The 267,383-nt window shown below is 48.0% G+C and overlaps 3 protein-coding genes, 1 non-coding gene and 1 pseudogene across 5 annotated transcripts in view; 3 read left to right on the top strand and 2 right to left on the bottom strand.

The window, feature by feature from the left end:
- Positions 1 to 26,290: 26,290 nt before the first annotated feature.
- OSBPL10 (oxysterol binding protein like 10) lies at positions 26,291 to 203,325 on the top strand. 2 transcript variants are annotated; one of them, XM_004588256.3, is made up of 12 exons: positions 26,291 to 26,840; positions 86,119 to 86,294; positions 91,525 to 91,604; positions 127,705 to 127,896; positions 165,582 to 165,792; positions 169,221 to 169,375; positions 184,402 to 184,551; positions 191,845 to 192,331; positions 197,786 to 197,972; positions 199,443 to 199,625; positions 201,582 to 201,735; positions 203,201 to 203,325. In XM_004588256.3, the coding sequence occupies exons 1-12, from the start codon at positions 26,548 to 26,550 to the stop codon at positions 203,243 to 203,245; spliced, it is 2,313 nt and encodes a 770-aa protein (XP_004588313.2). In that variant the 5' UTR covers positions 26,291 to 26,547; the 3' UTR covers positions 203,246 to 203,325. The 2 variants fall into 2 exon arrangements, with proteins under 2 accessions (XP_004588313.2, XP_004588314.2); XM_004588257.4 differs by lacking the exon at positions 127,705 to 127,896 and having other exon boundaries at positions 26,512 to 26,840.
- LOC131478364 (small Cajal body-specific RNA 23) lies at positions 73,523 to 73,647 on the top strand. The gene has a single exon (XR_009244433.1). It is a non-coding gene; the product is annotated as a small Cajal body-specific RNA 23 (non-coding RNA).
- LOC131478357 (neugrin-like) lies at positions 109,219 to 112,232 on the top strand. Its single transcript, XM_058657241.1, has 3 exons — positions 109,219 to 109,362; positions 110,699 to 110,901; positions 111,287 to 112,232. Exons 1-3 carry the CDS (start codon positions 109,219 to 109,221, stop codon positions 111,963 to 111,965), a joined length of 1,026 nt encoding a protein of 341 aa, XP_058513224.1. The 3' UTR covers positions 111,966 to 112,232.
- Positions 203,326 to 217,978: 14,653 nt separating the features above from the next.
- The window catches only part of STT3B (STT3 oligosaccharyltransferase complex catalytic subunit B), an 83,444-nt gene continuing 34,039 nt past the window's right edge, over positions 217,979 to 267,383 (bottom strand). The window contains exons 2-16 of the mRNA XM_004588258.3: positions 265,578 to 265,686; positions 261,395 to 261,682; positions 247,989 to 248,054; positions 246,703 to 246,802; positions 240,761 to 240,859; positions 239,071 to 239,217; positions 237,923 to 237,971; positions 236,454 to 236,608; positions 231,582 to 231,793; positions 230,091 to 230,278; positions 229,397 to 229,568; positions 227,986 to 228,159; positions 225,659 to 225,772; positions 222,288 to 222,500; positions 217,979 to 218,234 (exon numbers count right to left, since the gene is read on the bottom strand). Coding sequence (XP_004588315.1) covers positions 218,154 to 218,234; positions 222,288 to 222,500; positions 225,659 to 225,772; positions 227,986 to 228,159; positions 229,397 to 229,568; positions 230,091 to 230,278; positions 231,582 to 231,793; positions 236,454 to 236,608; positions 237,923 to 237,971; positions 239,071 to 239,217; positions 240,761 to 240,859; positions 246,703 to 246,802; positions 247,989 to 248,054; positions 261,395 to 261,682; positions 265,578 to 265,686 — 2,167 coding nt within the window. The 3' untranslated portion in view covers positions 217,979 to 218,153. The remainder of the gene's footprint in view (positions 218,235 to 222,287; positions 222,501 to 225,658; positions 225,773 to 227,985; positions 228,160 to 229,396; positions 229,569 to 230,090; positions 230,279 to 231,581; positions 231,794 to 236,453; positions 236,609 to 237,922; positions 237,972 to 239,070; positions 239,218 to 240,760; positions 240,860 to 246,702; positions 246,803 to 247,988; positions 248,055 to 261,394; positions 261,683 to 265,577; positions 265,687 to 267,383) is intronic.
- Positions 226,689 to 226,786, bottom strand: LOC118760424 (U6 spliceosomal RNA; annotated as a pseudogene).

Genomic DNA, 267,383 nt, shown 5'->3' with positions numbered 1-267,383 from the left:
CCGGGAACCTGGAACCTCTTCCAGGTCTCCCACGTGGGTGCAGGGTCCCAAAGCTTTGGGCCGTCCTCGACTGCTTTCCCAGGCCACAAGCAGGGAGCTGGATGGGAAGTGGAGCTGCCGGGATTAGAACCGGCGCCCATATGGGATCCCGGGGCGTTCAAGGCGAGGACTTTAGCCGCTAGGCCACGCCGCCGAGCCCTCCATTTTGGTTTTTTTAAAACTTTTTTTTTTTTAAGATTTATTTATTTGTTATTGGAAAGGCAGATATACAGAGAAGAGGAGAGACAGAGAAGATCTTCTGTCTGATGATTCACAACCCAAGTGACTACAAAGGCTAGAGCTGAGCCAATCTGAAGCCATGAGCCAGGAGCTTCTTCTGTGTCTCCCATGCGGGTGCAGGGTCCCAGGGCTTTGGGTCATCCTTAACTGCTTTCCCAGGCCACAAACAGGGAGCTGGATTAGAACCAGCACCCATATGGGAGCCGGGTGCATTCAAGGCAAGGACCTTAACAGCTAGGCTATCATGCTGGGCCTCCGACTCCTGTTTGAACTGCAGCTTTTACTGCTGATGGGAGGCCAACTATTCGGCCAAGCACTTGGGTCCATGGCATCCATTTGGGATCCACGTTTGACTTCAACCTGTCCCAGCCTTGACTGTAGTAGGCACCATGGAAGTGAGTCAGCAGGTGGAATAAGTCTCTCCCTTCAAAATAAAAAAAAAGGTACGTAAAACATCGTGCAGTTTATAAAAATGTAGAACTCCAAGCAGCCGCAGCCTTGACCTCACTTATTAAGATCCATGTCCGCCTCAGATATAACAAAGCCACTGGCTTGCTTTCCTTCAAATGATAAAACTGTAAACTATTATACTGTACTGGTTGGTAGATGAAGTTCACTGAGGTGTGCCTCAATTATTTTTAAGTTTTCTATATCCGCTCCGAAGATATTTCATATACTCTTAGCACTCCCTGGAGAGGAAGGATTGCTGTTGGATGAACTGCCTTTTCAACCAGGGGATATTTTACATAACTTAAGGGTTTACATAACTTAAGTTTTATCACTTGCTTCCTCAGGAAGATTTAGGCCCTAGAAATGTAGCCTCTAACCTTCCTTACATGATTCCCACCCCCTTTATGACACACTCTCTCCTATTTTATGTAATGGCTTAATAGAGCTGTGTTTGAAGCTGGCTGGAAAGCAATTTCAAGAGATGGTTTACGGGCTACTTTTCATGGGCGCTGTCAGAGTGTTTATTGCTCTCAGTTCTGACATTATTATTATTACAAAAAAATTATTTGTTGATTGCCAGCGGTCGTGCCTGAAGCTACGGGAGACATAAAGTAGCCCTGATCGCTGCCCTGTGTCCCATTAGCAGCAAACAGAAAAGGCTGTGTCTTCTTGTGGTTATTCCAGCTCGGGGACCTTCCCCTGTAGGCAGTGAGTACCAATCCGAGCAGGGTGATGCTTCGCCTTATTTTTATTGGCTCTCTCCTGCTACCGCTAATGGACTCCTTGACAGTCAAGTTGAACTCCTCCAGAGGACACACTGGGCTTGTGAGTGTCTGCAGGAATCTAGCATTGCTGCGAGATCCCAACAGCCACTTTAGGTTTGCATTGCGCGTGTCTGGAAGCAGGTGCCTCCAGAAGAGAAAGGCGACGAAGGGGGCTGCTCCCTGCACTGAGGGAAGCCCACCCATGACATGCACCACCCATGTTGGGTTTGCTGAGGCCCACCACTCACTCAGCAGTCTGTAGCCCTGCTTCCTGGAAGGTTTGGTGCCCAGTTCCTGCTGAAGTCACTGTGTGAAGCACAAGTGCGCCTTGTTCTTAGGGAAAAAGGAAGGAAAGAAAGTGAGATGGAAGGAGAGAGGGAGGAAGATGGCCAGGCAGGTGACAGGTGGATTGAGGCTTTGACTTCTTTCCGAGCCAGGTGTTCAGTCCTAAATGCCACACCCTTAGCAACACAAGCTCCAGGCCACTTTCGCCTCTGATGAATAGGAGAGACCCAAGGACTTTTCTTATGTATTTATTTATTATTGCAAAGGCGGATTTGCCGAGAGAAGGTGAGAAAGATCTTCCATCTGCTAGTTCACTCCCCAAGTGACCACAATGGCTGGAACTATGCTAATCTGAAGCCAGGAGCTTCTTCAGGGTCTCCCACATGGGTGCAGGGTCGCCGGAGTCCAGCTCCAGCTGAGTTCAGAACTCGAGAAGGGTGCGTGGATGAGGCGTAGAGAAAATAGAGGGACCACTAGGATTCCATGATCAGAATGGACAATGCACAGAAGCTGTCCGCTTTATTTATACAGAAGCAGTCAAACTCTGCCTCAGACTTTTTACATCATGGTCAAGTGGGTGTTTCTAAGGATAATCACATGACATTTGTTTCACCTAAAAACTCTAGAAGTTCCTGCTACAATTCTTTTTTTTTTTTTTTTAAAGATTTACTTTATTTTTATTACAAAGTCAGATATACTGAGAGGAGGAAAGATAGAGAGGAAGTGGAACTCCCGGGATTAGAACCAGCAGCCATTTGGGATCAAGGCAAGGACCTTAGCCAGTAGGCCACGCTGCCGAGCCCTACAATTCTTATTCTACAACTCAATCTTGTATCACAAAGAAAAGGAGAACCTAAAGATTGAAGAAAGAATGAAACCCTAAATACATGTCCCTTGAATAGCATAAGGTCCATGGGGACAGCCAAGACAGTATGAATAATAGAAGGCCCTTTTGCAAGACATTATTATTATTGACATGAACCTCCAAGCTCACATTGAGTAGAACAACCAACCGCAAAGTAGCAAACAATGCCTGAATGGATTAGAATTCTTCTGCAGGGTGGTCCGGTGCCCAAGAAGCCCTTGGCCCAGCCCCATGAGGCCATTTTGAGAGTGACCCAGTCGATGGAAATTTTCTCTTTTTCTTTCCTCTCTCTGTAACTCTGTCTTTCAAATAAATAAAAAAAAATATTTTTTAGATTTATTATTATTTATTTTTTATTACAAAGTCAGATATACAGAGAGGAGGAGAGACAGAGAGGAAGATATTCCATCCAATGATTCACTCTCCAAGTGACCACAACGGCCAGTGCTGCGCCAATCTGAAGCCGGGAACCAGGAACCTCTTCCGGGTCTCCCACGCGGGTGCAGGGTCCCAAAGCATTGGGCCGTCCTCGACTGCTTTCCCAGGCCACAAGCAGGGAGCTGGATGGGAAGTGGAGCTGCCGGGATTAGAACCGGCGCCCAAATGGGATCCCGGGGCTTTCAAGGAGAGAACTTTAGCCGCTAGGCCACGCCGCCGGGCCCTCAAATAAATTTTTTAAAACCTTAGAAGCTGTCTGCTACCTGTCCAAGGCGGCTGCATATGCTCCTGATTTTGAAACCAAGTCAACGCCAGCATGGGGGATTGTTTCCCAAGAGCTCTCTGTGTTCTCCAGGATATGGGGAAACGGCCGTTGGTCTCCTGTGTCTCTCATGACCCTTATTGTGTAGGGGTGTAATCTGCACTGAAGGATCCTTCAGAACCATGTGGAATTCCCTTTAACACCACAGCAGTCCCATCCACCTGGCTTCCAAGTTGAAATGAGCAGGCCTCCAACCATCTGAAGCAGAAAAGGAATCCTTAAAGAATGTTAAGGCCGCACATGGCCAGGGCTGATCAGGAACTATGGACACGCATAGCTGTAAGGAGTTATTCCAATATCCTTCCCTGGACCTGTGGCCATTCCTTCTTCCTCACAGCTCACGCAATTCGCGCCAGTCCAGCCGTCCACCAATCAGATGTAACCTGGCATTCCACCTGAGAATCCCACCCCAATTTTCCAGCCCCCTCCCCGACTCCGCCCACTCGCCAATCATCCCTAGGCATTCACCTGCAGGCGCCAATCCCCTGGGGGCCTGGCCTCAATCCCTCCCAATCCCTGCCCCTACACCTGGCCCACAAAAAGGCCCCCCCAGGTGCGGCTCGCTCTCTTACCCCTCCCTCTCTTACCCCTCTCTTACCCTCTCTTACCCCTCTCTTATCTGGCTCTTATCCCGCTCTTATCCCACTCTTATCCTACTCCCACCCTGCTCTTATCCTACTCCTACCCCGCTCTTATCCCTCCTCTGGTCTCTGTCTCTCTGCTGTCTCTCCTCCCCCCTTTTCTCCTGATTTTCACCACCTCTACCCGTTCCTGCCCCGTTGGAATAAACCTCCTAAGATACCTCGTTGCATCTGGTGTGTTTCAGCTCACGGTAAAGAACCAGGTTGTGGGAATTAGCTGCGCGTAATAATATCGTAATAATATCATAATATAATATGCACTAGAACTCTAACATCTTTTTAAATAACTAACAATAGCAAGGACCAGAATTGCTCTACTTCCCATCCAGCTCTCTGCTTGTGGCCTGGGAAAGAAGTTCCAGGCTCCTGGCTTCAGATCAGCTCAGCTCTGGCCGTTGTGGCCATGTGGGAAGTGAACCAGCAGGCAGAAGATCTCTCTCTTCTGTCTTTCCTCTTTGCAGTTCTGCCTTTCAAGTAAATTAATTTTAAAAAAGAAGAAAAACACAAACCACAAATTATTGGCTGGAAAACCACAGAAAATTTGAATAGACCTGTAACATGTAAGGACATTCAATAGTTAAAGTTCTTCCTACCAAGAATGCCCTTGCCCGATGACGTATACTGTGCATTCTGCCACACACATGCAGAGTTGGTACTGGGAGTGGATGGTGTCATGCAGCAGGCCAAGCTCTGACTTGGGATGCTCCCGTAACAGGAGTCCTGGCTGCTCTGCCTCCGACCCAGCTCCCTGCTAATGTGCCTGGGGAGCGGCAGGGGACGGCCCGGGTGCTGGAGTCCTTGCCACTCCGACCCCGAGGAAGGGGCTTGCTCCTTGGTCTCAGCCCGGCCCGCCCTGATGGGTCCAGGCATTCTGGAGAGCCAGCCAGCTGGTGGAGGAGCTCTCCCACTTTCTCTCGTGGTGCCGTTCAAATGATTAAACAAGCCTTGCAAATAATCAATACTAGTCATTGGCAAAATATATCGGCAAACAGAGAACACTTCCCAACTCACTCCCTGTGGACAACTTTACCCTGATAAAGACATCCCTCTCTCTTTCTCTCTCTCTCTCTATATAATATATTATATATATTCCTCATGAGATGAGACACAAAAATTCTAAATATAAATTTACCAAATGAAATTCAGTAACATAAAAGGTATTAAACACCATGATAAGTGTATGCCAGGTATATCATGTATCTTAGGATGCAAAACTAACACCCCAAACACAATTGATGTGATATATTACCTTCATAGGATAAAAGTGAAAAAACTATAGGTGAAATAAAAGCCTCTGGTAACACCAATTCATGATGAAAACGCTTAACAAACTAGACAAACTGATTAAAGAAACTGCAAATAAGCTACAATTCAAATGTATATTTTGAAAAGATTAATTGGGCCCAGCGCAGTGGCCTAGCAGCTAAAGTCCTTGCCTTGAATTTACCAGGAGCCCATATGGACGTCAGTTCTAATCCTGGTAGCCCCGCTTCCCATCCAGCTCCCTGTTTGTGGCCTGGGAAAGCAGTCGAGGACGGCCCTAAGCCTTGGGACCCTGCACCTGTGTGGGAGACCTGGAGGAAGTTTCTGGCTCCTGGCTTCGGATCGGCGCAGCACCGGCCATTGCGGTCACTTGGGGAGTGAATCCTCGGACGGTGGATCTTCCTCTCTTTAAGAAAATATTTATTTATTTATTTGAAACTCAGAGAGAAAAGAAGAGACAGAAAGAGAGCAAGATTTTCACCCATTGGCTCACTCCCCAAATGTCCAAAACGATCCAGGGCTGGGCCAAGCTAAACCTAGGAGAGAGGAGCTTCTTCCGGGTCTCCCCTGTAGACATGAGTGGACCAAGGGCTTGGGTTCGGGCCATCCCCCACTGCTTTCCCAGGCACCTGAGCAGGGAGCTGAATCCGAAGTGCAGCAGCCGGGTCTTGAACTAGTACCCATGTGGGATGCCAGGGAGGCAAGTGGTTTTATCTGCCCTATCACAATGTCAACGCAACTTACTAGTACCAGCCTGAGCGCTGTCCTCCGGGGATACCTGGTGAGGCAGCCTGTTTATTCTCATCATGTTTGCTTAGCTCTGTACTGCAGGTTCTAGCCTGAGCCTTGAGGCGAAACAAACACGTAAAAAGTTATGGACTTCATATTTCAAAGGAAGAAATAGTCTGTTGGTATTCAACGGCAAACAAGGTATTTTGCAGAAAATTCTAAGGAATTCACACACACACACACACTCCAGAGTTCGAGGCCAGTCTTGGGAAACTGCAGGTTAAGTCACTGCCGTTTCGTTGCCATATCATATCAGAGTTCAGGTTAAAGTTCAGCTGTTTTGTTTCTGATGCAGCTTCCTGCCACTGCACCTTGGAAAGCAGCAGACAACGACCCCTGCACCCACATGGGGGACCCAGACAGAGCTCCTGGCTCCTGGCTTCAGCCTGCCTCAGACCTGGCTGTAATGGCCTTTTGGGGAAGGGGGGGTGAACCTGCAGATAGAAGATCTCTCCCTGTTTCTCCCCTTCTTCATTCTTTTGCCCTTTCAATGAAATTTTAAAACATTTTTTTAAAGAGATGTGTTTATTTTATTTGAAAGGCTGAGCTACAGAGAGAGAGATTTTCCATCCTTGGTTCACTGCTCCAAGTGGCCACAAAGCCAGGGCTGAGCTGACACTAGGAGCCAAGATCTTCCGGGTCTCCCACGCGCATGCAGGAACCCGAGGCTTTGGGCCATCCTCGACTGCTTTCCCAGGCCACAGCAGGGAGCTGGATGGGAAGTGGAGCAGCCAAGACTCCAAAAGATGCCCATTTGGGATCCCAGTGCTGCAGGTGGTGGCTTTATCTGCTATAGCACAACTCTGGCTCCCGAATTAGAAATTCTTTTTTTTTTTTAAAGATTTATTCATTTTATTACAGCCAGATATACACAGAGGAGAGACAGAGAGGAAGATCTTCCGTCTGATGATTCACTCCCCAAGTGAGCCGCAATGGGCCAGTGCGCACCGATCCGAAGCCGGGAGCCAGGAACCTCTTCCAGGTCTCCCACACGGGTACAGGGTCCCAAATCCTTGGGCCGTCCTCGACTGCTTTCCCAGGCCACAGCAGGGAGCTGGATGGGAAGTGGAGCTGCCGGGATTAGAACCGGCGCCCATATGGGATCCCGGGGCTTTCAAGGAGAGGACTTTAGCCGCTAGGCCACGCCGCCGGGCCCCCGAATTAGAAATTCTTTAAAAAGACTTGCTGATGGTTCTCCATTTTCCTTCAGATGCTCATCCTGAATAAGCCTCTGCTGGTTGCAATAGCCTTAAGAAAATCTCCTTCATTTTCCATCTTTTTGGTGTCTCTCCCGTAACAAAGACCTTCAGCGTTATTCCAAAAACAACCCAACCCAACTGGGCATGATTCAGTGAACTGGGGAGCCACATGTGTATCCATACAATGGCATTGCCTTCAGCCATTAAAGCACATGCACAGAATCGGTGTTTGCCACACCACAGATGAACTTTGCAAACATGCTGATGGGGAAAAAAAAAAGACATGAGAAAAGCAGCAAAGTATGATCCATTTGTGATTTCCCACTTGAGCTTGAAAACTTAGCTCAAATGCAGTGGCAAGGCTTGTCCGTTCTTGAATCATAACTGTTTGGCTGAATCCATTAGCAATGACAGTTAAGTTAGAGAAGATGGCCTGTTCTTGGGGCCCAAGGTCTTCCCCAAGTACAGGCTGCATTGGGTGGGATGTACCGCCCTCTGGTGGCTGACTAGGGAAACACAGGCGGACTTTGCTATTGGATGCCCTGTCCATCCATCCAGCTACAGCCCTGTGGCCCATGCTGGACTTGCTGAACTCAATTCCAGCAAAGTGAGCGGATGGGGTAGGGAGTGGGGTGTTGCTCTAAGATTGGAATTCTGTCTTTCTCCATTATTCTTCCTTTTTGTCTGTTGTCTCTCTTATCTATCCAATTTAAGTGTTTGAACCCTGTGAGGTGTCCTGAAGTACCATCCACTGTTCAGTTCTTTGCTTTTCTGTTTGTATTCATTTATACCCAAGGTGCTCACTCAGAAAAAAATCGCTAAACACTTGGGGGAGTTTGTTAATGAACGCAGTGTATCAGACGTCCAACTCAGCTGGTGGTATACAGCTTCCTGTTGAAAAAGATCTCTTCAGGGGCCCGGTGTGATAGCCTGGTGGCTAAAGTCCTCGTCTTGCATGCACCAGGATCCCGTATGGGTGCCAGTTCATATCCCAGCTGCTCCATTTCCTTTCTAGCTCCTTGCTTGTGGCCTGGGAGAGCATATAAGCATGCACACACGTGTGTAGGATGCAATATTTATACACCTTGCAGTATATGTGTATATGACCACGTGGGGTTGACTAAGACCTCATGAAGAGGCACACCCCGTCCCTGTTTCAGAGTGGCTCTGTGCTTGGACAGTCCCATCATGACAGCTTAGGCGCATGGTCTTACCCAATTCCAGTCTGGGAGTCGTGTCAAGCCCTAACTCTGTACAGAGCCTTATTTCTGTTCCTCCCCCAGATCTGCTTGGCTGTCTCAGCCATTTGCAAAGGTGACTCTTAAGCCATTAAGATCTCCCCTGAGGAAAGAAGGCCTGCGTGAGTGATTATGAGCCATCCTCTGAAGTTTTTTTTTTAATATATGTGTTATATATATATATTTGAATATATGCGTACATATATATGTATATATGATCACAGATATTTGAAAGACTGAACCACCGAGTTTTCCATCTAATGGTTCATTTTCACAAATAGCCTCAGTTGGGCCTGGCGCGATAGTGTAATGGTTAAGGTCCTCGCCTTGACTGCGCTGGGATCCCATATGGGCGCCGGTTCTAATCCCGACAGCCCCGCTTCCCATCCAGCTCCCTTCCTGTGACCTGGGAAAGCACTTGAACCAGTGCCCACCTGGGATGCCAGCGCCCCCACAGTGCCCACCCCTGGAATTTCTGGAGCACACATTTGGTGGCAGAGCTGCTGCAAAGTCCAGGGTCACTCTACACTTGTCCTGGCCAGATTGGACAGAGGCCTAGAGTTTTCTAGATACGACTGAGGAGCCACGTGTAAGGGGTTAATGCCTCCTGGGACTGGCTGCCATCACCGGAAGCCAGACCATGCAAAGCGTCCAGTAGAAAAACATTCCTCTTTTTAACCTGTCATACTGCTCCATGCCTGATGTTTAAATCAGCGTCTTAGCATCCATGTATTGTGTCCCCGCTCCCGCCAGGGTGATGCTGTGAGTGCAATCCGGGTATTTTCTCAGCCCACCCCTATTTCTTATTACCTCTAACCTTGACTTTGGCTTCCCTAGGATCACTTTTTTTTAGCATGCAACATTTCCTTTGGTCCTATTTGCTAGGGAAACAGACCAAAGACATCACGGAAGAAGGGAGGGCTGGAGGAGAGTGAGCAGGAATATATTATGCAAATGGAAGGTTTATAGGAGTCTCCCCGCAAGCTCAGAAAGCAAGCAGAAAGCCTGCCATCCCCCCTGCGCTCAGCACCATATTGATGGCTCTAGCCGATGCGGTAAGACAGCAGCCAGAAATGAAACATGAGAAGTTAAGAAACAGAGAGATGAAACTGCAGCTATTTGCAGATGACATACTCAACCGTGCAGGAAACCCAACGGAATCAATAAACAATTAGACTTGATAAGAATTTAACAAGGTCACTGGAAAAAAAATCATCTCATAAAACACAATAGTGTCCATTCTTCACACCAGCAATAAACAATTCTAAAATAGACTGGAAAGTGTGATATCCTTCACAAAGTGAAAAAAAGTATGAAGTATTTGGGAAGCAGTAGATCAGAGTCTCTCCAAACCTCCCCGGACAGGTGGGCGTCTGGCATGGTTGGGAGGCTGCATTTTTGGGTCCGACGCCGCGATCTAGCAGCTAAAGTCCTCGCCTTGAAAGAACCAGGATCCCATATGGGCACCAGTTCTAATCCCAGCAGCTCCACTTCCCACCCAGCTCCCTGCCTGTGGCCTGGGAATGCAGTCAAGGACAGCGCAAAGATTTGGGACCCTGCACCCGTTCCAGGCTCCGCTATGGCGCAGAACCGGCCTTTGCGCTCACTTGGGGAGTGAGTCGTCATCTTCCTCTCTGTATATCTGCCTTTGTAGTAAAATATACATAAATCTTTAAAAAAACTTATTTATTTTTATTGGAAAGTCAGATATACAGAAAGAACCCTGACTGATGGTCAAAGCTGAAGTGTATTTGTGGCATCAGACTTTATACACTGAGGCTCATATGGGATAAGGGAGGAGGTATTGAGCTTATCAACAAATTCATCAACTGTTTCTATGCTTTTGTTTGGAACTCCTTTTGTTTTGTATATTCCACCAAGTGTTGTAATACACATGCTGTCCACTCAACCTTTCTTATACAAATGATATCCAATCAGGTATGCTAAAGTAGCCATTCTGTTACTGTCATGCAAAGGATATCCAATCAGTCACACAAAAGGCACCCATTCAGTTGTTTTCATACAAATAGTATCCAATCAACTGTAATCCTGTGCTCTCTGACCTTCTAGGGTCAGAATGTCCTCCAACAGCCCTGCGCAATAGCATAGTGGTTAAAGTCCTCGCCTTGCTTGCACCGGGATCCCATATGGGCGTTGGTTCTAATCCCAGCAGCCCCACTTCCCATCTAGCTCCCTGGGGTGGCGCAGCACTGGCCGTTGCGGCTCACTTGGGGAGTGAATCATCGGACGGAAGATCTTCCTCTCTGTCTCTCCTCTCTGTATATCTGCCTTTCCAATACAAATAAATCTTCAAAAAAAAGAATTTTTTTTAAAAGATGGATGCACTTGAAAAGCAGTGTTACAAGGAGGAAGAGAGAGGTTTTCCATCCACTGATTCACTCCTCGGGTGGCTGCCATGGCCAGGTGTCAGTCATGCTAAAAGCAGGATCCAGGAGCTTCATCTAGGTGTCCCACGTGGGTGGTAGAGGCCCAAGCACCTAAGCCATCCTCTACTGCCTTCCCAGTCTACCAACAGGGTTCTGGATTGGACATGGAGCAACCGAGGCTTAAAATGGCACCCATAGGAGATACCAATGGCATGGGTGTCAGCCTTCCTGGCCAGGCTACAACATCAGCCCCTTGAAGGACTTTTTAGTGAGACTCAGAAAACACAAACCATAAGGCACAAATTAAGAGCTGATTTTAAATATGATACAATAGACCAAACTGACAACTGGCTTACAAACAGGGATTTAAAAAAAAAAAGATTATTTTTATTGGACAGGCAGATATACAGAGGAAGACAGAGAGGAAGATCTTCCATCTGATGATTCACTCCCCAAGCGGCCACAATGGCTGGAGCTGAGCCAATCCTAAACCAGGAGCCAGAAGCTTCTTCCGGGTCTCCCACACGGGTGCAGGGTCCCAAAATTTTGGGCTGTCCTTAACTGCCATCCCAGGCCACAAGCAGGGAGCTGGATGGGAAGTGGGATTAGAACCAATGCCCCCATGGGATCCTGGGGCGTGTTCAAGGCGAGGACTTTAACCTCTAGGCCAACGTGCCGGACCCAAAAATGTTTTCTTAAAGAAACAAGAAGCAATTTTAAGCAAAACAATGAAAGCTAAATAGTTTTCTTGTCCCTGCTTTGTTGAAGAGTAAGGTCCCCCGCACTAGATCTGCTGTTGTCTGCATTGTGCAAGGGAGAACTCACAATTTTTTTTCTAAATTTTATCTATTTTACTTGAAATAGTTACAGAGAGAGGAAGAGAGAGAGGTATCTTCTATGCACTGGCCACAACAGCCAAAGCTTAGCCAAGCCAAAGCCAACAGCCAGGAGCTTCTTCTGGGTCTCTCATGTGGGTGCAGCGACTCAAGGCTTTGGGCCGTCCTCCGTTGCCTTCCCAGGCCATAAGCAAAGAGCTGGGTGGGAAGTGGAGCAGCCGGAGCTTGAACTGGCACCCATATGGAATGTCAGTGCCACAGCAGATTAGCCCGCTATGCCACCCAGATGGCCCAGGACAATTCCTCTCTTATCTTACTTTCCCAAGTTCCTCTTTTGCTTTACAACCCATATCTTAGTATCCACCCCTGGACTGGAACGTTCCACTCTACCCCTGCCAACCCACAGTTCTCCCCGACTCTCCAGCTGGCTTCAAGCCCCAGAGGCTGGTATCTCAGGGCACTTCCACTCCGGCAGGGCCAGTGAGAGACCAGTGGGAGGATGCTCCGTCCTGTGCATAGCCCGTTCCATCCTAAGCCCTTGAATAGTACACCCTGATATGAGAGAACTAGGCAGGGAGTTAGGTCAGAGCAAACAGTTGTCTCCCAGTTTGTGCACAGCCCTGTGTTGTAACTCCGCCTCCTCACCTGTCAGTCAAGTAAGCCCACCTTCCCCATGATGCACCGGTGTCTCAAGTGCTATCGGGAGGGAGGAGTTGCCGCTGTGATGTCCTGGCAGTTAAACGCCACGTGGAGGCACTGGGAAACTCCCAGAAAGCTTGGCGCCTTCTAACCCATATCACACCCACGCACGAGTGCATATTCACTCTGTCTCTCTTTTGAATCAATCCTGCTTCTGCTTTGAATACTTCTCTCTGTGAGGGCAAGACCCTGGACTCAATGTGGAGATATTGTGACCCGGTTCTGCCCCTAGAGGACGCTGTGTTGTCGTGTGGCCATTTTCCCACTCAGCCCTGGTGGTGCTTCTTGCGGGATCTCAGGAACCGGAGTGGCAGTGGGGGAGGGAGAAGGTAGGAAAGCAATTACAGAGTGGCTCCACTCTCCCCCAGGGCTCAGCTCTGCAGAACAGGTGCCTGGGCAAGTGGCCAAGGTATGGTGACTCCCAAGATGATCCGTGCTTTCCGGCCTTAGCTGGTAGCAGAGTCTGACTTCACTTGTAATTAACTGTGGTCTGCAGGTCTCCCGAGCAGTCTAGACATCCTGTGCCTTTGCTTAAAGCTCTGGCTGGGCTGCCACAATCCTTCCAGAGCTCGGAGGTCCGCCTGCTGCAGCAGCCTGCCTCCACCCGGTTACATCTGAATGCAACCCTCTCGGAAGCTCCTCTCACTCTGTGCTGTACCGATCCGACTGAGATGTGGGGAAGCGAACGCTGAAGTCCGCCTGCCCTCTGGGATCCGGGCTTCAGCTTAGGTCAGCGTTCAGCATTTGCGGAATAAAGTGGCAAATGGAAGATCTCCGTCACTCTCTCTCTGCCTTGCAAATAAAACAGTAATAGGCTAATCTTCGCCTTGCAAGTGCCAGGATCCCACGTGGGTGCCGGTTTGTGTTCCAGCTGCTCCACTTCCCACCCAGCCCCTTGTCTGTGGCCTGGGAAAGCAGTGGAGGACGGCCCAAGTCCTTGGGCTCCTGCACCCATGTGAGAGACCCAGAAGAAGCTCCTGGCTCCCGGTTTTGGATTGACTAAACTCTGGCCGTTGAGGCCATTTGGAGAGTGAATCAGTGGATGGAAGATCTCTCTCGCTCTCTTTCTCTCTCTCTCTCTTTTTGTTCCTCTCCTTTTGAATAAAAACAAACAAATAGATATATTTTAAAAAGACACAACAATGGCATGAAGCATCCCAATCTCACCCAGGGGGTGAAACAGCAACCCTGACGGACGACTCCCTGGGCAGAGCTTGGCTGCTGACAGCCAGGGGCAAAACAGGATCTGTGAAATGGGTGACTGAAGGAATGAGCAAGTGGTGCTTTCCCTAAGGTAGACCGCCAGGGGCCAGGCACGGTGCCTAGGTGCCAGCAAATTTGAACTCACGTGGTTCAGCTTGAGGGCGGGCAGTCAAAGCTGTTCTGCGTCCTGATCTTCCGCTAACTAATCACATGTGACCTTCCTTGTTTTCATCTCTACAATGAAGCCAGCATTTGATGGAGCACACTTGTCTCCTTTTCAGGTGGCTGTACTTGTCAGAGAAAGGGAAAAAAATCTGTCCAAGGTTTAGAATTGATTTAAAAGGACTACTGGGAGCAAGTTAAGAAGGCCATGTTCTTGGGGCCAGTGTTGCTCCGCCCACATTCCACACTGCAGTACTGATTCAAGCCCCAGCTGCTCAACCTCTGATTTGGCTCCCTGTTAATGCAGCAGAAGATGGGCCATGGGCTTGGGCCCCTGTACCAACAAGCAACATCCAGGTGGAGTTGTTGGTTCCTGGCTTCGGCGTGGTCCAGCCCCTGCTGCTCCAATCACCTGGCGAGTGGATCAGCAGGTGGAAGATCCTTCTGTGTCTCCTTCTCTCTCAGCTCTTTTCTCAAATAAATCGACCAATCCAGGTTCCACGACTGGATGTTGGATACGTGGCTCTGCTGCCGGTTCCAGCTTCCTGCCAGTTGGAAACCCTGAGGAGGCAGGTGACAGCTCAGAGACCTGGGTTCCTGCCATTCATGTAGGAGTTCAGGACTGAGATCCTGGCTCTTGGCTCTGTGGTTACTTGGTGGAATGGACTAGCAGATAGAAAATCAATCGATCAATCTATCTAACTTTGCCTCTCAAATAAATGCTTTTAAGAACTGTGAAAGCAAATTAAGAAAAGAAACTACAGGGTTTAGTTTCAGGGGGGTGCTGGTCACTGCTTAGGGGGCTTCCAGGATCTCTGATTGCATGTGGTGGGCACATTTGGTGGGCTTGCCACTGACTAGGCTTAATTATTTATTTGAAAGACGTAGAAAGGTATATATAGTGACAGAGGGACAGAAACTAACATCTCCCGTCTTCTGATGCACGCTCTAAATGCTTGCAATAGCTCTAACCTGGCCAGGCCAAACCCAGGAAGCCAGAAGTCAACCCCAGTCTCCCACGTGGGCGGCAGAGAGCCCCCAGGTTGCCCATTAACAGGAAGCTGGAGTGAGGAGTGGAGGAAACAGGATTTGAACCCAGACACGATGACACGGGCTGTGGGATTCACAGGCAGTACTTTAACCTCTATACCAAACATCTTATTATTATTATTTTATTAGAAAGTCAGATATACAGAGAGGAGTGGAGACAGAGAGGAAGATCTTTCATCGGCTGATTCACAACCCAAGCGGCCATAAGAGCCAGAGCAGCAAAGGCCAGACTGGAGCCAATCCTAAGCCAGGAGCCCAGAGCCTCTTCTGGGTCTCCCACAGAGGTGCAGAGTCCCTAGGCTCTGGGCTGTCCTCAACTGCTTTCCCATAACACAGGATTGGAACCGGCGCCCCCTATGGGATCCTGGCGCATGCAAGATGAGGATTTTAAACGCTAGGGTACAGCACCGGGCCCCAAACATCCATTCTTAACATTTGTTAAAAATGCCGCTCTAAGAAGGGAAGCTAAGTTACAGAAAACCGACAGCATCAGTTTCCACGCATAGCAACACAAATTAATCTTGTCTGCTAGCGAGCAGAAATGCCTGTCATTCAAATTCTTATTTAAACCAGTTTTAACAGCTTACTGGTTTCTCTGTTAATTAGGGAGTAGAATAGAGAACCTTTGCCATGTATTCATTTCACGTTTGTGTGAGGGTCATGACTTTACCTCTGGAAGGTGTAATTTAGCATAATGAAGTGTGATGGCTGATGTGAAACGCTTGCTTCGCGGGAGACCCTCACGGGGAGCTATGATTACCATTTGATTGGCGGTCTGGGATTGTGGGTCAGAACGCGCCAACAAGGCAGCAAGGGGCGGAAGAGCCAAGCCAGAGGAACCCAAGGGAGGGTTGTGGAAAGGCCCCTTCTCCTGGGACGCATCCTGGCTGAAGGTGGCACTACTGGGTCCTGAACACAGAGCTCCACCTGAGGACTCCAGCGCCACCAACAGGCCCTCACGCGCCCTGCAACACTCCCCAGCCACAGGCCCCTTCCTGCACACTGGTCTCCTTCTTGTTTGCCCAGATGGGATCACAACGGTAGCTTTAGGTCGTCCCCATCTCCCAAGGTCATGGCCATGAGACAAGATCAAGGAGGACAGGATCTTTGGAATTCCATCTCCAAAACTCTCTCTAAGAACTGTTGAGAGAGCCCCAAAACTACTTGGGGAGTTGCTATGGAACTCTCACACCTGGGTCTGCTCAGCAGAAAACCAATTACTGATAATGGGGTGGTGGAAGAAAGCAGGCATCTAGGTGCAGGCCAGTGGAACACTGGATAATGTGTCTACTACGGATCAGAAGATTCTAGAAAGTAGGCATCTGTGCCATAGTGGGTAAAGCTGTCATCTGCAGCACTGGTTAAAGTCCCAGCTGTTCCACTTCTGATCCACCTCCCTGCTAATAATGCATCTATAAGAGCAGCAGAAAATGGCCAAGTGCTGCCCCCTCATGGGAAAAGCAGAAGAGGTTCCTGGCTCCAGGCTTCACCTTGGCTCAGCTCCAGCCAGTGTGGCCTTTTGGGCAGTGAACCAGCGGGTGGAAGATCTCTGTCTCTCTCTGGATATTGCTGCCTTTCAAGTAAGCAAATAAATATTTTAAAAAGATTTATTTATTTTTTATTACAAAGTCAGATATACAGAGAGGAAGATCTTCCATCCGATGATTCACTCCCCAAGTGAGCGCAACGGCCAGTGCTGCACCGATCCGAAGCCGGGAACCAGGAACTTCTTTCGGGTCTCCCACAGGGGTGCAGGGTCCGAAAGCATTGGGCCATCCTCGACTGCTTTCCCAGGCCACAAGCAGGGAGCTGGATGGGAAGTGGAGCTGCCGGGATTAGAACCGGCGCCCATATGGGATCCTGGGGTGTTCAAGGAGAGGACTTTTAGCCGCTAGGCCACGCTGCCACGCCCAATATAAACATTTTTTTAAGCAGGCAATTATTGTAAAACTCAAAGAAAAGAGCTGGGCAGTTGTTGTTTGATTCTTGGCATTCCAACAGGGGATTAAAAAAATTTTTATGACTTGAAGTTAGGTTTGAGTGATGTAGTTCAACTCCTTTCCGAGTTCATGGTTGGTCAGTGGCAAGTATGGCCGTCTTTTGATTGATCAGTGATGCCAATCAAATTATTCAGGGAATTTTTATGATGGCCAAGTGGCCTTTCCCCTGCTTGGGCTTGGAGTGCCTCTAGAACAAACTACCTCCTAAGGCCAGTGACTAGACTTGGAGGGCCGGCTGCACTGCTCCCTCCAATCGGTGAGTCAGTTTTATGTAAGAGACTGGTTTGCTATTGGGGCCGGTGCAATGGCTTAGCTGGCTAATCCTCCAGCTCTGCACTCACATGGGAGACCTGGAAGAAGCCCCTGGCTCCTGGTTTCAGATTGGCTCAGCTTTGGCCATTGTGACCATTTCGGGAGCAAACCAGTGGATGGGAGATCTTTCTGTCTCTTCTCTGTGTAAATGTGCCTTTCCAATAAAAAATAAATAATTTTTTAAAAAGATTTATTTATTTTATTACAAAGTCAGACATACAGAGAGGAGGAGAGACAGGAAGATCTTCCGTCCGATGAGTCACTCCCCAAGTGAGCCACAATGGCCGGTGCGCGCCAATCCGATGCCGGGAACCAGGAACCTCCTCCGGGTCTCCCACGCTGGTGCAGGGTCCCAAGGCTTTGGGCCGTCCTCGACTGCTTTCCTAGGCCACAAGCAGGGAGCAGGATGGAAAGTGGAGCTGCCGGGATTAGAACCGGCGCCCATATGGGATCCCGGGGCGTTCAAGGCGAGGACTTTTAGCCACTAGGCCACGCCGCCGGGCCCAAAAAATAAGTAAAATTTAAAACTTGAAACATAGTTATCTGAGTTCCTGCTATTCCTATCCAGGTCTGGAAAGATGACCACACTGAGGTACAATTTTTTTTCTCACCACCCCTGGGTTTTGCTGTGCATAGTTGATTAGGTTTATAGACTGTCACCCATGGACTTAGGCTTAGACGCCGTAATACAGCTCCCGACGATATGACACACAGACACACACAGAGAGAGAGCTCTTCCATCTGCTAGTTCACCCAAGGAGCTACAGTAACCAGGGTTGGGCCAAGGTCAAAGCCAGGGGCCAGGAGCTTTACCCAGGTCTCCCACATGGGTGCAGGACCCAAGGACTTGGACCCACTGCTTTCCCAGGCCATTAGCAGGGAGCTGCATCACAAGTGGAACAGCTGGAACATGAACTGGTGCCCATCTGGGATGCCAGCAAATCCAGTGGCTGGTGTACCACTACACTACAATGCCGGCCCCTCAATGTCTTCCCAGTGCCCAGCAGGCATGCCCCGAGAACAGAGCAGCCGATTGCCAACGCCACCAAACATCACAGGTACACAGAAGTGGCGGTGGTGGGGAAGAAAAGAGAGAAAACTCCATGTTCCCAGAAAGAAAGATATGTATGCAAAGAAACCGTTGAAATCTAGGCAAGAATTGTAACTTTCTCATTACCACAATCGGCCGGGGAGGACTATATGTTTCACAGTTCTCCCGCGGGGGAACAGCACGCTGCGATGGGGCGTTGTTTTCTTTGCGCTGTGTCCCAGTCGACCCATGCATGATCTGAGCAGTGTTGTATATATAAATATGCAAGTATGCATTTCTAAGAAGGGAGATAATCTCACTGCTTTATCCATAGATCTAAGAGTTGGCGCCCCCTAAATTTAAAAAGAGAGGTGTCTCTCACCTGGGCAGCAAGAACCCAAGGATTTGAACCGTCATCCATTGCTTTTTCTTCTTCTTCTTTTTTTTTTTTTTTAAGATTTTCGAAATTATGATTGGAAAGTCAGATATACAGAGCGGGGGATAGACAGAGAGGAAGATCTTGCATCTGATGATTCACTCCCCAAGCAGCTACCACAGCTGAAGCTGAGCCAATCCAAAGCCAGGAGCCTGGAGCCAATAGATGCAGGATCCCAACACCCTGGACCATCCCTGACTGCTTTCCCAGGCCACAAGCAGGGAGCTGGATGGGAAATGGAGCTGTCGGGATTAGAACCAGCACATTCAGGGTGAGGACTTTAGCCACTAGGCTACTGCTCCGGGCCCTATTCATTTGCTTCTTAGGCACATTGCAGGGAACTGGTTTAGAAGTGGGGCAGCTGAGACTTGAACTATTGCTCTGATATGGGATGCTGGTGTCTGAAGAGGTAGCCCACTCACAGTGCTACAACACCTATCTCTTTCTCTCTCGTAAGATTTCTTTCTTTTTATTGGAAAGGCAGTATTACAGAGAGAAGGAGAGACAAAGATCTTCTGTCTGCTGGTTTACTCCCCAAATGGCCACAGTGGCTAGAACTGAGCCCATCTGAAGCCAGAAGCCAGGAGCTTCTTCTAGGTCTTACACGTGAGTATAGGTGTCCCAAGGACTTGGGCCATCCTCTGTTGCCTTCCCAGGCCACAAGCAGGGAAGTGGAGCAGCAGGGACATGAACCAGTGCCCATAGGAAATACTGGCACTTGAAGGTGAGAATTTAGCCAATTGAACCATTGCACTGTGCCCGCTCTCTCTCTTTCTTTTAAGACTTATTTATTTGGATTTGAAAGTCAGAGTTACAGAGAAAAGAGAGAGAGAGAGAGAGAGAGAGAGAGAGAGAGAGAGAGAGAGAGACTGGTTCACTCCCCAAATGACTGCTTTGGTTGGAGCTGGGAGGGTGTGAAGCCAGGAACCTGGAACTTCTTCTGGGTCTCCCCCATGGGTGCAGGGGCCCAAGTACTTGAACCATCCCCTGCTGTTTTGCCAGATTATTCGTGGGAGGCTGGATCTGATGTGGATTGTAAACCTCATGGTTTACAATCCCAGATGACTGCCTGAGTCTGGGTCATGCTGGGAACTCCATTCAGGTCTCCGATGTGAGCAGAAGGGACTGCTTCTCCAGGCACACTAGCAGGGAGCTGGGACTAGGCCCGCATGCCCCGTCAGCGCTGTAACATAGGCCCCCTGATGCTGATTTTAGCCTCTGAGTCCCATTTCAAACTTCTGATTTGTAGAAGCATTAGATAATAAATCTGAGGTGTTTTCAGCCACTAAGTTGATGGTTCTATTTTATAGCAGCAATAAGAAACTAATTTAGGAAACTAATCAGATGTAGAAAGCTCCATTGAAATGCCTTTGCATTGTGTCAAAGATCAATTGGTTATTCTCAAGCAGAATGGTTTCTAGACTCTAATCTGTCCCATTTTTCCATATGTCAATACCATGCTGCTGCATCTTTTGTCAGTATTACACTGGCACATTTTTTTTTTACTTATCTTAAACTCTCTTATTTTTCCCTGTTTCGCATCTTCAGGATATGAAAAGCTGGTCAATAGTCATGACAAGGAATCAAACATGTAAAAATCATGAAATTTCAGCTCTCTAGTTCCGAGTTGCCAATTACCCCCACTTTACGACAGAGAGCACTGAGGATTGGGCGGGGTGGCCGAGTGCCTCTGGCTCGGAGTCTCTCACAGGATTGCAGAAAAGCTAGCAGTTAAGGGCTGCAGGTGTCTCAGGAAGCCGTGGGCCGATGGGTCCACTATCAAGGTCACTGCTGGGGCCCTGCGCTGGGCTCAGGAACTGGCTCCTGTAGGGGCTGGCACGGCTGAATGGCGCCATGTGGGATTCTCCACGGGCTGCAGAGGGGCCTTCTGGTGCAGCAGCTGGCCTCCCTGCCAGGAATGATCAGGTGCCACAGGGCGAGACAGGACAGAGAGAAGCTGCTCACCAAAGACAGCAATCTCTTTTATAACCTGACCTTGGCTGTGCCCCGTCACTTCCACCATGTTCCGTTCATGAGGGCGGGGTCACTAAGTCCCTCCCACGTTGGCTCTCCCAACTGAAGACAAGAACTGCAGACCTGTGTGTGTGAGAGGCAGCCAGCCGACGGAGGAACAGGCAAAACCAGCAGGAGGAAGCGAGTTCCTGCTCACTAATCCAACTCCCCTGATGGCCGGGGCTGGGTCACACCACAGTTGGAAAGCAGGAACCCAATCCAGGTCTCTTACGTGGGTGGCAGAGACCCAAGCAGTTGATTGAGCCATCATCTGCCATCTGCTGCCTCTCAGGGCTTCCATCAGCAGGAAACTGGCATTGGAAGTGGAGCTGGGATGTGAACACTGCCCTTTGATATGCAATGTGTGTGTCTCAACCCTTAGGCCACCCCTCTCACCCCCCAACGTATCTTTTGACATGTCAATGACCAACCTTTGACTGTGAATCATTTGCATTTTTCCTACATGCAAAACACGTCCATTCCCACTCACGAGGCACACGCCCCATTCTGCACCTGCTGAGCTGTTTTGCAGTTCACGCTCTAGCTTTTGAAGGAGGAGACTGTATAAAGTGTGAAGTGCAGGTCTATAGCCTTGGTTTTTGCGCAGAAATATTCAAGCTGTGTTTTTGGAAAGTGAGGCTAGGCCAGTTCCGTCCACGAGCCCTTGGGCTCAGCCAGGCAGAAGCCAGGAGCCAGGCCCTCCATAGAGGTCTCCCACATGCATGACACAGAACAGAGCACTTGGGCCTCCTGCTGCTGCTCTTGCAAACACATCCGTGGGAGCAGGAGCAGCATGGAGCGGCCAGTGCTCTAAGCAGAGTTCCTACGTGCTGTGCTGGATTGCTCAACAGGTCACGGTCAGGGTAGTGTTCAGGCAGCTCTTCATTCACGGGGTGACAGCCTGCTCACACTGTGGTTCTGGATGGTCCGGCGACATGTCCTCATGGACGTGACCGGGTCAAGTTCTAACAGAGTGCCTGCACAATGACGTGAGTCTTGGAGTCAGAAGACCACGCCTGCATTTTGGTTCCTCTTCTTGGAGTCTCTGTGTCTTCCTCACCCCCTGGGACTTCATTCATCAAGCCATAAACCTTTATGGAATGTGGCTGTTTGTAAGCCCTGTGCCTCGATGCGTGTGGCTCAGGCACCTGCTTGGTTCCCTTCAGATTTGTGATTGCGAGAATTAATTTCTAACCGAACAAAAATATAACAGGAAATGGAATCCCAGGCACCGAGCTTACTTCCAGTGGTCTCATTAAGTAGAGGAAATGAAACCGAATCCATTATGAGGCAAGTAGTATAAAGCAGTGGTTATGAATTGAAGGGCAGTAGCAAAAAAGATCACCTGATTTCCAACCTTGGCTCTGGCCGAGTGTGAGGCATGCTGCCAAACCTCTCCTAAATTCAGTTTCCCATCTGTAAAATGGGAATAAGAACTGTGGTGCTCAGGGCCAGCATGTGGCTTAGTGGGTGAAGATGCTGTTGCAGGGCCAGCATCCCATCCTGCTTGAGTCCTGGCTGCTCTGCTTCTGAGCCAGCTCCTAGTTAAAACATTGGCAAAGCAGTACAAGCTGGCCCATGGGCTTGGGCCCCTGCTGTCCCAGTGCCATCCTAGTGGCAGACCTGGATGAAACTCCTGTTTTTGGCCTGGCCTAGCCCCAGCTTCTGCAGTCATTTGGGGAGATAACCAGCACATGGAAGACCTCTTTTTTTTTTTTTTTAAGATTTATTTATTTTGATTACAAAGTCAGATATACACAGAGGAGGAGAGACAGAGAGGAAGATATTCCGTCCGATGATTCACTCCCCAAGTGAGCCGCAACGGGCCGGTGCGCGCCGATCTGATGCCGAGAACCTGGAACCTCTTCCGGGTCTCCCACGCGGGTGCAGTTTCCCAATGCACTGGGCCATCCTCAACTGCTTTCCCAGGCCACAAGCAGGGAGCTGGATGGGAAGTGGAGCTGCAGGGATTAGAACCGGCGCCCATATGGGATCCTGGGGCTTTCAAGGCGAGGACTTTAGCCGCTAGACCACACCGCTGGGCCCAAGACCTCTCTTTTTAACTGCTGTCTTCCTAGGTACATTACCAGGAAGCTGGATCCGACTCCGCTATGGGATGCCAGCGCCGCATGCAGTGACTTAACCTGTTGAGCCGCAATGCCATCTTCTGTATCCATGACTTTCAAAGATGTGGTGTGCTTGTCTTACCGTTCCAATTACTTGTGGCTTCCATTTTCCCAGTCTTCACGTGGCTGTCACATTTTGGTCATTCTCTCTGGATTTCTCTCTCTTTTTTTTCTCCTGAACGGTTTACGCCATCTGGATCAATTAAGGAAATAGCCTTTCTGCTAGACATGTGTATTTTGAAAATTTTTCGAAATATTTTCAATAGATGCATTTCATCTTTCTGCCAACTATTATGTATTTGTTCTCAAACTGCTTTGCTTTGTCAGTAAAAATGCCAGGCATTTTTACTTTACAGGGAGAACTCTGTAGGTACCTTTTCCCTACTAGTTAACGATCAGCATGGATCAGGGAAGGCTTTCTGGAAGCAGCAGCTTTTATTTAAAGACCCTATGGGTGGGAAGCACAAACTGGGAACACAGAGTGCGGCCAGCAGAGGGGACATTGTGGGCTACGCCTCTCTGTGTTATGGCTTGGTCTCTTGTCCCTGCCTCCAAGCATCACGCGCCTCTGGCTGTCCACTTACATCTGGGCGCACTTAAAACATTTATCTACTTGAGAAAGACACACACACCCTCCCATCTCTGATTTACGCTCGACTTGCCCTGGCAGTCGGGAAGCCAATCATGTTCCTCAGGTGGGTAGCAGGAACCCAATGGCTTGGACCATAACTGCCACTTGGGAAGGTTTGTCTTAGCAGGAATGTAGAGCCCGGAGCTGGAGCCAGCACTAGAAGCTGGGCACTTGGAGTGTCCCAATGTGCACCTCAAGTAACAGGCCAAATGCCCACACTCACAGAGGGTCTGCTCCTGGTCCACTGCGGCCTTGGTGGTTCCTCTCAGTCTGGCTGCTTTCTTCCTTTCAGTGGACTCTCAAGGTTCTCTCTTTTCAGCCCACGGTCGTCATCTGGTTTACAGGTAGGCTAGCGAGGGGCAGCAACAACTCTACAGATGAAGTAGCACAGGCCAGATGGTACAGCTTCTTCCCTTTCAGCAAGAGTTTAGGGTATGGGCTGGGGCTGTGGCACAGCAGACTATGCCTCTGTCTGTAGTGCCACCGTCCCAAATGAGCATTGATTCCTGTCCCAGCTGCTCCACTTCTGATCCAGCTCCATTGCTTATGAGCTGGGAAAGCAGTGGAGGATGGCTCGAGTCCTTGGGCCCTTGGATCCACTTGGGAGACCTAGAATTTCCCAGCCCCTGGCTTTGGACAGGCCCAGCTCAGGCCGTTGTGGCCATGTGGGTGAGTGAACCAGCAGACAGATAAAAGATCTTCCTTTTTCTGTCTCTTCTTCTCTCTGTAACTCTGTTTTTCCACTTAAAAAAAAAAAAATCTTAAAAAAAAAGTTGAGGGTAGCAATGTCCCATACCAGTGGGCTAAACTATGTCTCAGCTCAGGAGGCACTCAGTTCCTTTAGGTCAGCAAAGGCCTTGAACAAACATAATCTGTATGGAAGCCGCCAGAGGCAAAATTGTGTTCACCTGCCATAAGGTAAGGATGCTAAACGTGTCAGTGGCCCAGTAAGTCTTTTGCAGTTATATATAGCTGAGGACTCTCTTCATTCCAGGACCAAGCTGAAGGACGGAACTTTTATTTATTTATTTTAAAAGATTTATTTATTTATTTTTAAAGATTTATTCATTTTATTACAGCCAGATATACACAGAGGAGGAGAGACAGAGAGGAAGATCTTCCGTCCGATGATTCACTCCCCAAGTGAGCTGCAACGGGCTGATGCGCGCCGATCTGAAGCCGGGAACCAGGAACCTCTTCCGGGTCTCCCACGTGGGTGCAGGGTCCCAATGCATTGGGCCATCCTCGACTGCTTTCCCAGGCCACAAGCAGGGAGCTGGATAGGAAGTGGAGCTGTCGGGATTAGAACCGGCGCCCATATGGGATCCCGGGGCTTTCAAGGCGGGGACTTTAGCCGCTAGGCCACGCCGCCGGGCCCTACCCAAGGACGGAACTTTTAGCTCACCTGGCATAAGAAGACAAAGAAGATGGTGGGGCCTTGGGATGGCCCTTAGGATTTATGTTTGGAAGTGGCATGCGTTGCTTCTGCCCGCATCCCTCTGCCCAAGGCAGTCTGGTGGCCTGCTTTGTCACAAACATTATTAGTCCATTTCACAGATGAGAAAACTGAGGATGTCACCTGATCAAGCTGGGAGGTGAGAACTCAGCTCCTTCGGGCTTTCAACGTGGTCTTTGTAATCGCTGTTGTCATTTGCTCCTGCGGCTTCTTCAAGCATCCCAGAAGCTGCTCCGTGAAAACACGTAGATCTGAACTACTGCTGAAATCTTGCAAGGCTGGCCGACCAGCAAGGGGTGGGGCTTGGGGAACTGCATCCCAGGGGGCTGATGCTACTCCATCTGCCGATTTTCTTAAACGTTGCATTATTTATTTGCTTTATGGTTTTGCATTCGCCTTGGCACAGGCTCTTCTCTTTCATCACATTGGGTTTTTGGGCATGTCGCTTTAGAAACTTCCAGGTTGCACTGGAACAACAACAAAAATCGGTGGGGCCGCCTGAGTGCAACTACTTTTGTCCCAGAGCAACACTTCCAGGTTGAAAAAAAGGACTCTAGAGGGCCTAGAGGGGCACCACGTCCCAGCGCAACCAGACACTCCTTTGCTACCTTTGTAAATATTCACTCATTTGCCCTGCCTTCCTCTTGTCGGGTTCGTAGGTGCAATGGGGCTGGTCTGGACTCGCCAGGTCCCTATGGGGTAGGGGATGAGTGTGGGACCGGTGAGTGGCGTGGGACCCCGGCTAAAGAGGCACTTGCGCAGGTCCTTGAGTGTTCGCCGCTCTCCCCGCCCCGCCTCCGTCCGTGGTGCACTTATTAACTCCACCGCGAGACTACGCCAGGGCAGCTCACCTGACACGGTCAGCTGTCCCTCGCCCCGGCCCCCTGCCCCGCGGGCGGCGCCTCCGGGCTTCCTGCCGGCTCCAGGCGCTCGGCGGGGGCGGGAGCCCGAGGTGCAGGTTGTGCGTACGTGCCTAGGCCAGGCGCGCCTCTGGGTGTGCGTGTGTGTGTGTACGGGCGCGCGCGTGTGCGCGAGCGCGGAAGAAGAAGGAGGGGAGAGAGGGAGCTTGCTGGGTGCCCGGGTCAGGTCGGGCGCGTCCATATCCGGGTGGACCGTGTGGGTGGGGCTGCCCATCCCCCTCCCAGGTTCCGAGGTGGGGTGGGGGTGGGGAGTGCCGCGCCGAGATTCCCTTTCGCCCCTTCGAATCCGAGAGGGGGCGGCAGAAGGCGCACGAGGGCGACAGGGCGTAGATTCGGGGCGTGCCCACCTTGCCGATTGGCCCCCTGACCCCCCACCACCCCGCACCCCGGGGCCCGAGCTGCGGAGGGGAACGTGGAAGAAAGAGGAGGAGCACCCCGAGGGGGGCACGCCGAACCAGCCCGGGGCGCTTAACTTGCCCGGGGAAACTAGTGCGGAGGGAGGGGCCAGGCGGGCCGCGCCGGGAGGAGGGGCGGCCGCAGCTGCATCCAGCCCCGTTTGGCTTGCTTCCCAGCTCTCCTTCGCCGCCACCTCCTCCTCTTCCCCGTGTATGAGTCAGGCATTTCCCGGGGATTTGGAGCAGCCACGCGCGACCCGGGAGCCCGGAGCTGTAGCAGCAGCAGTGGCGGCAGCACCAGCAGCAGCTGCAGCCGCCGCGCCGGGGCCGCCACCCGCGTCCCCGGCGCGCTCAGACCATGGAGAAGGCGGCTCAAGGCGCAGACGGCGGCGGAGGAGGCAGCAACCACAGCAACAGCAGCAGCCGCAGCAGCAGCCGCGCCACTTCGGCCGGCTCCTCGCCCGCCTGCTCCCTCGCTGGCCGTGGGGTGGCGAGCCGGGCGGCGGTAGCGGGGCTCGGCGGCGGGGGTAGCCGCAGCAGCCCGGGCTCTGTGGCCGCTAGTCCGTCCGGAGGAGGCGGCCGCAGGCGGGAGCCGGCTCTCGAGGGCGTGCTCAGCAAATACACCAACCTCCTCCAGGGCTGGCAGAACAGGTAACGCGCCCCCCGCGCGCGCCCCTGCCCGCGCGCAGCTCGGGGGGCGGGGAGTGTGAGTGCACGCACGCGTCGGTGGCCGCCTCCGTCGGGGTGTGTGTAAAGGGGGGTCCTGCCTGCGTTCCTTGCCACCCGGCAGCTGTGCCCGGCCGGGATGGGGCGCTCCGGAGCCCCACCCCGGGGCTGCACCGCAGTGGCGGAGACGAGAGCTGTGGCTGGCGTGTGCGCCGGCACCTGCGGGGACCTGGAGTGCCCGCTAGTTGGTCCCCGTGCCTAGCGTGCCATCGGTTTCCTCCTCACCCCCTGAAGAATGGCTGGGAAAGGGAAGGCGGAGGGGGGGCGTGCTTTTGTGCCGGGCCTTGGAGGCTTTTAGCACGTTCGCTGAGATCCTCGCGGCAGCTCTTTCTCTTCATAACGTAGTTTATTGTAAACTTTGGTGTTAAAAAAAAAAAAAACCAAAACACTGACCACAGCGAAACCGGTACATGTCCTCCTGCGCGTTTGGACCGCCCCTTCTCCAGTTGGCAGCTTTGCAAGAACATCACCCTCTTTCCTATCCTAGCGGGCAGCTTGCTGTTTGAAAGGCTACTACTCTCCTCCACCTCCCAGGTGTCTTTGGAAGTTTCTGGCACACTCTCCCCTCTCTTTGGGTGTTTGTGTGTGTGTGTGTGGGAAGCCTGGGTCGGAGCACTTGGGGAAGCAGGGGTTTTAGCGGCCAGTAATGGGGGAGGACTTGCGTGGAACAGATGTGCCCCGGCGTTTACTTGATCAACGCCTTGCTTTCCCGGAACCAACCTGGGGTTCCATACAAATTACTACAGCAAGGAGGACCCAGCAGGGCTTGCTGGAGGGGTGGTGGGGGGATCGCTTGCCCTGCCTTGGATCTGTGTCGACCTTGGGGAGGCTGTGAGGTTGGAGCCACACCTTGGAGAAGTTCAGTTTTTCCCTCTGGCTCCGTGTGGACAGCCAGGCTTGGTTTTCCTTTTTTCAGAGACTGTTGGGGAAGGTGGGGATTGCTTCCAGCTCACCCCCCACCCCATGCCCTGCTTTACGCTTATGTGAAATGCCACTAGGCTTGTGGTTTGTGACTGGAGTTGTTAACATATGGCTGGGGAATTCTCCCAGCCACCTGGGTTTCCTTGGAGATCTCTTACGCTAGTGCAAGTTGCACTTCGCTTTTGAATTCTTTCAAGTCTCAAAATAGTCCCGAGTGTTGGTGTCAGCTCTCACGTCTGCAGCCCGTTCTCCTGTCCGTTCTTGTAAGCGATGAAGAACAGGTAGCGTGTGTAGGATGAGAAGCGGGCGATGCCCCAGGCTGACCTGCGTTCTTGCAACTTGTGTCTTGTTCGTGGCGGTGGTTGTGGTTGTGGGCAGTGCCAGCTTTGTGTGGCTGGGCCAGGCAGTGCCTCGCAGCGGCCTTTCTTCACAGGCCCACAGAGCTGTTCTCGGGCACAGTTTTACCTGCAGTATGTATGAAAGGATTTGTTCGTTGGAGTGGATTTGGGAGGAATTGGAGCACAGCCGTCTGCCAGTGTCTGTCCTCACCGCCTGGCAGACTGAGCGGACAGTGTCTCATGAAAATTGCCCCAGAGCGGGAGTTTCTGCTTCTCACATTGTGTTCTCGGCACGATGTGGCAACGTCCATTAGTGGGCTGGGACAGCTTGGCGATGACCCTGATGGCACAGGCCTGCCTCCTCTGGGTTGGGGAGGTGTCCTGGCATAGGGAGATCTGGATCTGCGAAAGGAGGAGAGAGGAGGGTGAAGAGGCAGCCATTTCTTCAGGGGCTGCTTTATTGAGCACGTACTTTGGGTGGTAGGCCAGGTGCTGTGCCAGGAGCTGCAGGTCCTGCCTGGAGCAGTATGTTCCCGCCACCCAGGGACACGGTGTGATTCAGGCAGGTGGACAGGGGCCCTCTACCTTCATGGCTGGCCACGGGCAGTTCTCATGTTGCCTGCCTGCATTACCAGGCCTTTGAGAAGGCAGTTTGGCCCACAATAAGACTTAGAAGATGTCAACAAAAGGAAGACCACGTGTTGGGGAAAATCGCTCAAGCCTGGCAGGGGAGGAAGTCTAGGACAGCTGAAAGAGGGTGGGATTAATCTGAGAGTGGGAAAACATGCATTTAGAGTTTTCTCCAGTGTTGTAGGGTGTTCCAGAGGCTGCTGTTGTGTTGAGTGGGTTAAGCTGCCGTGTGCAGGGCTGCCATCCCATAGGATCTGTGTCCCAGCTGCTCTATTTCTGATCCAGCCCTCTGCTAACGCACCTGGGAAGGCAGCGGATGGTGGGTGGCCCAAGTGCTTGTGTTGCTGCCTCCCATGTGAGCTATGTGATTTCTTGGCATCTGGCTTCACACTTGACTGTTAGGGGAGTGAACCAGCAGATGGAAAAATCTCTCTGTTTGCATGACATATGATGCTGATAAGCAAATGGAAGAGCTGAGAAGTTCCACAAGGTGAGAAGTGCTGTGAGGGTTAAACAAGAGGGGGGCGATAATGAAATGCTGAAAAGTATTTGTGGGAGTCACTTTAACTGAGGCTCTGTTTTTTTTTTTTTTTTTTAAAGATTTATTTTATTTTTATTACAAAGTCAGATATACTGAGAGGAGGAGAGATAGAGAGGAAGTGGAGCCGCCGGGACCAGAACCAACGGCCATATGGGATCAAGGCGAGGACCTTAGCCACCAGGCCACGCCGCCGAGCCCGAGGCTCTGTTTTGTTAGCTGTTATTCATGTTGTAATTGAGGGCACATTCTTATCACTTGTGTGTTTAGTTTTTGTAGGGAGTGAACCTGGAGGGGAGTGAACCATCTCCTGGAACATAGGGAGGCAGACTGGGGTAAGATGCCATGGCACTTTGGAGGCCAGCCGGACAATTTCAGACCCTGTTCTGCTTGCCTGGATGGATTTTGCTTTATTTTTTCAAGAGTCAGATACTGACTTTGCCTGCGGTGTGGTTGTACCACGAAGCCGGTGCCTGGATTTTTCTTCATTCAGTTTCAAATGAAATCTGTTTAATTTTTTAGTTCACAAAGGTGAGCTCTGTCTCCCCAATCTGCTGATTTCCCAAATGGTCACAGCCACTGGAGGCTGGCCAGGATAGGAGTTGAAATCCAGGAACTCAATCCATGTCTCCCACGTGGGAGTTCGAGGACTCAGTTACCTAAGCCAGCATTTGCTGCCCGCAGGATCTGAAACCAGGAGCCAGAGATGGGTCAGCCCAGGTGCCGGAATGTGGGAGGTAGGGTCTTAACACAGTGTAATTGGTGCTTAAGGAGTTCACTCTAGGGTGGGTGTTTGGCAAAGGGGTTATGGCACACTTAGGATGCCTGTATGCCATAGCAGAGTGCCCAGGTTCAAGTCCAGCTTCCTGTTAACACACACCCTGGGAGGTGGCAGGTGTGGATTCCTGCCACACAGATGGGAGATCCAGGTTGTTGTGGGTATTTGGGAAATGAACCAGCAGATGGGAGATCTCTCCTTGCCTTCCAAATAAATACATAAAAATAAAAAACACTAAAAAAGAAAAATAGAAAGTGTTCACTCTGGCTGTTGTGTGGAGGTGAGATTTTCCAGGACCACTTATGAAGCAGGGAGCCCATCACATCACAGAGGTCCAGGCACGGAGGATCATCGGGGCTTGGACCCTGGGAGTGAGGGAGGGGAAGTGGCTAGAGAATCCATCTGGCTGACAGATTGGATGTAGACGAACCTGCCCGAGGGCTCAAGGATGCAGGGGAGAGAGGCTGAGGAAGGTTGAGGTATCCCTTGTTGTAGAGAAGGATCTCGGATGGGAGTGAAGGGACTCTGTAGTGGACAGTGTGTTTGTGGTTAGGATGCGGAATAGCCATGTTACACCTGCTAAGAAGTCGACCAGTCTTGTGCTTAAACCCACTTGGATCTGCTTTGGGGTTGCTGATAACACCAAGTTATTTAAGGAAATACTTTCTCTGGAGATTGTTAGATATTGGAGGCTGTTCATTGCTATTTGTGTGTTAGCATTTGAAGAGGGAGGAAGATCCTTGCTTCCAGTTCTTTTTCTTGTGGTGGGTGATAGAACTCAGTAAAATACTGAAAGGTCAGTTTTGAACTGGGTGAGGCAGGCAGGTGTCCACCAAAGAAAATACCTGTAGGCCACGGTGCACCGTTGATTTGTGGAGGACATGGCACTTAGGTTCGAATCCTGGCTTGGGCGTGCCTGTGACCTTGGATCATTTCCTTGATTGATCTCAGTGTCCACTTTCTTTTCTGTCCCTGGGACAAACCATGTCCTTTCCCTGCCCTGCCGCCCTGCTGTCCCGCCGCCCCGCCCCTCAAGGTGAGGCTGGAGGGAAGTTGCTGATGAAGGACGCTGTGGGCTATTCTTGGACCTTCCGTTTGTCCCTTTCTTAAGTGAGCTGCTGGCTGGTCCTTGGAAATCTGAGGATTTTATTTTTGAGTCCTGTGGTTACCCTGGGACCGTATTAGCATAATTGCCACAGGGTTCTGGATTGAGAGGTGAGGGGGTTGTGTGGAACCAGTCAGGACCAGCTGCCTGCCCAACCATCTCTGCTCTCTCGGCTACCAGGCTCGATTTTCTTTGGGTTTGTCTCTGCAGTAAAATGTGAACTTGCTCAGCACAGATAGTTTTGTCAGTCTGGGTCACTAGTATGTCCCTAGTTGGCAAGAACAGGGGCTGCGTGCCATGGGGGTTCAGTACTGAACTGAGGGGGAAAGGGGCAAATGGCAGAGATCTCAGGCCAGGGCTTAGCTCTACGTTGGCCAGTGCCAGCCGTGGTTTAACCTTGTACTTTTCACTTGTGCACCTGCTGACTTCCTTGTGTGGATGTAGTATGTTTATCACTTGGTTTGTCCCCTGCAGCTTCGTCGGTCTTTGCCTTGTTGGATTGTGGAGTGTGACTTTTCTTGGGCTACATCCCACCCTCCCCTCCAGGACATAGGGCTCGCCATGGCCCTCATGCAGGCTGCTCATGATGGAGTACCCTGAGCTTGCTTTTGACTCGATTTGGGATAACACCCTGCTTTGAGGGTACAGTGTTTGAGTCTCCAGCATTTTGGGGCCACCTGTCCTATCTGCTTAAGCCACTGGAGTATATGTGTGTGTGTTTCAAACCACGCTGGATTCAAGGGAGGATATTTTGAGGTTTCAGGTAATTGCTGAAGTGTGTGGCCGAAGCAGAGCTGCCAGTCACCCTCTTGGGGCAGTCTTTGTACATTCTGCCATTCAGCCACCGAGTGTTCTGAGGCTGCACATTCCGGTCCTTCAGGGACACTGCATGGCTCCGTCGATGGTGATAAGGGATGATCATAGGGATGCCTGGGTTGCAGAACAGGGTGCGTAGGATGTGCTCACCTATGGCTTAAAATACTTAGCAGGCACCTTCTTTGTATTAACCCAGGAGCTATATAAAATAACACCTGTTTGAGAAGATTTGCGCCAAAATGGTCACTGTGCTCTCCTGGGTTGGCAAGTAGTTTTCATTGCCTCTCTCTCTCTTTGTCCTAAAGTGAACCTGTAGCCGTTTCTCACGTTGGAAAAGTTGCCAAGGGAAAGAAAAGCTGCTGTTGGCTGTTCACATAGTTTTGGGGTAACTCTTGAGTCTTGGAGGTGAATTTGAAGTCTGATATGTCCAGAAAAGCACAGGAATGTTGAGTGCTTGCATGTTGCCGGAGTTTTCAGATTGGAGCTCACCCCTACAAAGAAACAGCCCCCCCAGCCCCTACACCCCCATCCTGTAGCGGCACCTGCTTTTCCCTGCAAGGTGTTCACTCTAAACCTCAGAGTGTAGGCTGATGGCCTTCATTGTGAACTTCGCGTCCTGCAGTGTGTCAGCTTTCTGTGTGGTGTCTCTCTCTTGATGCTGTGTTTACAGGACTCCCCCATGCTTCTGTAGACAGTTACTGGCTCTTTTTTTTCTGCTTTGACATCCCCTTGGATGAGTGCATTCAAATACAGCGAAATCTCTTGCGGGCTAAACTCCGAGTTGCCCCCGCCGGTTTGGCGCTGTTGTTAACATTCTGGTACATGGGTTTTGCAGCACCAGTGGATGGAAGATCTCTCTGTGTTTTTCTCTCCGTATTTAAAATAAAATGAACACATTTAAAGAAGGCTGTTAGGAATTTGAGTGTGTCTTGGGAATGTGACTTGGTATAGGAAAATAAAGGAATCCAGGAATGGGAATCCCGTTCCTTGCTTAGGTAGCCTCTGGCAGCTGCTGGTACTCCTTGGCAGGTAACCACATCACTCTTGTCTACGTCGCTGTCCCCTTCTTTTCATGTGAGCCACATCTCTCTTCTTCCCTGGTAGAAGAACTTGTGTGGGGGCCCGGCATGGTGGCCTAGCCACTAAAGTCCTCACCTTGAATGTGCCGGGATCCCGTATGGTGCCGTTTCTAATCCTGGCAGCTCCACTTCCCATCCAACTCCCTGCTTGTGGCCTGGGAAAGCAGTTAAGGACAACCCAGAGCCTTTGGGACCCTGCACCCGTGTGGGAGACCCAGAGGAAGTTCCTGGCTTGTGGCTTTGGATCAGCACAGCACTGGCCATTGCAGTTACTTGGGGAATGAATCGTCGTATGGAAGATCTTCCTCTCTGTATATCTGACTTTGCAATAAAAAATAAATGAAACCTTTATTGAAATAATAATAAAAAAGAACAACTTGTTTGAGTGCTTTTGGAACCCACCCAAGGGTCCAGGGCGGCCTACTCAAGATCTTTTATCTGATTGCACCTGCCACTTGCCAAAGACTTGGCCAGGCGAAATAACACCGACGATGAGGAGGTGGATAGGTTGGGGCTGGGAGCCTTGCGCAGATAGGCGCAGATCCATGATTCCACACTTGTGTTTCAGCTCTGTTCCCCACCCCCCCCCCCGTTTCCCACCCGTAGTGGTTACCATGGTGACTAGCCTCTTTTGCATGGGAGGGCTCAGGTTGCTCTCATGATTGTGGGTGGGTTTGCTCATCTCTGTCTACGAGACAAATACTCGCCTCCTACCCACCTCGGGTTGGTAGAAGGTAGGCAGGTAGCATTGAGAGGACATCACTTCTGATGGTTGTGAGTAAGTCTAATCTCCTTTCTCTGGAAATTTAGAGTTTCTTCAAACGCTGCGCAGCCGTTGGTTTTGGAAGTGCGCACGTAATAATCCAAGCTTTCCCTTTTATCATCCCAGTCACTCATTGGCCTGAGGACTTAAAAACCAGCGTAATTAATAAATACATGGCCCCAGGTGTCCTGCTGGAAGGGTTCTGACAGGTGTTCCAGCGGTACAAGTTGTTAGAAAGGCCCTGAAGGATGGTCTAAGTGCTTGGGACTCTGTCCACCTGCGTGGGAGACCCGGCAGAAGCTCCTGACTCCTGGCTTCAGGTGAACCCCGCTCCAGCTGTTGTAGTCATTTGGGGGTGAACCAGCAGTTGGAAGACTGGTCTCTCCCCTTTCTCTGCACGTGGGTAGCAGGAAGCCGTCTGCTTGAGTCATTGCTTTCTGCCTCTCAGAGTAGGCCACTGCAGGAAGATGGAATTGGAAGTGGGCTGGAGCCGAGAACAGAGCCCCGGCCTTTAGGAGCCTTTACTGTTAGGCCTCTGCTTTGATTTTGCCTGGCTAAAGTCCTATGATTAGAATTGCTGGGTTCTGGGCCTGGCGTGGTAGCCTAGTGACTAAAGTCCTTGCCTAGCAAACAGCAGGATCCCATATGGGTCCCAATTCTAATCCCGGCGGCTCCACTTCCCATCTAGCTCCCTGCTTGTGGCCTGGGAAAGCAGCTGAGGAAGACCCAAGGCCTTGGGACCCTGCACCCGCGTGGGAGACCCGGAAGAGGTTCCTGGTTCCCGGCAACGGATTGGCGCGTACCGGCCCGTTGCGGCTCACTTGGGGAGTGAATCATCGGATGGAAGATCTTCCTCTCTGTCTCTCCTCCTCTCTGTATATCCGGCTTTCCAATAATAAAAAAAAAAAATCTTAAAAAAAAAAAAATCGGGCCCGGCGGCATGGCCTAGCGGCTAAAGTCCTCTCCTTGAAAGCCCCGGGATCCCATATGGGCACCGGTTCTAATCCTGGCAGCTCCACTTCCCATCCAGCTCCCTGCTTGTGGCCTGGGAAAGCAGCTGAGGACGACCCAATGCCTTGGGACCCTGCACCCGTGAGGGAGACCCAGATGAGGCTCCTGGCTTCGAATTGGCCCAGCTGTGGCTGTTGCAGCCACTTGGGGAGTGAATCAATGGACTGAAGATCTTCCTCTCTCTCTTCCTCTCTGTATATCTGATTTTCCAATAAAAATAAATAAATCTCTTTAAAAAATTGCTGGGTTCTTCTAAGGATAGCTGTGTCCTCTTTATTTTTACTTTTGTGCCAGACTCCACCGAAGTGGTTGAAGCCTGTCCTGCTCCCGCCTGGTCCTGCTCCCGCCCGTAGGGTGTCAGCCCACAGGGCTGCTCAGGGGAGCCACCTTCCTGCTTTCTGGCTGCCCTGTTGCTGCCCTGGGGTCCAGAAGGCGAGGCTCTCTCCCTGTGCTCTGCAGGATGCTTCCTGACCACTCCCACCTTACCGCCTTTTCGCCAGCTGACCTTGAGCAAGCTTTCTGAGTTCTCCAGCCTTGGTCTCCCTCTCTGTAAAGAGCTACTTGGCCACGTTGCGTCGTGAGGCTGGTCCGCGGGGCTGGGCTCTCGGTAGTCCTCAGCAGAAGTCTGTGGAATGGGATGCTGGTATTGTTATTTATTGGATTGTACGTTTGCAAAGTAGAGAGTGAGAGAATCAGAAAAGTAGAGCTGTTCCATCCACTGATTCATTCTTCAGATACCTGCGGTAGCCGGGGCTGTGCCGGGTCGAAACCAGGTGCTTGGAAATCAAGCCAGGTATCCTGTGTGGGCGCCTGGTACTTGAGCCATGGCCCACTGCCTCCCACAGCGTATCTTAGCAGGAAGCTGCAGTTGGAAGTGGAGTCTGGGAGGAGGGAGTTTTGTATGTTAGGCACTCCAGCTAGTGCAGAAAGTTCAGGGTGTGTTGGATGTATGTTGCGAATCTTTTATGCCTGGGACTTAGTGGTTCTGCAGGATCGCGTCAGCGCCTCCCCTCACTGCGTGAGAAAACCCCTTGGATTCGCACCGAGGCGGCTGTTGCTGTTGGCAGCCTGGCCTGAGGTCCCTTGGCATTTGCTGGAGCACATTTGTCTGAGGCCTCGGGGAAGAAAGACGCGATTTGGGTCTTGGTGGCTCGACAGAGTGGTGGAATGGCTGGGTTGGTACCAGGGGCGACTTGGTGCAGTGCTGTCTGGCTCTGGGCGGCGAGTGGGTGGGATTTGGGGCCGGGCCAAATCCAGAATTAGAAAGAACTCCTTGCAGAATTTGATTTTTTCGATAAGCCAGCCTGCATTGAATGTGGTCGCAGCCCAGGAGGGAGGCAGAGACTGGAGAGAACATTAAGAAACGGGAGAGGCCTTCTGCCATAGTGGATCTATTGTTTGAAGGTCAAAGGAGGCCCAGGAGCCTGGAGCCAGGAGCTGCCCCCGCCCCACTGCCCTGCTTTTGTTTTTGGCTGGCTTTTAAGAGGCTGTTTGCTTTTGTGTGGTTCGGGCGCTTTCTGTAAATGTATCCATGAGCACTTTCCATGATGAAAAGCAAACGCATTTCCGTTGTGAGCAAGTTCCAGTGCTGGATGTTTTAAGTGGCTTTCTGCGGTGCCAGTCACGGAATGTCGTGTGTTGGGGCAGGGGTTGAAAAGGGTCGGTAGGGTTCAGGTGTTGTTCTATAAGGTGAGGGAAGCTGACCTCTGACCCTGCAGTCAGGGCCATGCCCAAGCCCTGAGCGAGCTGGCAGTGTCCTCCCGCACACCTACTCTTCCTCGTGTGTCATCAGGCCTGGTGGCGTGTTTGGGCTCCAAGTACTTGTTGGACACATTTACCCAGTGTCATGTGGGATGTGACTGGGAAAGGGACATGACTGGGAGGAACTGAGGCTTGGCTGACCTGAAGGCCCCCTCCCTGGCAGGTGAGGCTGGGGACTGACACAGGTGCCTTGGGCTGCGTGGCCTCCATGGCTGCTACATAGATCCCCTGTGTACCAGCTGGTGTGTTGCTGTGGGCGGAGAGCCCCTCAGGCTGCCTTCTGACCCACACTGCCCTGGTGCCTGCAGTCCTAGGTGAGGGGAGGCCTTAGGGGTCGCCTTGGGGCGGAGATGGAGGTCTACTAGGCTGTGTGCTCGGGTCTTTAGTTCCCTGTGTGACTTCAGACCGGTGGCCCTCCGTCGTTTTTGTCTTTAAAATGGGAGTGATTCCATGTCTCCCAGAGTCGTGGGAGCTAACGGAGAAACTGTGTGTAAGAGTTAGGACAGTGGCCCACACACAGAAAGCATCAATTCATTTCATCAGAATAAGTGTCCAGTGAGCTCAGCAGGAGACTTTGGTTCTGTGAGGGTAGAAAGATAGAAGGACATGGATGTTGTGTCATTCCAGGGTCCCTTTGCCTTGTCAGTCACTGTTCTGTGTGAGGATTAAGGTGAGGGAGCCTCATTAGCATGCCAGCTCCAACTGCCTCTTGGAGGGTGGGGGGACATTTGGGTGGTCTTCCTCAAAGCCTAGCTTTTCTCAAGTTATGTGAATGCCTTTGTTTTGGCCCAGGAGGCTCCATTTTGAGTTGTAACCCGGTTTGTTGGGCTTCATACAAGGACTCAGTGCGCACAGTGGCTTCCTGTACCTTCCTGGGTGGGGGGGCAGGTGCAGGCCACTATCAGGATTCAAGGGGCTGAGCGCTCCTGTAATGGAAGTACCTGCTCTCCCGGGAGTGGAGGGAGCGTGGTGGGCGGCCCAGTCGACACTGAAATCTCAGGAAGTTTACTGTGAGGGCAGGGCTTGTGCTCGGAACTGGTTGGCAGAGGTCCTGCGAGTACAGTGGTTTGCAAGCATGAAGGGGGCGTGGTTTGGGATGTGGGAAGGCCGGAAGTACCTGAGGGTGGCTCTGGCATAAGGCATAGCCACAGGGAGAGTGCTAGCCCAACCAGTGACTCTGGACCTATATTCAATTCATTCCTTAAAAAGAGAAGAGAGGGTATCATCCATTCTCTTCTTCTCTTGTCCTGGAACCTCCACTTTTAGCTAGTCTGTAGAAGCACACTTCGGTCCCTTGCAACTTGGGATAGTCGTGAAATGGTAGCCTGCGTATAAACAAAGCTGTCACCTTCTTGGTGCCTTTTTACTTGTTATTTCTTCTTGGAATGCAGAGATGATGGTTGGAATTCTAGCAGCCATATTGACTCTTGAGGTGACCACAGCAAAGGCAGTTAAGACAGAGGAAATCGGGCTATTTATTTTTTCTTGTTTGAAAAGAGGTGTTACAGAGAGATAGGAACAGAGGCAACTCTTCCATCCATTGGCTTCACTCCTGAAATGAGCTCAGTGGTTCGGGCTTGGGCCAGGCCGAGGCCAGGAGCTGGGAACTCCATTCTGGGTCTTCCCCCACGGGTGGCAGGGCCCCAGGAACTTGGATCATCCACTGCTGCTTTTGCACATGTATTAGCAGGGAGCCGGAGTACAAGTAGAGCCGCTGGGTCTTGAACCAGTGCTCATATGGGATTCAAGCCTTGACAGGCAGTGGCTTAACCCACTCCACCATAATGCCAGCCATGTATGCCAGTCCCTGAAAATGGCTTTTGAGCACCGTGTGGATCAGAGCTGGACTGCCGCCTCTGGGAATCTTCATGGTGGCTGGTCTTGTGTAGGCTGCTGGGGTAGGGGGAGGCGCCATCCATAGGCCAGGTAACTGAGACACGGAGTTGTCGATTGCCTGGGTAATGGGTTGTGAGACCGCGATGGGTCAGACTGCACAGCCTCATTTTTCATATAGGATTGTGAGGACTTGGTCTCAGGGTGCACGCTGACCAGCTCATGGCACGGTGAGATAATACTCTCACTCGCTCTCTCTTGCTCTCTCTTGCTCTCTCTTGCTCTCTCTAGCTCTCATGATCGTGGCCTGGGGCTGAAGGGGTGTCACACATTTGCAGCCTGCATTCTGCCTCTGGGATTCTTGTGTGTCTGGGTCCCGCCCCATTACCAATGCCTTAAAGATGGGCCTGCTGTCCCGCTGGCTGGCTGACCACACGGCCCGGAGCTGCCCTGGCTGTGACCCGGGGTGACTCATGCAGGGCCTGGTCCCTGAGTGGCTGAGCGGTCAGCCCTGCCTGGGCAGCCCTGTGTGGTCTCCGTGATCCGGCATGCCCTTCCGGGGTCGCGGCTTGGTGCTAGGCAGTGACTTGCATGATTTTTCCTGGCGTGGTGGAGCCTCTCTCTGTAGGAGATGTCTGCAGCTGGGACCTTGGCTCAGAGCTGCTTCGTGGATTTGGGGCCTCCTGTGACTGAAATTCTTGTGTCCCACGTCACTTCTCAGGATTTCTCTGGAGTCCGCAGACATGCAGGAACTTGGCATTGGAAAGACCAAACGCCGTGTTTGTGATTGGTTGTGCTGAGAGGTGGGGGAGGCAGTGTTGATGGGTTAGGTGCACAGATAGGGTGAAGAAAAGCTTTGTGAAGAAGGAAGAGGATGGAGCTTAAGCGCCTAGATTAGTGTGTGTGTGTGTGTGTGTGTGTGTGTGGATGCAAAGCAAGCCCTCGTTGGATGAAGCTAACTGCGGTTGTTCACGTCCAGGAGTTGTCAGCATTTTCTGTTTCTTGAGGCATACTTTTTTTTCTGTCCCAGCACTGCAGTATTAGTGGTATTTTTAGTTTTTTTTTTTTTTTTTTAAAGATTCATCCTTCTGTTTTTATTTTAGAGGGAGAGTTATAGAGAGAGAAAAAGAGAAAGGAAGACAGAGATCTCCCATCCACTGGTTCACTCCCCAAATGACTGTAACTGCCAGAGCTGATCTGATCTGAACCCAGGAGCCAGGAGCTTCTTCCTTGCCTCTTGCCTGGATGAAGGGTCCCAGGGATTTGGACCATCCTCCACTGCTTTCTGAGGCCATAAGCAGGGAGCTGGATGGGAAGTGGAGCAGCTGGGACATGAACTAGTACCCATATGGGATGCTGGCAGCACAGTGTGAGGATTAGCCTATTAAGCCAAGGCTGTGGCCCTGCCGTTCTTGCTAGGGGTCCATCAACTGTTCTTGCTGAGTCAGTTTTTTGTTTTCTTTCTGGTCTTTATTACTATTTGTCTGTTGTCATTTTTGTTGATTTCTGCTCTGGTCTTTTTGCTTTTAGTGTTTTGTTTTAGTTTCGTAGGGTGGGTGCCTAATTTATTAAATTATTTTTTTTCCAATATAAGTGTTTAATATTATACATTTTCCTCTAGGTGCTGCTTTAGTTGCGCTCAGAAAGTTTGACATGTTATGTTTCCCCGTCAGTTCAGGTAGAAGTGTTTTCCAATTTCCCTGAGACATCCTCTTTGACCCACAAGGTAGTTGTGGTAGAAGTGTGTTGATTTACTTTCAGGTGTTTGAAGCTTTTCCTCTTTCTGTTATTCATTTATAATTTAATTCTTTTATGGCCAGAGACTGTATACTTAGCGTTATTGTAATTACTACAGTTTTGTCAAGGGTTGTTTCCTCAACTTGGATGTGTCCGTTCAGTGACTGTTCCATGTAGACTAGATTATGTATGTTTGTTCCTATGGGAATTATCTTGTAATTGGTTATTAGATCCACTTCGTTAATGAGGTTGTTGAGTTCTATAATCTTGTCTGATTTCAAAAGAGTGGGTCCTCTCCTGCATCCTCTCTGAGCCTCGGGGGCTTGCTGTGGGCAGGACCCCCAAATCCTGAGCTGCTTATCGCTCTGAGAGGCCCAAACCCGTGGGATTCCATGAGTACAGCATCCGCCCTGTCATGGAGTTCTGGGGGCAGACTTTGACCCTTGGGAGACGGTTCCTTTTATCTCGGCTGATGCACGGCTTTCCTTGTCTGCACGGAGGGAAGAAGAGTGGAGGGGTTATTGGGAGAGTGGAACACTGGGCGGGTTCAACATAGGTGACAGTGCTTAGTAGTTGGCATTGAAGGTAGAAGTGGGTGTCTTGTACCTGAGACCGTGCCCGTGGTCTGACCTCAGTAAGGTCCAGCAAGCGCTGGGCTTCTCATTCCTTTAGAATACAGAGGCTGGCAGAACCAGTTTCCGATTCCAGCCAGTGTGACCTCCAGGTCAATGACTGTACCACTTTGGGCTTCAGTGTGCTTATTTTTACCGTGGTGAGCGTGTTCACCAGCAGGGAGGTTAGTGTGGTCATATCAGCTACCACACGATCGCAGACTCACCGTCTCGCGTCCATCTGTGGGCAGTCACTCACCGTGAAGGTCAATGGCGCTGTCTGGCTTTACCTTTTCCTTGTAGGTGTTTAATTATGAGGAATTTAAAGGTATTGTTAGTGGGAAGAATTATAGAGTGAAAAAATAAGCATCGCCACCATCTAGACACTCTAACAATTTTTATTTATTTGTTTGAAAGTCAGAGAGAGAGAGAGGAGAGATTGTTTCAGCCGTTAGCTCACTCTTCAGGTGGTGGTCCCAATGGCTGAGGGTAGGCCACGCTGAAGCCAGGAGCATTAGTCTCCCATGCGGGAAGCAGGAGCCCAAGCACTTGGGACGTCTTTCCCTGCTTGTTAGGAAGGGAAGTGGAGTAGCTGGGACAAAAAATGGTGCCCATGTGGGGTGCAGGCAATGCAAGCAGTGGCCTTACCCGCTGTGCCACAATGCTGGCTCACCTTAACCCACATCTATCCATCCCTCATCACCCCAGTTTTTAAAAATACACCTTAAATGACTGATTTCAGTAACTTCCTTATGAATATGTCACATGCATATGTTTAGTCCGTCTCATGAACTGTATTATGCTTTTTTTTTTCCCCCTGTTCTGTCAAATTTCAACGTGGAGTGCACAAACCTGAAGTGTGCGGTTGGTGAGCTTAGTACTTGGGCCTCTGACCCAAACCCTTCAAGGTGTAGAACGTCACCCTCCCTCCCAGTTGCTGCTGCCCTCTGCCTCTGCCACCCCAGGCAACCACCATCCTGCTGGTTTGCCCCGGTAGGCTCAATTTGCTTGTCTAGCGTTTCAGATCAATGGAAGCCCGCAACCTGAGTTCAATATGAATCTTTGTTTTCTGTAGCCAGCGTCATGTTTTGAGTTGCATCTGAGTGGCCCCGGCTCATTGGTTACAGGTGCCTTTTTGTGGTATGGGTAGCTGGGTTGTACCGAATCATCAACCTTCTTCATAGAGTTGGGACTCTTCCTTTTTCCTTTCCAGCCTGCTTTAATGGATACACCCAGGCTCTTGGCAGGTGACTAGAGACCCGTTGATGCAGTCCCCGCTCCAGGCCTGTGACTTCTCGGTCAGTTTTAGGAAGATTGTCTTTCTGACCATGTTTTCTTCCTCGGGGTGCTGGCGTTTGTGGGAATTTGGCTGCAGGAAGAGTGAGGCAACAGATGCGTGTCAACATTGAATGGTTTCAGGGTTAGGCACAGGCTGAAAGTGGCCTTGACTTAGGGGTGTTTGTGGTTAGAGATGTTATGCTTTGCACATACTGGAAGTTACAGGGCAAGTCAGCTGCCGCAGCTGGGGCTGGGGACAGAGTCCTGCTTTGATTTTGCACGAAAGGATTAAGCAGGACACCAGAGCTGCTGGACTCGATTGGGAGAAGGACTTCCTCGTTTTCCTCCTGTCCCCAGCTCCTCCCCTGCTCTCCTCCTCCCCCTCCACTCCTCTGCCACATCCGGAGCCGTTTAGCACCCATGGTTCAGTGGCTTGTCAGAAAGTCCAGGTAGATCTTTCTGAAGATGCTTGACATGTTTGAGAGGAACAGGCAGGGAGAGGGCTGATGGAGAATGTTCACTGCCTGGAGAAGAGGAGACAGCGTGCCCTCTCCATGGGTTAGGTTGTTAAGTAATGTGTGATGTGGAACTCACATGCTGGATCTAGTGGGGTTCTCTTGGTTTATTTCCTTCCTTCTATCCCTCCTCTTCTGTGAAGGGGTTCTAGAATTTGCCTGTTTATTAGAAGTGTCTAGGAAGATTTTATAAAAGATCCCATCGTCGGACAGGCACAGTAGCCTAGTTGCTAAACTCCTTGCTTTGCACACTCCGGGATCCCATATGGGCGTCGGTTCTAATCCTGGCTGCCCTGCTTCCCATCCAGCTCTCTGCTTGTGGCCTGGGAAAGCAGTCGAGGACGGCCCAAAGCCTTGGGACCCTGGACCCGCGTGGGAGACCTGGAAGAGGTTCCTGGTTCCCGGCTTCGGATCGGTGCAGCACCGGCCGTTGCGGCTCACTTGGGGAGTGAATCATCGGACGAAAGATCTTCCTCTCTGTGTCTCCTCCTCTCTGTGTGTCTGACTTTGTAATAAAAAAAAATATTAAAATAAAAATTCCATTGTCCTATCCCACCCTGGAGTAATTGAACTGGGGTGCAAGTCTTCTTCCCCAGACGTTGTAATGTGCAGCCGCAGTTTAAAAGCGTTGATTTCATACTACGTGGTTCACTGCCAACCCTGGTAAGCACATGCCCTGGCGGAATGTGAGCGCACAGTACCACGGTGCTGCGAGGTGGGGTCAGGGTCGTGCAGTGTCCCCACCCGAGGTCCTCCTTCAAGAGTGGGTCACTGCTCATCTCAGCAGGGCCTGGACTGAGCGTGGTGCCTTGCCCTCTCTGCAATGGGAAGGCCCTGAGCGGGTGCCAGCCCTTGGCCTTGGCCGCCTCCGGAAGTGCACGTGGTGTTCTTTAGAGCAGCACTGTTCTAGACCCGGAGTGGGCAGGTTTTACTGAATACTGGAACGAAACAAAGTGACACTGGATGGAGTGCATACAGATTTAAAATTTTTCAATTTTATTTTTAATATTGTTTACGTAGTTGAGAGGGATACATGCTCATGTGGGCCTCTAGAGTGGGAAGGGTTGAGATATGGAGGAAGATAGGTGGGATAAATGGTTCAGTTCTTTTTTTTCTCTTTTTTCTTTGTTCTGTGTCCGCAGCAGTGAAAGGGCAGGGGGGCACTTCTTGCTCTCAGAAGACATCAGAACCTGGGGATGTTTGACAGTCATTTGATGAAGCCTTAGAGACCCCCACGTGGGGAAGAATGTTCCAAGGGTGTGACCTGAGTGGTTTAATAGTTCTAAGACATCATTGGCTTCATTGCATCAGGATTGAGAAAATCTTTCCAGGGTCTACTGGCTGACCAAGTCTACCTTGGTATACTCACTGACCTAGACCCTTGCTGCAAAACTTGGCCGGGAAAGTGGTCCAACATGTTCTACTTTCCATTGTCTCGCAAGGCACTCTGTGTCCTCTGCTGGCCTAGATGAACTCCTGGCGTATCCCCTGTGTGCATCTCAGTAGGCTGTCTATCACACAGGCATCGGTAACCGAGGAGGTCCGGTCCCGATATATGCACATCAAGATCAGACCACACTTATTGTGATTTTCTATGTGTCCAGAGTCTTGAGTCCAGTAATCTACATGGTTAGTCCTCTAAGAAACCTCTACTGGGGTGACCTCAGATTTTGGGTCTGCACTAGCCTGTGCAGGGTCAGGTTCAGTCTGTCACCTGCACCAGCCAATGCAGTAGCTGCCCTGGTCAGGTCTTCCTCCAGCCCCATTTGTCACACGAACTGATGGGTCCTGCAGCCTAGCCTATCCCAGGCTGTCATAGGGCTGTTCCCCATACGCATTAGCAGGTACCATGACCTAACTGGGACAACCCATCAGTAACCCTCACCAGCTCTGCCCCAGCCCTGGTTTTTTGCACGTGTCAGCATGTATTGTGGCCTAGCCTGGCCTCAACCCACATTCCATCTGGCTCTCGAGTAGACTCATAGGTGCTGCAGCTTAGCTCAGCCCACTCTGCTCCCAGGCCTGGCCTACGCATAAGCCAGCGCTTATCTAGCCTGGCCTGCCCCCAGCCTTGGCTCTTGGGCTCCCTGGTGGGAGCTGCAGCCAATCAGGGGAGTGGAACAGACACTGAAAAGAAAAAAAAAAGATTTATTTATTTTTATTTGAAAGGCAGATTGACAGAGAGGAGAGACAGAGAGAGTGATCTTCCGCCTACTGGCTAACCTCCAAATGGCTGCAACAGCTGGCGCTGAGCTGATTTGAAGCCAGGAGTTGGCAGCTTCCTCTAGGTCTCCCATGTGGATACAGGGACTCAGGACTTGGGCCGTCTGCTGCTGCTTTTTCAGACCTTAAGCAGGGAGCTGGTTTGGAAGTGAAGCAACTAGGACTAGAATATGTGCCTGTATGGGATGCTGGCACTGTGGGTGCAGGCGTGGGTGCTGAGCTATGGCGCTGGCCCCAAGTGGACATTTTAACCTAAGGCTAATCAGATTCTTTCCATGATTCTGTTTCTCTTTTGGTCCCTTTATGTGAGTAGATTTCACACGATAAGGTGGGCATCCCTTCCTTCAGCTGCTTGCCTGAGCCTGCTGAGCATCTTGCCATCCTTTGTCTGGAAGTAGAGTGGGGTGTATGTTGAGAGGGTCCGTCCCCCAGGGAGCTGCAAGCTGGGAGGAGACCCAGGGTAGGTTGTGCGGTTACAGAGGGCGCTCCCGTGGAATCTGAAGCAGGCTTCCAGACTGGACTGGGGTTGTGAACTGTCTTGAAGGGAATGCTAACTAGTGAAGACCTGGAGTTGTGGGGAAGTATGGGCTCCAGGGGAGAGCAAGGTGCTTGGAGACCGAGAGCAAGCAGGAGGAGAGCTTGGAAATGGAATATCGCTTGAATAGGTAGATGTCCTCCTGAAGACAGCTCACTCCTGTGCCCATGCAGGCGTGGTGAAACGTGGCTCTCCTCTTTGCACCAACAGCCTGCATATACGTTATTGTAAAACACAATTGTGAAGGCGCTCCCATAGATTTTCTGCTGATTTCAAGTTTCCGTGAATCTGAGTGGATTTCTTGGCTATTTTTGTTTCGTATAGCCATATGTTAAGATGTAAACCAGATTTGTGACTTGAGAGCTAAAGAAATCCTGAGGCGCAGTGTGCAGGCAGGAGGAGCTTGGGAGGAGTCGTGTCCCTGGAGGGTTCCTGCAGCGGGCACAGCGGATCTTGCCAGCAGTCATTTCCGGTTCTCCTGCGTGCACTCTCTCTCTGTTCTGGCTTCTTGCCTTGTAAAATCCTTTAGTTACTGCTGAGTTCCTGAGAAGGAAGGGAGACCGATTTCAGTTTGTGCTTTGTAGCTCCCCTTGGGGTTGAGTATCTGGTGAGGCCAGAGAAGAAGAGCACTAGGGGATGCCATGGTAGACCAGGCTGTGGAGAGACGCGAGCGAGGCTTAGCCCAGCTCGAACGCCCAACCTTCAGCACAGCTGCCTTCCCAGGGCAAGTCCCAGATGGAGAAATACCTTCTACTGGGCCCATGGCCAAGACACAAGTAGATGGAGTCTCACCCTAACCTGCTGTGGACAAAAGGCTGTGAGGATGTGAGCCTTTGGGGGAACACCCAGGTTGTCACCCAAGGCATAGCATGCTTGGGTTTTAAAGGTAATTAAAAGCCCAGGTTTGTCAGTAACTTAACTGGATGTGTAAAATTACACGGTCTTCAGTTTTTTTTTTTTTAATAAGATTTATTTTACTTTTACTTGAAAAGCAGCTGTCCACAGAGAGAAGGAGGGAGAGAGAGAGAGAGAGAGAGAGAGAGCACGCGTGAGCCAGCTTCTATCCGCTGATTCATTCCCAAATGGCCACAACGGCTGAAGATCATTAGCTTCTTCTGGGTCTCTCGTGTGGATACAGGGGCCCAAGGATGTGGACTATCCTCTGCTGCTTTTCCAGGCCATAAGCAGGGAGCTGGATCAGAAATGGAGCAATCAGGACACAAACCAGTGTTCCTCAGGAATGTCTGTGGCGTTGGCAGAGGACTAGTGTGCTATGCCACCACATCAGGTCCTAGTTTCCAATTTTATATATTGGGGAAAAAAAATATGTTGCGAAGTCTTCCAGAGCCCGTTTCCCCCCTGCCCGCCTCCCTCAGGTGGAGACCAACACTGCTTCCTGCAGCTGAGTTTCATTGTTCTGCAGTGGCTTTCAGTACTGTACGGTGGGTGTGGCTCTGCGTGCCATCTTTATCCTGCGTGTAGGCATTAGGTGCCCCACACTGCATACTCAGGGAGCCGGTGTGCTCCTGTTTGTGTCTCCCAGGGCACCCGGCCGGGGATTCCTCTGTGACGGGTGTGTGGCGGTGGCATTGTGGGGGCTCTGGGTGGTTTGGGTGCTCCATCTTGTAGGATGAGGCTGAGCCGTCTTCTCTGTTGGTTGTAGCAGGGCAGGTAACCCCCATTCCGGTTGTTCTAGATCTCTTCCGGTTCTTGGTATTCTAAGACTTGCTAATTTCTCTGAGGTAGGAAGCATAAATGATATGGATGTTTTCATGTGTGTCTTAACAGAAAGAGAGCAGGTGTAAATATGCTTGAGAGCCATTCTTTGGTGAAATTCCAGCTGGACCTTTTGCTGTGTTAGGTTATATGTCTTTTCCATGTTGTTTTACAGAAATGCTTTATATATTCAGTGCTTACTCTTTGTTAAGTGTGTGTGTGTGTGTGTGTGTGTGTGTGTGAGAACAGCACTCGCCCCGAAAGTCACAGGTGCAGAGCGCAGCACCACAGAGGCTGTTCTGGTGTGAGCATGGTGGGTCTCTTGGTTTTGGCCATCTGGTGCTGATGGAAGTTTCAGATCCTCAGAGACAAGTCGTGGATAGTAGCGGGCAGTCCAACAGCTCGTACCAGTGCCCTGGGTGCCCACACGCCTTCCTCTGGCCCCTGGGCATCATGCGCTCACACGTCAGCTTGTGTATCCTCTTCTTCCTTCTCTTCCTCTTGTGGCACACAGGTGCCTAGGAAGATGATGCTGTTTACATCTCCGTTCTGCTATTTGCTGCCCTGTTCCCTGACAGGAGTGGCCAGCCCCTTCTCGGAGCCCCAGGAAGGTAACACAGGGAAACGTGAGGAGGCTTTGGGGATCCAGAACTCCCCGTGTCAGCCACAGCAGAAGTGACAGCTCTGACTTCTCCCGGAGAACAGCTCCCAGCTGACCCGATTCCAGCCAAGGCCCTCTGCAGACAGCATCTCAGAGTTAAGGCACTGTGATTTTGATGTAATGCAATCCCTAGTTTTTTCTTATAGACAGCTGGAAGGATGTTTCCATGTCCTTGATTAAAGTCTCAGACTTGCCTTTCTCATGGAAGTCCTTCATCTGCCTGGACTTTGGCGTCTGTGGGTGTAAGGGAAGAACTGCATTGCCTCTGGTTTCCTGGGCTGTGTGTTTCCTTGAGAGTGAGCGTGGTTCTTAACGTAGTTCCTTATAGATGGAAGCTGCTTTGTCAAGTTAGCTGTGGCTGTGGTCCTTCATGAATTAATCAGGAGGAAGGTGCATTAGGAAAGACAGTTGAGGCAGAAAGCCACCTAGAACACTCTTATCTTCCCCCCAGCACCATCAGATGCTTGATGTGTGTGTCTAATCAGAGAGTAAATAATAATTAATGAGTTAATGGACTTGAATTTCCTTTTGCCCTTGGCTGGCGATGCAGGAATTCCTCTGGCTTCTTTCCAGATCACCTGCCTTTTACACCCCGAGTCATCAGACACTTTTATTGCAGGGTTGGATGTTGCCATGGGGAGTTTACATACTTAGCCCTGCATGATCGTAGATGCACTTGCAGAACTCACCAAGATGGTAGTGTGGTAGGGTGGCTTCTGCTGTGGTTCTGACGTTGTCCTCCTTCGTGCTGGTCCTTTCTGAATGTTCTGGGCAAGCTACACACAAGTGGCCTCTCGTCGGCGCTTTCGCCCGTGAGCAGAGAAATATTTCTTGGAAAATTCAGATGACTCAGCAACACTCCCGGAATGTATTCAGTACGTGCCATTGAATCAGTTGAGTGCTTGAGTGTGGTTGGGGTGTTCCATGCTGAGGCTGCAGTGAGCTTGGGCACAAGGCTGGGAGGACCGCAGGTGGCTGCCTGTGCTGGGCAGTGATCAACCCCATGCCTTGGCCGGAGGGGCAGGCTTTCCGTCTGGCTTGTAAGGTTGCATTTGCCGCTGAAGGCTTTTCCTGGGAGTGTGAAAGTGTTGAGTTTTGAACAGTTTTTGGGGAGTAGGAAAGATGGAAAGGGTCCTAACCCTTCCCTTGTTTCCTGTGTATGCGAGGGCACTGCCAAAAAGTTCATGGAAAATAGAATCAGAAACTGAGTTTATTTTGGTGGCCCAAAACGATTCAACTGCATGTCTTCTCTTTGAGTACAAGAGCTGTGTGTGGATTTCAGGGTGTCTTTGCACCTGAACGGAACCTCTCTTTTCATCTTTCTTTTCCGTAAACTGTTGATGTCTCCTTGGATGTCTCGGCCAGGTGTCACCTCTGCCTTGCCTCTGTCTCCATTCTTGGCCAGGGCACCCAGCACTTGACTCTAGTAGGAGTAGCTTTTACATTCTTCACCCTGACTCCCTCACTGGACATCTGTGAGCTGGTGTGAGCGGGCACACACCCCATCTTGTGTGGCCATACACAACAGCGTGCCCCAGTGTCCAGCACGGAGTGCGCAAGGACCCTGAGTTACTGGCACCCAAAGCAGCCCTTCCCCCAGCTGAGGTTCTTTGGAGGGCTGGTTTCGTGGGAGATCATGGCTAGATTTCCACCATACCTCCCTGCCCCATGCCTTGCTTCTAGTACCTTCTCAGATTGGATCAGAAAAATAACCGGAGCAGGCATGTGCCCCGGCAGCCACGCACAGCCCACGGCGGAGTGCTGCTTTCAGTCCTGGCTCTTCCGTCCGATCCAGCTCCCTATTAATGCATCTGAGTAGCAGTGGAGGATGGCTTCAGTGCTTGGGTCCTTGCCACCCCTGTGGGACTCCGACATGGAGTGTTGGAGCTCCTGGCTTCAGACTGGTCCAGCGCTGGCTATTGTGGGCATTTGGGGAGTGCATCAATGGATAAAAGATCTCTCTTTTTCTCTTCCTGTCGCTCTGTCTTCCCAGTAGATGCCAAGAAACAAATATTGGAAAAAGATTACGGAGTGGGAGGACACGGCTGATGCAGAGGTTGAGATGGGATGGGGGAGGCTCTGTGTAGGGGTGAGATCTGCTGGGAGGGGGTGGCTTCCTGTAGGGGTGAGGTCTGCTGTTGATACTCAGGACAGCTCCCTGCAGGCAGGCTGTGCGCCTCTGTGAGGAAGACAGCATCTGGGCCTCTCCCCCGTGGTGCTGGCATTGGAGCTGAGTGAGGTGGAGGAGTTGTGCTGTGCTCCGTGCTCCCAGGTGAAGGAGTTGGTCTTGGTCATGCCCAGATCTGAGACTTTGCTCTCTGCTGCAAGTCTGTGTTACTGCCCCATTTATGATCTGGCTCTGATTCCTGCCCTGTCCCCTCGTCTCCCCTGTCCTAACCCAGACCTGAGTCCTCACTGCCTCCAGGCTGTCTACCTGCCTGCCTGCCTCAACTGGCCTCTGGTTTGGACACTTCCAGTCATGATTGTGAAGCCCCGAGCTTGTGCACTTCTGGCTGGTCAGCTGCTTCCCCGTGGTGGTCTTAGAAAGTGTGAGCCCTCCCCACGCTCTTAGTGGGTTACCTTCATCTTCCAGACAGGTCCTAGGTCTGGGCATGTGGTCCCATCACTCAACTCTAGTGTCACTTGTGTCCTACACTGGCTTGGGCGAAGGCTGTCAAGGTCACCCAAGAAGTCTTAGGATGCCCCAGGCAAGTCGTGTCCACACTGAGCCCGTACAGCCTTCTCCTATTGCTGACTCCTCCATTGGCCTATGAGGGCGAGGATGGAGTCTGTTTCCTGTTCATCATGACATCATGACTTGGACAAAGCCAAGTCTCTTGGATGCACTGGTAGAAGTGAAAATCGAAAATAAAAGCAAACCAAAGCAAAAACACTGCAATTCTAGGGGTATGTGTTTGGAGCAGCAGGTAAGCTTCTGCTTGCAATGTTGACATCCAGTATCACAGGCTCTGGGTTCGAGTCCCAGCTCTGCTCTTTCTTCTAGCATCCTTCTAATGTGCACCTTGGGGAGCAGTACAAGAAAGTTCAAGTTTGTGAGTCTGCTGCTCACGTAGGAGACCTGAATTGAGTCCTTGGCCTCCTGCGTGACCTGACCTAGACATGGCTATTGCAAGCTTTTGGGGAGTGAATTGGCAGATGGGAAACTTTTGTTACCTGCCTTTTAGATAAGTAAAACAAATACATTTTAAATATCTTCATTAAATAGTTTCTAATTTTTTTTAAAAGCATCAGTGATGGAAAAGTCTTGTAACTTGAAGAATATTTCATAGCACTTAGTGTTTCGGGGAAAATATTCGATGTCCAAAGTTCTCTGAACTTGGCTATGCTGTTAAGCAGTTTGCATGTTAGTAGGCGCTGTGGGAAATGCAGACATTTGCCCAACGACCCTGTTTGTGTGCTAGCACATTAGCATATCAGACCAGGGATTACGACCTTGGGTGCATTATGGGGCCAAGCCTCTGTCACAGGAACAAGAGGTCAGAAAGTCGGCCATGGGCCGCTGGTCAGGGCCTACCGACCTCTTCTTAGAGCCCCATGTGCTGGGGGAATGGGGGGAGATGGGTATGGGACGCTGAATACATGCTGGGTCTTGAGGTCCTTGCATCCAGCAGAAGCTAGAGAAGTGAAATTTTTTAGGAGCTGCTGTCTTCTTTGTCAAAGCCATTGCTTAAGAGAAAAAAGCCGAAAAGCAAAAAAATATTCTATCCGACAAAACCTAGAATGCTTTTTTTGTCAAACCAAGCAATTTGGAGCCAGAAGCTAGGAGTTTCTTCCGGGTCTCCCATGTGGGTGCAGGGTCCCAAGGCTTTGGGTCGTCCTCTGCTACTTTCCCAGGCCACAAGCAGGGAGCTGGATAGGAAGTGGAGCAGCTGGGATTAGAACCGGCGCCCATATGGGATCCCGATGGATGTAAGAGGAGCATTTAGCCACTAGACTATCGCATCACGTCCATTAATAATTTTAGGGGTGTCTCAAGTGTGACAAGGCAGGCATTGTCACTGGTGGAAGTTTGAAATAAAATTGCTGAGTTTTTCTTTAAAAATTTGTATAAAGGAAACTTGCAGAGAGGATAGACTTGCCCTTTCTGCTAAAACCCACACAAACATTGGATTGTTTCTAAGAACAAATGCCCCTGGTGCTGGGGTCGCCTCCCAACCCCCAAGCCTACACAGGCCTGGCCAGGGGGGTGATGGGAAGAGGAGTGTGGCTGTACAGAAAAGTGTGACTTTCTAGAAGTCTTTGATATGTCTACGTGTGGCCGTATGGATGTTGTAGCACATTGCTTAGGTAAACTGTGGATCAATGTTTTCAAAGCTTGGTCCTTGCTAGCTGCCTCAGAGCTCAAGACCTGGCCTGGTAGAGAGGAAAATGGAGGTGAGGGGAGCGCTGTGGTGTAGCAAGTTATGCTGCTGCCTGCAACGCTGGCATCCCCTAAGAGCACCAGTCAGAGTCCTGGCTGTTCTACTGGTCCAACGGGGTGGTGGGTGGGAGGTGCAGACATTGTGTGGCTTCGTGGATAAATGTGTGACATGATGCTGGTGTTGTGGTCAGTGTGTGGCTTAGGGGGACAGACACCAGGTGGAGACTCGTGGTGGAGTTCCAGCGTGTGAGTTCAGGCTGTGCTGTGGAGGCTAGCTCCTTGCTCAGGCACACTCCGGGAGACCTGGGGTGTGATTCCAGGTGGCCCAGCCCCCGCTTGGCGGGTGGGGGTGTGTGAATCAGTGGAGAAGAATGTGCTCCGATCAGATTCTCTGCTGTTTGAGTAAGTCCATAAAAAGGAAAGAGAATATTCACATCGTGAGACACTTGAAGGTTGGTAATAGAGAAATGCACAGAAAATAATGCATGTAGATGTTGGCTCCTGTTTAATTTATGACCATGGAAAAGAGACATCCGCTGGAGTTGGGATGGTGAATGTTGCATCTGTCTGATGAAATCTTGCCTTATTCGGCTATTAAGTAATGATCCCAGAGAACATTTAGTAACAGTGGGTTTAATGCTCATGATAGAGTGATAAGTGAAAAAAAAAAGCTGGATCAAATTAGATACCCATATGTGTCTGTCTCTGTGTATAACCAGACAGTAAGATTTTAAGGGAGAATTTCAAAACATTAACAGTAGTTTTGTTTTAGTGGTATAATTATTTAAAAGTTTTTCTATAATGAATATTTCAATGAAGAAAATGCAAACTAAAAAAATTATTTAAAAGGCAGAGATAGGGAGAGAGGGCGGTGAAGGGAGGGAGGGGGAGAGAGAGAGAGAGAGAGAGAGAGAGAGAGAGAGAGAGAGAGAGTGAGTTCTTGTGTTTGCTGCTTCATTCCCCAAATGGCTGCAGTAGTTGGGGATGGGCTGATCCAGCCAGAAGCCAGGAACTTCATCCGGGCCTTCCATGGGGATGTGGGGGCCCAAGCACTTGGTCCCCCCGCCCCCGCTGCCTCTCTAGGCATATTAGTGGGGAACTGGATCAAAAGAGGAACAGCCAGTATCCAAACCAGTGCCCATATGGGATGCTGGTGCCGGAGGCAGTGGCTTAACCTGCTGAGTCCCAATGCAAACCCCAAGGCTTTTTCTTCTAATCTGCTGGATGTGCTGGATAAAAGAGCTGTAATTTATGTGACCCAGCATCCCACTCCTAGATACATGCTAGAAGAATTGCAAACAGGGTTTCTAACAGAGACTGGTGGTGTGCCAGGGTTCCTTGCATCATGGTTCCCAAGAAGTAAAAAATGAAATGTGCCCACGTGTCCATCAGCAGGTGGATGGAGCAGCAGCATGTGGAGGATAAATGCAGTGCAGTGTTACCCAACTGTTGCCAGTGATGGAGCTCCTACACCTGCAGTGCAGGTGAGGCGTGGCTGTGAGGTGCTGGCAGATGAGAGAAGGCAGAGCCTAAAGGGACTGTTTGCAGTGAGGAATATGGATGGCAAGAGGCGTGCAGAGAAGGGCATGAAGAGGCGGTTATTCCTTAGTTGTTGGCAAGGTTCTGATCTGAGCCTTGAAGAATATTTGGGAAGAGATAGTAGTGGTGGTTATGCAACAATTGAAAATACAAGGAGGAGCTGTGGGTGGTGATCTAGCAATCAAAGCTGCTGCCCGTTGTGCCAGCATGCCATGTGAGTGCTGCTTGGAGTCCTGGCTGCCCCGTTTTGGATCCAGCTCCCTGCTGATGGGAGACCGCAGAAGCTGGCCCACATGCTTCAGTCTCTGCTGCCCGTGTGACAGACCCAGGTGGAGCTCTGGGATCCAGGTTGGGTCCAAAACTGGTCCAGTCCTGACCACTGTAGCCGCTTGGGGGAGTGAACCAGTGGATGGAAGATCTCTGTTTCTCTCTGTTTGTAACTGTGCCTTTCAAATAAATATATATATTTTTATTTTAGAAGAAAATACAATGAATGCCACCAAAATGTAACCTAGAAATGATCAGAGGGCACATTTTGTTGTATATATCTTGTCTAGCTCAAAAAGGAAATTCAAAACAAAATGAAAGTGTGTTAGCCAATGGCAGTGTGTGATATTTTTTTTTTAATAAATGTGCTGTGTTTGCTTTGAATAACAGAATATGTCAGTTTGGAGTTCATTTAGCCCAGTTTTTGTCAGTTTGAGCTTCACGGATATGCCTGTGCTTCGGAGGGCTTGCTGTTTGAAGGTTTCCGAAGCCAGTTTCAAATACTGAACTTGGAGCAAGGGGATAATGAGACTTGGCTAAGAGATATATGACAAAAATTGTTGAAGGGTAGGAGACCTTTAGCTTAGCAGCTAAGATGTCAATAAGATTCCCTCGTCCCATATTGGACTACCTTGGTTGGGCACCCTTCTGCGCTTCCAGCCTCTTGCTGATGAAGACCTTGGGATGCAGGCTGAAGACTTGGAAAAATTGTGTTCCTGCCACCCACTGGGGAGACCTGGCTTGGACTCCCAGCTCCTGAGTTTCTCTGGCCCAGCCCCACCATGCTTCGTGGGAGCTTGGAGGAGTGAAACAGCAGGTGGATGCACCCATTCTCGCCGTCCTTTTTTTCTGTTTCTCAAATGAATAAATAAAAGAACAGTTTAAGGGCAAAGGTGTCACTCTGACGTTTGAGCCTCAAACTGCCCGTGTTGCCTGGGAAGAAGAGGAAGGAAGAGAGATTTTGGGGATTACCAGTAGCCTGGAATAGTCCCGGAAGGAAGGTTGGGAAGTAGTCCAGCAAGTTTGACAGCGCCTGGGGGAGGAGATGCAGCCAGCTCTTTCTTGTTTGGCAGCAAGAGGTGCTAGAGGAAGCTTTTTGCATAACATTCTTTGCTTCCTGATAAGTAAGAGATTCATTTCAATTAGCACTAGTCCATTTCTTTTCCCTCACACAGGAAGAAAGCTTGCTTTTCTGAAAGCCTTCCCCACCCCCCAGCCCACACATTCAAAGATGTGTGTGGGAGGTAAGGAGTGGGGGTCTACAGGGATCTGTGTAAAAGGCAGGCAGCTCTGGGTGGCACGTTTCAGGCATCTCACCCCATGCTCTTGAACTCTGTGTGTTTCCAAGATTAGGGTTCAGCGCCCCGCTGCCTCTGTTGGAATTTACACAGTTCCCCAGACATTTGCTGAGCTAACTGTTGGCTCTCCTTGAGTCAACGGAGGAAGCGGCCACCTTTATATCCAACCAAAAGGCGTCTCTTTGCTCAGTACACCTTGCTGCAATGGATTGATTGACCCAAGATGACTTCCAATTTTCTTTGGTCTCAGCTTGTAAGAAAAGAAATTGCTCGTTGAGAAACGAAGGGAGAGGAGGGTGAGAGTGTGAGTGAGCAAGCTCTTGAACTCCCCTCCGTTGGTTTGTCCATTGGTTCGCTGCCCGGCGCCCCCAGTGAACGGTAGGAGCCGGAACGCAGTCCGTGTCTCCCACAGGGTAGAAACCTAGGCGGGAGCCGTCACCACTGCTTTGCAGGATTAGCAGGCAGCAGGCGGCAGCGAGAACCAGCAGGAGCATGAAACCCAGGGACTCTAAAATAGGACCCTGGTGTCTTAATATGGCTCCCCAATGGGCAGATTCCCTCAGCCGAGGGAGGAAGTCAATAGAGTTGGTATGTCTCACGTTTCCGTTGGTGTCACATCTTAATAGCCTGGGCGCTCCTGGGTGTATGTAGTTAACTGAAGAATTAACTAGAAAGTATTCATCACTTTATGTTGTTTGCTTTATTATTATTTTTTAAGGATTTTTAAAATTGGAAAGTCAGATATACAGAGAGAAGAGAGAGAGGAAGATCTTCCGTCCGATGATATATACCCTAAGTGGCCACAATGCCAGAGCTGAGCCAATCTGAAGCCAGGATCCCGGAGCCTCTTCCGGGTCTTCCTTGTGGGTACTAGGTCTCAAGGCTTTGAGTTGTCCTCAACTGCTTTCCCAGGCCACAAGCTGGATGGGAAGCGGGGTTGCCGGGATTAGAACCGGTGCCCATATGGGATCCTGGTGTGTGCAAGATGAGGACTTTAGCCCCAGGGTCCTTATTTCAAGAGCTAGCCACTTTCAGATCTTACTCATCAGCCTGTTGATACCTTTTTTCAGAGGCAAAGAAACACAATCCAAAAGTTTCCTGATACCCTTATTTCTCTCATGCAAGTACTAACCAGGCCCGACCCTGCTTAGCTTCCGAGATCAGATGAGATCCGGAGCGGTCAGGGTGGTATGGCCATGGACCATAGCCTTATTTCCGGCGGGTTGCCTGCTGAGTTAAAGCAGCCGAATTTGAAACAAGTTCGATGTCATTTCCTTCAAGGTCTGATTTATTTTTTTCTGGTGTTGAGATACTGAAGAAGCAGCACCTGACCTCATACAAACCCTGCAAATGTACTTTTCACCCAAGAGATTTCATATTTTGACCCGAGACTCATTCTCCCAAATAATCATGTTGATGGAGAATGAGCAAATGCCGACCCCCTTTTGTACCTGAAGCCCATGTAAGAACTGCCTTGATCCTATCCTGGGTGTGACTACAGATGGTGTGAACAGTGGCCATTTCCTTTTGATTTCTCTGCCATTGGTCAACTTGGAGCCTCTTCTCTTTTCCAGGAGACTGGGGGTGTGGGTGAAGTGGAGGAGGGTGGGAATGGGAGGAGAGGCTGAGCATGCGCAGTGCAGCTAGGGCTCCAGAGAGAAGACTCATGGGTCTATTTGTGGGTCTGCTGAGCATCTGATAGAGGAGCAGAGAAGAGGACAGGCAGAAGGTTCCGGGCTTGTGATGTGTGTGTGTGACTGCAGAGAGGTTGAAGTTGCTAGCCAGTGGGCATTTGCGGTAGGATGGAGGGGAGAAGCAGGTGAGGATAGCAGAGGCACTGGGGGAATTAGAGCAGGTGGCTGCTTCTGGAGCATCCGTCCAGATGGATGAGATGGTGTGTTGGAAGGAACGAGAGAACTGAAGTGGAAGGTTTCGAGAGAGCGTTAGAGGAAGTGGGAGAGCTGTGGGAAGCCGTTCTTGTGGGTGCTGATAAAGCCCTGGGTGGATTTTCAGGAGGAAAATGGTGCCGGATAGAGATCTGAGTGAGGGCCGGCGACCCACCAGGCAGTGGGCTTGGGGACTTAGGAGCACTGAAACGGTGACAAAGGTCTACAACGAATGAGAAAGAGTGACCTAGAGGTAAAGGCATTTTCTCGCAAGGGTGGAGAAGTCCTGTTTGGGGACGCCACAGTTGGTGTGCATCACAGGTTGCAGGAGGACAGGCCTTTGGAGCAGTGGCAAAGATGCTGTGTGGGACACCTGTATCCCATATGAATTCCAGCTCCCTGGAAGGCAGCAGCTGATGGCTCAAGGAGACTCTAACTGAATTCTAGACTCCTGGCTTTGGCCTGGCCTGAAGGCATTTGGAAAGTAAGCCAGCAGGTGGAGGGAGGATTTGTCTCTCTGTTCCTCTGCTTTTCAAATAAAAAGGGCGTGGGGGTAAGTTCCAGGTTCCAGCCAACTCAGGAAGGGAGATGGGGTGAGAGGTGGTCCTGAGGGGGGGTGTAGTGGAGAGGTGTGGACTGGCAGTGAACAGAGGAACCTTGCTGAGAGACTGTGGGATGACTGGGGTGCCAGCCGGGGCTGAAGCAGTGAGAGTGGGGTGTGGCTCTTATCTCTCCCCGCGGGCAGGGAGGAGCCTTCTCCCCTCCTTGCAGCCATCTTGCAGTGAGCTGCTGCACCTGAGTTGGTGCTGTCCACGTGGGTGCCTCAGGGCTGGCAGGTTGGCTGTGGCTGCCTTATTCTGAGAGAAGACAGCCGGGAGTTGCCCCTGAAGGACTCAGTCATCAGGGCTTAGCTTCTGGGCCTTTGATTTCCTGAAGGAGTAAGTGGTCTTAGCCACCTTTTTGTGTGTTCTAGAAGCCCATACTGCTGGGGTCTGGTTCCCTTCTGGCGGTACCATGGGCTTTCAAGTCCTTGGTGGTGAGTGTACTGCAGGAATCCCCTGAGGGAGTTTGGACATGTTTTTCTTTAATGGCTTAAGTATTGTCTTTTTTTTTTTTTTTCCATGAAAATTTCTTCAGGAAATAAAAGGTTACCTTTTCTCATTTCCCTTCTTTACCTTCCAAAACAGAGAATCGCTGGCGTGAAATACTTACATGTGCTGTGGAAATGAATAGTGTTTGGAAATGGGAAAAATGGCATTTACTCTTTCTTTTTTTTACTATTGATTCAGAGGAATAACTATTTCGGAGGACCTGGCTTTGATGAATGATATTCTTCTGAGAGCTTTCGAATCATAATGAAAAATGATGTTTGGGGTTTTTTTTTTCTTCCAAAAAGAATAGAAGTATTTCTCCTTGGAAGCAACACTGCCTTCTGTGTTACAGTGTTTAATTCACAGCAGCCCACACGGAGGTGTCCAGGGATGGTGTTGAAGAGAATGAATGTGAAAGATACACGGATGGACTGCGTACAAAAATCAGGACTAAATTCCCAGTTGTGTTGGTGGAGTAGCAAGAAAACGGAACAAGACGGGCCCGGCGGCGTGGCCTAACGGCTAAAAGGAGTTTTCTTTAAAAACTTCAAAATTAGATTCTTTCTATATGAGGATCCTTCAAAAAATACATGAAAAATGGACTCAAAGATACATTGATTTTTGTGCCAAAAAAAATTGAAATCCATGTATGGTTCTTCATAATGCATGTTTTTTTTTGTGGACTTTGAACACTGCTTGTCTAACATGGGCTTCAATTTTTTTTTTCCCCCACCAAAATAAACTTAGCTTTTAATTCTGTTTTCATGGACTTCAAGAAGGCGTGTTGATTTGTTTGAGAGACCGCGAGAGCTCCCTTCCAAGTTGGCTTGCTTTCCAGGTGCCTGTAATGGCTAGGGTTGAACTGGGCTGGCTGCTGCTGGAGCCAAGAGCTGGTCGTGGCTGTGGCAGATTTGAGCCAGCACCGCTGCCTCCCCTAGTCAGGGTCTGTAACTGGAGCAGCTGCCCCAGTGGGGTGTTGGCTCCCTGCAGTGCTGGGGTAAATGTCACTCCCCTGTTAACTTTCTCATGCACCTGTGTGCCGGGTTTTTTAAATCACTGTGGTGGTTTTATTGGTCTCGTCATGCCTTCTTGACAAAGAATTGTTATATAGATTTTAATTTCCATTGTGATATCAGGGATGTTTAGCTTCCTTCGAATAATTTTATTCTTATCTGTGGTACTTCACACTTTTTCTGTCTTCTTCTTAAAATTAATGTTCTGTAAACTCATACCCCCATATCCTAGGGGCTCTCTTAATGTGAATGCTCTTTATGAAGCTGGAAATTTTTACTATTTTGGTTGAACACCCTGGAAATTGGATTCTCCCCTCCCTTTTTTTTTTTTTTAAACAGTGTTTAACCACTATATGATAAAAGAACTTCAATTGTGTTTTCATTAAAGGACATAAGGGAGACCTGGAAGAAACTCCTGGCTGCTGACTTCGGATCACCTCAGCTCCAGCCGTTGCGGCCGCTTGGGGAGTAAACCATCGGGACGGAAGATCTTCCTCTCCTTCTCTCTGTATAAAATACACCTTAAAAAAAAAAAAAAAAAAAGAAATACAAAGCATCTTAGAATTTGTATCTTTACGGACGTGCCCAAGCAGTGAGCAGAGAATGAGGAATATAGACACACAGGGACCAATGCTCAGGGTATACCTATACTCTAAGTCTGTCTGCAGGAAGCCAGGGACCCAGCAGGTGCTGGGGAGGCTGAGAGCTGAGGGCCAGACAACACTGCTCTCTTTTCATTATTACCTTTATTCCAGAATCTTCTTGGCCAGCCTTTCCTGTTGGTTTCCCCGTAGGAATTTTAGAGTATGATTGACATTCAGTGACAGTTCTTTCCCACCCTACAAGATTTCGAAGTAGAGACGAACAGAGAGAGATCTTTTGTCGGCTGGTTCACTCCCCAAGTGGCCTCAGTAGCTAGAGCTGAGCTAATCCGAAGCCAGGAGCCCAGAGCTGCTTCCAGGTTTCCCATGTGGGTGCAGGGTTCTAAGGCTTTGGGTCGTCCTCTGTTGCCTTCCCAGGCCACAAGTGGATGGGAAGTGGAGCAGCTGGGACACGAACCGATGCCCATATGGGATCCTGGCGTGTTCAAGGTGAGGAGTTATCCACTGAGCCATTGCACAGTGCTTTGAGTGAAACCAAGTTTGTAGATTAATTTAGGGGGATGAATTTTAACATCTTGATGTTGTCAGGTTTAGCCCCGTGACATGATGTTTTTGTTTTTATTGCATCCTTGCACTGACGCCTGAGTGTATTCTAAACGTTTCTTTCACCTAAGATTTGTATATTTCTTGTTAAATGTATTAGATATTTCAGTTTTTATGAGGTTCGGTCTCAGATGATATTTGATAATGGGTTATTTTTGTCTGTGTGTTAAATAACAGCTGCTTATCATGTATGTAAATTCTGAAGCAATCCAGTACGTTTTCTGATTTTGACCTAATTACATTGATGGTCATCTACGCATCTGTGGACGTGCTGGTGACAGAACATGTTGATTCTGCTCCTGACTAGAATTCTGTTAGGAACCTTGTTGACCTTGAGGTTCAGATGTAGCTTCTGGTGTTACAAAAATACCCATTTCTGTTTCTCTCTTCGAGAATGGACTTTGGGTGTTGTCAGGTGTCTCTTTAGAACCTGCGGTAAATGAATTTCTACCCGAACATCTGTAAAGACTTCTTTTTCCACCCTGGCTGGGTGTGAAGGGAGGAGGTGCAGGCTCGGGCATGCGGTCGTTTCGTCTTGGAGATCTCTGATGCTGCAGTGCGTCAAATCTTTTTTTTTTAAAAAGACTTTTTTATTTTTATTACAAAGTCAGATATACAGAGAGGAGGAGAAACAGAGAGGAAGATCTTCTGTCCGATGATTCACTCCCCAAGTGAGCACAGTGGCCGGTTCTGTGCCGATCTGAAGCCAGGAACCAGGAACCTCTTCCGGGTCTCCCACGTGGGTGCAGGGTCCCAATGCATTGGGCCGTCCTCGACTGCTTTCCCAGGCCACAAGCAGGGAGCTGGATGGGAAGTGGAGCTGCCGGGATTAGAACCGGCGCCCATATGGGATCCTGGCTCATTCAAGACAAGGACTTTAGCTGCTAGGCCATGCCGCCAGGCCCAGTGCATCAAATCTTACCAAAGTGTGCGAAGCACGTGGAGTGGGTTGACTTTGGCGCGTGGGTATCCTCATCCTGTTGTCCTCTGGTTGCTTCAGGTCAAAGAGCTAGCCTGGGTGGTATTCAGCCAGTGCAAGTTCACAGCCTTCCTGGCTGTGCGGCTCTGAGGGAGAAGTAGGGGCTGTGCCTTGAAGCTGAGAGTGGGGACAGGGAAGACTCCCACCCTCAGGGTTGTCTGGAATGTGCAGATAACCTCGTCAAAGTCACCTTGATGTAGGAGTCATTCGAGACGGGCTCAATTGTGGGGATGTATTTCCTCGCCCCCTCCCCCCAGGCAGGGTAAGATAGATGCCAAATGGGCACGATGTTTTGGTTACGTGTTGCCAGTTTTTTTTTTTTTTTAATCAATGCCTCTGAATTAAAGCCCTGCCAAGACCTAAGTGCTCTTGGTCTGCAGTCTTAAATAACATCTTCCGAAAGGTATTTGTACTTGAGGTGTGGAAGGTGATTGTTGTGAATGTAACTAACCTGAACTCAACCCCAGAGGGGTTTAATGTCCTTGTAATTTCTTCTTCTTTTTTTTTTAAACTCACTGTGGCTGCTGTTTAATTTCCTCTCCTTTGTTGCTCCTCACGCTGTTTCAGCAGCCTGTCCTTTTGCTCTGAGCTGTGTGGCACCCTCCCCATGTGTGACTGCAAGGGTCAGGGGCGGGGACGGAGAGCTGGACGGGCACATGTGTGCAGCTGGGTGAGAGGTCACGGGTGGCAAAGTTCCTTGCTTGTGGGGAGAACTCAGCCATTCCCTCGGCTTCTGTTCCTGGGCTTTGGACAGGGAGTTTCTGGGAAATATACTTCAGACCGGAGATGAAGGCTAGAGGTAGTCACGCTGATTTCAAGGAATGGTAGTTTAACAGGTGACCCTGAACCTTGTACAGAGTTCCCTGCCTGCTGTGGCCATGTGAGGTCATTTAATGAAGTGTCAAACCTCTGTTTCTTTTCAGAAGGTTCTATCGGTATTGTGCTGTGTCAGGAACAGTTGGTAAGGTGATCTTCGAAGGCTGATATTGTGGTGCAGTGGGCTAAACCACTGCTTGTGATACCAGCTTTCCATAGCAGGGGAAAGCTGGTTCAAGCACTGGTTCAAGTCCTGGCTGTTCTGATCCAGTTCCCTGCTGATATGCCTGGGAAAGCAGTGGGTAGGGACCCAAGTACTTGGTCCCTCGCCACATGTGAGAGACCTAAAAGCATTTCCTGACTGCTGACTGCAGCCCGGCTCTGCCTGGCTCAGCCTGGCTCAGCCTGGCTCAGCCCTGACTCTTACAGCCGTTGGGGGATGTTAGTTATTTAAAACAGGTTGAGTTCTAGTTCTAGTTCATAGGATATTACGATACTATTACGCACAGCTAATTCCTGCAACCTGGTTCTTTACCGTGAGCTGATAACACCAGATGCAATGAGGTATCTTAGGAGGTTTATTCCAGTGGGGCAGGAATGGGGTGGAGGTGGTGGAGAGAAAGGAGGGGAAGGGAGGCCGGAAGCGGAGAGAGCCAGCCACATCTGGGGACCCTTTTTGTCAGCAAGGTGTGGGGGGGGGGCGGGGATTGGGAGGGATTGAGGGCAGGCCCCAGGGGATTGGTGCCTGCAGGTGAATGCCTAGGGATGATTGGTGAGTGGGCGGGATTGGGGAAGGGGCTGGAAGGTTGGGGTGGGATTCTCAGATGGAATGCTGGGTTACATCTGATTGGTGGATGGCTGGACCGGCGTGAATTTCATGAGCTGTAAGGAAGAAGAAATAGTGCCAGGTCCAGGGTGGAATATTTGAATAACTCCTTACAGGAGAGGTGGTGGGGAACCAATGAATGGAAGATCTCTCTTTTATCTCTCTCTCTCTCTGTCTCTCCCTCCCTGTCACTTTACCTTTCAAAGAAATAAATCTTGGGGGAAAAAAATCTTGCACATCCAGGAATGATACATTTGTTGGATATTATATATGAAGACAGAAAGATAGATGATACATTATAGACTATGTAGACAATTTATGAAGCAAATGTTGAAGAATAGATTTCTGCTCCCAAAGAAGATGAAAGGATTTGTTCTGATGGAAGTAGTTAACAGGCCAAGTTTTTCTTTAGAAAGTAATGTTATAAGATAATGTGAAACTACTTAAAAATTTACAGAACATGGAATGAAAGCGTACTTTCATCTGCGTACAAATGTACTTTTGAAATCCGTGCATACAAGGGGCCTTTGAAAAATTCTTTAAAAAATGTACGCTTTGGAGAAAACTGCATGAGTTCCGTCTCCCTATTGCCGAGTTGGTAGCAATGTCATGACCAACTGAGTTCATGCTTTAATTTTTCTTCCCAAGATTCTCTGCCTCAATGCTATGGGTCTTTTGGGCAGGTAGTTCTTTGTTGGGCAGACTGTCTCGTGTTGAGTAGATGCCTGGATGCACCCGCCAAGATGTGACTATCTCCCCATGTCATGCAGATATCTTGGGCGGTGGAGTGGGGATTAATTATCCGTGGTTGAACCACTGGCTTAGGATTTATTATTTTTTGGAAAAGTTTATGTATTTGAAAGGCACAGTCATGGAGAGAAGGCCATGTGGCAGTTTTTCAGCTCGAGTCAGAGCTGAAGGACAAATCAATTTCACAGTTTGAAGTGTTTAAAAATATTATTAAATTTATGTGGGAAGCAGAGAGAGAGAGAGAGAGAGATATCTTCTATCTGTTGTTTCACTATCCAGATGGCTGCAGTAGCTGGGGCTGGGCCAGGTTGGAGCTGGGAACTGGCTGGACAGACAGGAGCCCTACCACGTGAGCCATCACCACTGTTGGGCAGGGTGCACTGTAGCTGGGATGGAGAGCGAAGAGCTAGGCTCTTGGGTATAGGATCTGGGAGCCCCAAGCAACATTTTAACTGCTATTCCAAATGCCTGCCCTGCAAGTCTTCTAAGTGTTACTGCATATGAAGGTTATGAATTTAAGAGTATTTTTAGCTTTAAGAACTACAAGAAGAGAAAACGTCTCCTTTGGCTTCCCTGCTGTATGTCAGCCCTCGTGGTTCTCTGCCCTCCTCTCATGATAGTGGCAGCTTTGTTGATTCCCCGTCCGAGTGGAACACGTGCTAATTCAGGTCAAGCCTTTTGCTGGTGTTTGGGTTCCAAACAGGGCCTGGGCAGGGAGACCAGGTTCAGCGTTGATGAGCTAGGAGCTGAAGCCCAACCCACTGCCTCAGGCTCTTGGTGGCACAGCTCTTTCGAGGGCTGGCTTCTGGCCTTCAGAGCCAGGCAGGAGGGGAGGCCTGGTCACCCAGGGGTGCAGCGACCAGGCGTGCAGCTGGGACTGTGAAGAGGGCGGGTTCCCTGCCGTCCGGGGGCCTGGACCCAGGGGCCTGCTGGTTCTGTGTGAAGCCCTCAGACCAGGAGGCTCTTGGACTGTTCATGGGCTCCTCTCGAGCCCCAAGTTATTTTTATTCTGTCTGAAATCCTCATGTCGGCGGCCTGAACTGTTTCTGGAAATTCCTGGGATGGCTTAAAAATAGCTTCTGTTTTGTGCCCTGGAAGGTTCTCGTTGCTGGGTACCCGCGGCTGCACCTTACAGTTAACCAGCAGGGGGGTGGGGTGTGCTTTCTTAGGTTGGGGTGCAGTGCCTTGGTTGAGGAACCTGTCCCTGGCAGGATGCTCTGGGGCTGGGCACTGAAGCCCTCTTCTGAAACAAATAGCCCCAAATCCTTGTCCTGTCTTTTTTTCCCTCTCCTTTCTTTTTTTTTTAAAGAGAAATTTAAGAGGATGTAAAAGTGCTTGGAGCCCTGCACCCACATGGGAGACCCAGAGGAGGCTCCTGGCTCGTGACTTTGAACTCTAGAATGGCCCAGCTCTGGCTCTTGTGGCCATTTGGGCAGTAGGCCAGCAGATAGAAGAACTTTCTCTCTCTCTGTAGCTCTTTCTTTTTTCATCTTTTTTTTTGAAGAGTTATTTATTTTTATTGGAAAGTCAGATATACAGAGAAAGGGGGGAGACAGAGAAAGATCTTCGGTCTACTGCTTCACTCCCAAAGTGGCTGTAACGGCTCTTGCTGAGCTGAACCGAAGCCAGGAGACTCTTCTGGGTCTCCCACGTGGGCGCAGGGTTCCAAGGCTTTGGGCCGTCCTCGACTGCTTTCCCAGGCCACAAGCAGGGAGCTGGATGGGAAGTGGGGCTGCCAGGATTAGAACCGGCTCCCATATGGGATCCTGGCAGGTTGAAGGTGAGGACTTTAGCCGCTAGGCCATGCCGCTGGGCCCCTAACTGCTGGCTTCTTTTCTAAATGCCTGCAACAACACAACCACCAGGACTGTGCCAGGCCAAAGCAAGGAGCCAAGAATTTCATCAAGGCCTCCGACATGTGTGGCATGGGGACAAGTACTGCGACCTCCCACGGTAGGCGTTAATAGGAACCTGGATCTGAAGTGGAACAAGCAGGACTCGAACCAGGGACTCTGGCATGGGATGTGGGCATCCTAAGCCGTGTCCTGAGTACCCACCACAGCCTGCCCCAGGCTTCCTTGGTGTTGGGCCCTGGTTCCCTTTCCTGTTCCAGGATACACAGAAGTCAGATGCCATTTCCATGATCTTGTAAGGTGTCAACTATCTGATTTATGACTTCCTGTTGGCCTGTGTCCCCTGATAGAGCTATGGATTCCACTCCCCGCCTCTGCTCTTCCTACAGGGCCCTCTCAGGAAGGAAGTTCCTATGCACTGGGCACACTAAGGCATGGGTGTGGGTTGCTTTTCCTTGGAGAGTTTTCCCTCATGGGTCTGGAATTCTGCATGGGAGAATTACGTCGTCTCTTCTTCTTGTTGTGTAATCAGTGTGCAACCATGGACAGGGTCTGCGCGCCTGGGTTATAGTCGGTCAGTCAGTCTTTGTTGCTTGCTCCCTTCTGTCCTTTTTCTCCAGAGGGTTGATTTATTTTAAAGGTAGAGTGACAGAGGAGTGAGAGGCAGCGTGAGATCTTTTGTCTCCAAAAGCTTACCACCTTTATACTGTGGGTAATTTCCAGGGTGATGTGTGTATTTCCTGAAAGGGATGTATGCTTGGACAAGGCAGACCAGTCAGATCCTGTCTGTGCGCCCCTTGGTGGGAACCTCCACTCAGCCAGGGTCTCCCCCCAGCTCCCCAGCTGGGCCTGTTCCCAGCCAGTGTTAAGCGTGCCAGTGGTTGCCCTGGCTCAGCTCGGCGCAGCCCGTCGCCTGTCCCAATTCCTGCCCTAGACACTGTGGCTCATCGTCCTTGGCTCACACAGACCAATTGGTACAAGAACCTGGCTGGGCATGTCGTGTGGTCTATCCTGATTTCCAGTTTAACTTGTGGGCTAAGGTTTGCTCAATACTGCCCGGGGCGCCCAGTCCATCCCCTTTCCATACAGTGATGAGCAGTCGGAGTTACTTTACCCAGCCTGCCCGACCCCCAGGTCTGGACCTCCTGTTCACCAGGAGGAGCTATAGATCACCAGGAGAATTCCCAAGTTTCTCTCCTCTATCCCCTCCCAGACCGCATTCTCACACCTGCCGTTGGGTTTTGGGCCAGTGCCCGGTGCAGACCGGCCTTCCTTTTGACCTTGCATGGGTTGGCTGCAGGTGGTTTCCTCAGGGTGGGTCTGGGGTGCCGTTGGCAGGCAGGCAGGATCCAGGTATGAGGTCCTCGGCCTGAAGGGTGTGATTGCATCCTGTAGATGGGATGCTGCCTTGGGATCTGGATGGGCCAGCGTTTGCTTTCCCTTTTGCAAATATTTTCAGTCATTAAGTTGTTTGTGATTTAAATGTCAAATGCTGTCACTTCAAAATGAGCTGTGTGGAAACATCACTCCTCAGGGTTTTTATGGAGCTACCACCAGCAGACATGCAGGCCATATGGCATTGGGAAAGGGGGTGTGTGGACCCCCCCCCCCATCCCTCCTGGGCTACCCTGCACTTTCCCAGACCACAGACAGGGAGCTGGAAGGGAAGTGGAGCAGTTGGGACTTGAACCAGCACCCATATTGGATCTCAGCGCATGCAAGGCGAAGACTTTAGCTCCTAGGCTACCGTACCAGACCCCCATTTTATTCTAAGACACTTCCTCCTCCTCCTCGTTTTTTTTTTTTTTTTTTTTTTTTTTTTTTTTAATGATTGATTTCTTTGAAAGACAGCATTACAGAGGGAGGGAGGCACAAATTGGTCCTCCGTCTGCTGATTCTCTCACTGATTGGCTGTAAAGGCCAGAGCCAGGTCAGACCAATGCCAGGTCAGACCAATGCCAGGAGCTGTGAGCTTCTTCTGGGTCTCTCATGTGAGTGCATGGGCTCATCCTCTGCTGCTTTCCCAGTTATATTAACAAGGAGCTGGACTAGAATTAGAGCAGCAGGCCCAATGTGATAGGCTAGTGGCTGGAGTCCTGGCTTTACATGCACTGGGATCGCATATGAGTACCAGTTCTAATCCCAGCAGCTCTGCTTCCCATCCAGCTCTCTGCTTGTGGCCCGGGAAAGCAATCGAGGATGGCCCAAAGCCTTGGGACCCTGCACCTGTGTGGGAGACCCAAAAGAGTCTCCTGGCTCCTAGCTTCGGAGCAGTGCAGCTCTGGCCATTGTGGCTACTTGTGTGCCTTTCCAAAGGGGTGAAATGAAGGAGAAGCATGACTTTGTATCTTCAAAGGAAAATTCCTCCAGGGACCATGACCGTAGCTACCCATTCACCCATCAAGTGATTCCTCTAAACATTTCTCTGGGGTGTGACTTTGTAAAAACATTTTCTTAAAAATGTAAGGGATTTATTTATTTCACAGGTTTAGCACTCCAGTAAGTCATGCTATCAACACTTGGTAAATAGAAAATAATAATAAAGAAGGAAAAAAAGGTAATAAAAACCGTTGCGGTTCGAGAGTATCAACATAGGCTGAACATAGTAATCATATCCCAGATTGAAGTGTGACCTTTCAGAAAATTGTGACATCAGTAATTCAGGGGTGCTTTGCGTAATTTCACTGCTTCTGTAGCTGGCTGACACCTGCCCAGAGCCACAGAGGTTACTCTTGACTTAAAACGTTCAGAAGTGGGGCTGGCAGGCACACTGCCTTCAGGGCCGTCTGTGACTTAAGTAACAGTTATTCGAAATCAGGTTTTCCTTGAGCGTCTTCTCCGTTACCCATGGATGACCCACAGAGATGGCCTCTTTCATTCTTGAAACTCAAATCCAATCTTCTTGTGTTCCGGCAGGCTTGATAGATGGGCTTAGTCCCTCTTCTGCTCAGAGAGGCGTGTCTGGTGGGCACCAGAGGCCAGTGGGTCAGGCTGGCCCCTGGGGTCTGATTGATGGAGTGTTGGTACTTAGGCTGGCTGAGCTGAAATATTTGCCAAATACCAAGAATGTTGCTGATTCTGGAAAGCAGTTTCCGCGTTCAAGAGCTTGCGGTGCTGTTGCTGATGGGCAGAAGGGGCTGCTCTTGTTTACCCTGGGCCCTTCGTGGAGCACACGCTGACCTCTGCCACATGGGTGATACGGTGCCAGGCCCAGAGGGATGCTGCCTTGAGTGAAATGGGTCCCCTGGAGTTGGCAAGGAGAGCCCTGGTATTAAGTAATACTGAGTGATAACACTAAACCAAATAACTTCCTCTCCCCTCCCTGGTCCCGATTGGCTCTGGTCTGTTGATGCAAGGATAAAAGAAAGACAAAGTCTGGTTGTGAGTGGGTGATATATATCTCATGAATAATAACCCTGAAGGGCTGGTTGTGGGCGGGATATGCAGAGAACTGCGGGAGAAGTGGGTTGACTTTCTCTGGTCCTTTTTTTTTTTTTTTGCGTAAGAGGCAGCTGTGCTAGTCTTGTGGGTACACTGAAGTGGCAGGTGAGCCGCTGAGCCAGCTGAAGTGGGGGACTGCCCGCCTCCATCTGTAACTCTGTGCACCTGTTTTGGAGCTGCTTGGGGGTCACTCCTAGGAGAGTGGCTTGGGATTCAGGCTCAGCCTGAGGGTGTATCCTCTCCTGGGGAAGGCACTCATGTCTATTTTTTGTTCCCTTTATGGCCACCGGAGGAGTTGGGACAGTTAATCAAGTCATCGTTCTTTGGCAGGAAATATTTTCTTGTCTTGCTAAGAAGCCTCATTTTTTTTTTTTTTTATTGGAAAGGTAGATTTTTTAGAGAGAAGGAGAAATAGATCTTTCATCTGCTGGTTAATTCCCCAAGTGGCTGTAGTGACCGAAGCTGAGCCTAACCAGTACTAGGAGCCAGGAGCTTCTTCCAGGTCTCTCACGCAGGTGCAGGGTCCCAAGGCTTTGGCTCATCCTCGACTGCTTTCCCAGGGAGCTGCGTAGGAAGTGGAACAGCCGGGATATGAACCAGTGCACATGTGGGATCCCAGTGCATGCCAGGTGAAGATGTTAGCCACTGTGCTGGGCCAAGTCTAGGAATGTTTGAAAGGGCCTTAATTTGTGTTGATGAACACTTGGAATGTGGGCACTTCTTGCCACACACTGTTCTTTCTTTTTTTTTTTTTCTGTTGCAAACAGAAAAGTTTATTTGGGAAGGGACCAGGTGAGCAGGCAAGGGAGGGAAGGGGAAAGCACCTCCGGAAAGCCGGGAGGTGGGGTGCCTCTCGAAAGGGGAGGGAGAGAGAGACACTGCCACACACTGTTCTAACCGCTTCATTTTCCATTTGCTCCATCCTCTTAGAACTCCCGTGATCCCTGCTTCCTTGTGGCTTAGTGTCTGTGTTTAGGTAGCAGCCTATCCGGAGATACTTGTAAATGCCTTGGTTTTAAGACAGATTCTTTGAAAAAAGCCTCAGAGCTGACGGTTCTATTTAATAATGAACACTAACCTCTCCCCTGGAAAACTAGGGACATTTCCTCTCTCTTAGCATGGGCAGACCACCAGCTGTTTGCACGGGGAGAGATTTTTAGCAAATTCAGACTCAAGGCTGGGAAATAGTTTGATACAGGATGCTCTGGCCCACTGTGGCTTCCTTTGGGGTCTGTAAGTCCCCCCCCCCTCAGAGGGAGCCATGTACCCATGAAGTCCCTCACTCAGGAGGATGGGAGGGACCGCCATGTGACTGGATGTTGTGGTCTCCATGGACAGCAATGCCTGCAGCCCAGGAAGCATGGTGTAGAAGGAACGGTGGAGATGCTTTTGGTGGCTTTGGGGACGTGTGACTGTCAGCACCTAGTGCACCTGCCTTGAACAGGTGTGTGTTTGCCAGAGCCCTCTGTGGCAGCTCTGACCCTAGTGTGCCTCCTGCGCCCTGGCCTGGCATCTTCCTGCATTCACTCCAGCGAAGGAGTTGGGGTTGGGGGTGGGGGAGCTAATGGCTCTCTGGGCTCTGAGAGCTCCTGCTGAGTGTTTTGGTTGTCTGCCAGTCTGGGAGGGAGAGGGATCCCATGCTGGGCAGGGATAATCAAGCAATAAAGCTAATGCTGGGGTTGTTGAGGCTGACTAAAGCTAGAGAGGAAGAACCAAAGGGAGGAGGAGGAGAGCCCGCAGGGGTGGAGGGGGAGCTGGCCCTTTGCTGGTGAGAATTCTTCCATGGGGCAGTTTGGATTCCGTCTTCATCCGCTCCCCTCCTTCTCCTGGGTCCCAGCTGCCTGCAGAATCCTTTGAGGTCACTGGCCTTAGCAGGTGCCTCCCCTTGACTTCCTGCCCAGCATCCCCGGACCCTCCCCTGCAACCCCTTCCTACTTCCTTCTTATCATTGCTGATGAAGCACTTCCTGGAGGTGCACAGTGTGTCTTCCTGAGAGTGGCAGGGAGCACCCCTGGGGCCAGGGAGGGCCTGGCTTCTCCGTTACACCTGCTGTTGATGGACCGTGTGACTCTCATACCACACACTCTATGCTTACTCTTCTTGTCTTTAGAAAGGGGGTGATTGTGTCTGCACCCCAGCTTGAGGCAGATAGTAGCAGCGATGACCATAGCAGGTCCCTGAGAAGAAGGCAGAGACGTCTCTCCCCGCTTGCTATTTGCCTGAAACTTTGAACAGTGTCTAGAGCTTAGTGAGAGGGACTGTGTGAATGCTATTTGCTGTAGCTGTTTTGGGTTTTATGTTTCTGGGCTAGAGGAGGGAGGAAGGAGGAGGGGCTGGAGCTGCCAGAGGAGAGAAGGGTGGGAGCTGGGAGGCACACCTTCTCTCTGCACGCTCTTCACTCTCTGCCCTGTTGAGCTGATATTCCTCACTGCCAGCTATGGGTCTGCGACCTCACCAAAGGGTGCCAGGATGCTGACCGTTGACGTGGGGGCTACACTAGGACTGGCAAGGGGGTCCTCTTAGCCCTCTCTCTGTGTCAGCTGTGTATCGCACTCCGATGGGATGCAGGCACCTCAGGTGCTCTGCTAAACACCCACCCCAGGTGATCGGTGTCCCCATGCTGCCTGGGAAAGGCCAGGGATTGAGCAGGTAGGCCAGACCTGCACTCAGACATCCACGTGCAGGACTTGGCCATCCCAAGCAGCGTAAAATGGCTCTACTGACCTTTCCCTTTGCGCGAAGTATCCTCTGATGAGTTCATTCGTCCTCACACTGAGCTGCAGCCTGTTGCCAGGCTAGGTACCCTAAATGTCTTCTTCCTTATATCTCTTCTCCATTTTCCATGTCTAAATCCCTTGTATTGGGTGCAAGCTCCAAGCCCTTGGGTCATCATTAGCAGGTGCATTGATTATCACAGAGCTAGGTTGGAAGCAGAGTGGTCGGGACCTGGACCCTTGCCTGGAAGCGATACAGGCATTACATACAGTGTTTCCACTCGCTGTGCACAGTGCCAGCCTCAGTGTCTGCATTCTTGAAGGTCTGAGTGCACTGCTGGTAACTTCTAGGAAATGTCACTCATAGACGCTTGCCTTCCATTGTGCCTGGGTGGCCTCTGACTGTGTCCTTGCTGCTTGAACTTATCTGGATGTATGAGGTCCTTCAGAACATTTGTAGAACTGGCTTAGAAGCAGACCACTTGGAAAGCATAATCCTCTCCTTCGGGCACGTTTCCCATGAGCTTTTTTGCATACTTCTGTGCACCAGGGCTGCTTGCTCCTGAGGCTTCTTCGCTTTTACTTCTTTAAAAAAAAAACAAAACTTAAATTTTTTTTATTTGAAAGGCGTATTTTGTAGAGAGAGAAGGAGAGGCAGAGAGAGAGAGGAGAAAGATCTTCCCTATGGTATCAACAGCCAGAGCTGAGCGAATTGGATGCAGGGAGACTTGGCCATCCTCTGTTGCTGTCTTACACCGTAAGAAGGGAGCTGGATCGGAAGTGGAGCAGCCAGGACACAAGCTGGCACCTCTATGGGACGCTGGTGCTGCTGCGTGGAGGAGTATCATCGTACCAACACCTTGTTTTTATTCCTTATCGAATGTACCACTCTGAAAGTCCTCAAGGGTGTCAAGGAAATCCCAGGTGTGGTATCACCCTGTCCCAAAAGGAAGTCCACTCAGGACTTGAGCAGGGGGCTCTGAGAGCTGCCACTCACAGCTGCTCACTGTCCCCGTGTCATCTGCACAGGGTGTGGGTGTGGTGCTCCCTGCAGGCTTTGCAGTGTGCAGCCTGAAATGTGGTTGCTGTGGCTGGATGGTTTCCCAAGTCTTCCAGCATCCTTCAGGCCTCAAGTGAGAGGATGTGAGTATGATTTCAGCTTCATGACTAGTGACGACGCAGCCCAACCCATAACTAGGCTTCCATGGTCTGACCGTCTGCCTTGTGAAAATCTTACTCCTTTGTCTGCTTCCCCATCCGATGCTAAAGATGTGAGCCTGCTCTTTTTTTTTTTAAAGATTTATTTGAAAGGAAGATTTACAGACAGATGTTGCGTTTGCTGGTTTACTCCCCAAATGGCCACGGTGACCAGAGCTGAGCCGATACAGAACAAGGAGCCAGGAACTTCTTGTGGATCTCCCACGGGTGTGCAGAGGCCCAAGAACTGGAACTGTCCTCCACTGCTTTCCCAGCCCATAAATAGGGAGTTGGACCAGAAACGAGGCGACTGGGACTTGAACCACCATGCCTGATGCTGGCCCTACAGGCAGACGCTTCACCTACTACATCACACCAGTGGCCCCAAGCCTGCTCTTTTTTTTTTTTTTTTTCCTTAGAGGTTTTCTGCCTTTTCTCTGCAGAGACTTTAGAGTGTTCTCTTTTTGGTTTTGAAGCATTGCTTTAGAAGTCTCTGGGAGTGGCGCTCGCTGGGGCGTGGTCCTCTCCGTGTGGTCCCGACCTGCCTTCTGTGAGCAAGAGAAGCAGAACTGGTTTGGGGGTGTCCTGTCCGAGTGGATGCAGGTCACCACGGTTCCCAGTACGACAAAAAGGTACCTTGCAGGCCTGCCAGGGTGCGTCCCCAAACCTTAGCTGTTCAGAGACTGAGGAGGTACACGTCTTCGTTGTGCCGCGTGGCACGTAGCAGCAGTGTGCCCCGAGTCTGAAAGATGGAGTGAGGAGAGCCCAGCTGCCCCTTCTCTTGCAAAAAAAAAAGAAGTCTCTGGGAGTAACTTTTCCCTAGCCAGCTTGGTTGGCAGTCTCAGTGTTGTCTTTCATGCTGTGGGGGGGTCGGAGTGGGTGGGACCACATTTTTTTTTCAATCCTTCCTCTTCTCCTCTTGTCTCTGTTTCCTCTCTGCAGCTACTGTGAGAAGCAGGCTGGCTACTTAGTTTATTACTTACCCTGCCATTTAAAAACCCAGTTGCTGGGACTGGTGTTGTGGAATAGTGGATCGAGCTACTGCCTGTGATGCTGACATCCCACGTGTCTGGGAAAGCAGCAGAGGATGACCTGGGCCTCAGGGCCCCTGTACTCATGTGGAATCGTTGCAGGAAGCTCCTGGCTTTGGCCTGGCCCAGCCTTGATCCCGGGGCAGAGGATTAGCTTGCCATGCCATCATGCCGGCCCCATTCTCTCTCTCTGCTCTCTGATTCCTTTGCCTTTGGTTTGTTCCTTTTACGCCTTGTGGATGTGTAGTTAGTTGTCTTGCCAATTTTCTCGCTGCCCACGAGTGGCAGCTCAGGCCGTTGCCTCTCCTCCCCTGGTTGGGGGAAGACCATTTCTGCATTGGCCCAGGTGCGTGAGAGGTCAGCCTGCCCTCACCTCTGCTGGGTCTGTGCTCAAGCACCAGGGATGCTGCATGTGTGGAGGGCGTGTCGGGCAGAGTCCTCTCACCTGCTGCAGCTCCCAGTTAGATCCCTGTAGCTACTAAATGCCTGTAAAGCTTACTTTTGGGGGACTAGAGCCACGTTCTCGAAAACACCGTTGAGCTTACACAGATTGTCTTATAACAAGAATAAATGTATGCAGAGCACTTTATCTGTGACCACAGAACCGACACACAGTTACATAAAGCTGACCCCACTGTAACCCACATGTCCCCTTCTGTGCCCCCTTTTCCCCCAGCCCAGCAAGCCCAGGCAGTGCTCTTCAGTTGCCTTGTTGACATTGCAGGAAGTCAGCCACGGTGCTAGTGCGGTGCACCTGCGCGTCAGCCCCAGCTTGGAAGTACGGTTGCGTTTGAGCATATGGTGCGCACCTGAGCAGGTGCCGCCTTGCTGGGAGCCGGGCCTGCTGGCGTGGTGGTGGTTGGTGGTGGGATGGGCTGCAGGAGAGAAGTAGGCTGCTGTCTGCGGGTGCCGATGGCGCAGTCCAGGTTCCTGGTGGATGAGGGCCTTGTCTGTGGTCACCAAGCAGAGAGCCAGGGCCTCCCAGAGTGCTGGCCATGCTTTAACTGTCCTTCCAGGTGCTCTGTCCTACCCTCGGGCAGCCCACGTGCGGGGGGGAGGAGCCAAGGGAAGCTGGTCTTTAACAGGCTTCAGCTGATTCTGCTACCAGGTATGAAAAGCCCTCCCGGAGGCTCTCAGAAGCCGGGCCTGCTGCTTGCAGCTTGCTCCTTGCTGTGTGCTCTCAGGCAGCACGGAGGCTTTCTGGAAGCCAGGGATGGTGGCGTTTGGATATGTACCTGTTTGCGACGGGGGGGTGGCTTCCCACGTCTCTTGGTCCTGGTGGGGGCTACAGCTCCCCTTGGCTTTTGCCAGTGTTGGAAGTTTCTCCAGTGTGTCGGTGCAGCTCAGAGAACAGAGCACGCTGTTGAGTCAGTCTTGGCCCAGATCAAGGACCCACAGGTAAGCTCCTGATATTGTCGCTTCTAGGAAGGGCAGTATGACTTGTGAAAATGAAGGTGTGGCTGGGTAGTTTAGAGTGTGAAGTTCTTAACTAAGGGCACCAGAGGGAGCCGGGATTGTGGTGCAGTGGGTAGAAGCCGCCGCTTGTGACAGCTGCTTCCCATGGGGGCACTGGTTCCAGGTCTGGCAGCTCTGCTTCTGGTTCTGTTCCCAGCGAATGTGCCTGGGAAAGTGGCAGAGGATGGCCCAAGTGCCTGGGCCCCCTGCCATGCACATGGGGGAATCTGAACGAGTTTCGGTGCCTGGCTTTGGTTTGACCCGGCTCCAGCCAGTGTGGCCATTTAGGGGAGTGAGCTGCTGGGTGGGAGACTTCTCAGACTCTTTCAAGTGAATATATATTTTTCTTAACTGGTACCAGAAACTGGGACGTTAATAGCAGTTCTGATGGTGAGGAGGCAGCCCTTGATAGTCTGCAGGAATCCTCACTCCACGTCTCATTCTTTGGCGGTCAGTCATCTTGGCTCTGAAAGTGTTCTGACTCGCCGTAGAGCCGGTCCACAGGCCGTGCGTCGAAGCTGGTGTTGAATGTTGGCTCTGACTCCCTTGGTTCTGCAGCTGCGGCCATTTTTGGGGCCTTCACTGACCTGGCGGCTCCCGGGACCGCTGCTCACCTGAGCACCTGCAGACTGCTCGCTGATGGTTGATGCAGGGGCTCAGCAGCAGGTGATCCTGTACTACTTCATTAAGCCGTTCTCGGCAATACTTCCAAGGTGATGGGGCCAAGAAATCCACGGCTTGGGCTGTTGGGACTTAGGAGAGCTACGCAGGTGTGTTGAGTCAGTGACTGATGGGGGAAGCTTGGCTGACCAGGAGTTCAAGGAATAGGAGAATGGCATTGAGGGATTTTTTTTTTTTTCAATCTCCACTAGTTTTTGTTCTTTAGGCGGTTCCTGAGTTTCTGAAGTTTGAAATTTACTTTTCTGATTTCTTGGCTCAAGCCACTAAGTCTTCCGCCTTGGTTCTCAGAATCGCACAGTTCTGAGAGCAGCAGTTGGGAGCAGCTTTAAGAACATTTTTTTTTTTCAGTGCCGGTACTTAATGCTGTGGGTGAGCCTGTAGATTGGATGCCCGCCTCCTGTGTCTAACTTCCTGGGTTGGCGTTTCAGCTCGCACTTGATTCCAGCTCCTTGCTGGTTGTGCGTCCTGAGAGGCAATAGGTGGTGGCTCAAAGACCTGGGCCTCTGCCTCTTTGGGGGAGATGCATACAGACGCAGTGGATGGCCGAACTGTCTCTTGCAGTTCAGAACAATTTTTAGAAAGCAAGACATTTCAAAATGGATTGTGTCTTAATTCTGTAGTGTATAGGGTTTTAAATGAGTGATTTTTGAGGTCAGAGGGAGGGAGAAAGACAGGTTTTTCCATTCTTGAAAATTAGTTATAGAGAAAGAGATTGAGAGATTGAGAGGGAGGGAGAGAGCTTCCTTCGACAGCCCTACTGGCCAGAGCTGGGCCAGTCTGATGCCAGGATCATCTTCTGGGTCTGCCACGTGGGTACAGGGGCCTGTACCCACATCTATGGTGTGATGGTGGTGGTGAAGGAGGCAGCTTCACTCACTAAGCCACAGTGCTGTTCCCATCACGCTCATTAAAAAAAAGCCAACTCATTTTCTTTCATTGGGGCTTATTACTTGTAATGTCTAACTTTTTTTAAAGATTTATTTTTACTGCAAAGTCAGATATACAGAGAAGAGAAGAGACAGAGAGGAAGATCTTCCGTCTATGACTCTCTCCTCAAATGGCCGCGGTGGCTGGAGCTGAGGCGGTTCATAGCCAGGCGCCCCAGAGCCTCTTTTCGGGTCTCATACAGGTGCAGGGTCCCAAGGCTTTGGGCCGTCCTCGACTCTTTTCCCAGGCCACAAGCAGGGAGCTGGAAGGGAAGTGGGGCTGCTTGGGTTAGAACCGGCACCCATATGGGATCCCGGCACGTTCAAGGTGACGGCTTTAGCTGCTGAGCTGTGCTGGGCCCAGGATCTAAAATTTTAAAAGTGAAAAACTTGTGATTCTGTGAATCCATTTATTATGTCTTCTGCATATCTGTCTTAGATTCTAGGTGATAGGATTCTGAAATGACCAGTGTGGTTATAATTGAGAGGCGCAGAGAGATGGTGGGGGAGAGAAGGCAGAGTGGGCTCTCATCCGCTGGTTCATTCCCTAAAATACCTGCAGTGGGCCTAAACCCGAGCCCAGAGCAGGACCTCGGTGCAGGTCTGCCGTGCAGGTGTCGGGAGCCCTCCGACATGGGCCCTCGCTGCTCCTTTGCAGGGTTTGAATGTGCTGCTTGTAATCTGGGGTGAGGCCCTTTGATATGGGAGTTTATAAACTAAATGCTCACTGTACATCCTCTTCTCTCTGCATTCCTGTCTGATTTTGCTTCGTGTTGAGTACAATGTCACGTCTGTCAGCACACAGCCTCTGGATGGCTTAGAATCCTGGGTTAGCTGTTGGATTATAATCTGTTAGATCGTGCTCAAGTTAGCGTCTTTTTGTGCTTGAAGGTTTTCACCTGGCAAAGGTAATCATGTTTGCTTTCCAGGACCTCTGTAAGGGACACGTGCATGGATTCTGTGCGGAGTGCACAACGTGTAGCACACAGAAAATGTTTGATAGCTCATGATTATTTTTAAAGATTTATTTTTCTTGAATGAATTAGTGTGGGGGGGGGAATCTTCCGTCTGCTGGTTCACTCATGACTGCAGTGGCCAGAGCTGGGCCTGTCTGAAGCCAGGAGCTTCTTTCAGGTCTCTCACCTGGGTGCAGGGGCCCAAGGACTTGAGCCATCACCTGTTGCTTTCCCCAGCAGTTAGCAGGAAGCTAGATTGGAAGTGAAACAGGCAGGAGACACACTGCTGGCCGTTTGTCACACACAGGCTCTTGGGATCATTCCTCTGTACTGTCTGAGGTTGGGGGCTTCTTGCATAACACACCCAGCTATTCAGTGATGGCCATGTTCTTCTAAAGCCTTGCGTAGTACGTGTATTTGTCCTGTATGCTGATAAGCCCAGGGGCCCTGTGGCAATCTAGTCCCTTCTGGAAAGTGGTGGTGGCAGTTTTGGGGTTCTCAGGTTACCCATGAGCGGCCGGTAGCTGGAAGATGTTAAGGCCCCTGCAATTTCCAGCCATTGCCATGAGTTCCGAGAGTAGGGACGATTGTAGACTGCAAAGCTTGGGCTGGTCTGTGTTTGCCTGGCAGTGCTATGCTTTGGGACCTATTATGGGGTTTTGTTTTAGCATCTTGGTTTGCAGCAAATGTGGTTAAGAGAAATTCTGGAAGGTGTGTCCTTTTCTTGGTAAGTTTTGGATGGCGCTGTTCTCTTCCCCCTCTGTCCTCCAGGTTGGTGTATTTGGGGGTGCTACAATGCGCTCTTTCAGCACACCATCTGGGCAGTATGGGCCCACGTGGGGATGGGTATACGCCTTCTCTTACATGAGCCTGGCAGCTGCATGGACGGAATCTTTTGGGAGAACATTCATCTGTTGCTCTCTGGGCACAATGTGTGGTTGATCAAGTTACTGACTGGATGCCTGCATCCGGGTGCTGACCGCCTGGTTGGAGTGGTGGCTCCTCTGCTCGCAGTCTGAGTGATTGTGGCGCGTGCCCATCAGCATCACTGTGCTGCTGCCCTCTGCCTGCCCCAGCCTGCCCCTGGGTGGTGGGTGGTAGCAATACATGTTTTGTCTTTTGTTTTTTTTTTTCATCAACTCTTGTAACCTGAAGTGGAATTGTCCTGAGACTGTCAGGAAGATGGGGTTGGGTAATGGAGCTCATCCTATGCAGGCATGAGCTTTCCAAAATGCGAGACTAGAACGGCACTGAGGAAGGACGAATGAGAGTGACTGCATGTGTGGGTGTGAGGGAGTGTGTGGGGTGTCAGCGTGCTTGCGTGTGTGCACTGTAGGAGAGTGTGTGTGCCAGTGTGAGTCCATGTGTTTGTGTGCAATTGTGACTGTGCGGGTATGAACCCGTGTGTGTGCAGGTGTCTGAGTACGTGTGTGGAGTATCATTGAGTGTGGATGTACAAGTGTGCGCACTCTGCATATGGGAGGTATCGTGGGCGCACATGAGTGTGGTATGGTGCAGGTGTGTGTAAATGTGCAGCTGTGAATGTGTGATTGTTTTTTAAAGATTTATTTATTTTTATTACAAAGTCAGATATACAGAGAGAGGAGGAGAGACAGAGAGGAAGATCTTCCGTCCGATGATTCACTCCCCAAGTGAGCCGCAACGGGCCAGTGCGCGCCGATTCGAAGCCGGGAATCGGGAACCTCTTCCGGGTCTCCCACGCGGGTGCAGGGTCCCAAGGCTTTGGGCCGTGCTCGACTGCTTTCCCAGGCCACAAGCAGGGAGCTGGATGGGAAGTGGAGCTGCCGGGATTAGAACCGGCATCCATATGGGATCCTGGACGTTCAAGGAGAGGACTTTAGGTGCTAGGCCACGCCGCCGGGCCCGTGAATGTGTGATTGTGTGTGTGTACATTTCACCAAAACGCTGGCCTGATATTGAAGTAAGATTTTCTTCTTTGGCTTGATTTCTCCTTTCATTCTTTGTTCTCTTTCTCCCCTGACACATTCTTTGATTTTTTTTTTTTTTTAAGCATAGTAAGGCAAATATATTCTCCTTGTTTAATTGGGTTCACCCACAAAGCAGTGAAGTTGTGCGCTACAGTGCCGAGACGCTAAGAAGAAAACCAGAAGTTAGGTTGGCTTCATTCATTTCCCTGCAAGGGAAGATTCTTGGATGTTTCAGGATTCTCTCAGTTTCACTTGGTTGCATAATTCCTCATCCAGAAATGCAGTTCACTTTTCTCATGTAGAGTGAAAACTTGCCATTTCCTGACAGAACCATGACCCTGTCTGAAGCCAAAGTTAATTTCTTTTCCCCAAGGAGATGTGGCCGGCAGGAACTGCTCTTGTTAGTGCCCAAGGGAGAGCTCTCCTGGGGTTAGGCTGATGTGACTGTCAAAGGCCAGGCGGGGAGGATGTATCCTTTTTGTGTGTGTGTGTGGGGGGGATGGTTACATAGTTAGTCAGGGTGGGAAGGATCCAGGGTTAGGGGGAAAGTGGGTGTGATCATTGTTTCTAAACTTTCTACTTCTTTCCATTTCTGCGGGAGAGGTGAGGTGAGGGGAAAGGCCGTACCCAGCCTCCCAACCACCCCAGTACCCTGGGATAAGGAACAGCCACCTGATACCAACCCAGGATCCCTATGTGGCACATGCTCCGAGGGTTCTGCCCCTGGATGCGATAGTTCTGAAATGCTGTTTCTTGCCGATCTATGAATGAGTAAACCTTTCCAGTGTCTGTTGGCTGACAGTCTACCTTAGTGTCTCCATTTGCTCAGATATTTGCTGTCATTGTTTGGCTCAGGTAGCTGTCCAATTTGTTCTTCATGGTCTGGGATGGCCCCAGATGTCCTCTGCAGGCCCCAATGGGCTACCATATCCTCTTTGTGCACCAAGGTCTGCCATCCACCTTTCTCTTTCCACTGAGGACCAGTTCTCATAGGTGTGCCCAACGATCCAAGCCTGGTGGCCTGGGTCCCATCAGACCCCTGGTCCCTGGGGCTCATGGACTTGGCTTCCACCCTGCAGGCAGGCCCAAGGACCCGGACCAGACAACCCAGGCCCCATTGGGCCCCTCAGCCTTGGGCCTCGTCGATCTGACACCCACCTTGTAGGTGGCCCCAAAGACCTGGGCCAGATGACCAGGACCCACAGGATCCATTGTCCCCAGGGCTTAAGGGTTTGACATCTACTGTGCAGGTGGGCCTTAGTGACCTGTACCAGATGACCAAGTGTCAGAACCCCCCCCCCCCCCCCCAACCACTGGAGCTCATGAATCCATCACTCATGTTGGAGGCAGGCCAAAGTCCCAGGACAGATGACCCAAGCCCTGCTGAACCCTCACCCATGCCTAGGGCTCATGGACCTGACACCTACTATACAGGTAGACCTAAACCTGTGCCAGGACCTGCGCCCTGCCAGATACTCCACCCCTGGGGCTCACAGATCCATCACCCATCTTCGAGGGAGGCTGAAGGACCTGGCCCCCACTGGAACCCCCTACTCCCAGGGTTCATGGACCCGACACCCACCGTGCAGGCAGGCTCAAAGACCCGTGCCAGGTGACCTGGGCCACACTGGAACCCTACCCTGGGGCTCATGGATCTGGCACCTATCTTGCAGGTGGGTAAAAGGGAGCAGGGCCAGACCCCCTGGCCCTGGGGTTCACATACCCAGATTGGGGACTCTGTCCAGAGTGCTTTACTTGGAGTCTCCTTCATGACCTTGGCCACAAGCAGTGTCAGTCTAGCTCATGTTATGACATTATGGGTCAAGTTGAAGATGCTTGACACCCAAGGAGGAGGCAGGGCCAGCACCTAAGTAATCCGACTGTGGGCAGCTCAGAAGTTACTTTACTGCTTTCGATTCACGCGCTGTTAGGAGATGAAGATGGAAATAAGGCACGAGTCTTGATGTTCCCGTTAGTGTAAGGTGACTGGTTTCATGATCTGGAGCTTCCGTGGTCTAGCTAATTTTTTTGCCTATTTGTGTAGCCCTCTAATGGGTACACTTCCGCAGGGCATCGTCTTCCAGCTGGTGATCCCCAGGGATCCCCAGGATGTTCCTTCCCTTTTGTGTGTCTGCAGGACAACCACCGTGAGTCAGCTGTTATCACAGCAACAAGACGCCCAAGAATAGGACTTGGGAAGGGAGGAGGCCGACTGGGACTCTGTTGGGGAGGTTCACAGTCCGTTCTGCCATCTGGTGAGGCTGCAGGATGGCCATGGTAGAGCAGGTGCGCAGGAAGGACCACACGGGGAGTCCAGAAGCAGAGTGCCGCTGGGCTGGAGAGCAGGTGTGTGAACCACCGCCCAGGCACCCCAGCTGGGGTCAGTTCCCACCCTTTCAACCTCCTTGACCCCTGGACTTTGGGATTTCACCGTCTTATATAAGTTCGGAGCAGTAACCCCTTGAAGCCCCTGCAGTTTGACCCCCATGTTGTCCTGGAGGTTGTCCTCATTCCTATGTGTGCACTCCACGCCTTGAGTGCTGCTGGGCTTGGTCTCATCACCATATCCCACTGACAGGGGAAGCTGGGGACGGTAGTCTAAACCTGTGTTTTCTTTTTTTCCCCCCAAGGACTTATTTTATTGGAAAGTCAGATATACAGAATGAAGGAGACAGAGGACGATTTTCCATCTATTCAGTCCCTAAGTGGCTGCAACGGCCGGAGTTGAAGCCAGTCTGAAGCCAGGAGCCTGGAGCCTCTTCCGGGTCTCTCACACATAGGTGCAGGTTCCCAGTGCTTTGGGATGTCCTGACTGCTTTTCCGGGTCACAAACAGGGGGCTGGATGGGAAGCTAGGCCACTGGGATTAGAACTGGGAGCCATATGGCATTCTGGTGCATGCAAGGCAAGGACGTTAGCCGTTAGGCTACTGCACCGGGCCCTAAACCTGTGTTTCTTAAGTCTTGCTTATGTCAGAAATGCCTGCAAGCTTGTTCAAAGGCAGCTTCCCAGACTCCTCCTGTCCATTTCTGAGGCAGTAGGTTTTAGGTGAGGCCCAAGAGTTTACAGTTCCAACAAGCACCCACGTGACATTGATACTGCTCAGCAAGGGGTCTCTTTGAATAGCCTTGGTTTCTTATGCCTTTTTTTTGTCTAGATTTGTGCATGGTAATCATGAGAGCCAGTAGTTCTGACAGTGTCTGGTGAGATACGAGAGGAGTGAAATGGGTAGATAGCCTTAGCCAGACCTGGAACAGTAATTAGAAGATTTCTTAAAGTGTCTGAGTTGGAGTGTGGGGGTGCGTGGGAGCGGAGACAAGCAGGTGTGTGCTAATGAGCCGACTGCACCTTGCTCTCTGGCAGGAGGAAGTAGGAAACCATTGCCTGGTTTTGTCGGCACTGTCAGCTTTATTAACTGGAAGCAGGAAGGTGTGAACTCCATGAGTAGATCCTGGGGAGATGACAGAGGAGGTGACAAGGGTGGACTTGTATGGGAATCAGAGCTTGTGATCGCTGGAGTTGACCAAACCTGGAGCTTGGGCACAGATGAGCTAGGCAGGTGTTGGGTCAGATGTAAAATGGGTGTGATGGCCACCTTGCTAGGTTGCCATGAGGGTGGGTTAGGTCAAGCTTTGTAAACACTGTTGGTTGGTGGTGCTTCAAGGTTAAAAGAAATGGCTTAATCTATCCATTTGTAGAGAGGTTGGCTTCAAACACCTTCATACTGTTAGGCCCTAATAACTCGGTTGCCATTTGAAAAACAATATTAATTGAAAGACAACTGTTAGCTACAATTATTCGGGAATATTTTCGCTTTTAGAGCTTTTATCTGTTGTTGGCTTACTCCTAAAGGCCTGAAAGAGCCAGATGAGGCTAGGAGCTGGAAACTCAATCTGAGTCTGTGCTGTGGATGGCAGGAACCCAGAACTTGAGCCATCTGTTAACTCCAACTGAATGTGTAGGCAGGAAACTGGATCAGAACTAGAGTGACCCAGACTTGAGCCAGGCATCCCAAGCAGTAATTGTTGCACCAAATGCCCACCCCTCACACTGAGTTGTTAATGGGGTCTGTTCATCTATGGGCATGGCACAGCGTTGCGAACGTGGGGTCTTATTGCCAGTGCTGTTTGCTCTCTGTTCTTTCTTGCTCTCTGTGGCTCAGTAATGACTGAAAACCTTTGCAGAAGCATGGTGTCATGGAAAGGAATGTGGTACTGATACAAACCTGAGCTCTGCTTGGGTCAGCTGTGTGGATGTGCTAACCTGTTTGGGGGTATTGCTGAGTCCCCTGGAAGGTGCACCGTATTTGGTGGTCCTGAGTTCATTATATGGCTCAGGTGTCTTGGAATGTGTTTGGGAACTCTGGGATCCAGCAGGATTTCCCTTCATTCATTCCTTTAACAAATGTGTGCTGAGTAGCAACGTAGCCTAGGGCCGTGTGCTGGTGGACACTGCGGAGAGCCTCCGTCCACTCCCACAAGTGTCGATTCTAGAGGGAAACTAGATCTTGACTTGGGTGGGTGCCTGGATGGAGACTTCCACCGGAGGTGTTAACACGGCGAGAAGAGTGGGGAATTGTAGATGGAGTGGGTGGTGGTGGAGGTTGAAGGGAAGACAGTCGTGGGTAAGTGCTTCTCAGGCCAGCTGTGCTAAAGGATAGTAGCCGAGATGACCAGTCTGATGGGAGACCCAAGGTGAAGTTTATTGTGGGAGTTCAACTCCGGTTGGAAGCTCCAGCACAGCCTGCCAGTTTGATTATGGTTTTTCTTTTAAGATTTATTTTTATTACAAAGTCAGATATACAGAGAGGAGGAGAGACAAAGAGGAAGATCTTCCGTCCGATGATTCATTCCCCAAGTGAGCCACAACGGGCCAGTGCGCGCCAATCCGAAGCCGGAAACCTGAAACCTCTTCCGGGTCTCCCATATGGGTGCAGTGTCCCAACGCATTGGGCCGTCCTCGACTGCTTTCCCAGGCCACAAGCAGGGAGCTGGATGGGAAGTGGAGCTGCCGGGATTAGAACCGGCGCCCATATGAGATCCCGGGGCGTTCAAGGCGAGGACTTTAGGTGCTAGGCCACGCCGCCGGGCCCAATTATGGGTTTTATAATTGGCTAACAGGAGGGGCATAAGCATTGAATCAGATTTAAGCAAGGCCATTATTCATGGTTTTCAGTCAACGTGAACATCAAAGAACATCTAGCCGCAGTTACTGACTTGACATTGGTTCTGGCATGGCATCCCAGCCCCCACACTTCTCAACCCCATTGATATTGTTTTATAAACAGGTAGGGGCAAACAGGACCCTTAATCTTTCTTTAACCATTGGCCCTACGGTTTGTTTTAGCCCAGTGGCTTCCCAGCTTGAAGCTGGAGTTTGTTGGAAGATTCTGCTTTTGGGAGATGAACTGCAGGCTGGCTTCATAGCACACTGTGGCTGCTGGCTTAGACCTCTGCAGTCACCATTCTACTGTCTGGGAGGCTTTGCTCAGATGCCTCGTTGCATGGATGAGCAATCGTGGGATCCGAGAGGATCCCTTCCCTTGACACCCACCAAGTTGTATCATGGTTAATTACTCTTCTATAATGTGATGAAATCTGTTTAGTGGGACAAGTCTGTCCAGGTGGACTCCTGAGTCAAATGCAGGGAAAGTTTCACAGGGCCCTGAGGGTGAGTGCAGATGTGTGCCCCATCACCATTTACAAGATCATCCCTGAGTCGCTGGTTCAGGTGGGGGCAGCGTGTGTGAAGGTCCTGGGGTGTGTAGTACCAAGGTGCGTGCGGAGCATGTCCCAGAGGTTGCTAGTCGGCCCCGTTGAACCATGTGAGCTTTAATGTGGTGTCAGTGGGAGACATCAGGCAGAACCCTGAATGGGCCTGGCCCTTGGCCCTTGGCCGCATGAACTCCATCCTGCTTTGGTGCCATGGTTTCTCCCTGCCCAGGCCGACGTCTGTGGGGCCTGCGGGAGGCACGTGTGGCTCCCAGCGGGAATGGGTCGGGAGCCTTGGCATGGGCTTTGAAGCTGCAGTGGTTTTCTGCTTTACAGTTTGGCATAGGCTAGGGGGCGGAAAGGTGATGTGTTCCTGCTTTTTCCCTGCAGGTACTTTGTCCTGGACTTTGAGGCTGGCCTTCTGCAGTATTTTGTGAATGAGCAAAGCAAGCACCAGAAGCCTCGGGGCGTCCTGTCTCTGTGTGGAGCCATCGTCTCCCTGAGCGATGAAGCCCCCCACATGCTGGTCGTGTACTCTGCCAGCGGAGAGATGTATAAACTAAGAGGTACGTTCTCCTGGCCACGCTGTGTGGGCTTCCCTGATGGTTGTGGTGAGGTGACTGTGTTGCCTTTGCAGTCTGTTTTAATGAGTCCGTGTTAACAGCATGCTGTTTGGCGGTGACACAGATGTGTCTGCTGTGTTGCTGGTGAGACGCGGCCCCTCTCAGCCCTGGAGTTGAGGCACGAGTGCTGACACAGGGAAATGGGAGAAAGCCCACTTGCTAGCGTCAGCTCTTGTGGCTCTGGTCAGTAGGCTGCCCAACGTGCAAATAGCCTGGGTCTGATTTTCATAGTTATCAGTTAGCGAGCCAGCCAGGAGTGGAGTGAAATTATCCTGTCATCCTAGGTTTTTGAGATGAGCGTTTTTATGGTCAGGCCGTACCAGAGTCAGAGGCAAGGAGGAAAAGTTGCATGAGCTGCCCACGAGTCTGCGGGAGAGCCTTGCCCACTAGGAAAAGATGAAAGATCAAACCATCTTTTTAAAGATCAAAGCTGCTTGTGGGTATTTACCAGCATATCAATATTAAATTAACCTTGTTGCTTTAACACAGGGGAGCAGATTCTAGTTTTATGTCAGTAAACCTTTGATATTGAAGCTCAGTTTCTAGCAACTCGTATTAATAATTCCCAGCTAATCTGAGCCAACATAATCTCATACAAGATTCAACTTTTATGAACCTTCTATACTTCATATTCCTTCAGCTCTTTGTCCTGGGTTTTTCTTCCTTTTCTTTGGAACGCCAGCATTTTACTTTAGGACAAATATGATGGCTTTTCCCTGGTATCAGCAGTCTTCATGCAAAATTCAAGATCAGTAGATATATAGGTAAACAAATACACATTCACCTAAAGGAACTGTGTAATGGAGATTAGCATACTGAGATGTGCAGTTATCACTGCCGTACGCATCTCTACTCCTGAATAAAAGATGGACTCCCAAATGAAACTCTTAAATGTATCTTGATAAATTAAAAATAGCCGATTTAAAAAATTCCTGTAAGTCACGTGAAATCAAAAGGAATTTGGGTTAATTTGGTAGTTTAATTTATATGTGTGCTCATTTATCTGTAAGTCAATTTTACCAAGTAGACATGATGTCCAGCATGTACACAAGTAATGTATGTTATGGAGACAGAAAAATAGGAACAGTTCTTATTATGGTTTGTTCTTTAAATTGCCATTCATCAATTAGATGTTTTGGGAGTTCTTATTAACCTTAATTTTTAGGGAAAAAACCCAATAAGCAGTTTTAAGTAGCCATGCATCAACATCTCAGATGGAGCCTGCAGGAGAAAAATAAGAGTTTGAGCGTTCAGTTTGCAAAATAAGCCTTTATACCAGTGAAGGAGTTGGGCATTTTTACATGTCAAGAAAATTATGTCTTGTTCTTGGAACCTCCAGCTGGCATTCTGATCACTGGAGAAATGCTTTTGTTGCATTAAACTCTGGTGATACTCGTTCCCTATTGTCAGCTGTGCTGGGGATGTCACGGAGAATTGGCTTCCAGCATCCATGAGTGTCCTGGCTGCCTCATTTTTTAGCACAGACATATGGGTGAATGACTTTTTTTTTTAAGTTATTGTAACTGTACGTTGCCCTGATTAGGAGACGGCCCAAGAGGGCTTTAGATTGAATTGAGACGGAGTCGCCCATTTTTTACCAAAAGAGTAAGAAATCCTCCCCAACAGATGGTTCTTTTCTAAACCAGTTCCTGCTTGGCCTTAGCATCTGATTTCCCAGCTCCAGCTCAGCAATAATAACCAGCAGGAAGCCCCACGAGCAGGACAGAGTCCATACCGCTTCTCCCCCTCTGCCCTGCCCCAGTCTTAGAGCCCACCTTACCCAAGCTCTGAGCTCACTGTCTTCCCGAAGTGTCACTGCCGGGCAGGTCAGCTGATGGGACCTGATGCAAGGAAATGGCTCACAGTCCCAAGGCCTGAGTTTCACAGCAGCGAGATGCCGGGCTGGGGTGGACATGAGGAACTGTTCATTCTGATTCATAGAGGGATAAGAGAGAGAGGGAGGAAAGGTGAGTGACTGCAGTGGAGGCCAAGCCCGAGGACTGCTAGTGAAGCTTTTGAAGCTTAGTTATGTCTATTGTGACCTAAAAGGTAAGTCACCTGGACTCTGGCATAGAAGGGCAAAACCAGCCTTTAAAAAAAAAAATCCCCCTCTCCGACCCCGCAAGATTTATTTATTTGAAAGGTACAGTTAGAGATTTCCTATCCTAGTTCACCCCCTAAATGGCTCTAATGGCCTGGGGTGTGCTGTACTGAAGCCACAGGCTTCATCTGGGTCTCTCACATGAATGCAGGGGCCCAAACACTTGGGCGATCCTGTACTGCTTTCCCACGCTATTCGCCGGGAGCTGGATCAGAAGTAGAGCAGTTGGGATTTGAACTGGTGCCCCTTTGGGATGCCAACTTCCAGACAATAACTCTCCCCACCGTGCCACAACTCGAGCTCAAAACCAGCTTTCAAGAGAGCCCTAGTGTCTTCCCTTCAAAGTTTCTCAAGCACTGATTTTTTTTTTACAAGGATTTTTATTTTATTTTTTTTTATTTTTATTACAAAGTCAGATATACTGAGAGGAGGAGAGACAGAGAGGAAGCGGAGCTGCCAGGACCAGAACCGGCGGCCACATGGGATCAAGGCGAGGACCCCAGCCACCAGGCCACGCCGCCAAGCCCTCAAGCACTGATTTTTAAAAAAATTTGTTTATTTGAAAGGTAGAGTTGGAGATGAACAGGAAAATTGTCCATGCCATGGTTCTCTCTGCAAAAGGCTGCTGTGACCAGGGCTGGACCAAGCGCCATCCTGGCTTCAGATCGGCTCAGCTCCAGCCATTTTGTTCATCTGGGGAGTGAACCAGTGGGTGGAAGATGATTTTTCCTCTTTGTCAATTTGCCTTTCCAATAAAAGTAAACTTAAGAAATGCAGATGGCTCTCCCAGCGCTGGCCTTCCGAGCACGCCCATTATATAGGAATCCCACCCTCACGTGCCACAGTGTAATTTGACTGTGCTACGTCATTCTGAAAATAACAAAATGCAACCAACACAAATCCAAACGCGAGCACACAGGATTTTCTCAAGACCTGAGGAAGAGTGGTGGCAGTAATTCTGTCTTCTCTAGCATTTTTCTTTGTGTAAACCCTGAGGACCAGCTATAGCCCCCTGGGACCCCCCCCTTGCTGACCCTCTGTCAAGCCAGATGGAGGGTTTCAGGTCCCCACAGCCCAGTTCAGTTTTTACTTTTCTGTGAAGCTTCAGTGCCCAGGAGATAGAATAAGCTACCGTTTCTTTATTATCTATAAACAAATCGTATTTCAGAACCTCTATGCCAACCCGAAAGCCTGAGAAATAAAAATGCCTCTCATTGAAAGAGAAAGTAGTTTGGTTGTCGGGAGACGTGCTAAGATTCCTGTTCTCTTTGGCGATTCTTGCAGTGTGTGTGTGTGTTCCAGCTGGTGAGATTTATATGGTTCTTGGCTTCCCCTTGCTGTTTATTGCTGAATAAATTGTCAGAGCAGGAACAGTAGCAGGTGGACAACTTAATAGCACTTCCTGCCCCCGCCCCTCCTGCCTGTGCCTTATAAAATGACATCTCTCTACCCCACCCCTGTACAAAAGAAAAGTGCAGAACACTTGAGGCATCTCACTTGGTTGCTGCATTGTTAATTGGACTGCTCTACTCAAGCTCTTTTTTAAGGATTTATCCACTTTTGTTTGAAAGGCAGTTTTTTTCTTAAAACAAAGCAGAGGTGAGAAACATTCTATCTGCTGGTTCACTCCCCAGAAGACAGCAACAGCCAGAGTTGAGCTGATCCAAAGCTGGGAGCTGTGAGCTGCGTTCTTGTCTCTCAAGTGGGTATAGGGATCCAAGAACTTGGTCTGTCCTCTGCTGCTTTCCCAAATCATGAACAGATGGACTGAAAGTGGGGCAACTGGGATACGACCTGGCATCCTTATGGAATGTTGAGGCCTAGCCTGCTGCTGGTCCCAAATGGCTTTATTTTTTCCCTTTTAAAGGTTATTTTTAAGAGCAAATGTAAAGTTTTACTTGCATGAAATAACTACAGTGCTTAATTGAGTAAAACTTAACCAGGTACATAAAAGGCAGAAGTTCTGCATGCTTGGGTCTTGCCATTGACTCACTGGTAGGGAGCTGGCTCACCCCCCCCCCCCAATTTTGCACTGTATCTCCATGAAACAGAGTTGGTTGGTGACATGAGATGCCCAGCTTTTGGGGATGTTTCCAAGGCTAAGCCTGTGGGTATCATTGCGAGTGCTTCGTCATTCCTTAAATGTCCCGAGGGAAAAATAGTTCTTTGTTTTTGGAAGTGAGTTTCACCAGGTTCTAGGCAGTTTATCCTGTCTGTGCAGCAGGCCTCCTGTCAGACAGCCCATGTGGGATTTGGATGGGCCCTCTCTGTGCTTTAAAGGAAATTGGGCCGAAGAATCTCACTTCGTCGCTTTAGAGCTCTGCACCTGCAAGGTCAAGGGGCAGTTGCTTTGACAGATGACAAGGGAACAAAGCTTAGTGATCGGGCTAATTTTGAGGCAGAAACCTTCTGTTTCCTGCCTGGTTGACACTGATGCGGTTAATACTGTGTCGATGTGATTAGGCCAATCAGTGATTTGGAATCTACTAGAAACTGTTCTATGCCTGTGATATTTCAAACATTCTTTCTGCATCATCGGAGTGATGGGTTGCTGGTAGAAGCGCTGTGACAATATTTTCCTGCCTTTTGGGGAGCAATTTGAACCTCTCTCAGGCGGCTTTTGGTGTTGCTCTGTTCATGTCACTAACCGAACCCTGGGGAACACATATTAAAGCAGTAATTCAACCGAATGCTGGCTTCGCACCTGCTAGTGGATGCAAAGCCCAGCTCCAGGAGATGAACAGAAGCCCTGTGAAGCTGTGCTGTTACTCCTATCGGCCACGTAGAGCCCTCTGAGGCTGTCTCGGCTGCCTTTGTAAAGGAGTAGAAATGGCTTTTTCAGAGGGGGAAATGTTCTTGGAACAGATGTTTCAGGGCACATGCTTCCTGCGGTCCAAACGGGAATTTTCTGCAGAGATCTGCTGTCATCAACTTCTCGCCTGAGAACATTGGGGTCCTCCTTTGCCTTTTCCTGCCTGCTCCCTGGGCCTCCCACTCCCTTAGGTGGGCGTAGAGAGGAGAGCTGGATGCGTTTTGAAACAATCTCTGCCAACATTTCTTTCTCTGTTTTAGCTGCCGATGCAAAAGAGAGACAGTTTTGGGTGACTCAGCTCCGAGCTTGTGCCAAATACCACATGGAAACAAATACGAAGGTAAGTAAATGTGGGAGAGGAAGGAGGGCTTGGGGTCGTGGGGTAGCTGCCCTTCAGCCCATTATGGCTCTCTTAGGGCAGGGTTGGGGCGATGGTTTCCAGGTTATTTTCTGCCTTCTCGGTTGCAAATACAATTCAGACTTGTACTGCATTTACACTTCGAGCCAAGAGGAGGATGCTGGGATTCTTTTGGAGAGACATGCAGACGCCCTGCAAATGGATTCTGGAAGGCCTCTTTGCTCTCTGTGGTCAGTCGAGGCCGCTGTTGATATGGCTTACTGTCGGCCCGAGGGGTCAGGTTTCTGGTGGGTGAATATCGGTAGTTCCTGAACGAGTTCCAGACCTAGAGTGGATCAGATCTTCTGCCAGGAACTTCTGCCATTCAAGCTTGTAGGAAACTTCTCTGGGTACTTTGGCATCTGGCTGTGGCTTAGTGGCCTCCTGTGAGATTCTGTGTTTGATGTACAGGAAATAGGGTAGGTGGGCATTGTTGGATTTCTCAACTGTGAAGTTGATTTGCAATACAGGTCGTGTGTGTGTGTGTGTGGTCACAGGTGCCCGAGACCTCAGCTTTACCACTCAGGAGGTGCATGAGCAGGAAGCTGGAATGAAAGTGGAGCTGGGACTTGAACCCACACACTCAAGTGGCATCAGAGCTGCCTCACCAAACTACTGCCTTGACAATGATTTTTTTAAGATTTATTCATTTTATTACAGCCAGATATACACAGAGGAGGAGAGACAGAGAGGAAGATTTTCCGTCCGATGATTCACTCCCCAAGTGAGCCGCAACGGCCGGTGCGCGCCGATCCGAAGCCAGGAACCTGGAACCTCTTCCGGGTTTCCCACGCGGGTGCAGTGTCCCAATGCATTGGGCCGTCCTCGACTGCTTTCCCAGGCCACAAGCAAGGAGCTGGATGGGAAGTGGAGCTGCCGGGATTAGAACCGGCGCCCATATGGGATCCCAGGGCTTTCAAGGCGAGGACTTTAGCCGCTAGGCCACGCCGCCGGGCCCAACAATGATTTTTTTTAAGAGCTACCCCTTAAAATTATGAGATACATGAAATCTGTTCTCCTTATGTTAATAAACCTTTCTAAAGATACCTACTCCCTTTTCCTTGACTGTCCTGTGCTGGTTGCATTCCCATGCTGGGTCCCAAGCTGAATCTTCTGGAACTGAAACTAGGAGCTTAATTCAGAAGCGTTTTCCCCCTCTGGCCATCTGTGTTTTCCAGCAGTTTTAGTAGGAATTGTGTATGTTTTCATTTGGATTTTATATAAGCCAGGCAAGGCAGTTGATTTTTTTTTTTCTTTTCTACTTTTTAGAAGATTGAAGAATTTTCTTTACTTATTAAATGAACATTGTGGGTTGTTTCCTTTTTGTTTAAAACATGGTGTAAAAATAAGTAGATCTATCTTTCCCTCTAGGGATGCGTACGTATCATGAAGTAAACCCATGGAATTGCCAGATCATGGAGTGTTTGTATACGTTTTCATGTACACCTCTAAGTTATCCTCTTTAAAAAAAAGTAATCCATTATTTACAGTCCTACCCATTGTGTCTGCAAAGGTAACTTTTCTCATTAACTGCGGGTATTGTTAACATTCAGCTTTTTTCATGTTTTCAAGGATCAAAATGGATACTCCATCATTTTCATTCCTAATATGTTGGGGCTGAATATGTGGTCAAATGTTTTTGCTCACTTCCATATTTTCATGTAAGCTGCTGTTTTCTTTTTTTTTTTTGTCTTGATCTGTAGTTATTTTTTGTATGAGAGAAACTTGATTTTTCCTGTCTTTGGCTATATTTCCCCTAGTAACAAGTGATTTATATTTTGAGTTTGAGTAGATTTTTTTTAATGATATGGAATATTTAGATAATTTTAAAAGCATCTTCAATTTTTGTTGTATTGTGTTTAGAAAATACTTTCTTGGGTCCAAAGTTACAGCATTTTTTGTTTTCCTGAGTGTTTGACTTAATTATGTATAAATCATTGGCTCTTCTGGAGTTTTGAGGGAAGTAGAAATTGAAGTAGGGAACCAAGTTGAAGTGTCCCAATAAATCAGTGTGGAGGGAAAGGCCTGGTGGTCCTTAAAATGGTATTTATGAAGACGGGAAGAATCCCGAGGTTCTGGGAAGGAGAGTTTTCTTTCCTGGTATAGTCTCTGGTTAGTTTCAGAAATACTGACTAATAATATTTTATCCACAAAATACAGTGTAGGAGTCTTGGCTTAAGAACTGGAGGAGGGCGTGCTACTACCACTTATTTCTATTTTAGCCAGCATGATCAACTTGAGGGATCGTAATTTTTATATTATGAACAGACCTTATTATTCAACCAAAGCCTATAAATACTAAGGCTTAAGCAGGCAGGAAATGAAGTCGTGCTTAAGATGAACTTGATGTGCAGCTGACCGTAGTGTTGTTGCCTAATTTGTGTTATTAGAAATACTCCCCAAGCCCTCTGTTTGCTCTTCTTCCTTCCTCTCTGCAGGTGGGGCCCTTGCCCAGCTGACTGTTACTGCTGCTTGAAATTCCACCCTTGAAAGACTTCTTATTTGGAGTCCTGTGCTCCCTGTAACAAATGCTAGGTGAAGTGATGTTTTCCACACCCACTTTAGTGAGGATTAGGGGGTGTATCGGGGCCCCCTGAGTAATGATTTTTTTTTTTTAAAGATTTTGTTTATTTGAAAGTGTTAGAATGAGACACACACACACGATTTCTATCCTCAGACTTACTCCCAAATGGCTGCCAACTACTAGGGGTGGGCCAGGCTAAAGCCAGGGGCTCCTTCCAGGTCTCCCACGGGGGTGCAGGGTCCCAAGTTCTTGGGCCATCTTCCGCTGCTTTCCCAGGCCGTAATGAGCAGAACGTTCTATTGGAAGTGGAGGAGCTGGGATTCGTACTATGCCCCTGCCAGTGCCTGCTTTCTCGCTATACCACCGCACCAGCCCCGAGAGCAGTAACTTCCGAAGCCCAGTTTAGACACTTACCGTGTGTTCACTATTCTGCCGTGTTTGTGGTGGATTCCCTCGCGACAGTGCTGCTGGTGCACAGGTTAGCGTTGGCCTCTGGATCTGAGAGTCACAGCAGATGAAGGTGTGACGGTTGGTGACTGACACATCCAGATAGGGTGAGCCACACTGGATGGAATGCCATGCTGCAGCGTGTCTGTGAGGCTCTTTTGTGCTCCATCTCCACATTGACTTCCTTTTGGAGCGTAGCTGCTTGCAGGTCAGCTGTGGGAGGCCTTTTGTGCTCCATAATGAAGGTAGATTTTAAAAAAAAATATTACCCATACTTGATCTAAAGCATGCAAAGAATGTATAAAACTCATCACTGATGTTTAACGCCCTCCTTGCCCCCAACATAGTTTCTGATGTCATTTGGATGGGTATCAGTCCAGATGCTTTTTCTGTGGAAGGAAACACAGATCACATGACTCTGCAGTGCATCCTTCCTGCATTTCCTTATGTGCTTCTGTAAGCACAGAAATTTGTGCTCTTGAGGGTGGACTAGTTGTTCGAGTTTCGTCTATGTGCCTCATTCCCATTTGAGTGCTTTTGTTTCTGCTTTACTTTTTATTGAATATAGAGGCAGGAAAGAAGCAGAAAGAGAACCTTTTCCCATTTGATTTGCTCCTCCAATGCCCACAGTGGCTGGAGCTGGGAGTTCGAGCTGAGTCTCCCATGTAGGTGGCAGGGTCCTCATCGCTGGAGCCATCACCTGCTGGCTCCCAAGGTCTGCATCAGCAGGAAGCTGGAATAGGGAGTGGAGCCAGAACTTGAACTTGGACCTGCCAATGTCTGAGTCTTGATTGGATCCTGGTGGGAAGAACAAGCCATGCTGATGTCATTTTATCCATTGAGAAAGGGAGAGGAGCATTTTCTGGCATTGAGGAAGGAGAGGTAGATGTTTAGGGTGTTTGACAGAGTGTACAGTTCTTACGGTGTTTGGCTTTATAGAACTGCACCCCTGTCTACACCTTGGCCTTGACTCTGATGGACCCTAATGATCTGATTTCCGGTCTCTGCAACTTGACCTGTGTGTTTGGAAAACAGATGGCCCTGTGCAGGAGGGCAGTAGGTCCCTGGAAATCTCCTGTGTAACAAGCTGGGGGAGACGCTGTGTGCATCATATTATATATGGTTAGCTTATTGGAGTTGGGTAATTTGAAATTAAAATGCAAATTTTAGGATAAAGTCTTATGCAGATTTGGTCATGGAGGACTGATTGTCTAATACACAATTTAAAATTCATTGGGAGTCCTTAGGAAGTCTTGAAGGCAGCTGAGATTTGGGGAGTACATGTATGAATATTCATCCTGTACAAGTTGCCAGATCCCCAAATCTTTTTTTTTCCCATCCCTCTAGAATGCTAGGTGAATATTAATTTACATGAAGCTTTGTGGTCCAAGACTTGTGCCCTATAAGTAAGTACGTGGGCTGTTTTTTGCTCCTACCTATGTTTGTACAACTTCCCGTGGCAACTGTCCCCACCATTCAGGCCACAGCTCACCTGCCCTGCTTTTGATCCGATTTCTGGGACCTCTTCATGAGTCAAGAAATGCCTCTAGACCACGATGGTGCCCTGAGCAGGAGAGAAGAGGGAGGCTGCGTTGTGATAGCTGCCCGTGACTGCTGATGGTGGCTGGGGCTGGCTCCACGTCCGTCCGACCGTGTCCGCCGTCCTCAGGGCCCTGTTCCTCTTTGCTTAGCCGAGTGCATGGGACTGAGGAGGCTGTGGGACTCGATGAAGGCCCCTCCTCCTGGTAACTGAGCTGCTGGGTGCGAATGCCTCTGTCTGGAATCTTGATCTGCGGAGGCATAGGGGCTGTGTAGGCTGCTGCTGGGAAATTTTGACAGCTGTGTCGCTGGGGAGTTAGGCCTGGAAAGTTCAATGTGGCTGTACGTTCAATCTACGCAAAATGTCAAGAGACTGGAAGTTATGGTGGAATAGGTTTCTGCTGGTGAAAGAACTCGGCTTGCCCGACTTTGTGTTGTGAGTGGGCTTTGGAGACGCACTGTGGTGCCTCGGGTAGGAGGCAGTGCCATAGGAAGTGCCTGCCTGCTGGGACTAACCCAGCAGGAACATCTGTAGAAGCAGAAGGCACGAGACGTTCAAGGACTGACAGTCACCGTTGCAGTCTCCTGGTCCTGCAGCTCACACAGAAACACAACTCCCAGGCATTGGGTGCTGTTCAGATTCAGTAACCCTCTTCCACATTACCTGGGACCCTGGAGTGGTTTTGATATTAGATTTTTGGGCATGTTTGAAATATTTGCACATGGGTATTTAGATCTCTTATGGATGGGACTGACTTCTAAGCAGAATTCGTTTAGGTTTCCTGTGTACCTCACACACAGAGCCTGAAGGTAAGCGTAGGTGGTGTTTTTAGTACTCCTGGGTTTTCACTGCAGTACTGTGTGTAAATCAGTTGTGGAATTTTCTGCTTTGTGGTATCAAACTGACACACAATTTGGGGTTCAGGAACGTCTGGGATTTTGGATATTCAGGTTACGGTTGTGCTACCTGTCAGGAAGAAATCCCGGTGGATTTGTGGACTCTGAACAAGGCTTGTTTAGACAGAGGCCCCCAATGGCAGTCCCAGTGATCCTGCTGGCGCTGTGACAAATGGCGTTACATCCTTCTCTTCTGGACACAGCACATCTGGGGCAGCACCATGAAGGCAGTTCCGGAGCAATGGGAGGCATACAAGGTGGGTTATCCATCTGGGCTACTGTAGTACCACACAGTGAGGTTAACCCGCCCCCATTCTGGAACCTGGGAGTAACTCCTGTAGTATCAGTCACAGTGATGTTCTCTTTGGGCCCCTTGACACTTGATCTAAGGCATAGATGTGTGGTTGCTGCAGATTAGGAAGCCACGTGGGCTGCCTGAATCCTGCAACAGAGTGCTGCCTCTCCTACCTTTCTGCTAAGGCAAATGCATAGAGGCTGCAGGTGCTGGCCTCCCTGTTTCCTCCTGTTTGGATTCCTGCCGCCCATGTGGGAAACTTGGATGGAGTTCTGGCCTTCAACCACCCCATTGTTGGCTTTTTCAGGCATTTGGGGAGTGAACTGGTCGATGGGAGATCTTTGTCTCTCAAGTGATAATAAACACCAAATGAATCCTGTGAGATAGAGCCAAATTACCAGAACCTGTAATCCCTAACTATTACCAGTTTTAGTGAGAGGATGCCTTTTATTGGTAAAGAGCTGTTGACTTCCTGGAGCTGAAAGTCAAGCAGAAGTAACAATGAAGCTAAGTGCTTTTTGTTTTTTAAAGAGATCTACTTACTTTTATTTGAAAGGCAGACTTTACAGAAAGAGGAAAGACAAGCCTTTTATCCACCAGTTCACTCCCCAAATGACTGCAACAGCCAGAGCTGAGCTGATCTGGAGCTGGGAGCCGGGAGCTTCCTCCTTCCAGAGGCCCAAGGACTTGAGCCATCTCTGTGGCTTTCCTAGGTCATAAGCAGAGCTGGATTAGAAGTGGAGTAGCCAGGACTAGAACCAGTGCCCATAGAGAATGCCAGTGCTCCAGGTGGAGGACTAGTGTGCTGTACCACCATGCTGGTTCCACCAAAATGCATCTTGGCTTAGTTACTTTAGTGTCTTCAACAACATTGGGAGACTCTTTTGGGTGAAAAAGAATAAACATCTGGGGTGAATATTGTGGTGTAGTTGGGCCACTGCTCGGGACTCCTGCGTCTCATGTTGGAGTACCTGGGCTCAAGTCTGCCTCTGCTTCCGACCCTGCTTCCTGCTAACGCACAGCCCGGGAAGCAGCAGGTGCTGATGGCTTAAGGGCCTGAGTTAGTAACGTTTGTGTGAGAAGCTTGGATGGAGTTCCTGGCTGTTGGGTGCATTTGGAGAGTAAACCAATGGATGGAAGATCTGTGTTTCTGCCTTTCAAGGAATAATAAAGATTTAAAAAAAGGCATCAGCACTTTTCTGTGTGGTTGATACTATGAAAAGTACTGTTCTTGGGTTATCTTGCGTGTCTCAGATTATGCTGTTGGCACATTTTATGGGAAGAGCTGTGCGTCTTGGAGGAAAGCAGCAGTCTATGCCCAACATCATATAGCTGGCAAGTAGCTCTCACCTGTTTTAAACAATTGAGATCTAATTCACATTCTATAAAATTTACTTTTAAGTGTGTGATTCAGTGGTTTTTAATGTATTTTCAAAGTTTTGCAGCCATCACCAAGGATTCAGTGGCACAGAGCGTATCATGAGAATTAGATGCATTTGTGGCCCAGCTCTCTGGCTCTCGCTGGAGGGAGCCAACTCAGTTGTTCAGTGGGGCCCCACCTGCAGGTAGATCATGCGTAAAACCGTAGTGTGGGGACTTTTGCCCAAGGTGGCTTGACAGGCCTCCTACATGTGTGCTGTCCACACATCAGAAAGTTCCTGTACCATGCAGTTGTCAGGGGATCTGGTATCTGCGCAATGGTTGTGCCATGCAGACATCAGGGCGTCTGGCATTGCTCGTGCTGGGTAGTGGCTGTGCCATGTAGACATCAGGGTGTCTGGTGTTGCTCGTGCCGGGCAGTGGCTGTGCCATGCAGCTGTCAGGGCATCTGGTGTTGCTTGTGCTGGACAGTGGCTGTGCCATGCAGATCGTCAAGGTGTCCGGGGTTGCTCTTGCTGGGCAGTGGCTGTGCCATGCAGTTTGTCAAGGTGTCTGGGGTTGCTCGTGCTGGGCAGTGTCCAGTGTTCGTCTGGCGTTGTTCATGTGGCAGGTGGCTGGGACTGTCTCTGGTCCCATTTGCTGCTGCACTGAGGCTGAGTGCTGGTGGCTGTGCTTTGCACACTGCTGGGTTCAGAACCAGAACTAGGATGGATTATGGTGGAGATGGGGATTGCCTCTTGTGCTCTGGTGAGAATCCTGCCTGTCGAGTTCTGAGAGCAAGGCACTCCGCAGGATCTGTTGGGTTGCCAAGGAGGGGCTTGTTGATGAGCTGTGGGAGATGAGTATCCACTGTCCCAGGGTACCCCAGGGTACCCAGGGCCAGAAATGCGTGGGTTATGAAATAAGGTATTTCTTGTAGGCAGTCAAGTCTCTAATCAGAAGACAAAGTATCTCACCTGTTTAAACAGCATGGAGAATTGTATCATGTGGATTGCAGTCAACAAAATAAAACCTCAGTAGGGGGGCACTCTTGGGCACAGCTTATACACACCTGCTGCCTCCTGGGGACACGCAAAGGGATGATGACAGTGACAGAGGAAAACCTGGGATTTGGGGTTGAGCATTAGTAGGTGTTTCGAGGTACCTTTTGATGCTACTAGCAGTTTTTACCGGGTGTGCAGATCAATTATGTCTTTAAGAAGGTTGCTCCTCAAATAGTCAAGGTTCAAATTTGCATGAAACATGAGAGCTGTGAGTACTTTGCCAAGTGCTGTAGCGGCTCAAGCCATCGTCAGCCGGGTCACTTCATCTGCAGGGAGGCTCTGTACCAGGCCGTCAGATTAACCTGCTGCTCACTGTGGTCGCTGTAGTCCTTGCATGAGAGGACCCAATGTCCTTGAAGATACTCAGCAGTTCCTAATTCCTGCCAATTCAGATTAGGCTTCTATTCTTGTTCCTGTGCATTGATTTTACTTGATACACTTGGAAGTGTTTAAAGTTTAATGCCTTTTGGGGGAAGTGCTGATTTTCTTGTGTTTGAACTAAACAGTGATGAATAATGACAGTCAAGTGGCCTCTCCTTGACTGAACCTTTGGGTTGCTGGGTTGCTTGGCTGATGTGCAGGGTTAATCTCCCATCTTGGGTGCCGTAAGTGGAGCTGTTCCATCGCTGGGGGGTGGGGGGCAGACGTGGGATGATGGGGGGGTGGTTAGTGAGAATAAATTCCACCCAGGCTGCAGAGGACTAAGACTGCCCTCAAGAAAACCTCAAATTCTTAGAAATTTGCTTTTGATTTAAAAAAAAAAAAAAACCTGAAAGTTAAGAGAGCAGGAGAGATCTACCTGCTGGTTCACTCTCCAAATACGTAAACAACCAGGGTGGGGCCAGGCCGACCTTGGAAGCCCAGAGCTCAATCACGTGGGTAGTAAGGACCCACAATACTGAAGCCAGTGCCTGCTGCCTCCTGGAGCGCAGGTTGGCAGGAAACTGGGAGTCAAACCTTGACACTCCAGTGGGGTTGCCAGGATGCTGACTGGCATCTCATGTACCAAATGCCTGCTCCACAAGATTGGTAAAAAAAAAAGTCCCATGAATATTTCTTAAATTTTGATGAAAAGTAGCGACCGGTAAAGATGTACGAAGAACCCGCATGTATCTTAGCAGTTTTCACTTGTTTCATCAAGTTCATGGGAAAGTGGATTGAAGGAAGTTGAGGGGCCTGGTGCCTAGCAGTGACGATGCTAGTCCACACGCCTATTGGAGTGGCTGGGTTCAATTCCCAGCACCAGCTCCTGACTCTTCCCCCTCACACAGATCATCAAAGGCTGTGGTGCTGGCTCAAGTGGCTGGCTTTCTGCCATCCAGGTGGGAGAGCTAGATCAAGTTCCTGGCTTTGGCTTCAGCCAGGGGCTCTTGAAGGCATTTGGGGAGTGAACCAGCAGATTGGAGTTTGCTTAAGGGAGAACATTTAGAGAGAAAGTTTCGATTTCCAAGTGTTGGTTTTTCTTTCTTCCTACAACTTGAAACATCCTTGTAGACTAGCCTGGTTTAGTGTTGAAAAATTGCGTTTCCCAAGTTGTTGGGTGACAACCGGGGAGATGCCAAGGTGTGGAAAGTGCCTGGTTGTGAAGCCGAATCACGAGTTAATACCTGTTTTCCGAAGTAGCAGGTCTTTGGGGAATGGGCTCCGATGTGTTTAAACGGGATAAACTCTGCCCCGTAAGTCAGTTTGAATGAGTATGGCTTAGAATTTACTCTCCCCTTCTGCCTTTTGTGTTTAAGATGAAGCTCCGTGCCATTTTTCTTCACAGATAATTACATTTTGGGTACTTGAAACTAAGTGTAAGATCTCACCCTCCTAAACATACCGTAAAATTAAGTATAATAAAACACGACTTAAGAGCGGGTTTTATTAAAATGATAAAATTGGGGGATTCTTTTATGAGCTGAATAAAACAAGACGATTTTGTATACTTGCCTCAAGCATCATTTTCAGAATTTGGCCATGTGCCAGGGCTGGCAAGGAGAGCAGTGGCACAGCCCAGGAAGACTGGCTTTGTCTTAGCTCAAGGACACCTTGCAGTTTTTTAAAGCACTTTTAGGAGAAGGCACCATCAACTCCCGCCGTCCATCTGTGTGTTTTGGTGGGGAGCTTGGTGGAACAAGCAGCTTTGAATTGCTGGTTTCTGCGTTGGGGCGTGGTTTTGCTCCTAGAGGCCTCTTGGAGAAGTTGTGAGGGAGGCAGGGTAGACCTCTCCTGCTCTACGTCATTTTCCTCCTTGCACTTCACTTTGCGCCGTCAGGTTGGGGCTGCTGCTGTCTGTTTGGAAGCTGAGAAGGTCCACTTGGTAGTAGCAGTCACGGGACATGGAGTGTGTGTGTGTGTGTGTGTGTGTGTGCGCGCGTGCGTGCGCTATGACAGGGAAGGCATCTCAACATTAATTGATCATTTTTGAGTGAGTTCTGGGGACCCATCTATCCAAGTTGTGTTCCAGTTTGCACCTTGACTTACAGCTGTTTTGTTTGGTTTTGTCCTCCCAGACACCAGCGTCCCAGCCTCTCTTGCCAGAGGCTACTCATTTGCTGAGTCTATGACTCTTAACACACAAATTGGACCCCCTTACCTTGTGTCTAGTGTTTGCCTGAGCCATGGATACCCATCCTTTCTAACCTAGACAGGTTCTGAGGAATCCCAGAAAGGGTAAGGTGGCAGGCACATTGGACAGCGGTACCCTGAGTTCCATTAGCAGGTTGGTGACTGCCTTCAGAATCTTCTCGTCACCCTTTTGCCGGGTCAGCAGCCTTGGAAATGATGCTGATGCCAGATCCCGGTAGGTCAGGATATTTATTTCCTGTCTGTTGGCAGCTCTGCTTAATGCATCTTCCATCCCCCTGAAGCATGGTTCCCTGACAGATTCTCACACCTCTGTGGGTTGAAAGGCCCTTTCTCTTGGGCACTGGACAGCAAGGGTGTACACAGTCTATTGAGCTGTGCACTTGCCTTGGTACACAGTTCCCAGAGAGTTGTCATGAAGCAGGGAGAAAGACAAAAGAAACATGTGTTTCCTGTGAGTAGCTTATGGAGGCGCTGTAATGATGGTGCGTGGCATGGTATGTCACTCCCAGGATCCCTCTGATACAGCTCCTCCTCCTGGGGCATCTTCACGCTGTAGACAGATGCTCTCTGGTGGCGAGGGGCTGCCCTGAGCATCGAGGCATGAGTGGTGACATCCCAGGCCCTGTGTCCATGAGATGCTGGTGGTGCAACCCTTTCCGCTTCACCACCAGTTAGGACATTCCTGAAAGGTCTCCCGGCTTTGCTAAATAATTCTGGATGGTGGGGTACTTGAGGCTCCAGGGTGTGTGCCATGTCACTTGGTTCAGGCGGGGAAGCAGGGAGACTCGAGGTCGTTCCTGCGTGCTTTGCTTTTCCTTTCCGTGGGGCCATGGTGTGTGTTGGGGTGCAGCAGACACAGGCCTAGCCTGGGGAGTGGTTCTGCAGCTGAGCCTTTGCTCTTGGCAGAGGCCCTGCCATCCTTGCCAGGTACCAGACAGTCTATCCATCACGTTCTTGGAGCTCCCAGGCCTCTCCTGGGGAGGGCTGCGGATACAGTCTGCGCTGTGTGAGCGGGGATGGCTGGGTGCTGCCTTGGGTCTGCTCCCCTGGTCCAGCAGGGACTGTGCTCCTTGGGGTGGAGGGTCCACAGCCTTTCACAGCCTTGGGTCCTTTTGGCTGGGATCCTGCACTGATCTGAGGAGCGCAGCAAGTCGCCTTGCTGAAGTTGTATGCTCACCCCACACTTCCCCATGCCCTGGGCTGTGCTGCCAGAGCTGGGAACAGACTGGGGAGAATGCTCATTGCAGGCTGAAGGGCAACGGTGACTCTTGTGAGCTGGGCCTGGCTGGGCAGTACTGGTCAGGCTAGGGCTAGGGCCAGGGCCCTCTGCTCTCCTCATGGGCTGCACCCCCTCAGCCCTGCTACGGGCTGACCGTAGCACCTCCTCCTGCCGCCTTCTCCCACTGCGGGCCTCTGGGCCATGGTCAGCTAAGGTAAAGGTGGAGGGGCGGGGCGGGACTGGGGACTGGGGGCTGGAGGGGCAAACCCCTCCCTCTTGGGCCTTTTCCAAGTTGTAGGCTCGGGAGGTATCTACATCACTGGAATGTCTGTACACGCCAGCCTTGGTTCTTCCCACTCCTGGGATGTGCTGTGTAGACTGGCTGAGTTAACTGGTTTTTCAAATGCAAAAAGAATATATTGAGAGCAGGTTGACTTTTCAGATAAATAATCCCACGCGTGAAGTCTTGCTGAACTTGGTGGCAGTGTTCTTTGCAGAGGTTCTAGCCAATGTCATCCTCATTACCTCTTGCACCATGCAAGGTGCAGACACGCCCTGTGCCTGTGATCCTCGCCCTTAACGTTTTGGTGTTGGGTGTGTGCTGATGGGTTTTTACCAAGCAGGGGAAGTAGAACCATCTTGGACTTGGTGATTTTTGTTGGCTTTGCATCTTGTGTGTACTCTTTTGCTTTGCTCTTGGAGGTCTTTCCATGCCAGTGTGTTTGGAGAGGGATTTGCCATTCTTAAAAACATGAGCTGCATGATATTGCATGGATGCCTGCATTGTCGTGTTATGGCAGCTTGGGTAGCTGAAAGACTCTTGAGCTCGGGCAGGCTATTTTGAAGGAATCTTGCAGGCTGAGTACACTGTAGAGACGATCGTTCAATTTCTCTGCTTTCAGTTTCCTTACTAAACAAGGATCTGAATTCTAAGATTTTCTCCACACCTCTTTGGCTTTAAATGTGATAAATCCATCCTCAGATCACAGGTAGCTAGCTACCTGTTACCGTGAAACACTCCACCCAAAAATCAAGACCTTAACATCACAGTCATTCAGCTTAAAGCAATACGTGATGTTTTCCCATGCAAATACCAACCAGGCTCTGCCCTGCTTAGCTTCCAAGATCCAATGAGCTTGGGCACCTTCAGGCTGGCATGGCTGTAGCCTGTCGCATGGTTCTTCTGGACTCCTGTTTTCAGTAATGAAATTCTGCAGTTGGGGCTGCCTGCAGTTGGTTTTCTATTACTTGTAGCTGAGGGCATTCCTAATCCCTGTGCTATGCCCATTATGCTCAGGGCTGTGATTAAACAGAGGGACCCAATAAGGCATAGGATTCTTCATATTTCAATCTAATGTATGAGATGGTATTACAGATCGCTTAACCATGCATTCAGATGGCCTGGCGTTCTTGGCTTCAGGCTAGAAAGTTTTTCAGCTGTCCCTTTGTTAATCCTCAAGCCGGGGCTGAGAGGAGCTGGCCGGCAGCGGGCGTGTGGGATCCTGACAGTGTGGGACAGAGATTGAAGCTTCGGGCTTCCCTTAAGAGGGAGGATGTTCTTATGTGTAGGTTTCTCTTTGTTTTCAACACAGCGGGAGAGATAGGGGTGATAGAGCTGGAGCTTTGAAAGAACTGAAGACAAAAGTCCACTGGCTGGAATTGGAGCCACATAATGGAATGCTTGTTCTTCATGGTGGGAACAAGAATCCCAGAATGTTTTTAACCGTGACCTTGCACCTGCTCTGTATTTGAACCAGCTGTATGGGGATCGAGGGAGAGAAATGTACAGTTCTTCCAGAACAGCAGATGGTTATGACAGGAGAGAAAACAAGTGTGTGTGCCTGGAGGAAGCGCACAACACGGAGACCGTAGCACCCGGACTCCCTAGCATGCCACGCTGGAGGACAAAACAGCAAACCTTTGTATGTCCCATAATATGAGCCCCAATTCTGTGTCATCTTGTGGAGGACTAATTCATGGGGCCCACTGCTCTGCCCTAAGGAGCAAGCTTTCCCAGGATCCCTGGGCTCTGTTTCCTGCTGGCTGATGCCATGGAAGGTGTTGGAGGAACCTGTGTTGGGAAGGAGGGGGAGGCCTGCAGGTGTCTCTCTTGTGCTGTCCCTTGGGCAGGCGGGGGCTCCTCCCCACCGCAGGGCAGCCCCCATGGTGTGTATGGCTCCTAGGAGTGGGGCAAGAGACCCTGGGCTCTGCTTTTTTTTTCCCACAAAAATACAGATCTTTATTAAATTTATCCATATAAGACAATAATCACACCCATCTCTTAAGCAGATATCTCGGAGCATTTGAGAGACCAAACAGATCCAAAGAAGAAAGACGAAAAATTAAATACTTAATCCAAAGGCACTACAGTATCACATACAACCTACAACCACAGCGGTAGTAGGCTAAGGAAGATTAAGCTATGGCAGGTCAGTCTAGTGTGAATGTTAACAATTGTAAAGCAGGAGGCAAGTTTTCTTTCCAAGTAGACATGGTGAAATGATCACTTGGGCCCAAAAGTTTATTGGGCCAGGGAAAAGGGAAACATGGCTGAAGGTCAAGTCCAAATGAACACGTACAAAGGACAATTGAAACTGCACAGTCAAGCGAAATGGTGATGGGTCAGGCTTCTTCCTCCCAAGCAGCACTTGTAGCACTGTACTATCCCACCCCGCTTCGGATCTGTCCGCTCCTTCCCTAGAGGCCGCTCTGCTACCCGGCCTGGGGTTGCGGTTGCCCGAGACTCCTCATCTATCACAGAGCTTGAAGAACTTGTCACAGGAGTTGGCTTACACACACACACGGCTCTGCCCTCCCCTCCCCGTGGGGAGTTGCTGCTTGGGGAGTCCTCCTTAGAGAGGTCATGTGTTAATTGAAAACACTCGGCTACACCTACTTGGTGCTTTTTTTTTTTTTAAAGAGATTTATTTATTATTACGAAGTCAGATATACACAGAGAAGGAGAGACAGAGAGGAAGATCTTCCATCCGATGATTCACTCCCCAAGTGAGCCGCAACGGCCGGTGCGCGCCGAGCCGGAGCCAGCAACCAGGAACCTCTTCCGGGTCTCCCACGCGGGTGCAGGGTCCCAAAGCTTTGGGCCGTCCTCGACTGCTTTCCCAGGCCACAAGCAGGGAGCTGGATGGGAAGTGGAGCTGCTGGGATTAAAACCAGCGCCCATATGGGATCCCGGGGCTTTCAAGGCGAGGACTTTAGCCGCTAGGCCACGCCGCCGGGCTCATTGGTGCTGTTTTCAACTGTGAGCCTGTGTGCTGCCTTCTCTTGAGCTCCTCACCCGCCCTCCAGAGGTGAGGGTCTGAGACGTGCCCTCCTGGATCTGCACCGGCCTTTGGTCGGGGAAGAGTAACCGTTACCTGTCACTTCTTCCTGTCATTTCTATGTTGGGTTTTTTTTTTTAAAGACTATGGCAACTTACTAGGACTCTCTAGACCTTTCCAGATGGTTTGCCTGCATTTGAATAGTTAGCAGCCATGTTTGGCATATCAGGTTTTTTTTTTAAAAGATTTATTTTTATTAGAAAGGCAGAGAGGAGGAGATGCAGAGAGAAAGATCTTTCCACTGGTTCATTCTCCAAGTGGCCTCAGTGGCCAGAGCTGAGCCAATCCAAAGCCAGGAGCCAGAAACAACTACTGGATCTCCCACGTGGGTGCAGGGTCCCAAGGCTTTGGACCGTCCTCTACTGCTTTCCCAGGCCACAAACAGGAAGGTGGATGGCAAGTGGAGCAGCCAGGACGTGAACCAGTGCCCCTATGGAATCCTGGCACGTTTAAGGCAAGGACATTAGCCACCAATCTACCGTGCCAGGCCCAGCATCGCATTTATGGACAGCTTTCCAAGCCATGCATTGTAGCTTCAGAGTGATGGCTGTCTTTTGTACTACTAGCTTGTCTATTTGTTTCAATCACATGAAAAACATTCAGTGCACCAGCTGAGCCGAGTGGGGCTTTGGCCACGTGGACTCTTGATGTACCCATTTCAGCTGCTGGGGACTGAAGTATGTGGTCATTTGACAGGGGGAGGCTGGGAGCTGACTGCTGCATTTTGTGGGGGAAGTGCTGGAAGATCAAATTAGTTGGTTAAACTGAGGGTGTTACGAGTGGCTTTGGTAGTTGTTCCAGCTGGGCTCTCTGCTACCCAGAGCTTGGGCAGGGCAGGGGTCTTCCTCTGCTGGCTTCTTCCCCAAGGTTTCCTGACACCCTCTACCCGCTTTCAGTACAACAATGTTGTGTTGTCTAAAGGGTGTGTCCTTTGGGCTTCCCAGCTTTGCTGCGTTGCTCATTTACTCTTCCAGGTATGCAAATGTTATTGATGGAAATGACAGGGGCCTCTTCCTTAAGCCGGGGAAGCACAAGCAGTGTTTCATCTCTCATTCCTTGGGGAAAAACCGGAGAGAGCTGAGTGGATCCGCTTCTTTGTGAATCAGAAATGGGTAGGAAGCACAATGAAGTGGGCACAGGCATCGAACCAGTCAGTGGCGCTTGCTGTTTGCGCACGCTGCTACAGCCTGTGTCTGAATTTAAGGTTCTGAGAGGCCCAAGACGTCCCCTGGATTCCTTTGGGGTTTAAACGTCAGCTGGTGGGCTGGAGAGGTAATGTTGACATGTAACAGGAGCATCTCACCAGGGCGCTGGTTTAAGTCTTGACTGCTTCCCTTCTGATGCATCTCCCTGCTGCTGCGCCTGGGAAAAACTGGGAAGGATGGCCCAAGTGTGTGGGTCCCTGCCACCTACATAGGAGACCTGAAAGATGCTCCTGCCTTTGGTGGCTGTTGTGGCCATCTGGGGAGTGGACCAACAGTCAGTTACATAGGGAGGAAGAAAGACATCTTTCAAGATAAATGAAATTCTTGGTCTTGTTAGTGGCCTGGGAACCAGATTCTTCCATTGGTAACAAAGGTACCAAAGCAGGAGCAGGCCGTGCAAATGGCCCTGCACAGGCATGTAGCACGCACGTGTGTTTGCTCCAGAACACAAGCCTGGCCCCGGCAGTGAGGAAAGCAGAGATCGGGAGCTTCCACGTTTCTGATTAAACACAGCAGTCTTAGGGACATTTCCTCAGTAACACATGGGTTTGTAAGGTTCCTGCAGCTACCCAGGACTGACTCTCCTCCCAGAGCCAGGAATACAGTCCACTCCCTGCTGTCTCCCTGCATCTTTGTCTTGGCTTGGAATAGTAATTTGTGGAATTTATTCTGTCAGTGCTGCACTGGCTTGGGCATATTGACAATAGCATGATTCGGTCTCTTTTTTTTTTTTAATGCAAGGAGGAGCACCCTTCTGAGCTTCACACCTTTGTGCCTGAGCATTTGGGAAGGCGATAATGATCTGCTCTTACATGGACGCGCGCTGCTGTGAGAGATTAGTTATCGATTTTAAGAAGATCAAATTTACTCCTTGAAAATGCTCTGTGTGAGAATTGCGTGGGGGCATTTCATCCCTGTGGCATGCTGGTCGCCCTCTCGCCTGTTAGGGAGTGATGGTTCATAAAACTGCTTCGCATGCATCTGCTTCTGTCCTGTGACTCTTTTCTGGCAGAAAAATCTCTGCTGGGTTGGTGATATTGAGACGTGAAAAGAAATGGAGGAGTCAGTTTTGACATGCCCAGGGCCAGGAAACACCATGGAAATGATCCAGTGGGAGGGTGTATGCCACGTGGGCGTGTGTCCACCTTACACAGATGTTCATTTCACACCTGGCTATGGTCCCAAGGAAGCAGTTTTAGTGGAACCCGTTGTGCTCGCCAGCTCGGGCACACTGCTGTGGGTGTGTCAGTCCACTGTGTTATTTCACATCGTGGCTTGCCTCGCAGGTGTCTGACCATGCTCACCCAGCAGCTCATCTCTTCCTCTGTTGCCTTTTTCTGATCTCCCGTTCTGTGCAACTGACTTCCCTCTTCCCTCGGCCGCACTGTCCTGTTCAGACACCAGGTACACTTGCCTCGGTCTTCGCACTTGCTGAGTTTCTACCCAGAGTGCTTGTCCCCAGGTAGCATTGCTCAAGTCTTGAATCGGGTGTGGCCTTCTCATGAGGCCTTTTCTGGCCACCTGTCTAAAATTAGGAAAGCTCTCAGCTAGTGCTGGTTGCATTCCCTATCTGGTAGAACTTGCTCTCCAAGGTGGGGACCATGGACTTGGGATAAAACACTGAAGTACTCGGAGTGGTGTGCCCTGTGTTTCTGTCTTCGACATCTGCAGGTGTGCCGCCCCCCGAAGCACAGCTCCTGTTACTAGGAGGGACTGGTTAAGAGGCTCTGGAGATGTTTGAACTATTAACTCCTTGGGTTTTAGTCCCTGGGAGGTCAGTCTTCACTTGGGAATTGGTATAACACATGGGACTCTGACTAAAATGCAATGTTTTGCCAAAACGTGAACTTGGGTCTCAAGTAGGCTGGCCTCTTGGATCTGAATGGAAGATGGTTGAGTGAATCCCTGCAGTGAGACGGTGTACCTCGTGACCTGAACACCTCCCAAAGGCCCCACCTGCTCGTAGCATCTCCAGGAGGTTGGAGTGTTGTGGGAGAGGTGGGGAGACTGATACGGACCTGTGTGTGTGTGTGTGTTTTCATTGTGGCTTTGTTTGTGTCTGTATGTGTCGCATTGGGTTCTTTGCCTTTGTCCTCATTACTCCAAATTGAATTGGATATTCACAAAGCTTTAGTCTGTATATTAGAATTTATAGACTTGCTCAAAAGAGTTGCCTTGGGTGTTTCTTTTGCAAACATAATCATAAAATAGTTTGGGCAGAACCAATACCTTCATGTTAAATGGTCCTATTTATTTACCTGGCCTAAGTATTTCTATTTTAAACAGGTTTTCATTGATTTCTTCTCATAGATTTCAATTTTTCTCCATTACATTCCTAAGTGCCCCTTCTGAGTTAATACGATGCATTAGTTTATTGCTATTGCAGATCACGCCTTATTTTCATGTATAATTTTTGGTTAGTTATCGATACAGAGGGCTTGTCTGAGTCCATTATGTATGTGATAGAAGTTCTGAAAATTGCTTTTTACTTTTTTGTGAAACAATCACATATATAGTCAGTGTCACTGTTTCCTTTCTTTCGTGTGCATCTACCTCTTTAAGATTTATTTATTTAGGCTGGCTTCCGGAGCAGCACAAGCTCAGGGCGCGTCGACCTGGCGGCTGCGCTGAATACCCTGCTGGGCCGGCGCGGACTCGCGGCCCTGTCTCGCTGCGGGTTCGCGACCCGGGTGGTGACGGGCCCGGGCCCCGTCGGCCGCGAGCCGGACCCCGATTCCGACTGGGAGCCTGAGGAACGGGAGCTGCAGGAGCTGGAGAGGTACCAGCGCCTCGTCCTCGGGCACTCGGCCTGAAGCCGGCGCTGGCAGCCCCGACACCCCAGGCCGCTGACCCGTCGGGGCCTCCGCAGCCGCCCCCCGTGTCTTGTCCCCCCCCCCCCCCCGAGTCAGAGCGCAGAGGAGGGGTGGGGGTTGTTGGGCCTGCTGGGGACCGCAGGTGGCCTCCCTGGTCACTCAGCGCATCATTTTTTTGTGTAGACTGGGCGCGCTCGCGGGCAGGTGTTCCATTCCAGGGATGCACAGCGCTGCTCCCCTCGGTCCTTGTGGACGCCCGCTGTGATAAGTTCGGCTCCAGGCAGGCTCTTCAAAAAGCAAAACCCCACCTGGCTTCCACGTATGGCTTCTGCCGTTGGTTTTCTCTCCCAGCACCCTGAAACGACAGAAAAAGGCCATCCGGTTCCAGAGACTTCGGAGGCAGATGGAGGCACCTGGTGCCCCGCCCAGGACCCTGACATGGGAAGCCATGTATCAGATCCGGTATTTACATGAAGAATTTACAGAGTGCTGGTCAGTTCCCAGGTTGGCTGAAGGCTTCGGTGTCAGCCCCGATGTGATCCGAAGGGTTCTAAAAAGCAAGTTTGTACCCTCGTTGGAGCAGAAGCTGAAGCAGGATCAGAAAATCCTTCAGAAAGCCAGGCTGGTGCAGTCGGTACTGCAGCTCCAGGGCCCTGCGGACGCAGTAAAGTCACTCTTGGCCAGCCCTAGCCTGGTGCCAGGAGATGAAACCTCAGCCACAGGTCAGGGTCCGGGCACAGTTTTGAGGGTGGTAGAGGCAAACCTGCCTGATACAGGTGCCCCGAGGAGACAGAAGAGGCGGAGTCAAAGCGACCGGGACCAGCAGGAGAGCTTGGTGCCTGGTGCTGCAGCCTTGGGTCGGCAGAGAGAGCTCCCAAAGTCCTCCATGCGTGACAGTCAGCTGTGCAGCAGCAAGGTGCCAGAAGAGCTGGAAGGAGGGGAGGTTCACAGTGAGAACTTTAGCAGCAAAGTGGTGCAGAGAGGGCGGGAGTTCTATGACAGCAATGGAAACTTCCTGTACAGAGTTTGAGCAGGGGCCAGCCCATGGAAACAGCTATGGAACACGGTGGACAAGGCTGTCTGGAACTGCATGTGGATTGGCCGCCTTGGAGTGAAGGAGGTGCCAGGAATGCTGTGTGGGTGGATTGGAGCTTTTCCAAAGCCCTGCTCCCAGTCTGACCCCTGTGCATTGCCCCGGCCACCCTCCTTGTGCAGGCTCAAGGTTGCATGTCGTGGATGTTTCTGTGATACTTGGGCAATATGTATCTGAGGGGAAGTGAATAGTTTACCTCCTGGCCACATTTCCTTCTTGATCAGTGAACACTAGTAGTTCTGGAATTGCCTAGTAAACTGGTTATTTCCTCATGTGTAGAAAAAAAAAAAAGATTTATTTATTTATATTAAGTCAGATATACAGAGAGGAGGAGAGGCAAAGATCTGTCCGTTGATTCACTCCCGAAGCAGCCTCAATGGCTGGAGCTGAGTCGATGCGAAGCCAGGAGCCAGGAACTCTTCTGGGTCTCCCATGTGGGTGTAGGGTCCCAAGGCTTTGGGCCGTCCTCGACTGCTTTACCAGGCCACAAGCAGGGAGCTAGATGGGAACTGAGGCTGCTGGGACATGAATCAGTGCCCATATGGGATCCTGGGGCATGCAAGGCAAGGACTATAGCCACTCGGCTACTGTGCTGGGCCAGTCTACCTCTATTTTTTCCTGTCATGTTGGGTTGGCTACTGACTCCAGTAATCGCTGATTGTAGACTCTCACTTGGTCCTAAAACTGAAAGGGATATACATATATTAAAGTTCTTAAAATAGATGTGCTCTAGGTTTTTGGCATGTAGCCTTGTTGAGGGAATTTTTATTTCTTGATTGCGGATTCTTTTCTGTACAAATGACAATTCAGATTAGAATGTCTTTGTAGTGTTTTATATAAAATCATTCTTTGGAGAATCTACCATTCAGAAGAATTCCCTTGATTTCAAAAGTGGTGTGTGTGTGTTTAAGTTTTTGTGTAATATCTCACTTTTCTTTCTTTTTATCAGCTATTTTAATATTGCTGTTAGTTACCATCTCATTTAATTGGATAATTTATCTGTTGGAAAAAGAGATCTTCTCCTGGTTCACTCCCCAAATGACTGTCATAGCTGGGGCCGGGCCAGATCCAGGAATCGGCAAGTTTCTCTGGATTTCCTATGTAGGTGGCAAGTACCCAAGCCAGCATCCGCTGCCTCCTAGGTGTATTAGCCGGAAGCTTGATTGCAAGCAAACATGGGACATGATTTCAGGCACTGCTGAGAAGTCATGTGGGTGTCCCAGGCAATGGCCTAACCCACTGTGCCGCAGCTCCCATCCTGGACCTCGTTTAAGGTCCTTGGATCCTTGAGAAGCGCCATCTTGCAAGGGTTGAATCTTGAGTACAGTTTTATTTTTTGCCGGGTTCCTTAACCAAGAAGGGACTGTGGTTTTGAAATCTGTAAAAGGAAAAGGCTTGGTTGGCATTGTGACTGTGGTGCTTCATGGCTCTAAAGTTCTGTTCCAAAACCTGATAACTGAAGGGAAATGCGCTGGGTCGGCAGAAGGACCTAGCACCCAGAAGTCTTACGGGACTTGCAATAGTAAGGTCCCAAGCAAATGGAGGAAGATAAGACTGGTCCTTTCAAAGAAGCCCTCTATCACCTATGTCGTGTGCGAAGATCTTCTCCCATTCTGTGGGTTGCCTTTTTACTTTGTTGATTGTTTCTCTAGCTGTACAGAAGCTTCTTAGTTTGATGAGGTCCCAATTGTTTATTTTGGTCTTGATTTCTACTGCATCTGGAGTCTTTTTTAGGAAGTGAGGGCCTACCCCTAAGTGTTCCAGTGTGTTTCCAACATTTTCTTCCAAAAGTTTGAAGGTTTCTGGATGTAGGTTTAGATCTGTTATCCATTTAGATCTGATCTTAGTGTATGGTGAGAGATGTGGATCTATTTTTTTGTTTCTGCAGGCTATCAACCAGTTGTCCCAACAGCATTTATTGAACAGACCTTCCCATTTGCCTGGGTTGTCGTTTGTCTTTTTGTCAAAGATTATTTGGCTGTATCTGTGTGGGTTTCCTTCTGGCGTTTCTATTCTGCTCCATTGATCTTCCTCTCTATCTTTGTGCCAGTACCACGCTGTTTTGATAACCACTGCCCTATAGTATGTCCAGAGGTCCGGAACTGTGATTCCCCCTGCTAACTTCCTGTTCTTCAGGATAGTTCTAGCTATCCGTGGTTTTTTGTGCTTCCAGATGAACCTTTGGATCATTGTTTCCAGTTCCATGAAGAATGTTTTGGGCAATTTGATTGGGATTGCGTCGAATGTATATATTGCTTTTGGCAGTATAGACATTTTAATGATATTGATTTTACCTATCCAGGAGCATGGGATGTTACTCCATCTTTTGAGGTCTTGTTCAATTTCTTTTTTAAGCAGTTTGTAGTTTTCTTCAAATAAGTCTTCTACATTTTTGGTTAGATTTATTCCCAGATATTTCATACTTTTCTCTGTTATTTTGAATGGTATCTTGCTGGTTAAGTCTTTTTCCATCTTGGGGCTGTTCGCATACACTATGGCTGTTGATTTTTGTTCATTAATTTTGTACCCTGCCACTCTACCAAACTCCCGTACAAGTTCTAGCAGTCTCTGTATTGAGTCTCTTGGCTCTTCTACATAAAGAATCATATCATCTGCGTATAGTGAGAGCTTGACTTCTTCGTTTCCCATTTGGATTCCTCTGATTTCTTTTTCTTGTCTTATGGCCTCAGCGAGTACCTCTAGGACTATGTTGAATAGTAGTGGAGAAAGTGGACATCCCTGTCTTGTTCCAGATCTCAGTGGGAAGGGTTCCAGCTTTTCTCCATTCAGTATGATGCTGGCGTTGGGTTTTTCATATATGGCTTTAATTATGTTGTGGATTTTTCCATCTATGCCTACCTTGGTTAGGGTTTTTAGTAGGAAGTGATGTTGGATTTTGTCGAAAGCTTTTTCTGCATCTATTGATACTATCATGTAATTCTTGTTTTTCAGTTTTTGGATGTGGTGTATCACATTTATAGATTTTCGAATGTTGAACCATCCCTGCATTCCAGGGATGAATCCTACTTGATCTGGATGAATGATCTGTCTGATGTGTTTTTGAATTCTGTTGGCTAGGATTTTGTTGAGAATCTTAGCATCAATGTTCATCAAAGAGATAGGTCTGTAGTTTTCCTTCTCTGTTAGTTCTCTGTCTGGTTTTGGGATTAAGGTAATGTTGGCTTCATAGAATGAGTTTGGAAGGGTTGCCTCTTTTTCTATTGTTTTGAAGAGTTTGTAGAGGATTGGGGTCAGTTCTGTTCGGAATGTTTTGTAGAATTCTGGAGTGAAGCCGTCTGGGCCTGGGCTTTTCCTTGTTGGGAGGTCTTTAATCACTGATTCAATCTCTACTTCAGTTATGGGTTTGTTCAGGTCGTTTGTTGCCTCTGGGCTAAGTTTTGGCAAGTGGTAGAAGTCTAAGAACTTTTCCATTTCTTGGTGATCTTCTGATTTGTTGGAGTACAGTGCTTTGTAGTAATTTCTAATTATGGCCTTAATGGATGCGGTGTCTGTTGTTATGTTGCCTTTTTCATCTTTGATGCTGGTAATTCTTGCCTTCTCTTGTTTTTTCTTTGTCAGTCGGGCCAGTGGAGTGTCTATCTTGTTTATCTTCTCAAAAAACCAGCTTTTTGATTCATTGATTTTGTGTATGGTTTTTTTTATTTCTATCTGGTTGATTTCCTCCCTTGTTTTGATGATTTCTTGTTTCCTATTGTGTGTGGGGCTCTTCTGCTGTTGTTTTTCCAGTTCCTGGAGGTGTGTGTTTAGTTCCTGTATTTGGCGCCTCTCTTGGGCCTTGACATGAGCTCCAATTGCGATGAGTTTACCCCGTAGCACTGCTTTGGCAGTGTCCCACAAATTTTGGAATGTTGTGTCAGAGTTTTCATTGGTTTCCATAAATTTTTTGATCTCATCTTTAATTTCTTCTCTGATCCATTGTTCGTTTAGTAGCATATTGTTCAGCCTCCAAGAGTTTCTGTATTTCCTGGGGCATTTTGAATTGCTGATTTCCAGCTTCATTCCGTGGTGGTCTGAGAGGGTACATGGTATGATTCCTATCTTTTTGAAGTTATTTAGGTTTGCTTTGTGTCCTTTCATGTGGTCGATCCTGGAGAAGGTGCCATGCACTGCTGAAAAAAATGTATAATCTGTGGTCTTAGGGTAAAAAATTCTATAAATGTCAACCAAGTCCAGTTGTTCTATTGTTTGTATGAGTTCTGTTGTTTCTTTGTTGAGTTTTTGTTTTGTTGATCTGTCTATAGTTGTTAGTGGGGTGTTAAGATCACCCACTATTATTGTGTGCATATCTATGTCTCCCCTTAAGTCCGTGAGTAATTGCTTCACGTAGCTAGGTGCGTTTGAATTTGGTGCATATATGTTCACAATGGTAATTACTTCCTGATGGATCAGTCCCTTCACCAATATATAATGTCCTTCCCTGTCCTTTTTGATGTGTGTCAGATTGAAGTCCACATCATCTGAAATTAAGACAGCTACCCCAGCCTTTTTTTCTCGTCCATTGGCATGAAATATCTGTTTCCAACCTTTCACTTTCAGCTTCTTCGAATCTCTTCTGGTTAGATGTGTCTCTTGTAGGCAACAGATAGTTGGGTGCTGTTTGATAATCCATTCTGTTAATCTATGCCTTTTGACTGGTGAGTTCAGGCCATTTGTGTTGAGAGTTAAAATTGAGAGGTTGTGATTTTGCCCTGCCATACTTGTTTTTGTGGGTGTTGATATCTGTGTTATTGCCCTTCCTTGTGTGGACTTTAGTGGGGAGACCTTCCTGTTTGCCATCTTTGCTTATGATTCACCTCCTTTTTTTCTGGAATTAGTGCATTTCTAAGGAGATTTTGTAGAGCTGGTTTTGTGCTGGCATATTCTTCTAATTTCTCTTTGCTGTGGAAGTATTTGATTTCGTTCTCAAATACGAATGAGATCTTTGCTGGGTACAATAGTCTTGGTTGACAGTTGTTCTGATTCAGGATTTGGAAGATCTTTGTCCATTCTCTTCTTGCTTGTAAGGTCTCTTCAGAAAAGTCAGCCGTGATCCTGATTGGTTTTCCCCGGTATGTGATCTTTTCTCTGCTTCGTACTTGTCTCAGGATTCTTTCTTTGTCTTCGTTGGAGTGGAACTTGAGCACCATATGTCTGGGTGAAGATCGCTTTGGGTCATATCTGCTGGGAGTCCTCTGACCGTCCTGGATTTGAGCTGGATTCATGTTCCAAGTGTTTTGAAAGTTTTCCTGTATAATTTCGTCGAGCACCATTTGCATTCCTGATTCTTTTTCCGCTCCTTCAGGAAGGCCAATAATCCTAATATTTGATTTTCTGAGGTTGTCTTTAATTTCTTGTATGGTCTTATTGGCTTTGTTCAGACTTGTCTCCAGCTGTTTAATGAACTGGGTGTGTTCTTTTTGTGTGTCTTCCGTTTCAGAGATCCTCTCTTCTGCTGTATTTGTTCTGTTGGTTAGGCTCTCAATTTTGTGCTCTAAGTCAAGGATTTTACTTTTCATTTGTTGTATTTCTGAGGCTATGTGGTTCTTGAATTCCTTGAAGTCCTCCCAATTCTTCTCATTGTCTCTGACATATTTTAACATTATTTTTTTGAATTCCTTGTCTGGTAGATCTTCTATGTCTTCATCTCGCATCTCCGAAATAGACATTGGCTTTCGATCCTTTATTGGTAGGGTGTTGGCACTCTCATCTGGATCATTACCTTTTCTGGTATTTCTTCCCATTGTGTTAGTGTTTCTTTTTTGAGAGACCTAGGCACCAGTGTGCTGAGGGGTCTCCAAGCACTATCCTGTAGAGATCGGAGTCTGCAGGCGTAGAGTAGCAGGGTGTGGGAATTTTCAAGGCACTTTTGGTGCGTCTCCAGAACACTGGACCTCAGGGCGCCACTTCCAGGGCCCAGAGGATTCAAAGCGTACTCTAAGCTCGTCCCCTACAGGTATGCTACCACAGGGCGTGGGGGAGTGAAGGCACTCTCTGTGCGCGCCCCCTGTGCACTGGATCACAGGGCTCGGAGCAAGGGACTATAGGGCGTGGGGTGTTCCAGGTGCTCTCTGGAAACGCCTCCTGCGCAGGCCCGCCCACCCCAGCACTTGCAGGGGACCGACTGCCCCGGCGCTAGCAGGGAACTGCCCAGCCCAGAGGCGTGCTTGGGTTCCTGTGGGATAGCACCGCCCAGCTGAGTGCCAGACCGCAAAGGCACAGGGGAGTATCCAGTGTGCCTTTTGCCTTTCTCCCAGACACAGTTTTGGCAGTTTCAAGGCACTCGCCCTGTGTCTCTAGAGGCTGGAGTCTGGGGGGGGGAGGGGCGGGGAGACGAGCACCAATTGTGTTCAGGCTCTGTCCGTGCCCCTGGGGGGCCAACTCCCGAAGCCTCCAACCCACCACTGTCCCCACCCAACTCACTCAAACCTCAGGTTCTTGCGGTCTGCCTCTTCCTCTGGTGGGAATCCTGGCCGCCGGTGCGTCTCCCGACTGCTGCGTCCGTTGCTGGTCTCCGCGGGTCGCGATGGAGCCTGGAGGCTGTGGCTGGTGCAGGTCCCGGGGGTTGGCGACCAGGGTGGGCAGATGCCGGCGGGTCCCGGTGATTCAGGGTCCTGGTGTCCGCAGCGGGGCAGGTCCTGGCGAGTCCTGGTGACCAGGGTGAGCAGATGCCAGCGGGTCCCAATCACCGCCGGTCCTCACGGCCACAGCGTCTGCGGGTCGGTCTTTGGGTGGGTCGGCGGCTTTCAGCGTCTGCACTCAGAGGTGACTCAGCAGGTCAGGAGCGGAAAGTCGTCTTCCCTGTCCTTTGCTTTGTTTTTCCCTGGTTGCTCTTCCGAGTTGTGTGGATTTTTTTGGCTCCACACTGTCCAGGGAACTTCACGTTCTTCTCCCTGTAGTTCTATGCTGCTCCACTTACGCTTTTGTCGCGTTCTAGCCCTCTCTGTCTGTGAGCTCTCTCACAGTCTTCCTCCTATGTCGGCCATCTTGCGAGTCCTTCCATATCCAGACCTTGCTTTACCTGGAGGGCAGCCAGGGGTTCTAGAGTTGGCTTAGCTGTTAGAGAAGAGCCAGGAGGAGTTATTTCGGGGGAAAGGAGGCTGGAAATGTGAGAAGAGAACTAAAAAATGCCAGGTTTTCGTTCTTTTACAGGAAATGGCAGTACATGTGTTTGCTTGCAATGATTTTTTTCCCCCCGTGCAGGTTTGGCACTTGCCTTGTAAAGTCATGAATTCTAGACTGTGTTAGGGGCAGGATAGAGATTTCCTGGTAGTCACTAGCTTTTCCTTCATAGACCAGACCCCATGCATTTGCGTGCTTGTGTGTTGTAAGAGTTGTGAAAAGCATTTACGGTGTGTTGGAAATTTGCAACGATTGTAGAGGAAACACACTAAGCTTGAAGTTTGCATTTTCTGGAAGACAGCAGGAATTTGCAACAGGAGAGAGCCAGAATGATTTTGAAAAGTTAATCATGGAAATCAACTTGGAAGCTGTCCCAGTTTCAAATTTGGACTTTAGGTCTGTCTTAAGGTTGAGAAAACAGAGAATGAAGAAATCAAGGAAAAGGTCAGTGTGCAGCTATTAAGCAAAATACTGAATTGGATTCATTTGAAAAAGTTCATATTTTATTCAGTTATTGACTTCCAGAAAAAAATTCTGAACAATTTAAAAGCCCTTAATGTGTTAGTTTAGAAACTCTTTTGATCTTCCTTGTTTTTTGGAGTTTCTGTTTTGGAAGAAAAAGAATCAAGTGCAACTTTCACGATTCACTTTCACTTAGTTAGAAATGGTGTGTTTTTCCTTTTGTAAAGGAAAAGAAATGTAATAAAATGACTTTATTGGGTTAAATTTGTTTTTCAAAATACATAACCACACTTTTTTTTTTTGAGCCTCTGTGTCTGTTTTCTTTTGAAATACGGCATTTTTTTCCTCTTTCATACTGTGAAAAATTCAAGAAAATCAGAAAAATGTTTCAAATTAAATGGCATTTGCATGCTGTGTTGTAATTAGCTGACTCTCAAAAAAAAAACTGCAATCATCAGAAATTTTCTGCAGTGCAAGTTGTTGCCACAAATGAGTTGAAGATATTTATACCCTCTTCTCCCTTATATGCGTTTAGTTCCAGTTCAACAATTAGAAACTGCTGATGCATGGGTGAAGAAGTCTCTTCGGGCTGTGCATGTTGGTCCTCGTTGGCAGGGATGCTTGCGTCCCATATTGGAGTACGTGGCTTTGAAAGCCACCTCTGGCTCTGACTCCACCTGTCTGGTGTTGCAGACCCTGGGAGACGGCACGGATGGCTTTGCATCACTGGATTCCTGCCACCCACGTGGGAGAACCAGGTTGAGTTCTCAGCTCCTGCCCTCAGTTCCAACCTGCAGCCGCTGGCAGCATCTGGAGAACATTTTTTATTTGGAGCTTTGTATTTTATCCCAAATATTAATGGAAAGTTAACATTACTTACTTAATCAGTACTTTTTCTTAAGCTTTTTTTTTTTTTTTTTTTTTTTTAAATTAGAAGGCAGAGTTGGGCCCCACGTGGTAGCTTAGTGGTTAAAGTCCTTGCCTTATGTGCGTTGGGGTTTCATTTAGGAACTGGTTTGTGTCTTGGCTGTTCCACTTCCCGTCCAGCTCCCTGCTTGTGGCCTGGAAAAGCAGTGGAGGATGGCCCAAAGCCTTGGGATCCTGCACCTGCATGGGAGACCCAGAAGAGGCTCCTGGCTCCAGGCTTTGGATCAACTCGGCTCCTGCTATTGCAGCTACTTGGGGAGTGAACCAGCAGAAGCCAGGAGCTGGGAGTTTATTCTGTGTTTGCCATGTGGATGCAGGGCCCCAAGGACTTGGGCCATCCTCTGGTGTCTTCCCAGGCATATTAACAGGGAGCTGGATCAGAAATGGAGCAGTTGGGGGTTGAACCAGCACCCCCATGGATGCTGACTCTTTATGTAGCTGCTTAACTGGCTGAACCACAGCGCTGTCCCCTAAACAATGTGTGTGCCATTGGAGGAGTCTGTAGGCACCTTGTTTATAGTTAGGCTTCTGAAAGTGTGAGGTTGTATTTCCACTATGTTTTCCACCCTCAGAAACAAATGTTTTTTGAGTTATTAGGATGATTCACTCATTTCATTAGGTTAAGGCCACATGGGCTTAGGACGCTGTGGAACAGAGCAGCCTTGAGGTTCAAGTGTTCGGCTCAGGGACCATTCAACAACCATCACCGACAGAAGTCTGTAAAGGCCTCGTTGACTTTGCTTTATGGCTTTTCATTTAAGGGGATGTGTCGTAACTGTAATAGAGGCTCATATTCAGATGTGAAGATACAATGCAGAATGCATCTCTATTTGTTAATCAAAGATGGACTCTCAATGAAACTGTTAAATAGATCGTCACAGTAGAATGCTGGATTCTGCTATTCTTCATACTTCCTATGTCAGGATACACTTTAATAGAATGATGGACTGTTTATGAAGGACTATACCATTGTAATGACATGCGGGAAGTCGGTGCGAGGGTGGCGGCTTGGGAGGTGGGGAAAGGAAATCCCAGAACCTGTGGAACTGTATCCTAGAATAATGAATAAGTTTTAAAGATTATTTAGCTTTTTATTTGGAAGGCAGATTACAGAGAGGAAAGACAGAGAACTTGCATCTGTTGGTTCACTCCCTAAATGGCTACAATGACTGGAGCTGGGCCAGGCAAAAACCAGGAGCTTCTGGGTCTCTTACATAAATGCAGAGGCCTAAGGGCCTGGGCCATCCTTCACTGCTTTCCCAGGCCATAAGCAGGGAGCTGGATTAGAATTGGAGCAGCCAGGACATGAACCAGCGCCTGTATGAGATGCTGGCGCTGTAGGTGGAAGATTAGCTTGTTGAGCCACCGCACCAGCTTCCAGGTCTCCTGTGGATTCAGTCTTCAGCGGTGGTAATTGTTTCATGCCGCTCTGTGGCACGTGCTCTTTGCCCCTTTTTTTTTCATTTCGTCTCCAGCTTCGCAGCGTCGGGGATGGGATTGAAACACCCACATTCCTCCTCCTAGATCCTATAGGTTACATTTCCTGGAGCCCTCGTTTGAATTGAAGCAGCTGACTGGGGGAATGCATGTTCTTCCTCCCCCTTCCCACTATCCTGTCACACTAGAGAACTTTGCTAGACAGGGGCACCTTTTCAGGACCCATTGCTTCTTGCTCTACATCTTCTAATTATTGGACAGGCAAAGAGAGGGGCATGAGGGAGATACCCCATTCCCTGGTTTTTTCCTCAGAGGTCTGCAACAGTTGAATGGGACTGTGCTGAATCTGGGTCTGGACCGAAGCTGGGGCTCCCATGTGACAGGAAAGCAGCTGCGTTGAGTGTCTCTGTGCTGGAAGGTGGAGTTGCAATTGGATCCAGCACTCCAACCCAGGCCCTCTGATACGAGAGGGGTTGTCCCAAGAAGTGTGGAGTGCTATGCCACACACCTGCTGCGCTTTATGCTTCTTAGACTCTTATCGGCTTGATGCCCCGTTACCTCGATGGACAGTCTGGTGGAGACTCTTCCCTCCTACCTCCATGTCAGGGCTAGCTGGTAGATCCAGTCTCTGCGTGTGTTTTCCCTTGGTTGTGACCTTGGGAGATGGGGCAGTCGGGTGAAGACACAGGGAAAGGTCGAGAGATCTGCAGGACTGCATGGGGCAGATGGCGTGCGGCTGCCCTTTTTCCTTCCTGTTCCCTTAGCCCTACCTGCTGTGGCCCCATCATCGGGCAGGTGCCATCTTGGGAAAGGGATGTGCAGAGTAGCCAGATGAATGGCTGGCGTCAGTGTGACTGGGCGCTTCCTCCATGTCAGGGACGAAGAAACTGTTGCTCCTGCCTTGGAATTTTCCGCAGATGGCAAACTTGGCATTTCTAGTCGCCCCCGGCGAAGTAAATATTTGGAACAAAACCTTGTCATGTTGTTCCTCAGATTCTGTTAATATTCTGTGTTGGGTTAGTGGCAAGGATACATTCCTCTGACGCACCAGCATGATTTTTAAACAAAACCTGGAGGTTTGAGACCGGCTGTAACGTGGGGGCGCGGTCTGTGATGCGCGGCTGGAGTCTGCTGCATCACCCATGCCTCATTACCGGTGGGACCGACCCTGGAGGGTGGCCTTTCGCCCAGAGATGAGGCACAGGCGTGAGTGGGTCATGAGCATCCCACCGATAATGGGAAATTAAGAGGTTTTGGACTTCAAGCTATTGGTTGTGAATTCAGATGACAGCCATTAAGTCCTGACCGTGGGGCTGGATGGGTCGGCTCCTGGGTGAGTTGCCTGGTTTAGTGCCACTCCTGAGGTCCTGTTGCCGGCTGTTACCAGAGCTGTCGTCTGCTGTGATTTCGGAGGGGTTCTCCTTTCTACTCAGAATTTAGGGATGAGTGTGTCCTTGTTCTAGAGTCCTCGTGTTTAATTGCTGGCCATGTGAATATTCTGTTTTGAGCTTTATCAGCACTTGGATGATCAGTGGCTTCTTAGGATTTTGTACCAAACAGCTTCTTAACATCTTGAAGATCAACAAGGCCCCCATTGATCAAGTTTGGAAATGAACTGTTCGGTGATGCCACGCCCGGATATCAGGCTCCGAGCTAAATAAGCGTTTGCCTGCATGAGCTAACTTAATCTTCGTGATGGCTTTGAAGAGCCAACAGACTTCTTTAAAGACCGGGAAATTGATACTTGATGAGGAAGCGTAAGTAACTTGCTCGAGGTCACCAGGCTCCAGCCTGGCGGAGCTGGAGAAGTGGTACTTGCACGCCTTCCTGCTAAGGTCTGTGGATCACCTGCCTTTGCTTGGAGGAGAGTACGCCTCTCAGACATCCAGATGTGCTCCCCTGGGCTCTTAATATGCAGGCCAATTGACTGCTTCAAGAAGTAGGTTCTTTTTTTTTAAGATTTATTTATTTTATTACAAAGTCAGATATACAGAGAGGAGGAGAGACAGAGGAAGAGCTTCTGTCCGATGATTCACTCTCCAAGTGAGCCGCAACGGGCCAGTGCGCGCCGATCCGAAGCCAGGAACCAGGAACCTCTTCCGGGTCTCCCACGCGGGTGCAGAGTCACAATGCATTGGGCCGACCTCGACTGCTTTCCCAGGCCACAAGCAGGGAGCTGGATGGGAAGTGGAGCTGCCGGGATTAGAACCGGCGCCCATATGGGATCCCGGGGCTTTCAAGGAGAGGACTTTAGCCGCTAGGCCACACCGCCGGGCCCAAGAAGTAGGTTCTTAACGCCTGCACACTCCACACAAAAAGATGAAAAATGAAACTATGGTGGTGGTGGTTCATTGAGCCGCAGACAGGTGGTTCTTGGACCACACACATCGCCTCTCTTCAGCAGGATGATTTAAAAGGGATGTAGTGGATCTTCGATTGTCCGTATTCCTATTTGTTCCCTACCAGTCAAATCCAGAGAATCGCCTCGAGTTACCGTGGCATTTCAGAGTAACCCGAAATGCGTTTCTTTTTAAGGATTTGATTTGATTTGAAAGCGTGAAGGGGGCCCTTCCCGTCTGTTTCACTCTCCGACAAATGTCTGTGAATGCCAACTCTGCGTCAGGCTGAGGCCAGGAGTGGGACTCCATCTATGAATGGCGGAGACCCCACCCTGAACCATCTTCAGCTGCTTTCCCAGGTGCATTCACAGGGAGCTGGCTTGGGAACAGAGCTGTTGGGACTTGCATAGAAGCGCTGATACAGGATGGCAGTGCCACACATGGTAACATAAGGCCCCTCACCACAGTGCCAACCCCAGTAACCCCACATTCTGTTCTCTGCCCTTGTTCCCAAGTTACTCTGCCAGCCCTTTGGTGCTTAGTGAAGTTGTGCTGTACTTTCTGCTGAAGATCCGGGCTTGGACTCCTGGGATCATGCGGGCTGTGGGCAGAGCTGTCTCTGCCTTCCAGCTCCTGGCAGGAGATTGGCGTCTTTACAATGTTCTGTCTCGCCTTGTGATTACCTTTGAGTGCGGTGTCACTCTACTTTTTGAGTATATGTGTGTCTGTCTCCAGCAATATCATTAGCCATCTAATGCTGGATTGGGAGATTTTTTTGTTTTGTTTTGTTTTTAACTGCCGGGGGCAGTTTGGAGATAACAATTATCAACTTAATGAGCCTGCTGTGGCCAATATGATGGTATAACAGGCTAATCCTTTACTTGCAAGTGCCAGTATCCCATATGGGCACTGGTTTGAGTCCTATCTGCTCAACTTGTTTGTTTTTTTTTTAAATAGATTTACTTCTGATGATGTTTACATAGTTAAGAAGGATGCATGCCCATGTAAAACACAGATCAGGGTGGGGGAGGGTCGAGAAATGGGAGAAAGTGGGGAGTGGAGGGGAGAGGGTGGCTTCCAGCAGCCCACCCGCATTAATACCTGGCAGTGGGGGGTGACCACCTGCTTGCATTCCAAGGTCTTTTTAAAAATGAGCCTGGTGTAGACTTACTGAATTTTGAATCTTGCCCGTGGTTGCTTTGGCAGGGCTAGACAAGGTGATTTCAAGGGTGTGCATGCTGGATGCCCCCACCCCTGAGCTACAGGGAGACACTGATCCCTGCAGCTCTCGTTTCTTCTTGACATGACACAGGAGATGTTTTGCCAGGCACCTAGTGGGTCTGCAGCAGATTGTTGCCGGTTGAGTGACAAACAGGCCTGAGGTCAGTGTTGCCTTGTGGTGCCTTCACTTTAGCAGAAATGAAGTATGTAGACATTTGAGTCATACGTATTTTCAGGTAGGGTATGACTTTTTTAAAAGGAAGTTTATTTTTTACTGGGAAGGCAGACTTGGAGAGATGGAAAGATCTTTCGCCTGCTGGTTCACTCCCCAAATGGCTGCAACAGTTGGAACTGAGCCAGTTCAAAGCTAGGAGCCAGGAGCTCTCTTCAGGTCTCCTATGCGAATGCAGGCCTAATGTTTTCCCAGGCCACAAATAGGGAGCTGGATGGGAAGTGGAGCAGCTGGGACATGAGCTGGAGCCCATATGGGATTCTGACACTTGCAGAGGGTGAATTAACCAACTAAACCTTCATGTCAGGCTGATGAGCACTTTTGAACAGGTAATATGTATGCCTGATTCGATGAAAGACACATCTGTCCACCACATTGTGTCCTTTCTCTGGCCTCTGCTGGGTGCCCGCATTGGCAGTCATGCTAAGTAGCTTTAGTGGGGCCTTCCCCAGAGTATTTTTGTATGTAGATTTTAGGCCACTAGGAATACTTAGATTCTACCCTTTGATCCAGCTCTCTGGGTGCTGTGCCACAAGTCCACACCTAACTTTTCTTCACCTGGCTTGTTAGCATAGGGTTTTCCGCATTCATTCATGGAGGCCCTCCTCCTGGTTCTCTCACGATTTAGTTCATGTTCCATTTTGTTGGGTCCTGAGATTCATTCAAGCCGTCCCACACCGTCCCATCCTTGGTCTTGAAGCATCCTGCTGCAGTGACTAACCAGGACTCTGACCTTTGACCCGAGTGTGCTTGTCTGGTGGAGATGTCCTGAGAGCAGTTTGCTGGAGAGCAGCGTGTGTGTTTGTAACCATGATGACTGTGCCACGGCACTCCGCTCAGGGGCCCGGCCGCCTGTGATTCCTCTAGTCCCCTTTCTCTGATGCTGTTGACGGATTGGATCCCGTGCTGTAGGATTTCACCAATCTTACGGGTGAAGGATGGTGTCCAGACAAAGGTAGAATTCACATGGTTTTTAGAAGCATAGTTAACTGCTTTGTGAAAGTTGTTATGGGCCATTTACATTTCCTTCTTGGAAACTGTCTGGTTATGTCTAGGCCCACTTCAGTAATACTTTGTACTCTAATTCTTTGGCCTGTTGGCTGGTTTGTTAGTTGGCTGCCTTGTAGGATTGTGGAATTTTAAGGTAATTCAGTGCGCTGAGCTCTGCCTTGATGGGTTTTGAATTTGGAACCCCTGGATCATTCCTACTCATGGCCACAAGCTTGCATCTTTGCTGCTCTGTGGCTTTCTCGCATCTTTGATCCATTTGGGGTTTCGGAATGGAGAACTGAATGTTTGCTTTTGCAGGAGGCTGTGCGGTTATCACCCACACCATTTATCTTCAAATTCTGCGTCTTCCGCCTTACTTGGATCGCATGTTCATGGAGGTTGAGCTATGTCAAGTCTTACTGGGTTCCTTAGCTCATTCATTCATGTAGCAAGCAGAGGCTCCACACTTCATAAATTAAACAATTACTGTATGCCAGACTTCGGGATATAAAAATGGGTGTGAAAGCATCTCCGAAGACAGCACTTGGAGTATCATTCCGATCTCAAGGCAATGGAATGAGCCAGGCAGAGAGAACCAGGCTGGCACTTCTCTCAGGAAGAGTGGGCCGAGGGTTGCCAGCGGTGGGGCTGGGGGCATGCTGGTAAGGGTAGCACGAAGTCCAGAGGTGGTCCATGGCGTGCCAGGGCAGGTTGGGTGGTGGTGGTTTGGATGGGGGGAGGTTGAAGAACTTCTGATGTCCCTAGGGTATTGCAGGGGACAGTTGTTGGGAATGTCCTTCAGGGAGGGTCTGGGATCAGGGCAAGCGGTGGTGGTATGTACATATCTTTATCCCTCCTAGCAGCTGAAGGAAAATGAGTCAGAGATCCCCAGCTCTTAGCTGTGTTCTGCAGGTCAGCTGTTGAGTTTGATGCCTGTTGCTTATTCTAGACTACTCCGAGCTCCCGAAGCCGAAGTCTCACTTTGCTCCCCCACGGAACACCCAATTCTGCGTCTCCCTGTAGCCAGAGACACCTCAGTGTGGGGGCCCCCGGTGTTGTCACAATCACGCATCACAAGTCGCCTGCAGCCGCCCGAAGAACCAAGAGTCAGTACCCCGGCCAGCTCCACGAAGTCAGAGAGGTAGGCGTTGTTCTCCTGCCCCACCCCCCCCCGAGTGACCCGAGGGCCTCCCTATCCCCTCAGCACACATCCCAGCCACCCAGGCTGAGCCTCTACTGGAGCTCTAGGGTCATGGGGGCATGCTTATAGAAACACAGTTATCGGTGGGAGTGCCGTCTGCTCAAATCTCCTTGCTCATGGTGTAGACACAACAACAGAAGATAAAGGGGAAATGAGACAAAACTGAGCAGTAGGGAAGTATTGGGCCTGCGTCCCTCTTTTCTGCCCTTTCCCGGGTTACCTTCCCTGTGAAGGGTTTGCCCCCTGCTTCCTGTCAGGGATGCCCTGCATGGCAGGTGAAGAGCAGAGAAGAGGAAGTCTCACCTTTGCAATGTGTTGCCTAAGAGCAGGTCTTTCGTAAGAGCTCAGGACTCCAGTCTCTGCATCTGTTAAATGGATTCCCAGCTTCTCAGGAAAGACCCAAGAGTCCCTGGGGGAATGTCCAGGAGAGGTCTCAAAACCGTGTCTTGTAAGGGAGACCTAAGGCCATTTTTGTTTGAGAGGCACTCTTGAGGGAGGGAAGGCCATCAATCGATCCATTGGTCTTACATTCTGGTCCTTTCTGCAAATGCCAGCAAAGCTCTGGCCGAAGCCAGGAGCCAAGAACTTGGCCCAGAGCTGTCATGTGGGTTGCAGGATCCTGGCACCTTGAACCGACTGTTTTCCAGCAAGGAGCTGGAGTCAGGAGCTGGGATTTGAAACCAGATCCTCAGATACAGTACAAGGTGTCTGTGCTTCTAGTTAAACACCTGCTCTAGTCTTACTTTGGTAACCCTGGGAAGTCACTCTTTTGGGACTGCGAGACCATCGTCCTTTGCAGCCGTGACAGAGGACAGACTGTTGGTCTGGCTGCCTGAGCTGTGTGAGTGCTGAGCTTTGCCTGCTGTGCATGGACTCAGGCTGGTATTCTGAGATAAGGCCAAGAGCCCTTCCTTTGTGTCCCACAGACGAAGTCTGGGGTTTTGGAGTTGCTTGAGTGGCCTGCGTTCTCTACTGGATTTTGTGTCACCGCCCGGCAGTAGTGCTCTGTTGGCAGGCTGTCTTGCGCTGCTTCTGGAAGCGTGCGAGAAATGCTTTCTCTTCTTGTGACTTTCTTGTGACTTTTTGCGCCCCCTGCACATATTCTGAATTGTGTATTAAAGGAGAGGCATGGTTTGAAGATTCTGGGTGAGTTTTCAGGTAGAATACACACTTTGAAATAGTCACTTTGATGTATCATAAAGAAAAAGTGGCTGTTTGATTTTGTTTCATTGGTTGAAATCAGTGACTGCATACCTTTTGGTCTTGCATATCACCCTTTTAAAACCCTGCATTATAGAAACATTTTAAAGTATCTATGAAATAGGATTGTATAACCTGTGTCTATCCCTTGACTTCAGCAATTTCAACTTTCTGTTCTCTTATCTTTCTGGAAAGAACTTCTTTAAAACATGGGATTGAGAGAGGATGATAGTTTTCGCTCTTCATAACAGTTGGGGCAGCGAGCCAGGAATGCTGGCCAGGTCTCTGACCTGAGGCCGTCCCGGCTACTTCCCAAAGTTACATCAGCAGGAAGCTGGAGTCAGGAGCCGGACTGGGGCTCAAACCCGGGCACTCAAATATGGGTATCGTAGCTGCCAGGCTGAAAGTCCCCTGCCCCCTGCTTTGACTTTTATTTTTGCTCCACCCTGCTTTTCCTTTCTTGAGGATTTTAAAGTCTGTTACTGCATAACTTCTCAAGTGTTGATGTGGCAGGAATTTCCTACAAAATGTAATTACGGTACTGTCATTTCACTTTTATATAGACCTCTTTACAGTGTATCTGATAAGGCCTTTGAGACTATTATGTTGAAAAGAGGGGGGGCAGTTGAAAGTTCAAGATATTTTGACAATTTGTCTTTTTTTAAAAAAAAAGTATTGCTGTAAATGATAAGAGCCTGAATACTTGTGTTCAGTGAGCCGTGGCCTAAAATAAAAGTGCAGCTACTTTTAATGAGCTTTAGTAGTAGCTGATTCTGAAAAGTCAAATTTTACATGAGTAAGTCTGTATATGCAGATGTGTTTTAATATTTAGAGTATATAATGCAAGTATAAAGAGTATACAGAAGAAAATTAAAATATTCATAGTCCTATGTTCCTACAGATAACTGCTTTGAACCTTTGAATTTACTTCTGCATTGTTATTTGATCTGAAAAGATTTTTTAAAGATTAATTTATTCTTATTGGAAAGTCAGATTTACAGAATGAAGGAGACACAGAGAAAAATCCTCCATCTGTTGACTCATTCCCCAACATTCCTGCAGGGAGCTGGATGGAAGTGAAGCAGCAGAGACAGGAAGTGGCACCCCTATGGGATTCCAGTAGATGCAAGGTGAGGGTTTAGCCACTAGGCTATCGTGTCAGGTCGTGAGAATTAATTTTTTGACATTTATCTTTCTGAAAGAGGTAGAGAGAGAGGTCTTCCATCCATTTTTTTTCCCAGTTCCAAATGGCTATGATGGCTGGGGCTGCACAAGGCCAAAGTCAGGTGCCAGAGCTTATGCCAGGTCTCCCTTCTGAGTGGCAGAGGCCCAAACACTTGTGCCATCTGCCATTGCTTTTCACAGGTCTTTGGTGGGGAGCTGGTTCAGGAGTGGAGCAGCCAAGATGCAAACTGGTGCCCAGGCGGGATGCTGGCATTGCAGTTGGTGGTTTAACAATGCTACACCACAGTGCCAGTCCCTGCAACTTAAAGTGAGACAGACATAAATGTAGAAAATTTTAGGGTGTTGGGCCCCTCTAGGATAGTTGCAAGTTTCGGTCATCAGATACCATATCCACTTCACTTCCATTTGGAGAAGGGTGGCTGTTCTGGGATGGTCCTCATTTTGTGATGTGTTTAGGGCCACCTTGGGACATATTTGAGCAAATGCCATTCATACCGGAGAGTTCTGCAGGTATTAACTTCAGAGTAGAATAGCCTCTGCTTTTTGATCCCACTGTATTAATCTATTAAAGTAACGGTAATAAAATGAAATCGTATTTTTATCCCAGCTGTCCAGGATAGATAAAACTCCGGCCACTGAAGCACTGGAGAAAACCATCACGCACAAGACAGATGAACCTGAATATCAGAATAAAAGACAGATAGCCCAGCCACAGGCAATAGAATAAATATTAAATGGGATGCTACAGCATGGGCAAAAATAATGGGCCAATTTCAAAGATTAAGTGGTTATCATCCATAATGCAGAGCCTTGAGATACCAGAGGTCAGAACACAACGTCCTCATGCGGAGGGGATGAGCGAGGGGACTGGAGACTGGCGTCATCCCGGGGAACAGTGACCCCAGGCATGCCTAAGTGTTCATACTCTCAGGGACTAGGGCCTGCTTTTTTTTTTAAGTGTCTAATTTTTAAAAACCAAGTATTTCTGTAACAGTTATGTTTAAAATCTAAGAAATCTATTGGCTGTTTTTTTTTCCAAAGCACATAGCTTCATTAATTTTTAGGTTATACAAGCTATGTTTTCTACTTGGATTTTATCATGTGCTCAGTCCTGGGCTCCTGGCTTTACTTGTGCTGTCCTCTGGTCAGGGCTGTGCGGTGGAGAGCCTTTCTCTCAGTTGGGAAACTGAGACATTATGAGGTTAAGATAAAGCTAAGTGCAGCAGCAGGGCTCATGCAGAGAGCTGTAGGCGATACAGTAGGCCTCCTTGTTTGGAGTTGTAGTTTGTGTTGGTCAGCGTTGGTCTGAGAATATGAGATAGAAAATTCTAGAATGGAACAGTTCATGAATGTTCAGTTGCTTGCTGTTGTGGGGTGATACAATCTCTTACCTCCTCCTGCATCCCTGGTGTGTGGGTCATGCTTTTGTCCAGGGTATCCACGCAGTATACCCTGCCAGCCCGTTCGTCACTTAACTGTCTTGGTCATCAGATTGTGGTATCTCAGTGCTTGTATACAAGGAACTTTGACTTATTCGTGGTCCCAAAGTGCAAGATAGGGGATGCAGTGGTGGTACCCAGACATAAACCATACAAGGACAGATGAGCTCTTGGACTAGGTGGCTGTGCTGCATGGCAGGCAGGAAAGAGAGTTGAGTCCTCTGGGTGGATCTGAGTGTACCCTGGGGGTCTCAGAACACGCATCCTGTGTGTATCGAGGGGTGGCTGGATGTTACGGCTTACGTGGTAGAGGTTTCCTAGGCTGGCACCATCTCCAGCATCTTCCTCAGGGACATCTCGGCTCTTCACAGGGACCTTGCTGTGGAATCCACCACACGGATTCTATTCTCCAAGTGCTCTCTCCTAATGGAACTTTGAGCACATCTGCAGAAGACATAGTGGAAGTATCTAGATTCCTGCTGGATGGAGTAACTGGTGGTCATAGTTGGCTGGGTGGGTGAGGCAGAGAAAAGCACCACAAGAGGTCCCACGTGTAGGGGTGGTTGATGTTCACCCTGAAAGGTTGACCCTGCAGCCACGTAGGTGGCCAGATGCCAGATATTACAGAGGTGGAGCTCTGCTTGTGCTGGGCGCTTGGGAGACGGTGGCTGCCAGGGCCACAGCTGTCCTTGTTCTCTGATCTGTGTCCCTGACTTCTGCATGTCCCCCACCCTGGCATGCATAATACCCCCATGAGGACCTGGTGAGTGTGTTCACTTGAACGTGGCACCTAAACGCAACATTTAATAGGAAAAGCTGTGACCTCCATCTTGTAGCATGTAGAGCAAAAACATCCCTACTTCTACCCTTGACAAAAGGTGAATGCCCAGCGTGAGTGTGGCACACAGCAGGTTCTCAAGCTGATGACTGTAGGTCCCACACATACCCCTGGGATGCTGGAGAGCTGGAGAAGCTCCACCTTGTCATCCTGCTGGCCTGCCCGCCTTGAGCACAGCAGCCCTCCCTTCCACTCTACCTCCATGGGGCACACTGAGCTGCAGCTCTCATGGAGACGCAACTGAGGCTGGGAGCTGCTCTCACTGTCTTAGACACTGAGTTAGGTGTGACTTCTCAGCCCTGGCTTTCCAGGCCTGACAAAATATAGGAGCCCTGGCTAATGGGCTCGGTGTGTTTAGGATGTGTTCTGGTTTAGGCCTGAGTGTGCCTTGTTGTAACGCCAAGTCTTACCCAGTCACTAATGGTACCAAGGCAAAAAATATGTGTGCCAATTATGAGCACTTGCACAGACTGGCTGTTGCCTTGTCCATCAGTCTGGCCGTGGAACTTGAAATGATGTACAGTGGGATCTCCATGTGGTCAGGGCGACCTCTCAGCCAACACAGGATGAACTGTGAAATGGGGAAGCAGAGATGGGATGGAGCAAAGGCTAAGGTTGGGGTTGTGGAGAAGTTAGTGGAAAGGCTTCCCTACTAAGCACCTCAGGCACAGGTGAGTGAGTGGGCTCCTTGAGTGAGGGCGTTGGGCATCGCTGTGGCACTGTAAAACATTCCCTAGAGAAACACAACTTGTAAGGGGAATGTGTGTATATGTGTGTGTGCTATACTCATGAGGATACTTGAGAAAGCTCATGGAAAAAGGAATGAAAAGCTGTTTACTTTGGTACAAACATTTAGAAACTCATGCCCACGAGTTCCTCCAAAAGCTCATGGAAAATGCATAGTGTGGAAAAAATTGTGCGCAGATTCGAAGGTATTTTTGCACCAAAAATAAACTTCGTGTTTTAATTCCATTTTTCATGATTTTTATGAACTCCAAAAAGCGGGGAAAAAAGGGTCCCTTTATTTGGTTTTAAGAATTCATTCATGCAGTTACAGGGACAGCTGAACTGTATGCGACAGGGTGGGCTGGCAAGCTGCAGACCCAGGGAAGAGGTCATTGTATGCAGTTCAAGTTCAAAATTGGCTGCTGGGAGACTTCCTTCCCACCCTGGGACAGTATCTTGGCTCCGTTCAGGTGTCTAGCTGATTGCAGAGGCCACAGGGGCTGGCCCACCCACCTAAGGCTGTTGAACCGAGTACCAAGCTGAGGGCTAGTGCTGGGAGGGTGAGCCACTGCCTGCAACACCAGCTTTGCAGCTCCCTATTGCTTTTGGGTTAACAACAGAGTATGACCCAAGTGCCTGTGTCCCTGCTACACATGTGGGAGACTCCAGTGGAACTCCAGGCTCCTGGCTTCAGCCTGGTTCAGTTCAGACTGTTCTGGCCATTTTGAGGAGTAACCCAGCAGATGAAAAATCTCTCTCCCTCTCTCTGTTAATTGCCTTTCAAATAAATACATGCATCTTTTAAAAAATAAACTAGGGCCCGGCGGCGTGGCCTAGTGGCTAAAGTCCTCACCTTGAACGCCCCGGGATCCCATATGGGCGCCGGTTCTAATCCCGGCAGCTCCACTTCCCATCCAGCTCCCTGCTTGTGGCCTGGGAAAGCAGTCGAGGACGGCCCAAAGCCTTGGGACCCTGCACCCGTGTGGGAGACCTGGAAGAGGTTCCTGGTTCCCGGCATCGGATCGGTGCGCACCGGCCCATTGGGGCTCACTTGGGGAGTGAAACATGGGATGGAAGGTCTTCCTCTCTGTCTCTCCTCCTCTCTGTATATCCGGCTTTCCAATAATAATAAATCTTAAAAAAAAAAACAAAACCTAATACTCAGCTTGGCGCGACTAGCGTAGTAGCTAAAGACCTTGCCTTGCATACTCCGGGATCCCGTGTGGGTGCTGGTTTGTGTCCTGGCAGCCCCACTTCCCATCCAGCTCCCTGCTTCTGGCCTGGCAAAGCAGTCAAGGACGGCCCAAAAGCTTTGGGAGACCCGGAAGAGGCTCTGGGCTCCAGGCTTTGGATCAGCTCAGCTCCAGCTGTTGCTGCCACTTGGGCAGTGAATCAGGAGATGGAAGCTCTTCCTCTGTGTCTGCTCTGTGTAAATCCAACTTTCCAATAAGTCTTTTTTTAAAAAATAAAGTAATACTAAATTGATCCCAGCAAAGACCCTCACAGGAACATCTGTAATAGTGTTTGACCAAATGAGTGGGCACACTGGGCAGTGAGATTCCCTTTGCTAGTCTTGCTGTATGTGTGTGTCCTCTGAGGTCCACCAAACCCCGTTGTGGAGAGCTGAAGCAGCCTCAGAACCACTCCTCAAGGCAACAGCCATGCGGGGTTGTTGCATACTTGCCGTGGCCCCGGGGCCGCCATCCTTAATGATGGGGATGGAAGAATGTGTGTAGGCTGGCTGTCAGAGCCCAGGGCTTCAGCCGTCTCGGTGAGTGACTCAGCATGAAGGTGCATGGGTGCTGCGGTAGCGTACAGCACAGGAACCCAGTGCCCCGTCCTCTCTAGGCTCTACGAATTCCCTGGGGGCCCGGAGAGTGTCAACCCGGATTCCGCATCCAGAGGAGGTGGTGCTCGTGCCTTCCGGACTTCCCTCCAGGATTAGGATGTCGATGTGCCTTCTCTCTCCTTGGGCCTTGGAACATCTGTGGTTCTGACAGTCAGCCTGTGCCGTGAGAAGCTGTTCTACCTCTCCATCTCATGTGGCATTCCAGTGCTTGCTGCAGGTGGTCTGAGGCTTCCAGGTGGCCGCATGTCTTGGGCATTGAGTGAGTAGACATGGAGCGGTCAGCTGTGTTCATTCTGGGCTCTGCAGGCTACCCTGGTTCCTGTGTTTTGGGATCTGATCTTGGTATCTGAAGAAGGTTGACTTAGTTTTCTCTCCAGTGGCTCATTCTGGTGTCTCAGGAGACAACTGAGATTCTTGCTTGTCTGCAGCCCAGTCATCTCAGCCTGCTCTCAGCGGAGGCTGGCTCTCCCACCTGTCACCTCTCCACTGCCATCAGACACCCGAGCATCACACAGTGGCAGGTGAACTGCCTTGGAGGGTTCTGTGATCTGCTGCCTCTCCATGTCTGAGTTTTTCCAGTCGTTTCTATGGTGCAAATTCTTTCCTCTCACTTTTGCAGGAGCAGCTGAGCCTCCTAGGCTGCCTTAACTATCTCTTGCTGTTGGACAAAACAGCCTCAGACTTGACAGGTGGGAATGGCAGCAGTCATAGGGAAATCAGCGGATGGGTCCGAGCAAGGCAGGATGGGTCCGTCTGGCTGCAGTGGGATTGTAGGAGGCCAAGAGTGGGGGAAGCCTGACCTGGTCTTTCCCTGTCCCCTGATTCTAAGACCTCATCTCGTGCACTCTGCGGTGGCTTCAGGTTTTCCTTTTTTTTTTTTTTTTTTGCCATAAAGATTTGTTTGACAGAAAGGAAAGGAGTGGAAGAGTGCGGGGGAGAGAGAGAGTGTGTTTCTACCCATTGGTTGATTTCTTCAGATGCCCTCAATGACCAGGTTGGTCCAGACGGAATCCAGTAGCCAGAAACTGTCCAGGTGTCCCACATGGCTGGCAGGAGCCCAAACACTGGAGCCATCACTAGATCTGCAGAGGAAAGAATCCTGTGTTTTCTAGGTTGGGAGCGATTTCTTGTCTGTTTTCTGCTGCCTAGGTTGGAGAGCACCCAGTGTAAAACACGACCCGTGTGATTTATGCCAGTTGTCCCGAAGGGACGGAATAAGCATCCTAAAAGGAAACTAAAACTGTATTTTGAGAAATTGATTTTAAAATGTTTTTGCTCAGTTATTTTTTACCTCTAGCAGTAAAATGAGAACATCTTTCTGACCCACTGCTGCTGGGGAAATCATTTCTTTCCTTTGCCTATTGTGTAACTGTGCCAGTTTCCATGCAGAACCAGCATCTGCTATGAGCTTAATGCTCGAGACGGGGAGGCGAGAGGAGGATTTATCACTGACAGCGAAATGATCACACTGAGGCACGTTACTGGGAATTTACTCACATTTGGGTGCGTAAATCACAGGAGTAATATTTCATAATTACACAGCTCCTTTCACTTGCGATTCTAGAAAGAAGTTATAGACCAGCTTGTGAGACCCAACAGCTGTATCGAACCATGTTTGGAGTGTATCGATAGAGAATTCTGGAACTGGGAAAATAATGTTCGGAGAGGCACCTTGCAGGATATCAACTGTGTCTGTGGAAATGACCTGATACTGGCGGGGGTTGACAGTCACCTTTGTTCAGAGGTGACTTCCCTGTTATCTGTCTGTCTTTCAACAGTTGAGGTTTTTGTGTTAATGGGTGTGTAAGAGATCGGCTTGCGAGAGTCCATGTCTGTCTAGAGACACACATCTAAGGATAGATTATACATAGAGATCTATCATGAGTCTTTCAACATTAGGGTTCTTTTGTATACCCTCTGGAGCATTTTCAAGTTCATGGATCCTAGATGTTCCTATTAATTGCTAAGGATCCTGTCCCTTTTGTTGGTTCTGGCCTGATTAGGTGACTTGTTCATAGAGGCTCTTGTTTTTGGTGTGTTGCACTTTCCCATGTAAATCGAATACAGTTGGGTATTGTTTGTTGGTGGTGTTGTAGTTCTCTCGGGTCCCTTGGGGCTTTGTGGTATGAACCCTTACCTGTTACACATAGTGATCATTTTGCCCCCTCCTTTTTTCACATCAAATTTTTAATTGTGCTGGCCATTAATCAAAAGAAGTAGTGATGATTGTGATCATTCTTAATGTGGTTCTGTCTTCGGCAGAAAATTGCTTGTAATATTTTTATAAGCATAGTTTTTAAAGATTATTTATATAAAAGTCAGAACTACAGAGCGAGCGAGAGATCTTCCATCTACTGGTTCACTCCCCAAGTGGCTGTAGTGGCCAGGACTGGGCCAGGTCAAAGCCAGGTGTCTTATCTGAGTCTCTGGGTCGTTGCAGGGGCCCAAACACTTGAAGCATCTTCCACTGCTTTCTCAGGCCCATTAGCAAGGAGCTGGATCAGAGTGGAGCAGCTGGGACTTGAACCTGCTGTACCCTAGTTGTTGATTTTTAAGATGCTTGAGGGACACAGAGACAAAGAGCCCCATTGGCTGACTCCCCAAGAGCCTGTGACACCCAGGGCTGAAGCCCCAGAACTTGAGCCAAATCTCCCACCTGGGTTGCAGGAACCCAGTGATAGGAGTCCTGGTTGCTGTGTCCCAGCGTCTGCATCTGTGGAAAACTGGAGTCGCAGCCAGGGCTGGGAAGCAAAGTGGGTATACTCGATGTGGGACATGGATATGTTGAGTGCTAGACTAATTGCCTGCCCCTGAAAATGCCACTTTCTTACAAGTATGAAATACATACATTTTATGTATATTCAGAAGTTCATGGAAAAAATGTTTATTATGAAGACTGTGCATGACTTTCCGACATGCTTACACGAATAAGCATGGAATTGCATTTCTGGGATGTTGCTGACATACCCTTGTGTATACGCTGTTAGAAATCTAGGAGATTGCTTATTGGATAAATTGGATTGCAGGCCTGCGTGTTCTGGGCCTCAGTCCAGCTGTGGGGGCCCAGTGGGAAGAGGAGCATACACAAAGCCTTCGGAGTCAGGAGACGTGAAGTCTAGTGGAACAGGCAGGAACGTTCATCAGATGACTAATAAATACGGGGTTCTGTGAAGTAGAAGGAGAAGAGAGAAAAAGAGCAAGGTGATGTATTAGTTAGAATGGTCAGAGAGAGATGGGGAATTTCTGCCCAATGTCTTTTACCCTTTGTTTTAAATTTAATTTGTAGTTTTACCTACGTTAGCATCAGCCTCCCTCTCCCACGGGTGGGACTGTGAGCACAAGCCCAGGAATTGATCTGTTCCTCAGACTAGACTACTGCTTGATATTTGCTTGTGCTCATGTTATTTCCAGGACACTGATTGTTTAAGAAATGATCCATATTTGTTAGACAGCAGGGTCATTCATCACCATGGGTAGAGATACTGTTGCTAAGGCAACTGGGTGCACTCTGGGACTATAGTCTCTCAGCTTGACCCGTGATGGGGGTCTCCATGTTCCTGCCAGCTTTCTCTGGCCTGCATTCACTGGCCCCCAGTTCATCTTGTGTTGCCCAGGCCCTGGACAGGGCAGCATTTGGGTGAAACATCTGTCTTGCGCATTTCCTCCCTTGCTTTATCCCTGCAATGCCTTGTCAAACCCGTTGGGCTGCTGAGGGGAAGGTGGGAGTGATTCTCCTCTCCGGGAGGACCAGGGACTTGTATATGTTTTTCTCCTGGGGTCCACCTGCTGGCAGTGACTCAGTGACAGTCGTTGAGCTGGTCACTCGGGTGACAGAAACGGGAAGCAAATGGGGACTGTGCCGCCTTCTCTGCTTGGTCAGCTCCCTCCTAATCTCTGTTCTTTCTACAGAAGAAAAGCTATTGAACCATTGTAGCATGGCCCAGTGACTGTCCCAACTCTTAAATAATTTTTTTATATTGCTTATTTGAAAGACAGACCCAATGAGATTTTTCAACAATAGGGGCTGGGCCAGGCCGGAGCCAGGAGCCAAGAACTCCATCTGGGTCTTCCACATTGGTGAAGGGGGCCCAAGTGTACCAACAGCATGCTGGAAATCAGAAGGGGAGCTGGGACTTGAACCTGGGCTCTCCAGAATGGGATAAGGGTGTCCCAAGCTACATCTTGACTGCTGTGTCAGATTACCACCCCAACATTTTTTTTTTTTTTTTTTTTAGTTGAGAGGCAGAGTTATTGAGAGACCGAAATCTTGCATTTCCTGGTTGATTTGCCCAATGGCGTTAAGAGCCAGGGTTGGGCCAGGCCAAGCCAAAGCCAGGAGTGTGTAATCCCCTCCAGGTCTCCATGTGGATAACAGGTTTCCCAGCACATGGGCCTTCATCTGTTGTCTTCCCAGGTACATGAATAGGGAGCTGGATTAGAAGCAGAACAACTGGGACTAGAACTGGTGCTCTGATGTGGGATGCCAGAGTTGCAAATAGCGGCTTAATCCACCAAGCCACAGCTTGGGCCCCCAAACTTCTTGTTTCTCATGCCTTCTTCGGTGTCTCTGGCCTTCCTGTGGGAGTTTGGTTCTAAATCCAAATGACTCTTGTCTTCCTCCCCCCACCAGCGTTACTCGGTTCACTCTTCTGGTAGCGTGTTAGTGTGTCTTCAGCTGTCCCTGCCTTTGCACTTGGCCCCCAGCATGGCAGGCAGAGTGAATCTTGCAGTGGTGGTAGTAGATCTCATGGCTGTTACAAAGCTCCGGTACATTTCCCCAGGAGTGACTCTGAAATCCCACGTCCCGTCCATGACCTGACCCAACTCCCTTACCATGACACTGGCCCCTGCATTTTTTTTTTTTAAAGATCTTTTACTTGAAAGTGAGATATACAGAGAGGAGGAGGGACAGAGGAAGATCTTCAGTTTGCTGATTCACTCCCCAAGTGGCTGTAACAGTCAGAGCTGAGCTGATCTGAAGCCAGGAGCTAGGAGCCTCTTCTGGGTCTCCCACGCAGGTGCAGGGTCCCAAGGCTTTGGGCCGTCCTTAACTGCTTTCCCAGGCCATAGACAGGGAGCTGGATGGGAAGCAGGGCCGCTGGGGTATGAACTGGCACCCATATGGGATCCTGGCACGTGCAAGACGAGGACTTGCTGTTAGGCTACCATGCTGGGCCCCTGTCCCTGCTTTCTTAGCTCCATGCTCCATGGTGACCTGCCGGGGCATGGTGGCTTATTCACTTGTCACCTGAGTTCCACACTGGGATGCAAAGCTTCCCAGACGCCAGAGACTTGCCCTGGCTTCGTGCCACAGGCACACAGCAGGTGCTGGAGCTGTTTATTCATTCAGGAAATCAATGACCACTGACATTTTTGTTTTTCCTCATGGTCCTCCAGCATCTCTTTAATTCACGTACTTCAGTGTTGCTCCAACATTCAGGAAGTTTCTTGGAAGGGAATGTGGGAAGGGAGGCCCTGCATGTTAACAGTTCCTTCGTGTTGGCCAAGTAGAAAAGCAGTCATTTGGACACATGACCTGTCGCTGACCACCTCCTGGCAAAGTGAGACTTGTGCCTGGGGCTTCAGGGAGAGCCAGGGCGGTAAGATCAGGGGCCTTGGCCATTGTCCTTTGCTGTCACCAGGAGAGCTGTGTGTGAAGGGAGGCAGTACACATGGTGGCCATGTGCTCAGGGTGTGTAACCAGACCTCCGGCCGTGGTTCCTGGCTGTGCCATTGATCAGGCACATGGCATGTGGCACCTGAGGCACACAGTACAACAACCAGCGCCTTCTGTATGAAAGGTCCCTGAAGATCTTCATCCAGCAAAGCACTTAGATTGGGGATTAGTGGGAAGGCGTGCTGCAGCTCAAAACAGTGCCTGGCACCTGTTCAGCAGGTACAAAAGGCTGCTACTGTCATCTTGCTGCCAGAGCCTCCCACCCCCCACCTTGGGAAGAGCTGTCTCCCCCTGCCTCCCGGCCCCTGCTGGGTGGTGCTGGAGAGGACCTGAACGTCAGGGGTGGTCTTGTTAAAGGGAGAGAGAGTTCTGTACCGTATGGCGACTGCAGGAGGTGTCCCATGTTTAACATACCGTGGGTTCTTACTCTTGGAGTCTTACCTGTACGCACGAGAGGGCTGTTAGTTGGATGTGCACGTGAGAACCCATTCATGAGTCCCTTCTGTAGCGAATACATAACTGAATTCAGTGCATGAGCAAATGCTTGCGTGAAGGTGGGAATATGCGTTAAAGTGGCTTTCAGCTCCTAATAGACTTCCTCCGCATGAAGAGCTGTGAGTTTCTAGAAGTACCAGCACTGTGCCTTCATGGGTTAACTGCCGCTGTGACACTGGCATTCCATGTGAGCGCTAGTTTGAGCCCCTGCTTGCTCCATTCCCATCCAGCTCTCTGCTAATGCACTTGCGAGAGTGGAAGAGGATGGTCTAAATACCTGGGCCCTGCCACCCATTTGGGAGACCTAGATACATTTCACACTGCTGGTTTGGGCCTGGTCAGCCCAGCCATTGTGCTCATTTGGGGAGTGAGTCATCTGTTGATTTGTTTTTTTTCCCCCCTCTCTACCTTAAAGAAAATGAAAAGCCATGTGTAAGGAATGCAGGGGAGAGAGAGATAATGAGATTTAATTTTCCTTTGAGACTAGCAACTCGGTAATAAGCAGATGAGCTTACACAGGAAGAGAGTGTTGCAAATTCCAAGGAAAAGTTAATATACGTCATGTCTTGGTTGGGAATTTTGTTTTAAAGGCCCTTCCTAACTAAGGAATGTGAAATATCTTGCACAGTCTTTGCCCCTCCCCCGCTTTGTTAGAAGTGGATTTTGAGAAGTGGTGGAATGGAATATGAAACCATAGCATCCTGGGAAAATGTGTTTTTAAACGTTTGAGAGGCGCTGGTGTGGGGGAAGAGGAGGAAATGGGGAGATATGTGTCCTGGTTTACTTTCCCAAATGCCTGTGATGGCTGGGGATGAGCCAGGACCTGGGAACTCGTCCACAACTCCCCCGAGGGTGCAGCCACATCCCAGCCACTGGAGCTCACCTGCTGCCTCGCAGGGGTTGCCTTGAGGGGCACCTGGTGAAGCTGCGGGGGGAGGCACTCTGATGTGGGGTGTAGACACCTGGATTGCTCATGAAACAGCTGCACTCTAGATAGTTCATTTAGAAACTGTGTGCCGTGGGGGTTCATTCAGGGTGTTGGGGGAAGTCTCAATGCTCAGAACGGTCCTTCTGTTAGGTCTGACAGGGAGAGTGTAAAAGTATGATTTTCCCCTCGGTGGATGTGTTGCTTGTTTGAATTAAAATCTGATTCAGGCACACAGAGTGGCACCTTCGATCATTGCCACAGCCCCAGTAAATTGCAGACCAAAGCAGATGCTGTGGTTGGGAAAGTGGAGTCCTATGAGAATTGGATAATCTCTGGCAGGCGTTAGTGTTTGCAGCTTCATCATGATAAGGAATGTTGCATTCCCTGGCTCTCAGCAGCCAGCACTTTGTGTCTTGCTGGAGTCTGCGGGAGGTGGTATTGGTCAGCGGTGCTGCTGTGTTGGGGAGGGGAGCTTGGGCTTTGCCTGATGCCTGTCTACAGGAGTTCTGCGAGTTAGCAGGAAGAGCTGCTGGCATTTGGTTCTGCTATCCTCATAAGTCTGTTGCCTTTTTTTTTTGCTAGCTTGTTGACCCTAATGGGACTTATCTGCTAATTAGGACAGGTGTAAGGCAGTGGGACAGACATTGTACCCCAGCTACCGACTAGCTCAACGACCTCAGAGTTCTGACCCTCTCCTGTCTTTCCCTAATCTGTAAAATGGAGATAATGCTGGGATTTATAACCCATGATGTTAGTGGTGTTAGGCCATAAGCCTTAGACTAGAGCAAACGTACATGCTCTGTGCTGATATAAATAAACGGAATAAACAAACAAGTGGAATGTAGGGAGAAGGGGAACTGCTTTTGCTTACGGGAGGCTTCCAGCTAATAAATGCAGAAGGAGTTAGGGAATTGAAAGATCACCATGGGGTGATACCACGGTGGTAATTGCAATTCAGAACGACCGGTGGAAGTTTAATGAGAAACAGGATATTTGCACAGTCTCAAATGATCTTTCTGTTACAAAGATTTATTAGAGAAAGTGAAGCTTGATAGTGGGGAAACTCGTCAGATACACTGTTGGCGCGTGCTGCAGGCTAGCGTCACCCGCACTATGAAGACACGACCAGATGCGTCAAGAAGGCGCCTCATCCCTCCGGAGAATTCTTGCCGAGGGTGCATGTAACCTCAATCTAGAAAATACTAGGAACGCCTTGGAAGTAACTGGCCTGGATGCTGCAGAAGCATTCCAGGCAGAGGAGACAAAGGGAGATCCTGACTGGGAAGTGCCACCTGATCTCTTGCTTTGGATTCTGTCAGAGGGAGGGAGCCGTGGAGAGAGTAGTGGGAAAAGGCGCAAATAAGGTGTATAGGGTAGGCCCTGGTCCTTTATCCGTGATGATCCCCCAGTGCTGCAAGTTGCACTATTTCTGTGTACCATGTACACCTTTGGGGAAGCTGGGTGAAGGGTGTATAGACACTCTTATTTTTTAAAGATTTATTCATTTTATTACAGCCAGATATACACAGAGGAGGAGAGACAGAGAGGAAGATCTTCCGTCCGATGATTCACTCCCCAAGTGAGCCGCAACGGCCGGTGCGCGCCGATCCGAAGCCAGGAACCTGGAACCTCTTCCGGGTCTCCCACGCGGGTGCAGTGTCCCAATGCTTTGGGCCGTCCTCGACTGCTTTCCCAGGCCACAAGCAGGGAGCTGGATGGGAAGTGGAGCTGCTGGGACTAGAACCGGCGCCCATATGGGATCCCGGGGCTTTCAAGGCGAGGACTTTAGCCTCTAGGCCACGCCGCCGGGCCCTAGGCACTCTATTTTTGCTGCTTTACTGTAAGGCTAAAATTATTTCACAGTCAGATGTTGAAAATATAGATTATTCTTTGGTGGTTCTTAGCAGAGTCCCTGGAACATGGCGTAGGCTCAGTAACATTGCTCGTGACGACTGCCTCTTCTGCTCTTTGATTGGTTTGAAGGACAGGGGTTGTAGCAGTCCTGTTCCTGGTGCATTATAACAAGATGCTCTTCTGTGTTGTCGTAGGGCTGTGGGTGTGTCCCTGGATGTAGTTGAGTTCCTTGGCACCTAGATGTGTCAGCTTTCTGGAGGGAGATGGCACAGTATCAGGCAGAAGAGGGTCTATGTCTGTTGGAACAGATTGGAAAGGAAGTTGAGTTTTTCATTGTTGGGAAACCTGTAAGAAGTTGTATGAGCGGTGGTTGTCAGAGCTCAGGTATTTGACAACCTCGAAAGACACCTGCTGATGGCCAGAGATGGGCCAGGGATGCTGTAAGCAATGAAGTTATGTAATGCTGCCGAATAGAGTAAACGAGCAAATATGTGACCTATTCTTTTTTTTTTTTTTTGGTTAGTGTTGCTCACATTATTTCTCATGAGTGTAAATTTAATGCTAGTTATTTTTTTGCTTGGGAAGCATAGAGTCTTCATAATTTAATGTTTTGTAAAGTAGAGATGCTTTTTTTTTTTTTTTTTTAAGATCTATTTGAGTGTCTTAGTTGGAGAGCGGTATCTTCTGTCTGCTCTCTTGTTCCTCAAGTGGCCGCAATGACCAGGCAAGGTTAGCAGCTCCTTCCGGATCCCCTGTGTGGATGGCAGGGCTCCAAGCCCTTGTGCCATCTTGGTGCTGCTTTCTTAGGCAAGTCAGCAGGAAGGAGATGGATCAGGAGTGGAAAAGCCGTGACATGAAACTGGTACCTTTATGGCATTGTACGCAGTGACTTCTCCATTGTACTGCAGTGCTGGCTTGCAAGGTGCTTTTGAAAAAATACATTATTGACATGAAAAGCAGAGTCACATAGACAGGGAGGGGCTCACTCCCCAAATGGACACAGCAGCCAAATCTGGGCCACACTAAAGCCAGGAGCCTAGAACTTCCATCTGGGTCTCCCCTCCCGAGATGACAGGGGCCTGAGTACTTGTGGCGGCATTTGCTCCCCTCCCAGGGGCATTAGCTAAGAAGCAGGATTGCAAGTGGAGTTGTGACTTGGTCTCGGGCACTTGGATATGGGAGGGGGGTGTCCCCAACAGAGACCTAGTCTGTGCCAAGGCTTAACAGCCTGGGAAATAAGCAGTTGGCAGTCATGGTTATCAGACATTTTCTGTTAGTTAAGTGATGACTCATGTCAGGAAAGAATTTAAAACTTTGCCTGTATCTATCTACACAGTCTGCATATCTTATTTCCTTTGGGGATCGAGGGTAGTGGGTGGGGGGTTTCCATGTGGGTTCTTGTGCGGCTGCAGTTTATTTTATAGTGTGACAGGTGCTTTCCCAGGCTGGCTGCTGGAGCAGGTGGCACGATGCTCAGGAGACCACAGGCACTGGGAAGGGAATGGGCAGGGCAACCGAGCTGGTGCAATTGGCTGAGTTGCCACATTCCCCAAGCCTTGTTTGACACTTATCTTCCAGGAAGTCTAGGAGTGAGTCTTGTGGGACTAAGCAGTCCCTGCTGCTTTCTGAAGCAAGCCCCTTGTCCTGGGTGCTAGGAATCCCAACCCCACAAGCACAGGACTGCCCCAGTTTGTCCTTCATGCTGAAGAAATGAAGAGCCTTTCCATTGTTGGCCCATAGTGGCAGCAGGAGGAGGAGCAGTGGCTGGTTGGAACTTGCCTTTGCCTTGGGCTGTGGTTGTTAGGATACCGCAAGAGAGAGAATGAGGATGGTGAATTACCTCCGGCTAGATGGCTTAATTTATCCTACCCAGAACACCTATGAAAAACGATGCTAGGTTACCAGCAGGTGTCAGCTGGAGGACAACTGCCTCTGCATTTTCATTTTACCTTCATCCTTGCTTTATTAGCCCGCTCCTCAGACTCCCTCCTCCAGCTGTGTGCTAACCACTGTGGCCTGCCGGCTCTGGCTAAATGGGGATTCCTAGCCTGGGACTGTGCCCTCCCCGATCATTTCTTCTGAAAGCCCCCCCACCCTGGCATTTGCAGGACCTGAGGTTTGAAAAGATGCATTATGGTTTCTAAATGATATCCCACTTAGCCTAAGAGCCACATCTCTAGAAGAACAGCCTGTTCTGGTGTTACAAATGGACTCATCTATTGCAAAACAAAACCGTATTGTTGTGCAAAAAGGTCACACAAGTATTTTATTTTTCCCCCATGACTTGAAGTATCATTACATGGAGGAGGAGGATCGAACCGTCTGCATCCTTCTCTTCTCTGGTTCTTATGAGTTGTCAAGTCTCAGATGCCTGCTTTCCTTTAACCAGCCTCTACCGTGTGGGTGAGGACTGGGGGATGACATCAAAGAGAGTCCCGGCAGGCGTGTCTGTGTCCTCAGCACCTTCTGGCCTGGTGGCCCCTGGGCAATGAGTCTGGCACCAGTGGCAGAACCCTATGACCCTGGGGGAAGCCGTCATTGCAGGTGCCATCCTGTGGGTGAGCAGAGTTCTGTATGTAGCGCTCAGCATCGCCTCATGTTTTGAGGCCATCCTGCCCATAGTTGGTAAGGAGAATGCCCCGAGATTCGTCAGATGCCCTCTGTCTGCTGCTGGACACCTGTGGAGGGTGTAGGGATGCTGTTATGTGACACACAGGGCAGCTCCTGGTGACTCAGGGCACGGTTCTTGTTGAACACACACTGGGTTCACAAGGACTGCCACACACAAACGGTCTTTTAAAGACTTAGAACACACAGCCCAATAGCCCAGAGAGAAGTTACCCGAGTTTAGACCCTTGTCCAATAACTTGTGTGGCCACTCGCTTCCCTGAATCCCTGCCAACACTTGGGTCTACCCATATTTAAACTTTTCTGCCAACTTGCTGGGCGGACGTAAGAGCATCTAATTGTTCTTCTGATTTGCATATCTGTCATGACTTGTGAGACTGAAAAGCGTTTTCCTGTTTCTTGGTCACTTGTTTGTTCTATTGGAAAGACAGACACAGAACTAAGATTTCCCATCTCCTGGTTCACGCCCCAGGTACCCAGCATCAGGACTGGACAGCAAAGCCTGGAGTTGGGAACTCAACCCGAGTCTGCCACATGAGTGGCAGGGAGCCAGGCACTGGAGCTGGCCCCCACTGGAATCACGTGTGAGGACAGGACCTACCCAAGGCACGCTGACCTGGATGGTCGGCGTCTCGGGGCGTCTTTGCTGCTAGACCCAACACCTACCCCAATTGTCTGTGATTCTGATCTCGCCAGTGACTTACTCTTCTCTCCACCATTTTTTCCCTTAAGGATGTTCGATTGGTAAGATATCAGATAATCTTTTTAGATCACACTTTAAGACATTTAAGGTTGTGGGGAAGTATTCATAATATATTAGAGTGTCAGAATTCTGGTTTAATAAGACAGCAGTGATGTGCATAAATCCAGCATGTTCACTTCGGGGTGACAAAGCTTGTGCACCCCATGGCTCGGGCTGCCAGGAAATAGTGTCTTTTTTATTTTCCACCCCGGTGCATTGCCCAGCCCCCATCAGACTCCCAGCCTGGGAGGGAAGAGAGGATCTCTTTCTCTCCCAGCCTGTTCTTTTGATCCTGATGGAGTCTGATGTCTTCCTTTAACCCAGCACCACATCCTCTCTGATGTAGAGCCACTCCCGGACCTACCTTTCCATGGGGGCCTCTTCCCCCCAGTGGCCTTCCGAGGCAGCATCCCTTCTCTGTTGGTGGTCCTGGCTCTCTTCACCTGCCCTCTGCCCTCACTCACCAGCCCACCTGCTCAGTTTCCAGGGCTCTCCCTGTCACACAGGTGCCTCCTGGCATTGGTCCCTGCTGCCTGACAGGCTGTGTGTAGGAAGGAAGTTGCCACCTCAAGCTGGTTTCTGGAGAACCACAGGGGCTGAGTCGGCTCGCTCTTTCTACCAAGACCGACCAGCATCCTCTCCCATGGCATGCGCAAGGAGGGCCTCAAGAATGAGCCCTTGGTGGGGTCAGCTACCCTGGGTATTTTCCATGGTACCTGTTGGGAAAAGTTTGGGGGTTATACAATCTAAAAATATATTTAATTGCTCAGTTGGTAATCCTCCCCCTCCAAGTGCTGGGATCTCACGTGGGCTCTGGGTCGTGTCCCAGCTGCTCCACTTCTTGTTCATTTATATATATATGTATGTATATATATATATGTATATGAGAGAATATAGATACCTTTCAGTGTGTGTGTGTGTGTGTGTGTATGTAAGGCAGGGTTAAGATCTTCCTGTCTATCTCTCCTCCTCTATGTATATCTGACTTTCCAATAAAATTAAATAAATCTTACAAAAAAATAAAGGGCCCTGCATGGTAGCCTAGTGGCTAAAGTCCCTGCCTTGTATGTACATGGTTACCAGTTCGTATCCTAGCTCAGCTGCGCTTCTTGTGGTTGCTTGGGGAGTGAATCGGTGGATGGAAGATCTTCCTGTCTTTCCTCCTCTCTCTATATCTGACTTTCCAATAAAAATAGTTTTTTTAAGGCAGTTAGACCCTCAAGTGACTGCATTAGCTGGGGCTGGGTCCGGCTGAAGCCAAGGACGACTTCTGGGTCTCCCACATGAGCTCCGTCCTCCACTGCTTTTCCCAAAGGCAGAGGTTAGAACAGCCACAGCACAAACCAGCACCCCAATGGGATACCAGCATTTACAATTCATATGGGATATGCACGTACATTTGAAAAACATAACGTTAAATATTTGGAAAGAAAATACTGGAGGGAAAAAACAACACGATGAGGTTGGTTTTCTTTGGATTAATGTGGTGATAGATGAAATTGATTTTTTTCTTCATGCTTTTCTTAATTTTCTGCGTTTCCCTTAATGATTATGTAATGCTTTAATAATTCTGTAAAGCAATTTAAAATTTGTGTTTGCCTTCCTCAACTGATTAGAGGCAAAATTAGTGATGAAATACAGAGTGGTTTGTTGATTTTCTACAACGTTTTATCTTTCACATTTTTTTTCCCAATTTTCCCATTCCGCCCACCCTCAAATTTGCAAAATAAGATTGAGAATTGTGTGTATCTGTCACTTGCAGGTGCAGCTAGGAAAAAGACTAAGCTGAATTAAGAAGTGAGGATAGAGACCAGCGCAGGGACAGCTGATCCTCTGCCTGAGGTGCTGGCATCCCTGGCATCCCACCTGGGTGCTGGTTTGTGTTCTGGCTGTTCCACTTTTCATCCAGCTCTTTGGTCATCTGGGAAGGAGCTTCTTCCAGGTCTCCCATGTGAGTGCAGGGTCCCAAGGCTTTGAGCCTTGCTGTACTGCTTTCCCAGGCCACAAGCAGGGAGCTGCAGGGGAGGTGGGACAGCTGAGCATGAGCCAGTGCTGATATGAGATGCTTGCAGGCAGAGGATTAGCCAGTTGAGCCATTGTGCCATCCCCGATGATCTGTTTTGGGGTATTTATTCTGTTTGCTGTTTGCAGAGCTTCGTTTTGGAAATTCTGGAACGGTAAAGGAGGCACATAGACCCTAGGCTTGTTCAGAAAACAAAGTATGTGGTCTGTGTGTTTGTGAGGGTGAGAATCTTTAATCCGTCGCCCTGTTGATCAGTGGGGCTCATGTAGCTGAACCGGCTGCTTAATCCTTCCCGAAGGACATTAAAAAAACTAATATGTTGTCCTACCTTTCAAATCCATTACATATGACTAAAGAGACCAGGCTTAAAGTGATTATAGCAATCCATAAATGGTCCTGGAGCCTAATTTTAGCCTCAATCAAAAATTTTTTTTTTATGGCTTGAAAAGAAATATAGTTCCCTGTGATATTTGTATGTATGGTGATAAGCAGTAAATTATGTTAGATGACACACAGACTCAGGGAAATGAAGAAAGGAGGAGATACAGGTCATATGCTGAGCACCCCTTTTGAGACAGGCTCTAGGCCGGAGATATTTTCATAGCTGTCTCGCTTAATCTTCCAACGACCTGGTAAACCAATAATGTTATCTCTGCTTTATGGAGGAAGAAATTGAGGACTGGAGATCTTTAGATCATTCGTCTTCGATGGCATAAGGAGGTGAGCTGCTTCAGGTCTGTGGAGCTGTGGGCCTGGTCCCTGTTGCACACGTGTGCAAGACTCACGCACCGCCGTGGTGCAGTCTGGAAGGAGCAAAGACCCGGGTGTGAAAGTGAGGGACTCTGGGGGTTTAGCATTGTGAAGCCATGGGTAAGCTGCCACCTGCCACTTGGGCATCCCCTACGGACACTGGTTCAAGTCCCAGCCGCCCAGCTTCTCATACGGCTCCCTGCTAACGCACCAGTGGAAGACGGCCCGAGTCCTCAGGCCCCTGCGCTCACGTGGGAGAGCTGGATGGAATTCGAGGCTCGTGGCTTTGTCCTGGCTCACCGCTGGCCTTTGCAGCCATCTGAGGGAGTAAACCAATGGATGAAAGATGTGTCTCTCCATTTCTTCCTCTTTCAAATCAATCAACCACAAAAGCATACACAAGAAGTCAACTTGGGGAAAAATGATTGCTCATAACATAGATGCGAGCCAGCTACCCCATGGTGCCAGGGTCTCATGGAAGTGGGTGAAGAGAAACCCAATAGTCCAGTGGCATAGAGGAGAGGCAGCATGCCCAGATGCTCCTCTGAAAAGGAAAAAAATGGCAGCCCAGACTTTATCTTTATCCACACCCTGTTGGGGCTGGGCTCTTGGCACAGGTGGGAGTGACAGGGGATGAGTTCAAATCCTGGCCTGGGTCCTCCAGCATTTGGGACAGTTAACCTCTGTCTCTAACGACGAACACTTTGGGTCTATGAAGTGGGACTTGAGGCTCTGTTACACTCACAAGTTTCTATTGCTTGCACTTGTAAGCTGACTGACTTCAGAGGGAAGTCTTCTGGAATTCAGAACATAATTGATGAATGGAAGACAAGGGTGTTAGTTGAGGCCGATGGTGCGTGGGCTTCAGGTCTCCAGCCGCTCTCAGTGCCTGAGGGGCGAGCCTTATGAAAGAAAAATTCGGAATGGAGACAGTGTAAGACCAAGATGCATTTGGGTCAGTCCAAGGCATCCTCTTTGTCTAGTAGAGGATGGGTGAATCCATCCTGCTCGTGTTTCTGCCGTGTTGCAGGTCCTGCTTGGATGCTTCACAGGTATCTCAGAGGAGCTGTATTCATCCTCCTGGGACTCCTGTGCTGTACTCCTCCCCTCCCACGTCTCCCTGCTTTCATAAACAGCCAACAGCTCGCTCCTTTAGCGTCCTGTATCCGTGAATAGAGGGCAGGACAAGGACAGCCACTCTGTGCTATATGCTCAGACTCCACGCTGTGAGCTCATTCTTTGCCATTGAGTCCATTCCCCCCCGCCCTTGAGGTCCATGTCAACATGGGAGAAATGGTACTTGGTTCCAGTACTTGGTCCTGGGCGTGCACATTGCAGACCCAGGCTTTGGCAGGCTTTGTGGGGAGTGAAGCAGAGGATGCACAATCTTTTCTATTAAATGGATAAGGATTTTTTAAAAGAGCAAATGATCATCAAATGCAGCATAAGACATTTAAAACAAAATGCATCTGATCGACACCACTGCTGCCTGCTCCCCCGGGGTGTTCACTGGAGCCTTGCCCCTGCCCTCCCTGCTCCTAGCTCTTGCCAGCCAGTGGATTGAGCCTGCCGGCACTGGAGCTCCAGGTCTGGGTAGGGACCATAGGTAGTAAACTGGGGATCTTGTATCACACCAGGAAGCAAGGAAGTGCTCGAGGGTCGGAGGACACGGGGCCTAGGAGATGCCTTCAGCTTTGGAGTGGAAAAGGTGACCCATGAGGCCATGATGATAGCCAAAGCAAAAATGATAGGTGGGGAGAGGGGGAAGAATTGAGCTAATTAATCTCCGTCTCTTGTTCTTCTCCCTGACTTGGTACCAGCCCCACTGGCCTCCCAGTTCGTTGTCAGGGTCTGCTCCCATCCCAGGACCTTTTGTCCCTCCTGCCGCCTCTTCCTGGGACACCTGCTTTGTTCCCTGAGGTATCTGCTCAAAGTTCGTCTGTATGCTGCCCTCCCAGATCCATCCTCTCCCCTCAACCCCTGCCTACTCTCTGCCCATGGTACTCATGACAGGTCCTCTGCTGCACACATGCGCAGGTGGTATAGCTCCTGTCTGCCTTCCCCCTCTGATCACACGGGCAGGGCTTTCAGGGGCGTGTTCACTGCCCGACTTCTGCCCAGCCTAAAGCTGTATTACCAGTTCTTCCTCCCAGAAACTTTCAAGGGCTTTTTTTAAAAAAAAGGTGAGGGGAGGGCAGTGTGGCTGTGGTGAAGGAAACGACACCACTTCAAGGCAATGGACCAGGTTCTGTAGGTAGGTGAGTGTCATTTAGCAGCTAAAATGATGGTCGGAGCTGTAAAATCTGTTGCGGAGAGGCTGCCCAGAGAATGATTGACCACAAAGAAAGGTATTTGAGAAGCTTTATTCTACATCAAAATCAATACCTTGAGAGCTTTGGGGCCCTGTCTAGGAGTGTATTTTCTGAACATGAATAACTGTAATGGAGAAGATTGTTCCAGTTTACTATGCATCGCAAGACTTTAGAATAATTGAGTTGAGTTAAGCGGCCTGTTTCAAGTGGAAATGGCGGTGAATAAGTGTCTTTCTCACAGCAATCGGAGAGGCCTATAATTATGTGAAAACAGAATAGAACTGCAGGGTTTGTGTGTGTGTGTGTGTGTGTGTGTGTGCGCGCGCGCGGTCACATACACCTCTCTGTTTTCCTTTTGTGATTTACTGGTTGCTTCAGAGATTTTTAAGATTTTTATTTTTGTGTTTGAAATGCAGAGTGAATGAATGAAAGACAGAGACCAAAAAAAGTCTTTCAGCTGCTGGTTCAGGCCCCCAGCATGGTTTCAGCAGCCAAGTCTGGATAAGGACAAATCCAGGAGGTTAAAACTCCACTCCTGGTACCCGTGTGGGGGGCACGGATACAGATCCTTGGACCAGGAGCTGCTGTGCCTTCCCCTGCGCATCAGCAGGAAGCTGAACCCAAAGCAGAGCAGCTTAGCCGAGTGGTGCTCCTGTGGGATGCCTTTGTATTAAATGGTGGCTTAGCCTGCCATTGTGTTGCCTCTCCTCCCAATATTGTAATAATTTAGGAATAGGTAGTTGACTTCTATTCATCATGGATCCCATATCTTAGAAGTTGCCCCTTCCCTGCAACTTATTTGTAACCCCCAGACTTGGTCCTATTTGATACTCCTTTTTTTTCCTAATTTTATTTTTATTGGAAAGTCAGACAGAGGAGGAGGGACAGAGGAAGATCTTCCATTCATTGATTCCCAAGTGGCTGCAAATACACCCCAAGTGGCTGCAACAGCTGGAGCTGTGCCGATCTGAAGCCGGGTGCCTCTTCTGGGTTGCCTACGCGGGTGCAGGATCCCAACGCTTTGGACCATCCTTGACTGTTATCCCCAGCCTCAAACAGGGAGCTGGATGGGAAGCGGGGCCACTGGGATTAGAACCTGTGCCCACATGGGATCCCGGTGCGTGTAAGGTGAGGACTTTTGCTGCTAGGCCATCACGCTGGGCCCCTTTGATACTCTTGAGCTCATCTGACTCGGCCACTGCACAGGTTCCCAGCCTAGCTGCACCTTTTTGGTATCTCTCAAGGCTGTCCTCTGGGCAGTTGGCCTGGACCCGTGTGTTTTGCACATCTCTGCATTTTATGAGTGGTTTTGCTGTTTGCAGTGATTCCCACGTGCAGAGCTGAGGTGCGGCCAAGGACAAGCAGTCAGCTGGGCCTTAGGAGGGGACACGTGTGTTCGACACACTGCTGTGGCTTGGGGTGATCCATGAACCCAAGGATGGACATTCAGGGAACAGCAATGGAGGTTTGCCAGTCTTTGCGTGGCTGCTGTGGAGTGTGCAAAAGTAACATCCATAGCTTTGTGAACTCTTGGGAAAAGGAAGAAAGAGCAGCCTGGGAGACGATGGCGGACTTACAGAAGCAGGGTGGACGGTGTTGGCGAGGACCTCAGGGTTGCATACGTCTTTGCTCACATCTTCCAGGGTCAGGAGCCTGTCGCCATACTTCTTGGCTAGTGTGGACTGGCTCTGACACATGTCAGAGGCTAATAGGCCATGAAAAGTACTGTATCACGTTGGGCGGATTCTATAGCCAAGGCGATGAGGATAACTTGAAACACTATAGTACAGGCTCGTTTTTTGTACAGGTTCTGTCTGCAAGCTTGCCTGCTTGCTCACATTAGTCAATTTCTGCCTGACTGTAGGCTGCCCCTGTGGTCATGTGGAGATGCACAGATGGTTGCCACGTCTACACTTTGCAGGCCGAGGCCAGCCGAGGCCAGCCTGTGGTGACCTTGTGTTCCCACTCTGTGTGGACAGGAGCAGGGGATGGACGCGGTTAGGGCAATGGTGGTGAGTAAGGAGCTCCGATTCTGGACCAGTTGGATGGGGCTTGAACCCCAACTCTGGCACCTGTTACTGAGGCCCGTTTTGGGTAAGTTGCTTACCACTTACTAGTCAGGTTTTCAGGACCACTGGGTGACACTGGGGTGACCAGCTCTATAAAGAGGAAAGGCTATTTAGCCCACGATGCTGGAGGGGCAGGTCCAAGATCAGATGGGCGCTAGGAGGAAAGTGATGGATGCCAGTGGTGATGTGTGTAGCGGGGGAATGATCATGTGACATGCCAGCAAAGAGGAGTGGTTGGGCCCGAGTTTTGGCTGCTCTAACAGCCCTCTTTCTTGAGCTACCTTCTGAGGACACCCCCAATGATTAAATGACCTCCCATGAAATCTCACCTTGTAAAGCTTCCATCAGCTCCCAGTAGTGGGACTCATATGGGGTTAAGCCTTTAATGCCTGAATCTCTGGGGCAACCGGACATTTCAGCAGCATGACTTTGGACTTTGTGTTCTTGTCTGTAACATAGATGATCAAGATGAATGGTTTTAGCTGTTCAGTGGATAGTGTGCGTGTGTATCTCTAGGGGCAAAATATACTCAACACTGTAATGTGCTTTATCTTCACACATACCTGTGATCAAGTTCAACTTATAAATTAGGCGCAGTAAGAATAAAAACAAAGCCCTACTGCACGTCTTCATAACTTCAGTGTATGGGTGGGTATTATTATTGAGAACTTTCTCTGTTTCATGTAAAGAAAGCATTTGACAGCTTCTTGCCAGCATCTCTACTGTTATGCTCTTTAGCTGTTACGGAGTAAGGCCAGGATTGCTTGGTCACAAGCAGTGTGATCTCATGGCAGTGGATTCGATGACTAAGTGGCCCTTAGGTGGGTGTCATGTGAAGTGTGGCTGTGCTGGACAGACGAGCGGACGCCGTCATGAGCAGTGCTGAAGGGATGGTGAGAGAGTTCCATGATGCTACTCAGCATGCCGTGCACTCTACAGAGTGAAGAATTCTGGAATTTTCTATTGAATGTTCTCAGATGACGGCTGACTACAGTAACTGACACGGCGGAAAGTGAAACTGCTCTTGTACCTGCTGTTGAGTGCTAGGTGAAAAAACTTTTTTTTTCCTAGTCTGGGTTTCAATACAACTTTTTATTTTGCACTTTATTGTGTGAAAAAATTTGTTAACTTCTAATTATGTATACAGTATATTGTGATGTTTTGATACATTGTTCTGCCATCAAATTAGAACAGTTACTATTCTGTCACCTTCTTAAAGATTTATTTAGTTGTATTGGAAAGCCAGATAACCCGAGCAAAAAAAGAGACAGATCTTCTGTCCTCTGGTTCACTCCCCATGTGGCCGCAACAGCCAGAGCTGAGGTGGTCTAAAGCCAGGAGCGAGGAGTCTCTTCTGGGTTGCCCTTGTGGGTGCAGGGTCCCAAGGCTTTGGGCCATCCTCTGCTGCTTTCACAGGCCATAAGTAAGGAGGTAGATGGAAAGTGGAACAGCTGGGACGTGAACTGGTGCCCTTTTGGGATCCTGCATATCCAAGGCGAGGATTTAAGCTCTAGGCTGTCATGCTGGGCCCTTTTTTCCGCTTTTAGTAGTTGTCATTTCTTTGCACATTGAAAAAAACTCTCCTCCAGCTATGTTAAATACAAAACATTACTGTTAACCATGTCTGTGCCATGCAACACCAGCACGTGTTCTTTAAGTCTAACTCTGACTGGGGGGGGGGGGCAGCTGACTAACCACTCCTTCCCCTCCTCTTCCTCCCTCTCCCCCTCCCTTCCCTCTCTTCTCCCTCCCCCGCCTCCCCCTTCCCTGCTCCTCCTCCATGGTGCTGCTCCTGCCTGCCTCAAACCACTGCTCTCCCAACATCCATGAAAACTGCCTTATGTTTTCCACAGAAGAGATCACGCAGTGCTTGTGCCTGGCTTGTTTGACCAACCTAACCTTCTCTAGGTTCACCCACATTTTTGCAAATGATACAATTTTAAACCTTTGCTTAGGGTCAAGCAGTATTTCATTCTGTATAAATGCCACCTGTATTGATCCATTGCTCTGATGGATGCCTGGGTTGATTCCATAGCTTAGCTGTTGTGCAGGGAGCCGCAGGACACATTGGAATGTCAGGATTCCTCTGACAGATTGTTTCCTTGGGCTATACACTTGGTAATGGCATTGCTGGACCAAAGGATAGTTCTTTCTAAAGGATGTACAACTATTATATATGATTGTAAGTGCACATATATCCTCCAAACGGAAATTTAGAAAACTCAGGGGGTGGGAAGACTCAGAGCAATGGCCACTGTGACTGCATCTTCATCAGCCTCACCTCTCCCAGAACCGCCGAGTCTGCACCGTTCTGATTATAACCCAGCAGTGTCTTTCTGTGCCCTGTTCTCTCTCTGTCCACAAGGGCCTTAAAGACTTCTTTCCTGCTCTCAGTGGGCTTGGCCTTGGGCAGATCAATTGGCCCATTGGGTCTGTGGTCACCACTTTCCTTAGGAAAGGATGGGGGTGTGGCCAGGGTGTCCACCTTTGGTCGGCAGGGGGCAGCACTGGAGCGAGCAGAAGTGGACACTGCTCCTCAGGCTGAACAAGCTTTTCAGAGCTGTAAGGGCCCTTGCCGGTTCAATTGCTCTTAAATGTAACTCTCTTAAAACCTAGCATATGTTTTAATTCCAGGAGGCAAATCTTTTTGTGGCTTTGGAATGTTGGGGTAGCAGGTTCTGCGTGAGGCAGAAATTTAAGCAGGAAACATTTTCTTTTGTTCACTGTTATCTTTTATTGCTACCAGATTTACATGAAAATAAAGCCAGTTCATCCCTGGAGTGAAATATGTATTTACAGTGCGGTATGTAAAGAGTTACAACCTGTGTTTATTTTGGAGTTGGAGAAGCATGAAAGAATTCTGGGGGAGTAGCTAATATTGCACCTTTTCTAAAAGTTTAAAGATGATGCATTAATAGGATAAAGAAGCCTAAAGGGAGGTAATTTCTGATTCTTTCCCGACTGCAAAGGAAAGACCTTCTGTCTTCCATACTTGCCCACATTGGCCCCCTTAGGCAGCCCCCACTGTTGGCACAAGTGTAACAAATGAGGTAGGATGTTTTCATCTGGGAATAACAGAGTCCCAGGGGTGCGCACCCAGTGGTCCCTTAAACACTGAATTGGTGCTGGCCTCTTCTAGCCCGGAGAGCATGTGCGTGGCCGTGGGCTGCACCCCCACATCCAGGGTCTCCCAGGGGGGCAGGGTGAGTGCTCCTGGGGGCGCGGGGACTTGAGATTGGCTTGTGAAGCACCCAGGCATGATCTTAGAAGCCCGAGTGGATGTTGACTCCAAGGCAAGAGAAGATGATTTCTAGATGAGTGAATCCAGAGGTAAGGTCAGGAGGTGCAGGGTGGCCAAGGAGGCAGCGGGTGCGTGAGAAGGCGGGGACACAACCCACAGGCCACTTAGGGGGAGAGTTATACCCAGTTCAGTGTCTGAGATCCCGTGGTTGTCACCAGGATCAGACATTGACTTCTGGATTTCTCTGCTGATGGTCACAGGGGACCGGGGGTTTATTTCCATGAAACAGAGCTGTGTGTGCTGCAGCAGCACCGGAGGACTCTTGAAACAACTGGCTGATGTTACAGGGAAAACTGGAGCTCCTTGCGGTGATGTCAGTTTCCACCAAGTTCATTGAAGTGGTGGATCTGTGGTGAAAACCTCAGCTTCAGTCTTGAGCACCCGCTTCTGTGGCTGTTTCCTTTTGAGGTTGTCAGCAGGTAGTCAAATGACCTTCCGGTACAGAGGAACTTCCTTGTAGGTGTGCCCGTGTCCTCCCGGCCCCGAGGCCACGGTCCTCTATCTTCTCTGTGCCCTCCGACATCAGTGCCCGGCTCTGTCGAGGTCACACCTTTATCATTCATTTCAGTAAGGGTCTGCTGCATAGGAGTTGGTGGAGCTGGCACGTGGCATGTGATGCAGGGTTGCTGGGCGTGGTGAGAGACAGCTGGGGAGCAGAGATGCGGAGTAACGGAGGCCGTCGGATGCCGAGGGCTCGCCGTCTGCAGAGCCTGTGCACCGTTCACAACGTTGTCTTTGCCTTTCGGCTTGGATGGCACGGGCTGCTTCAGAAGCAGCACGGTTGTAAACCTGTGGGTCCTCGTGGTTGAGCTAGGCAGAATGCAGGCCTCTCTGCAGAGGGTTCTGCATTCTCTGTCCTGTCCTGCTGTCTCGTGCATTTCTGTCCCTCTCATCTTAGGTGATGAGCCACCTGTCAATGTCTGACTTCAGAATGCCACCAGCCTGTTCTGCCTTCCAGAAGTAGGTGTGACCAGAGAAATCTGGGGTCGTGGCTTAGATCATAATTAGCCTCAGTAATGATACAGGAGGTCCAAAGCAAAGAGGTTGTGAATCTAGAAGGAAGAGAAGCGTTGAGGAATGAGGTTCCATGGGGCTGGCACTGTGGTGTGGCAGGTAAAGCCGCTGCCTGTAGCATCCCTTATGAGTGCCAGTTCATATCCCAGCTGCTTCACTTCTGATCCGGCTTCCTGCTAATGTGCTTGGGAGAAGCGATGGGAGACATGGATGAGGCTCCTGACTGCTGGCTTCCTCCTGGTCCAGTCCTGGCCTGATGACCATGTGGGGAGTGAACCAGCTGGTAGCAGACCTCCGTCTCTCCCTCCATCTCTCCCTCTACGTAATGCTGACTTTCAGATAAGTACATGAATCTTTAAAGAAACAAGCAAACACACAGGTGAGGGTGGGATTTCCACTGTCGGTTTTCTCAAAGGAAAAACAGACTTGAACTTGGCCGAGTGAACAGTGCCACGGCTGTTCTGATGTCAGTTTGTTAATGGCAATGTCAGGCCCAGCATGCTAACCCTAAACACGAGCCTGCCTGCTTAAACGGGGCCCTGGGTTGCTTCACGTAACACCCAAGGTATTCTTCTGGGTGCTACGGGGCTCCATCAGTCCCGTCTACAACTGGGGAACTCACTGTAGGATGAGAACGGGTGATGAGCGAACCGCAGTGCCGAGACCCCATCCGCGTGCTCGGGTGTTTGCACACTGGCCAGCTGCCTTCAAGCCCCAGCAGCAGTGCCCACAAGCTGCCATATGGCCTGCAAATCCTGGAGTGTTTACTGTCTGGCCTGAAGCGGAAGCTCGCTGCCCCCGGCGGCAAGCTTAGTGAAGACACCAATGGCCTTTTCGCTTTAAAAAACAAAAAAAAAGTTAGGGCCCAGCGCTGTAACCTAGTGGCTAAAGTCCTCACCTTGCACGCCTGGGATCCCATGTTCTAATCCCAACGGCCCTGCTTCCCTTCCAGTTCCCTGCTTGTAGCCTGGAAAAGCAGTCAAGGATGGCCCAAAGTGTTGGGACCCTGAACCCACGAGGGAGACCCAGAAGAAGCTCCTGGCTCCTAGCTTCAGATCTGCACAGCTCTGGCCATTGCAGCCACTTGGGGAGTGAATCAGTGGATGGAAGATCTTCCTCTCTATGTATCTGACTTTCCAATAAAGATAATACATAAATCTTTTTAAAAAACTTTAATTATAAAGATTTATTTGAGAGAATGACAGAGGAAGGGTTGTTGGGAGGTAGGGAGAGAAAAAGTGAGAGATTTTCCACTTACTGGTTTATTTCCCAAGTGCTCGCAACAGCCTGGGGCGGGTCAAACTGAAGCCAGGAGCTAGGATCTCCGTCTGGGTCTCCTACATAAGTATAGGGACTCAGGAACCTGAGCTGTCACCTACTACCCTCCCAGGTGCATTAGCAGGGAGCTGGATTGGAAGTGGAATAGGTGGGACTCGAACTGGCACTCTGCTGTGGAATGTGGTGTGCCAAGTGGTGGCTTGACTCTCCGAACTGCAAAATCTGCCCCTTCTTACGTCTCCAAAGACAAAAAACAAAACAACTGTAAAAACTTGAGCAATCCCTAGTTCAGCATCAGTTTTTATCTCTGTCTGTGCGGTGATCCTACTGGTTTACCTCTCAGAGGTGCGCAGGGTGAGGAAGTGGGTCCAGAGTGCCCACGTGGGTGGCAGGGGTGTGTACACTTGGGCCATGGTCATTCCTCCCAGGGCCTGCAGAACATTGGAGCGGGCGGGGGGTGGTGGTGTCAAGAACCAGGTCCTTAGATCTGGGGGACATTAGATTCAGGAGGCGCCTCTGAACTGCTGAGTGCCCACCTGTCCACCTCATTCCTCATTTCTGTTCCTTTGATTTGGGGAGTATTGGATTCCTCATTGTGGCTTCTCCATTCTTACTGTGACTTATTACCTTTGTCTTCGTTATGTCATTAGAGTTATGGTTAACTGGGCATGTGGTTGATGACATGGGGACTTATTGAGGGTGAGTAGAAGGGTGACCGTTGCGAGGAGTCTCCTGGAATATGAAAACAGTGCTGATGAGATCAGTGGAAGAGTAAAGTGTTGATGGACACACACACACACACACACACAGAGGTGGCAGGGGGAGTTCAAAGCTCCTTGAAGTATGGCTTTTCACCCGAAGCAAGATCAGTGAACAAGGCCAAGTGCCTAAATGACCCATAGGCCTCTGCCCCCGACCCATGGGACAGATTGGAAGAGGCTCAGGATTTCAAGCCAGTTAGGGGGAAGTGCCAAACCAAGGCCATGCTCTACCTGGCAGCCAATGATCTGGCCCGCAGGTAGTTCCAGGCCAGACCTGCTGGGTTCCCAAGGCACTGGCGGGCTTGTGCCAGCCCTGCCAATCAAGCCCACCAGTTCCAGTCCCCGCGGATGAGGAATCCATGTTTAGGATGTGCTAGGAGCCAGTCTTTGTGTTGGTTACAGGTGAGCAGCTGAACTCGCGGTCACTGACTTCCGGCCTGGGAGGAATGAATGCACACGGAGGTGGACAGCTCAGCAGAGCCCCCAGGCTGGCCCTCGTGCCCCAGCTACCGCCTCCTACTCTTTACCCAGATTGAAATGTGTTGAGCCAGGTGTCGTGGGGTTTTGATCTTGGCATCTGGTTTTCAGATTGTTTCATCTCTCAAAAAATGATTTTCTTTATTTGAAAAGCAGAGTTCCAAAGAGAGGGAGTGAGGGAGAGAAACAGGCAGAGAGATGTTTGATCTGCTGCACTTCCTAAATGACCACAATACTGGGAGCTAGGCTGGCCGAGAGCTGGGCTCCTGAAGCAAAGGTCGCAGGGGCCCAAGCACTTGGACCCTCTTCTGCTGCTGTGTCAGGTACATTAGCAGGGAGCGGGATTGGGAGTGGAGCAGGTGGGACTCGAACCTGAGTTCCTGTGGGATGCCAGTGTCGGGCAAGGCTTGACCCACAGTGCCATGGCCCTGGCCCCAGTTCTCATCTTTATGTATCTGCTGGTCCTGTTAGCATCAACTCCTGTCATTGATTCTGTAATGCCTGTGCTGTGGGAAACAGGCCACAGAATTTGTTTCTGCTCCAAATGAAATTCCAGTTGACCTGTGCTTTGTCCCTTTCATAGCCCCAGGGTTGCTGTTTCAGGGTTTAGGGGTCTCTCTTTGAAACTGAAATCTGGGGTTCACTTCTGCACCTGTGTGGCAGGATGGTGATGCTCCTAGCCAAACGCCAGATGGCAGTGAAATCTGCCTTTTCGGGTTTGTTCTCCCAAGCGTGGGGATGCACTTTGGATGTGTTCGGAGCTCTGCTCGGAAACTTGTGTCATGAAAATAAGTAGTTTCACTTTTGCTGGAATGTATTTGCAAAGCAGAGAGGGCTTCCTTCTGCTGGTTCGCTTCCCAGCTGCCTACAGTGGCCGAGGGGCTGATGCCAGGAGCCAGTAGCTCCTCCCAGGCGGTGGCAAGCACGTGACTCCTTGAGCCATGCCCTGCCTGCTCCCCTGGTGTGCATTTGCAGGAAGCTAGCATCAGGAGCCGCAGGCGGGTGGCAAACCAGGGCACCTTGATGTGGGATGAGGGCATTCTGATGAAATGGTGGGCTTCAGGCTGTGGGCCAGACTGCTGGCTGGACAAACCTTTAGGTACGTCGGGAGAAGAGGAAGACTTCTGTCTACTGAGCGTCATCTTTCGCTATCACATTAGTTTTCTCTGGGTGCTTGCCAGTAACGTGAGTGAGCGCTGGAAGTGGCTCAGCAGCCCTTCTTCCAAAGCCTGCTGCAGCCTCTTCCTGTGTCCACTTGGCCTCGGCAAGCATTGAAGCTGTCATCAGCTCTGGGGGCCCAGGATGCCTGCGTTTCTTTCGGGTTGCACTTGACATCGTTTGGAGTCTCAAAGCTCGTATAGAGTGAAAGTTGGCATCCACAGTGTCGTTACAGATGACGGATGTTTGTCGTCTCGTGGATGAAGTGAAGAAAATGGATCTGTGGGACTGTCTGCTGTGTGCCAATGACTGCTGGGTTTGATTTGTTTCCAGTGTTTGGTTTTTACCAGGAGAGCTGTTGCAAGCCAAGGATGTGGCCGTGCCTTGACTTTGAGCACCGTGAGCCCCTCTGGCCCCTCCCACCCAGAACCAGTCATTTTCCCCGACATTGTCCCTTTGACTCTGCCTCCCTGCTCTAGCGTGGGACATCAGTGATCTGACACAGTGGTCAGGATGCCTTTTGGGGTCCTTGTATTCCAGGTCAGTTACCAGGGCTTCAGTTCTGGCTCTGCTTGTCCATTGCAGTCGTCTACCAGTGTGCACACCGTGTGCCATGTGGGAGACCCACATTGAATTTCTGGCTCTTCGCCTCTGTCTGGCCCTGCCCAAGCTGTTGTGGGCATTTCAGAAGTATAGCAGCAGGTAGGAGAACTGTGTGTGTGTGTGGGTGTGGGTGTGTGTGGTGGGGCTGTAGGCTCTTGGCTAACTGCTTTTCAGAGAGCTGATGTTGTAACTCTACCTCTGGCCACGTGCCCCTGTTGTAATAAGAGCAGGACATTCTGTAAGTTGGTTCTGTGTTTTTATTACCAGAGATTTACATAATAGCGTGTGCTTGTGAAACAACCAGTATTTATCCTGTACTGTGTAATTGCAACATAGAATTCTTTTTGTTGATTAAAATTAAGTGGATTTTACAGCTTGATTCTACTCACGTTTTCTCTTAAGCGTTACAGCATCATGCATGATAGTAAAAAATGCAATTTATTATCTACTTCATCATTATATTCCTTTTTCCAAATCATTTTTCAAAGGCACGGTGTTATGGTAAGAACTTCCAGAAATGCTGACTATTGCCAATAGAGCGTGAAATTCGCTTCTCCTTAACTGCCAGCAATTATACATATAGTTGACAATCAATTAATACATAAACGTTTTTATCTTGCTTGGAGTTAAATTAAACCAGTTGGCAGTATTCCTTTGCAGACTCAATGTGATAATAGAGATACTAGCCTCTGCTGAGTCTTCGTCCACGTACGGCTCATCCAGGATCATGATTTCTGGGGACGTTAAGTCCTGCGTGAGTTCTATTGCACTGTGGGGAGACAACAGTGAGGTTTGGATTCATTGATTCAGGCGTTGTTTACTGAACTGGGAATGTTTTAGCCCACAACGCAGGTAATGATCCCTGCTCACTTGTGAGCCTAAAGGAACGTAAGAAAAACATGACAGGTGAAGTTGGACGATGGTGTGAGCTGTGGAGTAAGTTGTAAGGATAAAAAGGGCACGTCGGGGACTGGACCGGAGATTGAGGCCCTAAATACAGGGGCTCAGAAAGAACCTTGCTTTTAAGAGATGCTAGCGTTTAAGCAAAGACCAGACAGAGATGAACACTCGCTGAGCCCCTGTTATGCCCCATGTGCTTTATGAGTCAGAATGACTAGGCCTACCTATGGCCAGTGTGCAGCCTCAACTGTGGGTGTGCACTGTACGGTGGAGATGCTCCGTATCATGTTAGTGAAATAGACCTTTTCTAATAATTTGGAGCTAATGGCTCCTGTTTGGGTGAGTAGTGTCACGTGTCTTCTGTCTGTTGTTCCACTTCCCCCACCCAAATGGCTGCTGCAGCCAGGGCTGGACGAGGCCAGAACCAGGAGCTTCCTCTAGGTCTCCCACGTGTGGCAGCGCCCTAAGTGTGGAATGAGTTTTGGGTCCAAGGGCAGCGTTCTTCACAGAATGACTGTCAGCAGGGACCCTATGGAGGTAACGGACAAGTCAGGAAGTGTTGCTCTGAATTAAGGACACCCCTTAAGGGGGCACCGAAGCAATGGTGGCCCACTTGGGCGCCGCCTCTGGTGTCAGGCATCTCTGGGACTCGGGGCAGGTGGCCTGAGCTCCTCCACTTCTCAGGATGGCTAATTGTCGGCTGGATCCAGGCTAAGCACTTGTGTCCATCTTGTTTCATGAGATAAGTTGTAATGAGCTTGGCCAGAGAGCCATTCCGGTCCTTCTGTACCTCGGCAGCTCCTTGCTCTTTGATTTGCCAATTCAGACACACAATTAGGCTGCCGTGTATCTTCCGATAAGCTTAGCAATTGAAGCCAGGCCACACGTCAGGCTTATCTCGGTCTGTCTCGGTGTAAGCTGGGGAGCAAGGCTGAGCTTTTTCTCAGCTGACTGGCGACTTTCTGGTGGTAGGAATGTCGCATCCTGCCAGCATTTCCGCGCGTGGAGTGGGGGTGGTTGCGCTTCCCTCCTACTCCACCTTTTACTTCCATTTCTGTAACTTTGGACAGCAAAGGATGTTGGCGGCAGGGGGCGCTGCAGGGAAAGCAGGGGCATGGAGCCTGCTCTGCAGGAAAAGCCCCGGCCTGTCCCTAGCGGAAGAACCTCCAGGATGCTTTGCAAGGACTTCTACTTTGAACGAGTTTCTTGGGACACCTGGGTGGCCTCGCCATCCTGTCCAGCTCTAGCCTTCTAAGATTCCTGAGACGAACATGCCTTTGGTTGGCTGCATGAGGGACAGGTGTGAAATCTGGCATGTCGGAGGGCTTGTGTATATGTGTGTGTGTGTGTGTACGTGTACTGAGCACCCAAACCCACTCCCCACACTCACCACCTTGCCCTCTTGCCCATTTTGGTAGATGATGAATCAGGTGGAGGGACAGCAGAAGAACCTGGTGCACGCCATCGAATCCTTGCCGGGCTCAGGCCCTCTCACTGCCTTGGACCAGGACCTGCTGCTCCTGAAAGCTACCTCTGCTGCCACCCTCAGCTGCCTTGGGGAGTGCCTCAGCCTGCTCCAGCAGAGTGTGCACCAGGTGGGCCAGCCCGGCCACAAGCCTGGGGCCCCAGGTAAGACCTCCCTCCCCACCTTGTCCCCTGGGGGCTCGTCTGCATGTCAGTGTGGGTGAAGGTCTTCCCCGTTACCTCCGTCCCTCCTCTGCTTATCCACCTATCCCTGTATCCAAGTGTGACCCCATTCCTCCATGCTCCTGTCCCATTCTGGTTGGGGGCCAGTTTCCTGCTATAAAGGAGAAATGTGATCTGCTTAACACTGACTTGTGTGAATACCTGGGGCTCCTTCGGCACCTGCTGACTGCAGCCCTCGGCCGCCTCTCCTTAGACAAGGTCTGTGAGTGGGCAGCTTCTGTTCTTTTATTTTCATTTTTTAATCCCTTCTGCTCACACGTGGACTGCAGCCCCAGTCACCCGGCTGTGGCATGCATCCTCAGAAGGGGCCCGGGCTGGGGTCTGTACAGGGATTTCTTTAGAATGCATGATAGCAGGATTTCCAGGGCTGTATCCTAAAGCCTGAGATTTAGGGTGCTTTCCTAAGAAGCCCCAGTCCTTTTGGAGGCGAGCTTAATCCGAGAGCAGATGTGAAGCTGAGATTGAAGGATCGGAGGTGAAAACAGATGGCTGCTTGCATCCGGCCAGAGTAGGGCGATGAGCCGAAAAGCAGTTCTCAATTTCCGTACCTACTGAGTAGTAAGCCCCATCCTCTCCCACCTGCTCCCCAGTTCTGGCCAAACCACCGGTCTATTTTCTGTCTTCTCTTCTTGCCATCTTTTCATTTTTAGGATACCCCAAAGTTACAACCCTTGTGACTTGCTATCTCTGAATATTTTTTTTAAGGAAAAAAGTTTTTTGATTCATTTGAAATGTAGAGTTACAGAGGGAGTGAAGAGAGGGAGGGAGGGATTGACTGGGCTGGGTTAGGCCAAGTCCAGGGTCCTGGAACTCCCTCCAGGTGACCTGTGTGAGCAGCAGGGCCAAGCACGTGCGCCATCTCTTGTTTTTCCGGACGCATTAACGTGGAGCAGGCTTGAAAGTGTGAAAGAGCAGGGACCCAAGCAGGTGTCCATATGGGATGCAGACTGACTGGCCCCAACTCTGCTTGTTGCATGCCTGCTAGGTGACCGCATAATTCCTCCCAGACGATGATCTGGGGACACATTCATGACCAGCGGCGATGGTGTCCCCACCCTCAGGAGCTGGCCGAGGAGACAGGAAAGCAGTAAAGCAGCCAAGCAGCCGAGTTCCAGGTGTTTGAGTTCTTTGCGGACAGGAAGCACAGTGGTCAGGGATGCGGGGGCGGGGCTTGGCCGCCACTGTGACAGGGAGGCCCTGATGGCCTGCCCAGCAAGTGGCGTGGAGCCGAGCCCCCGGGTAGAAACGAGAGTCAGCCTCCCCTGGGGGTGAAGGCCTGGAGGAGCTGCACTTGGCCAGACAAAGGAGCAGCTGAGGCAAAGGCCCCAAGGCAGCCATGAACTTGGTTGGTTTGAAGTGGTGAACTCCAGTGTGACTTGAGCACGCTGAACAGCCCTGTGAGAAGGAGACTGAGCGAGGCATCTGGAGGTGTAGCAGGGCTTTGTGGTCTGACGCTGATGTTTGAAGAGGGAGAGCTTTTGCGTAACCATGTCTCTGGGCTGAATGGTAATGTGCACAGCAGCGTACATAGCAATCCCATGTTGCTGTCTCTACTGCCTGGTACTTTGCTTCAACTCCCTGATTCCCTGGGTGTTGCAAGCCTGGGCTGTGTGTGGCTTTCCCGTTGAGTAACTCAAGTGAAAAACCTGTGGTGTGATTAGTTCATGGATGGAGCATTTGAGAGCCTGGATGGTTAAGTTTTAGATCACAGGATCACATAGCCTCCAGCCTCTCTTGTAGCATTTACTCTTGCTTGTATTTTATGTATTTTTATTTATTTTTAAAAACAGGAAAGACGTTGCCCAGGAACACCTCGATCCACTGGCGTATTCCTTGAGTGCCTTCAGTGACCAGGACTGGGCACAGCTGGGAGCTAGGGACCCAGTTCAGCGCTTCCATGTGGTTGCAGGGACCCAGCTGCTTGGGCCATACCTGCTGTCTTCAGAGATGCATGCTGGCAGCGAGCTGGTAGCAGAAGTAGACCTAGCAACTGAGCCCAACCGCCCACTCTTGCCCTTGCCGTTAGACCAAGAACAGGATTTGCAGAATGTACACCGGCTGAGTGTGAGACCTGTCATTTTTCATGGCAGGATTGTTGTGCAGTGGGGTGCGCTACTCCCTGGCAACTCCTGCCCCATGTGCAAACATGGAAACTGTCACAGACCGTGAGCCTTAATAAAACAATGTTAGAGTTGGTGTTGGAGGAAAAAGTGGAATAAAACTTGCAGTTTGCTGGATTGCTGTCTATTCCTTATTGCTTTTTAAAATATTTATTATTGGAAAGGCAGATTTACAGAGAATAAAGATCTTTCATCTCCTGGTTCATTCCCCAAGTGGCCACAGTGGCTGGGGCTGAGCCAATCTGAAGCCTGGAACCAAGAGTTTTTCCGGGTCTCCCACATGGGTGCAGGGTCCCGAAGCTTTGGGCCATCCTTGACTGCCTTCCCAGGCCACAAGCAGGGAGCTGGATGGGAAGTGGAGCAGCTGGGATGAGGTCGGCGCCCATATGGGATCCTGGCACTTGAAGAGGGAGGATGAACCAGTTGAGCCAACACTCTGGGTCCAGGGCAGGTGTTTCTTCTGGAGTGGGGTGCATTCATCTGTCCATAAATTGGGCCTCCTGACACACACCATGCCTGGGTGAGTCTGGTGATGGGGGTGGGGAGACATTGTGTGGTCACACTATCAGGCATCTTTTTGAGCCCTACTTATCATGCTCTTTGACCTCAGAAACACAGTTGGGGCCTGGCACGGTAGCCTAGCAGCTAAAGTCCTTGCCTTGCATGCACCAGGATCCCATATGGACACTGCTTCTAATCCTGGCAGCCCCGCTTCTCATCCAGCTTTCTGCTTGAAGCCTGGGAAAGCAGTCGCCGACCACCCAAAGCCTTGGGATTCTGCACCCATGTGGGAGACTGAGAAGAAACTCTGGGCTCCTGGCTTTGGATCAGCACAGGCATTTGGGGAGTGAATCAACGGATGGAAGATCTTCCTCTCTGTCTGTATTCCTCTCTGTATATCAGACTTTCCAATAAAAATAAAATAAATCTTAAGCTGATCCAACTGTGATTTTTTTTGTTGTCGTTGTTGTTTGATAAAATCAGGCTTTCACTTTGCATTGTAAAGGTATTGTGTCCAGGGCTGGGAAAAAGCAGCTGTCATCCTGGTATTGCACAGAGCTCCGTTTCTAAGTTGAAGGTCAAGGCTCTACTCCAGCCTCATCCCACGCTGGGCATCCCCCGTGTGCTTCATCAAATTCGCAGGAGATGGGTAGCCTCGGGCCGTGAGGGGCAAAGGCTTTAATGATGAATTTGGACAACACTTGGCATCATGCTGGGTCTTTGTTTCAGAAAACATCCTGGGATGGCATGGGCCCAAGTCACACTCCACAGAGCAGCTGAGGAACGGGACCCTCGGCTCCTTGCCACCAGCCAGTGCCAACATAACCTGGGCCGTTTTACCCAACTCCGCCGAAGACGGGCAGACCCCGCAGCCGGAGCCTGAGGTAAGTGCGGGGTGGTCTGTGTCGTCGCTTGTTCACAGATCTAACTCACTCGGCTCTTGGTCCTCAATGGGAAGAGATGAGAGCTGAATGAGATGGCGTGAGCCAGGCGCATGCCTGCCACTCCTCTGGTTTTTGTGCCTGGTAGCTGCCATGATTGAATTGTGGGCCTCGGAGCGCGGACTCGCCTACTTGCCTTGAAATGGGAATCTTCCTCATTCCCACTTGTTCCAGTGGGAACAAGTAAAACAAGCCCGGGGATATGATATGATTGACATGACAGGGGCAGTTACACTCCATTCTGGCACTCCGCTGAAGAATGGCTTGTGCGGATGCAAGCTCCTGCCCCCTACACTCCACTCCAGGTCGGGCTTCCCAGAGGCACTGTGCTGATCTTGGCCAGGGTGCTGGCTGCAGGGGGCGGTCACCGCCTGCCTTGCCCTGCAGGGAACAGCCCCTGCAGGTCTTGACTGGCCCCTGGCCAGGCTTGCACCAGCCTCCTGACCTGCGCTTCTGCATGGTGGCAGCTGGAAGGCAGCCAGGCACACAGTTCCTGGGCCGGATTTGCTTCGTGTCATGCATGAACTTCATTTTGCTTTTGACACACGCGCCCTCTTCACACACTCTGGCTGAGACGTACATTTACCACGTGTAGGAGATCTCCCTTTCGGTTTAACTCCTTTTAGGCCTGATGCGGTGTGGTACTCACAGCGCCGCTTCCGTGAGTTTGAGAGCCCCCAGGCGGCTGCTTGCATCCAGCCACCAGTTTCCTCCAAGAGTCACGTGATGGTTGGCTCTGCCAGTGACTTAGTAGCAGAGCTTTGTAGTGGCAACATCCAGCTGCCTAGGCACGTGTGTTGGTGAGCATCTTGCAGGTGCCTGGGCAGGAGATGGAGCAAATGGGGGATATGAATTTTAGAAAGGCATTTGGCATGTGCCATGTGCCAGTACCAGTTGGAAAAATACACAGTGCTGTGTGCAAGGTAAGTGGGTGACAGTGGGTGTGCCAGGATCCCCATAGGCACAAGGCACATTGAGGGACCGGCTGGGTTGGTGTTTGAGAAGGGGGTGGGTGTATGATTGCTAAAGAACTGAGAAAATAATACGACATCCTTGATTTTTCTGGAAAAGAACATTGGGTGGGGGGTGGTTTACACTGAAATGAACCTATTTAAAATCTTAACTCTAGAGGGAGGATAGAACAGTGACGTGTTAGGAGAGCTTTAGCGATCATTTCTTGGTCTCCCCAGCCGTGTTCTCCGGCTCACCCCTACAGGGGCTGCGACATCACAGCCTGGCTTCCTTGGGCAGGGGCTCTGCCTCACAGCAGCCCCCTTGGGGTGGGCTCTGCTTCTCCCTGACATGTGGGGAGACAGGGTCCGCTGGTGTCACCCCACTACGAGGCCCATCGACAGGGGATAGTGTATAATCGTTTGTAAGAAGAAACTCGCTCCAAATTCAAGGTTGTTGAAAATGCCCTGAAGGAGAAGACCTAGGCAGAGCTTTCCCATTAGTTAGGAGCGATCATTAATATTACTGGCTGTCATTTTTAGCCTTCATCCTGTTGCCAGAGGAACAGAAGCTCTTGCAGGAGGATTCCTTGCAGTGGGCAGAGATTCCCGTCGTGTGGAGTAGGGAGAGGGAGAGTTCCTTTGCAAATGACGACGTGCGTAAATGACCCTCAAACCCAAACTGTCCGTGTTGGCAAGACGCGGTTTATCTTTTGAGGCCAGCATGCTTCGTCCGATTTTCCTGTCTTAATAGAAGGCAAGGACTAGATACCCAGTCACTTTGCTGTCACAGAAAGGAGATGGTTTCCTGTCACCTGTCCGCTGGAAGGGTGGCTGCAGAAGGAACCACGCGAAATGCCTGCAGGCCAACAGTGCCTTAGGAGAAAGCTTCCTTTTGATGTAAAGAATGTGGTTACTTAGGCAAACAGTCACAAGAGATCTAATTTTAAGAATTGTGGTTATTGTGGTTTGTTAGCTGAATAGATGGTTTGCTTCTGGCTTACTGTGTTTATCACGGCTTAGGTCTTTGGCATTGGAAAAAAATAAACCATTAGTGTATAAAGGAGATCTCCCCCTGTGCGGTGCTAGCTTGCCATAAAATAGTATCCATCTAGAATATTAGTGCATTTTTCAAGCTTAGTCTGTTTACTTTCCAGCAGAATGCAAGCTATGAGAGCCCTGGGTTTTGTCTGAGTTAGAAGGGAGTTGTGGTTGGCTGTTAGCAAAGGCAGCTATCTGAAAATGCCATTCCGCTGGGCCGACAGCCCGTCTGACTGTGGGATCTTACACGATGAGTTGGGATGTGGGGTTCAGCTATGAGTAGCACCATTTTTTCAACTCTTTAACACCCTTTCAAATGTAGACTTGAACCAACAGAAGATTGTGTGCTTTCTTCATCAAAGGAGGCCTTGTTTAGGGTCACAGGGATGGAGTTTGCGGTAGGCTCTGGGGGCTGACTCTTCGCTGCACCCTCTTGAATGGAAAGACTTGAAGCGTAATGATTTCACAGACTTTGTCCAGCTAGGTTTGCCAGTGTGTGGCCAGGTGCCTCCTGCTGGTGCGGTTGTCGGGCAGGGCATGCGGGCACGAGTGTCGGGAGGCGTCTCCAGTGACCCGTCTCAGCGTTTTGAGGTCTTGCTCCCAGCTGTGTGGCTGTGAGAAGCAGCTGGATCTGGCCCCCCTACATAGGCGTGTCCTTGCGTCCCGAAGCACAAAGACCCTTTGCCTTCGGCTCTTCTGATCCGTGCAGGGATTCCAGAAGTCCTGATTCACGCTCCTTCCCGACTGAAGTGCCTTGAGTTGTTTCCACTCCGTCTTCTGGGTAGTTGGCAGGTTGGAATGTGGCACAGGAGAGACGCGGTGTCTTTTGTAGCCACAAATGACCCTGAGCAGATGGTCTCCATGTGGTGGTTATTTTCAGCTTGCCAGTCCCTTCCTAACCAGGCTTGTGGGTCTCAATTTCACTGAGGTAGACCCGCCTCTGAGTCTTCCGTGGAGACTCCAGCTCACTTAGAGAAGTACTGTGTGGGAACCGCTGGTGTACTATAAGTAGGCGAATCCCCCACCTGCAGTTCCACCATCCTGTTTGGTTGCTGGTTCAAGTCTTGGCTGCTCTACTTCGACCCAGCTCCATGCTGTTGTGCCTGGGAATGCAGAGAGAAGCTGGCCCAAGACGTTGGGCTCCTGTGCCCTTATAGGAGACCCAGATAGAACTTTCGGCCTGAGCAGCAGTTGGCCCATCTCCCCCAGGCCAGTCCTCCCTTGCTCTTTGTTGTTCTTTCACACAGATAAGCGAATATTTTAAACAGGAAAAGTATTGTGCATGTACTTAACCTGCCATAAGAATTCTTTTTAAAGATGTATTTGTTTTTGCTGGGAAGGCAAATTTAGAGAGAGGAGAATCAGAAAGATCATCCCTCTGCTGGTTCACTCTTCAATGTCCTCAATGGCCAGAGCTGAGCCAACATGAAGCCAGGAGTTTCTTCCTGGTCTCCCACATGGGTGCAGGGTCCCAAGGCTTTGGGCGGTCGTCGACTGCTTTCTCAGGCCACAAGCAGGAAGCTGGGTGGGAAGTGGAGCAGTCAGGACATGAACTGGTACCTATCTGGGATCCTAGGCTATTGCGCTGGGCCCACTGTAAGAAGTTGATAAGTGTGAGTCCATTGGTGGCATTGAGGATTAAAGGGTTTGTTTCTATCTTGTTTTCATCTCTCTTCCTTGCTCATCCCGATGGACTTCCTGGAGGAGTAAGTCTAACCCATCTGGCTTAAGTATGCTCCTGGGATGAAAGATTACTTCAGTGTCCTAGAGCTGTCTAGACTTTCCCATTCTTTGGACCAAGTCTGGCCATTGGCCTTGACCAAAGTGCACAGGTGCTAAGTGGGGGTGGTTATAAGTGGGAATCTTACTATAGCCCTTGGGAAGACTATTGAGGTACCCCACTTTGATGCTGTTATCTCAAGTAGTTATTTGATGGTCTGGACTTTGTTCTTCTGGGTATGGAGGGAATGTAGCAGGTCATTCAGACCTCCTAGCTGTTACACCCTTGGGACTTAACTAAGAGGTGGAAGAATTCAGGCTGTCCCTAGTGATTATGCTTTGTTTCCCCAGCAAAATAAGACATGATTGATCATCTGGGTTGTGTGTGAGTCAGCAGTATTGCTCGCAGACCTGCCGGGTGCTGGCCACCACGTGTAGCGCTCCTTTGTTCAGCAGGTTTTCAAAACCCAGTCTGTCTCCTGGGGCAATTTCCCAACTATTATTCTCTCTTGAGAGTAGAAGCAAAAGAAAAAAAAATTTTTGGCGGGGGAGGAGGGCTTGTTTCTGAGGTCAGCGTGCCAAGAGGCAGGCTGTGGTGCGGTGTGGCTGTCGGTGCACCTGTGGCCTGGAGCGGCTGGGATGGTCCCTGAGGGAGGTGAGCCTGGTGGTCGGATGCAGGTGCTGTGCCCCTGTGGTTGAGAGCTGCTTTCTGTCCTGTGCCTGCCTGCCTTTTCCTGCAGGGGCAGCCGTAGAACCATCATGCACAAAGCTCAGCCCTGTGTCCCTCGAGCCAGACCCTCTTGGATTTACTATCTGGCCATTTTGGTGAGCTCTCTGCCCCTGAGGCATCACAGTGTAATCTCCTGGGAAGCCTCGAGGACTTTAATTTTAGTGTCTGCCACCTTTGCAAGATCTCCTTCTGTTGCTTTCCCATGAGGGGTGCTAAGTATGGTCCGCTCAGCTAAGGAATGCCTTTCAGGGCAGAATTCAGAGAATTCCAAACGGCTTCTTGGCAGGGCCTGTGGGCTGCATTTGGGAGCCTCTCTGGCTGGCCCCAGGAGAACTCCCTGTTGTCGCCTCCCTCCTGCCCCTCCCCTCCCCTCCCCCTCCCCCAGGCCCGGGTGACTTTGTGACATAACCACTCAGCGGAGTGTTGGAGAGGTCAACCCTCGCGTTTGCCAGTTGGGAGCTGGAGCATATGAAAAAAGTCCTCACCAGGTGCTACAGCCTGTCCTGTCGTGCAGCCCTACCCAAAGGATTAGGCGCCTGGAAACCGGTGAATGCCAAGGGCCTTAGCTCCACGGGCTTCCCGTGGGACTGCGCCACCCTCTTCCCCGTTCGCCCTTGCCTGCTTTGTTTTGCGGTGAGAGTCAGATCTGAACGAGGGGTGAAGCGTTGGAGAGATTGTAGTGATGTGGTATGAACATTCTTGGCATTCTCCTAGTTGGGGTACTTCTCACTGTGTAAATGTGGCCCCCCACATCGAACAGCTCCGTCCCCGCCCACTTTGCGCTTGTCCCGTCCCATGGCACAGTTGTAGTGTAGAAATCTGCTTCTGGCCGCCCACCTGCTGACTTTTCCATTTGTCCACGCTGAGGAACTGTGTCAAGGTGATTTATCTGCTGGCTCTGACCACGCTCCCTCTGCAACGATGGGAAGTCAGTGCGTGGAGATTTATGGTCCTGGGGAAAGGGTATTACAGAAGGAAGGGGTAGAATATCTGTCACCTAGACTTTGGACTCTGCCTAAGTCAATCAAGTTCTTCATTCCCTTTTCCAAGTTGGAGATCTGCAGGCGACTAATGGAGCTGTGCATGGAGGTTACCGTGTACTGAATCATAATTGCAAAAGCTAGGGATAGCAACGGATGTGACCAGAAAGAAAGAAGGTAGATTGTGCGTGTGTGTGCGTGTGCATAGGTGTGCAAATAAGGTAAGAGTGGGTGATAGGAGGACCCGTAGGTTCTGACGGTCTGTTGCAGCAGGCTCCGGAGGTGGTCAGCTCAGACAGTTCTCTGGGTCTTAAAGATACTGCACCAGCAGCCAGAAGGGTGTTTGTCCCAGTCAGCCCCGGACTATCATGCTGCATTCAGGAGGTCAAGGGAACATGGGTGAAACCTGAGATGCAGTCGTTGTCCTGTGATGCTGTGTCCTCTGGGAACAGTGCACGCCTGTCGCTCTGCAAAACCCTGATCCCTTCTCGGTCTTTTTTTTTCACCCACATGCAGCTAAGCGCACACCGTGGTGTCCTGTGTCATGCGCAGCTCGCTGTGTTGGCAATCGAAGCCCCACGATGTAACTTCATCCCTACTCTGTAGAAGAGGAGGGGAAGACGTGCAGCCATGCGCAGGGAGAGGAAACAGCAACCCAGGACAGTAGCAGAATAGCACATCAGTCGTTAAGTCTAGGGGAATCATCTTCAGGTCGTCCCATATTTTCACTTGTATTTCTTGTCTTACTAGAATTGCTTTCCTTTAAAAAAAGAATAAGAAAGGGGGTGAGTGTTGTGACTTTAACCTAGTAAAACTACTTCCTGAAATGCCAGCATTCCATTTAGGTACCAGTTCAAATCCCGGCTTGCCACTTCCTACTGCTGCACTTGAGAACTCAGCAGAGGGTGGCACAAGCGGTTGGGTCCCTGGACCCTCATGGGAGTCCTGGATTAAGCTCTTGGCTTTGGACTTGCCTGGTGGCTGCTGTTTTGGACACGTGAGGAGTGAGCCAATGGATGGAAGATATTCATTCATTCATTGTCTCTCTCTCTCTCGCCCCCCCCCCCCCCCCGGAATAAAGTAAACCTTTGTTAAAGAGAATAAGAAATGTATATAACTTTTAATACTTCTTTATTTTGTTTTAAAAGACTGATTTGTTTCCTTACTTGGAAGGCAAGAATGGGGGAAAGAGAGAGAAAAAGAATGAATATGAGAACAGGGCTGGGAATGAACCATGTTCCATCTACTGCCTGGCCCCAGGTGGCCGCAGTGGCCAAGTCTGGGGAAAGCTAAGGCCACCAAGAACTTCATCTTGGCCTCCCACAGAGAGAAAGATCTTCCGTCTGCTGGTTCACTCCCCACGTGACCTCAGTGGCTGCAGCTGAGCCAGTCTGAAGCCAAGAGCCTGAAGCCTCTTCTGGGTCTCCCTCATGGGTGCAGGGTCCCAAGGCTTTGGGCCGTCCTCAGCTGCTTTCCCAGGCCACAAGCAGGGAGCTGGATGGGAAGGGAAGGATGGTCCATTTGTTGATTTAGTCCTCAGATGGCTGTAGTGGCTAGGACTGGCCAGACCAAAGCCATGGGGAGCTAGGTCCTTCTTTTGGGTCTCTCCCTGTGGGGCCAGGGACCCAAGATTGGACCACTTTCTGCTGGTTTTTTAAAGTGAGCTGGATCAGAAGTGGAGCAGCATGCTTGAGTGGCTGTGCCCCATGGCAAGGGCTTGGGTAGGTAGGGTGGGAAGTGGGGCGTTGCCCCTGTGAAAGTGCTCACACTGTGTCCAGAGGGATTGGTCGAAATTCACCTGCTGGGCCCAGGTTGGAAAAAGGCGTGATTGCACTCCCCTCCTGAGCCGGGTGGGGGCGCTCATGTTTCTACCTGCCCCTGGTGTCCTTGGAGTCTGGGGCTCTGGAGTAACTGCCCTTCGTTTTGCCAGAGCAGAGCCCCAGCAGGACTAGAGTGAGGACTTCATGGAGTTTCTCCTCTGTCTTCCCGAACCTTCTTGAGGCTAAAGAGGCTGGTCTTCTGTTTCTGGCCCTCTGCTGTCCTTTGCTGCTTGCTTAGTGCCTTGCGTTGTTCTTGCCTGCCCGCCTGCCTGCCTGCACATGACCTTGGTTGAGACAGGAATCCTTTTCTGGCATGGCCGCAGACATGAGCAGCTTTGTGGTCAGGACTGTGGACTATTTCAAGGGCTGGAACTGTTGTAGCCCCACGTTCTCCATGCTGGCACAGCCTGGGAGAGGAGTTGGTGATGTCATGCGGCTTGGTGAGGGGCAGCAGCTGGGGAGGAGGCCACACATTAGTGATGCGTCCTTGTGTATTTGGTGGCCGCTGCAGGCTGTTCCGCCAGCATGGCTCCTGAGCAGCCCCTGGGAACTGTGCTTAGCCTGTAGGTCACTCTCTGAAGCGAGTGAGCCCTTTCCCGTTCTTTTAAAAATATTTTCCTCCTCTTGACTTACTTGGAAGGCGCACGCGCATGCACACACACACACACACACACACACACACACACACACACTGTGCACTCCTCTCTGCTGGGTCTCTCCCCATATGTGCACAACAGCTCAGGCTGGATTAAGCCAAAGTCAGGGAGCCTAGAACTCAATCCAGGACTCCCTTGGCAGCGGTGGGGACCCAGGAACTTGAGCCATCCCCGCTGCCCTCCCAGGATGCGCATGGCAGGAAGCTGGGGACGGGAGGGAGCTAGGACTCGAAGCCGGGCATTGCAATCGGGGACTTGACCACTAGGCTGATTGCCTGCTGCCTGGGTGAGGTTGAGCCCAGTGGATGGAAGAGCAGTGGCTGGGGGATGTGTCTCCTGGATCAGCAGCCAGCACACAGAGCCCTGCCGCGCTACATCACCATCTGCCCAACCCGTGTCAGTCACCTTCCCTGTCCTTGTGGCCTCCCTGTCTGTGTGGCCTCCTGTGCCCTTCGTGCCAGGGGTTGATGAGCATGGGCTGTGCTGCTGGTGCACACCCCCACCCCCAGGCAGCTTTGCTTCGGGGAAGCCCTGCTATGTCGTCATTGGCCGTGTTAGTGATCTAGTGCTGGGTGTGCTCACCAAGCGGATGCTGTGAAGCACCCGGTGTGGGGGCTTGGTCCTTCCTCTCTGTTCTTTTCTGGGAAGCAGCTCGTCTGTGGACTCGCAGCTCCCATGTGGCAGGTGCACACACCCATGGCTGTGAGACCACGGCCACCCTCTCCCTGGCATACTGCTAATCCCTGTGCTCCATGGAAATTAGAGAGAATGCTTGAGCCCCCTGCAGATGCTTCCCCTCATTAGGGAAGGAGCCCCTGTTTATTTTGGCTGCTGTTAAATACCCCTCCACCCAGTCCCGCCTCTCCTCCTTCCCCCTGCTCGTCCCCAGAAGTTTGACTGCTGCGTCCTTGCATGGTGTATGTTTATGATTTAAAATTAACCTTTCTGCAGGTCGGCCCCTTGGCTCAGGAAGCACCTCTGTCCTTCCAGTCTGTGAGAGCCAAGTGTGGCCAATGTGTGTGTATGTGTGGTTAGAGCCACGGAGCCAGCGCCCCGCTGGGAGGCGGCCGGAGGATTGTGATGTCAGTGACAGCCAACTGAACACCTCCAACGTGGCAGCGGGGGCCCAGCCTGCCATGCCTATGGTTATGCCTGCCCTGTGACCTGTTGAGGTTGAGAGCACCTGCTCCCGTCGGCTGTGCCTTCCCCGTTGAACCTACCTCCAAATGGCAAGCTAAGGTCTCCCCTCCATACAGCGGGACCTGGAAGGCACCATCAGCCGCTGGGGCTTCGGAAGTGGCTCCATGCAGAGGGTAATCTATATGTAGGAGCCTCGAGTGGCTGCCCCGCATCAGGGCCCGGACCATCAGCTGTGCACACGACCCCACCTCAACGCCACCACGCGCCCACGACATCTGTCTTCGGCATGACTTCTGAGCCAAGGGGAGCATCCGTTCTTTCAGCCGAGAGACCCTCCTGCCGGCCAGGATGGCCGATTTCTGGAGACTCAGAGACGGGCCCCAGCAAGACTCGTTCAGAGGAGAAGTGCTGCCGGTGCTAAGCCTGGAAAAGACAGTAGGTCATCCGGAGCAGCCGCGTGGCATTCGTGGTTCTGTGTCTTCGACAGACATCATTTGTCCTAGCGTGTCATGGTGAAGGCCCCGTCCACCCACCTCCTGCAGGACTGGGTAGCCATTTGATGGTTAAGTTTCCTGTTGGGGAGTGATGCGCTAGGAGGCTGAGAGTCACTGACTGGACCACTGCCAACTGCCGTGGCACGTTCAGGCTCTCCAAATGGGATGGACATGGACGCAGAGTCGGACCGAACTTCACCTGCAGCTGGGCAAACAGCAGCCATGACCCTGGGCTGTTACATAGGGCTTCGTAGGATGTAAGATAGAACCAGTGTGGAGGGAGGCTCACCGTGGGAATGAAGCAGAAATGACTGTGACAGTTCACTTAAATAATGCTGTAAATGTTGAAACGAAAAAATGGGTGGGTCCTTGGTTTGGTAAATTTCATAAACGTCATCCAAATCAATATCATTTGGAACCGGGGTGGGGTGGGAGGGTGGGGAAGCTGGCTTGCTGGTGGGCCCCTGGACACCTGCATGTCCCAGACGCCGAGTTCCCTTTTGATTTTTCTTGCTCTTGCCACTCCTATTGACCTACTTCCATGTCCCTTCGCCACGTGTCCGTCTCAGCCTTAGAATCGTTTTTTTCCCTGCTGGCCTCTCTCATGTGCTGCCAGAACTCGCTGTTTGGGTCCTCAGCCCTCTGTGGCCCCCCTGGCAGCCATTGCTGCTTGTTGTTGTACGTTGTATACAGGTGTCAGGAGTAAGTGGTGTGTGGCCCGTGGGGAGGTGGTACCCTTCCCAGAAGGGAGTGTGTCCAATCTTTTTTTTCACTTGAGGTTCTCTAAGGGTGGGCTTAGGGTCCGTCTTCCCCTGTGCCTCCCTGAATTCTTTTACAGGTCTAGAAATGAGTAGGTTTCTTCACTTTGCCAGGGAAAGGATATTTCCGGATGTCTGAACTTGCCATTTGGTGCCTAGATTATCTGGTAATGGCTCAGTGCACCCCGTGCCTGCCTGCACCCCCCCCCCCCCCCCGAAGCTGTCAGTGTTGTAGAAAGCTGTCTGGCTTTGAAATGATCCAGCTGCAAAGCTGGCTGCTAGCAGGGACTCTGCTGTGTGTTGCCTGGTTTTCTGGTCTGCCCTTGTCATGTGGGCGACAGATAAAACAGTTGCAGACAACTTAACCCGTTGTGTGTGATATTGTTGTGGAAGATGTTGTTTATTCGAACATACCCACTGCAGGTTTACTCATTGGCTTCAGTCCTGGCTGTCTGTATGAGCCCAGCTTGAATCCTTTCCCTTGCATATGTGGGATGGAAGGGCCCTGGCCCAGGAGAGCCAGGAGGCCCCTGTGTGGCCTGGTGCATGCACCCATGTGGGCCTCTGCATGGTGTGAGGGCTGCTCCCAACCCGGGCGAGGACATGATTGAGCATGCGCAGATGAAGGGACACCAAAGCAGTGCAAACTGTTGGTGTGGGGCTGGCTGCCCAGGGCCGGTGTTAACAGGCGGTGAGGTCACGGTTGAAGCAGGAAGGGTCTGGGGGAGTGGTTTGTGCCCTTGGAGGAGGGAGAGGGCGGTTGGTTTGGGGCTGGGAGGCGGGGTGGAGTGAAGCCTGCAGTAGGGAAGTGAGTGGCCTCAGCAGATCACTGTCTTACGTTTTTTCCTAGAATTGACCCAGATCATATTTCAGTCACATCTATGTATTGAATAAAAACAAGTAAAAATTCCCACTTTGTTTGCCATTTTCATTTGTTTCGAAACATTGAGGTTTTTGCAAAACATTACGATTTGTGTTGAAAGCAAAGCTCAGTATTCCCCAAGCCACCATGGCACCCTCCAGCTTGGGCCACCGTGGCATGGGCAGGCCGTTCTCACTGCATGGGGGTGTGGGCCGACAGTTCTGGACCAGGATGTGTGTGCACCTGCTGGGACTGGGATTATTCCCTTCCTGCCCCAAGGACCCATCTCTTCCATGGCTTGAGGGTCCAGGAAGGGCTGTGGACTCCCTTTGCAGTGGTGCTCACACACACAATTTCTGCAATTTCTAGGATAGTGGTGGATGTTAGAAAAATTGTCCATGGGTCCCAGGTCACCACTGGCCTACCCGGTAATGTTCTAAACCTCATCCTGCCCACGACATTGCTTTTCTCATCTATGAAGTTTTTGCTTTAGGGCCCATGTGATGATGCAATCTGCTCATCCTCCCCTTGCAAGTGCTACAATCCCACATGAGCACCGGTTTGTGTCCTGGCTGCTCTGTTTCCCATTGAGCTCCCTGCTTGTGGTCTGGAAAAGCAGTGGAGGATGGTCCAAAACCCCAAAGCCTTGGGACCCTGCATCCACATTGGAGAACTGGAGGAGGCTCCTGGCTTCAGTTCAGCTCAGCTCCGGCCATTGTGGCCACTTGGGTAGTGAACCAGCGTATATGGAAAATCTGTATGTCCTTCTCTCTCTAAATCTGCCTTTCCAGTAAACATACAGTTTTTAAGATGAATTTTTTCACATTTGCCCCCATCCTTACTTACTTACTTACTTGATTTTGTTTCATTTTGTTTAGCATCCTACACCCTGAAATCAGATTTCTTGTTTTAATTTAAAAAAAAATCTCATTGCAAAGCCTGCTTCTCTTTGGAACATGTTTCCATATGCATTTCATCTTGAGGTTTGCATGCGTCTTTGTGGCCGGGCTGGCCCGTGGCACAGGTCTCCTGGACAGGTGGGATGTGAACAGCTTCGGGATACCCTCACTGGCACCTGCACTGCTTGTACTTCTGAGCAGGAGACGCACAGCATATGCCACCTTTGAGCACCTGTCCGTGCTATGTAAGGGAAACTTCTAGAGATGCAGAGGTTGTGTGAGAATGGGGCACCCAGGTGAGAAGGGAGGAGGACCCCCTAAGGAACGAGGGTAGGGCGGGGGAGCATGCAGGGGTTGAACTGGTGGTTAGGATGCCTGCGCCCCACGTCTGAAGACCTGGGCTTGTGTCTTGGCTCTCACTTTGGCCTCTGGTTCCTGCAGCTGTAGGCCTTGGGAAGTGAAAATGCAAGAAATTGGGTTTCTGCCACTCAGGTGTGTTCCTGGCTGCCAAGCTGGGGGTGCTCTTGGACGCTGACAGATGCTCCTGCTGTCCTCGCCGCACACCCCCAAGTTTGGCTGCAGGTAGAGGTGGGACCTTTTCTGCAGCTAGACTGAGTCCTGGTGTTGCAGTGAAGGCAGGCGTTTATTCCCCCTACCTACCCAGCTGTGATTATTAACTGACAGTGACGTAGAGGAATTCACAGATCACACACTGTTGGTGCTCACACACTAATTCCCTGTTCTAGCCCTGGCAGAATTTGTTGAGAATTTGTGCCATCACATGGGGCTGTTTGTGGGCCTGCCTGGGGCTCTTCTTTCCCTGCTGGGTAGGGCAGCTTGGGAAGGTGGGTTTGAGTCAGCAGTAAGGACCCGATAGCCCTTCTCGCCCCCTTGGGCCTGTGCTGGCTAGGGATCTGATTTCACTGGGCTCTGATTGTCCTATTTCTTCCCAAAGCAAAATCCCATGCCCTGCCCTCCCCCTGCCCCCTGACCCTGGGAAAAAGAGAGCTCTGCTAACTTACATGACTGTCCAACTGGCCAACACGCAGGGAGCTGCAGCGCAGTGCATTGCTTTCTGGGAGGGATAGCATCCCAGTTGTCGGACTCCAGTGGCGTCCATTTGGAAGAGCGAGGTCATGGCAAACTGAGGCAGCCCCCATCCTTCGCAGGGACATGGAGGCCAGAGGTGGCAGCAGGAGGCATATCAGTGGAAAGCCCTGCTGTCCCTGCTCAAGCCTCAACACTGCAGTGACCTTGGCCTGTGTAGCACATCAGAGGTGGAGGCGGGAGATAGTGCTGGAGGAGATGTGGGGTGATCTTGGGGCTGCTGATGGGGCTGTACGCCTTCCATCACCTGACTTCCCAGTGTGGAATTGGGGCACTCCACAGCTCCCGAGGTTCCCTCCCCTGGATGCAGTCTGTGAGAGCAGTAGAGGTGCCTGCAATCTTTTTCCCCAGCATATCGTGGCAGAACCATCCCCTACAGCACCAGATAGTACAGTCGACCCTTAGTACCCTGGAGTGTGCATCCGTGGATTCAACCAATCATAGACCAGAAATATTCAGGGAAAAAGTGATTACATGGAACATGTGCAGAATCTTTGGTCCTTACTGTTTCCTGGACAATAACAAATATTTACACCGTATGCGGTGTTGTACCAGACATAATTGGAAGTGTATGGGGAGCTGTGCACAGGCTGTGCTGTGCTGTCTGTAGGGAACTTGAACGTGGTAGATTTTGATGTCTGTGGAATGGTGGGGTTCTGGCACCAGGCCTCACTGAGATCTACAGAGGGTGAGGCCTAAGGAGCCGAACTCCGGCTTCAGCCAGGCCTGGCAGGGACCAGCGGTGAACAGAGATGATGGGGAATAATTCGGGAACATAGCTATGAACATGTCGACTTAGACGTTTCTAAATGCCTGCCGCCTCTTGGAGTGCTGGCGAGGAAGGGAGCAGAGACGTCGGACCAGAGGCTGGGCAAGCCCTTGATTGCTGAAATCACCCTTGTGTTACGAAAGAGCCTTCAGTGGGAGGTGCTTTGCTCTCAGGCAGGTTAATAAAGCATTTGCTTTGGATGGACCCTGGTGTGTCCTTTAATCACCTGTGACCTCTAGCATTTCTGGTGAGTTGTCTGGGTCTTACCTGCCGCCCAGCAGGTGGAAAAAAAGCACGTCATGGTCTGTGAGCAATGTTGTCGCTCATCTGGAAGCAGGTTCTAGGTAGACCGTGAGTGAATGTGGGGGATTGTGGAATGCAGGGATTTCTCCCAACAGAATTCCAGTGATGGCTTACCCTGTACTCAAGGCTCTGGATGCTTGGATATTGGAAAATGTTGGGACCAGTCCCACCTTGAGGTATGCACTTGCCTGTAGACTGCATAGTTTGAGAAATTGGAATGCAGGGATGGAGTTCCCCGTGCGGGGGAGCAGGGCCTGTTGGGCTGCGCCGCTCTCCACATTTCTCCTTGGATGCTCATTTGTTGTCTCCCTCCATGGATCAATGTCTTCATCTGCCATCGGTGTCCTAAGGGGCTAGAGCACAAACAGCTTTTGAGGACAGTTTTCCATAAAGAAGGTGACTTGGAAGTCATAGGAAAATCCAACTTATTTATAAACAGAAGGACTCTCGTTAGGTTCATAGCTTGTCTGTTGTACAAGTTTAGCATGGGTACCCAGTGACTGGCCAGGGTGGCAGGGAAGAGCCCATGTATTTAGTCATGTCAAACTGGGGCGCCAGGAGCTTGCCTCCCTGGGGATGGAGAGGCAGATAAGGTGGTCAGGGTGGGGGCGCACAGCTTGAAGAGCCTAGGGCTGTCAGCCAACGCTTTCATGCAGCTCTTCTGGGGCAAGGCTTGGGGCTAAGCAAGTGTGATTGTAATGCTGGATGGGCTGGTGATCTTTACTGATGCTTTGCTTGTAGCTACACTCAGGCCCTGACTTGGTCCTATCGGAAGATGAGAAGAGCGACAATGAAGACAAGGAAGAGACAGAGCTGGGTGTCATGGAGGACCAACGCAGTGTGATTCTGCATCTCATCTCGCAGCTCAAGCTTGGCATGGACTTGACCAAGGTAGGCCCGCCAGGTATCTGGCTTTCGCCCTCTAACCTCAGCTGCCTCTGCTCATGTCCTCTGCCCTGGGGTGTGATTGGAAAGGCCATCGTGGATTCCAGACGTCAGTGTTGGGTGAGGCTGGAGGAGTGGAGGTGTTGATGTTCACGCTCGTTGCTGGCTTGGAGAGCCTCTCGATGGGGCCTTGCTTCAACCCGCTGCCCTAAGGAACTTGTGTTTCTTAAACTCTAAGACCCCAGTTGTTCCATTCTGACTGTGCTTAGGAGGGCCAGGAGGCGCTCCCTAGAGGTCGCTTGAGCATAGTGGCCACACAGGAAGGCAGGGAGGAGATGGGTGCGGCAGCTGGGAGTCCTGTCTCATGGCCAACTGCAGGATGTCGTTAACTGTGATCATTAGTCCCCAGAGGGTAACCTTGCCTGTGACCCTCATCTCATCGTCCATGGACAGCAGGTGCTGATTCAGGCTCAGTTCTTATTAGAAAGAGTTGCAGAGAGAGGGAAGAAGCTGAAGGAGAGAGAGAGAGAGAGAGAATCTATCTGCTGGTTTGTTCCTCAAATTGCCTCAGCAGCCAGGGGTGGGACAGGCTGAAGCCAAGAGCCTAGACCTTCATCTGGGTCTCCCACGTAGGTGGCAGAGGCCCTAGCACTTTGGCTGTCTGCCACTGCTACCCCAGGTGCATGAACAGGGAGCAGGACTGGAAGTGGAACAGCTGGTAAAACCACCACCTGCCATACCATCGTCCCTTTTGGTCATCAGTTCGAGTTCCAGCTGCTCCACTTTGAATCCAGCTCCCTGCTAGTGGCCTGGGAAAGCAACGGAGGATGACGCAAGCGCTTGAGCTCACGTGGAACACTCAGCTGAAGCTCCTGGCTTTGGCTTGGCCCAGCGTTGGCTCCTGGGGCCACCTGGGGAATCTGTGAACCAAGAGATGCAAGATTGTCTGTCTCTCTGTCTTTCTGCAGCTCTTTCAAATAAATACATAAGTAAAGAGAATAAACTGCATATGTGCTGTTCTTCGGGATTGCTATGGATTGCATAGACACTTACATGTGAGTTTCATGGGGTGTGGGCAATAACTTGCATAGTGTGACCATAGATTACTGTGTTGGGATAGGCCTTGTAGCACAGTGCATTAAACCTTTGCTTGGGACTCCTGCGTCCCATATCCTAGTGCTTGGGATGAAGTCCCACCTTCGACTCCAGTACAGTGTCCCACTAACAAAATGGGAGGCAGGTGATGGCCCAAGTAGTTGTGTCCTTGCCATTCACATGGGAAACCCAGTGGAGGCCCTAGCTCCTGGTTTTAGTATGACCCAACCCAGGCTGTTACAAATATGTGAAGAGTGAGCCAGCAGATCAACAACTCTCTCTTTGCTCTTCCTTTCTCTAGGTTACTTTGCCTTTCAAATGAAAGTGAAAGTTAATAGTGTTTCTAGCTTGTGTGTTGTCAAACTGATGCTGTAAGTTTTAATGCATCTAAAACGTGAAGTGAGATGCAGCAGAACATACCAGAATGCACTCCACGTGAAACTTTTCTTCCTTATAACTGTGCTGAACCGCAGCGTGAAGTGTGTTTTCGTTGTGGATCTGTTTGCTAAAAGTTGGAGCTAGGATCTCAAGGGTGGTGGAGAGAAGAGACAGAGAAGCTACAGTTGCCTTGGTCAGATACGAGGAGGCAGCGAGGTGGGCGCCAGCAGAAGTCTGTCAGGGTCAAGGCCACCCCCCACTGGGGCTTCCCTGGCACTTTTTGTCTTCTCCCTAGTGCTGGGTTTTGATAGACAGCCGAGCCACGCCTGCTGCTCCGGAGCCCCCGTCTTCTAACAGAAGGCGTGGTGTGACCCTCCGTCCACCCGTAAGCCTGTGTCAGCACATGTCGTGCAGGATGTCCCTGGTTACCCCCATGCTCCCCTCTGTCCTTTGCGCAGGGTCCCAGCCATCCCGCTGTTTCTCAAGAGAGTGAACGTTGGCCGTGGGGACACTTCAGGTCACTGGGCTGGGTGGAGGGTAGGGGCTGACATGGACATGGGTTTCATTTTGCAAGTGCCCCAGTTTCCTCGCCTGTAAAGTGGCGTCACTATGCCTGCTCACAGTACTCGTGAGATGATTATACAAGGTAGATGTGGGACACCCAAAGCTGGCTTGGCTGGAGGTCTGTATGCTGTCAGGTGTGAAGTCTCTCACACTTCTTGTTGGATGCAGCCACTTCTCCCTTCCCTGTGAGCAGCTGGTATAGCTATCCGCAGAAGCGTCAGAGGTAGCCCATTTTGGTGTTAAGCATGGTCCCTGAAGCAGTATGGGACACATTGATGTCTTGTCCCCATTGCTGTCGTCTTTCCCAATCTCCAAACCAGATTCTTGGTCCCCCATCCTGACAAGTGTCAGCATTGTGTGAACATTTCCTATGTGCCGGGTAGGCCCTGGGCTGACTTACCTCTTGTTTTTTTTGGTACAACAAGCCTAAGCAGGTGCTCTCCGCCTGCTCGCAGTGTGCAGTTCAGAGGGTTGATCTTGGCGGGTGGACTCGCTGCGTCCCCCTGACTGGCAGTTGCTGAGAGCTGACTCCTGCCTGCAGGCTGAGGTTTGTGACTCTGAGGGAACACAGGGGATGGATCCAGCACTTGGTGTCTCTCTCTAGACAGTCAGTGTTTTCTCAGAAAAAAACAAAATGCTTGTTTTACTCCTTTCCCTACCCGATGTGTAGTGATCATCTTTGGTGATACTGCCAAGATGCTGCAGGGTGTGAAGTCAAGGTTTAGTTATTTGAAAGGCAGAGGGAACCAAGAGAGATGAAGAGGGAGAGGGAGGAGAGGGAAGAGGGATCTTCATCTGCCAGTTCACTTCCTAAATGGCTGCACCAGCCAGAGCCAGGCCAGGCTCAAGCGCTTGGCTCACCACCAAGGTGCATTAGCAGGGAGTCGGATCAGAAGCAGAGCAGCTGGGATCCGCCCTGGTGCTCAGCTGTTGGACGCTGGCTCCACAAGCAGTGATGTGCCACAATGCCAGGCTCTCACCCTTGGTTGGGTCAGTTGGCATTTTGCGTTCTTTTGCCTGGTTTCCTTGAAGTATTACATAAGTTGGCCTTGGCACAGGGTCTCGGCTCCCTCTGCCCACTTGCAGGAGAAGGTGTGTTTGCAGGTCTAACAATGGAGCGTCCTTGTGATGACTCCCCAGCTGAGGAAATGATGCGTGTTTGAAGAAAACTGCACCTGTTCTTGGCACTCCCGGGCAGGCACCTGCTGTGCTGCCTGTTGAGCGGAGACGGCCATCACTGGCTGTCCTTGGCCTTCCCCGTGAGAGGTCATTTATTTCAGATTTCTATGGATCTAGCCTGAAGATTCGTTCTGTGTTTCTGGGTTGCTGCAGCTTTAAATGCAATTAATTGTGCCCTCAGTCCGTGGTGCAGGTCCTCTCCTCTGACCATACCCCAAAAGTGCTTCATTATCTTAATTACCTTAATGAGAGGAGACAGCTTTTATTGACAGCACGATCAATGCGCAGGCGTGATTTCGGACCATTTGGCCGAACAGCCGGGCCATTGCCCACCCTCTATTGGAGGCAGACAGCCCAATTAGAATGCTCCACTTTCTTGGTTCTCTGTCCCTCCCGTCCACCAACCAAGGAAGAGATGATTAAGTGGCTGGTTCATAAATGCACACCCCCACCCTCCAAAAAGTTGGGGGGGTGGGCTGGTGGGGGAGGAGTAGGACCCAGAGCTTGCGTGAAAGAAATCCGTGAGACCAGACCAAGATACGGGTGTCTGTGAGAAGCAGGGTGTCTTGTCCAAGGTGCTCAGGAGCTGGCTTTGTGCTGGGTGGGGAGAAATGGCTTCCCGCTGGGCTGTTCTTCCTTCTGGCCCACAGGGAGCCATTAAAGCTGCAGCCTGTGGCTCACCTGGGCCTGTTCTTTGCCCCGCCAAGGAGTCATTAGACACAGGAGGTGGAGCAGATCTGGGAGTCCATTCCTTCAGTGGACATTCCGTGAGCATTGAAGATTTGTGTGTTTTGTAAGGCAGATTAGACAGAGAGCATTTCCATCTGCTGATGTACTGTTAGGTGGCCAGAAGCCAGGAGTTTCATCCAGTGTGCTCCATGCAAATACCTGAGCTGTATTCCGCTGCTTTTTCCAGGCCGTTAGTAGGGAATTGGGTCAGAAGTAAAGTACCTGGATACAAACCAGTGCCCACACAGGATGCTGGAGCCGCAAGCGATGGCTTTATCGCCTATGCCACAACTGTGGCATCAACATTTATCTTTCTGTGCGTCTCTGCCTGCCTACCTGCTGTCTGTCTAGGACAGAAAGATCTCGCTACTCTGGTTCACTCCTTGTATGCCCATAACAGGCAGGAGGAGCATCGTCATCTCCCATGTGGGTGGCAGGGACCCACACGCTTGGGCCATCATCAGCTGTCTCTCAGGTGCACTAGTGGGAAGCTGCATTGGAAGCAGAGGTGGGGTTCCATCTGAGGCACCCTGAGAAGGGGTGAAGGTGTCCCAGGCGTCAGCTTAACTCACTGTGCCACAACACCCAATCTCTTTTCCCCTACTTTTTATCAATGGCAAGAGATGGCATGGCCCAGCAGTCCCCGGAAGAACGGGCAGTGAGCTCCTAGAAAATGTTCTCCTTAACCCGAAGAAGCAGGCAGTTAGGTGTGTTGGTGTATCAGTTAGGATTTGCCTGCATTGGAGTGTCTGAGGCAAATAACCTTAAAACAAAGCATGATTTATGTAGCCTACAGCTTGGAGGCTCAGGTCCAGGAGCAGCCAGCACCATTGGTGTGACCTGTGATGTGATTGACAGATGGCAGGGATGGGACATGTGTGGACCATCTTGTGGCCAGCTGGCAGGAAGCAGGGAGGCAGTGGCTGCGCCCTGGCCCAGTCTCTTGAGAATTCCTGCCGAAGGCATGGCCCCCAGAGACGGGAGGGCCTGGCCCAGGAGCTCTCCCTCCTAGCAGATCTCCCACCTCCCCGGGACCCTGCATCAACACGGGGTAGCAGATGGGGCTGTGGGACAACACCAGCGGTTCACTCTGTCCTCCTTGGCCCTCACCTACATGGCCAAGGTATTGAGCTACACCATCTGGAAAGCTCCTGCTGGACTCGGTCGTTTAGGATTCTGCGGAGGTCTTCTCTGGTTGTTGCCCAGCCTTATGCGGCTGACTAAACGAGGAGGGAGACCTTAAGCCTTGTTCTCAGTATCGTGGCTCATCCTGTCGCTGCTGTTACCGTCTTTGGGTCTGAGTGTGAGCATTTGGGTCCAAAGGTAGAATCGTTGCAGCGAAGCCCACTGCCATCCAGTGGGGGATGGGGCAAGCTCTGTGCCAAGGTCAGAAGGTTGCCTCCATCGGGAGGCACATCCCCAGGCCTGACCCACACCCTGTTGGGATGACAAAGCCCTGTTCAGCTCTGGGGATCCCCCCACCCAGTCCTGCCTTCTGGGGATGTCAGTATTTATGGCTGCTTTGCTTGTTGAGTTGCCTTGGCCTAATCCACACCCCCCAACCTATGCATCCTGCCTGGGCGGGGTGCCTGGGCAGGGGAGCTGTGGAGTGGTTTCGGTGCTGGGGGAGGCCAGGTTGGTGCGTGTCTGGAGACTGATTTTCTCAGTCTTCACCTTGCTGTTGGATGTTGGGGTGGTGGCAGAGGGTGTGACTGGGGGCTTTATGGCAGGGGGAACCCCTAGAGACTTAGCAGCTTGGGCCCCAGTGAAACGCAGGCTCTCGAACACGGTGCTGGCTGCGGCACCATGGTGCAGTCCCTCAGAAAGACACAGAACACTAAGGGTGGCCTGAAAGTCTCCCATCCCCTGTACTCCCAAAAGGATGCTTCCTGGCAAAAGTCTTACTGTTGCCCAGTTGTGATTGACACAAGTTTGTCTGGTGTGTTCTCCAGCAGAGAGAGATGAGAGTGCAGCTGGCTCAGCTCCGGGGCGCCCGGTGACTTTTGGGACTCGTGTGGTCACTTGGATTGTCACACCTGCAGTTTTACACCTGGCTTTTTTTTTTCCTTTTCTTGCTTACCACACTTACTAAGACGTAGCTTTAAAACGAAAGCTCAAGGTGTGTTCAAAAGGCTTTCACTTCGTGTGTCTCATGGGCTGGCCTTTCTCTAGTTTCCTTAGAAATCTTGGTGCTGGCTTCTTTGACAGAGAAAGAGGCAGAGAGAAAGAGACAGACTTAAGACCTTTCACCTGCCGGCTCACTCCCCAGGTGTCCACAGCCCCCGGGCTGCGCCAGGCTGAAGCCAGGAGCCAGGCCTTCCATGGGGGGCTGAGTAGGGGGGGTCTCCCTGTGGGGCAGGGGGCTGAGCACCCAAGCCGATTGCATGCTTGTCGTGTTTCACTGTTTGGACGCCGCCTCTTCATTGGACCCACACCCTTGGCAGGGCAGGGTATGTGGAAGGCAGAAGCGAGCCCCCCCCCCCGCCCCACTACCACCCTGCCCTGCCAGGGGAGCTAAGCTGTATCTAAAGGAATGACAGAACACCTGTACACGCAGTGTGTGTGCCAGCCACGTAATCTGAGTCAGCTGGCCTGGTGAGACGACGGCGGCTACTCTGCCCTCACGTGGGAGCCACCACAGACAGGAGCCCATGGCTCGCCAGGCCTGCCAGCTTCAGAATCCAGTGAACTCTTAGGAACTATGATGCCATCGTATACTTCATGGGCACTTGATGAATTCTATTAGAGAAAAGAGATTATTTGGAAGCAAGCAAACAGATATAAAAACATCAAAACATAAGAGATACAGCCAAAAGAGCAAACAGACACTCAAAAAACAGTATAGATTGGACTGTTGGAGTTACCCTTTCCATGTTGGCTTCCTTTTATGAGAGAGAATATATGGTATTTGCTCTTTTGTTCTTTTGTGATTGACTCATTTCACTGAGCATAGTGGTTTCTAGTTGGGACCACCTAGTCTGTCCATCTGTCTGTCTGAAAAAAAGGAATTGGTGAATTCAATGAAACTGTAAAATACGTCAGTGACAACAGGATGCTGGAGTGTCTGCTGTTGTCCGTATCTACAGTGTCAGGATGCACTTAAAATAGCAGAATCGTGGACTTAAGACTGCTTATGAAGGGCTGTGCTATTGTAATGGTTTAAGGGAACTCACTGGGCGGGGAGGGAATTTGGGGAATAAGGGAAATCCCAGGGCCTGTGGACTTGTGTCATAAAATAAAATTTAAAAGTTAAAAAAAACAACAATGGTGAGCCCAGCTCTGGAGTTTGCTAGCCTTTCTCGCTTACCCGTGTCACCCTGGGGTGCCCCGCTGATTTGGTGTCCTCTGTACCAGGTGGTGCTCCCCACTTTTATCCTGGAGAAGCGGTCCTTGCTAGAGATGTACGCAGACTTCATGGCGCACCCGGACCTGCTGCTGGCCATCACTGCCGGGGCCACGCCCGAGGAGAGGGTCATCTGCTTCGTGGAATATTATCTCACAGCCTTTCACGAGGGCCGCAAGGGGGCCTTGGCCAAGAAGCCCTACAACCCCATCATCGGCGAGACCTTCCACTGCTCCTGGGAGGTTCCCAAGGACAAGGTCAATCCCAGGAGGACTGCTACTGCTTCCCCATCTCCAGCTGACCCTCACGAGCGCCCCCCGGCCGACGACCCTTCCCAAAGCTACAAGCTGAGGTTTGTGGCCGAGCAGGTGTCCCATCACCCGCCCATCTCCTGCTTCTACTGTGAGTGCAAGGAGAAGAGACTGTGCGTCAACACTCACGTTTGGACCAAAAGCAAGTTCATGGGCATGTCCGTGGGGGTCTCCATGATAGGGGAAGGTAAGCCGCTTTGTGTCTTGTTGGATGCTGGGCTCTTGCACAGGACGCTTGCGTGCCCAATGGTCCGTGGATCATTTTGACTGTCGCCTTTTCTGGTATTTCTTGTTGGAGTTTGGGAATGGTGGGAAAGAGGAATGAGATCTTCTGATTTTTTTTTTTTTGGAGGGGGGGCGGGGACTGGGACTGTAATTTCCCACTGGGGTCCTAGTGCTGCACCGGACAGACCAGTACACAGGCATTTGCTGGTCAGGCGTGCCCACGTGGGACTTCAGACATCCCATCTAACATGCTTGCTTCTTGTGAGCTTTGCTCCCGTGGACAGGAGTGTTGGATCCAGCGGTGGGGGAACACGTGTGTACTCCCTCCCAGCCTGTGAGGGCGGTCATACTGCCTGTTGGGAATCGGCTCCACAAGTTGCCAGCGAGTGCGCTTTGTCCTAGCTGCTGGCGGCTCCCACACTCCTGTTTCCAGCCAAGCAGCCGTGGAGGAGGTTTCTTCATGGTTGAAGAACCCCCTGATCATCCTTGTTCACGTCACGTGTCTGTTGGTGGCTCTTCAGCTTTTCCCAGAGCCACAGACCCCTCGGAGATGCTCGGGCATCTAACGCGGGATTTGGCTTTGGCTCTCAGCAAGAGTTGGCCCCCCTGAAGCCCTCCCCGATCCCCCTGGACGTGAGAACATGGCTTGCTCACTCAGCACACTGAGCACCTCCCAGATGCTGGGCTGGGTCTTGAGAGGCTGTGACCTTGACAGAGCGGTCAAGGTCAAGGAGTGAGGCTGGCCTTAGGCAGCACCCTCAGACAGAAACCAATACAGTCTGTTCTGAGAACAGCCGAGGGGGCAGACACTGGGGTCCTGGAGGGAGGGCATGGGAGCTGGGAAGGCAGTTCTGAACACAGACCTGAGGGGGCTGTGATGGGGAAGGACAACGTTGGGCGGGGTGAAAAGACTGAGGCCCGTGGGCTGGGAGCAGGTGCGGGGAGGATGCTTTGTGGCCAGAGCAGGTGCGTGGAGGTGGAGTGACGTGTAGGGGGGTGACCATGCTACATCTCCGAGAGCCTGGTGGGCTAGCACGGGGAGCCTCAGCTCTGTCCAGGAGCACTGGGGAGTTGGGACAGTAGAGTGCTAAAATGTGAGCTCTGCTTCCATCCTTCTGCTGCTCGTTGGAAATGTAGACCCTGAGGGAGCCACAGCACAGGGGAGGTGGGTCTGCAAATTATCTGCACCACAGACGCTGGGGGGGAATGGTGGAGGAGAGGAACGGTGCTGGAGTTGAGAGCCAAGAGGAAGAGCCTTGGGTTCAGAGGCGAGGCCTGAGGAAGGAGGGCTCCTGAGCAGGTGGCAGGCAGGTGGAGGGAGAAGGTAGGAGGTTCTGGTGGGCTGAGGGCTCGGCACGGAGCAGGATGCTCGAGTGGGCAGTTGTTGGAAGGCGGTCCCAATCCCTCCCCATGACAACTGTGCTTTCTACAAAGCTCTGCGAGGGATTCAGATGGTTTGTTTGTAGTAAACTCATCTTTTAATACCATTTTTTTTTCCATGAACTTTTCCAAATGGCCTTGAAGACACAGGCTGGAAGTGGAGGGAGGGGCCCGACCGAGGTCAGAGCTCGTAACCAGACCTTGGGATGCAGGAGGTAGCCGAGTGCTGCCTTCTGGAGCCCTCCCCGGATGCCAGGGAGCAGCCAGAAGGCTGTGGGACTGAGCTCCCCAGGGGGGCCAGGCCAAGAAAGGGCTCTGGGAGCAGACAGGGACTGGTTGCTGTGACAGCCACACGGTGCCAAACTAAAGATTGGGTGTTGGGTTTTGAATCGGGAGGGTCACTGGTGACCTCGACAGGTTGTCCTAAGGTGGTGCTAGGGAAAGTCCCATTGGGCTGACGTCCAGACGGCCCGGAGAGAGGGCCAGCACAGACGGCTGCTCGGATCTGCTGGACCAGAGGACGCCCCCTCCCCGAGTGCCATGCTGCCTGTGCCAGCGAGACAGCAACCCCAGGTGGCGCTCAGAACAGTACTGCTGAATTCCGGCCTGGGCTCAGCCCAGGCTGTGGAACCTTGAGGTTGCGGGAGCGCAGAGTCAGGCTGGCGTAGCCCCCGGAGCTCTGACTGGCAAAAGCCACCAGTGTTTGGCGAAGGAGAGGGTCTGAGAGAGTGCTCCCTCGGGCGGCAGAGTGGCCATGTGAGGGACATGGCTGCCCAGGGGTTACAGCACTGGGCTTTTAAAATCTTGGGTGCAGGGCGTGGGAGAAAGCAGCAGCTCCTTGCTTGGTGCAAGCCATTAGTCTAGTGGCGGAAGAAAATCCTGTGGTGAAGTGCTTCGTTGTGCCCCCAGCTCACTTGGCTCGCCAGCTGTGGCCCCAGAGACCCTCCCCGAGGCGTTGCTCGTGTAAGCCCTGGCTTTGCCCAGGTCATGCAGAAGTCTCTGCTGGTTCCTCCCCGTCCCTGGGTGGGACACCGGGAGCCATTCGTCTACACTTGCCACTGCATCCTGCAGACACTGGAATCAAAACCAGCCAGCTACAGGGAGAAGGGCGGTTAGCTGTGGTGAGATGGATGAGTGACAGGGCCTCGGCTGGGCACCTGCAGGTGACACAGTGGCTGTACAGTTGCTTAAAAAAATGATCTTGCTTGAAAGGCAGTTAGAGACCTGTCGTGATTGTTCACTTCCCAAGTGACCCCAACAGCCCTGTCTGGGCCAGGCTGAAGCCAGAACCTGGGAAGTCCATTGGGCCATTTCCAGGTGTCTTCCAAGTGTGTTAGCAGAAAGCCAGGTTGAGGGATGACGAGCCGAGCCTCCTACTGGCCTCATATTGGTAAATACTGATACCTCCATTTGCTGAGTTTCTGATGGCAAGCTCCCAGCTTGCGGACTGCCCCTAGCATGGAAGTGGTGTGAGACCAACGCAAGTGAGCCCGTCGCCTGAAGGTCTCTGTAGCCAAACGCAGAGCCACCAGGCTTTTGCCAGAAGAGAGCTGGCCTTCCCACTCTGGCTCAGGGGAGGGGCTTCCATAGATTGAGGAGCGGGAGGCTGGGGGGTGTTTAGGAGAGGGGCGGATGCTTTGGGCTGCGTCCTTGGTGTTTCCTGGCCCTGGTCTGGGGACCGGTGTCCGAGTAAGAGCAGGACGTGGCTGGAGCTTTGCTTTCTGGAAGATGGGCTCTGTCATCAGAGCCGTGGGAAGTCAGAGGAGGGGAGAGGACCTGCTGTTGTGGGATTTGGGACATTGTGGGGCGGAGCCAAGCTGTCTTCCTATCACTCGCACCCTTGAGCCCCCTCCACCCACACTGGAGGTTTTGAATGACCCAAGAACCAGCTGTCAACCTCTCTGGTCTTAATTCCTGCCTGTGCTCGTGGGGGTATGTGCAGTCCTCCGCAAGGCCTTCGGGACCCCTACACATGCACAGCATGTCACCGGGGGCTTCAGAACGTATCTGCTCAGTGGGGTGTCAGGCTGATGGGTGGACAGCAGTATCAGCGAGCTGCTGGCTCCGATAAGCCTGCTGTGTTCCCATACACTGTAGCCCATGCGCTATTAAAGTGATTTGCAGAAAAGGTAGAGTTAACAGTTGCATGGACTTCAGAAACCATGAGCCAGCATGATTCTGCAAATGAGCCTCATGGCTCCGGAGCCATCCCTGGCCAGCTGATTGGCACCGAGGTCGCTCCCTGCTTTCCCCGCTCCCGGCAAGATCTAGCTCATATTGAGTCAGCTGCTTGCACAGGCTCACAGACCGGTACTGACCAGCTGAGCTCCTTCATCTTGCAATGCCTCGGTGTCCTCATCCTAGTTCTTGTTATTTTTTTAAAAGATTTATTTATTTTTATTGGAAAGTCACATATACAGAGAGGAAGATCTTTTTCCATCTGCTGATTCGCTCTCCAAGTGGCCGCAACAGCCAGAGCTGAACTGATCTTAAGCCAGGAGCCCAGAGTCTCTTCCGGGTCTCCCATGCAAGTGCAGGGTCCCAAGGCTTTAGGCTGTCCTTGACTGCTTTCCCAGGCCACAAGCAGGGAGCTGGATGGGAAGTGGCGCTGCCGGGATTAGAACTGGCGCCCATATGGGATCCCGGCCTGTTCAAGGCAAGGACTTCAGCCACTGGGGTGATGCGAGGCTCCAGCACAGTGGTGAAGGCACTGCCTGAGACAGGAGTCTCATAGTGGCGTACTTGGCTTGCCTCCTGGCCTCTCTGCTTCTGACCCAGGTTCCTGTTCATGGGCACACTGGGAGACACTGGGACATGGCGCAAGTACCTGGGCCCCTGCCACTGTGGCGGGGACCTGGGTGGGATTCCTATCGTTCCGTCGGCCTGGGCCAACGCTGGTTGGTGTGGGCGTTTGGGGAAGTGAAGCAGCAGGTGGAAGGTATCTTTGTGCACCTTCCTCTGCTTTTCAGATAACATGAATGTGAATTTTAAAGATGATTCATGTAAGAGACAGGCGGGTGTGAGATTCCAGTGTCGGTGGCTGCCAGGCACCTGCCATGTTTTCAAAGACTAGGGGGAGGAGAGAGTGCTCACTGTGATTCTAAAAACAGTAATCCTTGCCATGCATGGCAGCTGGGAGGCGTAACACACCGTGTGTGGGGAGCCTCCAGGAGCCTGGCGTTCTGGACGTGCAGGCCTGTGGGACCTGCTGAACGTACACTCCCCTGGTCACGTGTGTCGGGACGGCGGACAGAGTGCCATGCATGGGTCGTCCTTGGGGAGCTGTGGAGCTGGTTTCCCACGGAGGCCTCCGCGCATGAACCACATGGCAGCCCTGCGAGGGTCTGCATTCAGGGTGGCCCAGCCAGTCTTTGAGAACTGCGTGCAAACTGTGGCCATCTTCTCTTCAGAAGCAGACAGGCCTGTCCCAATTCTGCGTTATGTCAGGAAGATGTAAGACGCAGCGCAGCCCCTGGGTCCCAGGTCCAGGCAGCCTCTATGGTTACTGGGGAGGGGGTCAGTGCCCTGGGCACGTGTCTCCCCACCCGTGCAGTCTGCTCTAACTTCAGGGGGACCAGGGAGGCAGACTGTTGCTCGCAGGAGAGAGACAGAGGTCGGGGAGCTGCTCGGCAGAGCTGTGGCTTCTGCTGGTCTGGTGGGTCCATCACACCAACTTCCTTCCTGCAGGTGGGCCCTGTGTGATCACAGGGCCTTTGCACTGCTCCTGTGCTGCCCGGAGCACTGTCGCATCTCCCTTCCAGCTTCTCAACTCTTGCCGAGCTCAGTCCAGACTGACCCTCCCACCCCTCGTCCCTGGGAGTCTCTCTCTCTCTCTCTGGCACCTGTAGCACAGTTAGAATTGTGTTTGGGGATCCATCAACATCCACCTTTCTCTTCTGCTCCCTGAGCAAATGGGCCCGTCCCGTTCCTTGCACAGTGCCTGGCCCTCACTGCAGCGGTTGCGGCACTGTGGCGGGAGGCCGTCGTGTCCGGCTGCCCGTGTCTGCGCGTCTCACTCCCTCCTGTCTCCCCCGAGGCGTGCTGAGGCTGCTGGAGCATGAGGAAGAGTATGTGTTCACCCTGCCAAGTGCCTACGCGCGGTCCATCCTCACCATCCCCTGGGTGGAGCTCGGAGGCAAAGTCAGCATCAGCTGTGCCAAGACCGGGTACTCGGCCACGGTGATCTTCCACACAAAGCCCTTCTACGGCGGCAAGGTCCACAGGTAGGTCGCGGCTCTGCCTCCTCCAGGCCCCTGCGTTTCCTTCCTGCGTTAGAAAGTTGACGTCCAGATGTGGGATGAGTTGAAAATGGAGATGCAGGTCTAGATCTTCTCCCTACTCCCCATGGCCGATGCTTGGGGCCCTTTCCCTCGCAAGTGCGCGAAGTCTTTGATGGCATTTGCAGAGCACACGCCAGGAGGTCACAGTGTCCCACCTGCAGCCACGGTCTGTTCTGTCCCCAAGTCACATGTCCTGTGTACTTGGACACCACCAGGAGTTGCCTGTCTCTGTAAGAACTATCCTGAATCCCACAACATACAAAAAGTTATTTTTGTTGCTTCAGCTAGTTTCTTACTGATTTTTATTGGAAAGGCAGATTTTCAGAGAGAAGGAGAGACAGAGATCTGTCTGCTGGTTCACTCCCCAAGTGGCCACAATGGTCAGAGCTGAGCTGATAGGAAGCCGGGAGCTTCTTCGGGTCTCCCCCATGGGTGCAGGGTCCCAAGGCTTTGGGCCGTCCTTCACTGCTTTCCCAGGCCACAGATGGAGCTGGATGGGCAGTGGAGCAGCCAGAATATGGACTGGTGCCCATATGGGATCCCAGTGCCTGTAAGGCAGACTTGAACCACTAGACTACTGCGCTGGGCCCTGCTTTCAGAGATTTAGAAACAAAACAGCCCCCGCATCGGAGCAGATCTGTGAAAACAAGCTGACGTCTTTGGCTGTTGTCCTGGAAAGCATTGCTCCACATGGTATTATTGTGAAGCGGCTGTGGGTGACCCAGCCAAGCAGAGGGGTGCAGAATCAGCCGAGTGGCTCACCAGAGCAAGTGGTGTGTGTGCTGGCCCTGCTCCGTGCCCAGTGATGCCTTGTGTTGGTAGTGACGGTCGCCGCAGAGTTGAGCAAACACTGCAGTTTAGCATCCTCCCCACCCCAGAGCCCGTTGTGGTCATCACTGGTTCCCTGTACCCTTGTGCACACACCCCGCACCCCTGCTGCCCATGGGCCCTGCCTCACCCAGCCTCGCCACTTGGAACCCTGTTTTGCTGTGAAGGGGAGCAGCTGTTTAACCCACTCATGGAACTGACCTCGTTTAGGGGTTGAGGTTCTCTCCCTGTACTCTGTGCACTTTAGGTCAGAGAGGAAGAGAGTGTATTGTGCTCCCCCCCCCCCCCGAGTTAGTGGATTTCCATGCTAGTGTTAACATTTTCTGTGCTCACTGTGTGTATATCAAAGCTGAGAAGTGGACACTGCTACCCTGGTCTTAACCTTAATCTACGGGCAATCCTGCTTTCTCCGATGTGTCCGTCAGTCCTGCCCTGTTCTGTTCATGGCTGGTAGATTTCATTGTAAGAGCTAGGCTTTGCACTGCAGAAGCAAGCCCGCGCTTAGCTGCCCTTGGAAGGATCTCTAAATGGGAGTGTGCCTTTTGATGACCTCGCCAAGCATGCTCACGTGACTCCTTGATCCAGGGTGACGGCAGAAGTGAAGCACAACCCAACCAACACCATCGTCTGTAAGGCCCACGGGGAGTGGGATGGCACCTTGGAGTTCACTTACAACAACGGAGAGACCAAAGTCATCGACACGACCACCTTGCCCGTGTACCCTAAGAAGATCCGACCTCTTGAAAAGCAGGGGCCCATGGAGTCCAGGTGGGGACCCACCGTTTCCCTGTCCGGTGTGACTGTGATGGGATAAAGATAATACAGGCACTTTACACATGAGTGCAGGTGTACAAGCAAGCTCTCTTAGCCATGTGCCATTTTCATTTCAAATTGAGGGTATTAGCAAGCCATCGCCCATGGGCCAAGTCTCACGGGCCATGGCCATATATTTTTCCACGTTTGGTTTGTGGATGCCTTCTTGCTACGAAGGCGGGGGGAGGTAATTCCAGCTACCACCTGCAGAACCCAAAAGGCTTACTGTTTCCAGAAAATGTTTGCTAGCCCCCGCTCTGACATAGGGTACGGTGTCTTGGGCCTGTGAGCTGTTGCCGATACAGAAGCCCACAGCTGGGTGATTTCTGAAGAATGGGGTTTCCACTGGACTCATGGTGCTGGCATTGGTTTGACTTTCCGGTGAGGGCCTTGTGCTGCTTCAGCACATGGCAGAAAGTGGGTGGGCAGGTGGTGCTCAGGGGAGAGAACCTGTGGAGCGTTTTGCTTTATCACAGCCCATGCCAGGCACAAGCTCAGCACTTTGCTTGAGGCTTGCTGGCAAGAAAGGATGTCCGTCCTTCTCAGGGGGCTGTAGCCCCATGACGCAGACACCTCCCACCAGCCTGCCACTCCCCACACCACGGCACTGAAGCATTAAGATTCACACACACACACACACACACACACACACACACACACACACACACGGGCAGTAGTTCCTGCTGCGCTCAGACCGTCACTGAGTTGAGATGGAATTACCAATGATGGTTGGGAAGAGCCGGCTGTGACGAGGACAGTGTCCAGCCCTGTGGCCACCACAGAGCCATGGCTATGCGATGTGGCTAACACCTTGCTAAAACTGAATTTAATGCAAGAACTTCAGCAGCCCTGACCCTTGCTTGTGTCGCAGGATGAGTGTCCCCTTCCTTGTTGAGCTGTTGGTTCTAGAATGGAAAAGACACCCCCACAGTGGGCGGGTTCTGGCCCTTCCACCTGCTCCCCAGTCCTTGGTGGGGGGTGATGGGGGTCTCTGTCTTAGGCCCTTCCACAGTAAGTCCCAGCCTGTCTTTGAGAGCCCCTCCTCTGCCCCCGTTACCATGAAGTGTCTGGCTTACAGAACTGTCGTCCGACCCATCAGCCACCCCTCCTTGTTTCCTGCCCTGGTCTGCCTTCGCCAGGCCAGCCAGTGCCGCCTCTTGGGTGTCAGGACACAGTGGAAAGGCGTGTGTAACTCAATTCCAGAAGCTTCTCCTGTAGTAAAATGGGGCCCAGAGCATTGTCCCTCGGTCTCTGTGAGGAGGATTTCATGGTGGGCACGGGGAGGGCAGGGGAGCCGGCAGCCAGAGCTCCTCTCTCGGTCCCTCTCTCCCGCCCCCCTCGAGCACTAACCCTCCTTGGAAGGTGCACTGTGTGGTCCCAGCTGTGCGCACTGCGCATCCTGGGCAGGACCACCGAGGTGGGTGTGAGAGAGGCCGAGGGTGCCACGTGGAGGCGCTGCCTGGCCCCAGATCTGAGGAGCAGGGTGGCACTCAGGACGCCGACTCCAAGCCGGGGGGGAGATGCCGAGGGAATGCTTCCCCTACATGCTGAGTTAGAGTGAGGGACCACTGTACCCCCTCACTGCTTCAGCAGAGGGCGCGGTAGGAGGAGTGCCTCACGTCAAGGCTGTGGTCCTTGGTGAAGGAGTGAGACAGGAGAGCCGCTTCGTGGTGCAGACACGGCGGGCCACCCCAGAGCCGGCCTCCCGTGTTCACCCGGCCCAGCCAGCGGCAGCAGAGGTAGCAGTATCCTTCCTGCTCCGGTATCAGATTGGGCACCGCAAACTGAGCCCTTCCTTGTCCCGGGGGAGCTGGCCCTGGAGAGGGCTCCCTGGGTGCCGCCTCCTGGCCCCTGCAGGCCCTTGCCCAGGGTGGTTCCACCCGACGGTTTCCTTTTCGCCGTGTGTCCCAGGAACCTCTGGCGGGAGGTGACCCGCTATCTGCGGCTAGGGGACATCGATGCAGCCACAGAGCAGAAGCGGCGCCTGGAGGAGAAACAGCGGGTGGAGGAGCGCAAGCGGGAGAACCTGCGTGCACCATGGCGGCCCAAGTACTTCATCCAGGAGGTAACCCTGCCCCCTGTCGGTGAGGGTGTGTAGTCACAGCCTGGGAGCAGGGCAGGTGGGTCTGACTGCTGGCCAGGCAGCTTGAATGAATGAGGACAGATGGGCGAGGCCTGACCATCTCCAGAGAGTCCGAAGTCTGGATTGTCAGGAGAAATCAGATATTCACACAGTGTTAAGGAAGTTGAGTTTTTTTCCCCCCTCAGTGTAATTGCAGTTTATTACTTATATAGATAGCACAGCTGTAGATTCATAGGGTGCTCAGGTGTAAAAATGGCAAAAACTGTGGAATGTGTTGTCTTCCCGTGTATATAGAAACGCTGCGGCATGAGGAAGAACTTTTTAACAGTCATAGTTGGTAGCATGTCTGCCATTCATAGCAGTGTAAGACAGGAACTGAAGCTACCTTTTAAATCATTGTATTAATTTGAGGAAGTTAAAAAAGTTTTTAAACACCAGGAGCCATGCAGGTGTATCGGGGGGGCTTCCTGTAGCCCCCGTGCAGTGCAGGCTGCTGCTCTGTGAAGGGCTTCTTCTTTCCAGATGCAGGCAGTGGGGTGGCAGGGGCAGCCTAGGCAGGTGGAGGGGCACCCGGCCCGGGGCAGGTGGAGGGGCAGCCCAGGCAGGTGGAGGGGCACCTGGCCCGGGGCAGGAAGCTGCCACTTCCCCTCTTCCCTGCCTTCAGGAAGCTCAGGGCCACGGAGACAGAGCACAAGGTTGGGTTCCTGATCAGACAGGGGGACTTGGGAATGCCGTGCCTTTATGGGTCTTGATTGTGGGGGACCCCAGGTGAGGGTTAAGAATCCTTTACCTGGCTTCTGAACAACAAAAGCCCATTCCCGACCCTCCTTGGCCCTGGGGCTTTGTAAGAGCCACTGTGTTAGTGCGGGAGGCTGGCAGGCCTGGGAAGATTAAGGACCATGCCTCCATCGGAGCACTCCTGAGGGCGCTCCCTTCCAGCTGAGCACCAGACTGGATTCCCAGTTGAGTTCCTGCCTTTTTCTCACATGGCATCCAGTGGTGGTGGTCATGAGTGCCGCGCTGGCCCTGGCTTCCACTGTTGCAGGCTCTGTTGGGTCTTCCCGTACGGGCTGGTGGACAGTTCCCCGTGTGCAGATCCTCGACTCTGGTCGCCCTGTCAGTTCTTCCAGCCACCCGCTCTCACTCTGGTCTGACAGCCTCAAAGTGGCTTTGGTTTGGTTTGCTTTCTACCAAGCACTCTCCCTGGATGTAAACCAACAAAGCTTCCTTCCCAAACACCAAGGAAGGAAGATCGTGGGGGGCTGTCAGAAGGCACCGGGTGGAGGAGGCATACGGAGAGCCGCAGGCAGCCTGCCCTGCTGCTGGGCTGTCGGGCACAGGGCACTCCTGCAGCCTGGCAGCCGTCAGTCAGGAGGGGCCCGACTCTTGCGCCACTCAACATCCTGTGGCGAGGGCTCCATGTAACACCTCCTTCCTTCTTTTGCAGGGCGATGGCTGGGTGTATTTAAGTCCCCTCTGGAAGGCACACTGACCAGGAGGAGTGCAGAGCTTTCTGAAATAGCCCTGTTTTTCTTTTCTTTTTTGGAGGAATTAAAAGTGGTACAGTATCAAGGTTTTGTTGGCATTTGCTGAAACCTCTTATTAATGTTCAAGAAATTGTAACAGAAATGATCTACTGTGAAAACTGCACCGCCCAAACTCAGTTGGAGAGGGTCGATTTCTTCAAGAGCCATTGGGGCGCGTGTGTGTATACTAGGTTCACACACACACACACACACCTGCTGAGTGTTATAACACTTGTACATACTGCACTCACTAGGCTGTAAGTGGGTAACCACGAGCTCCTTTTTACCAATGAGGTTCGAAGTTTTCTATTTTTCACTTGCCAGAAATGTTTTGCACTCACAAAGCTGCTTTCCCTTAGTCAGAGTGAAGGCGAACGGGCCTAGTCCCGCTGCTGTCCACGTGGTAGAATGTGGCTCACTCCCGGCAAGCTCGGGTAGTGAGCAAGGCAAAATCAGTGCTGCGTTTTCCACCCCACTCCTGCTGTAGAACTTGTCTGTCCGCACTCAAAGATTGCCATTTCTTGGTGAACAGGGGTTTGGTGGAATGGTTAATTTTGTACCTGAACCCTCCAGCTTTGAGTTCCTGGGAGTTGAGTCAGGCTGCACCCAAGTTTGCCTCTCGCCCTTCGGCCACGTCTCACATTCACTGCATTGGTCATAACTTTTTTTTTTTTTCAGAAGCAATTTCATTTATAGAGAAAATAGAATCATAAGGAGACTTCAATACTTTTTATGATAAAAATAGGGCTTCAGAAGTTAAACACATCGAAGCACACACCAACACGCACAGCTACCACCCTAGTTTTGTCTGGGGAAAGGCAAAAGAATTTCACGCGGATTTTGTTAAGTGCATTTTTCTGGTTTAATCCGAACTCTGCAAAAAAAAAAAAAACACTGTGATGAGAACATGCATAAAACATACATAAAACCTGCATACATGTGCTCCATGGTTTCAGACAAATTTCATTCCACAGCCTTGACAATGACTTGACCAAAACCACAATCAAAGGAAAATGACTCGGTTTTTGCTCAGTGCTTAATTTATTTTTTACTGTACCACTCCAATTTATAAAATCCAGTAGCATGAATGCTTCTCTGTAGTAATACGAATTTTGTGCCTTTTGTCTGCTTTCTTAAGACCAGTTGTTCACACTTTGTAGATATTAGACAAATATATTTCGATTAAATACTATACTTATCTGTGTGTATTTTTTTTTTCAGAGATTCAGAGGTTCTGATAGGTTGGTGGCTCTGAATGAACTTACACCTTCTTGGGTCGATACTGCCAGTTAGTGATGTGAACAGCAACGAAGTCCATATAAACAGTATATTAAACACATTGTAATCTAACATATAAGCATTATGTAGATGTTTTTGACATGTTCATATTGGAATGGTAGATGCAGAGATTATCCATTCATTGGTTCACTCCCCAAATGCTTGCCAGGACTGGCTGGGCCAGGCTGAAGCCAGGAGCTTGGAAGTCAATCCAGGTAGGCTGCACCTGCCAAGGTGCCCGTCAGCAGGGAGCTGGACTGGAGAAGAGGGAGGATCTTGGGAGTCTTACAAAGCATTAACCATCTGGGGAATAAAGCATGGAAAAAGGCTCACTTTCCTTTAGGGGTGTATAGCTACAAACTTTGTCTTTTTTGTGTGTGTGCTGCCGAAGCAAGTGCTAAATTTTGCTTTTTAAAAATTGCGAAGTAACACATGCCGGGAGAGTTACACAGAACAGATGTTCAGCTCCAAGAATAATCACGGACACTCGTGCACTCCCTGATCATGAAACCTGAGGGCCACCACTGTCTCCACACAGTTGTGTAGGTCTTCCAGAACCTTCCACAGTAACTGCCCCTTTGAGTTTCGTTGTTGCTATTTATGCTGTGTGTGATTTTCCAAACGGCACTCCTTGTTTCACCTAGTTTTGGGTTTCAGGTCAACTGATGTTATGAATTGGTCTGTATGTCCATTCCCTTTTGTTGAATTGACTTAGAGCTGGGCAGAATAACATGTAGTAGTGTACTGTTTTAGCTTCTCAACTGTTAGTGACATTGAAGTGCATTTATATTTGTGCAACATTACTACTGTACCTAGAGAAGCAGTTACGGGTTCCTAAACTGCAGCTGTTGGCATGAACTAACTCTTAGCCCACCCTCTCGCCCGGTCCTGGAAACCACCACCTTATTATCTCTCTCTCTGATTTGGACCCCCCTAAGGAACTTACCTAAGTGGAGTGCCCTAGCTGCTTCTGCTGTTTAACACACTGAGGGCTAGAGCTGAGCCAGGATGAAGCCATGAGCCCAGACCTTGTTCCCACGTGGTTGGAAACGGTCCAGGCACTTGGATCGTGTTGTGCTGCTTTTCCAGATGAATCAGCAGGGAACAGGTTGGAAGTGGAGCAGCCAGGACTCAGGTTGGTGCTCACAGGTGATGTCAGCATTTGCACTTGGCAGGTCACCTCAGCACAGTCACTTGGGCCGTTATATCTGATTTTATTTAGCAGTGTGTTCAAAAGCCCTGTCATAACATGTGTGAGGATTTCCTTTTTAAGGAAGGAAGCACATTTTGTTTAACAACCTACCTGTCAGGTACAACATACCTTGAGTCCTTACTTCCGAGGAAGAGCCCTGCTGTTTCACAGTCCCAGGACCCCGTGTCTACAGTCGACATGTTCTTTCCTGTTCTTCTCCTTTGCTTTACATGGCAAACACTCGGTGTTCTTGGGGTTTGGTCTGCATCCCCCGAGCAGCTTTCCTGTGGTTGTAGGTATTTGTGTGTCATCTTCTGAGACCTGTCTGCTCAAGTCCATGGCCCACTTTTGAAGTGGATCACTTTGTTAATAAGAATTACGTAGAAATTCTGGAGATTACTCAGATGGATGCGCTACGAGCGCAGTCTCCTCACCTTTGCGTTGTCTTATCACTCTTATTTGAAATTTGATAGAAGTATTTAATTTTGTTGACTTTCTAATATATCTAAAATCATTCTAATGTTGGAAACTTTCATATTTATTTTGTTTTCTCGTTCATAATTTTACATCAGATAGGGTCTTTGTTTTTGGTTAATTTTTGTGAGTACCCAATTTTCCTACTGTGACTAATTGAAGCCCATTTTGCTGTATACAGGATTACTGATTTCTATGCCCTGTATTCTGTCCCACTTGACCTGTGTCTGTCTGTAAGCCCCCACCTCCCACCCCTCTGCCCAGTTTGCTTGGTTATTCAGGTTTCCATGTGAATTTAAGACAAATCTTTGTAAACTCTCCCCCCTCCCCAGCTTTTGTTTAAAAAAAAATTGTTACTGGGATTTTGGGGATTGGAGTTGAGTTTGGATCTGTTCGGGTGCAACTGACATCTTGCAGGGAACCTTCCAGTTCATGGAGACACCAGCTGTGTGTCTGCCTGAACGTTTCTGCAGTGCTTTGTAGTCTCCAGTGCACACGTTTTCCACCTCCTTGGGAATGTGGATTTCTAAGTATTTTATTCTCTTTGGCATAAATACAATTTTCTGGTTTGTCATTTTTGGTTCATAAAAACAACTGACTTCTGAGCATCTATGCTGTATCATGCCACTTCGTTCAGTTTGTTTAGCCTGATGGTTTTCTGTGTGGGATCTAGAACTATTAATGCCATTGGAAAAAATGTTTACTGCTTTTCCAGTTCTTACGTATGCTTACATTTTTATTTGGAATTGGTGGAGTGGGGAGGAGAGAGGGGAGGGGGGAGAGAGGAGGGAAGTCTTCCATCGTCTAGTTGATTCCCCCAATACCTGCAAGGGCCTGGTTGGGCCAGGCCAAAGTCAGAGCCCAACAGTCAGTCTGCCTCTCTCTCGCCTGAGTGGCAGGGATCTGGAGACTCACAAGCTGCCATCAGAAGCCTCCCAGGCTGTGCATTAGCTGGAAGTCGGATTGCAAGCTCTGCTTGCAAGCTACTCTGTGGCTGGGACTTGAATCAAGCATTTCAGTATGGGATGCAGGTGTCCTAAATGGAGACTGAACTGTTCCATGGCTGGCTGTTTTTGTTTTTGCCTAATGGAGCTGGCAGCAGCAGTCTTTTCCTCTGGTCTTGTGGAAAAGCTGTGAGCCTCTTCCCATTTTGATAATGGCTCTGGGTTGCCGTGTGGGTTTGATTATGTTGAGGTAGTTTCCACCTAGTTTGTGAGGTTTATGAAGGAGTTGAATTCTGTCACATGGTTTGACAGGATCATTTGAGTTTTTCCCTCATGCCATTAATGTGCGGTAAATTAGATTTTCATATTTTGAACCATTCTTGTTTACAAACAATAACCCCCACTTTGTCATGGTTTATTTTTGAGTGTTTTTTTTTTAAATTTATTTTTATTACAAAGTCAGATATACAGAGAGGAGGAGAGACGGAGAGGAAGATCTTCCGTCCGATGATTCACTCCCTGAGTGTGCTGCAATGGCCGGTGCTGCGCCGATCTGAAGCCGGGAACCTGGAACCTCTTCCGGGTCTCCCACGCGGGTGCAGGGTCCCAATGCATTGGGCCGTCCTCGACTGCCTTCCCAGGCCACAAGCAGGGAGCTGGATGGGAAGTGGAGCTGCCGGGATTAGAACCGGCGCCCATATGGGATCCCGGGGCATTCAAGGTGAGGACTTTAGCCGCTAGGCCACGCCGCCGGGCCCTTTGAGTGTATTTCTAAGGGATGCTGGTGAGTAGTAGAGCCTTTTTTTCTGGTTTGAAATGAGGACATGTAGGACTCATAAGGCAAATAAAAATTATTAAACTTTTTTAGAAATTTTAGAAGGGCCAGTATTTTTTATTTATTTACTTTAGATCTATTTTATTACAAAGTCAGATATACAGAGAGGAGGAAGAGACAGAGAGGAAGATTTTCCGTCCGATGATTCATTCCCCAAGTGAGCTCAACGGCTGGTGCTGTGCTGATCCGAAGCTGGGAACCAGGAGCCTCTTCCAGGTCTCCCACGCGGGTACAGTGTCCCAATGCATTGAGCCATCCTTGACTGCTTTCCCAGGCCACAAGCAGGGAGTTGGATGGAAAGTGGCGCTGCCGGGATTAGAACCGGCGCCCGTTTGGGATCCCGGGGCGTTCAAGGTGAGGACTTCAGCCACTAGGCCACGCCGCCGGGCCCAGGACCAGTATTTTTTAGATGCTTGATGCAATTGACTGTGGCAGCCTTGTGGTCCCAAGGTTTTGTTTGTTGGGAGTCTGATAATTACTGGTCCAGTTCATGTACTAAATTACAGGTATATTTTGATTTTCTATTTCCACATGATTCAGGCTTGATAGATAAATTTCTAGAAATCTGTGCATTTCATCTTAGGTTATCCAGTTTGTGGGACAGTTATTCACAGACGATATAAATCCTTTTGGTAGAATTGGTTTTTCATTTCTCACTTTGCTTTTTCTTGATTTTGTTCTTTTGAAAAATGAACTCTTGGCTTTGTTTTTTTTTATTTTGTATTTATTTTTAAGATTTATTTTTCTTGGAGTTACAGGGAGAAGGATAGACAGAGAAGGCTCTTCCACCTGCTGGTTCACTCCTTGGGTGGCTGCAACTGTCAGAGCTGAGCTGACCCAGAGCCAGGAGCTTCTTCCAGGTCTCCCACATGGTGCAGGGTCCCAAGGCTCTGCGCCGTCCTCTACTGCCTTCCCAGGCCACAAGCAGGGAGCTGGAAGGGAAGTGGAGCAGCCAGGATATGAACTGGCACCTATATAGGATCCGAACGCATGCACGGTGAGAACTTTAGCTACTAGGCTCCTGTGCGGGGCCCTGCTTTTACTCTTAATATCTCTTGTGATTTCTTCTTTATCTCTACAGTTAAAAGTGTGCTAATTTCCTCATATTTGTGGAGTTCTCAGTTCTGCTGTCCAAACATTTCTAACACTGTTACCAAAGAAGATGCTGTATATGATTTCAAGCTTAAACCTCTTTGAGAATTGCTTGATGACTTAGCCTGGTCTATCCTGGAGAACATTCCTTGTGCGCTTCAGAAAAATGTATTTTCTCGTGTTGCTGGCTGAATAATGTGTATTTGTGTCAGGGCCATTTAGAATCTAGTGTGATTCAACTCATGTTTCTGCCATGATCCTGTCTGGTGTTACGTAATTATACACTTATATATTACATAAGTATACATAATATAGAAGTATATACATATAAGTGGAAACTGACGAAACATCTCACTGGTTTTAAATTATGTTCTGTGTAGCTTGAGGGCATCTCAGTGGCTCCTGTTTGGTCCTTCTTGGGACGTGAATCCTTGTCTGGTCCAGCATCACTGTGCTGTTAGGTAGCAGCTAATGCCTGCCCTGTGCTCTGCCATTCCCATCAGCTCATCTGACACTCCCATCCTATCATGACCATGGGAGAGAGGGCTGACTTACAGCACTTGTTACAGTGGACAGTTGATGTCATGCCTGTTTTTATAAGCAGCCAGTTATGCTTACGGGTGTGTACACGTAACAAGGTGTGGTAGATGTGGGTCTATACTGTCCAGTTTCAGGCATCTTCTGGGGCTTAGATTCCTCCAGATGGGTAAGGGGAGCTCACCTTCCTGGCCTTCCGCTTGAGTGGATGCTGCTCCTTACACCTGCTCCCTTGTGGGATGTTTGGATCTAACTCCTGCCACTGTCTGAGGATTTCCACCAAACACATTACCTCTCCAGAGGGACAAACTGACTCGTGTAATTTTGTTCCTTGTCTGTCTGAAGTCATTTGTGTCTCTTAACATCTTTAATGTTGTGCTTGTTGTCCTTTGATTGGGACAGATTTCTCTTTGGTTATTTTCTGCGTAGTTACCTTCATTGTGGTTGCCAGAGATTACACACAACATCTTAAAGCAACAATACTTATTAATCTATATTGCTTGACTTCAAGCATGTGCAGAACTAGTCCCTTACAGCTTAAATACTGTGTACCCATTAACATACTTAACAATTGTGCCTTTTTTGAAAAAATACTTATGCGTATTTGAGTGGCAGAGTTTGACAGAGAGGTGTTTTCCATATTGTGGTTCACGTCCCAGATGGCCACAATGGCTGTTCCAAGCCAAAGCTTCTGGTCTCCCGGATGAATAGCAGGGGCCAAGGCACTTGGACATCTCTCTGCTGCTTCCCCAGGCCGTTAGTAGGGAGCTGGGTTGGCAGTGGAGCAGCTAGAACTTGATCTAGTACGTATGGCATGCTGGCACTGCAGGTGGGAGCTTAACACACTACACCACAACACTGGGCCCCATTATTGCCTTTCTAAAAATCCTATAAAAAGTAGAGCTATGGAACAAAATGACAATTTTTATCTGATTATCCCACCTACGACTGACTTTCCCCACGTTGTTACAGTAGTGTATAGTCCTCCTTCACTTGCGGCAGACTGTCGTACGGCTTCAAGTCACCGTCGGGCTTCCATTTCCAGCTGGAGTGCCTCGGCGCTCATCTCCGCCAAAGTTCCAAGAAGCAGTTCCTCCTTAGCATTTTTTAGAAGTTCTTGAGGTAATGAATTCTCCCTTGGCTCTTCATCTGGTCATATAAATACGGGTCAGTTTTGGAAAGTTGTGACAAGTCCTTCTAGAATACCCCGGGATCCAATATGGGCACTGGCTCCAATCCCAGCGGCCTCACTTCCCAGTGCAGTCACTTGAGGAATGAGTCATCGGATGGAACATGTTCCCGTCTCTTTGTGTATCTTTATCACAACTTTAAAAAAAATATTGCAAAATCTTGGTTTAGTTGGGCCCGACACAATGACTCAGTGGCAGAATCCTTGGCTTGCCTGCCCTGGGGTCCTCTGAGGGTCCCAGCCTGACTTGGCTGCTCTACTTCCCATCGGCTGCCTGCTTGTGGCCTGGGTAGGCAGCTGAGGACAGCCTGAGGCCTTGGGACCCTGCACCCATGTGGGAGACCGGAAGGAGCCTCCTAGCTCCTCACTTCAGATTGGCTCAGCCCTGGCTGTTGGGGCCACTTGGGGAGTGAAGCAGTGGACTGAAGATTTTTCTTTCCCTCTCTGTAAATCTGCCTTTCCAATAAAAAGTTTTTAAATATTTTTGTTTTCATTGCAAAGTCATATACGGAGAGAAGACAGGAAGACGTTCCATCTGACGATTCACTCCCCAAGCGGCCACAACAGCCCCAGCTGAGCGGGTCTGGGAGCCCAGAGCTGCTGCTGGGTCCCACGTAGGTAGAGTCGCAGGGCTTTGGGCTATAAGAGCATGCATTCTCCCTTCAGCAGGATGCAGGCCAGAACGCAAATCAATGTTAGTCTTATTTTGCCAAAGGAGGAACACATGGTGCTTCATTTAGCCTGACAGTGTGAAGAGCTTACAAGACCATGCAGTGTTGGGCCCGGCGGCGTGGCCTAGCGGCTAAAGTGCTCGCCTTGAAAGCCCCGGGGTCCCATATGGGCGCTGGTTCTAATCCCAGCCGCTCCACTTCCCATCCAGCTCCCTGCTTGTGGCCTGGGAAAGCAGCTGAGGACGGCCCTAAGCACCCATGTGGGAGACCTGAAAGAGGTTCCTGGATCCTGGCTTTGGATCAGCACAGCACCGGCCGTTTGCGGCTCATTTGAGGAGTGGGTCCTCGGACGGAGGATCTTCCTGTCGTCTCCTCCTCCTCCTGTCTCTCCACCTGGCTGGCTGGCTGTCTCTGTCCTCCTCCTCTCTCTCCTCCTGGCTCTCTCTCCCCCCTCCTGTCTGTACATCTGACTTTGTAATAAAAAAAATAAATAAATTAATTAAAAAAAAGACCATGCAGTACTGCTTCTCCCTCTGGTCGCCAAGTGATCTGAAGTTGTCCACCTCATGAGTTCTACCTCTCACTAGGTCAGTTACGTAAAGGTGAGACCTCTCGTATTCTAATCAAAATGCCTCCAGGCTGCTTGAAGACTGGGACCTAGAAACAGTAAATAGAATTATCCAGGGGCACAAATGAGGATTAACAATGCATGGCTATGCAACAGTGACACAAGTGAAGGCCTCACAAAACTTAAAGGGTCCCTCGTCAGTGGAAAAGCACAGAAGGTACATTTCTGACAAACTCCATGCACTTAATTCATAATATGCATTTTGCACACTTTTTTGAAGACCTCATTAAGCATGGATTTCAAATATTTCTTGCATCAAACTTGCTAAAGTGAACTATTTAATTCCTGATAGTACACTTGGAAGTCTGAACCAACTCCTTAGCTAAAGAAAAACTGCTTAGAAAAATGGCACCAGAAATAAAACGCCTCCTTTAAAGAGACACACAGGACCAGAAACAGTATCCCAGGCTTCAGTCTGAAAGGTGGAAAGTCCGGTCAGTCCGGCACGTGCAGCTGTTTTATCTGGGGAAACTGGCAAGGCCGAACACCAACCTAAATTCCACCCCAAAACTGCAGCAAATACGCCATGCTATCAGACACAATTGAAACCATGTGGAGGCATTAGAAGTTGGTGGTATAAATTGTTTAGCTGGAGTCTCAATGATAGAATGAGAAAAAAATGAACTGGAGTAACAAATCAGCAAATTCAAACACATTAGTACAATTAAGAGGTGTACCTCGAAATGAGTAGAAAATGGAGCACAAAATCATTTGAGTTTAAAAGGTTCACAGAAAAAATTCTTTTTGCACTTTTGTTTTTCAAACTTTTAGAAGAAACGAATTATGTAAACAATTATGTAACCAACCACAAAAGAGCTGGTATGCTGTTAGCCAGACAATATAGCCTAACAGATTTTTAATAATGCCTTTTGTTATTGGTTGAAACTCCAGGTATTTAAAAAGTTCCAAATGTAATCCACACTTAATACAGACCTGCAACAAAGAACCTCAGTTCATAGGGAAAACAAATCTACACAGTGCGACTTCAATGCATCCTGCTTAGTGAATGACCAGAAGACAATAATCAAACATGCCCAACAACTGCCAAAAGAGCACATATGGAACTCAAGACATTAGGCAAATACCCACAAAATAAAAGTTGTGGAAAAATGAAGTTAAAATCTAAGCTGGGAGCCATGTACGTGGTGGTACTTACTCTAGGTAAGATGCTAGTTAGGACATTCCCTAGCCCATACTGGGCCTGGGCTTGAATTCTGACTCCACTTACGGTGCCTGCAATGTGTAGGCCCCCTGGCGGCCACAGAGGAAGCCCCGTTAGCCAGGTCACACTCCAAGAGACCCAGACTTGAGTTTCAGACTACTGGCTTTGGTCCTTCCTAACCCTGGCTGTTACAGGCACTTAGGAAGTCTTTTATCCTGTTACCAGAGGATAAAAGATTGCTGTTTTACACAGTGGTATATTTTGGTGCCGAAAACTTGAAATTCAGGCAGATTTTTCACACTACGCATTTCAGCCTTTGAAGTTGCTGACATGTGCATGCATCAAAATTTAAACCAAAATAAACATTCAACTCCTCTTCTATAAACTCCAAAGTCTACTTATATTTAAAAATGACTTCCATATGTCCTTAAATCTCTGAACATACATGTCTATTTATTTAAATGTATTTCCATGTCATGGGAAGCAATGTATGTCTTTTGACAGTACAGGGGGAAAAGCCAGCAAAACCAAAAAACCTGTCAAGGAAAATGCGTGAGCAAGGGTGGGGTGGAGGAAGGATTAACTTGAAATTTCAGATGTAAGGGGCAAATTCCTTTAAAGCACAGTCTGTTAAAACTAAAACAAGAACAAAACATACTCCTACATCAGTACCAAAGAATCTATAATTTAAAACCTCTGCCCACTGGAAAGTCCAGACGCAAAATTTCACGAATAAAATCTAATCAATAAATTCAATCATAGGTAATTTTTCAGTTTAACACGGAGGACAAAGTCTAATTGAACAGATAGCAAAATATTGAAAGATTAAATATTGAAAGCTTTCCTTTTAAAATGTTGCCTTTTCTATGCAGAAATACAGTGAATACACCTTAGCCAGTGTAGTGCAGCAAGCAAATTACACATACAATAAAATTATGTATGTTATAATGCACGGTAGTTTAGTAAGATCTCGGATAATCAGGAAAAAAAAGCACATGCCTTGAAGTTCTGTGAATTTTCAGGACCTTCAAAGCCAATATAAAACAAAGACCAACAACCCATATTAACCGAAGGACATGTCGCATTCCTGGACAGACTTGGTACTTTTAAGTGTGAATTTTCCCATATCTAGTGTATACATCCAGCAGGAGTCAAATTTCCACAGGTTGTTCCCTTTAAAGGATAAGGCTCTCATTTCCGTGCTATTTTAGGACAACATACTACTCCCTGGAATGTACCACATTCTGTGGAACATGACTGGCCGCAAAAGGGGTTCTCCAGAGCCACATGAAAAAGTCTTTATATTTTTTACAACTATTAACGCGTTATAAACAATTCACATTTGACAAATGATCCAAGTGGACTGCGAGACTGAATGTGACAAGTCAAACAATTTTGCGGAAGACAAATTATTTTCATAGCTTTAGGAAAAATTTTAAAGCAGGGCACAGAAAACGAGACAGACATATAAAAGATGTTTAAGACAGCATTAACATTATTATTAGACCATTTGCAAGGAAATGGAGGTATCCAAGACAAGACAAAGAATTCGTATTAAGTAATCAATTTTGAGAAGACCAACAGAACTAGAGACTATAATTAACACCTTATAAAGGAAATTTCCAAATGGCCAAGTTCACTCAATAACCTGGAACTGGAAATTAAATACAATGAGAAACCAGGAAAGCAAAATTTAAAAAGAATGAAAAGCACTGGATTAAGGTATGGAAGCCACAGTAACTTTCATGAACGATTCCACTTGTAGTAGATACAGAAATGCATGCATAAGCATCCAATACTACAATTTCCTCGAAACTATATATCCATCAATACTGTGTGGAAACAAAACTAGAGAGATGGGGAGTAATACCAAACTATGAAAATGAGTACATTTATCCAAGAACCTGGATGAATTTCACAAGTACTTAGCAAGACATTAGACACACACACAAATACATCCTTCATTATTTCATTTACACAAACAAGAGAACGTAAACATTTGTAGAACGAAATATTTAAGTGGTGACAAATACAAAAATATTTACCAGTAGACCGGCTGGCTGTAACTACAGCCTGTATGCACAGTGACCGGGGAAGAACAATGAGAAAGTGTCTGGAATAGTACAAGCACTCTCCTGCTCTGGCTCACGTCACACAGCTGCCTGCTTCAAGGTAATTCACTAGGGTGAGTTGTTCTTTTCAAAGATCACGACGACCATTTGCTGTCTGATTTGCCTAACTGCCCATCACTTCTGATGTCTCCATTTGTCACTCCATTCGTGGTCTGGCTAGAATCTGAGTGTGCTCCCAATGGGTTCAAGTATTGAATGCAATCCAGTGTTTAGAAACGGGTGCCTTTAAGAGAATCTGGGTAAGTCATTAGGGCAGACACTAACAGACACAATCCCTTCTTCGTCTCTTGCCGTGTGATGCCTGCATGACCCTGAGACTGCAAGGTGGCCACTGCCGGATGCAACCACTTAGCTCAGAACCATGAGACAAATAACCTTCTTTAAAAGATAACTCAGTTTCAGAAATTCATAAATGCACTAATATAACCCTAACTTCACCATAAAAACAGGATGCTTTTCTAAGTACTACAGATTCTCAAGTCATGGCCTAGTGGCTTAAGTGAACTAAGACTCTACAACTAAAAATTCAAGTAGTAACAATCCAAGTCTGAAAACACAATCTTCAAATTCCTTTGTGATGTTCACTGTTAGTAATCACACAGGAAGTCAATTTGGAGCTCTAAACCATGTTCCAAGCCAACCATGGTGCAAGCTAATGTATTCAAACAAAAATTCTCCTTCTGCTAACACAGTGTGGTAGGACTGATTAACCAAGGTGCTGGTTCCTAACATTGGGAAAGGTGAGTCCAGTGCATCTGACCTAAAAGTGAACGAAGGGGCCAGGTGCGATGCCTCGGTGGTTAAATCCTTGCTTGTATGCAACAGAATCCCATATGCGCAATGTCCTGGCTGCTCCACTTCCCATCCAGCTCCCTACCTGTGGCCTGGGAAGGCAGTGAAGGATGGGCCAAAGCCCTGGGACCCCGCACCCACGTGGGAGACCTACAAGAAGCCGCCGCTGGATCTTGGCTTCAGATTGGCTCAACTCTGGTCATTGTGGCTACTTGGGGAGTGAACCAGAGGACTGATGATCCTTCCTGTCTCTCCATTCTCTCTGTAAAGCTGCCTTTCCAATAAAAATTAATCTTAAAAGAAAAAAAAAACTTGCTTTACTAAAAAAATGAACAAGGAAGGAGGTATGTGTTCAGTACTCTTACCTTTCACAAAGATTTGCAAAGACAACAGTTAACACAAAGTTTGAATTTTATTTCCTCTACAGTCAACAACTTCTCTTGTATTGAATTTTAAAGCAACAAAGTAAAATAAAAACCCCCAAATGAAAAGGTATCAGAAATCCAGATTTAGTTACACTTTATTTGTGAAAATGTTCAGCCATTTTATTGGTCTGTAAAAGAACCATCATCTGGGTCAAAAAAAAAAAAAATTCTATAAATCAAAGGATATTCTACACCTTGAAAAAAAATCAGCAGTAACGTTCTCACTGAACATTGTAAATTACATTTTCTTCATAAAAGGTACATATACTATTCTGCACTTTTCCACCAAAAGCAGTGGTGTGTTATGTTTGTTATATATATATATATATATAAAAAAAGTTATATCCTGTGGCAGGAAAAACCTTTTCTCTTTCACTAAACAACTGGAGAAATTTTTCAAGTCTGTATAAAGTTGCCTATAAGCTGGAAAGTGAACATGTTCAATCTCCATTTATATTTTAGTGCATTTTTGACAACTGTCATTTAATAAAAGTAGGAAAATGCATATAGCACGAAAGAGTGTTTCATCAAATGATCAAGGGATTAAAAAACACATAGCGAAAAACAAAAATCACTGTAATGGATGAAACTATAAACAATGAGAACAATCAAGGCAAAGTTTACAAATCCTTTGTCATTTTGTAGTCACAGAAGATGAAATTTCCATACCTTTCCGCCTTTCCACTTGGAAGGCGTCTTCCTTAATCTTCCATGTAAACACAGTGCTAACCTCAGTACAAATACTAGACCACCTCCTGGTAAGCAACATTCTGTGCAGTTGCCGTGATCTCCAAAGGATAGAAATTTAGCCCTTGAATGAACAATAATGTATGTGATTGGTTCTGTAAGTACCTGGTGAAAACATATGTGAACAGCTGTAACAAGGCCGCAACATGAGCTACTGGACTCAAACAGCTATTCAGAGGCCCATCTTCGAAAGAGCAGCTTCCTGGAGCACACAGTGATAAAAAAGGTACATTTGATGAAACATTCTTTACACTGGAGAAACATGAAAATAAATACAGTCCAAGGAAGTATAATTATTTTCTAATATCTCTTCCTCATACATGTACTACTTTACTGGTTTGAGAAGCTCTCATCACATTTTGTCATTTGTATTTTACATATTGCTATTCGGGTAATTCAAATAAAAGCAAGGTCTTGTAAAAGAATAAAATATGGACAAATATGCATGTGCCAGGGACCAAATCAGAGGGTTCTTTGGTGCTATTAGTCCAAATTTTCAGATTTGAAGGATAATATGTACCAAAAAAGAAAAAAAAAAATCTGCCGCTCGACGTGTACAGCAGTGCTCTGTCTTGCTTCACGTTACAACCGACAACAGGTGTTCTCAACAAGCCAATTTTATTTCTTAAATCAGGCATTGCCAGAAAATTTTGTACATGAACCTGGACCGGTGATGGTTTTGTACCCTCTGTTGCTGTGAAACACGACATGAGCAAAAGGCAAAGACCGGTTCTCACAAGGACAACTGCTTCAAGTTAGGAACCAGAACATGGTGTTTAAACAGTCTTCTTAGATATTTTCTTGCCTTTTTTAAAAACTAGCTTATTTTTAATGTAGCCACGCTTCCTTTTGGTAGTCTAAAAAGAAAAAAAAGAACATATAGCTTAAGTGTGGTTTCTCTACAGATTAAAGTTTATCACAGATTCTCTTCCTAAACCCTTGCCGCCTCCTATGACTGTACTCCCGGAGAGGGAGCAGCACTGTGTGCACGGATTTAGACCGAGAAATCCCAGCTGCATAGCCTGGGTCTCTACCTTTAAGAGGCCAGGAACTCAAACACACAGCATACACTTCTCAGCAGTGAGTGCATGCCAACCAGTAAATGCTTAGCAATAATGGCGACTCCCGTTTTCAGACAGGACAGACTGTGAGGCTGAAACATCAGAAAGTGGAATGCTGCTTCTGGTTTAGCCTCTAGGCAATGAGCCTCGGAAACACACACTGCACGTGAGCCTTTGGCACCGGCTAGGATGCATCGCGTACAAAGGCGCCTGGACTCGGTCCCCATCCTGTGCCCGCCAGTGACCCCTACAAGGTGGCAGGGGAAAGCTCCAGTGACATGAAGTGTGATGTTAGACCACGCCCACCTCCAGTTTTTTTTTTAAGAAATTTGGGAAATGTATCAGATGAGAAATCTGTCTCCCTGTCTTCCAAACAGATGGATAAAATTTAGAAATTCAAGTTAACTTAGTAACTTCTGGAGCCCCAGGATGACTGTACATATCTGCAAAATTGAGAAAAGTCCACTCGGTACATTCTCTAATAATTTTTAGGTAGGAAAACAAGGACTTAATAAAACGCTCCTTGATTTTTACAGACTGTTGAAATACACATTATTCAGTGATTCAGCATTCCACTAAAAATCCTGCTTTTCGTTAAGCTGCCCACCTTGCTCCCAAGCTCCTTACCTGCTCTTGGGCTAAACGGAGTCAGCCTCTGCTAGACGGATTAATATTTATGTATTTAAAAGGCAGAGAAAAACAGACAGATTACCAATCTATTGCTTCACTCCCCAAATGCTTGAAGCAGGCAGGATGGGGTCAGGACAAAGTCAGGAGATGAAAACTCAACTGGGGTTTCCCATATGCACTGCAGAAACCCAAGAACTCAAGTCACAATCTGCTGTTCCTTAAGGTGTGCTTGGCAGGAAGCTGGACTGAGAGCGAAGCTGGGACTAAAACCCAGTCATTGTAATGAGGTCTGAGCACCCACAGGGGCACTTCTTTTATCCACTATGCCAAATACTTCCAGTAAAATATTTTCAAAACAGATGTTTCCAATTATAAAAAGTAAATCACTTGCAGTTAAGATGCCCACGTCCAATAGGAGAGCACACAGATAGTACTCTTGGCCCTGGATTTTGCCTTTATCATCCTGCTACTGCACAACAGTTGAGAGGAAGCAGAGACGACTCAGTGACTGGGTGCTGCCCGTTTAGGCTATACCTGGATTCAGCTCCCAGCTCCTGGTCTCAGCCAGCCCAGTCAAGGGCTGCTGCAGACATTCGGGGAGTGAATCAGTGATCTGTTTTACCAGTCCCTCAAACAAACAAAGGAAAACAGTATAGCAAATGCGATAGAATCAACACAAAAAATGTTTGCTATATAAGAAGTCTATATTAGAGAATGAAATTATTCAGGCAATTATCTCTAACATCCAGACACCAATATCAATCTGACACAGACATTATTTTAACAAAAGCAAATATATTTTGGGAATAAGTGATTTAATAAATGAAAGTGCTATGTTAAGGACAGCTGAAAGACTGCCCCATTCAATTTTCACATTTAAATACAATTCATAGAGGAGGTGTCAACCTGCTTCTGTATTTATTGTTCAGCTCTAAACAGTTCTTCCTAACCATGACAAGAACACAGGGAGGAATACAAACCTAAATCACACAAATCAACCGCTGCTACCTTAACAATGTATCACCTGATTACCTAACAGAACAAATTTAGACGAAACAGGGAAAGCTCTGGAGGCTTCAAGTTTTAAAGGAACAGACTAGAACAAGGAGTTAATTCCTCCATCACCAATATAAACAGATGTCCTTATCAAGCCTTCATTTTCTATTTATTTGAAAGGCAGAGTTAAAGAGAAGTGGGAGAAAGAAAAAAAGATCTTCCATCTGATAGTTCACTCAAGTGGCCAGAGCAGCCAAGAGCAGCTAAGAGGTGCAGGGCCTAAGCACGTGGGGACCATCCTCTGCTGCTGCCCGAGGTGCACTGGCAGCGAGCTCGACTGCAAGTGGAGCAGTCAGGACCTAAACCCACAGCCCTATGGGATGCCAGTATTACAGGCAGCAGCTTTGCCACAACGCTGGCACCTGTGTACAGATTGCTATCAAGAAATACCTTCTGTAAAAACTTAGAATGTTCCTCAGGACTGTGCAAACATGTAGCTGAGTGCTCCACTGGGCAGTGCCCTCTCTCTGGGATGCAATCCTAGCGCCTCCATCACGCTAACTCTGTGGCGGCAGGGAATTCTCGGAAAGACAGCTTTGCCAGCAACCCCGTCCTCAAAGTCAAACCCTCGGGAGAGGAAAGCAAACAAACACATTCCTCTTTGGTGCTAGCACAAAATGACAGATTCTAAAACCATGAACAACAGATTCAAACTCCCTGCTATCAGGTACTACAATAAATTTTGGGCGTGTAAGACAAATTTGTATATGTCCACGCATATTTTTTTATTTGATGGGAAGACAAGCGGTCAGAATAAGAAAATTTATACTATATCATCAGGGAGTTCAACAGCACCGCCCCCAAACAGAGAAAGCAGAGTTTTACTAGGTTGTGATGTCTACACAGCACCTGCTTTGGGCCAAGCAGTATGTGGTCTGAGTTTTGCAATAGTATGCTTCTTAAGTTTGTCTTACCTTCATGTCTATGAAAAATAACATCATTTGATTTCTTTGTCATCTTACTTGTAAGTAAATTTCACATGTGTTATCTTTGCAGACATTAATCTAAGACATGATGGTCTATATCTGGCAAGAAAATATTCCTATAAAAATTAAAATCATCTATATACTCTGAATGTAATTGAGGTATTATTTTGAGTGACAAAGGGCCAAGAGAGTTGCTTCTATGACTTAAAATAGCTGATCCACACCATGTAAAACTAAGTGTCCTTTCAAAGACTGAAAGCAGTCTAATGACCAGTAGAACTGTACATTATTATAAAACTTCAATAGTTCAGCTGACTGCTCATTATTTTCAATCTCCCACAGCCCCGCAGTCCATCTAAATATTCATTTTTTGTAATCTTTTATGGCAAGAATTAGCGCTCTATTCAGCTTAAGTGAGCAACAATGACCCCAATAAAATAATTCATCGTATTAAATATTTATTAAGGAAGGATTACAATTGTCTCATAATCCTTCCTGTAATCTGTTATAATGATTGTAATAATCTTGGGAAAAATTTATTATTATTTTTACTTAGGAAGAATTCACCCACTTCAAGTCCATTCTTTATTCAATGACTACTACAATAAAATACCAAGAATGGAACATGAAAAGCAGTATGACAAAAAGATGAGAAATCAACACAATTCTACTATTGGACACTTTGACATTTTTACTTTCCCAAAGATTTAGAAAATGGACACAAATACATCTTACTAATGAGAATGGCACAAAACTAAAGCTAGATTGCTTTCAGAAAAATTTCAGTTAGTTCACTGAAGACTGTAATGCCAGTCCTAAGAAGTTGCTGCTTGGGATAGATGAGGTGTTTGTGGCAAGCTAGTGTGGTATTTATATATCCTTCAGTAATTCTGCATAAACAACCCCCAGTTAACCTTTTATAGAAATGACTTCTCTGTGGGCTTTTATTGCAGTGCAATGAGTTAAGCTGCTACCTCTGATGCCAGCATCCCATCCAAAGGTGGGTGTTGGTCCGTGTCCCTGCAGCTCCCTGGGAAAGCTCTGGCTAAGTGCCCGGGCCCATGCATCTCCATGGGAGACCAGATGAAGTTCCTGGCCCAGTCCCCCTGCGGACACTGGGCGTGAAGTAGTGGACGGAAGATCTCTTTCCCCATCTTCCCGTCACTTTGACTTTGAAGTAAATCATTTTGGGAGAGAGCGAGAGAGGGAAGGAGGGCAGACTTTGCTTGACACCTACCTTCTTTGACAAATACTTCTGTTTTGGGACAATGTTGGTGACTCGAGGTTTGTGATCCAGTGTCTCCCTGTTATCAGGTGCTTTCACTTTATATATCCTGACAAGCCAATGTTCTGATGTAAAGGCTTCTTCTAAGTGTTTGAATTTAATGTCCTTGTTCCCAATCTCAGCATTTCGTGTTCGGTCAAAACCTGGAGGTGTACGAAAATCCAGCTGCAAAAGTAATGTCAGTATTGGATATTAACCATATTGGATAACCTTCTAAGGTTGTAAATGACACCATTAGAATAAGACTCTTCCCTTAAACAAGGAAAACAGAATCAAGTGATACGTTAAGTGTTCTCAAGTACTCGTAACTAGATAGAAATTGAGGAAAAAACTAAGCACATTAGATTAAGATTTCCCAGAATCCCTAAGTAGGTGAGCAGGCCTCAGAGTGCAACCAAAACACCACAGGAATCATACACACTGGTGGATCTGATTGCCATTTCCAGGTCCTTCCTGCAGAGGCAGACCGGAGGGCTAGCAGTCACGGTTCAAGTAACTACATCTTGCCACCTACCTGGGAGACCTGGATCGCATTTGAGGATCCCGAGTTCAATTCCAGCCACTGCGGACATTTGGGGACTGAACACATACACATACAAAAAGAAAACACACACAGTAGAAATCTACCCAAAACCTAAAATACCAAAATCTCCCCAGCACGCAGAAGGGTCTTTTTTCTGCCTCCAATTCCCTGCAGTTTTGCGTGACTGACTATCCTTGAGTCCAGCCCAGACGGCATCTCTGCAGCGAAGCACTTTCCTGAGGTGAACGACTGATACATCTCCCCACTACTTCCTCCCAGCACGCTGTCTTCACTCTCTGATATACACTGCTAACATTTTTATTTATTTTTAACATCTGTATCATTCACTAAGATAAGGTGTCTGATGACAATCTTGGTACAATTATAGCTTTATCATCCAATATTTGTTAAATAAATGCACAAAGAAGCAGTAATACCATACCCAAAAACAGAAACTTTGCAAGAGGTTAACAAACCAAATGATGGGCAGTAAATTCAAAAGAAAAACAGGGAGGGAAGGGACGTTTACAACCAATTCTATTCCAAAGACTGGATCATTTGCTCTTATTTATCTAAGCAGTGAAAGGTGTACTTCACAGTTTAATTGTATGCAATTCTTGAGTAGGGCAGGCATCAAAATTGAAAACGTGCTAGAAACTCGACTTTACTAACACTGCTGATGAGTGAACAGAGAAGCTAACTGTTCACTCCAGAAATTAATTCTTAACATGTGAGTGCATCTTTCTTAGCATGAGCAGCCTCTGAAAAACAAAAAACAAGAAAATCTGGATTTTCACCTTTTCCTGTGTGTACACTGTCTGCAGGGTGATTCTAGTAGAGTAATCTGACCCAGATGTCTAACTGTAAAAATACCTGGAAGCAATGCTCTGAACAAGAACAGAATATAAGCAACATTATTTAAAAAGTGTAGTGTTTTAACTGATAGTGCTACAGGGATATACTTCACACAAGGATAAAACCGATTTTACAAACCAGTTCGTCTGAAGTTCAAAAAAACCCCTTCATTCTGGATAGTTAACTTGGGCCTTGGTGACAGCATTAAAGTTGAACAACTGGGTCCAGCGTGGTAGCCTAGTGGCTGAATCCTCGCCTTGCACATGCTGATATCCCACATGTGCACCAGTTCATATCCTGGCTGCTCTGCTTCCCATCTAGTGCTCTGCTTGCGGCAGTCGAGGATGGCCTGAAGTCTTGGGACCCTGAACCCATGTGGGAGGCCCGGAGAAGACTCCTGATTTCAGCTCAGCCCAGCCCAGCTCCGGCCGTTGCGGCCACTGGGACTGAACCAGCACACAGATCTTTCTCTCTCTCTCCTCTCTGTAAATCTGATTTTCCCAATAAAAAATATGGAAATAAGTCATTTACACTGAAGTCTTGGTATGACTTGGTACTGTATTCATGTAATCTAAAAGGCATTTTAAAAAGTCTGAGGGGCCAGCACAGTGCTGTAGAAGCTATTCCTCAGCCAGTGGCTCTGGAATTCTTAATTCCAGTTCAAGTCCCAGATGCTCTACTTTCAATTCAGCTTCCTACTGATAGCTTGGGAAAGCTGCAGAATACGGCCCAAAGCCTTGAGCCTCTGCACCCATGTGGGAGACCCACAAGTTCTTGGCTCCTGCCTTCAGACCAGCCCACACTGGCCACTGTGGCCACGTGGATGTGAACCGGTGGATGCGGAATCTACACCTTCTTCTACAACCCTTCCAAATTCAATCAAACACCTCAGAAGTAGTTGGGGAGGAAAGCATTTCTGTTGCCAACCCTTTTCAATTTACAGTAGTCTTGTTAACAAGAGAGAAGAAAATAATCACCTATAAGAAAACTTAAAAAAAAAAAATCAAACTCAGTAGGACTTAAAATTCTGGCTTATATAGCTTGCTCTACAAGAGGAAGTTTGTAGAAAACTGACAGGACAGAGGAAAACGGTGTTTTTTGGACTCTGAAGACGGCAGGCGTGAGAGGTTAACTGCTGCAGCGGGTTCACTTCCCTGGTGTCTCCTGGCTGGTAAGAGTCTGAATTGTTTTCAGTCAAGGATTTATACCTTGTCTCTTGGAAAGTATTTTTTTTTTTCCATTCCAGCTGATGTTCTGTAGTTGTCTTTGGCTCAAAAACAAGCTTTATTCCATAAAAGAATACTGTTTAGTGATAAATTTTTTCTTTCAAAAATCAAGCCATTAACCCCATTCCCCATCATTTATTGACAAAACCCAAGAGGTCTAGAAAGGTTCCAAATAAGTTTGAGGATTATGTGACAGACCAGGCCTATGACACCAAGTCTACAGTCCTCTCTGCCACAGGCCTCTTTGCAGATTCATTTCGCAGTCGCTGAACCTTTCCTATCACACCCTTCCGTGGTAACAGAGAAGGCCAACGCAGTGAGCATCTCCACTGGTTATACAGCTCCACCCCAACGTGGGCCTTCTTCTCCCAAGCAGTCCCATGCCCTAGCTGACACTGTTCGTACTTGGGAAACCGCTCCCTTGGAGAATGGTGCCTTTCAAAAGCATGCGACCAAAGGGCAAAGTGGCAAGCAAAAGCTGGATTTGAGACTATTGCTAATAAATACTTTGGAAAGAGGTCTTTGATCTAAAATTTTCTTCCTAAGTTCTCACGTGAAAGTTTCAGATACCTAAATCCAATGAAAAAAAATGAATATTTAGATGAGCATGACTATACAAGCATTCAGAAACATTATTACCTTGTTTTCTATACGCAAGAAAGATTTTAAAATGATTAAGGTTTTTGAGTAAATATTACAGGAAAACTGATACAACTAACCTGCATTTCTCCAAATCTGTAGTATGACATTTTATACATAAGGCAATTCAACAAAGTAGGGGATCCTGCTTTGTCTACACGGAATTCTCCCTGTGGAGTGAAATAGTCACTTTCCTGTAAGAAACAAACCAAAAATTTCCTTGTCACAGTTCAATTTAACACATTCAAAGCTACAGTTTCCTCTTATCCATTTCCCTTAAGAATCAGTTTGAGTTATACTTAGAAAGCTATATTCAGTTACAGTTGAAAAAGAAACGGATTTTTAAACCCATCATCAAACCGTAATAAGCTAAAACAACCACCAGCAGCACTCACACCACAGTTTAAGATCAGGTAGGCCGGCTCTTTGCAACTACCCTGTCCATCCCCCTTATCACTCCTTTGAAACATTCTTTTGGTGTTCTTCCCAAATTTTTCCAAATGAACTCTAAAATTGGCTTCTTCGTTTGGTGAGGTGAATGTTTAGTAACTCTCACAGTAATTTCAACTGGGTTAACTATAAATTAACCCCGAAGAGAAAAATTGGCAATATAGCTTATTTCTGACCCAGAAACCCCTTATTAGGAATTTATTCTGCAGACATATTTGTTTATAGCTGAAATAAAGAACGCAAAAAAGTTATATGCTGTACCTGCTTGAAACTGAAAACAAAAAAACAAAAAACAAAAAACCCCAAATATCCATGAATAGGGACAGGCTAAATAAACCTGGGTATAGAAATGTGGAAATGTTAAAGAAAAAAAAATAAATAAAAGGAACAAAGTTGTCCATATTATAAGAAGGAAAAATTGTCAAGATGTATTGTATACTGATGATACCTCTGGTACTAATTTCCTATTTAACAATGAAAGCAGTAGTGATTCGCAGGAAAGTTTTCCTTATTTAACAAAACCATATATATTTCCGATGTAGAACATATTCTGAACATGTACACTGTGAAATAGTTAAATTAACATACATATTACCTGACATACACATATTCTTGTGAGAATATTTAAAAATCTACCTTTAGACACACACATCTGTATTTTAAAACGTGGACTGCTTCATGAGTGAGTGTCATGCTTGTGCAGGGACCATGCTAATCTCTGTATTATTCCAATTTAGTTATGTGCTGCCGAAGCAAGCACCGTTAGACTTACGTTTACAGAGTATTAATCATGGACTTTTTTCTTTTAGGGGGAATTAAATGTTTGCCACATGTCTTCAAACTTTATGAACCATGGGTAGACTGATTCACAAAGTATAAAAATGAATTAGAAAGCACAGAATTTCAGAATAACTGCATTTATAAACCTTCAGAGCAGGTATCTGGAACCAGTCCTTGATCATCATCATAACTAACCCTACCAAAGCACAGCCTCAAGAGAACATCTCACAACCTGAGAACTGGGTTCTAGGAGATTAACTCTACAAGCCAGTAATGTTTAGTATCGCAATTCATGAAAACCATCACATCTGATCATAGAACTCAAGGCTTTACTGCACCCTTGTCATCAACACAACTGGTTTTCTCCTTTTATCAATCAGTTGTAAATTTTACTCCCAACTTTTGTACTTTTATCATAGTCTCAAAAGCTCACACCAGAGTAAGAAAGATAAAATTTAGCTATAAAACAGGTCTAGTATGTCAAGGATAATCATGGTACACAAAACTGGGTTTCCTGAGAAGCACCAAGCCCGTGGGAGGGAAGGTGTTCCAAGAGGACCACAGCACGAACAGCATGGCAGACAGGCCAAGGAGAGACCGAGGTGCCTCTCGGGGGACACAGGACACTGGCAGAGCTGGGCCAAGAGACAGGCAGAGAGCTGGTGTCCCCAGTGAAGGAATCAGTAGGTTGAGGCTTCACTCACATTACTACAAACTCTTACAACAGCACTACCAATTCTTCACTGGTCATTAGTGATACCCTAAGCCAGCCACCCTGTATCTCCAGATCGGAGAGTGAGATGCAGCACTCAAAGCACATATGCTGACCTCCACAAAGTACCAAGCTGGTCCTTTCCAGTCGTAACCTATGTCTGCTTTCAATGCCTTTCTCCAGAATATACTGGAGATTTTTAAGTGACTTAAAGTAGTATCATAGTGCCCTGGAAGTGGAAATGAGATAAAGGCAAAGATAGCAATTTCTCGGAATTGTCCCATAGGGTAGAATGGGAAGTATCAGGGATGAATTTCCAAACTTTCAAGCTAAGAGATGCTTCTAGTACAGTTAATAAATAGAAAAGTCAGAGTGGGTGTCCAACTGGGGGACAGGAATCAATGAAATACAATTAGTAACATGAGGAATTACTCGGACACTAGAAACTCTTCTTCATACTCTTACCCGAATGTCTTTAGGATGCTCCCCTTCAGCTATTCTAACCATCCAGAGAAACTTATTGATATCATCACCAGAATAGCCAATGACCCCTCCAAAAATAACCAATACGTAATCTACATCCAGAGTCCTCATAATTTTATAGGCTGCTGTTTCATTAGAAGACATAGCTTTTCCCACCTACAAAATAAAACAGAAATGAACATACATTTTTATCTCAAGACTTAATTTAACAGGTTTAACTTTCTTTTGCACAAATCACTTACTATAAATTCAACAAATTTCTAAAATTTATAAACATTTCACAGTATAACCGATTTATAGCAGAAGTATCAAAATCCAAATGTGTCTTAATATTCTGTTAAGTTACTGTTTTGGGAGATTAACATTTTCAAATCAAAGAGACAAGTTTAAAATACATAATTTCTAGAATCTCAGGCCAAGGCTGGTTAATACTTTCGCTGGCACATATTTATATTCATCTTATCAAGTACAGCAGCTAGCTGATGATTAGCTAAAATATTAGCACAAATAGAGTTTAGTTAATCCAGTCAACAATTAAAACTTTCTATGCTTATTATTTCTAAAGATTGATTTTTAAAAAATTTATCTGTAAGGCAAAGTCAGACAGAAGAGACAATCTTCCATGCTGGTTCACTTTTGCAGAAGCTGCAACGCGTGGGTGAGACTAAAGCGAGGACCTCAGAGCTTCTTCCAGGCTTCCCCACGGGTGCAGCAGCCCACTTGGACCATTTTCTACTGCTTCTGCTTTCCCAAGTGCATTAGCAGGAAGATGGCTCGGAACCAGAGCCCACACACGATGCTGACATCATGTGCAGAGGCCCACATGGCCTCCTCTTTAAAGTACAAAGAGGTAACTACCTGAGTTTCTGTGATTACTTTTTTTTTTTTTTAAAGATTTATTTTATTTTTATTACAAAGTCAGATATACTGAGAGGAGGAGAGATAGAGAGGAAGTAGAGCCACCGGGACTAGAACCAGCGGCCATATGGGATCAAGGCGAGGACCTTAGCCACCAGACCACACTGCCGAGCCCTGTGATTACTTTTAACAGAGAAAACACAACTTGCAAAACATCCAAGGACAATGCATTCGCTTTACATAGTTGCTTTATAATACAGAAGGTCAAACATTTCTGAAGTTTCCAATTTGGCCATATTTCCAAATAAGCTAAATACATTTTGAAATCTTGCCAAATATCAGGCTATAATTCTGTTTAAATACTGTTCTTAAAAACAAAATAAGCGTATTTTGAACTCACTTTATTGACTGCATGTGTGAAGAAACATTTTGGGAACTCAGTAATTAGAGTACTTTTACTTACATCTTTCATATTTAATCCTAAGTGAAACTTGACATATATATGTATTTCTGATTTTGTTTTTTAAATTCTTACCAGTGCTATGTGGCTGTTGTTCCAGGTGTTATTATCCACCAGAGTAGTTCTGTTAGCCATTCCAGCTATCTGATAGCCATAATCCCACCAAGACATCACCCGCGCATGTTCATCTGTATTTTGTCTTAGCCAAAAGTAAGCTTCTCTGAAATCATCTAAGATATTTCTTGTGCTGAAAAGAATAACAATATCCCTTTAAATGAGATCTCATAAATGTGAGGAGGAACATTTAGGTGCTCAGCTAAACCACTGAATAATTTCATACTTAAGGATGCGAGTTAACTTTCACAGAAGTGAGCAAAATTAACAAAAAGCTAGACTAACGCTTCTCAAACTAGCATGCACATAAATTCCCCAGGCAACTGTCAAAACATGGTTCTCATTCAGATCTGGGGTACAGCTTGATGTCCCCAAGTCTAGTAGGCTCCCAAGTGAAAGAGAAGCAAGCAGACCAAGGCCATATATTAACTGTCTGCTTTTCCTCTGATGTATCAGAATCACCTGAGGTTGCTGAACCACAAATTCCTGTGCTCCCTTCCCAGGTTTCCGACTTACAGGCTTAGCCTAGGACCAAAATTACGCATTCTGGAGGAAATGTGGGAAAACCAGTAAAAACTAGATTGAAAATGCAGAGCCTCAGAGAAAAAGCAACCATGAAATTGTAAAATCCTGTTGCAGTCGGGTTTCTTCTTACCCATCATGATTGTAGGAGGCCAGGACCACGCTTGGACTGGAGTAGGCATTGCTTGTGACCCAGGTGCAGTGGACTGCAAACATCATCAGTAGCATCAGCATCAACATGGTTACAATGCTTTTGATATTGGGGCCTAAACCCTCCTCAGTTTTTTCCTGCTCAGTCACATGCTTCCTCACTTTACCTGCCTGAAAATACAAAACCTGGTTAGGCAAATGTATCACTTCAAGTTGGAAGGATGCTAATATATCACCTGAATTCTATGACTTACAGAAAGTATACCTTTGGACATTCTTTACTGAGTGATAGAGTGTTTGCTAAAAATCATCATGTAGATTCTAAAATGTCAATCAGAAGGGTTCCTGGAAATATGCATAACCTACAAGCTAGTAACTATGCCGTAAAAACAATATCCTCAGTAAAAAGCTGCCCTCAAGCCCAGCTGTCCATGTTACAAATACAAAGGAGATAACTGAATTTTATTCTTAATATGTAAGTCCTTATACAATTTAAGTTCCATAATCTCAAAAAGGATATGCAGCTATAATCCAGACCACAAAGGGCTTCAGAATAGGAAAAAGTTATATTAGTAGAATCATTATTAGAATTGCTAGTCTTTCAATTTCAAATCCTGAAAGACTGGTTAAAATGAAGATTACCTCATAGAAACCAGACAGACATGACCCCACCACCCAAACCAGGACTACACAACAGGAGGCCCGTGTTCAAGTTCTACACTAAAGCTGATGAAGAAATCATAAATTACAACAGACAAGATCAGTATGTGCCTTATTAACATGAATCTTCATGAATATAATATCAATCTTACATTAAGGAAAAAGTTCACTAAATACCTACACTGGAAAGTATCATTACTGTTTCCTGGTGATTAAAAATTCAAAACATTAAAATAGCAGTTACACATATCATCCAAAGCAAGTGCTCCAATTCTTACAAGACTTTCTACACTCTACTGAAATACAAAATCACGGTTACATAGCTGGGGGATAATATGATAAAAAAGAAAAAAAACCATTGCATGGGCTACCTGCCTATAAAAGGCACCATTCAATGAAGATCCTTTTAAACATCTTTTAAATACCACTTTACAGGCCAACACTGTGAACCTCAATGACAAGTACTTATCCACATGGCTTGAAAAGGGCATTGATAGCATTTGAAAAGGGCACTGATAGCACCAAATTTATGTGATTTAGGAGAATACTCAGTTTTTGCTCTCAAAAACAAAGTTTATGTATTTAGATAACAAATGACCAAAACTAAAAATTTCTTCTAATGACAACATTTCTCATTTCCTATTTTGAGCTAAAAGCCCAAATGCGATTTAAATCTGAGACAATCTAAATGGTAAATCAGAAATAGTTTCTCCAACTCCTCATTTAACCACATTTCTTAATATGTACAGTTCTTATATTTAAAAAAAAAAGGAAGCACATGAAATTTCTAAAGGTCTTACTTTAGATTTCCCACCTTATCATACAAATTCCCTGGATTTCTTCTGTCATCCTCATCACTGCTGTCTTCCACAGGTGGATTTTCCCTTTTCATGTCATCCCCCAAATAGTGCTCAAAAACATTGGAGAAGGCGATTGCAGACAGCATGCAGACCACTGGAGTCAGCGTCAGCATCAGCCGCACCATCACTCCAGCAAAGTAGACCGCGCTGATCGCATACAGAGCAACTGCAAAGACAGGCTCTCTTACCACACTTCACACACAAAACGTCCACACGACACTGACCTAGTACAGTATACTGCAGCATAAAACCAGTCTAAAAGCAAACAAATGTTTCACAAAATACATATTTCTAATATGGTAAATAATGACCAGCTGATTAAACCATACTTAGAAAGGCTAATGTTGAAAAAAAACTATGCATCTACAGTATAGCAAATGTTATGATTAAAACGATAGGAACGGGGAATTACAGTTAATTCACTTTTTGGTAAAGACATTATATGATGGCACTTCAAAAGGCTCAGGAAATGGAATCTAAAAGATATTTACACATGTGTGACTTCTCCACGTAATTTATGCTTTTGTAAAAGATATCAGTCAGGCGGTCCATACATAGAAATGAAAGTCCTAGGATTTTACCTATGTCAAAACATATTTTTTTTTTACATTATTAAGCAAAGAATAATGGGTATTCTTTTAAAGGACAGGGTGGATGCCTCATGACTTGCAGTTGAAACTTTCAAAGAATCGTCCTTATTTGATAACAGAATGCACAGGGACACTGTCAGGATAGAGAAGGACTTTGTTTTTTAAAGATCTATTTATGTTTATTGGAAAGTCAGATACACAGAGAGGAAGAACTTCTGTCTGATGATTCACTCCCCAAGTGACCGCAATGGCTGGTGCTCCATCTCCCACGCGGGTGCAGGGCCCCAAGGCTTCGGGCCGTCCTTGACTGCTTTCCCAGGCCACAAGCAAGGAGCTGGATGGGAAGTGGAGCTGCCGGGATTAGAACTGGTGCCCATATGGGATCCCGGCACATTAAAGGCGAGGACTTCAGCTGCTAGGCCACCATGCCAGGTCCTAAGAAGGACTTTCTAGTGATACTCTTCCAGGCATTTTTCTACTACAGCCTTCGTCACCGACAGCAGAAGTAAGGGTCCTTTGGCCCACCAGAGAGTCAATAAGCAAAGTTCTTTGAGCAACTTCAAAAACTTCTGTCATGACCTTTAGTCTGCTTTTGCTCTACCAGGTAGTCAATGCTTTCATTATGGTCAGGAATCATAATTAGTAAAGCCATGTTTCATCATCTGCAATTATTCAGAAAACCTCAAGATTTTTTTTCCCTTAAAGGACTTACTTATTTTTTTTTAACGACTTACTTATTTTTATTGGAAAGACAGATCAGATTGAGAGGAGAGACAGAAAAGATGTTCTATTCACTGGTTCACTCCCCAAGTGCCTGCAGCAGCTGGAGCTGAGCTGATCTGAAGACAGGAGCCAGGAGTTTCTTCCAGGTTTCCCATGCGGGTGCAGGGTCCCAGGCTGTGGACCATCCTCTACTGCTTTCCTAGGCCACAAGCAGGGAGCGGGATGGGCAGTGGAGCAGCTGGATATGAACTGATGGCCATTTGGGATCCTGGCACTTGCAAGGTGAGGATGTGGCCACTAAGCCTTCACACCAGGCCCACTGAGGCTCTTGATCCAATTGTTCAAAACTCTTTTCTCGTCTGCAGTGGATCTGGGCACAAGAGTTTGGGTGCCATGCACACAGAATCCGCTCCATTTTAACTTTTTCATTGGAATCATGTAAGTTGGAGCCAGCACTGTGTCGCAGCTAGTCAAGCTGCCACTTATGAGGGGCGCCGGTTCATGTTCCAGCTGCCCTGTTTCCCCATCCAGCTCCATGCTAATGGCCTGGGAAAAGCAGCGGAGGATGGCCTAAGTATTCAGGTCCCTGTTACCCATGTAGGAGACCTGAACTGAGCTGCTGGATTTAGTCTAGCCCAGCCCTGGCTGTTGCAACCATCTGGGGAGTGAATTTGTGAAAGGAGTGTCTTGCTCTCTGTAATTCTTTCAAGTAACTTTTTTTAATTGTGTAAAGCTGAGTTAAATGAGATGTCTATGGTGTTTTTGCTGTTAATTTCCAGTTCTCTTCAGTCGTAGCACAAACAAGACTAATCCCCCCGCACCCCTATACTGATGTAGATGGTCTCTACTGTGGGTTTCTTAAAAATAGTATTTTCTTGATATCAGATATTCAGTTGCAAACTGCTGATATTTTAGGTCACACTGTACCCAAATTTCTTATAAAGTAATGATTTTATTTTTCTAACTACACCACAACAGGGATTTTATTCTTGTTCTTGTATAAAGTCTGCTTTAAAGATGATATGGGACCCGTCATGGTGGCCTAGAGGCTGAAGTCCTCGTCTTGAACATGCCCGGACCCCACATGGGCACCAATTCTAATCCTGGCAGCTCCACTTCCCATCCAGCTCCCTGCTTGTGGCCTGGGAAAGCAGTCGAGAACGGCCCAAAGCCTTGGGACCCTGCACCCGCGTGGGAGACCCGGAAGAGCTCCTGGCTCCAGATCAGCTCAGTTCTGGCCATTGTGGTCACTTGGGGAGTGAACCAGCAGACAGAAGATCTTCCTCTCTACCTTCCCTCCTCTCTGTATATCTGACTTTGCAATAAAAGTAAATAAATCTTAAAAAAAATCTGAATCAAGATCTCAACACAGCTTTCAGACAATATGTTAACCACAAAAAAAGGGTTTTACCATTTCTGGCTAAAGGCTAACACTTTACAAATCTGGACTTCAAAAACATCACTTTAATTTTCTTCATATTTGAACTTTACAGAAATAGAATCATAAGGTATATATATTTAACTTGGTTCTGCTATTTTTACCTATGTGATTTGTTTATACATCACACACTGTATTATAAATATACAAAAACTTAGTTAACTTTTCTAATAACCTTTGAAATGTTTCTATTTAGGGCCTATTATATGTGTACTCTTTAACATATCCTTTGATTGATATAGGCATTCTCTTTTGTATATATATCTAGGATGGAATTACTGGGTCTATTCCTAGGAACCAAATGTATAGTTTGATGATACAATATGAACATGACTTTATTCAAAGTCCATTAATCTAGATTAAAATTTCACTCATTAGAGTATCATTGCTTTTTTTCTCCCCAGAGTGCACTCGGAAATAACTTGAGGTATCACTCCTTTTGAGTGACACCCAACTTGAAGTCCTAATACTATAAGGTGTTTGCTTATGTGAACCTGTCCATAGTAGCAAGGCTTTCTCATCTTCCGTTTTGACCATATACAGAACAGTCTGGCCTCAGCTATGTGATGATCAAATCACACAGAAGCCTTGGGTATTTGCCTGTTTTGTCTATTTACGTTATGATCGTCACATCTCAACACTTAGGTTTTAATTATTTTTAGAGATTTATTTGTATAAAATGCAGACTGACAGACAAAAAGAGATTTTTCCATCTGCAGGCTTACTCTCCAAATGGCGGCTACAGCCAGAACAGGCCAGTAGCAAAGAGCCGGGAGTTGCCTTTGGGTCTCTCACACAGACGACAGCAATGCCTGTCCTAGAGGTGCTGTCTGCTGCTTCCCAGGCCACCAGCAGGGCACTGCGCTGGAACCAGATTACCTGGAATGTAGCATCCGACAGGAGGTGCAGGCATCCCTCACCAGCAGCAAACCAAGCCACAGCTCCGGAGCACCTGCTCCGACAGTTGTCAAAATTTTTCCATTTTAACTTATTGGTTGGAAACAAACTACGAGGAAGATGGTGTTCAAGTGTGATCTTTATTCCATCACAAAACATACTTTGCTTTGAAACTTGGATAATGGATATTCCTTAAAATTTCCAATTATCAAATCTGACTTAGAAAATGAAGTTGGGCCTGGCATTTTATGACAGCACAATGGTTGAACCGCAGCCTGTAACGCCAGCAGCATACAGAACTGTCCAGAGTCCTAGCTGCTCTACTTCTGACCCAATTTGCTGTTAATGTGTGACAGAAGCATAAATAAGATGGTTCAAGGACTCGGGTACCTGTTACGCAAGAGGGAAACTCAGGCAGGGTTCCAGGCTCCTGGCTTTAAACTGGCTCAGCCCCAGACACTGTGCTTGCTCACGTGGGGAGTGAACCATCAGATCAAAGATTTCTTTGTAATTCTTTCAAATATATCAATCTTAAATAACAACAAATGAAACATGGTCACCATAAAGCTATATAATGTCCAATTCTTTTTAAAAAGATTTTATTTTTTACTTGAAAGTCAGATTTACAGAGAGGAGGAGACAGAAAGATCTTCCATCCACTGGCTCATTCCTCAAGTGACTGCAATGGGCAGAGCTGAGCTAATCTGAAGCCAGGAGCTTCCTCTGGGTCTCCCATGTGGATCATAGGCGCAGGGTCCCTAGGCTTTGGGTCATCCTTTGTCGCTTTTCCGGGCTACAAGCAGGGAGCTGGATGGGAAGTAGAGCAGCCAGGATACAAACTGGTGCCCATATGAGATCCTGGTGCACGGAAAGTGAGGACTTTAGCCACTAGGCTATTGCACCAGGCCCATAATATCCAATTAATTAGTCTACAATATTAACCTCAGAAACCAAAATATACCCAATTAATAATTTACATGCTAGCTCTAAATCAAATAACCAATAATTAGAATGTTAATAATGCAAATTGAATTTTTCTTGGTTAAGCACCTATGCAAACTTAAGGGGAAATTTATCTTGTGTATATATACTGAAGAAAATTGGTACTGTAAGGCGAATAATACTCAAAAGGAAAATAATCATTCAACATTAAAGAATGTGTTAAAAATGTCTCTTACCAAAGGCTCTTTCGTCGTTGATGTTTTTGACGCAGAACCATAGGCCTGCTGGGAAGGTACATACAAGGATATGGAGGTCAAAGAAGAAAGACACCCAAGTCGTAGGCTGGTGCTCAGACACTGACGCAATGATTGGAATGTGTATTTTTGCATACCTGGTATTAAAAAAGTTAATATTTTTACAACTAAATGATAAAACATGAGTTGCTTTTAGACGAAGTGATCATTTTTACTGTAGATATGGTTCCCACTCTGCACTGTTTAACTGAGCACTGCCATGTTAACCAGCTGTAGTGGAAATCAATCTTCCGGTCCACACTCACAACACTGAAACTAAAATGGAAAAGAATCTCAATCACAAAACTATGGTCCCTGGCTTCTAATACAAAAATCATTATTCAAATCTGCAGCTTATCCCAACATCTCCAATGTTTACATCAAGGAATTTGGGATTTTGGAATTGTCTGAGGGAGAAACACCTTACAGAGTAAGGTGTCACATTGCCACAATGCCTTGCTTGAGAAAAGAGAAAGGCCTAAACTATTCCTCAAGTATCCTATGATTACCAGGTAGTCAAAGTTTAGAGAGTACAAAACCAAGAGTGCAAGTACGATGAACAAAACGTAAGCTGATAATGTAAGCTAGTTGGAAGCCTTCCCAGCTGGGTCTGTCCCTCACACTCCGCTGACTCAGGTGAGCTCCTGAAGCATGTGTCCAACTGGAAGTGTCCTTCCAACATAACTTCCTTATACCCTTTAACTCCACCTGGACATGAGCCTTTTTTGGTACCACATCCAAAGGTGTGTTCAATAAATTGTGGTAGACTTTTAACTGCGCCCCACAGAGTAACAAAAGAGCCACACCCGCAGAAGGGAGGAAGGTAAATTACAACCAAACGTTTTCTCATCCTGAGGAAAACATTCTAGATATATGCAAGTGCTACTGAAACAAAAACAGCCAAATTTAAAACCTACTTCTAAAAAATTACTTCACTTTAGAAAAGCACTCCAAAGAAAAATGCAGTAATATTCTTTAGTGCATTTCACAGAGTAAAAAATAAAAACGAAGAGAAAAAACAAACTTAGATCCTTTGATATTAGAAACAAATTCAGTCTTCTTTATAACTATGACATACAGCCTCATAAAATAGCATCTCTCAATTAAAATTATCACTAAAAGATGGCAATTTTATATATACACATATATATATTGACAAAAGCACAAATGTTATGTGAATGTTTTAGCAAACAAAAATAACTAGCTGGTCATACAAAACAGAAATTTCAATTTCATTCTGAAGGTACATTCACACAAGTTATTTTATCAGTGTTTTATATAAATATACACACATATCTCTCCTGCATAATTTACAAGTGCTGCCCGAACACCTAGTCACGTGCTGACGAAGCAAGCATGGGAAGGGAGAGTACTTACTGTCGTACGAAGTCAGAGAACTCGTCTGCACTTACCCAGTGTCCCACAGGGAATAAAACCTTCCACTCCAAGGTGCAATGTAACCTTGGGAAAAAATTGCAAAAAACTCAACCTTTTTTGTTTTGTAAATTGATTTTAGGCTTATTGTTAATCACCAACATGACTGGCAATTAAGCAATCAGACAGTGATCAAAGAAAAGGATCAGAGATCTTCCACAGAAATACAACTCTCAGAAAAGGGGTTCAATTTTCTCTCAGATTACTATTAGTAAAAGGCTCAGATATTACCAGATAATTTTTTAAACATTAGGTATCTAAGTGACACAATCTAGAATCCCAAAGACCATTGGCTAATAAAGATGATTTTAAACATTAACATCATTTGCTTTTGTCAGGCAGAGTGAAATAGACTGGGTTTACTATTTATTGGAGACAATGTGTACATACACGAAAGAGTGGGCATGTACCAGGTAATAACAGAAGATCTGATTTTAAAAAAACGTAATAGAATTAAGCATGAACATGGACTTACAGGAATTGGATGAAGCAGAATTTTAAAAAATCACTTTGTAGAAATACTCTTAAGATTTAAAGTCTTTGACTATAATTTTTTTTTAATGATGTTTATTCTTCAGTTCCTTTTTTTCCCTAAGATTTATTTTATTTTTATTACAAAGTCAGATACACAGAGAGGAGAAGAGATAGAGAGGAAGTGGAGCTGCCGGGATTAGAACCGATGACCATATGGGATCCCGGGGCGTTCAAGGCGAGGACCTCAGCCCCTAGGCCACGCTGCCGGGCTTAGAACCGATGACCATATGGGATCCCGGGGCGTTCAAGGCGAGGACCTCAGCCCCTAGGCCACGCTGCCGGGCTTAGAACCGATAACCATATGGGATCCCGGGGCGTTCAAGGCGAGGACCTCAGCCACCAGGCCACGCTGCTGGGATTAGAACCGATGACCATATGGGATCCCGGGGCGTTCAAGGCGAGGACCTCAGCCACTAGGCCACGCTGCCGGGCTTGACTATAATTTTTACCTTTCTCATACACAAACCAACCGCAGTATCTGATCTACTAAGAGAAATAATATGCAAAGATTTCCTAAAACAAAAAACAAAAAACCCAGCTTTCTGAGTGCTAATCTAGACACAATCCAAAGCCAACCAGTGCTGACACTCACCTGTGTATGTCAAGTAGATGACACTAAGGAACACAGCTCCGGCCGCCAGCGACACGCCCACAAAGAAGAGGGTCTGGAATTCTTGCTTGGTCAGTCGGTCTCTCAGATATTGCAAGAAAGCATAAGCTTGCAGCAATGCAAAGACACCTAGTTGAAGAAAAGGGGCATAGAACCAGTGGACAAAACATTTTTAAGGTCTTTCAGAAACTGATTTATAGAACTTATATCTATTTATTTCATCTCATTAACAGCTTATTCCTATGTCAAATTCAAATATCTAATTAATATATTCCTAAAGTTTCATTACACCTTATTTCAAAATGACCAGAATCCTCATGCTTCAAAAGACAAAAGAAGCGCCATTTGAGTGATGTAAGCCTTTGGAATGTAAGGGAAGTTGCTGCCGAGAGGAGAAAAGATAAAAATGTCACTTGAAAAAAAAATCCCCAAATGTGCTTTCCTGAAGGATTCAAATAACCTAACTCAGGGGAACTCCAACACAGCTACTGCTCCTGTTGAGTAGTGGCAAGGGATGTTATTTACATAGACAAGTTGCTTTAGATAAGTTGCTAATTTAAAGCTGGAATTCAGGGAATGGTAACTCAAAACTCAGCATTTCAGAAAACAGATCAAAAGTAGTTTCATGATCTTGTTCCTTGACAGGTCATCAGAAACTCTCAAATCTTAGAAAAAGCAGAGAAGTCCAGGCTGCTGCTTGCAGAGGCCTTTCTGGAGAGCGAGACAGTGAGCAGGAGCAGCAACAGGCTGAGCTTTCTTCGCTAATGACCCTCAGATCGCATGCTACTTTGGCTAACCATACAGGTACATAGCTGTAAACTTGTTACCAAATTACGCATAAAAACAAAGATTTCACTGTTTTCTCGTTTAATTTCTGGAAACTGCTTGTCAGGTAAAGCCAACACTAGTATTAAGTAAACCTGTATGCCTTTCTCACTAATCTGTTTTAAGGGTGTCTCAGTTACTGACCTTGAGACAGTGAGAAAAAAAGATACTAATCTTTTCTTTCACCCATTAGTAAACAAGGAGAACACTAAGGTAAAATTAAAGCAATAGTAGGAAAATGCATGCAACGACCTAAATGTGCAGAGCATGACAAAAATGCAAGGTACAGGATATGACAGCCCTAACACATCTGAGATACTGATTTTTAAAGAGATAATAAGCACTTTGTAGCATGGTTAAAAAGCATTATCAAAGAGTTCTATTTAGAAACCATAAAAATATACATAATTACAGGTGATTATGTGTCTATAAAGTATTGCTGTACATTATTCAAAACTAAATGTAAATTTCTCTGTATCAGTAAAAATATTTCATAGATTTTAAAGTACTGTGAAGAGTAAGGTAGAAGTTACTACATATTTTGGGAGGGGGATGAAGGTGTTGTTTCAAGTTTCACCAAGAATTCAATGATAAATGCAGTGGAATGCCACCTCAAAAACGTTCTGTTACAAATAAATACAACGACTACCCATGGGCTTCCTTCTATGAGAATCTTGGATACTTTCACTCACAGACATCTCATAATTATAATTCAAGTTATTTGATGGGCTGCTGAAAACTAAAACCACTACTATTAACACAGGGGTAAAAAACTCATATCCGTGGAAGACAGCCCAATTATATATTCACATATTCATTTAGAAGAAGGAAAATAAACATTTTTTACCTGCAGCTGCCATGTGTTCACTTGTTCTGATTGGCTGGAATCCCACAAAAGGTATCTGCATGGATAATATTAAACCCACAATGTAGAAGGTGCTATATGCTACAAAGACAAAAATAGGAAACAGAATCCTTTACTACTATCACAGCAAGTCCTGGAAACACAGGTGTGCACAAATCTTTTTTAATCAACGTTTTAACAGAAGAACAGAAGCTTAAAGTGAATGTCCTAATACATTTGTTAACTGCATGATAAATCATGAGTAGTTTACACATTAGTTTAAAACATTGTTTTAAATACTTGTTTCCATATTCCATCAATAATCATTGAGAAGAACCAAGACGCCATATGATATACATGAAGGAGTTTCATCAAGTTTACGGAAAATTTCATTTTTCCAGGTGCAAAAACATTCTAGCTGTATAAGAGGGATTTTCAAAGCATTAATGGTGAGACAGGTATTTGGTGCAGTGGCCTCACAGGCCCACAGCCCATCCCTTAGCAAGGGGACTGGAGTTGACCCCCCAGCCTTGCTTCCCAGCTACAGGGGACACTGAGCCCTGGGATCCTGGCTGAGACTGGCCCCTCCTGGTGGCTACAGACATCTAGGGAACATACGGATGAAAACGTGTCTGTGTCTGTCTTTCAAATGAATTAAAAAATAAAACAACACATCAATAAAAAAAACTATGCAAGAATTTCAACGTTTATTAAGCATGGAAAAAGCTCTCAGGTATTTCAGTGTTTATGACCTCACAATGTTTTCTGTATAATATTCTCAGATCGAAAACAAAAAATCCTGTCCCCCAGCTTTTTTGTTTTTAAGAACCACATTCACTCTAAGTCACCAAACTAACAATTTACTGAACTCGTTATCTTAGAAGAGAATCTTGCGTGGTCTCAGTTCTGAGTATACTACACTACTCTACTTACTCTCTTCTTACCTAAATTTTTGTTCATATGGGGGTGAGGTCATAATTTATATAGAAGACTTGCCTTGAATTCATACATTCACATGTCAAGAGAAGCTAATCAAAGAGAAAGTTAGCACTTGGAATTGCTTTACTAACTAAAATTAATTATAAATGAAGACAAAGTCCACCTGAGAAGTTAATGTGAAAATTATTCCACTTACAAACTTTCCAGACATCATTTTGTAAATACATTCAATATTCATTTTTGGCAAATAAACTACTCAATAAGTGACAGGACTGGAGGGTAAATGGAGGAGTAGCAAACTGTTACAGTAGGCTATCACTGTATACTATACATTGTACAGTAAAGTATAGCTTATAGCACATAACTTGGACCCAACTTAGATGAGAAAAAATATTTGGTTTGAAAAGAAAGTCATCTGTAGAAGAGAAGTCATGAATAATTAGTTCAGATGTTAAGCTGCCTCCCAAACTATGTGATAAGAGATGGGTAAGACCATCATATGTTTCCTAGGAAGGATCAAAATATATGAATAGTTTCTAATGACATCAAGCTTTTATAGAAGTAATCTACTAAATGTAGTTTTATACACATTAATGTTGAAGTGGAATTACCTTCTATATGGTACCTGAAACTATGAAAAATTAAGATACTAAGAATTTGTTATGATATTAAGTGTTAACCAATTTGGCTGATAGGTTTTAGGTTTTCTAATAGCAATGTTTACAAATCAGCCTCATGTTGAAGCCTGAACAAATAAGAGTCCCAGGACAGGAACCGAAAGAATGGAAACAAGGTCACTATGTGATCTCAACCACTTATGCACAAGTTTTCTCACTTGGGAATGAATCAGACGAAAGATCTTCCTCTCTGTATATCTGACTTTCCAATAAACAAAAATATTAAAAAGCAAAAAAAAAAAAAAAAAGAAAAAAAGAAATTGGCACATCAGTAAAAATGGAGAAATAGTTATTATATAAATATAATCTTCACTACTTTTTTCTCCACTTTGCATTTCAGCACTGCATACTTCAAGAATTACTTCATCTAAAAACATATGATGGCCGAGTCATCCTGAAAACAGAAATGACCAACATCCATCATATCCTCTAGGAGCTGGTAAAATTAGATACATACACAACTGTAATACAATGAGACAGGGGCTTGGGGGGATATCTCTAACAGGTATGGAAGATGCACTTGACAATGAATATACTGATCTCGAATGTTCTCAAAAGGCTTGAACACATCCATCCTCAATCAATTCTGCTGCTGCTTCTTTTCCCTCCCTATTCTCCTTCTTATAAACTCTCTAGACCCCCTGAACAAACTACTATCCTCAACTACTACAATTATCTCCCCATCCATGTTAGCCTACTTTTCTTACCCTTTAAAAGCCATACGAATAAAGCATCCCATCCAAGTGGTAGCTCTAAAAAACTACACATCACCAATGCTGTAAATCATTTACTGCATCACAAAAATGTTACCACACTGCCATCCTGTGGAAGCACAGATTCTGGCATTCATTACCACACATTAGATTCCCAACATGTGTAAAAAAAACTAGAAAGATACAATGACCCTTTCAAAGAGTTCTAAACTTTGGTGCAAACATTCTTTGAAATCTATGCATTTCCACAATATACATTTTCCATACTTTTTCTCAAGACTACCTCATAAACACTTGTATACACACACCCCCATTATTCTATTTAAATATTTTTAATCAAAGTAAAATGTTTTTAATTTAAGATGCACAAAAAATAACCTAAACAGAGACGAACGTTTTCAGTCTTCAAGTACTTCACTTACTTGGACACAAGCAATATACCATTGCCACTGACTTATTAAGCTCAAATGAACTGCTCTATACATGGCACCACTGAGTCTTAAATTCCACTGAAAATTAGGCCGTGGGCCTGAGTTGTGAAATACTGGTAAAGCACTGGGTGCTGGATGCCCCACTTCTCATCTAGCTACCTGCTGATGCACCTGGAAAGGCAGAAGATGTAAGTGCATGGGTACCCATGAGTAAGCTCCTGGCTTCAGCCTGGTCTCATCACAGTCACTGTCACTGTGACAAGTGGAGGAATGAACCTGCGGATGGAAGACGCCCCCACCTCTCTCTGCCTCTTAAATAAAGTAAATCCTAAAAACAGTATGTATTACAGAAGATCCTTTGGTTCTCCAGACTAACCTTTAATGGTCTCCTCTTTGAAACGGCATTACAACTTTTGCTGGACAGTATTCTCTATTTTAGGCTATTGTTAAACTTCCTTTTATGAGGATAAAGTCAGGTTACATGAATATTATATTCCTATGAGCTTAAATCCCCCAGAAAAGCACATTCGTATTTTGGAGCTGCTTCATCATCTGATTCATATTTAATGGAAACACCCAACAAAATACCCTAGCTGTGGAAATGCAGTAAAATTCAACCAGTTTTGCTTTATTCACAAATATAATTAAAGACAAAGATTTGTAAGAATGGCTATCTTTTTCATTAAAGATGCCTTTGTAATTTTTGTGATCGTTTGCTTATTGTGAACTTTATAAATACATAGTATGGAGAATGGAAAGAAATTTACATGGATTGAAAATTAAAGCCATCATCACCATGGATCAGAAAAACCTTTTTCTTGAGCAGCAGAGAGAAACACGATTAACTTAACATGCATACATAATGAGAAAAACTTTTTCCAAGGACACTGGATCATAACAAACTGTAAAAAATGTAAATAATTTTTTATAAACTCTAGATTTGTAAGACACTTGTTCGAAAGCACTTGAGACACAATATTAAAGTACAGCAGAAATATCTTTTACTGATACCTATAATGAAAACAATAACAGTATGTTAAAATTTTAAAAACGCATCTGGATTAAAGTTCTAGTTTCATCATGCTGAGGCAATTACATGAAATTACAAACTATGTTATTACTAAAAAGCGTTTTGGTCCTCCACACTACATCCTTTTTAAAATTTCAACTCCGGCCTATTTGAGTACCAAATGACACATCACATCTATTCTGTTCATAGAAAAAATAAGACTTTTTGATCAAGCCAATTATTACTACTAAATTACAGGTAATACCCTTGGTTCCAAATAATGTTAACTTGCCAAAAACCTAACATTTTATGAATTAAATAAAGGGGTGATACTAATAGTACAGGGGACAGAAGCAACACCTTTCATCTGTATGTGCACTGGAGACCAACCCCCCATCACTTAACTGACAAAGCTACATCCTTGAATAGGACAAACAAGTCCTTTCCTACAACAACCAGCTCCACGCCTGCTACAGCACTCATTTAGAAAACTTCATAATCAACACTGCAACTTTGCTTCAAATTTTAACTGATCAAACTTCTAACTTAAAAAATCTATGACAAAAATTTGGGGCCAATAATTGTGCTTATTGTTTGCTACCCACTTCTGGCTTATGTACCTTGAAGATACAACTTAAAAGAAATGGAAAACAAGTATCACTGAGACAACTGAGCACTCCAGGTAACTTAGAAAAAGCGTTTGTTGCTATACAGACATACTCAATTTTTAGTTGGCTTGTATGTAGGTTTTATTTTAGCAAACCTTAACTTGTCAAAAACATCAAGGCAAGCAGCCTTTTTCTGCATTTAATATTATACACCATAACCATTAAAATTATTTACATGTTGAGTACCACTACAACTTTTGGGGTATTATCTCAAATATTTGCTGGCAATACAATTTAGCTATAATTAAAGACTGTTTTAGAATTTTGCAAAGCCTACAAATTTAATGACAAATGTTGTGTTTTAAAAGTTTGTTAAAGATATGAGAATCAATCATATGATGGTTCACCACCTGTCAAAATAAAATTATTTTGATTTACATTCAATAATTGTTTCTTTTGTTCCCATGTAGGCTGTTTACTACATTGAGTTATTTAAAATAAAGTATCACTATAAAAGGTAAAAATACTACTTGATGGGTCTGGCATGAGGCTCACTGGTTAAATCCCCGCCTGGCAAGCGCTGGGATGTCATATGGGCGCTGGTTCATATCCTGGCTGCTCCACTTCCCATCCAGCTCCCTGCTGGTGCCCTGGGAAAGCAGTCAAAGACGGCCTAAAGCCTTGGGACTCTGCACCTGCATGGGAGACCTGCAAGAGGCTCCTGGATTCTGATCAGCTCAACTCCAACTGTCGTGGTCACTTGGGGAATGAACCAATGGATGGAAGACCTTTCTGTTTGTCCCATTCTCTGTAAATCTTTCCAATAAAAATAAATAAATCTTAAAAAAATATTTTGTTTATACATATGATTTTACATTTCTACCTCAAAATGTTAAGAGCAATTTAGTAAATATACTCTGTCACAGGCAAAAGCTTTTATACTGCTTTGCAAATTAAGTGATTTACTGACTCTAGTTTGAGAATAAACCAACTCAGTGATTTTTTTTTCAGATATGAGTTCTAATTTATTTGTTTTAAAAGGTAGGTAACTTATTTCTTAAATTACTGTACAAAGCAGTGTAAGTTAGATTCAAGACAGAAAACAGATTTCTCTCTACTTTGTCAAGGCATTTGGAAGCAGCAGGTAGAAGCTCTCAGTATCTCCCTCTTTCTTTGTCTTTCAAATAAAAACCAAAACTTCTAAAAAAGCTTTACTTATTTGCTTTGAAGATATCTCTTACAGTGACTAAGTTAAATCTAAGTGTGATTAAAAAAACTAAGATTTCCATAAAATATGTCAATTTCTCAAAAAATTAAGACTCACAAATATTAAACCCAGAAAAATGTCCACAAAACCAAAACTCATCAAGGAGAAACTGACCAAAAAGATGTACATTTAAGTACACATGTCAAAATGCAGTATATTCTTTATTAATGTAAAACAACTGGCTTTAAAAAAACCATTTCATGGACAAAACAGATCACACAGAAATGTTCATTTAATGAAAAGAATGTTAAGTATATGACACATTCTGCAGTTGACGTGCAGCGGAAGTGCAATCACTCACCAATATAGACCCTTTTGCTGTACCTCTGCATCAGCAACAACACAAATACATGCAGTGGAATAAGGTTGATGATAAACACATAACCACCCCAAGCAGAGACCTACGGGCAAACAGAGAGAGGTTAACTCAAACACAGAGCAAGTGAAACATGCTAAGCTTTCTAACTACGTCGAGGGATGCTTAAATATGCATTTAATTAACCAAAAAGTAACCCATTTCTCCTTACTTTTATTGATTTAAAATAGCATGATTCCACAAGTCAAATATTCAAGCACACTTTCCTATATTCCCCGAAGAAATGTTCAAATTAAATTAATATTAATTAGAAAAGTTAAGAACACTATAATCTGTGAATTGGCAAGAAGCAAACAAGCTAAGGAGTATCAGGAGACAGATCTAGAGTGGTTTCTGTCACATATTTTTGATGGAAAATTCATTGCAAGATGTTGGCTGAAAGAATAATGGGTGTTCGCACTCCACAGATTATCTGAATGTTTTAAGATTCTCAAAATTAAAAGTGCTAGTTAAGTATGAACTCTTCTCAACACATGGATTACACAATTTCCATTTTTAATGCCATATATAACATTTAATCAGGGTAAATGAGATTTTTTACTTAAATAATGAAAAAATGCAGGATGGGACAGAAGGGCATTTTTCTAACAACCTTCTCTTTCTTCATCTTTATATTAGGTACCTGCCTCAGCTGAACACATGACAACTTAAAAACTCCCACTATTTTACCATCAGGCAGTTAGTCAATTACAACCCGGGAAAACTGGCATTTTAGCACAACATTTAAGACTGTTAAACAAAAGCTTATCACCTAAACGTGATTCCACACTTAATATTTGACAATCAAAATTTCCTATTTCCCTTTAGCTTGTAATCTAACTTGGAAAATACTTATTAGCACTTGAAAAAATAAAACTAGAAACAAAAGAAAAATAATACTTAATCTTTTAAGTATAAAAATAAGCAATTATTTAAAACTTAATTATTTAAACACAATTTAAATATATAAGTTAAACATAAAACATAAAATATCTATTCACATACTATATATTATACAGCATATTATAATCATATGATCATATATAAACACGCTACAATATATTTTATGTGTTTATAAATAAAGTGAAACATAAAATAAATAATATATAAAACATTTTGAAGGTTATACAGGAGGAAAAAATCTTGCTTCACTTGGCTGCAAATACATTAGAGGGATTCAATATTGCCTTTCCCCATTCGATCCCACATATCTTTAAATTAAGAAATCTTACCATATAGAAATAGGATAAACAGCAGCACATTGTCCAAAAAACTGAACCAGTTTTTACAGACTTTACCTAAAAAACAAAACAAACTGATATAATGCAATTTTACATTTATAAATATCCTTTTAAAAACCAGTAAGCTGTGCTACAAATATCTAATATCTTACGCAAAACAAAAACAAAAACAAAACACAAAACCCAACCAAAACCCTGAGATTCCTCAGATGGCCAGGTCTGCTTAATACGCCTATACGGAATCCTTAGCAGCAGCCAAATATTTAAAGAATAGCTCTGATGCTCTGGGTTACACTGCTATCAGGAAAAGAATCAACTTAAAAAGAACTACTTTTCTCTTAAATTGATTGGTATCGATGATTTGGGGCTTTAATAAAACTTTGTACACTAAATCTATATTTCTGAGGAAAAAACTGATTTACATATGTGAAAGAGAGTTACAGGGAAGGAAAGACAGAACAAGATTCCATCCCCTGGTGCATTCCCGATGGCCTCAAGGGTCGGCGCTGGACCAGCAGCTTCACCCAGGTTGACCACAGCGACACACAGGCCCAAGCTGTGGGCCATCCACCTCTGCTGCTTTCCCATCCCAGGCACTCAGCAGGGGCTGAACCTATTAAGCCACAGCACTGGCCCCATTCTTCACTTGTATAGTTGATTTGCTCAGACCAAACATCTCGTTAACTTTTCTTCATTTGAATGCTCTGACAATATATATATCACATACCTCTGAGACACCTAAACGTTTCATCATCATAATCAGAAATCTTCAAAATACAATAACCGATATTCAAAATATTTTCCAGAAGGCCTCAATTATTTTGAAGTAGAAAAACAAACTACAATAAAGGAAACTTCAAAAAGCAGACAAATTTCTACTGTCTTAAAAACTAATCAATGGGCTCGGCAGCGTGGCCTAGTGGCTAAGGTCCTCGCCTTGATCCCATATGGCTGCTGGTTCTAATCCCGGCAGCTCCACTTCCTCTCTGTCTCTCCTCCTCTCAGTATATCTGACTTTATAATAAAAATAAAATAAATCTTAAAAAAAAAAACTAATCAAGTATTTTCCATTTATGTTTTCATTTGTAAAAGCAAAACACTAACACCTTCAGAAAACTGATTTTTTTTAAAAAATGCAACACATAAAGGGTCATATGTTTATTATGAATAAGTGTCATTTAAAAAATGAGTCTCATTACAAGCAATTGTTTAAAAAATTACCTCTATTTTCTCCTTGTACATGATAGCCAAGTTCAAGTTAAAGCATCTACAGAGCAGATTTTAAGAACTTGTTTACTGCTGGATGAGTCTCTATTAACAGATTGCAACAAGCTACAGATGACACCCCCAAACTTTAGAACAAAGAATCACATTTCCAGTTAATAGCACTTAAAAATGTATCAGGCTCAATTCATTCTTACTAGCAGAAAGTAACTACACCACACACATACAACTTGGCTTTTCAGAAGAGCTAGTAGCTGTAGAATAAAGGTGGGCTCTAGGTCAAAATGTGAACAGGGAAAGCATATTAAAATGTTGAAAGTTTCAAAATGAGAGAATTTCCAAATGCCTATTAGAGATTATCCCTATGATATCGCCAAAGACACTGAGAAAGGGAGAGGTGATACAAGTGATATCGCCAAAATCATAGAGACCAAAAGAACACACAGACCAAAAGACAGTTTCTAGGAAGTACACCAAGGGTGAAAGAAAACAGGAGAGCTTTCCGAGACGATGCCAAGCCTTCTCAGTAGAGGGCGCTAGAGAAACACTGCAGAAAAAAGGGCTTCCTACCATCCCAGATCTGGGCTGAGGTTTGGCCAACTGGAAATGAAGACATCCAATGCAGCATCAGGACCCCAACCATGCACCCAGAACCATATTTTGCAACATTTATCTGGTGATCACCCTATGGTCCTGTTGAAAACAGTAACTAGAGTCCCCTGCCTACTTTGAAAGCCAACTGCTCCACTGACACCCAGACTCCACTGACATCATGCCAGAGTCACCAGCTCTCACTTCCTAATTTTGCAGCTGCCATTTCCCTATACTTACTGAGCTGTTACTCAGCTCAATATATGTTAACTTCAGTCTAGCCAAATCATTGAACTTCTCTACTGTCAAAGGACTGACACATCCCTACTCAATGATAGGAACAGTTTGTCCAAAGATATCAATTTCCTTATTAGTTGCTCTTTTACCACAGTTAAGACTTTTTAAAAGTTTTTTTCATTGAATTAGGAAACTATTTTTTAAAAAAGATGTATTATTCTAAAAGAAGTTAAACAGAGGGGAAGAAACACAGATCTTCGATCTAGTTATTTGCTCCCTGGAAAGCTAAAACAGCCAGGGCTGAGGCAGGCTGAAGTTGGGAACCTGGAGCTCCATCCAGGTCTCCCATGCTGGTGGCAGGGCCCAAGGCCTCGGCCATCTTCTGAGGCTCTTTGAGGACCATCAGCAGGGAACTTGGTGGGAAGTGGAGCAGCTGAGGCATCCGTTGGCACACACATGAAATGCTGGTGTCATAGGCATTTAAAGAAGTAGACTTCTTTATATGAAATTTAACCGATTTAACTTACTGTCCTTTTTCTATCAGACTAGTAGTACAATCTAGTACAAGAATTTTAAGATATATTTTATAACTGCCAAATGTAGCCCATATTCTGAAATTTCTTCTGCTGTGTAGGCTTAGAGGGAAATGAGAAAAGCAAGCAAACATATTTCTCAGTATTTCCTAAAAGACAAAGAAATTATGCTGAGCTATATTGGGCACACAAATTATAATTAGCTTCTACCCCATTGGAGAGAGAATACTTCAGCAAAACTCGAGTTGAAGCACAGTATGAAAGCAACCATACAATGAGTATAGCCACTACAGATCCTGAATGCCAGAGGCAGTAAAAACAATTTTGGCTCAGATTAAATTACAAGCTTCTCTTTTCTAGCTATCAAGTAAATTTTAAAGTCTTTATGTAAAAAGGGTAAGGTATCACTTGAGATGCTTCACTCTATACAGGAGTGCCTAGGTCCCAATTCCACGTTTTATTTTTTTAAACTGGAAAGGCAGATTTTACAGAGAGGAGAGACAGAAATATTTTCCATCAATGGCTCACTCCCCTAATGGCTACAACGGCCAGAACTGAGCCAATGCAAACCCAGGATCCAGGAGCTTCTTCTGGGTCTCTGGTGTAGGGTCCCCGAGGGTTTGGGCTGTCCTTGACTACTTTCCCAACCCAGAGGCAGGGAGCTGGATGGGAAGTGAAGCAACTGGGACATGAACTGGGGTCCATATGGGATCCCAGAGCCAGCAAGGTGTGTATTTAACCGCTGAGCCATCACCCTGGGTCCCTGACCCCATTTCTGATTCCAGCTTGCTGCTGATGCGCACCCTGGAGGCAGCATGTGATGATCCAGGCACGTGGGTCCCTGCCACCTAAATGAGTCTCTGTCTCCTGCCTTCAGCCTGGTCCAGCTCCGACTGCTGTGGTCATGTGGGAAGTGAATGAGCACATGCAAGATCTCGGCCTCTCCTGCCTTTCTGCCCAATTAATTAATTAATAAAACCACAAGATACTTTACAAAGCTAATGGCATGAGAAAAGAACCTTGAGGGCAACAAAGCAGGAAAGCCGACATTCATTTACTCATGATGCATGTGGCGGAAGTAAGAAAGGGTAGAGACAATAAAATTCATAGTCAAGGAGGTTGTAAAGAGAAAGCCAAGTAATCAGTACCGTAGTTTATAGACTATGATTACTGGATCCTAATATCAGAGGTGTTAAAATGTGAGGGGAAAGTGTATGTCATAGGTATTGATCAGAAATCTCTCACACAGACACACATGCGCGCTCTCTCTCTATCTCTCTCTGCTGGAACAGAGGTAGGTAGTACAGAGGGCTTTGAGAGAATTAATAAAATCTGCTTGAAGGAACCGGCAAGGTTTCAAAGACGCAAGCCTTGAAGGATTCTAAATGCAGAAGAGGAATTGGGAGCAAAGGAGATGAGGCAAACGTCAGCACCTGACGGGGACTGGACAGTTCCAGAAAATGATGTCGTGCAGTCAGACTGGGACTTGGTCAGTTACCACAGTTTGGTCTTCATTTATGAATAACAGGGAGTCTATTAATAGAAAGACGTAAAGAATAATCAAATTATCTCTCTAGTAACATGCAAAAAGATGACAGGCTAGGAAAGTAGACTGAGTTCTGACATCTACAGTTCAAGCAGTACGAATGTAGATGAAGCCGAGAGATCTGGAGCACTGGACAAAAAGTTGCTAGTTTCCAGTTTCTTGGCTTGCAGCACTAACCATCAACAGGGAGAAAGCAGGCCAACAGATGCTCAGTTTGGTTGGGCGGTTTTAAAAAATGAAAAAATTACATATACATATATAAGGATAGCTAAGATTCTTAAAATACAGAAACTGAAAACAGCAACAGAAAACTCATACTTGGAGTTGTCAAAATTCAATCTCAGTAACTGACACTCAGAAAACAATAGGTATACACAGAAGACTTGAGTAATACCAATGTTGTTGCAACTTGGTGTAAAAACAGCCACTGCCGATCTACATATAGGCGCTCAGGACTGTCCTCTGGTAAACTGTTATTTACTAAAGCATATGGCTCGCCTATAAGCCATAATCTGCAGATTTCTGTGCAGTACTATATAACAAGTACCACTACATTTTAAATGACAAAATTAGCACAGTGGCTCAACTGGCAAATTCTCCACCGGTATCTGATAGGGGCAACAGTTCTATTCCTAGTTGCTCCACTTCTGATCCAGCTCCCTAATGCTATGGACTGGCAGGACAGCTGGGTTTGGGTCAGGTCCTTAGGCCCTGCACTCACATGGGAGACCTGGAGGAAGCTCCTCACTCCTGGCTTCAGATTGGCTCAGTTCCAGCCATTGTGGCCATTTGGGGAGTGAACCAGTGGATGAAAGTTCTGTCGGTCTCTCCCTCTCTCTGTCAATCTGTATTTCAAATAAAAATAAATGTATCTTCTAAAAAACAAGAAATAAGTAAAAAAAAAAAAGGAAATCCCTAAATATTTGGAACGTAGATGGCATTCAAAAAATTATGTGTCACATAAGAAACAATCAACTGAAAAATTTTTCAAGTACTTAACAATGAAAGCATTACCTTTAAAAATATATGGGTTAGAGCTTCAAACAGTGCTTAGGGTATAATTTTAAATGCTTATGAGGAAATTAGAAATAGACCAAAAAAAGAAGATTCAACCTTAAGATGTTAGAAAAGAACTAGCCGGGCCCGGCCCGGCGTGGCCTAGCGGCTAAAGTCCTTGCCTTGAACGCCCTGGGATCCCATATGGGCGACGGTTCTAATCCCGGCAGCTCCACTTCCCATCCAGCTCCCTGCTTGGGGCCTGGGAAAGCAGTCGAGGACAGCCCAATGCATTGGGACCCTGCACCCGCGTGGGAGACCCGGAAGAGGTTCCAGGTTCCCGGCTCCCGGATCGGCGCGCACCGGCCGTTGCGGCTCACTTGGGGAGTGAAACATCGGATGGAAGATCTTCCTCTCTGTCTCTCCTCCTCTGTATAGCTGACTTTGTAATAAAATGAATAAATCTTAAGAAAAAAAGAACAGAACAGAACAGAACAGAACAGAACTAGCCAAGGGCCTGGGGCCGTGGCCTAGCGGCTAAAGTCCTCGCCTTGAAAGCCCCGGGATCCCATATGGGCACCGGTTCTAATCCCGGCAGCTCCACTTCCCATCCAGCTCCCTGCTTGTGGCCTGGGAAAGCAGTCGAGGACAGCCCAAAGCTTTGGGACCCTGCACCCTTGTGGGAGACCCGAAAGAAGTTCCTGGTTCCCAGTTTCAGATCGGCACAGCACCGGCTGTTGCGGTCACTTGGGGAGTGAATCATCGGACAGAGGATCTTCCTCTCTGTCTCCCCTCATCTCTGTATATCTGACTTTGTAATAAAAAAAAAAATAAATCTTAAAAAAAAAAAAAAAGAACTAGCCAAATATAAAGTAGAACGAAATAATAAAGACCAAGAAATCATGAAACGGAAAATAGAGGTGGGGGCACTTGGCCCAGAAGTTAAGACTGCTTGGGATAATCACACTCCACATTAGAGGGCCAGAGTTCAAGGCCTGGCACTGCTCTGGCTCTCCAGTCCCTACCAACGCACACCCCGGGAGGAAGAAGGCAAGGGCCTGAGTACTTGGGCTCCTGGCACCCACCGGGGAGACCTGACTGAGTTCTTGGGCTCCAGGCTTCAGCCTCCACTCAGCCCTTGGCAACTGCAGGCACTGGTATAGCACACCTGCAGACAGGCGTGCGTGCTCTCTCTCAAACGTTACAAGAAATAATTGAAAAGAAACAGAAAATATAGGGAAAAACTCAGTGAAACTAAAAGCTGGACAAACATTAGCTAGACTGAGATTAGACATCAGTACAAACTGTATCAAAATTACGTATCAAGGAACACTGAATAATCCGTACCAACAAACTAATATTTAGAGGAAATAAAATTGAAAATATATATACCACTAAACTTATTTAAGAAACAAAATCAAAACAGAAACATACAGTGCAAATAACAAATTATTAAAATTTTCCTGTATCCAGTTGGCTTCGATCGTGAATACTAAACAAACAGGTGAAGAAGTAATTCTATAAGGATACTTTTAGGAAACAGAGAAAATATCATCCTATGTTTTGAAGTGTAACAAAGTATACCAAAGACACAAAAATTTCACTAGAAAAAGAAAAAAACTACAGGCTAGAATCCCTTATCAACAGAGCTAACAAAATAAAATCAACACAAATGCAGCAAAGTGTACAAAGGGATGGTTGGCTATGAACAAATGGGACTGGAATTTATCTTCGGCAAAATTCTTTTCACATCTGAAAATAAACTAATGAAGAGATTCCTCACTGCCAGTGACTGATTCTCTGGGGACACGTGGCAATGCCTGAAGACATTTTTGTTGTAGTTACTGGGGACACAGAATGCCACTGGCATTTACAACCTAAGTCACGGCATACTACTACACACACAACACGCAAGATGCCACAAACTCCAACGACCCTACCCAAACTGTTAATATTGCTGAGATTGAGAAACCCTGAAATTAACACAAGGATACAACCATGCATTACCTCAATAAACAGACACACAAAAAGCAGCAACTGGAGAAAATCAACATCCTTCATTATAAAAACACCCAAGTCAGAACAGGAAAGGCTAGTCAGTCTTAGCACTTTCATCTTGAGGGTTTCTGTCAAAACAATCAAACAAGGGAAAAGTTCCTGTATAGGTTGGGAAGTAGCAACACACTATTTTTCTAAGTAAATGTGATCTTGTAAATGAACAACCCTATGGAATCCAAGAACTGAAAAGCAAATTTTAAAACATAAAGTCACAGGATACATAAACATATAAAAATGTATAGTCTTCTCAATTTTAAAATGCACTCTATAGAAAGTGTGCCAATGAGGTTAATATAATTATCTAGATCAAAGGAACAGAACAGAGTCCAGAATTAAGCCCCTCATTGTATCTTCCCTGTTAGATCAGGACAAGAAAGAACATCCTCACCACTTTAAGCGAGCATGTGTAACAGGACAAGAAAAGGAAATAGAAAGTGCATGGACTGAGAGGGTGTAATGATTAGGAAGAAAGAATCAAACTGTTTTCCTAGATGATATCACAAAACATATGGAGAATTAGACGACACACCAGCAATGACTTAAAATTATAGGCTCATATAATTTTGCACACAATTCATGCAAAAATGTGATAATACTGAACTATAGTTTTAACAGAGAATATACATGTATATATGTGTTTATATGTATACATAAAACCACACACACACACACACACACACACACAGTTAACTGATTTCAACAAGCCTACTATGGGAGGTTAAGTCAGTGGGGAAGATATATCTTTCCGACCAACACATTAAAACTAGACTTCCGTAGCCCACACAAAAGGGCTTTCAATGTTTCTTGTATAAAAACATAATAACTCAAAATGGATCACACATCAAAAATGGAACTTATAATTACTCTACAGATATAAACATGAGAAAGTCTTTGTGACCTTGGATTAGCCAACTAGTTCTTGGGTAGAATACCAAAAAGATTTTAAAAAAGGAAAAAGAAAGGATGAATTAGATTTTACCACACTTAACATTTTAAAAAGCCATGCACAGGTAGAAAATGCTTTGCAAAACACATACCTCAGATATAGGACTTACTTTTAGGATATATAAACAACTCTTAGAATCCAAAAGAAAAGCAAAACTAATCAAAGCATGTGTCTTCTGACAGTTCCCAAAGAACAGGGAAAGAGACAAGCACATGGAAAGATGCTCATTAGTCACTGAGGAAAAGCAAACTGAAGCTATAAGATACCACTACCTACCAACAAGGAGGAATAAAATTTCAACATCTGACATATCACGTACTGCTATAAATAAAGTGCTACTTATGCAATGGTGGAGGAAATAAAGAAAAACACACTTTGGAAAACTATCTGACAACTTTCAATATAAAGTCAAACATATGATTAACACAAAAATCAGTAATCCATGCCTTGGCATTTGTGTAGGAGCAACACCAGGACATATGCACACAGAAATCTGTACACAAGTATTTACATCCTCTTTGATAAAATAATTTTTGACCCTAAATTGGAAGCAAATAAACTGTAGAACATCTACACAATGGAACACTACTCAACAACAAAAGTAACAAGTTTCTAAAACATGCAAAAAGGTGAATGACTCAAAAGCATTGCTAGGTGCAGGAGACAGAGGGGTCTCCTTACTGTTTTCATTTATACAGCATTCTGGAAAAGAAACACTGAAAGCTGTACCTAGACAGAAATCCAATCAGTGGTTGCAAGAAAACTAAGGTGACCAAAAACTGGGTAATTCTGGCACAAAGTCAAATATATAGATGGGAACGAAATGGAATTCAGAGTTCAGAGAGGAAAAAAACCCATACATCTATGGTTAACTTATTTTTGATAGGGATGCTAAGACCATCCATTGGTAAAAGAGTACTTTTTCAACAAGTGGTGCTGGGACAACAAAACAGCAACAAACCAAATTCAGGAGCACAGTGCAAGAATTGCACACTCCAACCGAGTGGTAACTTATTCTTGAATGCAAGGATGCTCCAAAAAACAATAATCAAGTATGAAGACACCACACTGAAAAATGAAGTTGGGAGAGGAGGGAAAACTACATGACCTTCTCAACTTCGTGAAGGAAAATTCAACAGCCTTCCACGACAAAGCACATAGGAGCATGCCAGTTGGTTTAAGATTCCAGCTTCCTAGGAATGCTGACCTGGGAGGCAGCAGGTAAATGAAGGTTTACTGTCTGGTCCCTACTATCCACAGTGGAGATCTGGACTGAATTACGAGCTCCCAGCCTCAGTCTGACCTGTCCTGGCTATTGTGGCACTCGGGGAACAAACCATCAGACAAGAAGTCTTGCCTGTGTCTGTCCCTTGCATATACAATTTATAAAAGGAACAGGAATAGAAAGAAATTATCAACATAATACACATACATACAGAGAACACAACGAACACCCCACTCATAGTTGAAAAACTGAAAAGCCTTCTTTAGTTGCAGCCATCCCGTCGGCACAAAGGGCACGAGGGAGGCGTACATGGACTCGAGGCATGCATGTGACTAATGCTCCCATCTCCAGCTTGGCGACAAGGTCTTCAAAGAGAGAGGTTTCCGTTCCTGAATCCATGCACGGACTCCTTCACAAGCTCCCAGTAGGGTGTTCAGAAAGAAAGGAGAATGCTTCCTGAAGGACTGAGATACAAAAGGCAAAGAAAACCTGAAAACTATTCATGACCTTGGAAGATGATCTTGAAAGCATTAGTCCAACCAGGACCAACTCAGGACTTGCAGAGTTGGCTACTACAGCCGTGAAGACAGCCGTGAGTCTGATGAGGAGGAAAGAGAAGGTCCATCCCGTCCACCTACTTCTTCTCCCCTCACATGTTACAGAGGAGAAATCCATTACACTTTGCTTGGGGATGATCTGGCAACAGCTCCAGCATGCAGGAACTCACTGAGCCAATGCTGAACTATATCCTGGGATAATGGGTACAACATTTGGTGTAGATCAGCTGCAAACTCATTTGATGTTGAATAAAGATAAATAAGCCAGAATGACCAGCGCTGCCCGCACACTTCACTTCTGCTGTGAAAGACATTATGCACACAGTGGCTGGGATCCCTGAACGCAGCCGGTGAGGGTGCCTTTGTTTCCCCTCAGGGAGCTAATGCTTCGACAAGGGATCTGAGCATAACAGTCGCAAATAATGACTAGGAGCAGTTTTATTCTGATATAAATAATGATGAAGATCGATGGTGGTCTTGGTTTAGCAAAATAAGAAATAATAATTAGTTTCCTCCCTTATCAAGAGAAATAAAATGAAGAGGTGAAACCTTCCAGGATGTTGCAGTGCAAACCATTTCTGAGCATAAGGTGTGTCTCAGGAATGAAGACACATCGAGCCATCGAGGAAGAGCCTCAACTGCAGAAGCCTTGGTGTTGCCAGCCTTAAACCAACCTGAACGAACGCCAACCTGCACATTATAAAACCTTCAAAATACTGCTTCTGGTTGTACAGGAAGTGAAACAGTGCCTGCTCTAGTCGCCTTGCTTACTTGCCTTGCCCTGTAATGTCTGTCACTATGACTGTAGAATTAAGTGTGACTTTTTAAAAAAGACTACAGTTTTTCCTCTAAGATCAGGAATAAGGTAAGAATGCTGCTCTCATTAATTCTATTCAACATAGTACTAAAGTTCTAACCAAAACAATTAGGTAAGAAAAGAAACAAAAGGCATATTTCTACAGGATTTGCCATAGAAACCTGTTAGAATAAGTGAATTTGGAAAAGCAGTATACAAACTCAAGAAACAAAAACCAGCTGTATTTCTAGAAGTTTGAAAATTAAATTAAGAGAACAATTCATGAACAACAGCATTAAAAAGAATGAAACCCTCAGGAGTCAAGGCAAGCAGAGTTTGTGGAGGCTTACACAATTGAAAACATACATTACTGCTGAAAAAAGTTGAAGACCTAAGCAAATGAAAATGTACCCTATCTTCAAAGACTGAAGATTTAATAATGTCAAAATTTCAACACTACCTAAAGTGATTTACAGACTGAATATAATCCTTACCAAAAGCCTAGACACAGAAAAATCTGACCTAAAATTCACATGGAGTTTCAAGGAATACCAAATACTAACAACAATCTTAAAGAAGACAAAGCAGTGTAGCCTGGCACAAGTCCTCACGGCCCTGCACTCACATGGGAGACCCAGAAGAAGCTCCTGGCTCCTGGTCACAAATCAGCTCAGCTCTAGCCTTTGTGGCCATCTGGGGAGTGAGCCAGCAGATGAAGATCTTTCTCTCTGTAAATCTGCTTTTCCAATAAAAATAAATAGAATCCTTAAAATAAACAAATACATAAATAAAAAACAATGACAAAGCTGGAAAACTCAACAGTTCAAAACTTTAAAATGTACACTGATCACGTCATGTGGTGCACTACACTACTGACAAAAAACATCCACATGAGGGCACTTCACAAGTTCATGCAAATGGGATTAAAGGTCAATTTATTCTGGTGCAAAACTACGAAGGTACAATAATCAAACAGTAATAACATAAAGAGACACAAGACTGCATTTCACAAGTTCATGCAAAATGGAATTAAAAGGTAACTTGATTCTGGTGCAGAAGTTTTTGTTTATCAGGGATTTTCCAAAAACACATAAAAACAAATATTATGGAGATGCTATGCATGGGTTTCAAGTTTTTTTGCATCAAAAGAGCTAGGATTCATTGTTTTGCATGAACATTTTGAAGTATTTTTGTACAGATCGAAGAAACAGAACATAGATCCTAGAAATACACCCTTACAAGATCAAATGATTTTGACAAGGATACCAAAATCATTAATGGAGAAATAATCTTTTCAACTAATGGTGCTGGAAAAATGGAAAACCTACCTATTAAAGAAGAAATCTGGGCCCATATAAAAAATATATTAAAAAAATTAACTGAAAATGGATCAGTGACCTAAATGTATAACTTAAACTTGTTAAACTCTTACAACACAGGACAAGCATTTACGACACTGAAGCTGGCCAGTTTCCTGGATATAACACTAGACATGAGGAACAAAAAAAGAGACCAACTGGACTTCATGAAATTTTTGAACAGGGCAAAATGGCAATCCACAAAATGGGTTAAAATGTGCAAATCATGTATCACGAATATATGGAACACTCCTAAAATTCAACAACAAAAAGTAAAAATCTCAGAAATGGAAAAAAGGTCTTGAACAGACATTTCTCTAGAAATGCATAGTCAATAAACACTAGAAAAGCTGTTTATTACGGTTTTGGAAGTTTCAGAGCATAGTGTAGTCATCTCAGCTATGGTGAGAGCCCCCTTGGATGCAACACATGGCTGATGCTAAGCATACCAGAAGAAGTGATCGACTGGTAAGAAAGGAAGCTAAAAGTAAGGTGAGGTTAGTCCTACTTTTATTTAAAAAAAAAAAAAAAAAAGATTTCTTTTTCTCTTTTCAAAGGCTGAGTTTGAGACAAATGATTCCCTCCCTCCACTGGTTCACTGTCCAAATGACCACCCCCCCAGCCCGCCCAACAGCCAGAGCCAGGCCAGGCAGAAGCCAGAATTCAATCCTGGTCTCCCATACAGGGGACAAGGGCCAAGTCACTTGAGCCACTGTCTCATGCCTTCTGAGAGTGTGAGCACTGGCAGGAAGCTGGCTTGGAGGCAGCATCAGAACCTGAACTAAGCATTTTGTTACAGCACACAGGTCTCTCAAAAGGTATCACAACCACTTGGCCAAACGCCCATCCCAATCTTCATTTCACAGGGACTGCTTATGCTGATACTATTACAACATTCTACTCTGGAACGCCATGTTAAAACAAAAATGTCTACTACTCAAGTAGTCAAGTCATACTGCCATTCATCTAGTTATCTAAAAATATGCTAACACAACAAGAAAAAAAACATTAAAGTCTCAAGTCATAAAACCATATTTTAGGTTTCCTAGGTAACTATTTTAATCTGTCTCCCAAAATAAACCAAGAAACAAAATCAATAAGTTATTTTTAATAGTTCATATTTTGCAGATAATCATTGTCTGTAAATCAGGCATAATACTACTAACATTAAAGTAGTATCTATAACAGACAGAAAATAGTACCTGATATTATTTTAAAGTAACAGATATCGGCATGTAACTAACATCAGTATAAGACAAATGTGTATAACCTAAAGCATTTGGCAAAAGTTCCAGTGTATTAATGGAAGCAAATATTAAGTGATACTTACCCACAAGTAGTAGGTGAACTGAAGTGCAAAGATGGCAATGCCTTCATTATCAAAGGATCCAGCTACTGACCGAGATATGTAGCCTGGCACTATAGCAATAAAACAGGCAGCTAAAAGTCCTGCCCCTTGGTTCCAAAGTTCTCTGGTAAGCAGGAAAGTAGATATGGATGTAAGGCCGCTAAACGTTGGTGCAAGGAACACACACACATCTCTTATATGAACTGTTATGTTCAATGTATTTAAAATCCAATGGATAAGGCCAGCAGTTATCATTAACCCTGGATAAACCTAGAAAAGAACAGGTAATTACATACAAAAACATGAACATATCTTACTTTTCTTTACAATTACATGTTACAGTAAATTTGAGAAGACATCAGAATAGTTTGTCTTCTTCGTATACTACAAAATAAAATCTTTTTAGGCTGAAGACAAAGAATTCAAAGAACAAGGAACTTCCAAAAAATTCATGGAAAATGGATTTAAAAGATGTTTTAGTGCAAACCATTTTGAAACTCATGCACTGAAAAAGTTTTCAAAAAGTTCATATTATGAAGAAAAAATTATGGGTTTCACAATTCTTTGCATCAAAAATCTGTATTTAATTCATTTGAAAGACAAAAACAGATCTCCCATCTGCCAGTTCATTTTACAAATGCTCAGCAAGGACGTGTCCTAGCCCAGGCGAGAGAACTCAATCCCAGAGCCTACAGACCAATCACTTGCTGTTACATAGTAAGAGAAAGCTGGACTCAGGGGCAGCACCGGCACTCAAGGCCAGGCGCTCCAGGCGGGGTCCACGCCACTATGTCAAATGTCCACACAACTACCTTTTAATCCCATTTTCCTGTGATATATATATATATATATCATCCCTAACCAGCATCCTACTCTAACTTCTCCTTCAAGTTTGGGGTTTTAGCACAAATCTATTTTTATTCCTATCTGTGTATGGTGAAGGGGATAAGAAAACGGAGAGCACAATAATGGCATTCATAAACAAGTCTCCCGTCCTTTCAAACTTGATTTGGAAAATAACTCTAAGAAACTTCGTTGGTCAATTTTAAAGATATTTTGAGGCCTGAAAACTTAAAGCTTTCCCACCACTTTAGAAAGTACTCAGGAATGGAAGGAATACCCTAAATCCAAACAAACAGCTGACAGTTACATTCCCTTTTGCTCCAGAAGCAAAGCAGCAAACGTTAAGGACACTATCTCCGAGTTATTTCTTAGTGATTAAAATGTACACTTACATCCACCCATATACCTATTCTTTTTCCCCTCTAGTACTGAAATTGAAAAAGCTGACATTAAGAATTTCTTTTCTTGGCTATGCTATTAAAAACTGAACCTCCCTGATACTTATCATTAATTGTTTTATTTATTACATACCAATTGCTCATCTTTGAAAGCATATAAGCTCTAGAATAATGATTATTTTTTTCTAGCCTTTTGAACAATAACTTGCATAGAGTAGATACTTAATATCTACTGAATGTAAGGAACAAGAGACTGAACTATGAAAAAGGTGGGCATTTGGCAGCGGGGTGATGCGGCTTGGGGGTGTGCGCATCCGTTTTCAGAGGACCCAGTGTGAACTCCCGCTCTGGCACTTCCAACGCAGATTCTCTTACATACTTAGGAACCTGAGCACGCCGGGGAGGCCTGGACTGAGTTTTAGGTCCCTGGCTTTGTCCTGGCTCAGCCCTGGTTTTAGGTCCCTGGCTTTGTCCTGGCTCAGCCCTGGTTTTCGGCATCACTGCAGTGAACCAGCAGATGGAGGAGCTCTCTGGGTAGTCTGGGTCTTTCTCTACCTTCCCTCCCTCTCCTCCTAAATAAAAAAGAAATTATATAGATGAAAGGGGGAAGGAAGGAAGCACAACAATTCCCCATCTTTTTTTTTTTTTTAAGAGTTACCATGTTTGTTCAAAAGCTACAGTTTGAGAGAGACAAAGTCTTCCACCTGCAGGTTAATTTCCCCAATGGCCAAACAGCCAAGCTAAGGCCTGGCCGAAGCCAGGAAATAGGAGTTCCTTCTCCACCTCCTATGTGGATGGCAAGGGCCCAACACCTGAACCATCTCCCACTGCTTTCCCAGGAGTATTAGAGGGAGCCGGACCAAACACGACAGGCAGGACTTGAACCAGCAGCCACACAGGATGCTGGCACTGCAGGCAAAGGCTTTACCCAACATGTCACAATGCCAGCCTGACATGCTTCATATTACATTCAATACTAGGCCCCGGTGCACGACTTTGAGAGAAATATTCAAAGAAATTTTGAAAATATCTTTTAAGGTAGGCCAACATATTAATGTACATATAAATGGTAAATCAAACTGACACCCACACATACACACATAAAACCCAAAATAGAAGAATGAAAGCAGTCAAACTAAGGAAACTACAACAAAGAGGCATATATAAGCTTAAAAGAGTTCTTCAGATGCCAAAAGCAAATAATAAATTCAAAGGAGGTATTAATGCAATGGGAGCCCACCAACAAACAAAACAAAACAGAACAGAACAACTCCAAGGCCTAATATAGACCTTAAGGATGGGAGGTAGGGGAATCTTCCTTCCAAAACTTTGAAGGGGTGGGGGGCGGAGAGGGAGGGAGGGACATCATTCACATGTATGTGAATACATGCCACAATTCTAACACTGGCTTTAAAAAAAAAAATCAAAGTTGTGGTCCCAGTGCGATAGCCTAGTGATTAAAGTCCTCACTTTGCATGCACCAAGATCCCATAAAGGCACTGCTCTGTGTCCTGGCTGCTCCACTTCTCTGCCGGCTCCCTGCTTGTGTGCTGAGAAAGCAGTAGAGGATGGCCCAAGACCTTGGTACCTGGCACCCTGCACCCGTGTTGGCGATCAGGAGGAAGCTCCTGGCTTCAGATCTGTTTAGTTCCAGCCATTAAGGCCACTTGGGGAATGAACCAGTGGATGGAAGCTCTTTCTTCTCTTTCTTTCTCTCCTCTCTGTGAATCTACCTTTTCAATAAAGGTGAATAAATCTTTAGATAAATATATTTATCTGTATATTATTATAGATAAATATATATCTATCTATCTCAAAGTTGTGCAGTGTGTATGTATAGTTAGGAACTAGCTGCCTCACTTTGACCCAGCTCCCTGCTAATGGCCAGAGAAAAGCAGCAAAGGACGATACAAGTGTTTGGTCCTGTCTTCAGCCTGACCCAGGATCATCCAGGAAGTTAACCAGACAATGGAAGTTCTCTGGCGCTCCCTGCCACCCTCACTGCAGCTCTGCCTTTCAAAGTAAACGCACCTTTTACTCAAGAAAGTAGAAGGAAAGAAACGAGTCAATAAAACAGAAAACAATGTGAGAGACATGCAACAATCAAAATGTTATTTGAGCTAAAAAAATAATCTAGTCTAATTGATAAACTGATGGTAAAATTCATCAAAGAAACACACAAACCCATGTGAAAGTTCCCTGAGAGCTGCCTTCTCTTGGGCATGTTCTAAATTCTCCTTACATTCCAAACCTAAAAATACTTTTCCTTATGTCATATTCCTGGACCTCAAAATTCCCCATGAACTCTAGACAATACTCAATTACCTACAATAACTTCTAGAGTTGTGGCCTCAAAACTCAAAATTACAGCAAGCAGGAATTTTGCCTACTAGACTGGAGCTCATGGGCTGGATTCCCGACTCCCGTCTCCAGTGTTCCAGCTACTGCAGATGCTACCAGGCAGGGGTGAAGGCCCCAGCAATGAGCTCACTGTCACCCACTTGGGAGCCAGGACTGCATGGACACAGCACACAGCTCTCCTCATGCACGTGCTTGCACGCTGCCTCTCACAGAAGCAATCACCACAACAGTAGGAATATCTGGTTATTCTAAATGTGTAGGTCTTCCCAAAATTCTTTTTACACCAAGTTGCTACAGACTAAAACAAAAATATACAAATAATCTGATATGCACAGTAAATCCTCACCCAGCCTTCATTACTTGTCAGAAATAGTGGCTGGTGTGAAATAACCCCGAAACGGGCAGGAGGATATATGTCACAAACGGAGCCTAAGTAAATTAGATAAAAGATGACTGGCTCAGAAAAATGCACGTTATCTATATCCAGCTTCCAACAATCCCCAATCATCCTAGCAACTAATGACTTCATTACAAAATCAACAGAAATAAGTGGGAATACTTACAGTACCACCTACTATTCTTCCTAGTGGATACCACGCTCTTTCATCAAACCAATTTAAAAATTCATAGAACCCATGAGATGCAAGATGATGTGTAGATCTATAGTTAAACCTAGAGAAAAAGAAGAAGAAAGAAAATATTATAAAGCTCAGGGAAAAGGAAATCAAGAACAAATAGGAAGATGGATCCTCTTGTGCGACGTCGAGCCAGGACGGGTGTCAGGTGTCTGCCCGAGGCAGGAACACCACACATGGCCAACGCAGCCAAGCAGCAGACCAATGCCGGATGCAAAGCAGATGCACAGGAAATTCTCCCGCTCCAATCCCGCTTTAATATGTCCTTTTCAGCTTCAAGTTATAACCCCTCCTCAACGACCAGCAGCTGTGAACTCCATGGCATGCTCACTCACCTAGCGGGCACTAAAATACATGCACAACCCCAAATAATTTTATTTGAGAAAAATAAGCACCCTATGGAAGCTAATCAGCAAATATTGCAAGGATTGATACCACTGTAAACAAAAACTGTATCTTCTGAGAGGTAAAACAAACCAGACTAGTAGCCTAAGAGGACAAGAGGACAGGTTGTAAAATCATTCCAATCTTGTTTCTACTCTTAGCAGCTACTACGGCTTTGGCGAGTTACTTAGGTTCTCTGTGCTTTGCTCTCCTTCATCTGCACGCAGTGATAAGCACAGTATTTACGCCACAAGGTAGCAGTGATGAGAAAACAGCTATGTCTCTGAAGCATACAGGGGCTAATAGTACAGCACCTAATGAGACAGACTTATAACATCAGATCTATTTAAGATAATGAATGACAAAAATGATAATTATCAACTTAAAAGGATAAATAGCATAAGGGACAAGAATAAAGAATCAGTCAGAAGAAATTCTTATAGAAACTGAACATACACAGAGAAATTCAGAAACCTTCATCTCATGTTAACAAAGGAAGCACTCGAGCAGGTGTTTGCAGCAGTGGTTACAGCTCTGCTTGGAAAGCCCGCACTCACGTCTGAGTGCCAAGGTTCAAATCCCAGACCCTCCTCCCACTCTGGCTGTCTGCTGACGTGCACTGTGGCAGGAGAGGGAGGTGGCAGGAGAGGGAGGTGACTCTCTGCAACTCCTGGCTCCAATTTGACACGGCCCTAGCACTGACCAACATTTGGGGAAAGAGCCAGGAAATGGGAGATTTCTGTCTTATCTCGCAGTCTTGCTGCTTTTCATAAGATCAAAATTTTTAAGAAACCTAAACGAAATACAAATAAGCATTTGATCATCTAAATACTCTTCCATTAAGTAATTAACAACATATTTACTGATGCTATCCCCTCAAGCAATCACCTCAGACCTGAAGTTCCTAATCACTCCTAACGAGGCTTTCTCCAATATCCCAGCTTTGATTTGTGCTTTGAAAACACTATGTTGGAACCTCTACTTCAGTTTACTTGAATATTTTTAATTATTTGCATCTGGAGATATATCACAGCTCCTAGCACTTCACTTCTGAAGTCTACTTAATATTTCGTTAATTACTCCTTTTTAGCACACTAGTATCTATTAACACTTAAAATTTCGCCTTTTATTCATTTGATTAAGCTCAAGCAATTATGAATACAAAAATAATCTTTAATTTTGGTATGCCTTATCTGCATATTTTTAAAAAGCCACTAAAACAGCAGGGAAAGGAGGCATTACAAATGAACAATAAATTCATAATTAGGGCTGAAAGACACACATGGAGGATGACAATATCAGCCTTCCTTTTCTGAATGTTTAAAATTTTCCACAATAATTTCTGTACAT

The sequence above is a fragment of the Ochotona princeps genome, chromosome 30, assembly GCF_030435755.1.
Source record: "Ochotona princeps isolate mOchPri1 chromosome 30, mOchPri1.hap1, whole genome shotgun sequence".
In the NCBI taxonomy this organism is placed as follows: Eukaryota; Metazoa; Chordata; class Mammalia; order Lagomorpha; family Ochotonidae; genus Ochotona; species Ochotona princeps.
Note: the sequence above shows the minus strand (reverse complement) of the source record. Positions and strands in the feature narration are given on the sequence as shown.

Bases quoted from the DNA above. Each gene is read 5' to 3' on its own strand.
- OSBPL10 (XM_004588256.3), top strand. From the start codon at position 26,548: ATGGAGAAGGCGGCTCAAGGCGCAGACGGCGGCGGAGGAGGCAGCAAC. The intron at 26,841-86,118 runs GTAACGCGCCCC...TTTTCCCTGCAG, and splicing joins CTCCAGGGCTGGCAGAACAG to GTACTTTGTCCTGGACTTTG. The intron at 169,376-184,401 runs GTAAGTGCGGGG...CTTTGCTTGTAG, and splicing joins CCCCGCAGCCGGAGCCTGAG to CTACACTCAGGCCCTGACTT.
- LOC131478357 (XM_058657241.1), top strand. From the start codon at position 109,219: ATGGAAATGATCCAGTGGGAGGGTGTATGCCACGTGGGCGTGTGTCCA. The intron at 109,363-110,698 runs GTGTGTCAGTCC...TTATTTATTTAG, and splicing joins GCTCGGGCACACTGCTGTGG to GCTGGCTTCCGGAGCAGCAC. The intron at 110,902-111,286 runs GTACCAGCGCCT...TTTCTCTCCCAG, and splicing joins GAGCTGCAGGAGCTGGAGAG to CACCCTGAAACGACAGAAAA.